Source organism: Prenolepis imparis, unplaced genomic scaffold (assembly GCF_030444845.1).
Source record: "Prenolepis imparis isolate NDT839.2.m4 unplaced genomic scaffold, iyPreImpa1.0 SCAF_17, whole genome shotgun sequence".
NCBI classification, from domain to species: domain Eukaryota; kingdom Metazoa; phylum Arthropoda; class Insecta; order Hymenoptera; family Formicidae; genus Prenolepis; species Prenolepis imparis.
In genome coordinates, this window is record NW_028141175.1 from 1,122,507 (window position 1) to 1,410,864 (window position 288,358).

Consider the following 288,358-nt stretch of genomic DNA (forward strand, 5'->3'; position numbering starts at 1 on the left):
ACACACAAATCACGAATTGAAATATACTCTGTACAATAACAATAACAATAATAACAAAAAATATCTATTGGTTTGGAGAAGAAAATCAAAATCAGCGCTTGTGATGTCTGAATATTATTATAAGAAAAAATTAATTGTTGCGTTATCGAGGATAATTATTATATATGCGATCATGCCATATACACACGCACACGACTTTTCGTGCTTGATAATAAATTATTTTAAAATATTCTCGAATTTTCTCTCAACATTATATAATTATTAGAAAATCAGAAATATAATAATTGATTTCAATATTAAAGTTTCAATCAAACTTATCTTTCGCTTAGTTTTGGTTTTTGATATTCCCGAAACATTGTGAGTCACAGCAATTAACATTAACGTAAAATTTTAACATAATCTTAGGAATATGCAAAAAATAGTGCCGTTATTTGAAGGATCGGAAATAGATTCTCTTTGTTAAACATTGTTTAGTATACAACAGTCAATTCAGATTATTTATTCTTATATGTAGATTGTAATTTATAAAACGTCACGATACACAAAATTTTAAATACTTAGATTGCTTCACGTAAATTTACACATACGAATGACCATAAAAACCTTTTTTTTTTAAGGAACAGAAACATCTTTGGATATCCCTAAAATTTTTATAGAAATTTTACAGGATCAGCATCGAAACAAATTGCACTGATATTAACAAACTTATAAATAATCCATATATATCACAAATTAATTTCAAACTTCGCTATAATACTTTAGGTAACATTTATTTCTTCGCAAGTCCAGAGTTTTTGTCGCTACACATATAACAGTCAGTATTCTAATAAAATACACACATATCCACCCTGTTTTATATACCTTATATATTTCGTGATCACTATTTCGTCTTATATAACTTAGGCGCATATGACAGAGAGTCCTTTTCCCTCTTTTCTTGAGAGCCTCCGAAATATTAGGAATGCCTTAAATCAGAAGCAACATTTGGCATATCTTTTATATACCTATTTCCATCAATCCGTGCACTTTTTTTTTTATTAACGCGAGAATTTTTTCGCATAAAGTGAAATCTTTCGATTTCGCATATGCATATTATCCCCTATAATCAGACATTCTAATTGAAATCCAGTTTCACGGGTTCTCGTGCATTCTTCACGTCGATTCCAACACGCCGCCGGCGAGTTTCGTCGCGTACAGATTTAGTGCCTTCGAAAAAGAAAATTTTACTTCAGATTATAGCGCGACGACGTCATGGAAATTCTGGTCATACATATAGATTGACTCATCTTCCGGCAACTAACGTATATATGATAAAGATAACGAGAATACTTAATTTTGCATAAACTGTGCATTTATGATATTTGAAATTTTTAATCATTTTTGCGCTTATGTCAATTTATGTCTAAGATATAATAAAAAAAAAGATAATTGTATTTTTATTTCTAGATCTCTTTGATCTAATTATAATCCATCTAATTTTTTTTTTAATAGAGAAATACTTTTCTATCTCTTTTTATTTTACATGTATATTTTTCATGCAAAATGGAGTATATTAAATAAATAATCAAACTTCTATACTTATTTTTAAGAGCGAGAAACAACTTTCAGTAAACAATAACTTTATAATTTACTTCGATAAAAACGATCGCTGTGCTGACCAGGGCTCTAATTTGCATTTTCGTGCAAATTAGAGCGATCGTAAATAGAATTGAACGTGAATAATCACCTTGTATATGAAAGCGTATTGCTCCTTGGTCTGAACTGCGCCGGCACGGTCTCGCCTGATGGTGTAAACTACCCTCGGCACATCCACGGTCCTCGTAATCTCGTATTGTCTAATCCCTAGGTCGAGGGCTATTAGGGTGCCGGTGCGTCCTGTGCCGGGACTGCAGTGGACCACGATGGGTCCGGGACCGCCACGTTGAAGTGCTCTCGCTTCGAGCAGCACCGCTATTAGGCCTGTGCCGTCCGATTGGACGCCACTCACCGGCCATAGGTACCAAATGTGGTATACCTCTCGGAACGTATTGTTCTCCAGATTCTGCAATTTAATTAATTTCTCTATGTCGCTGAATATTTGCACAACCGCACAACTATTAAAATTATCGATACTCCTGGACGTTATCATTTATATATAGATCTCTCGCGGTATTGAATATCCTAAACTTTTCTCGATAAACGATATTTGTGATTGATATTTAATTAATCAGCTTGAAGCAAATGAAAATTATTGGAATAATTGAGGGGTATCGTCGATTGGATTTATCAAGATATGCTTCAAAAAATTTATACAGTTCTAGGATGAATCTTTAGGATAAATCTTTACCTTTAGGTGAAGCGAAGAGATAGCGTATTTCTCTTTGGTTTCCCGCTTCTTCAGGGTGACTTGGAAGTCACCGTAAAGCCGGTGACAGTCGGTTATCTCCGACGGTGGAATGTATTCCGTACATTTTTCCACTTCGTTCTCGACGAGATCAGTCAGCATGATGATTACCTTGCACTGCTGTTCCCAGATCATTCGCCAAAAGTCGGTAACGGTCGACTCTATTGGCGCTTGGCACGCGATATAATACTTTGTAGCGTTTTTAGGTCCCTGAAACACCGATATGCGTCTTTAAGTCTACATTGAAATTCTAAATAGCTACTTCGTATACTTTCACTTGAAATAAACGCTGCTATGTTCTCACATTGCTGCTTTGTGTGTTTTTACACTATGTCCGAAAATAAGAAAGTGAATTGCCCAATTTAGGAATTTCAATTGTTTCGTCTAATATTTAATTTTATATTAACATTAATTATATACAATATACTCGTAAAATGATGCTAGAAAATTTATGCGTCAATAAATTTGACAAAAATAAGCAATAGAATGGAGACTTGCATTTTCTCTCTAATATTTTACATCTTTTTCTAATATTATATCTTTAAGAATGATTCTAATGTCGCAGTATCTCGTTTCATTTTCCCTGACACGATCTATCTTAAATACATCTACTTTCCATCTGTTTACAAGGGATTGTTACTCGCAACGCATTTCATTTAGATGCGCAGTCGTGTTTTCGGCAGAGAGGTGTTACGCGATCTTATTAAGCGTCAAGTAAAACTAATTACACGTCAGACAGCGTTCCATTTGGCGCGCATTAATGGCTGTACGCTGCGTAATTGCGTACACAATACGCGTTACGTATACAAAGTGGAAGCATTGCGAATGCCGGATCGATTGTATTGCCGCGATATGAAGCACTCATATAAGGACGACAGTAATACCGATATAAATGCGTTTATCGATCAGAGTCGATTCGTTCCCTAATGGAAGTCTCGTTCGTTTCCGTCGAGTCTCACGCGCAGAAGAGAGTCTTAATACCGATGTAAATAATAATGAGCTTACTGTAGGTTTAGAAATGTCAGGCACGGAAACACAATTTTTTATATAATTTGTTATGTATTTTATATTTTGTATATTTTTCAAATTTTTAGCTTTCGAATTTCTGTGTATTTTTGGGAGTGGAAAAAATTATTTCTAAATTAAATCGAAGTTAAAACAATTGTCGTATGTAACTCTGCGAATGCATGTGACAATTATTATATAAACCGTATTACGAGACGCGACATGCACATGTAATGTATTCGCAATTCGCAACATCTCTCCGCTATTTATGCAACGGATGAAATTCCGACAACAAGTTTTTTCCTGATTACTACTATTATTACGGATTGCCGCTGTCCGAGCATTTTATGCCTTATTATGCAATTTTATGAACTACATAATCGCGATATCTTTTTTCACATACTTCAAAAAATTTTTAAATAATGATAAAGTATTATTGAAAAAAAAAAACAAAGAATCTTGAAAAGAGTAGTCTTTTAATAGGTTTATATTGTTTAAAAACAATTTTTTATTTTGTATTTTTAGACATTAATGTAAAAGTTAAGTTTTAAATTATTTCAAAGTTTAGTTATGTTAATAATTTAAGTCCACACTCTAACGATCCATAATTCTTAATAAAAAATGAATTATAAAATTTCATCTAAAATTCTATCAAAATTTATGCATTATACATATAAACTTGTAGAAACTTCTATGCGTGTATATATTATATTACTATTTTTAATTTTGTTGTATATTACGCAATATATTTTTCTACATATATTTTCAATAATAAGAAGAATCAATAAACATATTTCAAAAAATTCTAATTTTTCAATTCTTGAAAAAATCCACTTTTAAATATGCACGTAATTTTTTTCGCTCTTTAGAGATTTCCTTAAAACGTACGAGTGGCACACATATTCCCGATGCATCCTCCATATGCAATGTAATGTAATGTATGCAAACGATTAACCTTTGCACCTCTTTGACCCCGTTTTGTGGAAACTATTGCGATTAAAAAGGCAAACTAGTTATTTTGCGCGAACAATTCCTGACGCTTCCGCGTCTGGATTCCCAACAGTTTTATACGCGATACAATGCACTCACTTTCCCGGCGCGACGTGTTACGCAACATTCCTTTCCCACGAGCTGCGCAAAAACGCTTTGTTAGTTTTTAACACGTTATAGCATTCACTGTATCGCGACTGACATAATCCGATCTCGCGTATGATTATCCTAATGACATCAGAATAATTAATATCAAGTTCTCGTTTGGTCTCCACGCTTTAAAACGTGTTTTATCTCTCGTTTTTGGCTCTCGTCGCTCTCGCTATCGATTAAAAAATTAACTCACGTTACGTGAAAATATCGCGGATACGTGAAATTTTTAATAACAGCCGCGCATGCAATCTCGACTGTTATTTCAATCTCCATTTTTTATGAATTCTAAAGGATTCCGATAGGTTTTAATTTTTATATAGGAATTAAACTCCGACTTTATATCTCAAATATAGGCAATAAACCCACAGTTTTTATTTAGAGATCTAAAAGAAGAGCTTTTGGTAAAACTGTCGATTAAATAGTTTCAAAGGAGAGTGATTCGAAATTGTTTAAGATGATCAAAGTAGATGTTAGATCGAAAATTGAGATTAAAAGTAGGAGAAAAATGTCAACTGTTCGAAACCAAAAGGGTTGATCAAGGATTTGATGAAAAGATCTTACCCGCACATAACTGGCGTTGATGTACTCGGTCGAGGCATCATTGTTCAGCTTCTGTAACTGCACCCTCGTTTCCGGAAGTGGTATCACGTTCGCGTATCTATTCTTCACTTCAGCGCCCGGGGGCAACTCGTCTATCTTTCCTGAAACTTGAGGTATACCCGCGAACTCCTCGTTGATTGCGTTAACGTCGTTACAGAAAGATGAAAGCCCGGCGAAGTTCAGGGGATGGGAGGGAATGGCGCTCTGAAATAAGAAAATGTCTTTCGTGAAGAGGGAAACGTGGCCTCGTTTTCTTTGATCAAGCGCTACAGGGAAAGATTACTCAATATCGAAAAATTTGATGCGAAAAATAGGGTAAAAATTTAATTGAACGGAAAAATACATAATATGATTTCAACAGAAATTATGAGGCAATTTTAGTGGACTGTGATAAATCTGCGTTTACAAATTGAAAGCCAGAGAATAAATTATATTAGATATTGATAACTATAATGTACATATGTATCAATCATTATATTTTGTATATAATTTTACATTATAATATTAATAAAATATCAATAAAAATCATAAATATTTTAAAGAGAGTTATTTGTGCCAAATAATTTCTTGCATAATTAAAAGTCAAACATGATACATATTGTTGCTAATGCTGATAAATTAATGTTTTCCAAGCTAAAATAATTCATCTATTTATGCATCATGAATGTACAAACAGATCTAGTTACCTCTGTCGAGAACAGAGTTTACAAAGCCTGCTAGCAGATACAATTTATGCAGAATCTCTCTCAAAGAATTCAATAATGTTGGCAGAAATCTAAGTAAAGCAGTGTCAATGTTTTGATAATAGAAAATTATATGATAGCTCAATAATAGAAATCAATAATTTGCTCTGTAATCGAATCTATCGTTAAATTATTAATATATATTTCTATTATATTTAGCTATTTAGATATGAACAATATATATATTATTGTTAACAACTCTTTTACCTGAAAAAACGCGTTTTTTAGATACACTTCTATACTTTTGTAACACGTAGTAGCTATAAAAAAGAAAATCAATGCTGTAATTTTAATGAAAAAAAAAATACAATAACTATACGTTAAAAAACAATCGTCCGTTTAAAAATATATATTTATTCGATTAAAGTCAAAATATCAATATTTTTCCTTGTTATTATATCAGTCCGTATTTTTTAATCGTATTCCACAGAAATATACATATCTTTAAATTGAACTATTACATGTTAACCAAACAGACAATAATATTTGCATATGTGCGCATAGAAGGAGGAATCGAAAACTGTTTCTCACAAATCCTATAGTATTATATTACAATCAATAAACAAAGAATTATATTCCCACGAATAGTACGCGAAGTAAAATTTAAGTATTATCATGATTTATAATCTCTCTTCCCAAACTTACGGAATCTTCGAAGGTCGGGTTGCCGTAGCTCCTCTTGGAGGATCTCACCGCGTTCTTGCGCCTTACGCTGTTATAGGTCGAAACGTTGTCGAGGCTGTAAGCGTCCAAGGATACTGGTCGGCAACGTTCTCCGTAGTTGAACCTCGTTTGCCTCTTTCTCATTATAAACTGAAAATGATCGCAGCTAAGATTAGCGATTGTTATAGCTCAAGCTTAAATGAACGCTCAAAGCCCATCTAGCAGTTTTACTGTGTTCGCAATTTCGTACTCTCTTTCCGTAATAATCCTAGCTCATCTACGAATACTCACAATGTCTCGAAACGCGGTAGCGGTTAACTTAGTGGCCATGCAGTGAACCGAAAACTGCAGTTCGCCCCAGCATGCAAAATATATTTAGACAAACGATAAAGGTGTGTCGCGGATTTTTATTATAATCTTTGATTTAATAATAATAATTTATATTCTTTTTTTAAATTTATCTATATAAGAAGAAATAGTATGAAGTAGACAGATGCAAATCATAATATCGTTGACGTGTCAATTGTAATAATAAATTGCAACTTGTGCTTTTTGACTTCTCGTTACGATTGAGACCAACGACACAGTTGTATTGTCAATTACATCATATGACCGACATATCCGAAAAGAAATGATGGAAATCTGGCGACGGTCAGCGAAATGGAGTTACGAGAGTTCGCGAAACGCGTGACAGGTGGGCTATTTCAACATCGTCATTCGCGTGCACAACAAACACGACCGCAAGAAACGACGCAGTGGGGCTGATGAAGCGTGGAACGTCGATTGCTGGCCAATCTAATCAACCGTTCAAGGCTGGATAACCACACGCGTGAACATTTTATTCCTTCTGGAAAGAAGACGCGTCAGCCGATCCTTTCATCGTTAATTATTGTGCTATATATCACAATGCCATCGATATATTTTGTTTTACGGGATAATCTCGCTTACGTACAATTTTGCGTTTAATGAATTTTCTCCGTAATAAATCGCATCAATTTAATACGGTATTTTTTATCGCGTTATTGACAATCATTTTTTATTTTATTTGTAATATTTTATATAATTTACGACATCGATTCGATCGTTGCAGATATTTTTCTATAAAAAAACATGTTTTACGTTAAATTTACTATCTTAACAAAGTTGACCGGTCAATTGATTCAGGAAAGATTGCTTTTCCAACAACGAGAATATAGTTTCGAAAATGGGATGGATACCGTTAGAAATTTCTTGGCGTAATTTTCTTTCTCTTCCTTATTAATTGATTCGTTAAGTTTCGTCGGTTTACATTCCGCTCGATGTTCTATGACTATGATTATATTACACGTTCATTAAAATTAATTGTGCACGCTACGCGAACACTGTATTAATGTTACTGATGAAAATGCTGCGCGAAGCTCTTGTGGTAACGTTATTACAGAAAAAAAAAAAAATAAAAAAATCGTAACATTAGACTGTAAAAAAAAAAAAACAGAGAGAGAGTCGTAGGAGTAAAGTGTATGTAATGTGACACAAGCGTTATATTTCGCGATTAATTTTTGCAATTTCTCGCGTTTTCGCTAGATATTCAAGGATCCGCAAACTTCTCCCTCTCCCGTCTAATAATGCTTACGTAAATAAAATATCAATTATAGGAATATACAATAATTTACCCAAGTTTCTCGTGAAACGATTAACTCGCAAGTCGTGCATACATATACGCTCGTCAAATAGAAACGAGATGTCAACGTAAGCGTGATTAAAGAAATAGAAAAAAAAAATTGTATAATAAGCCTCGCGATTATCTCGCAAAAGTAAAATGAAGAAAAAAGATACAATCTCTCGTGTAAAACATATTATGCATGCATTGCGTACTATCGCGTCATCCGCACGACGAGGAAGAGACATCGTCTTTCACCTCTCCCAGGTGACAACACACACAGACACACACATATATAGTAGGCATATTATCATGAACTGTTACGTACGCTGCAAGAGAATTATGAGTGTGGACAGACGGAGGGAGACGTGTAAGACCTCGCGAATGCAGATTTATCGCCATGCAAGCGCGACGCAGCAGGCTAAACATCAACGAGCATAGATTTTCGCGGACCTGCGCAGCTGTATCTTAAAACATTAGTATTTCCTGTTTCGATTCTTCGGTAAAACGCGCTACGTGAGGTGTAAAACGCGACATAAGAGAGAAAAAAAGAAGATACGACATGCGTTCGCATTCAGAATTCCAAGATGAGACAGAGAAAGTCACCTATATACGTATATATACGAACGATTCGAGCTTTTGAGATTTCTCTCGCAATTATACGCCTCGCAAAAATGTCAATCAAAACATCAATCAGCCTTGCCTGTATGTTGCACGCCAATCGATTTCGAAAGTGCGTTTCGCGCGAAGTATCTTTTATTTCGCATAAAAGATAAATAATTCGCGATGTCACGTCAACTCGATAGAAATGTCAATCAATACATATTCGAATACAATACCGTAGATATCTCTATTTTTTCGAGGCTGTTAAAAATAAGCGAGTGAATAAATGGCTTACCAGGAGACCAGCCAGAAGCACTAGACAAATGAAGGCCACAGAAGAGACCACGACGACAGCTATCGCATTTCCGGAATCCGCTTCAGGTACCAGAAGAAACTTGTGTATCTGAAAGGAATCAATGACCTGAGGAAATTTAATAAAGAAACTCCATCAATTATATATTGATTAGGTTGACCGAGTATGATCTAAATTACTTTTATTATAAGATGCAACGTCGATCAATCATAATGTAACAGAGAAGGAGCGCTCCGTAGAGAAACATCTTCAACATCTTCAACCGAGAATTACTTCCGAGGTGATGAAAGATTCTCGGCTGATGAACGGAAGTGTTAAATTTTAACGAGAAGTGCCAAAGGAACAAGAGTTGTAATAGACTTTCGCTGATGTTCGACAGAACATAATTACTAACACTATATATACATACATTCTAATCCGCGCCCGATCTCCTCCGCCGTTTTCAACTTACTCTCATTGGGAAGTTGCGAGACACCTTGTATAAACTTGGTAGAATCTTCGTCATGGCGGCGTCGAATTTGTTGTCCTCATCAACGATGTAAACCAGAATCGAAGTTAGGGAACCGTCCATGGGTGTTAGAGATGAATTTGCCGGCTCCGGACAAGGGTTTTGATGAATGATGATTTGCTTCGGCAATACGAGTCTGCAAAACAAATTATCGCGATATGTAACGAGTGCTAAATACGTATGTTGGTTGAATTTTTTATTTTTCTTTTATTTTTAGCTAAATATAATATTTTTTATTCAAAATTTTCAAGCTTTGACGTAAACAAATATTGATGTAAATAACATTCTTTATTATATGTGCTGCAGAGAATGTCATTTTATATTAAAATAAATTTCCATATTCTCTATAAATTTGGAATGTAAATCTATGATTCTGAATGTACAATTTATCATTGCTTTAATTGCCAGATATATATTTACATTTATAAAACAATATTGCTGTTATATATGTACATACATTATCTATCTAAGCAAGAGAGATTTTTATCTGTTACTAACAAACGACGTATTTAAATTTTATCGATCGTACATTTACATTTAATTAATCAAATATTTAAATATGCCGAAAAGTTTTATTAATAAAAAATTTTAATTATATTTCCACACAAAATATAAAATTAAAATATTTTTAATAAGTAAAACATCCTAATTATAATAGATATTTAATTACGCAATATAAATAACATTTAGTATAACAAATTAAAAAAAAATAGCGACGTTAAGGAGAAAAATAAAGAGAAATTTTTCGAAACTTACTTGTCCATGCCGTTTGTGAGGACATCCGCGAGCGCCTTCTTCAAGTCCTGCAGCCGAGGACAGACCTCGTGGAGAGTACCCTCGATAACAATTTTCACCAGTAACGTGATCTCGTCCGCCGATAGAACCTGGATATTTTCCGTTGTCTCCTCGTCAGGCAGATCCGCGAAGCTAGATGTACTCCAGACAATTCTCGTCTCCACGGTACTTGTGGCGAACGGAAGTGAAGGGCTCTTCGTGGCGTTGGTCGTGACGCCTGATTTCGGCGGAAGTTCCATCGCGCCTGGAGCGGATGTCTCGGTGACGTTCGCGTCGAAACTTGAGTCCTTAGACTCTGAAGGAGTCTCGGTAACGCTAGAGGCTCCTGCGGTGACGCTCGTGAGATCGACTGTAACTTCGGAATACTTGGTGAACTCCGTGTGATTGCTCTGATCCTCGGAAACGATCCGAATAACTGGAGGATCTCTGCTTTCGACAGTTTCGTTGTTGCGTTGAATGATCGATACTTGATCCGTCGTTGACGCTTCGTCTTCGGTGGTCATCGGAAGTTCGGTGGACTCTTCGAATTTCGTCGTGGTGATCGCGTCCTCCGTTGAATTACCGGACAAATCTCGTATCGACGTGGTACTCGAAGGCATTGTTTGCGCCTCCGAAGTTCGCCCTTCGATTTCGTTTCTCTCGGTAGTGTTATTCGCCGAAGAAACAGCCTCCGTGAGACTGACGAACTCGAATTCGATGGACGTAGTTGTCGGAATTCGCGACTCGTCGGGGTTTAACGTGGCAGAAGAAGATTCGGTGGTTCGATTAATGTTCCTGGAAGCCTGCGAAGGATGGGAGGTGACGTTCGCCTTCGTGGTCGATTCCGTGAAATTGTCGGAAATCGCTACGGCAGCTGTGCTCATCTCCACTGCTGACGCCGTCCAAGTTGTAGACGTGTTCGCTTCCGTCGCTTTCTCCACAGGAACCATTGTTGATTCGGTAACGACGAGGGTTGAGCGTATCATCATAGCTTCTTCCGGTTCCATCTGAATATCCGTGTTCGGAGGAATCGTCTTTGACGCATTCGGCATTTTCGTGGAACGCAACGTTGACGATTCCGTCGTTTCGCCGGAATACGATTTCACTACCTTGCTGTCCGGAGTCGAGCTGACTTCCGTTATTCCATTTCCGGTCACATCGTAACCCTCGTCTCTAACCGCGGTCGCTTTCTCTGCCTCTTTTGCACCTGACACGTCATTGTCATTTGAGCCTCTCGCGGCCTTATTTACGCTGTTGTTAAATCTCTCCGGAAAAGTTTCGTTTGTTCGTCCAACAACAGTTGAAACAATCGGAATCGCCGTCGCAGACATTAGAGAGGAGGGGGTTTCCGTCGTGAAATTCGCGGATTTGTCAATATTTTTCTTATCTAGTTTCTGCTGTTGAATGCTGTTTTCGATCACAACGGAAGGTTCCGTGACAATAAACTTCTTTTCGGATTCACCTCTTCCGATCGTGTTTTCGTAAGTTTCCTCGGTGACACCTTCGTTCTCCAATTTCGAACTGGTCTCTGTTGTCATCTGTAACGATTCCCTGTTGGATTTTAAATAGGGATAAGGTTTCTGATCTATTCTTTCCGTGCTAGAATTGTTCCGCAAACTCGGAGTGACCGATGATGACGTTTCGACTCTTCCGTCGATTTTTATCGACGGTGTAGATTTCACTTCAATGCTCGGGAACTCGTTAACTCTGGAAAAACCGATAGTTCGGCCTTGCGGAACAGGACTAGGAGTGGCTTCATCAATGAATGAAGCATGTCCTTCGAGTCGCATGCTCTGAGTCGTTGTTTCGGGCAATTTTACCTGACTCTCGGGTTTCCCTATCGATTTCCGCTCTTCCGTACCATCTGTACTCTCGATGGTCGTGTTGATGGCGAAGGAGTTTTGTTCGTGGCGGTTCTCGTTCCCGGTCTCTTCTTTTCTCTCGACGTAAATGGCTGCATCCTGGTTGTCCAATTCATTAAAGTGCGAATCGTTTTTTGCGGTGTCGTTCACGGTGGATACGATCCTCAATGTCGGTTGATGGCTCACATTCTTAACGACTTCTACCTCTTCTTTCGGATCATTTTTCCCGCGCGATTCACGAGCGTCGATGGAGTGGTTATCCGAGCCAGCTCTAGAATCCTTTTCCGATAAAGTTCTGTAAACATGATTGTAGTTCACGTGCGTGTCGTTAATTAGCGAAATGCTCCCTTCGTCTCCCTTTTCATCGATTTTTTCCAGATCAAGTGCTTCGGACGCCGTTGTCCTTAAATCGTTCGCATTTTTTTTCGATCCTGAAGAATCTTCTCGCTGAAGACCGCGCGCTGTAGTCAATTCTCGATCACGACCATTTTCTAGTTCATGATCCTCCACCTTCAAATCAGCCGAAATTACATCTTTGTTTTTTCTCGACTCGCTTTTCGAGACCTCCTTGTCAGACTTTATACCTTTGTCCTTCTTTTCGTCGAATTTCATGTCTTCGATTATCAATTTTGAATACGTCGAGGAGAGATCTCCTCCGATAGATTTAATGGTCGTTGTTTCTGGTTTATTTGCTGCAGTTACATTTTTTTTCTCCTCGTACTTGGCAGAGGATTGCTCCTCTACACGCTTAGATTCCGAGGATTTTACAAGATTCGCCTTTAATTTCTCGTCAACAATTTCTTCTTCCGTACTTGAAGAGATGATTGTATCGGATGTTCCTTCGTGGTTGGAAAATTCCTGAAGTGTGGCGTTCCCAGAGTTCTTCTTGCTGTCCTGCTTCGAGTCGTTGGAAGCCAGCTTCGTGGCTACAATCAATTCGTTCGTGCTAGAGAGTCTGAGAGCGTCTTCAGGGATGACCTTGGCGCTGGTGCTTTTCCCGGAGTTCCCAGCGACGATTTCTTCATACCTCGGCTTTCTGTTTCCATCGACCGACGAATCTTCGGACTCGTCGGTCGATTTTGTCGAATTCGCGCGTGTCGTGTCGCTTCCGTTACGTGACACATTGCTTTTCTCCACGTCCTTACTCGCGTTCTTATCGCTGACGTAGTCATGCGATCCATCTTCCTGGTTGCGAGTTTTTCGATTCGCCGACTCGATATTACCTCCATCTGTTTCCGCGACTGATGGATTCTGATGGATCGAAGAAGTTGTTAAGACCGTCGTAACTTCTTGGGGAGTCGATGCTTCGTGCGAATCAGATTTCTCTGACACAGTGGACGCTTCCGTAACCTCCGCGACCACATTGCCGAAGAGCAGAAAGATTCCTGAATAAGATAGTTCAGTTTTAATTTTAAAACTATATTTCGTTTTCTTTTATTTTCCCAATACGGAGATTATTTGTAATCGTCTTTTGCTCCGAATGTATTATATTAATCATTTATTTATTATAATTCTTTATGTAATTTATATTACAACTTTGAAAACATTTATAGATACACGTGGAAAAATTTCCATTAACAAATTGCCTCCAACTTGTCTCTCTTCCCTGTCTGGATTCTTAAAGATACACATTTGACAATAAAATGATGATATATGATAATAACCCCCCGGAATAAGCGCGTTCGCTGACGCACGAAAACAGAAGTCAACAACGACACGAGTCGACAACTGGTTTTCGACCGAGGCGTGCAAATAAAAATGTGACGAGAGCGTAGATGAGGCGTTTAATGGATCGAAAAACCGGTTGTCCGTGGAATTGCCGGCAAGTTCCTTCGCTATAGCTATAGCTATTCACGCGAGTCTCCGCGATACAGTTCTATACGGGAAATTGAAAGCCCGCGCGACGAAGAGGTATGCGTTTGAATACTTAAGAAGACCTCGGAATTATGCAGGCTTCGAGAGCGTGTCCTCGCGTGTCTCGCTGATCTACGTCTCGATATACATATATACGGGATATATATACACGACTATTCGAAAGAGAGCGTCGGGATAAATATTTATTTTATTGACAGCGCGAGAATTTTCCACCTGACTGCGATACTCTCGATGCTGCTGCGACGTTTGCATCTCTGCGACTCTCGGGCACTCAAGATTTTATGGCGAAATATCGATTTTCTATAGAGGCCGAGTTGTTTCGCACACAAATAAATCTCCATTTTATTCGTAAAATATATCTCCTTTTCTAGAATATATATTTTTATTTCTTGTTTTTAGACTCGCATTCTTTGATATTTTTAAAATGTTTGTTTTTTTAATTCTTTACTTTAATATTAATGTACATCGCGGAAAAATTATATTAAAGAAATGAGAGTAAATAAAGTAACTCGATAAATTTGTGAGTTCTTTCACATAAAAAATGTGTAACGTTGAAACAAAAAATTAATTAATTACATGTTTATTCATTTAGCTTAAGTCTTTTAATAATAGAATGATTCCTAACTCCTCCATTTTACACACACAACACTTTTAACATAATTACTGAGAATTTTCACATAGTTTTCTATATATAATTCCAACGAGTCTTGCTCAATAATATATCTAAATGAAAAGTTAGTTAAAGTAGTTTTACTATCTATAGAAGTGACGTATGTGCATGATTATTGACGTTTTCGTTATTACAGTACAATGTTCAAAAAGGATAAGATATATTATTTAAATTCCTGTACTCACACAGTTGATAAATACTTAATTATTCGCATTTAATTACTTGGACGTCACTAAAATAATTGCTCATTATTATTTATTGCATCAGCGGTTGTTAAAACGCGCTTATCTTACAAACACTTTCTAGCTAATTAACTTTTATAAAACTTTTATCATCATTAGGCTTTAATTAATCTCTAATCTAGAAAACTCACAAAGATACTTTTAAAGACACGTCGATATCTTTTTCTATAAATAAATATGTAAGATATGTGTTTATTTTAGATTTCTATCTAGACTATACATATATACTATATTGCGGTTTATCCGTTTGTCTATCTGTGTTACTTGAAGGATAAAATTTAGATAAAAAAATGTTTATCGGCAGCATTCGCTGTAAATGAAAGGGGGACGAGCCGATGGAAGATTTTGTTGTTAAGCTGCGAGTTACAGTTAACTCGCAGGCGGGCGCGCGTTGCAGTAAAGCTAACAGTACTTGGCGCAGTCACCTCGATTTGGCAGGCTTTACATCACGAGTTCACAATGCAACAGGATGCAGCCGGGAGAAGAAGATGCTCGTCCATTCTCTTTGACGACGGCAACGCCGTCCCGCGCCCGCGCAATACGACATGAAATAAAAATCCCGTGCATATAATCCCCTTTCAGAAACACCGTTCCTCCTTTCCGGAGCAAACGTGCGAACGCAGCCGATATTTCCTCGCGCATATATCGCGAAAAGTAAGAGGGAAGATTTAATATTCTGCCTTTTGTGCCGACTCACCTATACATCCCAATATAAGGATAGACGTTCTTCCACGAGTCATCTCTGTCCGTTAGATCTCCTCGCTCGTTCTGTAACAAATATTATTTTATATTATTTTATAATTGTATATATAAAAAGATATATTATAATAATATTTATAATAAAATTATGAAAAACATTTACAAGTTCTTAGCAATAATGAATAAAATTCTAACAAAAAGACTACGTTTATCTTTTATCTTGTGGAATGTTAGCAGCATCAGTATGCGCATGACATATATGTGGTGCTGATTAAAATTCAAGAGAAAGATGTCGATCGGAAATGAATACGATTCCGCTGTATACTCAGGTTCAATTTTCAACATTGTGAGGATGACCTCGTTTACGAGCCTGCTCACCTTAGGGAGTATAACATAAAACTCCAGACCGCAATGCAGCGCGCAAGCTTTATTAAAACTTTTCATCCTGCAACGAAGATATACAGTATATCTCGGTCAAGGATACGCCGCGCATCTCTCAAAATTCTTTTGAATTTGCGTTTAAATAGTTTTAATATCGAAATTCAATTTCATAAAAAACAGTATAATAGGAGTTGGAAAATATACAATATATTAAATGTGTGTGTGTATGCTGTATATAGTGAATTAATTATATAATAAATTATTAACAATAAATTCTAAATATTATATATTTATATAATAAATTATATTATATTATATAAATTATATTATATTATATATTAATAAATTATATTAAATTATATTATATATTGTATTTATATATAATGTAAGCGTATTTCATACACGACAAGGTTTCACAAAATTTAATGTTTGATCGATAATGTAAAGGAAAAAGAAAATATTGCACTCTAAGGTCAAAAATCGCAATTACTCAATTTTTATAATATGTAGGTTGAGATATATTCCGCTATTCGACGCCTCGTTTCCTGCACGAACGCGCTCGTTGCAACAGCCTATCGTTCATTGAACGAATATCTAACTTTAATTGTAGAAAGTAATCGTAGAAAGTTATACAATATTATATAAAAAAACTTGTGTTCTCTGTAAATGTATTTTTGAAGATTATACGCTGCAATTATAACTAAGAAAAAAATATATTTTGCCAATTTCGATGTATTACATCAAATCAATCACATAAATCTGTACTATGTTATTAGAATCGCAAAAAAGTAGGTCAGCAATTCATGTAATCATTAATAATCGAGAATATCGAAGAAGAAACTTATATATAATTAAAATTTAAAGTCTCGGGGGGGATTACTTTATCAAATATAATAACTTAAATATTCCAGTATCTGACAAAAAAATATTTTATATTATATTTCTATTTTAGATCGTAAACTAAAATTTTATATCGCGTTAATTTGAAATCAACAGCTGCGTGAACTGTATAATTTGTTTTTACTTATTTTTTTTACCGCAAATCGTGTAAAGTGCATCATTATTACGTCCAACGAACCAAATTACTCTAATATAAATTGAGAGCTACATCTTTCTTTGCCTCATGAAATATTCCATTTTATAGTCCTTATTTCAGGGAATGTCGCGGCGAGAGTGCTTTCCTTATTAATTCGGGAGCGAAGTACCCGGGAAAGCGTGTCCAAAGCATATCCATTAAATCTCAGAGGTAACTTTGTGGCGAACGTGGTCCGAGAATGGTCCGCATCATAAGCTAGTACGCGTCATAAAACGGCGCCGACAATCGCAAGTCGTAATATAACGTCATTACACGAGTGCAGATATACCGATATATCTCGTGATAGAATCTGTCTACTGGCGCAATTAACGCCGGCGCGAGATTATCCGGCACTATATCGCAACTTACGAGCAAATACACGTCTTAATTGATTATACCGTATGCACATTGCATGGGAAAATAGCTGCGAGATATGCGTCAGCGCACATTCTTGCTATGGAGCAAACAAGCGTGTGTCTGTAATTAAGCTTCGATCGATTTAATTATCGTGGCGTTAATAGCGTCTACTCGCGCATGATGATCAAAAATTGCGAAATTTGGCTGATATCATGTAAATCGTCTTACGTATCTTAACTAAAACTATGATATTTATTTCAAGAAGCTTCAACTTTAGATTTCTTTCTTCTGTACAGTTCATGAAGAATCCCAGAGAGTTTGACGAAAAAAATGTTTCGTTCCTGATATATAAACATTATATATATATAGCTAAAAATAAATATGTAGCTAAATGTGTATAGAGCAGCATAAATTAATTTAAGGCCAAAATACGTTGTAAAAGAAGGTAGATGAGATTGAAATTTTCTAGAAAATTAACAGAAACCGTCATCGTGTTCCTCTCTCAAAGAAAACTGTATCACGTAGAAAAAATCCAATTTTATATTTTGTAAAATGAACGAAATAATATGAGATATATTATATATTCTATAAAGCACACGTAAATGTTGTGTGGAGGATAAATCTAGCGAAAGACGAGGTTGATGAAGAATTTTGAAATTTCCGCGCAATTAATTATCGCGTGAAAGGATTGCATCATGAAATGCGGAACGACGTCAAAATCAACGACACGTACTTTGCGCTCTTAGCCTATGCGGACGTGTACGAGATTCGTTACATCGTCGTGTCTAGGATGTAGCCCGCGGGGATCATCGGATTCATGCCAGAGTAAAGCGGTAGACCAAAGGAGGTCGACCTCAAGGCTCGTCAATTAGATTAGTACAAGTTAGGATGTCGCCCCGAGGAGTACCAAGTCCAACGTTTAAGTTTCCCGTACAATAATTTCGTACGTTATCATTCGTGCCAATCGAATTCGCGTTTTGTGTACGGCAAACAGAGGTATCGGCTTTGTCGAACGCTCATTCTGGATGTTTGCTTCTAGAACTTCGGAGATCCCACCGTTTATCGTGACCCAAATAGACCAAATATCGAACATCGCGTTTGTACGCGTTATTGTAACCCAACGTTCCACCACGATACGCGTTATATACGCGCGTTCGGATATTATTGGTAAATGAAATTCATCTTCGTATAGGAATCAATGTTACTAGTTTAAAAAATTTAGCGAATATATTTGTTTTCACAGAGAAATTATTTATGATATTATTATATTTAAGAAATATCAATTATAGAGATATTATGTGTTGTGTGGAAAAATGTATTGTCAGATGGATGAACTATTGTTAAGATTATAACATATAATAATTATATATGACATTAATAATTAAAATAAAATTTCTATAAATTTTTTATCATTACTAGAACAACACAAGCGCGCACTACGCGTGCGCCATTCTTCGATTTTATTATTATTCTTCGATATTAAAAAAATGATATTTTTAAAAAAATAATATAAAGTTTGTTTAAACTCGATTAATATTTTTTTTTATAGAAATTAGCCGATTAAAGCGTTAATTTGCTAATTAAATTTTAAAATAATATGTTAAAAAATTAAAATAGTAATATGTTGTAAATAATATGTTATACTATCTTATTCTCGATTAATATTTTTTGACAGAAATCAGCTGATAACTGTCAAAAATATTAATCGTGTTTAAAGTATTATAACATATTATTTAAAACATTATTTTAATTTTTATAACATATTATTTTAAAAATTAATTAGCAAATTAACGCTTTAATTAGCTGATTTCTGTCAAAAAATATTAATAAAGCGAAAATTTGTTATTAAATATTCTAGCTTACATATTTATATTTATATTGTGTATGTATAATGCGAAATAATAAGATTATTCTAATATATGTATGTATTTTATTTGTTACAGGTAACATTGCGATACACAGCGATTTACGCGTCGTGTCGGCGGTGCCGTGTAAAGTGTCGCGCGTCGGGAGTGCCGTGTAAAGTGTCGCGCGTCGGGAGTGCCGTGTAAAGTATCGAGCGATCGTAATTATTCATATTTTCGCGAGTGTCGTGAGCGCTACCATGGACTAAGAGAGGAGGAGGAGGCCCGGGGAGGCATCGGGTGACAGCGGGGCAACTGTGAGGTATGCAATATAAAATCATTTTTTCTAAACTGCATTGTTTATAAGATATTCGACAAACACATAAATTATGTACATACATAATTTGAATATTTTGTTTTCAGATTAATGTGCTGTGTACTACAACTTCGCACTATTGCACGTATCGGTGAGTGAGAAATTGTTTATAACATTTCTATAACGGTAATGGGAGTGTATATATGTTGAAAATATTAACGTAATATGTTTTAAATAATATGTTATAATATCTTATTTGTGATTAATATTTTTTGACAAAAATCAGCTGATAATTGTCAAAAATATTAATCAAATTTAAAATATTATAACATCCCTTTCTAAAAAAAGGCATGTTAAGTCGATTCTCGCAAGTATTGTTGCATCTTTTCCGCGATGCTGATTAACTGTTTCGATTCGCATTGTGCGTTATATTCATTGCATCAAGAGACTGTCATCGCGAAGGTTAGTAGTTTGACAGTTTGTCCAAAATAAAATTAAATAAAATAATAATGTTTTAAATAATATGTTTTAATACTTTAAATTCGATTAATATTTTTGACAGTTATCAGCTGATTTCTGTCACAAATATTAATCGAGTTTAAAGTATTATAACATATTATTTAAAACACATTATTTTATTTTATTTTATTTTGGACAAAGTGTCAAACTGCTAACTCTCGCGATGACAGCTGACAGCCTCTCGATGTTACGAATGTAACGCACAACGCGAATCGAGACAGACAATCAACAGCAGAAAAGAGGTAACAATACTTGCGAGAATCGACTTAACATGCCTTTTGTAGAAAGGATAATTTAAAAGATGGTAACGTGTTTCATGTAATAAGATCAAAATTTTGCTATAAATAATACATGTAATGATATAGCATAAGAAAGAAAAGCATATATATTTAAAACAATAATTCAGTAAATAAATACGACGAGATAATGACTTGTGTAGGTACGAGGTATTGATAGTATTACTAAATTCAAAGAATTTTTTAAACTTTAAATAGCAGCAGCTTCTGTTTTCTATCAATTGCATTACGATGCATACTGTCACTATTTTAGCTTATGTCGCTCCTGAATTAGCCCGTCGTATAGAACGTAAAGTAGTACACGTATACAATGACGGTTCAATGGCCAGCCATTGCATTGGACAAAAAACGGGAATAAAGGATGCATTTTCCAATCTTGCGTCCTTTGTCTCCATTGATTGAAGCACTTTTCCGTTTTCTGTGACGAAAAATCCTTTTTTCGCCGCGAATTGGACCATGCCGTTTACGTTTCTCCGGAACGTGAAACGTATCGAGAGATAGTAGAAAGTTTGCTATAATTCTTTTAAATGCCGAGCCGTGCGAATCACAGCGACGAATATTCTCCGTGTCGCAGAAAATGCAATAATCCATCAAGTTCAATAAATTTGTCAAATATAATGACGAATAATTTGTTTTTAAATTTTTAATTGTAGGATTTTATATTTTTTGTACATCCATAAACTTGAAAAGAAATTTAAAAAAAACACGTTCATGACTCGCTGATAATTTCTTCAATACAATTATTTTTATTTATTATCATATTTATCTATTTATTTATCAATTTTGAAGTTAGAAATTTTATTCTAATTATTTTAAATTTAAATTATTAAGAAACACACACAATGGAATTTAATAAATTTAAATATTAAATCCCATTATTGCGTTTCTTAATAATTAAAATTTAAAATAATTAAAATTAAAATAATTAATAATTAAAATAAAATTTTTTAAATAATTTTTTCTATAATTTATATATATGTATATATATATAAATATAATTATATTATAAACGCGTGCATAAGAAGACTAAGCCCTTTAGCTTGCCGATGTAGAAATTTTCTGCGGTGAAAAGAGCGACAAGAGAGGAAAACGTTGCACTTTCTCTCAGCAGAGAGCGATGCGTCACGAAAAGTAACGAGAACGCGAATAGTCTATATATACCGACGTTGAACTAATCCATCGTCATCACTGAGAAACACATTTCTCGACGATCTAACTTCCCTTCTCGTCTCCTCCTTCTTCCAGATGCGACGCGTCCCAAAAGTGCATATACATATATAAATCGTCTGCGGATTTACGCGTTGCTCAACTTCTTTCATTTACATGCTAATGGAACTACTCGCGGATAGTTAAAGACTCATTGTTGCAAAAGGATTGCTCGTGTGCAAATTCGTCCGTGCAAATTTTTGCATCGTGCACTTTCTCTCGAAAACTTGCATGCGACATGAGTGTCGATCGTAAATTTTGCGTTTTAGTAAAGATTGCGTTTTAATTTCGCGAAACTGAACTAAAATCGATTGCTATAAAAGATTTGACGTGGGTGAAGTTTTCCAATACTTTTCACCACCTTTCTCCATCCCAGAACACATCTTGCGTTTTTTAATAAAGAAAAATGGTTTTTGCAAAGAAGAACAGAAGATGCTCGTATCTCGAGTATGTTTTTTTCACTATCTCGCTGCGGTGTCCTTACGAATACATATTTCTTTTTGCTTAAAAGTTATAGCGAAACTTATATAAACGTCATTTTCCAGATAGTAAAATTCGAAGACTTTCAAGTATAACAAAACCGCCAAGTATAGAACTATATGCAAAGAAAGTCAACGACGAGAAGTTCCGCCTTTAACGACATTCGATGTAACTTTAAGAAAAATTAAATTAAATTTTCCGCCTCTCTATCCGCGACACTTTGCTACATTTTGCAAGTTTAAATAAGAGACGCTTTATAAGGAGAAATTTAGTTTTATAACGAATTGTGCATTCGGAGTTGTATTATATTGCTTCATTAAAATATAATAATTTACATTCAGCAAAGTTGAAATATCTAAAAGATACACAGAGAGAATTTTCTCTTAGAATTTACCCTGAAAATCATGGTAATCGTGGGACAATATGGTATGGAAAAAATTTTATAAGAATTTCTTTAATTAATATTTATCATAATAAAAATAATATCTATTACAATAAAATATAAAATATCTTTGATTAATTTTACTATGCTACTATTATCCCACGATTACCATGATTTTCAGGGTAAATTCTAAGAGAAAATTCTCTCAGTGTACCAGTGCAACAAATGACACTGTATACTAATTATAAGTACTTAAACATTGCGTACTAAGACCGATACACATTCCTCTTCTTCCTTTTACGACGAGACCAATTTGTTCTGCTTCCAATATGCTCGTTTTTCTCATGCTGAAAAAGTCGTATTAGAAGCCATTTCTCTCTCCCTCTTTACGCTGTTTCACCTCGGCAAATTTACATTCCCGCACCGGGGGGTGCTTGACCGGGCGCGTCTCTGAGAAAAAACCATCAGTCTCAAGTACGGCGGGTTAGCGATGCGTGACCACCTGTTCCTCCCCCTTGGTGCTTCATTGTCGGCCGCGGTTGTTCGCTTCGTGATGTTTCGCCGGATACGACGCGCGGCTGTATGCTCCACTAACTTCAACGTCCGTCGTGAAGCTCTTATTGTGTTTTGTGACTGCGAGAGGGCGAAGGAAAACCAGTTTGAAGTCGAACGGAATTAGCGGTTTTTTTTGTTGTTGCAATTAAATTTGCGGGATATGGCGTAAGAGATATGCCCGGATGTGTCACGAGAGAAGAAGGCATAACGATTGTTTCCCCTTCTTATTGTTCATTTTTTTAAACACAAATATCTTCAAGAATAACCCGATGTTCCGCAGAATAAATTGAGTTATTTGAAAAAAAATAGCCTCGTATATTTCCATCTCATTCGATCTATATTTTAACGCGCGAAATGCGAAATAAACCAGAACGAATACCCGACTGAATCGTTCATCAAGTTTTATTAATTTTAATTTCGATCGCGATGCACCGTGTAAATCAATTAGAGAAATCTCGAGGGAGAGAATATTTCTCGGGTGATCCAATTACAGAAAAAAAAAGAAAAACACGCGATTAATAAAAAAACACGCATGGCTCGCAGAATTCGAAGCTCGAGTGCTGAAAAATTCATTGAATATAATTACACTCGATTATTAAACGGGTCGTGTATCGATTGACGTGACACAGAGCAAGATCGACGCAGAAAGATGCGTTACGCAGTGCGTCAGTTAGAATAAAAATCACGCGGCGCTCGCGCGGGAGTGCTTGCGTCAATTGAATTCTCAACAACGGGACGCAACAACGTGAATGTCAACCTAACCGATGACGGAACGACACTCGGATATCGATTCATTCGTTCACGGCCAGCCTCCATTGTTTATCGCCACCGTTCCCGCCAGTCGCGACGAATTTGCATTAATGAGCAATTATGCATTTTACGGATCGCGCGAAAACATCGCGGTGCGAATTCATTTGCGAAACACGTTTTGAAATTGTAAATCATCGTGCAAGCTAAAAAAAAAATTGAACGCAGATATCGCGATTGCAGATTGCCTTATAATAATTAATGATATTTCAAGGATGAGGAAACTTTAACAAGTTTGTATGTTAATTTTTATCTCCGTGTCAGATAGAATTGCTCGACGCACGTATTATTTTCAGAGATCTTTAAATTGAGACAAATTTATGTGACATTATTTAAATAATATAATAATAATTGGCAATATAAAATTCGTAAAGGAAGAAATTATTAGTATTTTTATATATTTCTAAGAGAGAGATTTGTAGAAATTATTTTTATATACTTCTAAATCTTTTTGCTATAATTATTTTTTTATTTTCTAGGCAATCTATTTTTTTTAAATTTTATTAAAAAATAAATTTAAAAAATTCAAGTTTTGTCGTATTTACAAAATTGATTATACTTTTCATCCTATTCATTTTTAAATGCATCAAATTTATAGCGTAAAAAAACTTTCATTAAACATCAAAAGAGAATTTTTTGTGGAGGCAATAGCGAATGTTTTCTATTGATCGTACTCTAGGCGAGGAAATAGCAATCGTGCTATTTTCTGGTTCGTTTAGCAAGACCAGTAGAGGAACACATTGCGTCACTCTCTCAAAACGTTTGTAGTGATTTATTTTTCTCCTTCTCTCTCCCGCTTTATTGGCTGAAATGTCGAAGAAGCGCACCCACTGCCTTCGTATTTGCTCGACCGACGTGAAGCAAATACCGTTTCCGTACGATCGCTAAATCCACGTTAAAGTTAGTCGAACCGCAATGCTCGATTGCAAGCATAAACGACTCCGACAGCCAACTGCTCCGAAAGTTCCCGGTCGAGTGCGTTTAAACAGGTGCTCTAAGTTTATGAAAGTCTATCGTATTGCCTCTTTTGCTTTTCTCAGCGAGTGAACTTATGCACATATTAAAGAAACACGTTTCTATGAAATAAAAAATTTCTAATTTAAGAAACACAGCTATATTAATGTGTCACGTCTTGTTAAGTTTAGTTTAGATAATGCGAATAAAATCACAGGTAAATAGTAGGCGATAAAAAGAATAAATAAATCGTAAAATTTCTCTCTTTCTCTCATTTTCGCGCAATTTTCTTCAATCATATCTTTTTAAGCTTAATGCTATTAAATCTGAATTAATCCTTCACGGGTTATACGAGATAATAATTTCACAGCACGTTCAAAATCATGCAAATAATCATTTAAATTCGATCTTATGTACATCTAGAGTAGAGAAAAAAAATATTTCTTTGGCTAATCACAATCGAAGATATACATATCTTTGTTATCGTTGTAATGGGATGACGTCACGTTACGAGATAATTACTGATATCTCGCAGATACACGCTATCACGTTCGCGCTCAATTTCTGAATGACATTTCTCTCTCGGCCGTTCTATTTTTTAAAATTATTCTCCTGTTTATTCGGTGTTTTTACTGTCAAGTGGATTGGATCGTTCCGTAGAGCCACGATGATCCTTGCATCAGTAGCATCGTGCGCAGATACGGGTATATATGTATACGAATACGAGGGTCCAATTATCCAATGACGAGTCACGGCCTTGTCTTGCGTTGCCGAACAATGACGTCCCATTACGCTCCTTTAGTTTGTTTGCCTTGTCAGATCATGCCAAAGTGTCGCGCGAGAATGTTTGCTACACACCGCTGCGCTGGCTGTGAGAAAGTATATATTTTATATGCAAATTAGACGCATCTAAATTCAACATGCGTATACTATCTTGCTCATACGTCCCTGAGATGACTTGGAAATTGAAATTGACACAGTTTCGATGAGACAAAAACATTTTTCAATTCTGTTCACATACGCGAAATTAATATTTATATTTAGTTACGATAATAGAAATACTCGTATCTCTCTCGCAATCGCCACGTCATTTCCATATCTATACAGTATTATTTCCGTTTCGATACTAAAGATACAGAGAGATAAATAACAGAAAATTTTTTCAAATATCACATATTATACACGTATTTCACGTATCACATATTATACAGGGTGATTCATTGTAATCTTAACAGGCAAATATCTCGAAAAATATGGGAGATACGAAAAAATGTTTCATACAAAAGTTGTAGGATTTCGAGGGGGACATCTGACGGTGACCTTGACTTTGATCTTGGGGTCAAATCCTACAACTTTTGTATGAAACATTTTTTCGTATTTTTCGAGATATTTGCCTGTCAAGATTAAAATGAATCACCCTGTATATAAAACATATAATACACATGTTTATTTAGTATTCTTTATAATAACATTAATTTTTATTCAGATAACATAAACAACTCGAATACTAAAAGCCTTTTAAAACCTAAACCTTTGGAAATTATATAAGAAATAAAATATCTAATCTAAAAATAAATTTTATCAAATATAATTTTGTATTTAATTTAATAAATAATAGATATGAAAAATCTTTCTGTATTCTGTGTTTATATCTTTAGAATATGATTTATATGGATCAGTGCATATTTCATATCTTTGTATAAAGAATTAAATCTCATATTTGCCATTCCTATATAAAAATGTTGTGAGATATGAAAGAAACGAAAAATGAAGTACGCTCCATTATATTATACTGTTCCTAAAATACCAGATTTCAGTTTCGCTAATTTATTAGCACCGAACACATTCTGGTGCATCTCTTTCTCTCTTTCTCTCTCTCTCTCTCTCTCTCTCTCTTGCTCTCTGTCATTGTTCCTTTCGCTTCTCGTGCTGCTGTTAATTAGAAGTGCAACGGTGTAATGCGATCTTCCATAAGGCCGACGTATTCATTGTGTCACAGGCGAGTAACGTCACTCACGTTGCGCGAAAGCAAATTGCAAAATAGCAATGGGGACCGCGAATTACCGGCACAGGGAGAGAGCATTGTTCGTGCGAAGCCCGACACGACGACGTCGCTCCGTGGAAAATGTTCCCAGGATGTTTCCGCGAGAGTTGACTCGCACGATTAATCGCTACCTCGTTATTATATTGTCGCTAGATACCCTTTCCTTGATAATGCCTGACATTCATGTTTATTGCTACACCGGCGCGTATTCGCTTATTGGATATTTAAAGAACAACCGGTAATTAGAATTAGAATGCTGAGTAAGTGTTGAATGTCAGCATCGTAAATCATGCTTATGTCTACTTCTATAGAGAACATTTCAATACTCGGCGAAATGTTCTTATAATTTTAAACTATAATTAATTTTACTGTTAACTCATATACATTTTACATATATATGTACGTACATATAAATCAGACGTGTACATACATTATCCATTAATTTATAATCAAGTGTAATAATTATTTTGTTATAAAAGTCAAGATATATATATTATTTATTAAAAAATTAGAGAATCTTATTATAAAAGAATAGATATAAAATTTATTCCATTAATTTTCTCTTTTAAATTTCAGAAACTATTACAATTTTGTTGTAAATAAAAATTTGATATAGCCATCTTTTTTGGTAAATTTTTAATTTGTTTTCTAGTAGAGCATTAATAATGCTATTATACATAATTAAAACTTATTCAGACGATTGTGTGCCATATCGATACAAAGGAAAGCGAAGCATGGTGCGCACTGTCCGTCCGGAAGTGCGGTTTCGTTTTTGCAAAGCAGTGAAAGTCGAATCGCAACACACAGCGACCACGATGCAATCTAAATCTACAGTACATAATTTCATTAAAATTTAATAAATAGTTTGCAGATGTTACACGCCTGTTCCCATATTAATTTTCCCTCGTCAATTAATTAATATACGCATCGTTCATCCGTAAGCATAATCTATTGTTTTTTCCACAATTATATAAGTCTATTAAAATTAAATTATTTGCATGTTACGTCCATTACATTTGCACGCATAAATATACCAGTACACATAGTAATATAGAAAAATATTAATTAATTAAAAGCGTATAGTAAAACTTATTTAATAAAACTTGATTAATAATAACTTTTTTACCTATATTAATATTTGCATAGCAATAATGAACTATGTGCAGAGCATTTTTTAAAATAAAATATTAATTAAACGCGGACAAAAAGTATCGTTGAATAAAGTTTTTGCGACAATGATTATCTATTTGACGATCCGTTCTTAATTGCCTTCCAAGAGCATTTTAGCCATCGTGTAGATAAATATTATACGATGCAATATTATCGCGCGGTAATGAATACGCTGTCATTGAAATAATATTATGCTCTGAGTTAAGGCAACAGTGAGCAACGCTTGAGTTGATAGCATCCATGATATTTTTCGAAGGGCAAAGCTTGTTTCTCGAATACGATTCGGCATCGAAATTTAATAAAAGTGCGTAAATATATATATATATATATATATATATATATATATATATATATATGTATATGTGTTGGACTGGTCATTATTAATTTAGAAATAGCACGTAAATTGAAATCGTAGCTTTCCTCGTTTGCGAAAGAAATTATTTTCATTTTAATAAAACGATTCTGCGTCAAATTATATATTTAAACGAGAAAATCCAAACATTTTTATTTCGAATCTCTCTCTTTCTCTCTCTTTTTCTCTCTCTCTCACATTTGTAAGCAGGTGAAAATAAAGAGCGGAAAGAGTTAAATTATAAAAAAATAGGTTGGTGCGAGTACAATTATTTCAAGAGTAATTACGAGTAATAACTGCAATAGTAATTATATCTGCAGCGCATATTTTTTTCATATCAACTCGCTGCAATCGTACGTTATGTTTTTGCGGGCTGTTAAATATTATGTTTTATGCTACAGTCCTCTTATTATTATTTATAGCCGCATATAGTAGCTAATGCGAGAATATGAAGCTTTCAAAGGTCTGACGTCAATTTTTCTACGTACGACAAAGAGAAGCACACGATATGGATATTGAAAAATTATTTCCGATTAAATATTTAAACGGTTCATTATTTATCTAATACTTATTTCTGCAAAAAAGCGTCGGTTTAATATTGCGAAAATACCCAACAGACCTCGTACAACGCAAATATACATTTCACTATACGATATTCGAAATAATAAATAATATACAAAATTGTTTACAAAGTTTGAATTTGTGCTGTCGCATTATATCAGGGTGATTTACCGCGTTATACGAACCCATGTTATAAAAGTATCGCTATGGAGTTTAGTATAAAAAATCACGAATTATCGCGGCATTTAATAAAAAATTCGTGAAAAAGATGGAACATAATTTCTTGCTATAAATATGAGGTCTTTTACTTTGACAAATGGAAGAAGCAACCTTGCAATAAATTATTTCAACGACGTTAATGGAGATTTTTTGACAACAGCTATGACGGTGCGACTCTGCAGCAATATATGTATATATTCCGATGACGAATTGCGAGAGACATTTCGTTGTGGCGAGATACGAGGGCAGTTCGATAAGTCAGTGACTTTTACAAGATATGGCACTCAAATCGCAATCTAATTTTATTTCTGATATTTACCATCTTATTTAAGTATACACACCAAGTTTCAAGTAGATCTGTCAAATAGAAATTTTTTGACAGCGTTCTAAAGCGGATAAGTTTGTGTTTTTTGCTAAAATGGAAAAAAGTGAATTTCGTGTGCTAATAAAACATTACTTTTTGCGTGGAAAAACCATTAAGGAAACTGAAGAAAAGCTAAAAAAGTATTATGGGGACTCTGCTCCGTCGCATGGAATGGTTCACAAGTGGTTCACTGAATTTCGTTGTGGTTTTTGGTCGATTGTGAGCAAGCGCGGCACCCATCTGGCCGACAGCTTCTTCATGCCCAAATCTTTATGCAAGATATTAAAAACACGTTCGTTTGAGATGTTTACCATCTTGGCTATCTCGCGTATCTTCACTCGACGGTCGTCCAATACAATATCACGGATTGACTGTTTCTTCAGTTGTGACCTCATTCGGACGTCCCGGGCGCTCAGCATCATTCGTGCTTGTACGACCACAACGAAATTCAGTGAATCACTTGTGAACCATTCCATGCGACGGAGCAGAGTCCCCATAATACTTTTTTAGCTTTTCTTCAGTTTCCTTAATGGTTTTTCCACGCAAAAAGTAATGTTTTATTAGCACACGAAATTCACTTTTTTCCATTTTAGCAAAAAACACAAACTTATCCGCTTTAGAACGCTGTCAAAAAATTTCTATTTCACAGATCTACTTGAAACTTGGTGTGTATACTTAAATAAGATGGTAAATATCAGAAATAAAATTAGATTGCGATTTGAGTGCCATATCTTGTAAAAGTCACTGACTTATCGAACTGCCCTCGTATATTGAGAGCTCAACTGCACGATGCTTGACCACCAAACCGTTCTCGTCGCGCGATTTTATTTCTCTACACGTTACAATTAAACCGAACAATCACCATATGACAAAGACAGTAATAACGGTGAACGGTACCGATGACGCAATTAGTAACGGGATCCCGTCGCTGTCAATTGCGACGTCTTTTTGCAGCGAAACGTGAGACGTTCACTCAATGCTCGTCGACATGATGGAAATTTATCTCTTTAACCTACTCGTTAAAATGAACACACGATATTCCTTTTGATTTAATCTATTTTTTTAATTTAATTAATTTTTTAAATTTAATTTCTTTGATATAATTAAAAATTTGAAAACTGCAATACTATTTCGATTAAAAGTATGTATGTATACATATATGTATAGTCGAGGAACTTTGGACAGCTCAAATTATTCTGTTTTCAAATGATAAAATTTTTTTCTAAATTGAAATAAATAGTATAAACGATGTACTTATTAACAGAAAATATTTAAAATGCTCCAACATTTTTTTCTCACTACAATTATTATCTTAATATTAACATAGAAAATAATGTAAAACATTCAGAATAATTTTAGGCTGTGTTTTAATGCTAATGATTCTCATGACACTATATAATATTAATTCGTAATATAAATTGCTATGTGTAGTACTAATTAATAGCACTTGTATTTGCATAAAAAAATATTTAATAACATTTAAATTTCTCTCTTTCTCTCTTATAAAAAAAATATATAATAATGTTATAGATTACATTATTATATATAGGTACATTGAGTTATCAATATATCATTTATTAGTCATTTATTAGCCACCAATCATTTATCATTTAGTTATATCAATTATCATTATACCGATAGTTGAATGATTGTTTTTGTTTCAATACTTTTCCTACGACGACCATCGCCTCGTGGTGGCGAGTACCAAATTGGTGCACCTACCAGCGACGTTATTGTGTTAATCTGCGAGCGAGATAACCATCCACTTTAATGTGTTTGATTTAATAGGGCGCGCGCGCGCGAGCACATGTATATTCACGTGACAAATCACGATGGAATCTTTCGAATAGTACTACGGTACTAATATAGAGAATTACCGGACGTGGTTGACGTGCGATTGAAAATAGACGCTTCCGGCTTCTCCTTAACACGTACGGCCATAACACGTAATGTGTGCCACGGCGACTTGCCAGTCGCTTTCAAACCGAACAACAACGTAGAAATCGAACACGGATGGACAAACACGAATAATACCAGCCGTTCATTTTGCACGCTCTATCCGTCTACAGATGTAAAAAAAATATATAATTCTTATATTGAATAAAATATAAAATTAATGTGATGTAGGAAAATACTTTTATTATACGATATTTTGTATAGCGATATAAGCGTATGCATAAATCAGATTGCCTGAATTATTTTGTTGATTTTTTTCGAAAAAGAATTGAATATTCGATATTATATCATTTATAACGCTGTTATAGGGATAGAACATTGATTAAAATCGACGCAATCGTTGCAATTCACAAAGTAATCCAATCGTCAGCAACATCAAAGCGGTTTATGACATTGGCTTATCTTATCATAGCAGTTCTGGAACATTTGTGCTCCCGAGTAGCGAAATCTCGTAAAGTACAACCAGGTAAGTCATAAGTGCAATGACTTTCTAGATGACTCACAGGCTTCTCGACATATTAGCAACATTGGAAATAACACTTTTCTAGCGGATAATTCTGTTTGCAATTCATTTTATGTATGTACATACATACTCGACTACTAATACTAATTAAGAGTAACATTCATGCGATTAAAAAAAGTATCGAAAAATAATTTAATTTGACAATGAGATTAAAAATGTGCGTGTATTATTTTTCTGTTTTATGTTTAAAAAATATATATATATGTATATGTATATATAATATTAAAAAAAAATTGTACAAACTAGAACATTTTTTTGAGATAATTCAAAGATTATGTGGCAATAATTATGCAGACTAAAATGTCGTTGCTATTTTCTCTTCAGTCACTTGTAATTTTACACAGGTATACATATCACAACGGAAATTTGGTATTGATCCATGTCGAAGTATCGAAAAGAGTTTAAATGCAATGTCGGTTTGTAAAAATTTCGAGAAAGCCGCCGGAAATAGGCGTACTACCAGGAAAGAAAGATCTTTCGCATGACCTGTATGTACATATCTACAATTAACTCACAAAAGGCACATGTATAGGAGGAAATGCGCTGTTTTCAAGATTTTTTTCGCAACACGAAAAAAAGACAATATTGATATAGTATAATTATATACTTTTATAAATCACAAAATTTTTTTAAGCAAATATCACTTAATTATTTATTATTAAAAAGTAGCATTATTTGAGATAACTATATAATAATTTTTTAAAAATATAATTATATTGAATATTTTTTATATTCGCCCAGGAACGAGGCTCTACGACTTTAGTTTGATTAATTTTCGCGAGAAATGTTTAAACTTTGAATTCAAAAATTAAGGCCTCTATAAGTCGGAGAACATTTTCCTTGGCTCATTTTGTAAGCCTTGAAGAGACCTTTAAAACGCGCCCAGGAACGATGCTCTGCGACATATAGTTTAATTAATTTTCACGAAGAACGTTTAAACTTTGAATTCAAAAATTAAGGTCTTTATAAGTCGTGGAACATTTGCTTTGATGATTTCTGTCAAAAATTATTATAACCGTAGATAAAGTATTATACTTAACATATATATAACATATAACTATTTTCATATTTTTAACATATTATTATTGTAAATTAGCAAATTTTCACTTTATTAATATTTTTTGACAGAAATCAGCTGATTAAACTGTTAATTTGCTAATTAAATTTTAAAATAATATGTTATAAAAATTAAAATAATATATTTTAAATAATATGTATGTTATAATACTTTAAACTCGATTAATATTTTTGACAGTTATCAACTGATTTCTGTCAAAAAATATTAATCGAGTTAAAACAAACTTGATATTATTTTGTTGAAAATATTTTTAACATAAAATTGAAGATCAACGCGCGCGTAGCGTTGTGTTGGTTAAGTAATATATAAAAAAAAGTTGAGAATTATTTTTACAAACTTCTAAAATTTCTTGAATACATTTGCTGTTTTTTCTCGAAAACGGAGCACATATATTTTTGTTTTAAATAAAATATATGTGCTTCGCAATTTTCGAGAAAAATTGGATGTTTCTAACCGTCCTCGATACTCCCCAAAGGCGTTGCAACTCCCAGAGATGCATCAATATTGCAGACGAAAGGAGAGAGAATTTCATTTAAGAAAATTGAGAAAACTCTCGCTTTAATGGCGCAACTTTGTATAATTGTATGTAAAATATTTTTAATTAACCGGCATTAAGACGAGAGGAGAGTATGAAAAACAAAAGAATCTCTAATAGCGAGAAATGATATTCTGAAGACATTTTGAGCTTGTCGCTTTGCTATTATGCAGAGAGAATTTTTCATTAAATTAAAACTGACATCTTCAAACGAAATCCACGAGAAACAACTCGCCTAACTTTTCCTCGAGCTGTTTTGTAAATGATTATGCATATGAGAAAATTTAATTAACGCAAACAAACTAGTTACGTTATAAACGCGCTTAGATAAATATCATAAACGAGAGAGAGAGAGAGAGCTCGTTTTATAAGTGTGTATCGTGTACCTTTATTTTATTAATAAATCCCCGATATATATCGGCAATTTTGCACAAATAATGATAAAGTGTAGGATGAAAGATACACTGTAAATATTTAGGTATTTATAGATGTATATAAGTTATATAAGATTCTCTCATTGTGCAGATATTTGTTTATGATTTCAGTTAATAGTAATAACACACACAAGATAAATTATTTTATTTGTGCATGAAGAGTTAAAACTTACGTGACGTAAAAGGAAGGAATCGCATTTAAGAAACAAGATGTGCAATCATTTCTCATGCAATCTTTCGCGGAAACTGCATTCTACAGAAAATTTCTTTTTCGAACATATATCAAACAAAAATATTATTACGAAAATGCGAGCTTACGGTGATGTAAAATATAAAGAGCTTGCACATTCTCTATATACTATATGTATATGTTGCGTCGCATACAAGACATCCTCGATCCCTTTAACTTTTAACTCTTTGCATCTATCTAAATTCTTTACGAGTCTTTTCTAATAAGAAAAGAAATATATAAACTTTATAAAGAAGATTAAAGATATTACTTATTTATTAATAATCTTACACATTAAAAGTTATATAAAAATATAGTTTTAAACTTTCAAAAGATATTTTTAACAATATTCATACAAAACTAGAAAACGTATGCAGTATTTCCAGTGAATTAAAAATTAAAGATATCTGTTGGTATTTTATCTATATAGAATTATTTTTATACGCGATAAAAATATCTACTGCATATCGAACAATAAACTCTAGAATTAAAGATTGAAAAGATACCATATATCATATATATTATTAATGGAATATATGTGTTGCGCGATATCTCGTATAACTGTTATTAACAATACAATTTACCTCCTATATTTTTTCCGATATCTCAATTAGCTTTTATGTCGAATGTTTTGCGCGCAGTAAAAAAGTACTAACTATATATACACGAGAGTGCTTTAATTATCTTTGTTTTTCTTTAAAGAAAAATTCAATTACGTCTGTTTCTATGTGCATATAAAATGTTCGCATATTAAACAAAGTTAAAATTATTCAACATGCTTCGGAGAAGTTATATACTGCATAAATATTCAAATTGATCTCTCATTTTTCGCGGAACGATAAAACTATTTACACGCTTATGAATAACCGATTATGATATTGAATTAGTATTCTTGGAGGAAGGCAAGTATATATAAATTATATAAAATTTCAATTATTGAACCTTTTGTTAAGTTCTAAAATTCTAAGTTTACTCCGTCTAATCCTGTTAGTAGCCGGAAACGAGAAGCAAATTAATTATAATAATTATATAAACTTCTAATCGTACTTAATAAGGCCATTTTTATATTTAATTTTTATTTCTTTTTTCGATTAGATATGTTCCTTTATATGAATTATTGAATATTTCCCAAAGAGATATTATATATATATAATTCGACTGCATTTGAATTTGCGCTCATCTCGCAATATCTCTGTACGCTTTGTGGTTGAACCGCGCAAAGACTCCCACGGCATATTTCGTAACGAGCGCAGTTATGCAAAATTTCCTTTGACCGCGCGATAAAAGGCTCTCCTCTTTAGATGAACACACAATTCGAACGGCGCCGATCGCAGGTGCTCTCGTGGAGAATGCTGGTGCGAATAGGTGCGCCAGGTATAGTTAAATTGAAATAAAGAGCGGATGGTGGGTGCGCGCATAGACTCAACTGGCTTTCCTCGCCAGTCTCTTGACCTGACATTTAATGCCATTACACAAGTCGCGACTACTCGTTACTCTTTGTCCGCGCGGCGCAGATGCTATTTACTGGGATGACGGTGGTGCGAACGGAGAGAAACACACAAGAGGGATTTGATGTATATCATTACGCGAGAGAGGGCACGACAATGATCCCGCGCCCGCTCATTCCAACGTGAAAGGTTGCGGCCTCCTCCGCTATCTAAGGGCGATATATTTAATCCCGTATGCACGTACATATATATTGATTCATCGCTTCGATTAACATACATTCGCGTACATTAGAGAGAAAGAGAGGACGTATTCATGTATTACACGAATAAATATATATACACGTTGATAACGAATGCATTTGAAACGACTAGACTTTTGCAAATGCACGCGTTGCATTCATTGTGAAACAGCTATTTCTTATAATTCTCCATTTCAATTGATGTAAGATAAAAAAGGGGAATAAATCACGTGTCAATTTTGACATGGAAAATGTAAATTACACGGACAAATTTTTTAAAAACCTGCAAAATTGTTTTAAAAATTTACCGGGGGAAAAATATTTGGAGTAAATTGAATAAATTAAAGAAAAATACAGAAGCAAAAGGCAAGCGAGTTATAATTATAAACTCGTTACAAAGAGCATCCTTAGAAAAAGTCTTTCTACGTAGAAATATACAACATTAAGTAAACAGGGTGCAGTAACTAAAGCTGCAAGTATTTATACACCGATATAGTAACAAATACATTGTTTTGTTATCTCTCTTGCAATCACAGTCGGATTTTTTGCGAATGGAATCTTACGCACCTATCTGTGTCCTCGCAGGGATAGCTTAATGGTCCGACAAGAAAGATCGTACCTCTCGCGACAAAATTACATTTAACTCTAATGTCCCGTTATAAATGCAAATTTCGTTCGCCAGTCCGTTATCATTTTATTACGAAAGACGTTTATTAAGCTTGTCAAATGACGCGTAACCACAGTACGCCATTAAGCGCATGCCGACGATTAGAATTAGCATGATCTTGAGATTCGCGCGACGATGAGATCCATTTAGACCTTTATCTAGATTCATTATGCAATCCGCCGTTGAATTATTTTGATTGCTTTCTCCACCCCTCTCTTCTTTCTACTGCATCATTCATGTTTGCGGATAATCGTTCTCTGTTACACCGAATCATTTTAATTAATCGATTCTGGACCACCAATTTGCCGTCTCCGTCTCTTTCTTCCTTTTGACAATAAAGTTTGATCCACGTTACAGATAGGTAATGAATATTGAGTTAACGCGGAATTAGTATGAATCCAAGTTCTCGCAATCTCGAATCTATAACGTTAGTTCAACAGGCAGAAATTTGTTCTGTCGATATTTCACGATTCGTTATGTATATCTATATCTTCGCTGCTTCGACGAAATTATTTATAAGCTCGCCCGCCCACCCAGTAAAGTGTTTAATGCATTGTAGATTAGCGCTTCGACCAAATTTTCCGACCAACGTGTTTTCATCCATCCATTGCAATAATAATTATATTGATATTAGGTGATTTATAAGAGAAAGCGCATTAGATAGTCGTAATATATAACGATCGTAATGTTAAATATTTTTCCGTGTATAAAGAACGTTATTGCGAAATCGAATCGATTGTCAACGCCGCATGTCAACCGACAATGTTCTTACAATGTCCGATGACACATTAACTCGAGCGTTTCATTGATTATCAGACGGTCGGGGATATTATTGACGTGTATGTGTATGTATATGTAACTCTGTCATGCAAGACTAGATAATCACCAATGTCAAAGAATTATCGTTCGTTATATTTTCCAAAGTTTCAGCATCTAAACTGAGAGCAAAATTATTTACCGAAATATGTCTATACGCCCCTTCGATCCCATTCCCTCATATTTTCCTCGTTAATAATTCATATTCGACCTTGATTCGTAGCCAGAAAGCAGAATTTTTCTTATATAATATATTGCACAGTCGCACGTGACATCTACACTCTGTAGAGTTATAATACGTTTGCGCATATGTGTGCTTTGAAATATATATAAAACGAAATCGATGGAACACGTGCCTTAAATGCGGCCTCTTTCAAATACTAAATTTTTCATCTAATTTAAGATGGACTTTATCATACAAAATGTGTATCCAAAATTGTTTTCACTTTTAAATCACGAGGATAAACTCTAAAACTCAATGTGTACTTTGTAATTGTATTTTATAATTATTTCTGTATTTGCAAATATTATTGCTCGTAGTCGTAAATGCAGCATATAAGATATGTTATAGTGAGCTATTTTTATAACTAATAATTTTGACAACTAATTGATAAAATAACAATTATAATATCGTTACTATATAATTTCCTTGAAAATTGAATGATTCATTGAATAATTTGCCGCCGTTTCGAGCTTGCCCGGATTATCAGCATTGTAATGCGAAACAGGAACGGTGGTCGAAGACGTAGCTGCTCTAGGTAATAGCGAAAGTTGCTCCAATTTGCAAGCCTTCCATTCCCGGATGCGATCAAGTCGGCGCGCAGGGTAACCACAATGGGCTGTATTTCCATGTCCCTTACGTAGCGCAAATACGGCAATACATATTGTCGTCAACGACCTCACCAACTTTGATTGGTTCGAAATTGGTTTCGAGCTCAATCAGACATACGATGCAGCGTACTGTGCCTGTACACGTACGTATCGTCGCAATAAGCATTAATTCCGACGCCCCCTCCCTCTTCTCTCAACGAGAGACAGCCTCCGCCTGCATGATTGTAAAATGAAATGACTCATTGTGCCCGGCATTACAAACAATGACATCGAGAAAGCGCGTGTTAGAATAACAGACGCAAAAATAATACCATTCCAACACTCGAGGTGGATGAAATGGGGTGACAAATGTTTTAGATAGCGATTCTCGATATTCCCTACGCACACATATTCCGATATGTCATAGATTATTTCTCAAAGATAATGCGATTAATAATTTAATATATCCTAGGCCTAAAAAAGGCTAAGTACGCTTAAAAGAACGACGGAGTAATATTTACAAAGTCGAGGATTCATGCATTAATCATTGCTATCAACGATTATCATTATTGTTTTCCTCGAACGTTGTCTTCCTCATAATCCCATTTGCATAAATTGCAAGCAAACTCTCACGGTTCGTGGATTATTACATTTTCGTTACACGTGATGCGCGCCAAGCGCCTCGAGAGATTCGATGTTACAAGAGGGAACGCAACATTAAAAATTAAAAATCATAATAGCGCTTGCGTGTAACTTGCGTAAAGTGTCACGCGTGACGTGGAAGCATGCGTACGCGAAGGCACGCAAGAGAAAATAGGCTGAAAAGATCGCTGAGAAGGTGTAAAAAAGAGATAAAGAAAGAAAGAGAAAGAGAGAAAGCGACAAGGAAACATCTTTAGATGAGTTTCGTGATTTATAAAGCTTCTTTTAGGCGAGACCTTAAAAATAGGTCAATATCGGCGATCGGCCAACTGTTTTACTTCGTCAGGCGATTAAAGTAGAGACCCCAGGCGTAAATTGATTTTGAGGCTACCCACTTCAAGTAGTACAGTTAAAAACGGAGAAAATTTTCAAGAGAGTGTTAAAAGATTATATCTACTTAATAATAAATATGTTACATATGTTTATTGTAAATAGACGAGCATTGAAAGACGTTCATTTTAACACACGTTTTGTTTTCCACTTTTAGTTATTATCTATATTAATTTTAAAACATTTAAAAAATAATTTTCCAATAATAATAAAATTGATAGAAAAAGTTGCACCGACCTCTTAATGGAAAATAAAATAGAGAAAAATGACATTACACATACATGCATTTGTGCAGCCGTCGCGTTATATATTTATATAAATAAATCTGTATAAACGCCGGGTAGCAGTTATTTTTCTAAGGAAAATAGATCATGGCGAACGAGCATTCTACGACGTGAATAAACGTCGCATGCTTGTATTTCGTATTCCAACAACGCAGAAGAAACAGGATTTTGTAAATGCATTCCACCCTTTGCAACCACACTGACGAGTCATCTGCTACGCATAGATACACAACGCGCTTCGTTCTTATTGTTGTAAGATCTTGTTGAAAGAGCGGTACGAGACATCGCTTGTAAAATACTTGTGATTGTAAATAAGTGTGGCCGGTTTTTAATTTCCGTAGAAAGACTCTTCCCGATCTCTTTGTAAAAAGGATATCTAAAAATTTCATGGACAGCTTAAGAATTAAAAAAAAAGATTTTCTTTCAAAATATCTTGAAATGTGAAATTATTTATTCTCTACGGAATATTTTTAAACCTGAAAGATTTAGCTATCCGACATGGACAAGATTAACGAGACACTTGACGAAGTAAGCTTCAAAAAGAAAATTGATTTTTATAATTTTAAACGCATATTCTGCTTCAAAGTGCGATATATAATTTTTACAGAGAGAATTGTTTTATATTCTTTATTATTATGAATAATCAGAGTCGAAAATCTAAAGATTAATTAGCGAATAATAAGAACCTCTAATAAATTTAAGGATCAATTCTACAACTACCAAGAAACTTTGAGCATAAAACATTCTACAATTCCAACGTTCTAGTTTCTGAATGGATTTCTCGCGGTTTCGATTTTCTGCGCGATGTGCTGGACATTTTCAATAAATTCACATCGCGGTAATATCAACACGACGGTCTAGCACGACCATGTACCGTTTCGCAAAAACAGCACCGTCCTCGACTCGATATAAAAACGATGAACAAAAAATGCAGACAGAAATTCAACCGCGTAATATCCTTTCTGAACTAAAATACACAGCGATGTTGCGACGCCAAGAGAGAAAGAGAGAGAGATATTTATCAACGGGAGATTAAAACGGGACATCTCTCGCGTGTGTTCGCACATACAACACACATACACACACACACACACACGCACGTATTCGGATACCGTAAGATTTCGGTCCTTTCGACCATTTCGACCGAAGAGTATCTCTCGACGTGCAGAATTAATTCCGACATAAAAAAAGTAAACCGCGTAAAAAAGGTTGTTTCTCGCATTGACGCAATATGCAAATCGATCGGCAATCAATCATTGTAAATTCAAATTGTATACGCAAACTGCACCATCACTTGATTGATATATTATCGTTGCTGTATGATCAACAATCTTGGAATGTTGATGTTGAAATGCGGATAATTATCTTGATTCGATGATTTCGATAATTTCTTATCACTTTTTCAAAACTGTAATATCGAAGAGATGATTGTGACATATATTATATATTATATATTATCAGCAGTTTAGAGCAATGATAAAGAATATTTTATAAAATTGGATCCGCAGATTAAATATACAAAAGGCTATTCTAGATTAATATATATTATCAAATTAAAGTTCTCAAATTAAAAAGCAAATGAAAAATAAGATCTCGTATCTTTATTTCTGTCTAGCTTATAGATGTGAAATTTATTTGTAAATAAAATAGAGAGAAAATTCCTTAAATATATTCAATCGCTTGAATAAAACTCAAAACTGCCTCTCGGCCTTCATTGATGCTCGGACAAAACTACTTTGTATAATACTTTAAATTAATTCAAATGAAGACAGTGCGCAAAAAAAAGGAAAGAACGGGACAGCCTGTGCACATTGTGCTAATCTGAAAATTCAGTTACAGAGATTATTCGAGAATAAAACGAGAGAAGAGATAAAAATCTGCCGCCGGAAGTGCTTAGCATGCAGCGCGGGTGCATTTCCTCCCGTTAACGCAATTTTACATGCTCGCGTTGCCTCAGATTTGCCAGTTCCATTCCTCCAACGTCGTGACTCAGAATGAAAAGTCAACGTTATCTCGGGTATTTATTTTTTTCGTTGGCTCATTGTTATCGCGAAAAAACGTTGGGTTACAGGTGTCGCCTTTTGTTCGCATCGACCGGGAGCTCGTATCGCGAATGCTATCTCTCTCTCTCGGCGCTTTTAATGGTCTAGCTATATCTGCTCGCTGCTGCTTTAAAATGAATAATCAGCAGCAATAACAGACGAAGCGTTTAAAAAAATAAAAAGCAAAGCGAAACCTGACGGCCACGATCGTGCAATCTTCGAGCAGAAGCGCGAATCATAAATCATGACTCAAGCTTCCTCTGAAACTACCTGAGTCATCTTCTTGCAGGTTCGTTTCGCGCACCGAATATATTTATTTTAAGACTTTAATATTCCTTGTAAAAATTCACAATTGAGAAAAGAATTGCCTAGGAGAAATTTAAATCAAATATAACATACGGCTATATCCTATACTCTTTCAAGTGTTTCGTCTTTTTCATACCGATTAATAAAAATTAATAAAAAATTATTTAATAAAAATTGACAAGTTTTGGATATATTTTTTTATTGTATTATAATTAATCTAGAATTTTTAAAGCACTAGACAGTCGCATTATTTTTTTATATTTAACAAAATTGAAATAACTTGAGAATATGTATCATAGTAAAAAAAATTTTTAGCAAAAAATGTGATATTAATTTGAAATACAAATATGCTGGACTACTTTACCTTTTATAATCATATATTAAAATTTGTTTTGAGTTAATTGCGTGCATTAAATTATACCAACAGAGAACGTGTGTTCAAACTTTTTGAAAAAAAAAAAAAAAAAATAGGCTATGGAATTTGTTCTAGCTTTATTTTGTAATTATAGTCTGTGGATGTCGCCGTACATCAAACTCACTTGACACAGATCTCATTTCAGGAATGTAATTTCCGTAGTACTTTACCATTAAATAACGAAGTGAAATTACATTGTAAATTCCGCAGTTGTGGAATTTATTATTCGATTAATCGCTACAAAGCTTTGACCGTTTCAAGCAATGAGATTGCTCGCGACAGAAATAATTTGTCCGCGAGAGTAAGAATTCCGAATGTCTTTCTCTCTTTTCTCTCTCTCAGCCGGCGTTTAGAGACGTTTCGTCTCTCGAGATAAATAAGAGGAGAACGCGGGCGCAGATGAGTCAGACGTTTCTCCGTAAACTTTCTAATATCGTTTAAGAAACTCGCAGAAAGATCCTGCGCGTCCTTTTATTCAATTCCGAACGATAATAATTAATCGATCGAATGAAACGATTGTATTGGATGTATAATTCGAAAGAACGGCGGATATAATCGGGGAAAAAAGTCGCTTTACATTTTATCGATGCCCGAAGGTTAATCGCACGTTAAGCGTTCTCCCACCGGTTAATCATTTGTGTGAAAAGCGTGGGTGATAAATGAACACGGCGAGGAAAAGTTACAGGCATAATTGCTTGATGGGAACCATGCGGTCACGTGCGCCACTTTATTTATGAGATGCGGAAGAATGAATACACGTAAAGCTCGCGCGTGTAATCATTACTATATGAATTGTTCGAATAATTATAGCGCACAATTAAAGTTGAAAGCAAAACGATTCAACGCGGTATTATGAATAAAATTATATGTATCACAGTTGAAAAATTTTTGTTAAATTTAACAGATATCACCTGTCCCAAACGGTCCCAAACAGAAATTTTTGTGTTAATTTAACATAATACGGATATGTTAAATGATGACACGAATACTGTGTTAATATTTTAACACAAAATAAATGCAAACTCCAACTAATTTGAAATAAATTTTATGTAAAATTAACATAATTTTAATGTAAAAATTAACTTAAAAAAATGGTTAATTTTACCCGTGTGGAAAATAAAAATCATCAGTATCCTACAACTGTCTAGTTATATTAGCTAATAATCAGATAGAATTGTAATGCTTATGATTAATTATTAATATATTGATATTATATTTTTTTACTTTACCTTTGCAATCGCTGAAAAATCTCGGTACCTTCGAAGATTCGATACTGGAATCTTCACATTATGATCTGTGCGCGTTATTCACTGCACCAAATTCGAATTGATACATTCAGTAAATTTGTTACTTATATAAAAAGTTTAAATGGTATACAAAATGATTTTCATTTTTAATTAAAGTTTTTTGCTAGACAAGTATGAGGTGATAATTAGATAAGTTTTAAATAACGCCATCTATAACTCAGAATAACTAGATAATATATAGGTAGAAATTGGATATGTATTATGAGAAACATGATTTTTTTTTTACTTAAAACTGACTAGTATTTAGCTAGTAGCTATCTAATAACTATATAATTTTTGTAGTTGAATACGATATCATGGTTAATTCCAAATAACTATGTAATCACTGACTAAGCATTTAAAGTATGACATACATGGAAAAATCTGGCAAGTGATAATAATATTACTAGCTAGATATTCAATATAGTTTAGAATAGCTAGCCACAAGCATTTGCCTCAGTTTCATGAGACAATTTTCCACACGGGTACATTTTATCATCCCCATTTATATTATAAAGTAAAATTAACATTTTTTTTCTGTAAATTTTAACAAATAAATCTTGTTACTAATAATACGGAACATATTTATTGTGTAATATTAAAAATAGATGCACAGTGTGTTATTTTTACATTTTTTTTCAGTTCTGATAATTTAACAATTTTAGTTTAATTAACAGAACAGCAATATGTTAAATTAACACATGAATGTGTTAAATATTTAACACAAAATTTTAACGAGCATTTTTTTAACAAGGAAACAAATTTTTCAACTGTGTACAGATATTAGCTGTTAACAGATATATTAATATAGATATTATTCTATTTGTGATTGTATTCTCCAGAGTTATATGCTCTCCAATATCTCTCCATATGGGATAATTGTTGCACTATAACTTAATAAATTATATCATCTGGGTCAGCCGCTAATATAGTAATATACGTAATACTATTATAATAAATGAGAATCTCACTTAAACTAATAAACACGTTAAATTATATATTAGTATAGTATTGTATTGCAAGCTTGTGTTGATTTATACAGAGAATAAATAATTTGTATTTAGTTTAATTCAATAACATTAAATTTAAATCGTCAGATTATTTTATGCAAATTTTGAATCAAATTGAATTTATTTAATGATTATTTATTTATATTATCGCGTTATAAAAAAATGTTATCTTCGAAATGATATTATAAAGTTTACAAGGGAAATAGCGATGTGGTATATGCAACAATAGAAATTTCTTTAGCTGATTTAATTGTCACTGGGTCAAGGATTATTACACAATGTAACATACAATTCTAAGTTTTCGACGAGCTTTTTTAAGGATTCTTGAATGTGTGACTTCTTTTAAATAATATATATTATCACGTTATAAAAAAATTATCTTTGAAATGATATTATAAAGTTTACAAGGGAAATAGCGATGTGGTATGCAACAGTAGAAATTTCTTTAGCTGATTTAATTGTCACTGGGTCAAGGATTATTACACAATGTAACATGCAATTCTAAGTTTTCGACGAGCTTTTTTAAGGATTCTTGAATGTGTGACTTCTTTTAAATAAACAAATGCGTTACTATAATTAGATTAATAAAGTTACGTTAAATCTTAAAATCAAACAATAAACTTTTCAATAAAAAGAATACCGGCTATTACTTTAGTTATCTCAAAGATACAATTTTTCATCTTATAATTATATCAAGAAATGACGAAATAAAAAAAATTTATTTGATCAGAAATAAATTAGTGAATCTAAAAAAAATGGAATTATCTCAATTCTCATGAAAACAGTTTCTATCAATAAAATCCATCTTTATTGAAAAGCGCTGCGATTTCAATGGAAAATTCTTACCTGCGAAATACTGCATTCAAATCTCCATTCATTTCTCCGACAAATAAAATTCCGAATTAACGAAGAAAAATCAAATTGATTTTATTTCGCAAGCTTTCAAGAGCAACCAGCGCTCATTAGAGTTTGCAGAATTGATGCGCGCAAATTTGCCATCGTAATATCTCATGCATTTCAATGAGCAACATTTTGAGAGTAGATTTATTCTCGTAGCAAGAAGGAACAGAAATTAGTTGCACTCGAAAACTGTAAACTTAATCAACACTAATAAATACGTCTCTCTCTTTCCCGCACCCTCTTTCTCGCCCTTCTCTCTTTCTCTCTCTTTCTGTATAAATATATCGTATTACTGTGGAGTTTGAAATTGGCCAATTAACGATGGCGTTGTGTTGCAAAAATCAATATCTTGAATGCGTATCAAATGTTGTAAAACTTGTCATGTCTTTTCGCCATTATATACGTTCAACAATAATCAGTCTTTAATCTATACAACTTACATATAATTTTATAATTGCGACATCTTATGTAAGTATTAAAAGGGATATACTTTTATATTAGAATATATATTATAAAATATATAAAACAATATTATACATTGAAAATAAAAATTATGATACTTCATCATACGCATACAAAACATTAATATTGTGAAAATTGCTATCGATGAAAATCAGATTTACAATTTGCATTTAAATTTCACTTTTATATGAATTGAATAAGATTTCCATCTACAAAATTATGAAATTTATAGATTAAAGAAAATTGTATTATTTTGCCTTTTCTTTGATCAATCGCAAAATATATAATAAGTTTGTAAAGATGTGTAATTAGAAGAATCATTAACAGATAACACAGTTGAACCAGTAACATCTTTGTAATATTAATGTGTTAATATTCAATCTGATCCTAATTTACATGCATTATGCAATTTTCAGGCACCCGAGGCATTTTCTTCTATGTCATGATATAGTTATACTTGAACAATGATCATGAATCATGTATCAATGATCTCTGATGCAGATTGCTTTCACATTGCATGCAATTCACAAATTATCGTTTTACTAACGCTATTAACCAACGAACGAAATTTCATCAAGGCACGAATGAGAAACCATTTAAATTATTGACGTAGACAAGCGAATAAAAAACTGATTATTGGAAAATGTGTTAATTGATATCAAATGTCATTTTACTCTCCAACAAATTGCTATCTTTCTCAGCAAATAATTGTGTATGTACACGGAGAGAATTTTCTCTTAGAATTTATCCTGAAAATCATGGTAATCCTGGGACAATATGGTATGGAAAGAATTTTATCAGAATTTCTCTGATTAATATTTATCACAATAAAAATAATAATATCTATCACAATAAAATATAAAACATGTTCGATTAATTTTACTAAACTGCATGGTAAAATTACTCAAACATGTTTTATATTTTAACGTGTAGATATTATTATGTTGTGATAAATATTAATCAGAGAAATTTTCATAAAATTCTTTCCATACTATATTGTCCCACATTACGGGTGTGTGAAGTTAGCACCCCAACATGCAATTTTCATAGTTCTGATCAGAGTTCTGGCTTCTTTTTAAAGAGTATAAGAGTACTTTGTCATTAATATAAAGAGTTCCGTCGATTAACGGTTCCAAATTTAAGTCTGAAAAATGGGGTGCTAACTTCTGATCGAAAATCGAGATCGAGTAGTTCTGAATAGCTCATTTGCTTTGTTTTTAGATCCACTAGAGTTCCTGATTAATAAAAAACATTTTAAATATTGCATTTTTTTAAAAAATTAAAAAAAGATTCCAAAAAAAATTTTTTTTTTTTAATTAGTTCTGATGATTAATTATAACATTTTAACATATAATGAAGAGTTCCTGATAGTTTTCAAAAAATTACATTCAACCAAACTTTCGAAGTATAGCTTTGAAAAAATCGAACTTCGGTAGCACGGACGTGACACTTTGACTCGTTAAATCACAGTTCCAGTAGTTCTAGCATGAGTTCTGACTAGTAAATCAAGAGTTCTGAAGAAAATTATTATGGCCGAAAACGATCCGATCAATAATTAAAGAGTTATTCGACTTTAAAGAACGTCCGTTCGAAATTTTCTGATTTCTGACAAAAATAAATTTTTAAGAGTTTCAGTAGTTCTGGCATGAGTTCTGGCTAGTAAAGCAAGAGTTCTGAAGAAAATTATTATGGCCGAAAACGATCCGATTAATAATTAAAGAGTTATTCGACTTTAAAGAACGTCCGTTCTAAATTTTCTGATTTCTGACAAAAATAAATTTTTAAGAGTTCCAGTAGTTCTGGCATGAGTTTTGGCTAGTAAATCAAGAATATAAAAGAAAATTATTATAACCGAAAACAATCTGATCAATAATTAAAGGCGTTATTCGACTGCAAAGATCCTCTGTGTCGAATTTTTCCAAGTTCCGGCGAAAATTATTTTGACGACTTTCAATAGTTCTCGCATCAGATTTGGTTAGTACTTTAAAAATTATGAAAATTATTCTAACAATCGAAAGCGATCCGATTAATAATTAATGTTATTTAATTATAAAAGGTTTGACACCAAAATTCTTTAGAGTCGAATAAATTTTCAGTGTTGATTAAATCGCTTTTCGTTTGCTGTATAATAATTATTTTTATAACTTTTAAAATACTAATCATATTATAATTGATGCGGGAAATATTGTAATTTTCAAGAAATAAATTTCGTCGAGTTTTATAAGTCTTGAATGATGATTCATCCGAATCGAATAAACTTTTTTCAGTTGTTTGATATGTTTATTTCGAAAGATGTGTAATTAATATAATTAAAAATATAATTCAGAAATGAGGAAAACACATAAGTACGTTTAGATTGTGTATATTAAAATACCTTTAATATATGCATTTAATATATACTTTGTATAATACACTATATACTTATAATATATAGCATATTTAAAAAAAAATTAAAGTAAGATATATAAAAATACGAAAAGTCTGGAGAGTAAGCCTGTTTAAAGCACTCAGTTGTGTATGTCGGTTTGTCAAATGTTACCATCCGCTATACGCTGCAATATGAGAACGTTATCGCACCGCTAGTACCATCCTTTTATATTCACCGAAATCAGGAGCATTCTTTTCATCCTAACAAGTAAAGGTACTCAACTGTCACTCACGGATTTTAATGAAACTTTGCACACTTGTAAAACTATGCAAAATAATAGACACGTATTTTTTTTATGTGCGGAGAAGCGATTTTAAGGGCAGAAACAACCCCTTGTATATATGGGGTGGTTTTCACGTTATAAATACATTCTTGACAATTTTTTTGAAAACTGAGGTATTATGAGGTTTGCGGGGTCGCAGAATTCGAATCTGTCATTATAATTTAAAAATACAAAATGGCTGATTAAATATAACGCCCATACTTTGTGAGTACTTTGTGGCGAAAATCATATTTTTTCTTATTTGTAGTATTATTGGTCGACAATTTTTAAAGGTACATGAAGTGTCTTGTTAAACAAGTTATTTGGAATTAATTTTTATTAAATTTAACAGTGCATACAATAATAGTTTCTTCAATAACAATTAGTATATTGAATTTAATTCATTAATTGTTTCTTTTGTTTTATCCCTACCACTTGTGGTATAGTCTGCCCTTAAAATCGCTTCTCCGCACATAAAAAAAAATACGTGTCTATTATTTTGCATAGTTTTACAAGTGTGCAAAGTTTCATTAAAATCCGTGAGTGACAGTTGGGTACCTTTTGTAAGTACTCATACCCTATGTTTTTTTTTTTTTATTTCTCTTGAAAGATGGAAAAGTAGAAGTACGGCACTAGCAGCGCGGTTATGCTATCATATTGCAGCGTTTAACGGACAGTAACTTTTGACTATATATATATATATATATATATATATACATATATATATATATAACCGACATAAACAATTGACTGCTTTAAACAGACTTGGTATCACGGACAATGTTTATGTCAGCATTCTCTCCGAATCTTTCGTGCTGTAAGGATCAAGCTCTGCTGACTTTCTTTTAAAATATTTATATATCTTACTTTAATATTTTTTTTTAAATATGCTATATATTATAAGTTTAGAGTGTATTATACAAAGTATATTATACATAGTATATATTAAATGCATATATTAAAGGTATTTTAATATACACAATCTAAACGTATTTGTGTTTTCTGAATTATTTCTGGATTATATTTTTAATTATATTAATTACACCTTTCGAAATAAATATATCAAACTACTAAAAAAAGTTATTCGATCCTGATGAATCACTATTCAAGACTTTTATAAAACTCGACGAAATTTATTTTTTGCAGTACTTCCCGCATCAATTATAATATGATTAGTATTTTAAAAGTTATAAAAATAATTTATATTACTGCAAATGAAAAGCAATTTAATCAACACTGAAAATTTATTCGACTCTAAAGAATTTCAGTGTCAAATCTTTTATAATCAAGTAACATTAATTATTAATCGGATCGCTTTTGATCATTAGAATTATTTTTATAATTTTTAAAGTACTAACCAAATCTGATGCGAGAACTATTGAAAATCGTCAAAATAATTTTCGCCGGAACTTGGAAAAATTCGACACAGAGGATTTTTGCAGTCGAATAACGCCTTAATTATTGATCGGATCGTTTTCGGTTATAATAATTTTCTTTTATATTCTTGATTTACTAGCCAAAACTCATGCCAGAACTACTGGAACTCTTAAAAATTTATTTTTGTCGGAACTTGAAAAATTTTGAACGCACATTCTTTAAAGTCGAATAACTCTTTAATTATTAATCGGATCGTTTTCGGCCATAATACTTTTCTTCAGGACTTTCCAAGTACTAGCGAAATGCGTAATCAAAACTACTGGAACTCTTAAAAATAAATTTTCGACGGAACTTGGAAAATTTCGAACGGACGTTCTTTAAAATCGAATAACTCTTTAATTATTGATCGAATCGTTTCCGGCCATAATAATTTTCTTCAGAACTCTTGCTTTACTAGCCAGAACTCATGCCAGAACTACTGGAACTGTGATTTAACGAGTCAAAGTGTCACGTCCGTGCTACCGAAGTTCGATTTTTTCAAAGCTATACTTCGAAAGTTTAGTTGAATGTAATTTTTTGAAAACTATCAGGAACTCTTCATTATATGTTAAAATGTTATAATTAATCATCAGAACTAATTTTTAAAAAATAATTTTTTTTTGGAATCTTTTTTTAATTTTTTTAAAAAATGCAATATTTAAAATGTTTTTTATTAATCAGGAACTCTAGTGGACCTAAAAACAAAGCAAATGAGCTATTCAGAACTACTCGATCTCGATTTTTGATCAGAAGTTAGCACCCCATTTTTCAGACTTAAATTTGGAACCGTTAATCGACGGAACTCTTTATATTAATGACAAAGTACTCTTATACTCTTTAAAAAGAAGCTAGAACTCTGATCAGAACTATAAAAATTGCATGTTGGGGTGCTAACTTCACAAACCCCACGATTACCATGATTTTCAGGGTAAATTCTAAGAGAAAATTCTCTCCGTGTACAATAACAAACTATTTGCCCTGATATATTTCTTTATAAACTAATTCGATATTTAATTCTCTTTGCACAAATAAGAGAATGATTGTTTTCGCATAAAAAATCGACAATATGATGATATAAATTGCTGTTATACAAATCAATATTTAAGAAACATTTCACATCCACATAAAACCTTGCAATTTCGAGAAAATTGTTTTCCATGAATATATATACACTGCTTAGTTTACGGTTGATCGCCTCAAGCGACTCTACGCCTTATTTTTAACCCTTTAAAGCAACGTCAACGGAACCGGCGCGTGTTCGTTCTTACGTGAAAATCGAGGGCAATGAATCTGCACTTAACCACTCGACAATCGCTCCAATTGACACAGACGAACCAGTAACCAGTAACTCGAGTAAAAATGAGAATTACGTCGCGATGTACGGCGAAACTAGATCAATCAAAATTAACTACTACATAAACTAATACTCTGCTACATAAACTACTCTGTACTCTATTATAAGAAGTTATAACCGTCTTTAAGAGAAAATGCAAAATAATTTATGTAGAGTGGAGTTAAGAAAGTCAAGATCCATCTCATCTAACTTTGGATAATGAAATGCTAATTTCAAAGATGTTCGATACAGTTAATTACAGATTTTTTTTCTTTAGACAAAAGTTTCAGTTGATTAAAAGGAGAGGAAAATAAATTTGGCATTTTTTTTTTTGATATTGTAATAAACAATTTTTTTTTAAATTTTTTTCCCTGCAGATATGTAAAAGAAAGAAAGAGAAAGAGAGAGATTAATTTCAAATAATCCTCACATTTTAAAATATTCTATCATGATATTTTAGTAATGTATTTGTGTATGCGCAACATGCTGCAGAATTCATCAATTAAATTCAATAATATCGTTAATATATTTTAATAAAATTCAATGATTCTAACGTTAAGAATTTAAATGATTCAATGATTCTAATTCTTTGATTGTTTTTTTTTTTTTGTTGCATCTTTCTTTGTAACTTTTGTTTGCGAATAAAAAATGCTCCAAAAAATGTTAATCTCGTGGTTTATATTATTATAATAGATATGATTTATTGTTATTATTAAAAATAGGAAATATAAGTTCAGGTGACAGAGTGAGAAATATTTATAAATGATGTCCACGATTCTTATATTTTACAAGCTGTGTATTTTTTATTTAAAAAAATATATCATACATGATTATAATAAGATTAAAAATCTCTTTGTGCTTTTAATTTAATTTTGCATTTGATTCAAGAGAGAAAAATGAAAAGGAAATTTTTCAAAAAAACAAAATTGATTGATTTCAATAATTCGATAGATATAGTCGGCCAGTTATTACAGAATGTCAATATGAAAACGATGTGGTAACTGATCGCGAAAATATGAACGAAATTTGCAATTCAAAGTTTGCGAAGGGCATGCAACCTTTATGATACCGTCGTAAATCGGATACAGCAAATATATTTCTATGAATAATTTCGTAAAAGACCCACACATTTTACTTACTACGAGCAGATCTGAACGTCGTTTTGTTGACGGCAGCAACGGCTCCGCATTATCGTCTTCGCGTACCTCTATTTCTGACCTGCGTTTCTCTATTGCACTCTCCTCTACGACGAGATGCCTGAAATTATCGGCTAGCGCAGTCACTCGCGCGTTCTAACCTTCGTCCTTTTTGCGCGCACCGCGGTACTCTATTCCCTTTCTTTATCCTTCTTGCACGATCGCGCGATTTGCACTACACCCGCGGGGCACAACACACTGTACCCATGACGACGTTCTCTCTCAGCACTTACGATTATATAGTAATTTTTAGCTTATCCGACACCACGACGTTACTCGAGTGAATTTGCTTCTGTTACCGAGAGATCAAATGATATAATTGAAATACATACGTGCGATATTAAAAATGCACGGGCGAGGAAGCACACGGAGTAGTTTCGCTCCGATTTGGCGCCAAGTGCGCGCGAACAACAAAAACCACCCTCACTAAGTGACGGTCGGCGCGCTACTGACGCTCCGCGGAGGTATAGCGACGACGCACACTTTTGAAGCCGCCGAGACAGCCGCGCGCATGCGCTGCGTCCAAGCACCGCGCGCATACTTCACGCCGTCTCGGTGGCGAAAAACGTGCGACGCGCGTTCCTGCGGTTCTACGACGAGTGGAAGATTTGGTCAGAAAATATTGCCGTGCTGTGTTTGTCGAGCCATTCATCTCTCATCGGTAAGTGGCTATTTACTTCGTTCGTCGCGCAAATTGTGTGCGAATAAGAGGAATAATATTAAGATAAACCTGCACGCCCGCGGAGATTGATGAATGATACACGATCGAACATGGCTGTTAAAATGTGACATGTATGTTATTCTTTGAAATATGTCTTCTTATTTATATCGTTGACAACATTTATACGAATATAATGGTCGAATGATTAATACGCATGAAAGTAACATGTATACATCATCCATTGAAAGTTCTTTAAATGTACGTTTTACGCACAAAAATTTATTCGCCACTTGCAATCAATGCTGCCAACTTTCGAAATATAATGCTTTACTATGCGTATAATTAATAATATATTTTATAAAATTTTCAAATAGATGCGATTTTCTTTGAAAACTTTATACTTAGCGCTTACGAGACTTTAAATTTGCAATTGATGATTGATCATAACCTTAAAGAGAATACGCGCTCAGAACATAATTTCTATCTCTATCTCGACTTGCTAGAGAGAGATTTGGAAAGAAGATATTATTGACTGCTCGTGTATTACGTGTATATGCGCATACCGATCTATGACGTGAATGGAATTCTGGTAGTAAAAGGCGGAAATCCACGGCGGGATAATGTCATGAATACACAGCGCAATATCTATTGTTCTTCAGATTTTCCTGAATAACTAACTGCCTTTGATAGAGAGAAAAAGATAGAAAAATATTAATACCAATAAAGTCTCGAGGTAGTTTATTAAAATTTAATAAATCAATCTTATTATTATTAAAATGTGTGTTCAATTAATGAGTCATATTTAAATAATATAAATTAACTAAATAAAAAAATAAGCAAAAAAATAAATTGTTAATATATAGCACAAATGTATATCTCAAGAACAGTAATATAGTATGTAATATGAATTAAAATAATATCATAGAACATGATCGATGTGCTACGCAATATGTTTTATAATTTGGACACATTTTTTCTCTCGAATTACTCGACAACACAAATTGATATTAGACAGAATTGTTATTTGTTACCTTTGAATAAAATTTGTTGAAGAGATATGGTGAAACTTATCTCTCATAGTCAACTTAGTCTCATATATTACAGTATTTTTCCGCAGAGACAGATGGTAATTATCTACGAGTGTATACACACACACATATACATATGTATGTAGATATACCAGGAAAAAATACCAAAATTGTCGGTGTGATGTACACTGTTATGCTTGTCTTTTCGTTACGTGCTTTGTCTTTGAAAATTGTACGTGCAGCACCGGAAACCAAGCAAGCGACAGTAGCGATCGTTCTTATTACTGTTTTTGAGTTAGATAATTGCTGGGCAGAAGTCAATTGTTATATTAGTTTTCATTGTGGAATTAATTAATTTAATAAAGCATGATTTTCAGAAATGTGTCATTAAACATGAATAGATTTTAATCAATTTCAAACTTTTTCGATCAAATTCCTGATATTTAATTAAATGTGTGAATAATATTCTAAACTGACAAATGTAGGTATTATATGAAACTCTAATAATGCAATTAAATTTAAAGATTTTATTAGATTAAATGAGTAATTACCTAAAGAGCTAAAACTTACAGAAAGAATATATGTAAAAGAAGTTTTCTGAATTTTTGCTAGTTGTTGCTCAACTTGTACTTTCAATTTTCCGCACGTCGTCTGCGTTTTACGCGATGGCGATACGCAGGGCCATTGTGATTTTTATTTTTTGCGTAAATCACTTCCCTCTGACGTTCACATGCGATGGCACAGGAGAATGCACTTTTTTTCGCGCGTCTGTTAGGTACATATGCTTTTTATCGCACGCGTACGCGATAAAATGCGAAAATTCGCTGTATATATTCGTTGCAGTGCATGTGACTTCCTGGTTATGAGTTGTGTATTCGAAAATCATATTTTCCTCCTTACTGATAATCCAGTGACTGATGGACGTGTGACTGATTTATTTAAAACTTTATTTAAAAACTTTTTTACTGGTCTCGCGCCAATTCGAATAATTCATTTTATTACATAGTCATTTTTATTACATATGTCGAGAAACTTTTCACATAACCGTATATTACAATTGAGAAGCGTAGCGTGAAAAATTTAGCGACTTTAGTTCTCTAAATATTATCATGATTATACACTATTAAAACTTTCCTTTTAAGGTTATTGCGCAGCGATGAAAAGTTTAATGGCTCTCTTCTGTGCGTAAATCGATTAATTTTACGAAGAAAATTTTCGCTACATTTATTATGCAAGATGTTTCAGAAATTGAATCAACTATTCTGTTAATTACTTTTCGAAAAAGCTAAAAATCGCTAAAAAAAATTTAAGATTTTTACGTAAGTCAAATACTTGCTATTTTATTTCTCATTCTTGTCTATATACATATACATATATACTTAACGAATGTTATACGGAGATCAAGATTGCTGACTTTCTATAAACAAAACCGGCAACTATAACGCAATCGAGTTCTACGGTGTCAGTGAGCATGAAAAATGCAACTTGATCGATTACAGTATCAGTGAGTCATATTTTTATACAGTTTAGGAAATTGCTGTAATCATAGTTGTCGCAAGATAATGATAAAATAAGAGTTTCGCAATATTTTTTTTTAAACAGATTAGGTCCGAAAAAACAAGCTGTTGCTTAAATTTGTACTTACCAATTTATGTGACAAAAGAACAGAAACGTTTAAGCATAACGTCTAACAGAAGAATAATTCGTTCACTTTATGATCCACGGATATATGCGAGCTCGGTTCGAATCCTCGCGTGTATAATTCGACCCATAGATCATGTTAAGTGAATTGTGAAGCGAGTTGTTTGATAAACACGCTCGACGAACATCGACGAGTAAATTGTCAGTTCATTACGCAATCTCGTTACTTGATTTATGTAGGTAAAATCGATAACTCATATGAGTCAGTGCTTACATTCCGCAGGTGTGCATTTAAGGGATTCCACAAATCAATCACAAGAAGAGACATATGTTTGTTCACATTGCATAATATAAAATTATCTTATGCGTGCCACTTTTTTTTAATTACTCATTATTAAAGTGTATTTTAAGCACTGAAGATCAAAATTCAATAGTTTTTAGTTTAAAAATTTTACAAAATAAGATTTTCTTTATAGCAAAAAAAAAAAAAAATTCTTTTGTAATGGGCAAATATAAAATTTAAATGTCAAGATCTTCTTTGAATACTTAAAAAATAAGACATATCTCAAAACAGTAAAACATATATCAAAAAAATTATATCTAAGAAGATTTTTTTTTCAAAATTATGTAACTCTTTTTATTAAATATTAATTTATATTATTATAAAATCAATTTAAATTACCTTTCTAAATATAAATTAACAAAATTTTGGACGCTACTTTTATAGTGGACATATTTATTCTTTTTTATAGATTAACATTATATTCTACAACTCCGTTGTTGCGCATCATACCGGTGAATAATAAATTATTTTTTAGCTTCATCTTCGGTTAATATAATATAATAGACTTGCAAAAATTATGTCAGAGATATATATAAAAGATGTATAAGAGAGAGAGAGAAGAGAGAAAGCTTTACAACCGTGAAAGTTTGCACATACAAAAATTTTCTAGTGATAGTTTTTATATCTTGAACAAAAAACAAGTACTGTGACATTTCTTAAGATTCCCGTACACTAAAATAAAAAATTGTTAACTTGATTAAATCGTTCAACTAAATACTATTTTGTTAATTGAACATATATAAATATTTAAATTAAATACAACATATTAAATCTAACAAAACGTGTATTTGACTTAAATACTTATACATGTTCAATTAACAAAATAGTAATTAAGTTAAACGATTTAGTCAAGTTAACAACTAATTTGTTTCAGTGTACGGAAAAAATAATTTGCTAAAAGTTCTAAAAGATTTTATTTAATCCAGAATATTTGCACACATTTAAAAGTCTGAAAAGTTTGTGACTATTCTCTTTGTCTTTCACACGAAAATATTTGTTAATAAATTTTATTCGTTTATCACGAAAGGCAAGAATTTAATTAATTAAATAATTCTTATATTAGATTCTCTTTTTCTTATTAAACTAGAAAATATACCTAAGTAATGCAATAGTAATTTTTGTATTTGACACGTAACACCGCGATTTTATGTAGAATTTTTAGTTTCTCGTTGTTTCTTTCTTTTTCATTGTTTATTTACCTCGAACTTTTATAAATTAATGTATAACCTATATACATTTAACATGCTGGTGTGACAATTTTTGCAAGTCCTCGCTTATTAATTATTAACGGATTTATTTTCGCCCCAAGCTTCAATAAAGTATGAGAAACTTGCAAATCCAATTTCCCGGATTACAACTCGGGGTTAGGAATTTCCGTTGTTGGAAAGCTGGATTGGTTGAGTTCGATTTAACTCGAGCAAAGCGTATTTCAGACAAAATGTATTTCGTTCTATATTCTCGAGGGATCTTTAAAGTTAATATCAGAATATCGCGTGCACACGCGCAAGGGCCACAGATGCATCGAAGCAGGTTTAAACGTTAAACGATGCGGAATTATTAACTGCCTAAAACAAGATTTCACAACTCAATTAATTAATTATCGTTCGCGTATCAAGAGATTATGGATAAAAAGAATTCATTATACATAATCTAATAATTTTATACTAATTTAAACGCGAGACATGAAACAATTATTTATTAATTACTAGAACAACACAAGTGCGCACTACGTGCACGTCATTCTTCGATTTTATATTAAAAAAAATGATATTTAAAAAAAATAATATAAAGTTTGTTTAAACTCGATTGGTATTTTTTCACAGAAATTAGTTGATTAAAGCGTTAATTTGTTAATTAAATTTTGAAATAATAATATGTTAAAAAATTAAAATAGTAATATGTTGTAAATAATATATGTTATAATATTTTATTAATATTTTTTGACAGAAATCAGCTGATAACTGTCAAAAATATTAATCGAGTTTAAAGAATTACAACATATTGTTTAAAACATATTATTATTTTAACTTTTATAACAAATTTTATATTAAAAATTAATTAGCAAATTAACGCTTTAATCAGCTGATTTCTGTCAAAAAATATTAATAAAGCAAAAATTTGCTAATTAAATTTTTAAATAATAACATGTTATAAAAATTAAAATAGTAATATTTTATTTTATTTGTTACAGGTAGCATTGCTGATAAGCTGCGCGCGAGATTCTCGAGTGTCGAACGGACGTTGATTCGTGCAATTATAGTTTTCACATCGTTAATTCTCATTGCGCAATGTACGCGAAATACGCGTGCGATTCACGCGTCGCATCGGGAGCCGTATAGTTTCGCGTGTCGGGAGTGCCGTGTAAAGTGTCGAGCGATCGTAATTATTCGTGTTTTCGCGAGTATATCGTGAGTGCTACGAAGGACCAAGAGAGGAGGAGGAGGCCCGGGGAGGAATCGGGCAACAGCGGGGCAACTGTGAGGTATGCAAAATATCTAAAAACATTTCTTTCTAAATTGCATTGAGATATTCAACCGTTTCCAGACTTTCAAACACCCTATACACACACATACACCCTCTCCCCTCCATACACACATGTATATACATAATTTGAATATTTTGTTTTCAGATCAATGTGTGTGCTGTCTACTACAACTCCGCTATTGCACGTATCGGTGAGTGAGAAATTGTTTATTTCGATTGAATTGAAAGTATTATAATCCCTTTCTAAAAAAGGCATGTTAAGTTTATTCTCGCAAGTATTGTTGTATCTTTTCCGCGATTTATTGGCTGTCTTGATTCTCTTGATTGTGCGTTACATTCGTATAGCATCGAGAGGCTGTCATCGCGAGAGTTTGACAGTTTGTTCAAAGTAAAATAAAATTATATGTTTTAATATACTTTAATGCCTTTTTTAGAAAGGAATTGCATCGAATTTTTATTCATCGATTTTTGTTGCGTCTTTTTATTAATATTTATTAATATTAATAATTAAGCAAACGTGTTGGAAAGATGTATTAATTAGACGAGTGACGCATGACGAATGACGATTGATGTTATAAATAAAATCAATCATACGCCCCTCGCTAAATTATCGGTGACACCGACAGATGAAATTTTCCTCGATGTCGCAAGTCAACATATATAGCGTGTCCGATGTTACATCGACATACATATAAAATGGTAATTTTGTAGAAAATTCATGGTTGCATTCATGCATCCGAGAGAGGAATAAAAAAATATTTAATCAAACATATTTTTAAAATAACATGTGTACAATATATAAATAAGTTGTACAAAATGTGATATATTTATACGAAAAATACGAAAAATTATTAGCTATATTTTTCTTATTAAAATTGCGATATTACTCATCCACTTTTACACTAGAAAGTAAGCGAAAGTTGCATCAAAACAGGACTTGCTCTAAATCAAAAGTGTTACAACTTTATATGTTAATCGATTGCATTTACATGTATTTATCATGTATGTAATTTATGCATATCGTGCGTATGTGCATCAATCTCTGCTCACAAAAATCACGTTCTATTTAATCGCTAGCGACGAACCAGACCAAGGTTTTCCAACAAATCGCAAGGCTTAGCCAGCGACATTCTGACATTAAAGAGACGGAGATTAAAATGAGAGGATTTCCTTGACATACGAGGCAGTCACCAGCACTGACCGTTATTGTTTGAAATCCTTGTGCTAATTCTACAATTATCTTAATCCGTTCATTGTTTTAAGTAAAATAAATGGGATTGAGCTAAAATAAGCTATAATTTAAATTTAAACAATTATTTCTGTTTATAGTATGATATAAATGAAAATTTAATCAGTATAAGCTACTTTTGATGAAAGATTAATTAGTTAAATATAAATTTTTTTTTTTTTTCTCTCATGTTTTTATAAATTTAATTTAAAATTAATTTTGTCTTTATTATCACACATAATTTATTCTGTATTAATATTGATAATCTTACAAAAATATTGGCTCATTTTAATAATTTTGCATAAGATTTGAATCTTTTAAATTATTTTTTTATCCGTTTTTACCATTTCCGGAAACTTCTTATTAGGAACAAATACACTTCCTACATTCAGGTACATTTTACAAAGACGTGCATCGCACCTTTATTTGCCCGTTTTGACGCTAAATAACATTCAAGATCGAGCCACTAATTTCGCGACGAAGGAGCGCAACTGGCACGAATCAAGTTGCAATATAGGGTTACGGAATTACAAGGCAAGGTTGTCGCCCGGTTCGTCCTTAATAAGGTTAATAGAGGACGCCGAGATGGCTGAGCGATTTCCTTGACACAGACGGTCCGCGTTTTAATCTAATTACAGTTTTTAACGACAGCGCGAAAATCTATTTACTCTTCCGATGTATAGCTTCGAATACTTTGATAGAAAAAAAAGACAAAATGTCGTGTACTTGTCTTTTAAGTGCACTTCGAAGACTCGGTGATTGCTACTCGTAATTACTTCGAGGATTCACTCACAATCAGCTTCCTACTCCCGACTTATCAGTGACATTTAAAATTTAAACGTAACGAGGACACTTAATGGAAATCTTTTGTTTCAAAAATAAAAGTATATAAATTGTTATCAATTATATAACATTTTAGAACATTCTTAAAGCGACATTTCGACTACTTTATTTTTGAGAAATATTTTTAAAAAGTTATATGAGACGCAAGAATAAAAAGAAGAAATTAATTTCAAATGTAGGTATATTGCATCTGGAAAAATATATTTATGAAGCAGATATTCGAAATTTTTGAACGTGACAGAATATACATAAGAATTATTAAAAAAGAGTATATTATACATAGGTATTATAATTAATGCACGCTCACTCGCGGAGAAAGTCTAATATATTCATTTTGGAGGAATATTAAAATATTTATTGCCAGTCAGATTTACGTCATTATCGCATGGTTTCAACTGTTGTTAATATCTGCTGTCCGATAAACGGCATGACGTAGACATGGACTGTGTAGAGAATTCGATACTTCCAATCCAGACATGATGTTTATTTTCGCTAAACTTGTAATTTATCCCGGGGGCGTATCGTCCTGCTCGAAATGTCAAGCATATCCGACATAATAGTTCAAAAAATACGCCAGCTAACATACACGTCACACGAATGTCATATTCATATTGTGGTTAATTGACATTGTTGTTATCTACAAGTAGATATAAATAAATTAGTAATGCGGAAAAAAATGTTAAAAAAATTGACACACACAACGAATAAAAATTTAATTATTACATAGCATATTTGATAATAATTAAATTATTTCTAGAGAAAACAAGAGTTAGATATATAAAACAATTTAACCATGAAGAAACGAAATGATTTTAAAACACTTGTCAATAACAGAGATAGCACAGAGTATTGTCGAATTTTAAAACACGCGAATGATAGAAAAACCGCGCTTCGGTTTTCTCTTTTTTTCACAATCGCATGAGCAATTTTCGTCTATATATGGTACCACTGGACGAATGTACAATGGACAACCGAATGTGCATACACTCGGAAATGAAATACAAACGAATATACTTCACTCGCAGTGCGTACATACACTTGTTACAGAGACTTTCCCGAATTTTTCGAAAGCGCGGCCTTTTATTTTTTTTACACGAACAAATATTTGTTGAACGCAACACGTGCGCGCGTTTCTTCTAATTAATCTTGGAAAGAGAGACGTTGAATTTTTATTGCGTATGAATATGAGATACGGCATTGCAATTTCGTAATTAATTTCTTTCTTCTATATTGTTTTTAGATTGTGCAATTTTCATTAAAATAAATATTAATGAAAGATGAGCAATCATATATATTTTTCTAGAGTTTGTTGAGTACGACATTATAATTAATTATTTTTTAAAAATTATGTTGTCATTCTTATATTAAATTATATAATATAATTAAATTATATAATTTTATTCTATACAATTCTATGAAATATGGGAGAGGATTTTCTAGGCCTGGAAAAATATCGGGGAATAAATGCAGACAGAGAAAGTGAAATGCATTTTAATGCGGGACGGTGATTCATGCGCGATTTCCGCACCGGCTACTTTAGAGACTAGAAGAATTGCGTCATTTAAGCGTTCAGAAACAAGCGGAACAAAAATATCGAAAAGCGCATAAGAATCTTATCGCGAATATATAGAGAGAGGAAAAACTACTTTCTCGTTCTATTCCTTTTATTAAAAACTTTTAATCAGATATATATTTATTGATATTTTTATTAGTATCTCACATAAATACGCGATTAACAATTTAATAAATTACTTCTCCAATTTATGTAAAACTGTAAACAGAAAATGTTAATTAAAATTCCAGAAAATAGAACGTGCTAATTAATTATTATGAATGATCGGCTTTTAATTAATTATAATTACGGCTTCGAAATTGCAAAGTTAAATTGAAAAGGACCGCGTTGTGATATTTAGAAATATGTGTCAAATTTTGTTCTTTAAACTGTCGCAATTCCTGACTCAAAATGGCAGGTAAAACGCTTAAAACATTGAGTAGTGTCTACTATAGCTTCCGCGGCGGAAATCGATTGAGGTTGTTCACCTTTCCTACTTATACTAGCGTGCACGTATCTAGTGTTCATTCGTTGGAAATATACACTGAATATATACGGCTAAATATTTTATTCGTATACCGACATTGTCGTCTACATAAATGTGTCATGCGGATCGATTGAACACTAGACATGTGCACAATTTGTGTTTGTTGAGAGAGAGAAAATATTATATCAAATTTCAAAGAATTTCAATTTCAAACATAATTTATAACTATACAATAATTTAGATTTAAATATATAATATTTCGCTAAAAAGTAAATAATATTGTTCAAATTAATATCATATTTTTTCGGCTTATATCTGATATTACATTTCGATATTTTGTTTCGTGAAATGTAAAATCACTGTTTTTTAATTTCGTATATATTTTTTTATTTGTCTTCTGCTTTATATCAGTTAATATATGTTAGCCAATTGGAAAAGTAAAATAAAAATTAGATTAAATTTTAATTATGCTGTGTATTCAATCTAAAAAAATATATAATATATATTATTACAGAGAAAGAGATTACTTTCTTTTAATGAATTAAAATGTATTAATACTTCATGATGCCTATAGAAGATGTTTATTTATACTATTCTGGGAACTAGTTAGATATATTGTATAGAAAGGTTTTAATAAATTAATCATAATTATATTAAAACTGATATACAATTAAACACATATTTCTTTAAAATATTACCTAAATATCTTAAAGTTAAGTAAATTATATAAAAATTAAATTATTTTATAATAAATTTAATTTATTTTAATTTGTAAAACATATAATAGAATTAATTTTCACTAACAATCGTTATTTATCAAAATAAACGCGATCGAGATATAATATTATATAATATATATTTTATTCTTACAAGTTATTCTTATTCTGAGTATTGAGCTATTAATAATAATTAATAGTAATAAAAAATAATCAAGTATATATATATATGTTTCCCTTAATAAAACTATTCAACATAGTAATTCCTTGAATTTTACAAAATATCGAAACAATAAGAATGCATAATAAATATCCGTATTATAACTTACTGAGAAATAATCAATCTATCGTAAGTACAATCGTGTATGACTAAAAAAGAACACGACTACATAACAAGCAAGATCTAGTCTGTTTGATACACGCACGAGATTACGATTAGATACATATACTTCATATCCTCCACGTCTGTAAATCTTTCGTTTAAATTCCGAATGTTTTCTGTTTACTCGGAACGAATCGCACAGTTTCCTATCGGGGAATTACTTCTCGCGCAGAACGGCAACGCTATACGAATCCTAAATGCACTATTTATTGAGCACTTTAGACGATAAATATTGCAATGGGTTTATTTAACGTCGTTCCTTGACATACACGTGCGCGAATGTGTTACTTCTCGCGGTGTAAATTTCACGTTCTGTAATACGGTCTGTAGGTCGACATCGGGATATTGTTCTTCGACAGATGATGAACGTCACCCTGATCGTACTCCACGTCGTTATAAATTCCACTTTGATTCTGAAATATAAATTAACTCATCAATATATGTATAATTAGTCGTTAATTAGCTTCCACAATTATAATCAAGAATACAGATTGGATTAATATTGGGATTAAATTGTTCAAATTATATTGGGAGCGAAAGATCGAACAAAGAGAAGACTAAAATGTTTCTACGCAAAAAGATGACGAATTAAAAGGAGTTGATGAAAATTCGTTTTGCGAAGTTATTAATTCCTATCCTAATCTTGAAGGGCTCCATAATGATTGAATTTCTTTCTCTTTACTTTTCTCTCTTTACTTCATCTTATTAGATTCTGCTTAATATAAGCGGATCAAAAATAAATTCTTCACTTGACATTTATATGTAGGTATGTAGGGTTTTGAACGATATATGTGATAATTAAATGGAATAGAAAAGAAATATATATATATATATATATATATATTTCTTTCTATTCCATTTAGTTACTACATACATATAAAAAATCCTTGAGCTCCCCAAGATTAAATATTTAATTATACAAAGATAAATTCTCTCTTTTCAAGAGATTTCTCTTTTTTCTATTTTAATTCGTTTATCTTCTATTACAAGATACATAATGTATATCCTATAATACGCTCGACGATTTAATGGATACTTACCGCTAATGAGGACCTCGACTTCGGCCTTGGTACGTGAAAACCGCTGCTCTGAGGAATTAGGTCGGCTCTGTCCCTATCCTGTGGCTCGGAATCCGAGCTATCTAGATCTGGTTGAGGTCTCAATCTTTGCCGCGGTGGGGCTTGAAGTCGCGGTAATGGTACCGGCGGCAATGTTCCGTGAATGTTCATGGGTGGATAACCGAACATTGCTGAACTCGGTCGCGTTGGGCCCATGGGTTCGGTCTTTCAATAATAAGATTTTCGACGACATAATATTTTATTGTTATCGATCAAAACTAGGACGATTTAATGAGAAAAAATTTTATTATGTTGCGAATTTATGTAAGGAAATTTAAAATTCTGCAAAAATCGATGTCATGTCAATAATATCATCAATAATATTCATACAATGAGCATATCTCTAGCATAAAAAAATTTGTTGTTTACTATCGACTTTAAAAATACATTGATTTCTATCTGTATATTTTTTCTTCATTTCACTATATCTCTGATTTATATAAAATATACTTACAATTAGTACATTTAGTACTAATTATTAAATATTATTTATTGATACACACCGCGTAGACATTCGCTGTTGCTATGTGATCCCCAAAATGAGCCCACATGTAAGGCGGTAAATTCGTCGGCGGACCTTGTTTTACGGATGCTAGAGTGCCTACAGAACCGACCCTCGCTAAAGTCCCTGTAGATTATTTGTGTTTTGAGATCTATGCTATAAATTAGCAAAAAATCAAGGTTTATATATTTAACTACTAATTGAGTTTACCAGGAAGAGTGCCAGGTATTCCGCCTTGAATATATCCGTACACCGGAGAACCTGCAGACTTTTGTTCGCGAGACCATTTTCGACTGTAAAATATTCGCATAGTTTTATATATATTTATTATATATATATATATATATATATATATATATATATATATGTATATATATATATATGTAATATTATAAAATATATTTTTTTTTTTCAATTTGAGAAATTTACCTCCACATAACGAGACAGACTAGCGTTAGCACGATAATTATTAATGCAGCCACAGATGCGCCTATAGCAACGCCCAAGACTTCGCCATCAACCTCGCATTGCGCGCCATAATAATTGCCGGTGCACCTAGAGATTGCAAAAATTTGCAATGCATTGACAAAGAAAAATTCACACTATCCCATATTTACTTACGCGCACTGCATCTGATTTCCTTGATAAGAACAAGTGCCACGATTATTGCAATAAGTTGACGGGCACGTCAGGCACGTTCTACCGGATTTTTCGGGATCATCCTTGTGAGGATCTTTTAATCCGTGATTGCAGGAGCACGTGAAACCGCCGAATGTATTGGTACAAGTGGCGGATGAATGACAATCGTTCAATTCCGACGAAGCGCATTCGTCCAAATCTGTAAATTCAGAAACGCCTTCATGTTACAAATTTTTATTTTTAATTATTTTGTGAATATCATTGATTTAATATTTATTTTTAACGCGTTTAAAGTTGAGTGAGTTATTTGAAATTATTGGGTAAATGATATACATTAAATAATAATAATTATATATTAAGCTCTCTCATAATTTATTCCTTGTGATATTATAAGCAAAGCTTTTAGTATTACTGTATAATTATTTCATAATTAAAATATCAACAATTATTATCTCTAATTACACAACTAACAATTAAGAATTACCTTGTAAATTCGATATGGATCCAGGTGGGCTGTCTACATATAAGGCACTGTTACCAATATTGTTATTCCTTCTATGAATAACACCTAGCAGATGTCTTTGGAGCTCCCCAGCTAGACTTGGCCTAATTGTTCTCGCTTCGTAAGTGAGCTTTAGAGTTGCATTCATAAATACTCCGCCTTGTCCTTGGCTCACGTCGCCTTGATAAACATTGTTTATCAGCGATCCCATGTACTCATCCGAAAACGGTGTCATAGACATAGCAGATTCAATCTGTATATAACAAATATTATAAAAATTAAATAATACAATTGAAACTTGCACGTAACAAATAGAAAAAAAAAAATATTATTAAATATGTAGATAAAAAAATAAAGAAAAATTTATAGTATATTAGAAGAAAATGAAAAATTTTTAATTAACTAGAACATAATTCATTAAGAAAGCAGTTTGAATAATTGAGACTTACGGCTCTATTGGCTTCGTAAGCTAAGGTCTGATAAGATTCTGAATCCTTATCAGCTAGTCCTCGATCCCACACAATTTTCTTGTCGTAGATCTTATCCACCCTAATTGATACGACGATGCTAACAATCTCTGAAAAACAAATAAATATTATAAATCATGTCGGTTATACAGGGTGGCCCCGAACGTTCCAGCCAGACTTTGAGATCTTATAGGAAATTTAATTCTGAACAAAAAATTTCCTATAAATATGGGTCGAAAAATTTCTTACGAAGTTATCGCTCAAAAACCTCTGAAATCGTGATTATTTTACACATTTTTCCATTTAGATTTTTACTTGTGGGGAAGAGTGAAAAATGAAGTTTACTCAACGCCAATCGAGTCTCGTGAACATCTGATCCAACAAATAAATACGACTTTCGATCGATTGAGGTTGAATCAGGAGGAAATCCGTAAAGCGACTAGATCGGTCATTACTCGATGCCGAAAGTGTATTGGAGCTAGGGGGGGGACATTTTGAGAACAGTTAGTTTTTTCACGTCTTTATTCATTTTCTACTATTACGTGCTATTTTAGTTTAAAAAAATTTATTTTATTTTCATAAAAGAAAAAGATTTTTATTTTCTATTTTTATCGTTTTTTTCAAGAAATTTATTAAGTTTCATTTTCTTTTCACCTTTTGCTCTTCCTTTATCAGAGGTTTTTGAGCGATAACTTCTTAAGGAAGCATTTTTCGACCCATGTTTATAGGAAATTTTTTGTTCAGAATTAAATTTCCTATAAGATCTCAAAGTCTGGCTGGAACGTTCGGGGCCACCCTGTATAATGTGGTGATGTCATAATCTTCAATTTACTAACTTTTGCACGGTAGCGAATGCTGCAATCTCGCGTATCCTGGCTTGCAGTGACAAGCCGATACCCCTTGAACGGTCGCGCAAGCCTCGTGTTGATTCGCGTCGCACGTACTAGTATCGCCCACAATACAAGTGTCTATTCTGACAGGTGGTTGCGTCGGTCTTCGATATAACGGTGGTTGCCTCCGGTTCGGTCCATTCGGGCGTAAAGTAGCGACAGGGGAGTCCGGTTGTGGAATGGCGAGACTGATGGCGATACAAAAGTTTTAATGTCATACATCATAATTCTTTTCTTTATTTTTTTCTGCTTAACGCGGATTTTTTTTTACTACAACATATAGAAAATTAAATTTTTAATATCAATCAGATTCGTATTTGTTGGAAAGATTAAATTGCTAAAAAAATTGACGTATATTTTTTTAAAATCTCTTTCTACTGTTTTTAAAAAAGCTCTTGATTTTTACTGTTATTAAAATCGAGACTCACCCAGTACCGATAATGGGCGGCGGTTGGGTTCTAGTCGGTTGCGGTTGCACATGGGTGGATCCGGGCGTTCGATCCGTATTATCGAACAAATTTAGATACGTTCTTTTACCGTCGATGCTTACGAAACCTTGTCCGCCCACAGCGGAAGTTAATATAACATCACCGTTACCTGAATGTAGAGATACCCTGACACTTTCTCCTGTAAAATAATCATATGCAAAATCTAGTTGATGAAAACAAAATTATTTTTTTTAAATATTTGTTTTAATAAAAAAAATTGTTTATATATTGAAATAATATATTACATAAATTTCTACATATTGCGACACAAAATTTAAAATACACGTGTAACTAAAGGGAAATAACGTAAGCAATTGAGAAAATTACCGGAACTTCCTCCGGGTCCCTGAATTGCCGAGACAGTTACATCAAAGACGTCACCGGGAGACGGATGTCTCGATGATGCGACGTAAGGTCTCTGAGGCAATCCTTGTGCACCGGTATAGTCCAGAGTGTCGTCCAGAACGATTCCAGGTCGTGGACGATAGCGTTCCGTAGATCCTATATTTTTAGTTGTAATTATCATTGGTAGTTATAATTATTTTACACAGATTATTATTTAGGATTATCTATCAATGTGTGCATATTTTACATGCCTGTATTTTTCGTAACGATCGAGGTCGTGGGACGAACGATGGTCTTCTCCGTCGTGGCCGAGCTCCTGGAATAACTCGTAGGAAGACCGTCAGTCGGCGTCGATACACTGGATACAGATTCTGTGTATTCGACATCTGATACGCTGCTAGGTTCCAAATTCACGCCGGATTTCGTGTCGGCGTTTGATTCCGCAGATGCAGCGGAAGTCGGTCGAAGAATGACTTTTGTCGGTATAGATTCGATCACTTGAACCGACGAACTGGTCTCTATATTTAAGGTGCTCGTCGAGAAAGTCTTCGTGGCGATCAGGGTTTTCTCGATTGGTTTTTCCACCCTGGAAGTAGCAAACGACGCTTTCTCGTCGCTCTTCGAGGATTTCGTAACTTTAACTTGACCGTTCAAAAATGTCGTCGTCTTCGAAGGTTCCGGATGTCGCGTCGGACTGACGTAATCTGTGGCGACGCCGAGGATCAATGTTTCCTCGCCATTAATTTTATTTTCCTTCGAGGGTGTATGATACTTGTGGATTATAATATGATTCTTCTTTGTAGACTCTTCGACTTCAGATTTTCTTGTCGCGTTCTGAATAGTTAAATTATCGTTCGTCGTCGTGAGGTTGACTGTATGATTCTTAGTATCATCGTCTTCGATAAGTGTTTCCTGATGACTGCCGTCTTTCTTTATCGTGGAACTTTCTTGGGCTATTTCGGATTCCGGTTTCAAATCGTGCTGCGAATTTTCCGTCGTCGAGAGATTCTTATCGCGATGGAAACTAGAGTCCAGCGATGGTGGCGAGGGTTTGTAAGACAGTATCGGTCGTCTGTTGCCATCTTGAGAAAAAAAAAGTAATTCCCGGTAATTTTATTAAGATGAAAATTAAATTATTAAATCTCATACATGCTATATATATACACGTATATATTTATGTCCCGTTACGTTAAAGCATCCGTGCAAAATAAATGATTAATTAGATGCGTAATTATTCACGGAATATATACGACATACTATGAGGAGGATCCCAACTCCAAGGCGGCACGACCTGTTCCGGTAATGGCACTCCGCTGATGAAGGGCCTAACGGGTCTCTCTGGTGGTAACTGATTTAGCGATGGTCTGTCGGGCGCAGGGGGCTTTTCAAATGGATAAGGATGGGACGACGATAACGGGGGTGGTGGAGGTGGATTCATACCAGGGGTGTCAAAATCCGGGGGTAACGGCGGCACGTCCGAAATTCTGGGTGGCCCTCTATTGTTGATCCTGTAAGTGCATTAATTGTGTGGTTTATATTTAAATATATTTCCCACCTTATGTATCTTTCTTTTCGAAATTGATAAACTAGTGATTGAAGTAAGAAAAAATACACGCAATTATGTGACATAATTTCTTCGAATAAATTAAGAAAAAAAATTAATCATTAGAGTATACATTGCAATGATGTGTCATTTGAATTTTTTTACTATACCTCGTGGCCTGTAGCGGCCTTAATGGTCTCACGGTGTTGGCGGCCACGTTTACGTTGCCGTTGAGCAGCTTAACGATACCAGTGATAATGTCCTGTATATCGGGATTCGCTTGCCTTTGACCTGGCATGGCGGTTTGCAGAATCGGCGACGCGCGCTCGCTAGAGATCCTCGGGATCTCTTGACGACCTCGTCGTTGAAGATCCATCGCTGGTTGCAAATGCTGTGCTCGTTGCCTCGGCGCGCCAACCAGCTGATGGGGCTCCGACAGGAGATCTACTCTCAGCGGAGCCCCTTGTCCTTCCCCCGACATCGATTCGCTGGTAGTGGGCGTTATCCTATTGGCGATTAATTATTTCGCGAGATGTATCTCTGATCGTATTCGAGATTAATATTGAAAACGATATTAAATTAATATTAATACTAATTTATATGCAAATGTGTTATTATATTGTTAATATATCGTGTGTAGCAAATTATTTTATAATATTTATATAATATCAAACATGATCGAGATAAAAATGGAGTTGACGACAAATTGAAACTTGGACTATTGGCAAGTCTGCCAGTTATCTGCTTGCGAAGCATTCTTTCTAGTTACTACTTCATGTAAAAAGAATCCATTTCAGTTTAGAGTCAGCCTCGTTGCAACTCGTCCTTTTATCGGTATCCATAAAAACAGAATGACTTACCGGTAATATTCTCCGGCCTTCACTTCGATGTTATTACCGTCGATATGGGCCACATGCTTCGACGACGTTAGTTCGTCGATGGGTTCGTCGCGATTCGTATCTCTGAATGCGAACCTGGATTGTTCTCCGTCGTAATCGTTAACGCTCTTCGAGCTTTCCAGCTGAAATGCTGGGACGGTCCTCTGGAAAGTCAAGGACTCGTCCGATTGACTATCACTCGATGTTTTTTCGGGACCAGTGTAAGCGCTGGCACTCAACACGATATCTTCTCGAGACGTACGAGAGGATGTCTTATCGTTTTGTATAGCCAACACTCCTACAAATAAATAAAACTCGATATAAATTTTGTTTCCAGAATCTTCAGACGATAAAAAAAATAGAATTATTTATCGTAAAATATATTTGTAAAGAAAAAAATGTTATGCCAAGTAATATAGCATATAACGATTTAAATTCTTTAATCAAATTTAAGCTAGAATTTTTCACTTCCGAACTCTGTGCTCGACTATATTACAATCCTTGCACGTGAGGGCGATAAACCCAAATAAGCTGTACGGCGGTGCTTAACGCGAATATTAAAACGGTAAACCACTGAAGTGAAGACTATTATAGAACTATGGTCGTATAAGGCATATTCTCCATGCTCGAGGAACTCGCGGCAGTATAATGTCTGCATATAAAAGGTTAACGAACCCTTTTCGTGATATTGCATAAACGCGTCGCGCTTGCAGAAGACTGATCGCGAACTTTGGTGGGGTGGCGTGCGAGAATTAAAAAGGACCGAAAGAGAGCAAAACGCGCAATAACACAGAAGGGCCGCTCGGAAATTGTTGCAGTGAGGAAAAAAGGAAAAAAAAAACGTGTTAATTGCGACGGCCACTTCCTTATTCCGACGCGCAAAAATATATAATTATATCGTCGTTAGGGCGTAATTAGCCCTGCCGTGCTCGCGTGAGAAAGAGATTCCGTGCGGTTGATCGAGAGACGCAGATGAAATAATTTCACGCCCAAACGGTACTCTGAAAAGGTACTTTACGGTATAGCCAATTCGTGACCCTACTAAGGGAGAAGTGCGCGCGTGCAAGCCTTATTATTCCGAAAGAAACCTGTTAAATTCGCACGATGCTGAAGATACGCGAAATAGTCCCTTTGTGTTCGAAATAGCGAAAAATACTGCAACCATTGCATTTATCCTGTCGTATCGTAAATAGTCTTATCTACTACAAGCTAAAGTAGAATTGCACGATATCAAGATTTTCTCTCTTACGTAAAAATTACTCTTTTATTTTTATAAAATTTATGTCACTTTATTTACATAATACAATATATGGTAATTAAATCAATAAAATTTTAAGAAAACTTTAAAGAGTTTTTAAAGAAATGTATCAAACACACAGAAAAGGAAATTAAATATCTAAGATTTTTTTGGCATAAATCTCTCGCAGAATTAATATTGCATAGATATTGAAATATAGAAAGGACAAAAATTCTTTCTTTTTTTATAAAAGAGAATTCATCTATTAATATCTATTAATATTATTTTAAATCAAAAGTAAAAATGAATACTATATGATCATATATCATATGATTATTTTTAAAATAAAAATTAATTTTTTTTATAATAAGACAATTGAGAAACAGATCAAGAAAGCGTTATTTCGAAGAAAATTTCACGCGTCTCTGAATAATATGAGCGAGAAAATCTTGAAGACAATCGAGAACCCGCATCCATGACCCTGTCCTCGACTCAGGTGATCTCAGACGATCTCTTTCTCGCGAAAGGGCGGACAGTCTCGACTTCGCCGAGTGAAAGAAGACTTGGACAACAGTCGATCCGTCGAGACGACGAACGGTACTCGAACAGTTGACATTCTCGAGGCCGGTATCGAGCGGTTTGACCAATCGTGGACGTGACGGGTATGAAATTACGATTGCGCTCTGTTCACCTCCTCGGGCTCTCTTCTCTTCCCGCTTCGACGACACCTTGCGCCTTTCGATCAAAGGTAAACAGGTTCATTGACATCGAAGCTCAAGCGCGTCGAAATCGATCGCCGATCTCAACTCCTTTTCTCAATAGGAAAGTCAATCAAAGAATAAAGCGGAAGTGTTTACAAAAAAACTACTCGCTACCATCATTAATGATAGTTCTCTTTTTTTATTCCTAACAATAAGACGAAAGAAACGAAATTGGTTTCATTCATGAAATGAAGCAGATACTTGTAATCGTCAAGCGATCTTAATGACTATTTAAAATACTTCTTAATACTGCTTTTAGCGTCATGTAAACAATTTAATTTATTTTATTTTTGTAATGTCAATAATGATGTAGTATACGAGATATCAAAGAATATAGAAAGGTAATTTGTAGCCACAATCGGATATTTAAAATAAATTATATAAATTTTAAAAAATGCAATTTTTATATAAAATGTACAACTGTATGTACATCTTACAACCTTCAACTTTACCTAGATGCGGCAAAAAATTATATAACCGTCGGAAAAGATGCTGTGTTCGCATCTGTCGTCGATGTAAAATTTCTTGCTGAAAATGTGAACGTTGAAGGCACAATATTCAGAAGAGACACGGAAAGGATAAAAAAACCATCATATATAACGCCAACAAATAATTTAATTTTGTGGATACAAAATGCTTTTAAAAGTTGAACCCTTCTCTTATTATTTTCTGTCTATTTAATAAATGTATGCAGTATGATTAAAAATTGCATATAATGTAGGTATAAATAAATCAAAATCCGGAAGAAGAGGAATTAAGAAATTTATGAAGGTTGCCTGTGATATATAATCAAAGGGACGAATAAATGACGTTTACATAAATACATAACAGACTTGTTACCTAAAAGGGTAAGCTGCGATGGATTGTTCTCGTGAGATCCTTCTCATATGATTGATGATAACGCATTTCATTATAACATGCTCTTATCTGTTCACATTGTGGATTATACTATACATGAAATATCTGGCTATCTCGTAATTTTCTCGACTTTATTCTCCCCTAATGTCATAATTAAAGATTATATAATATAAGTAAAGAGAAGCAGCAAAAAGAGGATGAAAATGAATATTCTCATTTTTTTACAGAAAATTTACACAGTATTTCTGTTTAATACAAAGAAGTCTTTTTATGCGCATGTGAGAGAGATGCAAACAATATACTATTCTTGATAAAGCAAAAATTAATGAAAATACAAAATAATTAGAAAAGAGAAGCTCTCGGAAAGAACCGTAACCGAAAAGTACCGTAATTTAAACGGTTCCGGTTTTCTTCTTCGGCGAGAGAATAATCGAAACCGAAACCAGAACAGGCTATTAACAGGCTGTGTTATTGGATTCTGAACCGTAAGCGAACTGAGATTTTGTTTCAATCCGAAAGTCTCCGGTTGCAATCAATGCGAAAGTATTATAAATTGCAGCTTATTTATTCGAGCGTGTAATTTTTAATTTTCGCCTCCTCCAAAAACACTACTTGACACTCGGTTTCAGCATAAAGCAAAATCTCTCTGAAAAGATACCGATCGTCGGATTGAATTTTTCGGACAATGGCGGGGATGCAGCGACGCGCGAAGCAATTTAAGTGAAACTAACGTAAGACAAAACGCGTCGCAGCTCTTAGATCATGTCTCGATAATGGCCGACCTGAATATCGTCTATAAATACGGAATACCGGCCAAGACAATTAATCGCGGAATCTATCTCGCGGGATATCATCGTGTAAATATCGTATCCGGATAGGATGCAAATATATCCCCGATCGCGAGGATGACTTCACTTCGTGTAGGTGTAGAAAGTATGCAGATAGAGAACTATTTTTTTCACGAGCTCTTTTCCCTCTTGTGGCGGCTTTCACCGTCGACGACGGACAATAGCACGGATATGAATCGACAGTAGCACGCAAATCAAGATTATTTGTATATTATTATATTTCTTCAGCATATATCATCATTCAATTATTTTAATAAGAGAAATAATTATTTAAGACAGCTCAAGCTATACAAAAACCGCTGTTCGTGTCGTTTACGATGGAATTTTAATTACAATCGTTAAATTACGAATGAAAATAAAAGTTGATGAAAACCAATAAGATAATTAGCAGACATTCATATTACTCGGAAAATTCTGAGAAATTACATAATAACAAATGAATATTTTATGCATTTTATTATATTCCATTAAATCATTACTTTAACGAGATAAATTGTAAATCAGACAGTTTGATTGAAGGAACGCATTAGGAAAATTGTATTTCACGTCATTATTACAATGCCGCGAATAAAATCGTTGCATCATGAAAACGGAAGAATTAATAAAGCATATGTAAGCAATCAGCGATCATTACCCGCGGACGACGGACCTGGAGAGGAATAAAAAGCGAAGTCGCAGAGATCCCGAGATCCTCTCCGGAACAAGAAACTTGAATGTTCTTACGGTCGCAACTGTGATGATCTAGATTACAGTTAAGCCTCTCGCTGATTTCGCATCGCTGACTGCCGCGTCAATTATTAATTATTCATTAGCGAAGGTGCCGATCGTTCAGGTAAAAAGCACATTTGTGTCTTCTTCGCCGCCGGCTAGTATTCCCTCGCACCGGGTCTCGGTTCCGCGAGCGCGGAATTATCCATCCCTAATTGCTCATTAAGCGACGCGGGGCGACACGCCGCGATTTTGAACGCGCTGCCCCTTTATAAGTACGCGTATTAGAATTGCGTTCACAGCGAGCGGCCTCTCGATGTAGGTTTTTCCGCCGCGTTACGCCGTTTCAATGCGCACAATGCTTCGCTATCGTAATTAAATCGCAACAACGGAGGCTAATATAAAAGAATGATGGTAGACGACGAAAAATGGCGGTATACCGTGATATATGGATGCATCTTGATTGAGATGCGCTAAATTAACTCTTATTAGAGCAGTCCGTCTTCCGAAACATAAGTGCGCATCTCGTTACTTCTCTCTTAAAAAGAAAGGATAGGATAGGTTGCGTAAAAAATAATCACGCGTATATAAATAACTTTATTTTCGTGCAATTTGAGATTCTGTGAAATTTTCACTTAAGGATGATAATTTTAATATTTATGAGTCTTAAATCGTTGATAAAATTTCTGAATAAAGATTAATAATACATCGTTCACAGCTCGTAAGAGATGTCGACGTTTCCTTTCCGGAAATTTCCTCTCATAAATTTACATTTGATTTCATATGATATAAGATTAAACAATTTACACGAATATTTTACTCTCATACGTTATTACAATTTTAAATGTCTTCACTTGAGGAAGAAAAAATATCCGACGATTAATTCCTTCCGCGTCGACGTGGAGCAGAAATTCGCGAGCAAAGTTAACGGGGTGCTCTCTCAGCCTTCAGTACAGTGATAAAAGTTATCAGGCTTTACGGGATACTCTCGGGAGATAGCGACACAAGCCATACAATTTGCCTGCATTCTCACGGTGCCCTCTCGATGGCATTCAGCGTAATATATATGCGTTACGAACTACATACACGTTGCGCGCCGTAACTCTGATACGACTAAAACCGCAAGCGCCTAACTAATGCTCGCAATAGTAGGACATTCCGTGTGTAACAGGATAATGCACCGTAATTGCGAGCAAACTGTATTGTACGAGGGCTGACAATTGATGATGCACGCGCGGGGGAGAGTAATTTAAATTTCTGATTAAAATACAATACACCTCGAACGCGTGCGCGTTTGCATGCAGAGATGCTTAACTGCACAGTTATTTCCCCGAAAGTGTATGTTAAACCATAAAAGTGTCGGCCATAAACATCTACAAAGTGAAAACATATTGTTTCGAAGCTTTTAATTACTACAAATAACAATAAATTGTATAAAACAAACTTTTAGTTTTTTTGTTTTTAGATTATTAGTAATCATATGATTATGATAAAAGTCATTTTCTTTTCACGTAAGAAGAGGAGACATTTTCGAGGATTAGATCTCCTTACAATATTTCTTCTATTATAATATTGTTGATTAATTTTGCCATAAATATATTTGTATAAAATATTGAAAAACTAATTAAATTAATTTTGAAGAATATGAAGAAAAAAAATCGAAGAATTAAGCAAGTAAACGAAATTTGCGGATACTATACGACTTCTCTAATGCAAGCGAGGTGGCCAGGATAGCTGTGAGAATGTAGGTGAATCGCATAGCGTCGGCTGCACCGTCGTAACGAACGGAATGCAGTCTTGCCGAGCTCTCGCGAAGAGGCCCCGGAGACCGGAATATTCTGCATCTTTCGAGTCGCGACTTTGCCAGACAGATAAAACGTCGCTCGCGGTCGTGCTCGAAATAATTAGCGTACGGGAGAGTACCTATGCGTTGCACCGTGCAACGAGAGAGAGATGTGTTCAGCGTCGGTACTTTTACTTTGCTAATCAATTTCTTCTAGAATGTTTCTCGTCGAGTTGCTCGATTTGAAAATGTTATGACTGCATAAACTGAAACTGTCGAGAAGACTATTTTTTTTTTAATATAAGATCATGTTCAATCTAGCATTTAATATAAAGGAAGAGATCTATTTTGCATGATATTATGCAAAATTATAATTCATAATTAAACAGAAAGTATAGATTCTCATTTTTAGCATATATTCTATTAGCTGTCATAAAATTTGAAAAATTGTTTTAGATGTAAGAAGGCGACTATTATATTGCCTAAAAATATGTCATAAATTGCTCGCAACTCTCGCAAGTTATAGTTGCATATAATTTTGTGCATTAAATTTCTATTTAGATTCTTAGTTAAAAATAAAATACATGTAATATACTTGAGTGTCAGCAGTTTGTTAACAACAGTTACAAGAAAGCGGATGTTGCTAATAATGTAGAAGGCGACGACGAGATATAAGCAGGACCGTAAAGATAAGGTTCTTACGGTCACTTGCAGAAATCGTAGATTACTAGAGTTAGCGCGACGAATGGCCGTTTGCTAAAGGACTGAATGTTAGAGAACAAGGTGGTCGTTTGCAGTTGGCACATATTTCTTTAAACACGAACGTGAAGTTCTTTCGCAGCAAGGTGGAACACGTTTCGAACCTGCCGTTGGTTATCGTATTCGCGAGAGAGACGAACGTGAAAAAATATTACCGGTCTCTCGAATCGATTATCTCGGTGTGTCGAGACGATGTATATTGACTGCAAACCATTACACGGGTGACCTCGAGAAGCGGTGACCGATTAAGCATGAGAGTTCTCCGTCGTATTCCATTTAATTCAGAAGCTCGATCCAATTCACACAGCCTCGACAAATTTCCCACAAAATGCGCGCACAGTAGAATGACTCTTGCGTTAAATCTCGTAATCGTCTTAATGTTCGCGTTGCACCAAGTTGATGAATTCGAATGTTACATTACTCTCCTTCTGCCCATTTATACTACTAATTTTTAATTTTTGAATACATTAAAATAATCGCAAACGATAAGTCCTGATATAAACGATAATTAGTTAATTTTTATATATCACATATATTGTTTAAAAAATTATTTTTATTAACTAATCGCTCTGCGTGCCTCGTCTACCACAACCTTAAAAGAACAGGAAAGAAACCTGACAGGGGTTATCCATGTACACCGAGCTATGTGCTGTCTCTCGAGGCGGTAACGGCAGACTTAACGGTATCTCATTCCAGCCCAATATTTATATTCTTTTCGCTGGTAGAACGCGACATATTGTATCTACGTAGTACGATTCGGCAATGATGGGTTTGTAAAATCCATGTTGCACGAATGGATTGACATATCGCGAGTGAAAGTGACGTGATGTCACTTCAAAAGAGCATGAATGATTTTATAGCAGCAGAGTGTTATACGATATAATGAAAGCGCACGCGATTTTGCGAAGCCATATATTTATAAAGAATTATTAATTTATTAATGTAGAGACTATATGAAATAATTTATAAATAGTTACTAGTTTATAAATGTTAATTATATGAAATAATTTTTATTTTCACATAGCAAATGCTTCAACATATGTGATACAATCGACAAAGGTTCAAATTGCATTTTGGAGCATTAAAAGCTTTTAGAATTCATTTTATTAATAATTAATTTTTTGAACACTAAAATTAATCGAATTGTCCTTCCACATGTTTCGAATATTATGTGTTAAATGCTAACTTTTGACCAAAATTCTACTTTCGACTTCTGCTTTCGGAAAATTGCCTTATATGTAGATGAATTTCTCGTAGATATGGGAAAATGTAGCGATTTTCTGGAAAGGTGGACTTTAATCTCGTTTCTCTGTTCTACTGTATAGGCAGCAATTTCGTGACACTTTCACGGTTAATGCGGTTGGGCGAAAGTCAGGGAGTGATGAAACTCTATGCCGGATACGCATCGCGGTGTCGTTGCTCCTACGCGTGTGTTAGCGATGACGTTGGTGGTTTCATGCAAATAATCTTTCCTTGCGCAAACGGGAAGCCCCGATATAGCGACGGTAAAAACTTATGAAAGCTGCGCGAGTGACGTGTCAATCGATGATGACTCTTTCGTGACACCAGAAAGAAATGCTCGTATAGCATCTAGCATCCTAAGTATAAATGTGTGTCTCTTGTGCATGTATATCTTTTCTATTAACTCTATATTTCTGTTAACACCTCAAATCAATAACGATAACGATCTGATAACGATATTTTAGCACTTTTAGAATATATTAGCTTTCATATAAATCATTGTTAATTGCATTGACGTGGAATAAATTGTAATCAATCATTAATATATGTATATACGAATATACGCGGAATCTGATAATAATACTACGAAGTATACTATAAATCAAAATGTCTGAAGCGCGATATAACGATCGTATAATTACTGGCTCGCAGATCGTAACGGATCCCGAAACGTGTAAAATTAAATCCATGAAATTTGCACAAACTTTCAACGAGGGCAATGGCTGAATATCTTTTACAGATATAACTATCTGTTTTATATTTTTTGTAAAAAAAACTTTATAACTTTTGCATTCTATTAATAATATAATTATTTATTATAAAAAATATATAGCAGTAAAAAAATAACATGAAGAATATATTATACACAGTCGCGATATAATAAAAAAATAATAATTGCATCTGTAGTAATATTTTTAAAATTTTAAATAATCTCTAGATGTTGAACACTCATTTCAGACATATCATGATTAACAGAATATTTGCTTTGTTTTATTTTAAAAGCAAATGTGACTAATATGTAAAATATAGAGTATTCTCGTTGAATTACTTGTTTCATCTTTATAGTATTATATATACATATGCGGGTCTTTAAAATACTTAACAAATCATCTGTATGTGTCGTGTGTCGTAACCACTGCCGGGTTTTTAATTTAAAACGTGAAAATCTTCGAATGCTTAAATGTAAGTGCGTGTAATGCTCGCAGCTTTCTCTTGACAATAACCGGATGTGGTATTTAGTAATATACTTGCAACACAAATTATATTTAATCATATACATATACTTATATTAATATATTAATATATACATATATATTAATATATTAATACAAATACATTAAAAACATGCATATTAAACAGCATGCTTATCTTTCCAAATAGCATACATTTCTGTGGAACCGAATGTATTTCTATTTACGCTTCCATAGCGAATTCGAATAAACTTTATTAATTAATAATTATAAATATTATAATAATATTATTGCAAATTAAAAATTAAATCCTTATTTTTAATTAATTTTAGTTAATTTTCTGCAAATCTGACACAGAGAAGTAATTAAAATTGTTTCTCAGTTACTCAATATAACCACGATGCAATTTGATGAAGCTTGTGAACCTGCTGAAATTTTCGATAGAGGTCAAGATACCGGTTTCGAGCATACCAACACATCATTTTATGATTTAAAAACTTATCAAACAGCTTCAAAGTACTTGCGTTTTTCCGCAAATTACATTAATTATATCGTGCTCAAATTGCGATGCCGACACACGGGAATATCTTAAGCTTGGCATTAATATCACCGCGACGATATCACGCTGCGATCGTTGACATCTCCATTGAATCTCTTCATGTTCACATATATTTTTCAATATTGCGCAATAAACTTGAATTTTTGCAATATATATTCATAATTTAACAAACATGATTTATTTTAATCAAATATGTTTGTAATTGTATTTTATTATTTTTCCATATTTATATAATTAAAACAATTATTTTAACTATGACTAAAGATACGTTTATATGTATTAAACGTAACACTTTGCTACTCCGTTTATTTCTATCATTAATAGAATCACAATTAAAAAACAAGTATGACAATTTGTATTGAATTAAATACAAAATGATAGATGAAAACATTTAATTTTAAGTTAAATCCTCTTTTTATATAAATTTTAATCTATTTTATTGTTAGATATATCCATCACGCGCATACAACACCTTAGGCCTAATCATTTTATCCCCACTCTTTCATCACGGCTCACTACCCTATCTCAACCTTTCCCATCAGACTTACCGGATAGAGCAAGGATCGTCAAGGTCACAAGGACCCTGGCCATCGAGCCTGCCATGATCATCGACTGCTCTCGCAATCCCCGCAAGCAAGATCAAGGGTACAAATGTCAAGGCGCGATAGCTTGAAGCTTTCCTTCAGGATTCTATGCACCTGGACCGATCGTCGTCGATTTGAAGCGAGCCGTGGTGCCTGCCGATGTCCGCCATTTTGGATCACAAGCCTACAGTGAGCTGCCGGACATCAGGAGAGCTGGACTTCGCGAACACAGCATGCGGTGCGCCATTCTTTCTTTTTTCCCTTCTTTTCTCTTTCTCTCTCTCTTTCTCTCTCTCTTTCTCTCTCTCTCTCTCTCTCTCTCCCTCTCTCTTGTTCTCTCTCTTATCCTTCTACTTGTCCTTTTTTTTCTCTTACTCAGTCTCGCACTCTCGCACACGCCAGTTGACCTACTTGGCGGCGGATCACACCGGTATACACGTCAGGTTTTCGGCCAATATAAGAGCCACACCGAACTTTAACTGAATACCTAAAGAGCTTTAAGCTTGCCTCACGTGGTTGATCATTCTATTTTTTCGTCGCACAAAATTTATTTTATTTTATTTTAAATTATCGTATTTTAAATTGATTTTATTGCTCTTTGTTTATCGACACTTTTTTCCCCAAGTAATTTTTGTCTGATTCAAAATAGATTGTATCATTTAGAAAGTATAATAATTCTTAGTGTCAATACTGATGATTAAAGATACATTGATAAATATTTTATTTTGATTTTTCAAAATGAACATTGAGAAGCACAAATTTCATAATAAGTTTATAAATCAGTGATCGCACTTTTGAAAATAATAATTAATATTGTTTACTTTAGATAATCAATTTTCCACATAAGATAATATGAACTAGTCAAGCAATTAACTACTGTTCAAGCAATAAATGAATTTATTTTATCACATGTCACATCCGATGACAACTTATTCGCACTCGATTCACGCTGTAGAAAAGAAACACATTGTCGAGCAAAGTTCACGAAGAGTCTATCGGCGATTTTCTTCTTGGGAAAGATAAATCCAATGATCTCAATCACCGTCCCTTCTGCCAAAATTCTGCGGGAGAGCGCACTATAGGGAGAAGCTCGTTCGCTTTCCTCAGCAACGTCACCGTCTTGTCCCGAGGACTACGGAGTCCCCCAATGCGCGAAAACGGAGAACCTTAAGCGTGCACCATCCGAGGTTCACTTGACGGTCGTTCACACGGCACTGGTTGAGGCTGAGGACGGTCATACACACACGGTCTCTCCCACTTTAGCTATGCCATAGCTACGCCATGGTGCACTGTACACTGGTGCCGAGCATGTACGTCACGTCTTGGTGGCTGGCTCTTCCACCATGATCGGCTATCTTTCTCTACCATTCGTGTTCTACAGAATAATCTTTCCCCACTCCCTTGAATGAATTTTTCTCTCTTTCTCCTGGTATATTCTGCGGCGAACCGTGTCTGTACCTGCGCGACTGAATACCATACAGGTTTCTTCTATATAGCTCGTGTTCTCATCAGTTTTCTAAATCGAGGCAGGTAAGCTTTCGGCGACAACAAGAAGAAACGGAGAGTCGAGTCGGAACTATGAACTTTTAATTCGTGCTCTTGGCATTTTTTAACTTGAACGATATTTATATAATTTTTCGTTTTAAGTTTCCTAAAAGATAAAAGATATCAGGACCTTATCTCATTAGTACGACTTCAAAGTTTTTCGACGGAAGTCAGGAATATCATATCAACGAAAACCTCCTTCCATTTCTCACAAAATAAATCGTAAGTTGTTTTGAAAATTAAGATAAGTGTCTCTCATGATAGAAAAAAAAGTTTAGACAATTGAATAACCAAAAATAAAGTACATTTGGGTAATTATTTTGAATAAGACTACGAGAAATAAACAGAATATTATATTCGTTAAATTAACGAATGCTAATGCGATTGCCTAGTTTCTCCTTCATTTTTCCAGACTTCTTAGCTTTGCTCATTTAACGTGCAAAATCATTATTAGAGTTACGCTACGCTAAATCGAGTAATGATTACATAATGAATATCTTGTTTAACAAGACATTGAAAATATAACTCGGTAACGTATATAATATATAAACATATTTCATCAACAAAGTAGATAGATTGTTCAGGAGACAATATAATTGATGGCATCGAGCTTCTATTAATCTTTTCGTAATCATTAAATTAAAGTAATAAGAATAATAGTAGAGTGAAATTATATAATATTGCCAATCATTTTTGCACAATTTTAATCTTGCAGCTGTCAACACTGAGTCATTCTTCATTATACAGATTTTTAATTGCTATCATTAAAAATTGCTAGGTGTATTAGCTTTGAGCATAATCGTATCATGCTATGTTGCATGCCTTAAAGTTGGTCATTTCATTGACGTCTATAATTGTCGAGAAAATGGAATAAGCATGATGTCGCATGTGACATTTGATAATTTACTCTGATATACAGTTAATCATACTATCAGCAATAATTCTCGTGCAATTTCACAGTTTCTCCGTTAATTTCATGACATTTAATAATTAGTTTGACATGTAGGCTCAATTATCATAGGATTTTAAATTAATTCTATGTATGCGTAATTAATTTTTTTATATCTAAGAAGTATTTTCAAGCACTGAAAAAAATTACGCTGTTTTTATAAATGTATAAAGTTAACTACGATTTATTGTGATTTAAATATATCCTTCGAAAAAAAAACCTAAAATTCCACTTTACATTTAACTGGGTAATTAAGTAAACTGTTTAATGTACGTAAAGACGCAGACATGTGCAGTTAACGGGACTCCTTGGTGGCATCGTGAGCATGACAGTCCCATGCTTGCACTAAACTGTCACTAGCGTTTGTTCTTTTCCTCGGTGTATTGTAAAAACTGAAATCCTAACTAAATAATCCTTGATTTTTTTTGGTTTCTCTGACTTAAAGATTTTTATTAAAATAATTGTACTATGATATAAACTAAGAAAATAATGCACGATATTATATACGCGTTTCAAAATCCCTTAAATAAATTTTTAATAAGAAACGCATAAAAACAAAGACAAAGTAATATATGTTATCTATTTCAGAAATGATCTTGAAATTATGCAACACTATATTTCTACAAATAATAATAAGAATATGATACATTTAACAATTAGCGTAATATTAATATAACAGCTGATTAATTTAACATATGATTAATATTTTAATGAGTACATTTGCACAGTCCATTTCCTCTTATTTTACTGCATAAGATCTAACAAATGCGTGCGTAATCTCTCTTTCTTTCTCCTTCTTTCTCTTTGTGTTTTGCTGTATTAATGAATATATAACGTAACTGAAAGAATTGGTCAGTGCGGTCTAACGAATGTCGGAACTACATTTTGCACGCACGAACATATTTTTTTTGCATTCAGAAAACGCAAGATGTACCGATACCTTACTATTTTTCCCGTTATTATGATAAATCGCGTGTCCATGTCCATTGCTGCGTTTTTTTACGCTTTAGAACAAATATCCATATTCCATCTTTATACGATTATTGTCACGATAAGCTAACGTTTATTTATATATTGTATATATATAAAATTATGTAAAATATATATATATTCAATATATATAAAATGTAATAAAACTATTATTTTTAATTATATAAATACATAATTATTTAATTAGCATGTTTACAGCATGTTTACGATTAAAATTTTTCAAATTTAAATAATCATTAAATCAAATTATATAATATATACGCATGCTTTTTTCTGCGCGTTTATTATTTAATTCTTTAATTTAATTTGTCTTCAGTTTCAATGTGCTTAAATCTTTCAATCGGTTATTATCAGATAATGCAGTAACTCGAAATAAACAAGACGTGAAATGTAAAAGTAATCTCGAAAACGTAGAAAATCACTGCGAGATCTTTTCTGGGAGATTTTTAAGATGCCATATTAGCAGCTGAAAGGAATCTCGTAAAACAGTTTGACGAGGGAATGCATCGGTGAATTCCTTGTAAGATTATAACTACCTGATGATTCTCAACCTTGTCCTTGATTCCTGCCAGTCATTTCGTAATACAAGTATCATTTTCCTTTTATCTATATTTTTATTATAGTTTTGTTGAAAATATTTGTTGAATTTCGAGCATATCAAATATGATATATTTTAAACAATTTTGAATTTTACAACAGTGAAAATTTTTAATGCATACCGCATTTAATAATTTGCATAATTATATTTTTCTTGGGAAAATGTATATGTGTATATACATATATGTATATGTACAAATATGGAATTACTCGAAAGTATTACTTTCATATGCAGAATTAGTTAGCCTACTTTTCTAACTCGTTGCTAATTTGTGAAAGCTTGACAGCTGCAAGACATGCGCGCTATGTATGTCTTATGCTTTGTGATAATTCTGCAACATTCACTGGCAGACGATATGAATGCATGTGTAGCTATGCAGTTGCATTTCTTCGTCTTTTCTTTTTCCCTCTCTTAATGCAGCAAAAATGTAATGCAATCGTTTTTCTTTCAAAAAAATGTAAACAATAGTTTACATTTATTACATTATTAATTATTACAATAATTATTTAATAGTAGTAAATTTAGTAATAATAATTTTTACATAAAAAAATTATACTGTATTTATATATAGCACAAAATCTGCAGTGCGATTAAACAGATAGGTATACGTGAAGTTTTAAATGATTTAAAAATATTTATTTTTTTCTTATAACAACAGGAAAATATTCTTTCTCTCTCAATAATAATCAAGATCCATTTATCGATTGATCTCACGTATTGGCACACCCTTTTTCTATGAGCCACTATACGACCTTTAGTAGGATTGTCCGCATTTCAATACACGGCGTATAAAAAATTAAAACTGCATCTCTAATCATAACGGGTAGCCTCCTAGTAGTCAAGTATATATGAAATTATACTCGGTCAGTAACTGATTCTCATCCGGAAAGAAAAGATAAAATAAAGATAGAATTATCTTCTTGCGTAAGTAGGAGTAAAATTTGGCTGATGCTTATTAAATATTAACACATGCACTGTTGTCATTTATTATATTTAAATTATGAATATTTATTATTACATTCGTATTATTTCACTGTTGAAAGACATATATTTACATGCTATTCTTTTTAATTTCATAAAATATGACAGCCTTTTTAGAATTACATGACACATAATTTATAATAGTTCTGTCACAATTTAATTATATTTAATTATTTTTAGTTATATAATAATTATATTATCTATTAATATATTATGCACAATCATATAATATGCTTACACTATAATTAAATAATAAATATGCATAATGCGCGTAAATTATTTTTATTACAATATAAGTTAAAATAACTATATATGTATACAGTTATTTTTTTATTTTATACATACAGATTTTATTGTTATTAACTGCTGGTAATAAGATTGTTTAGTCTTGATCATAAGTTGATAGTATTGAAAGAAACGTACATGCCTCATTATTTGTTTCAATTTAAGCAAATGAATACAAATTAACGCAGTTTTTATTTTCTAATTGTAAATTGATATAATCATAATATTTAATATCATATGTCATGTATTATAATGTAATATATGTATATACTATACACATACACACATTAGATCAACTCGTCTCAAATGATAACTTGTACATTCCATCTATTATCAATGGATGTTTATTAAACATATATGAGTTATATCAATTACACGTGATGTTTTTAAATATTTTTATAGACATATTTATTTGTTTTCTTAATAGCTACCATAAGAACATTTTACTAAAAATTAAATAAAATATGATTTCGATATTTAATCATTATATAATAAAATTGAACATATTAATATTTGAACAGTAGCAAAAATTTCTTGAAAATAAGCTTCTCAATATTTTATCAAATTTTAATCAAAAATTATACAATATATAGCTACGCGAATGTAAGATTCTATCTTATTAAATTTTTTTATTGTAAAATAATCATGGACAAACATTCAAAACCTTATTAAGTACGCCAATCGAGGCGAGAGGAGCATAAACGACGTTGTCGCCTGTGTCAGGCGCACAATTATTGTCGTCGTTTTAAGCGTGTCGTCGATGATAGCTAAAACGAGCATTCGGACGTGGTACTGAAAGATGAAAACAAGAAAATAAGACAAATGTAAGAGGAGCAACCAGACGAAGCTGTCGTGTTGAAAAAAAAAAAAGAAACAAGAGGAAGGAGAAGGAGCCATGGAAGAGCGCGATCTTGTTGGACGCTGATAATTGGTGGCTTCTAAGATGAAGCCGAGTTTAAAAGACACAAAGTATATATAATAATTGAATGACACAATTGGAAAAAATTAATCAAGATATGTTTTATTACACTATTTTTATTTTATAAAATATATTGTATATTTTATAAATACACTTGATGCCAAATGTCAATAATTATATCATCTTTTTTTAAAATATATATTAATTTCTCGCATTTTAATAGAATTAAAAATCTCCTTAATTGCAGAATTACGTCACTGAGCTGTCAAATGTATTGCACAAAAATAGAAATTTTATAATCTTTGCTATATTTACAATTTCTTCGACAATATTTGTACGTTTTCTCTTAATAATATCTGTAAAAATTTTTCTCTCAATAGATTCAATTTCAAATTAGTTCATCAATCTTATTCAACATTATGAACGTTTAATATTATTTCATGTATTCGCCAGCTTTCATCTCGAGTAACACATTAATTGTGTGGAAAAACTGCTATTTATCTTTCCTAATACAATAAAATAAAATTGACACGATTAAATAATATCTCGTCTCCAAGATATCCGCGATGTTTCCGACACACATAGCTCGACTAGCACATCCTCCTTCCGAAAAGCCACATTCCAACACGTCCAACCCTAAACGTCGACCAACCCCGATACTCTTCCAGGAACAACTGCATGGACAAGCGACGAGCTACGAGCCGAAAAACGACGCCGTAGACGAGAGAAAAAAATCGCGCTGGTTCAAAAAAATAAAAGAAAAAGATATCAGACACGACATTCGTGTGTGTGTGTCATAACTGTCCGCGAGGGTGCAATGAACTAGCCGAGCATCGGAACGATATGGGTATGGGACATTCCTTCACCGTCCTCGTTAATTGGCACTTTCATCCGCAAAGCCGGTCGTTGGTGGATCCCGGGGACATGAAGAGCAGTCTCCGGCGTCTCCGGATCGATCGCGGATCCCTCTCCTCTTCCCTTTCGTCGCTTTTGTAAGATCCTGCCGTATTGTCGGACTCTGTCGTGTCTCTCCTTCTCTCCTTTTGCCGCCTCTCCTCTCTCGCTACCCTCCTGGCGCTCTGCTTCTCATCCTAGAACTGCGTGCACCAGAATGCCTCCGACCTCACCAAACTAGACGCCGGACTGGTTTTTGTCCAATTTAGATCCCCCATTGTTCGCTTCGCGTTGGAATGAAAATAGACGACCCGCTAACAGCAGCCTATTCGCGAACGTTGCATAGGAAAACACCGGCAGTATCCAGCGAGCACACGCTCGATTCTCGCGTCAAATCTCGATGTACGTAGACGAAAATGAATATTAAAAGTGACGCTAAAAGTGAACAACGGGAGCGTAATAAGACATTTCTCGATTTCAACATTTAAATTTTATATTTTTTTATAATTGACACGAATGATATTGTATTTTAGAATTGCGCTATGCGCGGAAATAGTTTCGGTTTAACGGCATTGCAATGTGCAAAGAGAAGTGCTAGTGCGACATGACAACGCATCGATAAGAAGCTAAAGTGCATATCGTGTTCCCAAGACTACATACAGTCAATTCATTGTGCTCTCTCTCTCTGTCCCTCTCGAAGAGCACCGAAACCCCATGAAAGAAGCTCTGTAAGCAACCAGGTGTAGACGGGTTCCAGGTGTCTCCTTAATGCAACGTCAAGACAGTCCTTTAACATTACCTTCTTGATTATTTCTGTTTATATATTATTTTTTTTTATATATTATATATATTTTTATATATTATTTATATATATATTTTTTTTTAAACATATATTTCGATCAAACATTACTTACACATACACAATTCTTTGTTAATGTAAATGTTTAATAATTAATTTCTTTATTCGATTTTTCATTGAGACTCAACATTCGAGAAATTAAATAAGATCACTCGAGGCGATTTTTTTAATTATAAATTATTTCTTTGCAAAAACGAGAGATGGATATGTAAATTTACGTTTCATATATTACGTGATGTTTCCAGAAACGATTCGCAAATAAAATGTGTGCTCCGCTTTCGAGCAACTTAAATAACTTAATGGGAGAACTTACAATTAGCGTTCGTGATTGAAACAAAAAAATTGCTACTTTGTCGGTGCATCGGATCCTCGTTAAATAGCATATAACGGAACTCGTACTACAATTCCTTTCTATTTTTAAGGTCGTACTTTTTCCGTGGAATGCGTGCCGTGTCGATTTTTAGAAAGAATTCATCGCTGCTTTAATTATCTTACGATATCTTAGTAATGAATAGCAAAGCTTCTATCATATTTTTATTTATATTCGTGCAACTTGAAAGATCACAAAATAGATACAATTCTAAAATTAATTGGTTGATCGTAAATAAAAAAGAAAGTAGCATATCTTATCAAAGATAAATAAGAAAAAAAAGATGACAATAATTTTAACGATAATACAATTTACGAAGATAAATTGGCAAGGAAATGTTTTTTTATACATGTGCTCCTATCTGATTCTACCTTCAATTGAAACGAATTATCACTCGCCTTTCTTTAGATTTATATCTACGGAATCGCATAAAGCTCAGAGACTCTCGTTAAGCGGCAATAGTGGTCATTGCTTCGTATCTCATCTGGCTGCAGTATGCGTCATTGCGTTATTGTGCTTATATAGAAAACGAGCGGCGTTAAATGCATGCATCACTGATTCGTCACGCAGGATAATTCCGTGCAAGTTGATCGAATAACTAGTGACGAGCATAAAAAATCTCCTAATCATCGGTGGATTTAGTGTTAGTCATGCACAGAACGGAAATAATTTTTTTTATCATTTGTGTGTATTGTTTTTTTTAAATTTTATTTTAAGATAAAATATTATTTAAGTCATTCGTGTTCATTAAATAATATTTTATAAAATCGTTTGTATACATATATATTTTTTTTCATTTATATTACTAGTAATATTTTTTTTTAATGTAGAAAAATGTTTGTGTAAGACTATATTTATAGATATTTTTAAAAGAAATTGTAAATATATTGTAGTCATGACACATATTTACATAGAATGAAAGAAAAGTGAAATCATACTCAACAGTTGAATGAGATTACAAGAAGTTAGATGTATATTTAGGTCAATCAATATAATACGACGCATATCAAATTCCTTAATCCTATATACCTTCGACGCGGAACGCCCTTACTATACTACGAATTCCGATCACGTGTTGACAGTGGAACACGACATACTTTTCTACGCCGGAAATTCAAAGTGAGAAGTCTCAATAGAAATACACACAGAGGTCTTTAATTAAATATTGTGTATCTTATGCGCACACTTTACGAAGCAGTTTCCTCATAACTATGTCGTAAAATGTATATTTTAGTACAAAAGAAAGGACCAAAGTGCTCCGAAATTCCAGACCTTGAAGAGAGCCTCTGCCAAAAATTTCAGAAATTAGCGAGAGAATCCAATTCTGCTCACGGTGATTTTATAGCGCATGTTTGTGCAATATTTTATAAAAGAATTGCAAGAACAATTTTATGTTATATTACATATGTATAATGTATATTCTATTATTTTATAGTTATTTTTTAAATGCCGCCTAAAATAAGACAGTTTAATTTTCAGCATATTCTGACCTGTAATAATCGCTAAATCAACATTTGTCTTTGAAGGTACGATTGAAGAGGAAACAGCTACGGTCCTGATGTTACACCATGCCCTGTAAAGGGCCCGGCGTTCGCCGGGCCCACTCCTGGGCCAGCCGCAAGAGCCTCCCGGCCCATTCCATTCCGGACCCGTAGTCGCCTCTCGCGTGCATCGGCCGCCGAAGGAAGCAAGCATTCCATTCATGTTTCGGAACGCGCAACGCGCTCGTCGCCGCGAGTGAAAGAAGAGAGACCGGGCCTCTCTTCCCGAGCTACCTGCCGCCTGGATTTCGCGACGACCACGACGACGGACCGTGGTGATGACGATCGACGAGTCTCCCAGGAACATCATCCTGCTGCGAACGCGTTCAGCATCGTCAAGCACGTGGTCCTGCATTATTATTGGCGAGCCGCCACTCCGAACGCATCCGGGGATGCACTGAGGCTGCGCTGGTACGTTCTTTTGTTTATCTCTCTTGCCTTCTTTTTTCTTTTCTTAACCGCTCTGTTTCTCCGTCTCCGGAAATATTTGCCTCTCTGTCTCGCGACATATCGTCGCGCTTAAATCGCTTAATTTGAGTGAAACTTATCGGACAACTCTTGATCCAGAATTTGGCAGTTTTATTTTCATATCGATTGAGAAATTCCATCGCGCGAGATGTAGAGATAACATACGCTTGGGTGTTCATTATCTCGGGTTTTTAGTTTGAGATAGAATTGGGTGTCTTGTAAATATAACGGGTTGATTAAGAGGTTTATCACGTGTTTGTGCTACTGATAAAGACGAGTGGTTAGAATGTAAAATATTTAGTGCGAGATATCTGCCCTATCACGACGGCGCAAACTGTTTCAAGAATATATATATATTAATTTTTTATTTTATAATAACGTTTTATCTACAGGTCTTTCGTTTTGTAATAAAATCGAGAACGATATAATAATTAAATTTTGTATGTCGCGTGTACATATATATTAGTATCTGGGTGATACTATATAGCAATACACAAAAACATTTATCGATATCTTATTCGTATCGGTGTAATCGGGATATATGATTCAGCAGCTGCAAATTATCTTTAGATTATGACATTAGACTATCTGTATATTATAATTTCTTTAAATATTTTCACTTCTCTCTTTCTCTCTCTTTCTGCGTACCTGATTTAAGATTATGTAGCAGTCTTTCGTACAACAGCTTCACGTGTGTCTGAAGGATCTTTATTACTTTATCAGTAGATTGCGGGGTTCGTAACCGACCGTCATCGCGACTGTCTTCATTTCCAAAGCGCATAACCATCGCGCATCCTCCGCATGCTAACGCGGCTGTTGAACTCGCCGGTCTTACTTTGTATATACATATATAAGATATCGCCTTTAAATTGTCCAATGCAGCAGCCAGCATTAATATTGCCATACACACACGCACATAATATGTATATATATGCAACGAGAAACATTTTGTAAGAAATCCAGAGAATTATCTAGAGTCTAGAGAATAGATTATTCTGGAGGAGCCTCTTTTCGCAGGATTTCTCGCAGAGCGGGGTCTCTCCTTCGGCAGGATTCTCGTTTTCCGAAATCGTGACAGGATTATGTATTCGTGAAGTGCGATTTTTTTACGACAACGCGTAAATGTTGAAATAAAGGAGGGTCCTTGGTTTTGTTTCGCGATCGTGAGACCTTCATGGTTCCTGCACTCGTGGGTGATAGTGTCAAGTCGCGGATGACGAATGTGTATTGTCGCACCGTTAATTTTTTCCGGGAATATTCATACGGCATCTTTGGTATAACAATACTATAACATATATAACGAGACATATATTTCGTAGAAATTATTTAGAGAACAGATATTACTGTGGATAAGCCTCTCTTCGCAGGATTATTCGCAGAGTGAGTAATAATGTCTCTGTGTCGAGGAATTTTTACTCGTTTCCTAAAAACGTGACAGCATTATGCATTCGCGAAACGCGATTTTTACGACAATGTGTAGATGCTGAAATAACAAAGGGTCCTTGGTTGTTTCGCCATCGTAGTGTTTCCTCCACACGTGGGTGATAGTGTCAAACGCGGATGACGAATGTGTAATGTCGCGCCGTTAATTTTTCCCATTTTTTTTATGACAAATAAGTCATTCCAATTGTTCGATACACTATTAACCGCGCGAAGGAACATAGCAATTATCGTAAACGATTTTCTATATTTAATACAATTCGGATTTTCTACAAGAATTATCAAAGAGATATTAATAAAACGATATTTCTCGTTACAAAGTGATTAAGTTTTTAGTTATCTCTTTTTTTAAATATCAAGCAGTAAATAATTGTTAAAAGAATGATTACTATTACATGATGATAATATGATAAATGATTCCCATCAATTAATCGGTGTGCAAATAGCATGATATATTTCTTTTTTTTTTGTGCTTTTTGTGAACCAAATGTTTAAGAGTTTCAATATTAAATATTTAATAATCGTAACATACCATTGTATTTGTGACTTTCTAATGACACTTTTCACATTTATTTTGATTTTCTAAATGACAACTTTCTCTTCTTTTTATAGTTTTAAAATATTTGAAATATTTATGTTCTTGATCACTTTAAAAATTTTATCAAATTTTACTTACTTATCAGTCAATAATCATGCATGTATAATTTATATTGCAATTTCGGTTAATAGAAAGAGATAGAGAAAGAGAGAGTCCATCCTTCAAATTATAAATTATTTGTGACGATGTATCATCATCGTCATGATAACTCATGAGTCGAAACGATGGTTATACATTAGATACAATCACCGGCAAGTCCACGTTAAGCATTTCAAATCACCCAAGTATCTATATAAAAGCTAATGTTTGCGTGTAAATACTTGGTAGGACTTTACCGTCATTCGCGGAACAAGGATATATTTGTAATCCCTGCAATGAATAATAAATATACATAGATTCACGGCAATAACATCGATAAACGTCATGTTAATAGTGGGAAATTACTATTTTCTGGCAGAGGAAAAATAGGTTCCGTATTAAATATGACTAATAATATCAATTGATCTGTTTAATAATGTTGCATAAATGTATAATAATCGTAAAGTCCAAAGTGGTATTTTCTTATGTAAGATTACGCGCTAGAGGAAATATAGATCAATTAAATCTTTTTTATTTTTGTTTGCCTCTTGTCATCTAGATTGATTAAGAAAATTTAAATTATTATTGCAATGTCAATAATATTGACATTTTATCATATATTAGCATATATTATATATATATATATGATTTGCTAACTATAATAGCTAAGTAAACAATTTCTTAAACAAATTATTATTCATCATATATCTATTCATTAATCTTTTATTTCTCATTTATTTCTTAGTAATTGGAGTTTACGCAATTCAACTTTTTTATCTATTATTTATTTCCTGATTTCGCCACATATTCGATAACAGCGTACTTATATCTTCGCGCAAAGCGCAGTATAAAAAAACAATAATTTAATTAACTTAATTCAAGCGTTTAATTAATTTTTATATTCTGATAACGTGCATAATAATTTTCCAGAGACTTTCTTAAAACGTTATACGCATGCTTTCGAAATTATAATTTTAGAATTCTCGCGACAAGAGAGTAATACCGAAAATATTTGCCAAACATTTGGCAAAGACTTGGTTATTCGAGAGGAGTGATATGCAGTTTCTCCATTTAGGATCTAAAATTGCACGCGCGGTTTCTTAGAAGAGAATCGAATAACGCTCAACGTTCCGGACAGAATCGATTATTAAAAGTTTCCCAAGTTTAACCGAGTGACGTGTTACTCTAGAATTTAGCTGACCGAGCGCCATGAATCACATTCCTCTGTCACAGAGACAGGTATTACACGCGAAGCGTCATGCGCTTCCGCGAACGTAGTATATCTGTGAGAAATCGTAATCTCTCGCTCACTCCTCGCGTTCGTTCATATAAACTCCCCGAATGTATCGCGTGCGGCCATTCAGTAACTCGAGCGAGCCACCGTATACATCGGGCTCCGGAACGGAGGAGTCTCTCGTCCCTCCAAACACACGAGATACTCTGGATCTTCTCTGGATATTACGTCGACGCGTCTTCCTCTCTTCCTCTTCAGAGCCAGCCTCTTCCCAAACCCAGGGTTACGCGAGATGACGAAAAATTACACGTTCTCCGCCGCCTGTAAAGCCTATTTAAACGACCTGTCCGCTTTTACTAGAGATTACTACTGCAGACATAAACATGTAAGTACATATACGCATACAATACATGTGTGTGGGCGAATATTGATTTTGTTTGCTCTTCAGTATCGCGAGGTTTGCTTTCTATTAATTTTTATTTATTTGGAATATAATGCGCAAGAGGAAACATTTTTTTTTTTTTTTTAATTAGACTTACTGGAGAAGCGAGGTTGTATTATTAGGAAAAGCATTAATCTTATATATATATATTTGAAAATAACTTTTAATAATTTTTTGAAATATTATTTTTCCTGAAATATAACGAAAGTGAATTGATTAGCTGTTTGTAGCATTTACGAGTGTTTAAATGTCATAGCAGATAAACTACACGAATTCTTTTCATAGCGCTTATCTATTTACACATCCCATTTGTTATCTTATATCTCGTATCTTAATATATCTTTCTTATCTATTAAATATATATATATATATAATATACAACATACGTTATTCAGTTAGACAGATGAAAAGTAGACTATAGAGCACAGACTTTATAATATCAGGCTTTCTATATATACGTCCGTGATATACGTATATATTTGTGGAATTACACGATGTCATTAACTTAACGAGCACTTAACGACAAAGTTAATTAAGTAATTACAAAAAAAATTCCGATTAAACTCGGTATCTTTATTATTTATTCACCGCAGAAGATTGAAAACACATCATCTCTCCACTTATCGATTACATGAATCCATGTTTGCTCGCGAAAGACGCGTGTATCTATAAATAGCATCATGTGTCAACATAATTCCTCCTGTGCGCAATTCAAAAATACAAAGTACTCTATACGATTCATTCAGTTATATTATTCATTCTAATCGCCTAATTAAAAACGAATACCTTTCACTTTCGAACATTCTAACGATGTTAGCAGCTCTAGTAAAAAATATAGTGCGTGTGTGTATATAATATAAATAGTTTAAATTAAAAAAAAAAATTGAGAGACATGTCGCGACCGAAATGAAATTCACTCCAAGTGCAAGGCATCTTGAAAGTTTCTCCCCTCCTTCCGGGGGACGACGGGGGGCTGCGGAACTTACTCTCTCCAATAATCCAACCGTGCTGGGCTGGGAAATGGGACGGCAGCTGCAGAAGCAGAAGCCGCAGCTCCGTCGCGTATATATACATATATACATATAACATACACTCGGCGCGCGAACAATCCCTTCGGGAACCGGCCAGCCCGCTCGAGGGCCCGCCGTCAACTGATCGGATCCGTTGAGGCCTCGGCGGCGTGTCTCGGTTGTTCTACAGCCTGACCCACAGCTCGCTCCGTCTCGGATCCCGTGCCGCCTATCGCCGGATACAGCCTGACGATTCGTCGGTACGCGGCCGCGAGCGACGTGCGAGCCGGTGTGTGCGTGACGTGTCGTCGCCTCCTGTGTGCGGCTCATAATCCCCGTTGTGTCTCGCGCGAGTGCTTACGAGCGAGTGCGTATACACGCCGGAGCATTCGTTAATACCGTTTCCGGCGCACACAGTTTCGGTTGTGTTGTGTGTCTCGCCTCGCGCGTCGTCTCGTCTCTCGCGCTCTTCTTCATCTTCATCATCATCATCATCATCATCATCATCATCATCATCATCACCATCATCATCATCATCATCATCATTTTTCTTCTTCCTCCTTCTCCTCTTCAGCATCGTGGATTCCCGCTGTTCCGCTCCTCTCGCGGGAGGTCAGCACCTTAGCATCGGTAGATAGGTAGGTATAGATAAATACTACGGAATGTAGGATTCGAGGTTGCTCATCTTGGATGGTGCGGAGTCTCTTTGAAAGAGAGAGAGAGAGAGAGAGAGAGAGAGAGAGAGAGAGAGAGAGAGAGAGAGAGAGAGACCGCGGGCCTCCCATTACCTTTCGAAAGCAGAGCTCGCGGTGAAATATGAGCGGCCGGTTTCGGTAGTTTTTCTTTTCTTTGTGCTGGCGGAGCCAACGCGGGGGATCCCACCGTGTGAAACCGCCAGCTCGAAATCTGCACAACGCGATTGAACAGGACATTTCGTGGCGGATGCTGGGCCAATCGTTCTCCGCGGGGATCCGATGTAAAGTCGCGCGTAAAAAAAAGTCGCAATAATATAGGTTGCTGATGAATTGAAGACACTTCGCATCATGTTAGATTGTTTGTAGATTCTTAGCTAATTAGAATGACAAAGTTATATATTTCCTGTTAAATAATGAGGACTTTAATGCATGGATAAAATCTGACAGTCACTTATGAGTGAAAATATGGCTTTCTGCAGATTAAAGTGTTTCCCGAATGTACTCTTTCCCGTAAATTACGATATAGTAACATTATTTATATTTGTTTTTAAAAATTGTATTTCTATATCATTATTTTTTTACTTGTCTAGCTTTAAATGATATAGCTTAAATAATATATTTAAGCTTATTAGATTGATTTTTTATATTTTTTAAAATATAAATTGAAGTATATATCCTCGTCTTATTTGTATCGATTACTCTCGATCTGCATTTTGTCATAAGCGTATCTGTATCATTTTGTATCATATTTATATGATAATTGCAATTTTGGCGAATTTTTATAAGAAAATATCCAAAATTTTTTTAAATTTAACTCGGACTTTACATTAAGATTAACGCAATCGTTTTCATCGCTAAATATATTTCGTAATGTTTATCGTGAGAAATGTGCATTTTGACGGGATAGCGTATCTTTGAAGAAGTGTGTGGAATACTTCAGCGTGCGTGAAGATAAGCAAGAAACGATGACGGGGGGGGGGGGGGGGTAGTTTGCCGTGTTCCAATCAGCATTACTCGTCGCTCTTGTTTACGAACGGTGCGCATAGACAGTATGTAAAAAGCCACGTGACTGTTAGAATATGGGATTTCCCGAAATCAAACAGCATCTTGTCGCGTAGATAAAAATTTCGAAGTAATGCTCAAATAACACATTTTTAATATTGAAATACGCATTTTAAGTGTCTTGAAAATCATTTCATATGTGGCTTGAAAATTAATTCAAAAATTTAAAATTTATAAAAAAAACAATACATTGACAAATTAATAAAAGAATTAATCAACAAATATTATACACATTATAGCTGATCGGATAATTGGATGTACTTTATTTATTTATTTTTTTTTCTTACTTACTATTTTAACAGTGATTTTAACAATACGATAATTCTGTTAGCTTCTTCCGAATGAATAATCTATGCTGCACAAAGTATTCTAAGAATCGTAACATATCGCATTCATTCAAATCAGTTCTACAACTGCAATGATTGCAGTTCCGTATCTTCTAAGAAATACGATGATTTTCCCACGATAAGCTGTCATGAACTTGCACATTTGCAGATAACCTGTATATTTATATGAACTTTACACAGACATCAGAGTTACTGATTATAAAAATATTTATAACAAATTAATTACCTAATAAAATTCATTTATAAATTTCAACAAACAATCTCGTAATAAAAATAGATGTCGCTTACATTGAAAATGTACATTGTAAGCTCAATTCTTAAAAATTGAATGAATTTCAAAAAAACTGATGATATTTAAATTTTGCATCTAAAAATCATAAATGCACAGAGAGAATTTTCTCTTAGAATTTACCCTGAAAATCATGTGGTAATCGTGAAACAATATGGTATGGAAAGAATTTTATGAGAATTTCTCTGATTAATTTATTACAATAAAAAATAACATCTATCACAATAAAATATAAAATGTTTGATTAATTTTACTACATAGTTTAGTAAAATTAATCAAACATATTTTATATTTTATTGTGATAAATATTAATCAGAGAAATTCTCATAAAATTCTTTCCATACCATATTGTCCCACGATTACCACGATTTTCAGGGTAAATTCTAAGAGAAAATTCTCTCTCTGTGTATAATTATTAAATAAAAAAACTGATTTTATAAAATAGAAAAATTATTTCTCTGTAAAAAAATATTAATGTTATGTCTCTACATTTATTCACATAACAAAAATTCTTTCTATAAAAATCTATCTTTTTCGTGGGAGAATATCATATTCAAAACACTCAGGCACCATTGAAACGATATACTACACTGGACATGCGTATACTCTAGTATACTCACGCACGACTTTTCGTTCTAGAAATAGAAGTGAATGAGAGCGTTGAGCAAGTGTTTGTTGTGTGAAAGACTTGAGTACATAGCAGTGTCAATCCCGCGGATAATCTGGAAGCAGTGACGTCCTGTTTACTCTGTTTGGTAGTCTCTAGCGTGGCAAACGAGTGCCCGGAAATAATATCGTCGTCAGATTCGTCGTGTTTATTTTCAGCGTCTTTAATTGGATAGGGCCTCCGCGACCCGGTACTCGTAAATTATTCGAGTTCCTAATTAGACCGTCACCGCGCATTCGGCCACGAAAGTATTCTCTGCCACGAGAAACGGCGCTCTCTTTGACGTTTATTTTATCGCAGATTCCGATTATTCAAATTTTTAATTGAACGAAAAACATTCACAAATATATTGCTTTTCGACAAACAGATACTTCTCTTAAAATCTTAAGTAATTATTGAACTTTTTTTCTGCGATATATGTATATATTTGCTTCGTCAATTTCAGATATCATTTAATTGACAACTACAAGATGAGATAATTTTAAAACAGCTTGGAACATTAATCTGCGAATTCTTCGCTGTCAGAAAATATTTGATTATTTTCAATATAATGAATGAATATTTTCAAAAAGACACAGCATACATAAATGCATAACACTGTGATTCAAACTTTAAACATTTATTTAAATACTCACGATCTCTTGGATGTTTTATTCTTTTAATTACTAGATTTAATTAAATTGTATCATCTTCACACAATTACAATTTTACTTGTCATTTTATTCGTAACATTGTGGTGACACAAGAGAGTGATCTTATATATTTTTTATCAATCTTTTTTTTTATTTTCGTGAAAGTTGATTGCCTGGATGCAATTGAGATAAAATAGATAGAGAATTCGTACTTAAACTTTAAGTAGCAGTTAAATTGGTCTACTTTATGCGTCTCCTAAGCTTAGTAACGTAGCCATTCTATCGAGGATACCGAGATAAAGCGGCACGAGATTCGTAACAAAGCGGATCCATGGCGAGATTTAAGAGAGGATTCGAGCTTATAGTAGTTAAACCTGAAGAGTGGGAAGAGCGGGAGGTCATAACGAATTAAATGGCGCAGTGCGTTTTACGCTTACGCATAGCCGTTCATTCATGCCTTCCCCGCGCGTACTCTTTGCAAACAATGGGCCGTAAATGTGGCTTCAATTACGTTGCAATTAAGGCGATGCGTGATTTACGCCGTGGAAGCGATACGGTGTTACATAGGACGTAAATATCGTAACACGTGTAACTTTACGGAAGCGCAACTCGTGCGACCTAAAATTTCAATGACTCTGTCGGCGAGGAATTTTTGATAAGCTGAATACTCTGATGAATAATTCTTTTTGTGAAGAATTAGAGAAAGAGAGAGAGAGAAAATGAGAAATGATAATAATTTATTGAAGATATAAATCATGCACTTATTTTTTTTCGAGATATGCAAAAATTTAAATAAAATAATTCTTATGTGATAAATGATTTATGCTTATTTTTTGTAAAAATTTAAATTTTGACGTTTCTTGACTATTTCTCTATCTTTAATATTTGATATCCCAAAGTACAGAGAAAAATATACGGATTTGTAAATTTTTTTCTTAAAATAATACTGGTATATGACTGTATATCATCTCGCGAAACACATTGCTTGCTTCGCATTTTTTTTTTTTAATTTCGTATTTATTAATAGACTAAAATTATGCTGACTTTATATATAATATATATATATCGTCGAGCACTACGATAAGAAGATTGAGTAACTCAACTTCGATGTTCGAAGGTTCTTACGTTATCTAATTTCCTGACGGAAGTCGTGTTTTTCCAGACGAACATAGCACATTTCGTGTCTCGAGGTCACAAGTCGATATACGATAAAGCATATATCGCGTATATATAGATATCAATCAAAATTTAATTAAAAAATTTCTTTCTATCTCTGTCAAGTATATTTTTATTCATATATGGCTATTTATCTAACACAAGTTTTCCGAGATCTTTCCATGGAGCGTTTTTCTGTTACGTCAACTTTTTTAAGCTATGTTCTCATCCTTTTTATGAGAGAGTGGCCCTGAATATAACAATGTAGAAAAGAATATCCTTCTGTACCTTCTTTCTTAAGTCTCTCTCTCGCAACGACAACAGAGGAGGAAAAAATCTGCGAATAATAAAACGAAGGTCTCTCGAAAAAAAGATGTCTATTGTCTTCTTTCAGACGCTGAGGATGATGAAAGAAAATTGCAGACTTTCGTTGACTTAGCATTTTGCAGCATAAATTTTACATTTTTAAAAACGAGAATTTAATTGATTTATTATTAAATCACATGTCAAAAATGTATCGCAATGACAGATATAATCGCGTGTTGTAAAATAGAGTCGAAAGTCCGCGATAAAACGTATAAATTGTTAAAGATATATTTTTTTTATAATTTTTAGAATTTCTATAAGAAAAACAACAAACATTTTTTGTTTATGTATAATCTGAATTATTTATTTGCTATGAATTATTTGTTAATAATCTATGTCTCAATGTTTTCCTTATATTTTTTTTAAACATATTTAGAAGTTACTTACGAGTGCATTATATTATTATTGTGTTCGCTAATGGAAGTAAATATGAACGAGTAAGAAGCAATTAAGATGTACGTTCTTTCATTTTTGTCTCGAGAAAAAAAAGTTTTTACGTTGCACTTCGTTGTCTTCGCTTCTCTTTCTCGGGATCCAACGAAACCATAGAAACATCTGCCTCTTCCAAGAAGGTGGTCTTGAAATAATGCCGCATGGAAACGCGTTTTGTACATACAAAGTTGCTGGTTTCTCCTAGAGAGCGAATACATGTTTTTCTTCAGTTCCGTGTGAAAAATGCGACCATATATTTTTCCCTCGTTTCTTTCACTTCAAGCGACAAATCTTGATCAGCTGAGATCAGCTGAGATTTTCACGACGGACTCTCGAAATTTATGTGAAAAATGCTCTTGTTTCTCTAACTCGACACCAAAAGTGCCTGAAAAAAAAATTCATCACAATGTAAAACAAACTCTTTGTCCTCCTTTCTTCATTCCTTTGCTTCTTTTCTTCCTTCTTTCTTTCTTCCTTCCGTCCCAGTTTTCTAGTTAATAACTTCTTATCGCAAGAGGAAATTGATAGAGAAATTTAATCAAAATCACCAGAGTACATCCGTCCGCGAAGCAGCTACTAGTGTTGTTTGACATTATATTTGTTATTAATATGACACGTCAAAAATGCTTTAACGAGATTATTATTTGATTAAACAATGTACGTAAAAATTCATTATTTCTCACAAAATATTAAGGAATATATTGAATCAATGATATTGTATCGAATTATCCTCGAATTTTCTCACAACTAGTATATTTAATAACGACCATATGTTGCTAAGAAAAAGGGAGCGAATGACGAAGTGATAACAGCGAGTGGTTTATTATTTCCTCTGGATGTAAAGAGAGTCGCGGGTATCTTTTTCGGCATCCGGCCGAATTTAAAACCGTTTGAATTATATGTATATATATGACACGAATCTCCCCTATCGCGCATATAACTTCGTATCTCTTCGTACAACGAGAAGATGTATCTCCAACTTCCTCTTTTCTTTCGCATCGCCAGGGTTTTCATCGGATAATACGGATGTCACAAAATTTATTATCTCCTTATCAAACTCAACACATCTCGATTCACAGTTCTAATAATTCGTAATTCGTAATCCAAATGTATTTAATTATCGGTCGCACTTCCGGTGAAATGCGATCGACCAATGATTATTTATCGCTTAATTCGAATGGAAAATAAAGGGGCAAGGACCCCGGGTGGGTTGTAGGGCTTCTCTCTTGCATTAACAAGATGTTCTGGAAAGCCGGCATGAGCGGGCTATTATATGAACGCAGGTGTCGGTGCAGATGTCGCGTAGCAGACGGCTCTGCCACGATCGCGCGTCGCTTTGCGGTACCGTCTCGAAATTTTAATAAAACGTTCGCGGAGAGCAAAGAGAGAAAGACAGAGAGAAGTCGTATTTATTTGCCTTGTACTCGGGTATCGCAAAAGTATCGTGTACAAATACGCACATGCGAAACGCATATACGATTCCGAGACGCCGTGCATCTCCGCACAGATCTCGATATGAATCTATCGGATATATTTCATACATCCAAATCAGACGTATCGTAAGGCTCGGAAGTTCATACGGAAGTTTCTCGGTTATTTTCTTTTATTTGTGATAAATAAATTTTTTTTATCTGTATTGCTGAAAAATAAATTAAGCTCCTCGAGAGACTCGTTAATAAAAGATATGCGTGATTGCAAAACTATCCCTGGTTGAATTGAAATTTATTTAAATTTTTTAGAGAAAAACAATGTTTATATTTATTCGCCATAATGAAAAAATCATTAAATTCCTCGGAATTATGCTAGTTTCTGAATACTTAAAAAATACATCAAAAAAGTATATCATATATTAAGAAAAGAAAGTGATACTTATTTATGTTTATTTTCATTATTTCTTTCAGTCTTATAAATATAATTTTGAAAATATTTACGGACGCGTTGAATGTTATATTTATCTATCTTTGTCATTTTAATATACTAACAATAAATATACTAGTATATTAAAGGAATTAAGTGTATACTAACTACTGTGATAAGTATACTATTCCTGGAAACGTATTAGCAAATTATTTGGAAATTTTGCACTACATGCCATGAATATTTTCAGTAATAAAAATAGGATAAAAAGAAACAATTTATATTTTTTCAGTTTAATTACTTCTGTGTCGATACTAATAAGAAAATTTATTATTGTTTCAGGTAGAAGTCGAGATGTTGTGATGGCTGGTAGATCACGACGTTCGAGCACAGAGCTCGAACCAGATCTATCGACGCCAACGGCTCCGAAAAAATCCAAACAATCCGAAACGTCATCCGAGAAATCGTCCACGGAACCCTTAACGGAGGTACAGAGTACCGAGACACCGTCCACGAGCGAGATATCTTTACAGGCGGAAGTTGTGCTCGTTCAGGAAAGGGAAGAGGAGGAAAAACAAACGGGACCATCCGAGCAATCGGTTTCGATCCATGAAACATCGATCGAGCAAACGGATCCAAAGATCTTCGAACGAGAGAAGGACGTCGCGGCGACGTCGACCGAAGCGATCCCGGGTACTTCGAAGGAGGAACAGCTCGGCACCCTGAAATCCATTGTAATGAAGTACAGCGAGCAGAGCGAGCTCTCTGGTCTTTCCGAAAGTAGACCAAAATGCGAGACGACCGTGCAGAGCTTTACGTTGCGCGAACATGCATCGTACGAAGATCTATCTGTTATCGGGAACGGTGCGTATGGCACGGTGTACAAGGCAAAGGACAAGTCCAGCGGTCAAATTGTAGCGCTTAAGAAAGTTCGAGTACCTTTGACAGACGATGGTTTACCTATGTCCACCCTGAGAGAGATCGCTGCTCTAAAGTCGCTCGAACGATACGAACATCCAAATATTGTGAGTATTAGTTATAATATAAATTTCTGTTAATGTATGCAACATCAAAATGTCAATTATATATATACATATATATATATAAAAATAATATTTTTTCAATATATTTACGGAAATGCACTAATGTTCGCTCTCCTTTATTCAGGTCAGATTACTTGATGTCTGTCAAGGAGATTATCTTCACTTACCATCGGGTGATGGCGAACAATCCGAGAGGCTAGATCGTGGTCTCACCCTCTGGTTGGTGTTCGAACACGTGGAAAGAGATCTCGCTTCCTACATAGCCAATTTTCGAGATAGCTCTCCACGATCGGGCATCCCGCCGTATCTCGTGAGACAAATGTCGAAAGAAATACTGTGTGGAGTGGAGTTCCTACATAGCCATAGAATAATACACAGAGATTTGAAACCGCAAAATCTTTTGGTAACGCGGGAAGGAAGAATCAAAATCGCGGATTTTGGTTTAGCCAAGACCTATGACTTTGAGATGAGATTAACTTCCGTGGTACGTGAGAAAAAAAATTATACAAAAAAAACTATTCATCATAATCTTTTTTTTTATTAAATCTTCAATATTAAATCTGTAAGGATCTATGTATCAGTATTAAAACAATTGATATTTTTTTTAGACTGCAAGTTAGTTGTATCTCTCGCCTGTAGAACATTGATAAAGCTTCGTGTTATTCTATTATAGGTTGTGACTCAATGGTATCGAGCAACAGAAGTACTTTTAGGATGTTCCTACGCTACCCCTGTAGATATATGGTCTGTCGGATGTATATTGGCAGAACTTTGCAAATTGGAACCATTATTCCCAGGTACTAGCGAAGGTGATCAACTCGACAGGATTTTCCAGTGAGTTGAAATACGATTCTCTCTTGTTATTTTTTTAAAAATTATATTTTCTAATTTTCCTCTGTTATTTATTTTTCTTTCCCATACTAGAGTTTTAGGCACACCGTCGCAGCAAGCATGGCCAGAGAATGTATCGCTCAGTTGGACAGCTTTCCCATACAGACAACCTAAACCTCTTGGTGCAATAATACCAGATCTCAATGAACATGGATTAGACTTAATAAGAAGTATGCTCATGTTTGATCCTCATAGTCGTATAACCGCAGCACAAGCAGTAAGACACCAATACTTTTCTGAAGAAGATATGCAATGACTGTTCCGTAAGTTATCTAGATTTACTAGTAAACTCAGACTGATGTAACTGTATTCAGGAATAGAAACATTTCTAACATACGTAAGTACGCTATAATAGTATATAAGATTATTAATAATAGTTGGTTTTTAAACATCTAATATGAGTATTAAGAATCACACTTGTGTGTTACAATATTACAAATTCAATTAACAATTAAAATTAACTGTTTAATAGTTAAATTTCAATCTGTTGTATTAAATAGTCGATAATAGTCATTATGTACCCCTTATATTTTATTTTTATATAGTTAATCCCCCTGTAGTGAAGTTATTTAGAGTAAACATAATAACACGTAATAATTTTGCAAAACAACCCATGATATTTAAGTAATATATATATATATATATATATATATATATATATATATATAATTTAAGGGGTTTCTCTATAGGTGTACCTTAATAATATAGAATGTGAGAATGAGACAATTATTATTTTTGATATGTTATTTATTTACATAATGACATCTTAATATTTCAGTCAATAACATCTTTTTAAAGATGTTAAGAATTATACTTCTTATTAACTTCTTTTATATTTCACATTATTGTGTTTAACAATTTAGTTTAGTTGTATACATATGACATTAATTGGATAGTTAATTGGAAGTTAAGTAAAATGCGTATAACTGTAAGAAAATCTATTAATAGTATGAAAGCGAATGTATGTATACCGCGAATATCTAATTTAACTTTAGTTCAACTATATAAAATTGACATAAAATTAAGGTAACAAATATGTGTATGTATATTTTTCGCAAGTAGAAATATTTTTCTAAGACTGGGACTTTAATATAACCCATTAGAGACATGTGAAAGATTTAGGATCTTCCAGAGAAAACCAGAAAGCGCACTGCCATATCTTGTATGTACCATGAGCCATTATACAATCATAAATATCATATTTTTCATTAATGTATAATATTGACGACATGTATAGAGCAATAAGTGACAATATTTATGTCAGTTCATTTAACGTGCATTATTGCGTATTAGGATGATACAAAACTAGATACATAAATATATTGTTAAGAAGACTGTATCATAAAATAAAAGTTTTATAGTTTTATATGCAGAAATCTGTCAAGTTTCAATAATTACATATATATATATATATATCACCTTCAATATATTCGTTAGAGAACTAATAATTGTTTTAAACACTTTTACAATCATAGAGTTGAATAAGCATTTGAATTTACCGAGAAGAAAGCATTAATTAACTTTTAAATTTCTCAAACAATTTTCGATGTATAACTCAAAATTCGCGCGCTTAAAGCACGTTCCACTTGACGCACTTGTTCGCATCGCACGTGGCATCATTTTATCCTTGTTGTTAATCGAAAATAAAACAAAGACAGATGTTGCGAACTGCAAGTGGAACCCATGCTTAGAATTTCATGTCAGTTGTGACTATACATTGATGTGAATAAAATCTCTATATTTTGCGACTGTAAATAGGAAGATAAAAATATAATAATACAGTGGAACATATAACGTGATATTGATAATACACTTACATATTATTAATTACTGTGACAACGTGTTGTTGATCCTCGACATGAAATTATTATCGAACTTTGCCATAAGTGCGTACAGACATTTAGGTTATCTCCGACCTAACTGCTCTGTCAGTTGGAGAAAAATGGCGACCGAGGTGGAGAAGGCGCAATCAGCTGTGCCGGAAAGCGACACGATATTTGGAAAAATACTGCGCAAAGAAATCCCATGCAACTTTATTTACGAGGATAACCAGGTGAATTGTGACGTGATATAAAAATTTCCAAAGTTACATGTCGTTTCGTTGAGTTTTGCCACACGAATCCAGTGCCGTAACTAGGCAGGGGCACAGGCCCAGGGCCCAGAACAAAGAGGGGGCCTTGAAATGAAACTGAACAAAAAAATTGTTCAAATATAATATTTTCAAATTTTTAATTTTAAATTGGAGAAGAACGATTATCCAATTTTTCCATAATTTCGATTGAATATAATATTGTTAAAGATATTAATTATGATGATATAATCAATTAATTTGCTGCAATGAAAGCCAGAAAAGTGCAATTAAAATAATTATTTTTATTTATAAATATGAAATAAATATGAATGATCTTATATATATCTTATCTTATTTCTTGTGTACACAAAAATTATTTATAAACAATTGTTACATCGTTTTCGTTTTATTGTTATTTTTCCCCCAAAATAATTAAGCGATTGAAAAATAAAACCTTGCCCAGGGCACATAAAGAGCTAGTTACGGCACTGCACGAATCGGTTTACCGGCTTTCTACACGTTGTTTCCAATACATTATTGAATATCTAATATTATTTTTAATATAACTTTTTCTATGTAGATTATTATACTGAAAATATAGTGCACTAAGCAATGTAAATTTTTAAATATTTTTAAATATTTAAATATATATTTCAAACTATATTTTAGAATTCAGAAAGATACATTCTATCCACTCTGAGAGTTATTGCGTTGCATGGTATTTAAATTTGCTATTACCGCGAGTACTTGCAATATCAACCACATTTATATAACCACATTGTTTTTTGCCGAGTTGTCATAGTAAACATGTTGACTTCAATTACTTTAAACCTAAAAGAATTACAGATTAATATTAATATAGAATGTATAAAATATTTCTCATTATTAGAAATAACTCGATATACTTATAATTTTCTTAGAGAAAGATTTGTAAATAAAAATAAATTTTGGATAAATTAAGACATTTTTATATCAAATATAAATGAAATATTAATATATACAAAGATATAATTGAAATATATTTGCATTTTACAGTGCGTTGCATTTGATGATTTAAATCCTCAAGCACCTGTGCACTTTTTGGTGATTCCACGGAAACCAATTCCGCAGCTTTCCAAAGCTCAAGATGAAGACGAACCTTTACTTGGCCACTTGATGAATATTGCTCATAAAGTTGCAAAGCAGAAAGGCTTAACAAATGGATTTCGTTTGGTTATCAATGATGGAAAACATGGTGCACAGTCTGTGTATCATCTGCATTTGCATATTCTTGGTGGTCGACAATTGCAATGGCCACCTGGCTAATGTGCCCATATGCTCAAATATACAAACACCACTTTTGTTATGAAATATAAAGTAGTGTAACCAGTAGTAAGGTTAAGGGTATGTGATTTTGTCAAAATTGTTCTATCTTAAATAATACCTGAAATGTATGCTTGAAAAATACTACATAAAAATATACACTATGATTAATAATGTTATGTTTGTATATTATAATTGTGAATGATTAACAATACAATTATTAATGAGTTTATCACAATGTTTTTATTATATACTATAGATACACATAGAAAATATTTTATAAAAATAGTACCTTTGTTTTATGAATAGCTTTATAATAACTAAAATATTGAAGCTTTATATTCTGTTAATTATCTTTTTGAATATTGCACTAATCATCTTTTTTCTCATATACTTTGTATACAAATTTTATTCCATTTTCTTCTTGGATATCTTGTGGCACAGTTGGATCTCTGAAATTAGATATCATAAAGCAGAGCAGCATTGATATGAAATATCAAACGCAATATAAAGAAATATTAATGCTTACTTTATCAGTACAAAGTCATTTGGAATAGGGGGGAAGAATGTATCGCATTCAAATTCTTTCTTTATACGTGTCAAATACAATCGTCCAAAATATGGAGATTCCATGGCATTCTATATGGACATAAGAATCATTATCTAATTTAAATCTAGACTATCAATATTTATATGTACCTTGTGTTATTAAATCTGTTTTTTTTTTTTTAGCCAAATTTTCTGTACTTTCTTTCACTTCTCTTTCCTCGTTTCTAAGTGAGTGAATATATACTTGTTTTATTTTAAATGTAGAAAGTACGATGTGTAAAGAAAAAAACAGATTTATGTTTTGAAAATGTCACATCTGTGACATTAATTTAGCTATGTTACTACAGAAATTTATACAAAGTACCTTGTACACGCTACTTCCTCCTATTACCCACACTCTTTCTATTTGATTCTGCATTTCCGTAATCACTTTGATAGCATGTGGTATACTTTTACATGTTATTGCCTTATCTCCATAATCCCTAAAATTGACATAATTTTATTCCAAAAAAATTAAATTTGTTATTTCATGAATAATTTCACCCATAATTACAGTGATTGTGACGTTAACACCATATTTATGCGGTCCTGTAAAGGTTTATACTTTTCAGGGATACAATCCCATGTGCGCCGGCCCATAAGTACAACATTCCTTTTATTTTTATCCTTTGTGTCAGTTGTCATACGTTTAAAGTATGCCATTTCAATCCTGTAAATTCAAGTTTATTCATAGATAAATATGTTCTTCATTCTCAATATAATGATTTCATTTGCATAAATAATTTATTAAAGATCTTACTTCAAACGCCAGGGTAAATCGCCATTTATTCCAATGCCCATATTTTCACATACTGCGGCAATTAATTCTAATTTAGGTAGCATATTGACACGTGAATAGTAAAAATGCAATGATCCTGAAAAATTACATGCACAATGATATAGACTGATATCGCGAAGCAAACTAACTAGTCAATAATGAAATATTCGAATATCTTCTCTCTCCACTATTTTATTTAGGGCCACTTCGACCAACTCTGATTAACTTTAATCGACGATTAAACTATATCTTTGTCTCTTTTTAAGAACGTATCTGAAAAAGAGACAAAGATATAGTTTAATCGTCGATTAAAGTTAGAGTTGGTCGAAGTGGCCCAAAGATAAAAAGGTGAGTCAGTTCATAAAAAAAAAAAATAAAAACTTAATTTTTTTAGTTATATTTTTATATATTATATTTTCTCCGAAAAATATAAGGGAAAAAAACTTTGCACGATGCAATTGTGGAAATACTTTTAAACTAATGGTATTATGTTTATCCAAATAATTAAATCAATGCTACCAACATTTGAATTGTTGGACAAAACAAAGAAAATATCGATTTTTATAGAAATCGAGACACGAAGCGTTGATTAACGAAAAATACAACACTTATAACACGAATTTTACTGTCGCGCGTTTAAGAAATAAATATTTAAGTTTAATTTTTAGATTAATCGCGAGACCGAAAGGCGTATTGACGTACGTATCCTATATATGCGAGAACCTAACTTTTACATACGGTTGGACGGAAAATGGCGGACGATTATACCTGCTCTTACAGAGCCTTATAGATACTCACGATACACCATCTTTTGTCCAGTTCTTTCAGATTTTCCTTTACAATTTACATGAACACATCTCGAGCCAAATATACATAAAAAATAAACTTATTCTAAACACACGAGAATTATTTTAATTGAATACAATATTTTATTTATCGAAAATAAATATTGAATAATGTGTACATTTTTCGCTGTAACTGGACAACATTAATTGCGTTGAAATTCCAAATAAAGTCGTTTGTTGTTAAAAACTGCACAAATCCACCCCGTTGTCTCATAACTATACGATCAATCTTGTTACATTTCTTCTTTCTGTAACAATTTTAGCAAATCTATATAGTCTATATACAAGGCGAAGAGAGGGAAAAAAGAGACATATCCAAGCTCAATTCACAACCTGTGGCAGCACAATCTGTACAATCGAATCGAGAAAACTCTTATCTTACCGCATAAACATTTATCAATTTTTACAAAAACGTTCACTTTCTCGTTTATATCTCAATTGTAATTTCGTTTGGAAATTTAATATTGTTGAAAGTAAGTAAAGGATTTAAATATTCATTTGTTTTCAACAAGTTTTAAAAGTAGTATTTATGACAGTATAAAATGTTACTTATATGTTGCATGTATAATTTTCAAGAGAAATATGTCTATATATGTATGTGACTTACACAATTGTTTAATTTAGTGTTAATATTAATTGCATGGTTAATGTTTCATCAAATAATTTGTTATTTAAAATCATTTACTTTCTGATTGTGTTTGCATCGGAGGTTATATTTGATTTAATTTAACAACGTTTGTTGTTATTAATATGCTGTTTTTTTTTTCTAATCAGTAATTAATTAATTGTAATATGTAATTATTTTTGTGCTTTAGAATGTCTGGTCGAGATGGAGGTAAGAAAAAGCCCTTGAAGGCACCAAAGAAGGAATCAAAAGTTTTAGACGACGAAGAGGTAGCATTCAAGCAAAAGCAAAAGGAACAACAAAAAGCATTAGCTGAAGCAGCAAAGAAAGCCAGTCAAAAGGGTCCTCTAGTAACTGGTGGTATAAAGAAATCTGGAAAGAAATGATCATGTGTCAGAATGGATGAAATATGCTATTGACTGTACGCATAAATGTCTCATGTCTTGTAACAATAATTTTAAACCGATCCATTGTTATACCGAATTTCTGCGATACTTTTTTTTACGATCCTTATATTTCGAGAAATGCTTTTAACTTGTAAATAAAAACATGTTACGTATGTATTTTTCACTCTCTTGAATTTTTTATAGAGTACGAGTTATAAATTAGTGTGTTGATGTACACGAAGGACTTGTATATTTTTATTCCTCTTTATTAACAAGCTTTACATATTTTGCATCAAATACTTTTATTCAAAATTTATTTTAATCGAATAAAGAGTATAAATCTTTAATAGCATATCGATTCTTATAATTTGCAACAGTGTACGACTGAATTATTGTTTGACATAAATTCTCGTTACTGCCTCTATTTAACATGTTTAGTACAAATATATGCTAAATTTGTTGTAATTTGTAGGGACAAATACTGTAAAGATTGAAAAAAATTATTTAAAAAAAATTTGTTTTCAGTATATGTGATTATTCGCCAGAGAGGGCTATGGATTTAAAGTTACAGCGTTGGCGACACTGGTTGCTAGTGTGCGTCACGCGGTTAGATTGTGTTTGTGTAAAAAATTGAAATACAAATTCGGCTTCGAATGATGTATAATTGAATTTCGCATTTGCACATCCGTGAAGAATCTCGTGTTATAAAAAATGTGGATGTGGAGGACATCGATTGTCACCGCATCGGATCGTATATTTCCCGGTTTAGCCTATTACGATCGGAAAAAGGAATTTTATGATATAGGTACATAGACATTTCTATCGTCAATGAGAACGGTTGCCATGAGAAACGATAATAGTAAATATTCGCGATCGATCCATTAATTAAAACTGCTACGATTAACATGCTAATCCCATATTTTCATTTGTTTGACAATTATAAAATATAATGAAAAACTTAATGTTAATACATTTTTTTTCATTTATTATACAATCAATTATCGAAAGTTTTAATGATATATATATGAAAAACTTGTAATAATTTTATTAATTTGACAATCTAATTAAAATCATAATTCTTACTGTTGGTTTTTTGCAGGAAATCAGGTACAAGCCAATTTGCCACTTCAAATGGCATTATACTTTAATGTAGGAATATTTCCATTGTGGTTTATCATAATAATTGTAAACTTGGATGCAAAAGTAAATATAATAAAATTTTCTTTAAAGAGTTACTATTTAAAAATATTTAATAATAAAGGGTTGTTATTTTTTATTTTACAGTATTATTACTTGACCGATGTATATAAAGTTATAACTATAGCGGTATTTATCGTTATATCAACATTGGAAAGTTTACGACTATACTTGGGATATCTTGGAAATTTAGCAGAAAAGGTATATTTCAATAAGACAGGTAAAGTAACGGCATAATAAATGTAAAAAATATTACTTTTACACAGATTCCAGAGCTGGCAAGCTTTTGGCTGATATCTACTCTAATACATTTTCCTTTAGAGATGTTCCTTCTTTTTGATAATAAAACTATACCTCATCTTAGCGAAACAATTGCTAATGGTGTCATGAGTTTTCTTCTTGTTACGGAAATTATAACAGCTACAATAGCTTTAAAGCAATTGGCAAATCATCATGCTAAAAGATTTTACGTTGCACAATTATATGGAATTGATAATATAGAGTATATAAATGTATATTGACTTTATTGCTTTTATAAGATTTTATATAATATTATAATATTATTGCATTTTTTTATTATGTCATAATATATAATCCATTGTGATATTTTGATTGCTGTTAAATCTGAATCAAACTAATTTTTGTATTTTATATAACTTAAAAATATATAAGTAATATATTTAGATATTTTGTATAAAATTCATAATTTCATGCATAATATATATTGCACATAAAAAAGTTTCTCCTAGCTTCATTATATTAATTTTTTAAGTGTAGTCTGTTAATTTATCTTTTTGATAATATTCTCTATGATTTAAAGAGATAATATTAAACTCTAAAATATACTTTATTATACTACAGTAGTCACTTCTAGATCATGATCAATATAAAATGTTTTTAAAGCTAGCACATTTTTCTTTAAATTTCTTAAGGACATCTCCATGTTATATAAAGTAATTTCTTCTTTATCCAATTCTCCATCTGCTAATGCTAGTAATAGTTGCGAACGAGTAGGTGTCATACGCGATAGGAGCTGTAGCAACATTTTAAGTATTTAGACGCTATATTATTATATATTTTTATTTATTTTTAATATATTACGACTTTTTTATAATCTAAACTGTTATCTAAGACACAGGAAAATTTATACTTACATTAAACAATTGTTGTGCCATCCAACCATGATATGGCTCTAGAGTCTCTTTATATGCCTCTTTTAGAAATGCAACTAAATCCTCCGTCGCTTTCCCAGCCTTGTGATCCTCCACTATCCTTTCGAAGAATAGTAAAATCATATGTAAGGCCCTAAAGCATTTAGCAACTGAATGAAAAATGTTATATGTATAGTTATAGATATGCATATTTAAAGAATTTGTATAGACATATGCAAATACCTTGTTAACCACATTAAGGCGTCAACTGCGATGAGATCTTTCTCAGTAGATTTTTCAAGCAAGATCATGTCTTGTAGAGTCGAGTTACTTTTTTTATCCATAGAATATCTGGTTGTAAGTTTCTGTAATTGAAAGATACATTTTGAAGGATCCATAGCGTAATTTAGAAGGTTCCTTACATTAATTTTTTTACACCTACATCGATATTGCCTTGCATGTCGTATCGTACAGGGGCGAACAATTTGCCAAATTTATCTGAAATAAAGATTTGTTTTTAGCGTTCGCGTCATGTTTGCAAAATTATTGGGATTTTGTTCAGTAACGATTAATCTTGGTAATTTGAGGTTAAAATAAGAAATGGATACACATACCGATTGTTCGCACAACATCACGAGCGGCTTGTAAAAATTCTTCCGTGTTTATTTTATCATCGATTATTTCGGGAACTTGCACTCGATCATCAGATTCTATCGCATTACAAGCTTCTTTTTGGATGATTGAATCGATGGATGACATGTTCTCTAACCTTAAAATGTATGCATTTGATACATGTATACGTATCTATTGGATAAAATAAAACAAAAAGAAACGCTGATATGTTATCGTAAGTTTAAAAAAAAGTTTTGTAATATATTATATAATATGTTTAGAAAAATATGTTGGATATCATTCTTATCTGACAGAATATTTGCTTATTCTTGAAAGATAATATATTCTGCATATATATATATATATATATATATATATATATATATATATATAATATTAATATAATATATATACATCAATTTTTTTCCATATATGTTATATACCGGGTGTCCCATTTTAAAGGACCCACTCAAATATCTCAGAAACACTGCGTTAAATCGAAAAATGTTTCCTACAAAAGTTGTAGGGTTTCGAGGGGGACATAACATAGTAATATTCATATGACCTTGGGCGGCGCCTCCAAGGTCAAGTGAAGGTGAGAATGAATTTTTTAAATGGAAACCCATATTTTTTATTATAACATCTTTTTCTACTAATTAATTTGAACAACTTTTATCTGAAGCATTTTTTTATTTTCCTAATATTTTTTCTTCTTTTCAAAATTCATTCTCACCTTCATTTGACCTTAGAGACGCCGCCCAAGGTCATATGAATATTACTATGTTATGTCCCCCTCGAAACCCTACAACTTTTGTAGGAAACATTTTTCGATTTAACGCAGTGTTTCTAACAATGAGATATTTGAGTGGGTCCTTTAAAATGGGACACCTGGTATATCTCTCACTTCTAATGCAAATTTTTATGGTTTATATAATTTATTATCAAAAGAATATAATTGATTAATATTTTTATAATAATATATTTTTTTTAATAACTAGAAATTTTCGAATTACTTTTGATTTTTTAATTTTACACAAGTCATTATATGATGTTTTAAATACAGTTATTATGTGAAACATTAAATAATTATATTGATCTTTATTTTCTTTTTTCTAAATTTCTAATTATTGGGTCTTTTTTATATTGTGCATGCTTATGCGTATATGATGAAAATTACAATCATGATATATATATATATATATATATATATATATATATATAACATTTGCTATAAATTATAAAATTATAATAGTGAGGGAAAATTGCGGTCTAATAATTGTTAGTCATATTTTTGGTTAATTTTATAATCCTGGTTTAAAATACATATTATAGATTCTTCTCTCGCTATAGTTTGCAAAGTCAATAGTATAATATATTGTCTTTTTAATTTTTGGTTTACTACCCTAATTTATAGTAATAATTTAGGATGCTGTACATACATGCACCGGCAGAAATGTGTCGCGTTACGTATGTGTGCGTATGACTTTCGGCTGTCATACACGTATTCGCACACATCTAACGCCGGACACCATTTCTGCCGGTGCGTGTCATATGTTTATAATAGAATACAAGTGTTTTTTTTGCCTTAGTGCGATTTTGTTACAAGTTATATAATTATATATCACTCATCTTTTTATATTCTACTCATATACGTATATATAAGTATATATAATTGCATATATATTATTCTATGAAATTTTTTCTGCAATTACACACACACACACACACACACAAGCATTTTTAATATTTTAAATATATTATTTGCCATATTTGTTAATGCATTTGTGCACGCATCGGTGTCGTCAATTAATTATTATTTTTACTAATAAAAGTTGAGATAGCAGCTCATGAAACGTTAGAAATCATCTTTACAAAATTAATTATTATAAAATAATTTCCTTTATGCATATATTCGACAATAAGTGTTGTACATGAGCAGAGAGTGTGTATATCCTATATAGTTATCAAATATTTATCCTTTAGCGACGCAATCGTACACGTTATTATAAAATTCATATCACTATACATATACCAGAGTCACACACATGCATTGCAACGAAATCTCAGTTTTACAATCGTATATATAAATATAAATCATAGAAATAAATAAATTTTATTAAATTACACAATATGAAAAAAACTTTTTCAAATCTCATATAGAAATTGCCTTATATCTTTATTTTAGCTAAAGTCGTATTTGCAATTTCAAAAGCCATAGATATATAATGGCAGTATAATATTTTTTGATTAACGATCTTGAACGAAAAACATATGTAATGTCATAATGAAATATGGACAATTCTGTATGTTTTTACTTAAATATAAAAACTAGAAATTTATTTTAACATATTGTTATATTCATAGAATAAAAAACTCAACTCTTTAAAAGAATTAAATCGTTCTGTATCTCTGTAAATATTAATTTTCAAATTTTTATTCTGATTCACAATATTGTATGTATATTATATAATTATAGACATATATCTAAAAATATTTCAATTTATCTATATCTCGATTTATCTATGTAGATTTTCCAACAAATACATAATTAATATGTAAAGGATATCAATACAGAGAAATTATTTGTGTTTCTCTATATATCTTTAATTAAAATGCCTAATATAAACTTTTATATGAACTGAAGAAGGAACAAAAATATTGTTAGATATAATTTACAGTACCTATGTATATTAAGCCGATATTGCTTATGGACTGTAATGACCTTCGTCGGAGACTAGAAAATAAAATTACGCATCATCGTTTCTGCTGACCTTTAAAAGGCAGTGGGAAGAGGATGTTTGAGCACATTCCCGGTAGAGTCTTCGGCAACTAGGGTAAGGGTGGTGAGGCAGTAGGGTGGAGGTGGTGGAACTAGAGCCTCCAAAGGTGGTCGCAAGCCAGGAAATTGGCGGGAACCCACAACCATTCCTCCCGAACTTTCTCTAAGTTCTATCACTCGTATTCCATATCGTGATCTCACTACGTTTCTGGTGAATAGAAAACAAAAAATAATTATACTTATTTGATTATATATTACTAGGTATATATGTATAAGTAATTTAAATTAATTGAATAATAAATAGTTAACTAATTTTATAAATAATTTTCAAGAAGAGATTAGATATGGAACAAAAATATGAATATCTTAATCGTTTAAATTCATTCTAGAAAAATAATATATTATTTTTAACAAACTCACCTTTTTCCATCGTACTCTATTTCATGATGATGTCTATTAGAAATATTGTCCATTTCGCTGTTGAACCAGCGATGATACGAGAGTAAGGCTGCGCATGACGGACCCCAGAATGTTCGATCAGGCTGCATTGGTGGTTCCGAGGCGATCAAACTTTTAGAGAGAGATCTGTTAAGCTCAGGACTAGCCGGTGCTGAAAGTCTTCCAGACAACTGCCTCGAAGTAGGCGACGGTGCAGGTCTAGATGTCTCCGAGAGCAATCTACCTCTTCGCGGACTTGATAATACAGATGCTTGCACGGTTACGGTAACGCTAAGAGGTCTGCTAAGAGCGATGGTCGTGTGTTGAGGATCCCTTCTGATAGGATTACGATTGAAGTCAATTCCAGCCGCGCCCACGAAAACCCTGTCGACGTAGTCGAATCCTCGACCCATTATCCCCTCTCGAGTATGACCGAGGTCGAAAGTGTGACCAAGCTCGTGTAGAACGGAACCTAACGTCGTCGCCAAGCAGCCTCCGTGCGTGCCACGATAATTACTGTCGTCCATCAGTTGCTCGGTATCGATGAGAGTGGCGTCTAGAAACCTCGGTAATACCTGTATTTTTACAATATATAATTATTTTATTTTTAAGATACCACTCTTTCGACAATGTTTTGTGTAAAATAAAAATAATTATTTTTATTCACAGGCAGCACGTCAACCAACCTGAGACATACGGGTAGGCCAGGTATGAAGACACGCCGAACCGAAGAGCGCTAAACCACCCCCGCCGAGGGCCGCATGACCTTGCGTTCTCGCTAAAGTATCCTCGTGCGTTCGAGGACTAGGCGCGCCGCGGTATCTCGTACACGACAGAAACGCCAGATATTTGCGATCCTTGGATGCCAAAGGGCCGGTCATTAACTCGCGCGCGATTAATTCCCAAAGCTCTCTTTGCTTCATTGCTCGTGCCTGATCCACATGAAGCATACTATGCATCACCAGGCATTCTGGACCGTCTAAATCTCTTTCTAGCTGGAAGGTTTTTCTCCCGTAACCGGCTTCCAGGAGCTTTTCGGCCGTCAGGGTCTGAAGGAGCCTGGCACCAAGTCCTATTCTCGTTGCCGCGCTTTCAGGTGATCGATCCTCATTGCGTGGACCCTGAAAACGCACATTGCATTCCGTGATCTATGATTAGAGGCTCTGTAATTTTTTGTAAGTAGCAAGGTCATAATTATTTTACAAAATTAAATAATAAAGAGAGAAGAGCGCGAAAGAGAATAATCGAGTTAATGCGTTGGTAAAATACGTAGGCAAAGTTAATGCGTAGGCAAAGTTAAGTTTAGTTGCAGTTATTCATGTAACAGGACGACGATCGATAATTGGAAAAAGTGCACGCTACGTTTCAAGCAACTGAATTATGAGTCACAATCGTTTATCTATATTATTTTTCTTAAATGTCAACAACAGTCGAAACAACATGCTTCTTGCATGCGATAAAGAAATTTCAATAATATATTGATTAAACTGATTAGCGAGACAATTGATTATATACAATATACACCATATAATCAAATCTGAAATTTCGTATAATTATGCAAAATAATTTAGAGACAAAATAATATTATATTTTACTTATTTATTTAAAAAAAAAGAGATGACTTATATAATTGATTGTTGTCTTTATAAGTACCTGAAAGTAACCATCGTGACCTGCACAGATGACGTAGACCGGAGTCACCCGTAGCCTTGTGGTTCTCGGCTCGTACACAAGCATCAATCTTCTTTTATGACCGCCTGCCTCGAGCTCTAGTTTGTTCGGACCACGTGCCAAATCCACCAGGACGCGGAATTGTCCCGCGACGATCGGCCACTCCGAAGTCACGTTTTTGTGACCCCGAACAGTAATGTAACTGCATAGCGCGGGTGCTCGACCTCTTATCAGGGCCAAGCTGTAAGTCAAGGTCTCACCGTCGACTAGATTGCATATCGTGATACCGTCCGGATTACCGTTCACCGTGAAGGTACGATGACGGCGATGATTGTCCGCCAATGTCGCGTCCGCAAGTACCTAGATATATGTGTAATGTCTTGTATTTGTATTGACTTCTCTCTTACGTAACATACGAAAGTGTCAAAGAATTGAAAATTATATTTCCCAAGGTAGATATATTTTATATATATAAAAAAATATATATATATATCTCTACTATAAAAAATAATCTTGGATTTAGTTTGCGACTCGTTTTATAAGAAAAATTAAAATTAATTTTAATATGACATTGATTTTGTAAATTTTGTAAGGAAAAGTCGGCTGCGTGCTAATTTATATAGCGTCAGTTTTGCTTTGTCAGTTTAAAATTTTTTCGATGAAAGAAGCAATTTAAGCTCTCAAGGGTAAAAGAAAATAGATCGATACTTCAATCACACTTCTCTAGCGATCGTTCTACAAATACTCAATCGCGAAAGGCATACGGTTCCATTTCCTGGTTTTAATAACTACGGATGCGAGTATTTGCGCGCAAACACGAGGAATCTTGTATATTTCACCAAGTGATCAATATCCGCATAAACCGGTATACGTTAATGATCTGTAGACCGAATATACACTGCACACAAGTGTTCTCAAAATCATAAATGTGTAATTTCACTTAGAGCTTTGCATTATTTTCTGTTATAATTCGAGAATAATTAAATGTCATTAAAAAATCAAGAAAACATGTTATGTATAAAATATGTTAGAATATTTTAATTGAAAGAATTGTGATATAGAATTTTTACACGCAATATGCTTGCTACAGTTTCAATAAAAAAAGAATTTCAAATGCGTTTCTCATCTAGTGCAACATTTTCATATATTTTTACAGATTAAACAAATACAAATATAGTAAATAAGCGATAACAAAATAATATTAATATAGATTGACTTGCTTTAAAGTGTTGCAATACAAACATATATATGTAAGAGATTACACAAATAAGGTTCTCTAGTCACGTTTCGTAAAATTATCCAATGTCTACGCATGAAATACAAATTGTGGTATAAATAATTTTGAAAAGAGATATATATTGTAATATTGTAAAAAAATTTCATAGCTCGTAAAAGATCGTTCCCGTCATGTGCTGCGATCACGCGGTAAATTGTACAACTGAAAAGATACTCCAATTACGCTCCCGTCTTTCCTGTCATTAGTTCGCGTCGCATCAAGTGCGTAGGGTTCGGAAACCGTCATTTTCACTTCGTGTTAATCTCGTTCCTTTACGATACCGCCCTGCTAGCAGGCGGTCCGGCTTTTCCCCATTTCACTAAAACGATATTTCCGTTACACGCGTTTAACCAGTCGCGAGTAAGGCAGATGACAGCAGCAGACGACGCACTGCAGCTGCGGCACGTCTGTCAGTCATAGGCGACCTCCTTCCGCGCACGACACGCGAGATCCCGCGAGCGTGACTTGAACAGGAGAAAAAATTCGAATGCATTTTGCCTTCAAAAATATATATTCCTTCCAGATTGTCAAGAATAAAAATTTCTGAATGAGAAAACGAGCGAACCATATTCGCAACTTCCGTTCCTTCAGCGAATTGTATTACCAGCCCGATACCCGATGTAACGTTATACGAGACGAAAGAGACCTCCCTGCTTACATCCCCGACTTACCATTTTGCAGGAGGCGAGTAGAGGTGGACGAACGCGTTGTCGGACAGGAGGTGCCGCGAGGACGGCTCAGGACGGCTCCAGCCGGCTCCGGACATGCGGATTGAGGGACTGTGGCGGCGGCGAGTGGCGGGTTGCGGTACTACGGCGTCGCCGCAGCGGCGCATGCAGACGCGCATTATTCGCACTCTCGCCCTCGCCGCGTCCTTGTTCGTCGCGTCGCGTCGTTCCTCGTCGTCCTCGGGTGTCCCTCGCCCTCGCCCTCGCCGAGGGTGCCCCATCTCCACCCACGTCGTTGCATATATACTGCGTCACGTCGCTCGCGCGGATACGTGCGCGAAACAGCAAAATAAAAATCCGAGGCTAACCCGCGAACCTAACCCGCGAATTATAGACTGCGAAGTTAGCCGCGAACCGAGGCACTCACCCATTTATGGCAAGAATTTATTTGTCGAATTACTCGCTCTAGCATATTATTCTTCGTTCTCCGAAGTGGAATTTCATTATAATCACATACGCATCTTGAATTACATATATAGGTAATAATATTTATATTTTTTTCCTCCATGAAATTGCTATATCTGTTAATAAAAATATCACGTTGCTATCAATACGTGCTCTGTAACCGAAATGGCTTGTAATCACTTTTTACAGGGATCTAGAAGAGAGCTCATGCGACCACATGAATCCACGCAAGATATATTGCAGTTTACATCCACAGGAGAGTGGTTTTATTTTTCAAACTTGACGGCGACAGTTATCCCTTTTATAAATCGGATGAAGCAAGTATATGCGAGAAGATATATTGTTTTCTTTTTCTATCACGATAAAAACTATCACGTATTTTATCTTATCTTAGCTACAGTTTCTAGCATTTGTAAATGTTCTCGATCGACTAAACACATTTACGATGATAATTTCAGATACATTCTTAAAAAGAGACAAAGATATAGTTAAACCGGAGATTAAAGTTAATCGACGTTGGTAGAAACAGGCCTAACTTAATTTCCGGGGAGTTACGTCGCGTGTCAAAATGTTTTAGGGCTGACAATGAGATAATTAGGACTTTTACATTTTCACGTTTATGCTTGTTATAAAATATGTCCTCTTGTTCGATAAAAAAAAAATCAATGAAATTTATAGGATTTTCTCACAGAGCCTCGTTATTCTCAAATTTTTATCATCGAAATGTTTTTTTCATTATTTACATATAATGTAAAAATATTTCTATATTTCTACATCTATAATTTCTCTTTCCGCTTTTAATTAAAAGAAATAGAAATTATTTGAAAATGTAATAATAAATACTATCGATATAATTGTAAACGTATGCGATTCTAAAATTATTAAAAAATCTATGTTTACAATTAAAAAACTTCAAACTTTAGAATTTTTTTATTTCTATTTATTATTGAGATATAATTTTGGATTATTTTAATATTCTTTAATCTTACTTTAAATTTATTTTAAATCAAGGAAAGCCCGATTAATTAATTTTCTATTTCATTTATAATTTATATTACATGTAGCAAGAAATGCGCCAAAATTTAGACATGCTTTCAAGTTTCCAAAGTACATTGCGCTTAATTTCATTTGTAAGTGGCTTGCGTTGCTTCCAGAGGGGATTAATTAAGTAGTAATGGGTCTTTGGGGAGAAATATACGCGAATATTATATGTGTCTGCACCGAGAGAGCGAAATTAGCTCGAAGGACGAGCGAGAACTAGCTCGTTTGTAAATCGTCGTCACATCTCCTCTCTTTTTCTTGGCGTGACCGAAAGTGTGGTCGATAGACGTACATAAGTTAGGTAGAATATTTGCCAAGCTTCGCTCGAAAGGGTTGAACTCTTCACGGACTTTCGACAGGAATTCGATTTAGAGGGTCGAGAACTTCGGAGAGTAAATTTCTATCGTCAATATTTTGCATTACATGGGAAGACGTATATTAGAGACGCATAGTTTATCGAAACTAGAACGTCAAAAATAAAGTCGAATGTGGGTGAGACTGCATGAACGCGCTTTAAAACCGCTCTCTAAACGAGTCGGAACACTTCCAAAGTAAGAATGCAAGTTATATTATTTGTATAATCCATCCGACAATTTGCGCGAGTATGGCAACGAGTAAATATCACGAGAGATGGTAATCATCGAGAGACTCGTGACAAATGGAACGTTTACACGCGAGAAAATATTTCGCGCGTATATATCACAGAGTATAAAAAAATTTTTTGCTCCAACTCTTCAAGCAAACTTTTTAATCTGTAATTATGTTATTCATATAGAAATCTATAAATATACAGATGTATATGTATACAATTATAACTTAATTTATAATAAATATCAACAATATTATATTTTTTAACGCAGTCACTCACAGATTGACATAAAACAGCTGATCATATTTTCTGTCTTATCTTGAAATTCATATTCATCTTCAGATTCAAAAGGCATAATTTAAATTGCAACAACGACTAATCTTGCAGTCTAAAAAATTCCTAATAAATAAATCTCACATTTCGAGATTTATTTATTTTAATAAATTCTCTCTGATACCCCTAAAGAAACGTAGACGAGGAAAATATCGGGGTGAAAAAATGTTAAAGTTGACAATATTTCAGTGCGTGATATACGATGCTACATTCACGACAATTGTACAATGTTACAGTCGTTCCAGTGTTAATGAGCGATCTTTCGATGTCAAGTTGCGGTCTAGTAGGAATGTATCGGCCGTCTACGGATTGAAGACGTCGCTGATTCAAGCGTGTCAAGGTCGTGTAGGAAAACAACACGATCGTGCTCGATCAGAATATGCGGCAGGTGCCACATGGCACGACCTGCACGCATTTGCATCCGTTTTGCCGACGCGATCGCGAGGAGGAGACGACGTAGAGCAACTTCGAGGTCGCCTCAGAATAAATCTGGTAATTTCCATATTATATTACTGTTCGATCATTGGCACAACATTGCGCAATAAATAAAAATAATTCTAATTGTAAAGAAACTTTATATTTAATTTAAATTTTATAAATATAAACCACACACTTTCATGTCTCGATATATAAATTTGAATTAAAAAATAACAGCTAAAATTATAACAAGAAGGTATAATATTTATTTATAGCATTAAATTTAAAAGTAGGGATAACGTATTATAATTTTTAAGGAAGAAAAATCTGTTTGTTTAATCGTATGTATTGAAAAATTACGAGTAAAAATAATTTTCTTTTTGCTCGCAATCTTTCATCTTGTTATAATTTTATCATCAAGTTTATATATTGAAATATGAAAGTGTTCGAAATATGGAATAGCTCATATTTATAAAATTTCAATTAAATATAAAATTTTTTACAGTTTGTGAAGAGCAGGGAAAAAATGTTAATACGAGCATAAGCTCGTAAAAAATAACTTTTACTAGACAAAAGACACACATACACATAAAGTACGCGTTATTCATCTTATTTTCAACCATGTCTACATGTCTTATTCTATATATCTATATCTTCATTGTCCAGCTTATATGTTTTTTTGAAAGAGATAACGTTAAAAAAAAAGTTTCTCAAGAAAGAAAGAGGTAGAAAAAGAGATTTGTAGTGAAGATAATACAATTATATAAATCAAATTTGTCGTTGGAATTATTTTCATGACGTATATTTAACTGAACGTATAAATATATGCAAACTAAAATTCTACACTATTGATCTAAAAGTTTGATGATAGCTCTTCATACACACACAGGTTATTATATATATGTATATTTACGTACAGCATTGACCGCTCAATAATAGTGCTCTGCTATCCGCATAAAAAAAAAATAGTTGATTATATCGCAAATGTGACAATATTTTTACTTGTGTGAAATATTTCATTTACTTATTTATTTATTCTTTTACAATTCTTAATCTAGCAAGATATATTATTTTATATATCTTATATATATAGATAATATTAAATATATAAAAAAAATTTTACATGCATTATATGTATATTACTAGTTTTTGTATGAAAATTTACAATAGATGAAACATACGTATTTTCTTCCAAAATTTTCATAAAAGAAGATATCGATTTTTCACAAGAGCGACTGTTATTAGCGCGCATCTTCCATTTCTCTAAGATGCAGTGAAATCATTTTTCTGAATGTATGGTTTCCTTAATCCTGAAATATTAAAATTCTTGCGACGCGCATCTCTCGCTTTCCTATTGGCTGATCGAGTGTCGCATAAATGCTAGGGTCGGAGTGTTTTTTCCCGAATCTAGTTTTAAGACAAATTATAAAAATATGATAAAAAAAATATAATTATTTTTGGCTCTTACTCGGCTGTTAGGAGCGAAATATCATATACTACTCTTACCTATTACAAATGTCTCTATCCAAAGATATAATATGAAAGAAACCGTGATGAATTTTAATAGAATTATAATAATAATTATAATAATAATGAATTTTAATAGAATTATAATAATGTGCGTGAATAAAATTGATAATGTTGACATTAGTTTTCAACAAATTTTAGTGTTTCATCAATGTTGAAAGAATAAGACTTAAAATATTAGTTTATTAAATTGATGCAAAACATCTTTTTTCTATCAGAATAATTTGAAACTTTGATTAATTCGATTCTGTATTTTTTTAGTTTTTCTAACTTATACAGATTTTTCATCTCGCATAGATCTTTCTCCGAGTTCAATAATGTTCATAATAGAAATTTTACTGAATATTATAAATGTTTTCGCGTATCATTTGATATATTTTTTCAATTTTACATAATCTTTCGCGCGTTTCTGACTATAATCAAATCATATAATTTTTTCAGAATTCCCGAGGGGTGTCGCAATACATGTACATTTTTTCTAGAATTACGCATTACTTCGCATTACTTTGCATTGATTTACAAGCATAGAACAATAATAATCCAGACAAGATTAAAACGTCTTAAAAAGTAAAAATAATGTTATTATATGACGTTTTTTAAATATATATTTTACTAAATATTATAATTTATGAAATCATTAATATTTGATATTTAATTTGTTCAGATCTAATCTAATTTTATTTGTATTTTGTGTGTGTTTAAGTTTATATAAAAGAAATTTTTATTAAATATGATTTTTTAAATTGATTTTTAAAAATTTCTGATTTTTTTAATCGCGAAGTTTAAAACAAGACATTTTTTTAAACTTATAATTGGGAACACGTAGCTTTTTGTTATATCTTTATTATAATTATAATTTTTAATTTTTTGCATAATACATTGGTATTATATGATTTAAAATAATATCTCACAAATTTATTTTTCTTAACATTTCTTTTTATAATCATTCTAATTACATTTTTCTTACTATAAATGAAACAGTACTAATATTTAAATATTGTATTTTATTTTAAAAAAAGAATTAACATAATCGCATTCCGTCGCATTTTAGAATTATACGGCGCATTACATGAAATTATTTAGAATTCTCGGTAATTCGCAATACATGTACACATTTTTGATGAGTGAGACACCCCTCGAGAATTTCGTATTTCTTACGTATTGAAATATAGATACATTGTAATCATAAAAAAGCAAAAAATAATTTTTTCCTCAAAATATAAAAGGATTCTTCCATTATCAGTTATTTTATCAATAAGTCACTTAAGCATCTCTCGCTTCCTTAATGTATTGAACTAATGTGGTCGAAATGTGTAAAAAACAAAGTTTCCATTAGAAAAGCATTTAAGAACGATGTGGCGTCGTCAAAAGAAAAAAGATACCTTTCGCGTCTGCGGGGGGGCTATTATCGCGATCGGGGAGATAGTAGGCCTACTTTCGAGGTGACAGTTTTATTCTTCGTGCACGATGTGCGGAACTGTACAAAGGATCCTTCCGAAAGGCGCAGCAGAAGGGAAGGGAAAGAAATCCTCGAGCACGTTTTCGCTACTTTCCGAGCACGATATCGTGAGAATTTGCGGTGAAAAGTGGGCCCCGTAGATGGTGATGCGCGTAAAGTTGAGATAAAAGTTACCGAGGGAAATCCTCTCCACCTAGGACGAAAAATCGTTGCTCTCGTTGGGATAAATCGAGACAGATAGATAGAAAGAGGAAAGGAGAGAAACACGAAAACGATCCGCAAACAAGAAGATTATTAGAGAGAGAGGATTCACGATATGACTCGGACAGGCTTTCAAAAGTCGGGCACATAAATGGATCCTATTTTATCTAAAAACTTTACCGAAAAATACACAATACTATTTATTTTGTAGTTTACATATACGTACAAAATGATATCTTCTACATTTTGTTCACTAATTTTCAAATATAAAATAAAAATTTATTGAAGCTTGTTTTTTTTTTTAAATAAAAGTTCTTTATTACTTTGAGATATAAGAGGACTTGTAAACTCTCAATCAATAACACTAGTTTACAGCAAAAAATTATTTTATATCAGACAAGATGTTTCTTATAGATTGTTGGATGCTGAAAACGATCTTGCAAGCCAATTCTCATCAACACGTCAGGTTTCCGAAATAATCAGGCTTAATATGCAAAAAAAAAGTCAACGTTATCTAGAAATTCTGATCAGATGTCATAAATGTATTGTTCATCTTATCAATATCTTATTTTTTAGTCATGTTATGAAAAATTAAACCTGGGAACTACTTCTTAAATTATTATTACCTTTTTTACTGTTGACTTTATATATGTTCATATATAATTATTATTTTATAGATGTATGTATATATAAACTGTTTGATTTTATTAATTTTCTTTATTTCTCTTTTAGATTCAAAGATCGGTCGTGCTCGATCGACTCACTCGACGATGCACATATGGTGGAACATGAGACGGACGTTGACCCTCTTACCCTGTGCGTCGTCGATATATTGACTGGAGCAGGATCACCAGCGGAGTTTACGTCAAACGTGGTAAGAGTGATCTTTTCCGCTTACAATTAGAGAGCTCGTAAAGCCGGGCAATTTTACGGCGTAGATGAGTCAGGTAGTGGGCTCGTGTCGTGTCGTGTCGTGTCGTGTCGAGAGATTCTCTTGCGATCTCCGCAGGGTTAGCGACCGTGAAAGTACTCCCTTGCAAAAGTGGGACGAGCATTTTTCAAAATCGTTGCGACGATTGCGTGCGCCCACAACCGACACACTTCGCGGCGGGTCGTTGCACCGGAGGTCGGTTTCCTTGTTCTTCTCACCTTCCTCGAGCGCGTCCTCGGCGCGCCAATCGTGAAAGAAAGTGCAATTCCCTAATAAGTGCGTCGGTTAACGCGTTGCGCTAGTTAGCTCCTCCTCTTGATCTTCCTTTCGATCCCGCCGCTTTTCTCTTTACCGTCGTAGAAGACTCTCGACACGACGCGAGACGCTTCTGCGAGTCATTCGAGGCATTATTACGATGGCTCTTTCGAGTTTTCGAGTAGCGGTAAATCCGTGAATCAATCGGGTCACAAAAATTTCGATTTGATACCTTGTCGAATTGTGATTCGACACTTTTTATATCTGAAATTGCCTTACATTTACTCAGATGGATACACATTATTCCCCAAGAATCTCCTTCTTCAAAGATTAGATTATTGAGAGTTCAGAATATTTTTTTAGGTCTTCTATATTACTAAATTAAATAAGATATAAATCTAATCTTTGAAGAAGGAGATTCTTGGTGAATAATGTGACGTACCATCTTAAATGTAAGGCAATTTCGGATGTAAAAGTGTCGTATCACAATTCGACAAGATATCAAATCGAGAAAAAAGAGACAATTCTATATATATATATATATATATATATATATATATATATATATATAGTCGCAGAGACTAATACTAATATACATATATAAAATTTGACATCGAAGAGTTTACAATGCACGTTGAGAACGGTACAGAAAATTTTTGGAAAATTTCAAAAGTACTTAGTACTTGATGAGTGAATAACTCAATGCTGATATATTATTAATTGATCATGTGTCGCTAATTTTAAATTATTACAAATGCGACACACATATATACTTCCTACTCTTAACAGTTATTTCGCTTAACACTATACATTAATTACAAGAGCGTTGAATAACACGCGCTCGCGATAAACTTTAATCGGCGCGAGATGAAGAAACCGATTTATCATGGCACGCGTTTCGCGATGCCGCGCACGGAGAGAAACTCAGGCTTCCCATCCTTCCGCTATCGGATTTGGATTCATCATACTTGGCGACAAATCATCATCCAACTTTTATTGGAAAGTCCGTGCCGAACATCTAGGGTGGAGCACTCTCTCCTCTCGCGCTCCCCTCGTACATCGACGGTCCAGCAAAAGGAAAACGAACTCTTCCGGCGATAGAAGAGCGCAACTCTCTCGCCGAGGAGATTTTTCTCGCGCGCCCCTTTCGCACTCTCTCGCTGAGCTTCCATTTTTCTTTCCACTCTCTCATCCGCGCGCCTGGTCCACGGGCGATCATCTATAACCATCCCTTGCCTATTAGCGGGCCATCGATTCGTCTATATGTGTGTGTGTGTATAAGTCGGCCAGTTATAAATAAAAGTATAGCTTTATTGTCCCGCACAGCCGGCGCGCGCTCCACTTGCAGCACTTTCATGACAGAACGAGGGAGAGAGCAAGAGCAGGAGAGGCTGGGGGTTCTGGGGGAGAAGAGAGATGCTTTTCACTGTGTTCGGAATCGGGAAGAGCGTCGGTCCCGCCATTCGATGTAACATCACGGCATACGGTCTCTTCTTCGATCTCGCGCAAGAAGCGAACGACTTTTCTCGCTGGAAACCAGGTCGAGCCGGACGACGATAGTGTAGCGTGCACCAGGCGTCGTCTTTTTCTCTTTCGATTCATTTATATATGTGCCGATCTATTTACTATCACTACTATCACACGTATAACGTGCTAGAAGAGCGAGACGCGCTAATAAGATTAATTTCGACGAACCGGCACAAATATTTGTTTTCGATATATATATTCTTTCTGCAATCTTATTCTTTAACTTTGATGCTTATAAGTTTGTGTTTGATAAAAAGATCAAATAGAAGCTCAGAATAATTTTTGCTGAGAAAGATCGGAGCAGATTCAATCAGCCTGATCCTAATTTAATATTATTTATCATATTTTTGTTTAACATGCTCTTTTTGCAACTGCATCTTTGCTTATCCATCGAATTATTCAAGCCGACTATTTTTATTCTTTCATATATATTGCTGACGAGCAAAAATGTTTTCTTTCAAAAGTTTTATGGTTTCTTTCTCCTCCTCTTTTATGGAACAAATAATATCGGACGAATAAAATTAGTGATCAGTAGGGAAAGCGCGAGTGTATCCGGAAGAGATGAGCGAAGGAGAAAAGCGCGACAGTGGAAAACGGAGTCGTATGTTTTATCCCGGAGCAACGAAACGAAAGAGAGTGAGAACACGAGCGCGAAGCAGGAGAGTGAACGACGCTGTGGAGAGAGAGTAGGCCAATGCCAGTGTCAGCGGCTCGGCTAGTCAGCCAGCCCCTCTCGGTCGCGCAAACTTGATCGTGAAAACAGAAAAACAACGAGAACCGCGCTCGCCGATTACGTTCTCGTCATCTCGCGAGATTTATTTATAGGCCCCTGATCGCGCGGGATTTTCGATCGACGGTGCGGAAGCGAGTCCGACTGGAGACGATCGTTTGAAAACGGTCTTGCGAAATCGAATTTTGGCGAAAATGGTCCATATGACATTTGTCCACAAACAATTTGACAATCAGAGAGGTTGACGAAGTCTGACACAATGACGTTTTCTAACAATCTGAATTTAACGTAGAGTTTTTTCGGCAGAACGCTATGTAATTCAGGGACTATCATCCATCGATTCTCTATCCTAGGTGTGTCCGGCCTCGTCCTTTGTGGACGAAGCCGGTCAGCTGTGCAATTTTAATTCTCTCATCGCTTAATGATGACGATGGAAGGATTATGTGGATCATTGCCACTGTATCGCTGATGATAAATATGCAACATTGGAAATAGGATGACGTTCATCGATGTGCAGCATGTCGCGCTTACTGACCGTCATGCATATCAGGGAAATCATAGATATATTATATACATAGATAGATTCGTGCTATCTCTGCCTAATATATCTCTTCGTGCTATCTCTGCCTAATATATCTCTGCCTAAAATAAGAGCCGCATGTGTCAAGATAAATGAAGATTTTCCTACCTTGTGCATGCGCATTCATCATTTTTTCTCTCAGGAGATGCTTAAACATAGTATTTTTACGTAAAATAAAAGACGCTACTTTCTAGGCCCTAGAGTCCTTAAATATAGAGTCTGGCCACCAGTGCCGTAACTAGGCAGGGGCAACAGGAGCACAGGCCCAGGGCCCAGAACAAAGAGGGGGCCTTGAAATGAAACTGAACAAAAAAATTGTTCAAATATAATAATATTTTCAAATTTTTAATTTTAAATTGGAGAAGAACGATTATCCAATTTTTCCATAATTTCGATTGAATATAATATTGTTAAAGATATTAATTATGATGATATAATCAATTAATTTGCTGCAATGAAAGCCAGAAAAGTGCAATTAAAATAATTATTTTTATTTATAAATATGAAATAAATATGAATGATCTTATATGTATATATCTTATCTTATTTCTTGTGTACAAATTATTTATAAACAATTGTTACATCGTTTTCGTTTTATTATTATTTTTCCCCCAAAATAATTAAGGGATTGAAAAATAAAACCTTGCCCAGGGCACATAAAAAGCTAATTACGGCACTGCTGGCCACGTTCGTGTTCCTTCCTATTGGTCGAAACAAATTTTGTAAAAACATGGCGGAACCAATAGATATTAAGAGTTCAAATTATATCTCCCAATATCCATAATGCTCTTCTACTGGGATCTATATGGGAAGCGAGTAAAGGGAAAAGCCTTTCTGAGAATAATTCTTGCATTGCGAAATACAAGATGGCAGTTTGAAATTTGAAAATTCATATTTCATTGCATTATTTAAAAAGGGTGTTGTTTTTTTTTTTTCAGGTAATGTAAAGAACATTGTGAGGTTAAAATGACAATTTTTATATTAAATAATTCAAATAAAAAATAATATATATATATAATAAATAATTTAAATAATAAATCATTCAATATTTTTTTATAATAAATAATTTTTATATTAAATATTATTTTTTATATATCATATTTTTTCACTGTATTGATTTTTTATTTTAACTTGGAAACAGACTTGGAAACACATACAGAATTTTTACTTACTTTCATTATCAATTTGTCAAACCAGGTTTCTCTCTGGTCAAACGACGTATGTCTAAATTTTGTTCACTTTATACGTGATAACACCAGCTGTGTTAATATTTATATATATATATATACGTATATATATACTACCGCCATGTTTTTCCAAAACTAGCCGAGTGGCCAGACTCTATATTTAGGGACTCTACTAGGCCCTAGGCTGTCAACAGAAATGCACGATTGCACATGAGCGAAGGAGGAAAATATCTTGCTTTCCAGCAACGTCACAGTGTGACACAGGGTTACCATTTTAACTTTGTTGTTCACTGGTATTGAGAAAGAAGATAGAATGATGCTCTGTGTCGCATTATGTCGTTACTGGAAAGCATCTTGGACCCTTAATCATCTTGGGGCATGCAGTGCCAAAATAGCTCTATCTATGGGCCGGTCTCACCATCTCCGATTAACTCAATCAGCCGATTAAACTATACCTTTGTCTCAACTACGTTCTTAAAAAGAGAGCCGCTATATCTTTGTCTCTTTTTAAGAACGTAGTTGAGACAAAGATATAGTTTAATCGGCCGATTGAAGTTAATCGGAGATGGTGAGACCGGCCCATAGTAATATATCTATGATTATAATAAACAATCTCGTAATAAAAATCAAAGCTGATCTCTTTTTGTTCATACCTCGTATATTTTTATTCATGATTTTGTATGTTCAAACATTAGTTTAAAGCAAAAATATTGTTACTGGCAATAGAATTTAAAAAAAATACATGTTTGATATAGTCTAAGCTATTCTCGTAACTTGTGTACTTTTGAGGAATGAGAACGTCATGAAAATCTCATTTCATATATCAGCTGTATTTATAAAGTTGTCACTACTAACCTAGACACACACGTATGTACACATTGCAACTCATCGTTATCTAGTTCATTGTCAAGAGTTCGTGGTTAGCGAGATGCATAATAAGATAGAGACGGCATGATCGCTAGATGCATAATAGCATCGGATATTATTATTATTTTTCTTCTTATTATTATTATCCGCGCACAGGAAAGGCCGGGAAAAAGGTGCAGCGGATTTGCGGAAATTATATTATAATGAGGCACGCTGATGAGTGCTGGAAGTAGAGCAAACGACATGAGTCGAGACACACTTTTGATTTCTCCGGAAAAGCCGCTATCCGCGAGATTGGAAAAGGCGTAAAAAAATATAAAAGAAAAGAGACGAGCGGATGAAAGTTATAAGAAAGGAGGATGGTTATTATACATAATTGCTTTAACTGTGAGATAGCTTTCATTTTGAGAATATATTATTCCACATTAAGTTTATATAGTCGAGAATTTCGAATTATATATATACTTTACAGTTCATGCATAAAGTATATAGGTTTCATCATCGTAGAAATAGAAACTGAAGCTTAATAACATTATTTGCGGAGAATGTGTAACATTTTGCATTCAATCTTGATTCCTGACCTTATCGTTAAAAGTGATTATTCAACAATTATATGCCTCTCTATGATTACGCGATCGATTAATCAATAAAATTCCGTGCAAAAATTTAGCGTCGAGTTTAGAGGCGAGAGGGGAAAAAAAAAGAGCGAAGTTGTACAAGAATATGATTAGTGTTTGAGACTGAAAACCGCCTTACGACACGACGGAACGATTTGGAAATAATTTTGGCATTGGGTGACGGCACGCTCTGACACGATGAAGAAACACATCATACAGAGGATTATTAACGATTGATTCGCAAACAAGAATCCAGAAATTGAAGGATATCTAGATGAGAAGTTGAATGAACCTTATGGGATATGAAGCAAACACCGGCCGGAAAGAAATATGAATGGAACTGTCAGTCTCTTCATTAAATATTTAAAAAAGACGATTTTAACTAGGCAAATATAATATGCACAGAAAAAGAATCACGCACTGATCAATAGCGACATTTGAATATTTATCGATTTTTCTATCTTCAAGAATTATTTAGGACTTTTTCTTTATCGAATAGATTATATATGCATTTCTTTCTCCAGCGTTTAAAAATATCATTTTGACATTAAATTGAATAATGTTGTTTAAGAACATCATGCTGTGATTTCTATAGCAAGTTTTGTAACTATTATCTTGTCACATAATTATTCATGATGTATTGAATTCTGAGGTCTTTTCTACCGAGGCGCATATTCAGAGGCAAGAAAACATGACTTTTCTAGTGGTTATTTTAGAGAGAGTTGGCCAGAGACTTTTGTGTGTGTCCAATATTTAACTTCATCGATTACGTAGAAAAACGCAGTTACGGTTAAATTTCAAGAGAGATTCCGAAAACATTTGTCAAGGTAGTGCGACACGTGTGAAACGTGAAACGTTAGACAAGTATCGGATAATATCGTGTCCATAAATTTTAACTGCTCGTGCGACTGAAATATCTCGATGTAAGTACGTAAGCACCTTAAGAAAGTTTTCAAAAAAAATTTTTTTTTAACATATATTAGCAATATTTAACTTTCATGCAAAGTTGTGGACATGCATATATTCTGTGTAACATATTATTCCTAAAAAATATAAATTAATCCTATTGATTATAATCGAGCTCGAAGTGAAATCTTTGTGCTCAGTGATTGCATATTAATCTACGAGTTTATTTCTCTCAAATATTTTTCGGATATTCCTATTTTATTTTTCATAATTATATTTATATTCCTTACCCTTAGAAAATATTTAATTAATTAATTAATTAATTAATTAATTGAGAAAACGATGCCATCAAACATCTTGTGTGTTAAAGAATCTGTCATTAGTCATCACCATCAAAAGTAAATGTTTTTATAGATTTTGCTTATAGACAAAACCTGTTCTCTTTCTCTCTCTCTCTCTCTCTCTCTCTCTCTCTCTCTCTCTCTCTTTTTCTCTGCAGTATATGATATTACGCAACATGTGCGACTAGTGCGAAAGCGTGCCCATAATTGGCAATTATGCGTGAGCTTGTGTCACAGTATATATATATATGCATAATGTAAATGTGTAAAATCACATGATAAAAAATTCTTTGTATTATAATCGTTTTTGATCGCACATAATCAACATCGTGAAACATCAAAAGAACCGAAAAGGTAGTTTTCAGATAACAAGTATAAATAAAGGGAGAAAGTTTTATTCCGAATTTGGAATTTTAAATTTTGGTATTTTAATTTTTTAGTGACGAAATATAACATTCGTGTTATATTTCGAATCCAATATTCAAATTACTCTTACGCCGAATATTTTAATCGCTGGAAAGAAATGTACAAGCCATTCGATAGAGAGAAAAGTCTTAAATTATTCTGCTACTGCGTTAAAAAAACGAAATATGTAAATTTTACCACATTGATCAGTTCGTAATTATTTTAATCTTCGCACGATAGCAATTCGTTATATACTTGGTGGTCGTTTCGAACTTTATATAACCAACAGAAATATTATTATTTCGTTTCATTTTTCTACAATGTTGTAATTCGAAATGTAATAAAAACAAACTATATTTCGGTGCTTCATTTTTTAAACTCGCATTTTTAAACATTTGTAAAACTATCGAGGTATATTTGTTCTATATATCATATATATATATATATATATATATATATATATATATATAAACAGTTAATTTACATTACATTAGATACAATTTATATTTTATATAAATTTTAGTTAAAAATTAAATTTAAAAAATGCGATTCTTATGTAATTTTTAAGACAAAATTAATTTTTTCTGTCTACATCTTCAAAAAGTCGTTCAAATGAAGACAATAAGCAGCAAAAGAGGGTGACACATGGGAGTGACACGCGTCGAAATAATCGGAGAATTTCGAGTCACGTCTCGGCATCGATAGGCCAAACGTGTGTTTCACTTTCGGCGCTTAAAGAGCTAAATTCTTAAAACGAATCGGGCTCACGCCGCGTGTCAAGGACAACGCGTCTATTCGTGCTTTTCTGAGAGGCACGAAAATCGGGCCCCGTCTTTTCGTCGGCAAACGTTGTGCAAGTTGACGTCACGAATGGTCCTGATGAAAGATATATGACTTCAATTATTGTGCGCACGAGCGAAGGCAAAGTTTTTTCGGTCTTTAGGGAGATTACGTGTATTTACATACAATATATATATACATATATATATAATATTAGTATCTCTTTAGCCTTTTAAAAATGGACGAATTATAAAACTTGACACGACTACTTTACATATTTATTGTTAATAAATTCCTTTAAAAAAATATCTGCTTTTATAATGAGAAAATTATGATTGCTTTATCAGGAACTAAACTGGGATTGTCAGATTCTCTCAAAATTTAATTTAGCTTTAATTTACATTATTTTTTAAAATCTTAATTTATAATAAATAATGATAATAGAAATACATAATAAAAGAAAAATTTCATCATTATAGATCAAATGTGTCGGTAATTGATCAAAGAGCGATTTAATTTCGATAGTAAGCCTTAGTCAAAGGAATCTAACAAACTCGATGAGAATTTTTAAGAACCATAAGTGAGAAAAAATATGATAATAATAAATGTCACGTATTAGCGGAGATTTAATGCGGCCACTCATCGCGAGAAATTGGGCCGAGAGGACCTGTCGACGCCGTGTCCTTGACACGCTGAAAGCGAGCCCGGTCTCGTGCGTACTAACTTTTAAGGACTTACGCAATCGGTAGTCGCGTAGGTGTAGAGGATACGCGCTGCGTTTCGGCGTCGAGGACCACGTGCCGTCAAAACGATATAACGTTACTACTATCGGACTCGCGCGCGACTTTGCGGATTATGCAAATTTCGCGAACCGTATCTCTCGCCCTTCTGCTGTAACTGGAGCTTCGAACTTGGAATCGGCGTGACTAGGTGCACACGGCGTAAAATTTCAAGGTATGCGAAATACGTTGGTGAAAAACTCGAGACGAAATGTCCGAAGATTCGTGTGTCTTAAAATATCTCCGCGGAAATTATACGACGTCTACATCTGCTTCGTGGCGTTACTTCTTATATTCTGTGTGGTGTCTACTTTTTTTCTATTTTTTTTTTTACGTATCTCGTGAATATAACTTTATCAACTTTGGATTTTTTGTTAGATATTAATCGATTATATTTATTATTATTATTCGATTCGAATCATTTTTATTCAAAATGATCTATCTATTAACGTCATCTTTTAACTTACGTACATAATGAAATAAAAATAGCAATATTTCTTTTTTATATTTATCAAAAATATTTATTCCGTTTGTTAAAAAATACATTTTATTTCGTAATTAAAATCTTTACAATTTGCCTAAATAATTTTCATGCAATTTACATAAAAATTTAGTAAATTTAATTCCACACAATATTGTAAACTCAACGCTATAATATTATCAGGATCGCAAGGATGTCGCAGTCCCATTTAATATATATTGCGGGATGTCTGCAAAGGTCTGCGCGTTCTCCACTTTACTTTTCGGTAATGCAAATGTCGCATTTGTCTCGTTGAAACCCTCAATCACGTCCTCCGATAAAAGGTGTCGAGCACGTGCTAAAGGTGCCCGAGCTTTTCACTCGTCGTAGCCTGCCGAAGATCCGAATCGGTCGCACCCGAAGGGAAGAGATATATAAAGTGCTGTCGCGTCACCAGGCACACATGAATGAAAGTGAGATCTGATTTATGAATAAACCTTAGCGGCCTTGAATACATTACATGGCGCCGATGGTGCAAGAAGAACGAAGAAAACGGCACGCACCTGTTCTCCGCTTCTCGCTTCAAAGCTATTAAAGCCGGATCATTACGAGGAACCGAATCTGTTAACACGTCGCCGCTTCCTGCCGTGTTCCCCTCGAAATTACGACAATTTCTCCGTAATCCCTCTCAACGAATCGATCCCCGACCCACTTTACCGCGACTCCTCTGCCCTGGGATATAACCAGTTTCAATTTTACTTTACGATGCATTTCCGCCAGGCACCTAATTAATCAATGGTCGTAACGCTTTGAGCCTTTTTACATACTAGTTAAATCATAAATATAAATTTTATCACTGTGTGATTTTTTTGAATTATTCGTAATATACAAGCAAGTCACTTACAATTAGTTTTATTGTTCCGATTTATATGCACATGTATACAGAATTGTAATTTACATTTTAAGTGCAGAAATATAATCAATAAAAATAAAGAAAAAATATAATAGAAGATATACAAGTATAAAAATTCAATTTTTTTTATTAGATCTCGAAATTGGTCTTTACAAATTAATTATCCAGATACGATTATCGCAATAAAACTAATTGTATTAAGTGACTTGCTTGTATATTGGTACAACTGTATATTTAATAATGTATATTTTGGACTCACATAATTTAGGTCATTAAGTTGTTGATTATTTCTCGATATTTTGCTGTGAAGATGAACCATGATGTATCGTCCACTATATGATAAACCTCTCTTCAATCAATAATAATCTATAAGTCGTGTGCGAGATTTGCGATGTTGCGAGATTTCGATTAACTTTTCTTGTTCGTATAGAATCTATACCAATGGCGTAACTGTTTTGGCCATAAGACCCTCCTTTTATAAGTTATAACTCATTTTTCTCAACTTGAGAAATAAAAAAGAAAAAAATGAAAAAAAAGAACCATTGATAAGAGAAAAAAACACCGTTTATTATTTGTATTGTTCTAGCATGTGTTAAGGTAATAATATGACTTGCGTAGCATGTTATATTATTACTTTATACGTTATGAACATGTAAGTTGGCGATGTAATGAATAATAATTCAGAAATACTGCTCGAAAGAGATACGAAGAGGAAATAAAAAGCCGCGTGCACGAACCACGTACATATTACCTTAATTCACAATGACTTCGATCGTATTTCATGAGTTGTATTCCTCTTACTCGAAGAGACTAGCCTTGACCGAGATGATATCTACCCCCGTTGCACGTGTAAGCGGAAATGAAGAGAGCTTTAGATAAGTTCTCTGGATTGCTCTTTTAATTGGAAAAGTAGTAATTAAAAAGACATATCGTGAACAGGAAAGCGTATGTGCTGTGTATATAGTCTGCGAAGAAAAGGGTGCAAGTAGAAGAAATTGCTAATGAAGAATTAGAATTTTAAATGAAATGAAAATCTAATTAGAATTCAGATTTTTAATTCTAATTCCAAGTTCTAATTCTTTTTAAATATCATCTCGAATTTAGTGAATAACTTAAAATAACTTTAACTTTCTTTTTCCTCTCGTTTTTGTACAATTTTTATTCATGAAATTAGTGAAAGAGAAAGAAAAGGAGAGAGCGCGCATAATTTTCATAGATGTAATGTATAAAAAAGATGTAAGGTATAAAAAAAACGTGATCGGATATATGTCGTTTGCTCTATTATCACAACGAGATACTTGAAGTTTTAGGCGGAATTTGCAAGGTCATTTTAAAAGATTACGTAACTGTGTTTTACGACGAAATCAAGACGCACCTCCCTCGCATCGCATCCATAATGTCAAAGTGCATCGTTAATGTACTCACTTCGAGTTCAGAGATTGGATGTGCAGTCGACGTAATTGTTGATAACGGTGTTCTCTGATATTTTTGCATCGTAAACATGATCGTCTGAGACGAAAGACGAATTACTGTCGATATAATGTGACGATTTTGCATTACGTTAAATTATTTCGTTCTATAGCGGTTACTCAAATATTTTAATAACATTAAATGTGTACTATGTTTCTGAATGAACAATACTTATTTATTTATTCGTTCTTTTTTGTAACTGCTTATTTAAAATATAGTATAAATCTATCATGATAAATTTGAATAGAGTAAATCTATCAAATTAATTAAAATTTGCATATTATAAAATATTTGTGATGCTTCAAATATGTGTATTTAATTCACGATATATAGTTATAGCGTCGCTTTTAGAAAACGATTAGCTGTCTGATGTGTTATCATTTCTCTTCTTCTGAAGATGACGTGAAAATATCTTGACTTCTGCGACAAAATTCTCCCGCTCTTAAACGAACGCGCAGTTTGCTGTCCTGTAAAACGAAATTCGAGAAAATATCATGGTGCAAGATTGTTCGGCTGGTATCTCTGTAAATTGTGCATTATTGGAAAATTTTCTTTGTGCACGGCATATATACGTATATACATATATATATATATATATATATATATATATATATATATATATATATATTGATGACGTGACAAGTGCAAGCGAACGTATATGGCTGTGCGAGATAGAAAAACGAACTTCACGTTGATATCTAAGGGACTAGTCAGGTTGAAATGCTAGACTAGAAAACTGCGCAGCAGGCAAAGGAGGATGGGTAAAATCATCGGATTTTGGCCCAAGCGATGGAACCTTTTTTATGCATGTTTTCTTATATTTTTGGATGTGCTGAATTCAAATCAAACGTTATTTTCAAGGTACACCAATGGGAAAATATTGAAAATCGCATTTAAATTGCAGATCTGCTCTTAGCATGACCCAAGATCAATGACGTAAACGTGGCGGCTATCTCATCTCGTGTGTGTGTGTGTGTGTTAAAAGTCAAGCATTACAAAAAATATTGTATGTGGCATGTGCGGAAGACAACGAATTACGTCGCGCGTAAAGTTGCCGCATTTGCCTCAGCTTATGATACAGATACATTCACACTCGTACTCGTGCCTTCGGCTTGTGCTACATTCATTGTTTTCCACACTTGCCACAAGATACTATTGGGATATTTCAGAAAAAAATTAGTTTTATTCTCACATTTAGACTGACTTACAGTCAAATTCGGCTCTATTTAAAAAAAAAAATTATTTTTATTAGAGCGCTTAGATTTATCTTTTCATATTTTCCGACAATAATTACTGCGGCGCGGTGTTATAATATATTTCTTCATTTTTTTATTGATTGGAATGGATAAGATTGTAACATTTGTGGCGTGAGCTTAGCTAAAAAAGCAAGATCATCATATCGTCATGTAAGTGATAATATGTTTGAATACGTAATATGTTACAGAAAATCTCATCGTGACCAAACTCAAGCTGTTCAAAGCACAATTCCAAATAAGTACGACGAAGGGTCATGCTAAGAGGAGAACTTCAATTTAAATGCGATTTTCAATATTTTCCCATCGGTGCACCTTGAAAATAACGTTTGATTTGAAAATTCAACACATCCAAAAATATAAGAAAACATGCATAAAAAAGGTTCCATCGCTTGGGCCAAAATCCGGTGATTTTACCCATCCTCCTTTGTTTTTGATCCTTTTCTAACTATGCGCGGTCCTATCTGTTGATGAATGAACTTTTAGGAAAGACGAGACTCCTTGTCGCACGTGCGTCCATCAACGTGTAAAATGGAATAGACGTGGGAAAGTCTGCAGCGACGTTAGGATGCCTGGCGCCTAATACATATCGAGCGACTCTTACATATGTATAACAGTCTCGGATTGCTGTCTCTCTCAATTATCTATGACACTAGTAAATTTGAGGGTGTTCGCCTATCGATATAATATAGGAGGAAATCTCTTTTCGTGGAATATTTTATCGACGTCTTTCTTCTGTTTACTTGCCAGAAAATTAATGTATTTGTACGAGAAAGAGGAAGATGCGTGACAAAGTGACGTCCGATGGAATGATAAAATGTGATGGAAAAAAATTATTAAACATTGCATTAGATAATTGCATATAGTCTTGGCATATAGACGAAGTTTAGATATTGAATATTTATACATAAGTGATACAGAAAATAATTTTTCATTTGTTTTACACATTTAAAGATGTCTCGACCTATGTTCCGATTTTCGATATGTTGTTATCTGGGTTGTTAAATATAAGGTTAACGACTCGGAAGGTGTCATCACAATCAGATTAAAAAGTTACAATTTTACGAATGTAACGATCTATAATGTAAAAGGAGAAAGTTCTACATAATATTGATCAAATTCAAAATTTAAAAGGATTTATGGTAATTTTATAGAAATATAATTTTCACTAACAATTAGAGTTTCTTGTTAATATTATTTTATTTTTATCTGCAAATAATTTTTTGTCAAAAAAAAACGTATTGTTTTTAAAACATGTACAAATATTTAGTAATATTGAGTAATATTGTTATCTAAGTCAACATATAGTTAAGGAGAATACATTCGTAAAACATACTTACTACACTTGTTTTTTCCGTTTGCTGTTATCAAACCGTCACGAAATGTCAGAAGTGGACGGGTGGTTGAGCATATATCCGGTATGTCAATATACGTCGATAGCTGTCAATATATATGTGTATGTCAGACGAATAATACGACGAAAGAAACCTAGTTGGTGTGCAGCATAGCATTCTTGCAATCGGCCAAGGTCATGGCCAATATCGATTTGACGGATGTTAATAATAAGATCACTTTCGTGGGCGATTTTTTTTTGCAATACAACCGAAGAACTTTAATAATCTGTTTAAAATACAAGCTGTTTCGTAAACGAAATAATAAGAGAAAAAGAGCTTTTATAATTGCAAAAATTTTTTTTTTCTCAAATATATATCTTATATAAATTATAAAGATATATGTATTTAATACATGTTGCAAAAGTAAACTTTTACTTTAGTTAAAGATTTAATTTATGATTATTTTAGGTAATATACCGGGTGTCCCATTTTAAAGGACCCACTCAAATATCTCAGAAACATTGCGTTAAATCGAAAAATGTTTCCTACAAAAGTTGTAGGGTTTCGAGGGGGACATAACATAGTAATATTCATATGACCTTGGGCGGCGTCTCCAAGGTCAAATGAAGGTGAGAATGAATTTTTTAAATGGAAACCCATATTTTTTATTATAACATCTTTTTCTACTAATTAATTTGAACAACTTTTATCTGAAGCATTTTTTTAGTTTCCTAATATTTTTTCTTCTTTTCAAAATTCATTCTCACCTTCATTTGATCTTGGAGACGCCGCCCAAGGTCATATGAATATTACTATGTTATGTCCCCCTCGAAACCCTACAACTTTTGTAGGAAACATTTTTTCGACTTAACGCAGTGTTTCTGCCAATGAGATATTTGAGTGGGTCCTTTAAAATGGGACACCTGGTATTATAACAGGAAATTAAAAAATATATATATATATATATATAAAGCAATGTAAATCTACACGGAGAGAATTTTCTCTTAGAATTTACCTTGAAAATCATGGTAATCGTGGGACAATATGGTATGGAAAGAATTTTATGAGAATTTCTCTGATTAATATTTATCACAATAAAAATAATAATATCTATCACAATAAAATATAAAATATGTTTGATTAATTTTACTAAACTGCATGGTAAAATTTCTCTAACATGTTTTATATTTTAACGTGTAGATATTATTATGTTTATTGTGATAAATATTAATCAGATAAAATTCTTTCCACACCATATTGCCCCACAATTACCATGAATTTCAGAGTAAATTCTAAGAGAAAATTCTCTCTGTGTAATCAACTTTGAAAAAAATTATTTATTTAGAGAACCCTTTGTAATAGAAATAGATTATCTATTCTCTAATATTTCTCGAATGAGATATTGTCTGTAAGTGTGGTTAAGACTATCGTTTTGTGATACCAACTAAAGAACTCGTGTTTTCAGCATATGTTTTATCGATTCTCACTGAGCGAGTTTCGGCTTCGTATTTTTAGCTTTTACATGCAGGAACGTGGAAGATAGTCAATTTAAACAGATCTGCCAGAGATTCTCAGAATCTCATATAATACACAGAAAAATCACAACATATTTTAGACAATCTCAGAAATGCAAAAAGGTTGCCATTACGATAAACGATTATCTCCTTTGCCTAATTGTTCAAGAGTGGCCGCAGATATATGTTCGACACAATAAGCTAATATGTCGTCGCCAAGAAAGCAAACGTTTTTGTATCGAATCTTTAAAAAAAAATCCTAAACTTTATTCGGGAAATTAATATAAACATTAGAGAAATTATGCTATGCCGAAATTATTGAGCCAGCTAAGAAATAAATTCTTAACAGCAATATACGATTGCGAATAAGGGATGAAGAAATTTCTGTAGTTAGCTAATTCATTACGCTCCTTGCTTAGCATATTTTGTTAGAAAAAAATTAATGGAATGTTTACTATTTATTTCACCGGAATCATATATTCGCTATAAAGCTTTGTATTCGATTACGTTTGGATCGCTCGAAATGTTTGGTGCACATTTTTTGTAGGAGCGTAAGAAAGAATGGCTGAATGTGCATTCGTGCAGGAAGTGTTCCTGACAAACAGCTTGAGAAATTCGTGAACTACAGAACTTTCTCTCGAGGGTTCGTTATTTTTGTTGCCATTCGGCGCACAATAGGGAAGCAGCGCGCGAAATCATTTGGAAAATGGGTCAAGGAAGAGGGCGAAGGCGTCGAGAATGGAATACTAAAACTACTAAAGTGTTGAAATTTTAATCTACTAGAATGAGTCAACTGAAAACCTGAAATATTTTTTATTTCGTAATTTATTAAATATAAAAGGTACACACTTACATCATTTTCCTACGTAGTCTCCATGTCGTGCAATACAAGTGTTCTAGCGTTTCGGAAGTGATTGCCTACGATCTCAGGTAAAAGATTTTTTTTCCAGGTGAGATATTCATGCACTTCCGAAGCGCTAAAACACTTGTTTTGCATGCCATGGAGAATGCTACATAGAACAGGCATTCAAATCAAGCGGCCCGCTAACAATAAGACTTCTTGAAAATATTTTGGCAAAACAAGATATAAAAAAATAGGTCTTTTTAAAAAAATCATATTTTATTTATTTCTTGAATATTGAAAAACATGCGGCCCTTAGCTTAATACAAAATAGTTCATGTGGCCCGTGATGCAAAACGAGTTTGACATGCCTGACGTAGAAAAATGATATAATTGTTTACCTTTTGTATTCAATTAAATTTTGTATTAAATTATGAGATAAAAATTATTTATGGTTTTCAGTTGACTCACCTATGTAAAAAATCCTAACGAGGAACAATCGCGATATCATTATAATTAGAAAGGGAAAATTTTAATTATAAATAGAATATTATAAATAAATAAATATATATATATATATAGAATAATAAAATCATAATTTTGTCTATAGTGGTAATTTAAACAAATTGCTTTATATGGGTTCGGATTTTCTATTTTATCTTCACTAATTTTGCATATATTGCTAATAAAATTATATTATTTAGGCGAAGAAAATTCACATCATATGCGAGAATTTAATTTTCGATAGCCTTATATTATTTTCATTTACGAGGATCTCCTTCAAGTTCTTGATTTATTGAAGAAACAGCTATTTTGATAGTTGAAAAAGTAGCGATCTGTGTAGCAATTTCCTAATGTAGTTTGAAACGAAATCCGATAGAATGATAAATGGCGCACTCTCTGTACATTTCTCTTCTATTTTAAATATTGCATTTGCACATTGATTGATATTTGACTAAAAAATTTAGAGGAAATGTGGTTTGGCAACTACATAACTTACATGGTCTTTTCTTAATAAAAGATTCTTTCCCTTCTGTTTTATTTTCTGAATCATATCTTTATCAATTCTAATATTTCGGAATAAATATTTATTAATTTTTAAGTTTGATTTATTTTATCATATGTAATATCGATAATCAAACAGCACAGCGCGATAAAATAATTTTTTTAAATACGTTTCTTTGAGGTAACTTTAAAATATATTGAAAATATGACGAAGATTGAACATATTAAAAAATTAGATCGAAACGGACATCTGACGGCAAGCATAACTTCATTGTCAAGAAAATTGCTTTTAAAGTTTGAAGATCATCTATTTTTTTTTATTTAATTAAAACATAATTCATCCTATAAGATTACTTGCAATGCTACATAATCGTATGCATATTTCATAGAAACAATAGACTTATCTCGTCTATCGAGATGCACACGAGAGGAGAACACGAAGAAGTATTTCTGTAATTTCTCGGACTGAAGAGTCTTTGAAGTCTTTGAAATTCGCCGTATATTTAGGAACCTCCTACTCTGAGAAATGCATGTAAACCTCACCGGACGTAGGTTAACTGGGGGTGCTTAAGTTCTTGAAAAGGATCCGTTCTTGAAAGGAGTAGTTTTGATTAACGAGGGTGCATCAGGATGCTCGATGCTGACTCAAGGAGTTCGGAAAAGATTCTGTTACATATCATATCTGTACTTAGGGGACACAGGGCATTACTCCTTGACTCTCTGTCTTCTCATCCTGATCTTCTTTTTTATGTTTGCCGATGTTTTGTCGGTCGTTGACTACGGTCATGAACTATTTACTGGTCGAGATAAATTTGGATAAGAACATATGGACAAGATAAAATCCAATAGTTTCCCCGAAAGGGAAGATATACAATCAGAGGACCAAACAAAAATAATATTTACTCTGATTTGAAAAAAAATACGTTTCGTAGGTAAAAATAGATTCTATTTATTTTTACATACAGTTTATTAAATTTTTCATTTTTAAAAAAATATTTTTAATATGAAAAAATATGCAACGTGTTGTTTTAGATATTAGTAAATACATATATATAAATTGTTCCTCACGTATGTATAAAAATTGTATGTATAATAAAAGCGAAACTCTTTTCCCTTCCACTTTCTTAATCTTTAATGATTTATCATTGATTGTCATAGAATTAAAATTATCGTCTATAGCAAATCTAGCACGATTAACGGCATTAGGATTACGACATTCTAGTGGTAACACATTAGCGATTGCGAAAGCACATAATACAAAGTGGGTCGTCGGGAATGGCAGCTATGTAAGATTTGGCAAATGATTACGAAAGAAAGGATTTGCAATGAAAAAAAGAATGATCGGAGAAAGGGAAAGTGGTCTGTCAAGGTTAACAACGTCTCCGACCCTCCATTTTGTACAGGGTTCAGGAACACTTTACAATATTTCCTAGAAACGTCAGTAGTTTGGAATGAAAATTGTCTCATGCAAATTGCGAGTGTAATTGATAAACGCGTAAATTATCCTGCCTCGTCTCGTGAATCATTGAATTTGACCGCCGCGCCGGGGTGGTCGGCTCGTCATTGACAAATGATGATCAAAAAAAGGAATCTTGCCTGCAGATTCTTAGAACAGGATGAGTTGGAAGGGATTTCTTTGAGGCTTCAGTGGTGTTGTATGTTACTTCGTTGAGGGTTTTATTTTTCTCATGTAAAACAATACAAAACGAACAATGCAAAAGAAATTAGAACCGTGGAGATGTGGTCGAAGTTTGCACAGGTCAAGACTTCTTCGCATTATGTTTCTAGGAAAAACTACTAGCTTGAGAAAAGACTACAATTTCATTTATATTTCTTTTTTCTTTTCTTAAGCGATGATTTCTTTTTCAAGATGTGATTAGGTTTCTTTGAAGAGAGCTTTCGTAAAATACGCGTATATGTCTCACATTAAAGATATATTTCTTGTTGAAGTCCCAAACTGCATGCAATTTATAGATTTTTTCAATGTGTATAATTTGCTTATTATATATGTATATTATTCGATATTTATTATCTATTTTAATAAAACACATTTGATATATATAAGAAATATAATATATATATATATATATATATATATATATATACACCCTATATATTGTATATATAAATGGCATATATATACCTATATATAAATGCAATTTTTTATAGAAAGATTTTCTTCTACAAATAAAAGATTAATGTGTCTTTAAAACTGCGTACAATTTTTTTTACAGATATAGCTGCAATAAATTATTTTAATTATTTTAAATATTTGGATAATTATAATGAATATTTTGTCATATATAGAAATATAAAGATTTATTTAACTTTAACAAAACTAATTTAAAACAAAAAAGTAAGAAATAGCAATGAAAACCGAGAGCGCAAAATAATTTATTATGGTGCTCAATTATAAATTAATAAAAATTAAAATTAAAAAGCGAAAAATTCGTTGTAAGACAAAATTTTACTTTGTTATCTATATTTTAATTGACACGAGACATCTTCTTTTTACCCTCACTAACTGCACTTTTTATTTACATATGTTTGGCGATCGCTTTGATTTTATTAATGACGTTTTATTTAAGTTAATGAGATATTCGACAAACACACACGTATATACATAATTTGAATATTTTGTTTTCAGATCAATGTGATGTGTACTACAACTCCGCTATTGCACGTATCGGTGAGTGAGAAATTTATTTTATAACATTTCTATAGCGATAATGGGGGTGTATAAAGCTGGCGTCTCATTTCGTGGAAACTCTTAATTATTTATGAGTTTACACGAAATTATATGCCAGCCTTCACATACATATTATTATTTTAAAATTTAATTAGCAAATTAATGCTTTATTAATATTTCTTGATAGAAATTAGCTGATAATAAAGCGTTAATCAAATTTTAAAATAATAATATGTTGAAAATATTAAAATAGTAATGTTTTAAATAATATGTTATAATACTTTGTCGGCGATTAATATTTTTTGACAGAAATCAGCTGATAATTGTCAAAAATATTAATCGAATTGAAAGTATTATAACATCCCTTTCTAAAGAAAGCACGTTAAGTCGATTCTCACAAGTATTGTTGCATCTTTTCCGCGATGCTTATTGATTGTCTCGATTCGCGTTTGTGTTGTACTCGTAGCATCGAGAAGCTGTCATCAGGAGGCTTAGCAGTTTGACAGTTTGTTCAAAATAAAATAAAATAAAATAATAATATGTTTTAAATAATATACAGCCAATTAGCATCGCGAAAAAGATGCTTCAATACTTGCGAGAATCGACTTAACATGCCTTTTTCAGAAAGGGATTAATTTATAATTGAGCATCACAGTAAATTATTTAGCGCCGTACTTATAGCGCTCGGTTCTCATTGTCATTCTTTTTTTTCTTTAAATCTGATTTAATGTAATGCGAATGGTGCGTTGACGTTCAATCAATTTGAAATATGTTTAATGGATCATATGAGAGAATCCGAGTGATTAATTTTCAACATCTTTCTAAAGCACAATCCTTCCGATCTCTCTCGAAACTCGCTATCATCGCTTCGATCGAGACGATTCGCAATTTCGCCAGATGCTGACGACCTCGCGCAAGGCCGTATACACCGAGCGTCTGCGTGTCGATGCACACACGTGCGTAACCGTGGCCGTACTTACCTGCGTGCGGTCGCGCGCGCGCGCGAGAGGAAAGGACGTTTCGTGTTCCGATTTGAACACGATTCCTTGGAAGACGAATTTTTTTTCAGATAAACCTCCTATCAGTCGTTTCCGTTTCCTCTCGTCGCCGTCTGGCACGCATCGCTTACGCACGTTTCTCGCTTCCTCGCGCGGATGCAGCGTCGACGCGACGTACGCATCGCGAATACCTCTCTCTCTGTCTGGCCAGACGACACGTCTGTCAGGTAAGCGGCGTATTTTGTCAACTATGCGCGAAAGATAAGGAGGGAAAAAAATGAATGAGACCAGCGTCGCGGCGTTTTGCGTTTCAAGAACTGATGGATGGCGGTTTCGGTTTTCGCTACTCTTCGTTGATGGAAAATTTGCGGAGCTGCTTACTTCGATAGACGATACACTTGTTTTGTTAATGACTTTATAGACTTTTGTAAACAAAAACACTGTTATGATACTTCGTGATACTTGATATAAACCTTTAGCTCAAATTAGACAAGATGTAGCAGTAATTGCATTATTTCGTGGATATTTATAAGGAAAATTGTTTTTTATATATATATATAGTTTTTTTTATATATATCATTAATATAATAGGTATTAATAATTAATTCAAAATTTAATCTATGATTCCTTTATTTTACTTTTTTTAATTATATTTACTGATATGTCATTTATTACAATACATATTTAAATCTTTTCGCTTTTCATCTATTAATTCTCGATATTAAAATGCAAGAGTGCAGTCGATAGTTTCATATTTCAATATCTTGGCGAAAAGAACTTTTGTCATTGAAAATTCACAAAGATCAACAATCCTCTGCCGCTGATGACCAACGCGACACGTAGCAATATTTCCAAAAACAATAGGACGTTACGTCCGACAATGCTCCTCATGGCTCATCAGGTTTTCAATATTGAGACATTAAGTCGAAGTAATTAGAGCGGAAAGTTCTTCGTGGATAGGCATGAGCGGTGCAATAAAAGCCGTATTTGCGGATGCAACAAGGCTTCCAGTGTGGTGTTTGAGGAATTGGCGGTACAATGCAGATGCGACGTGGCGAGTTACTGGGGCAGACAAATCTAGGCAGACATGACCCTTCCGGTGGATTAGGTCGTATTTCACATACGGAGCAGGACCGACCAGACTGGTGACATTAAAAATTGATTCGATCGACACTTTTCGCGTAGAATATTTCTTCTTAACAATACTCATGTAGGCTAATTTGATATATATCTTGAAATTATCAAAAACAAAATTGTTTTACTTATTTTGATCGATATCACTATCGGTCAAGATTGGATTGGAAAAAGTCGAGAGCCTTTAAAAATAATTGATTCAACAATAAGATATAGCGATAAATCTTTATCAACTCATAATAATATTACGTACGATTCAAATAATATATAATATTCTGACTGTTATCAGCCATGACTATTATAAATAATATATTTGATTTATGCGCACAGTGTTAATTTACATGTTTACCATGATCCGAGTGGGAGGTGCAGGAAAGTATGTTCGATGTACAGGAATTTTTTGGCAAAAAAAATTTGGAGGGTTAATACGAAAGTTGGAGACAAATCATCGTGTCGTTTCTCGTTTCCAGAGAAATATGACATATCGATAGCCGCGCGATTCTTTTTTTCTTCTTACATATTTCAAAATTATCACTCGCATCGTGACCTTGGATGATTGCAGCGGACCTGTATAAAACCCGACCTGCATTAACGTACAGCGCGTTACGCGGCAATATTTCGGCAGATCCGCAACGAGAGAGACCTTGGCTCCGAAACACCGAAACACAGATTCCGCGACGCGTTCGACTTTCCCTCTCCCTTTCTATTTTCGTTTTTTTTTATTCTTATATTGCAGTCATCTCTCCTATCAATGTTTCCTTACATAGGATGTTCCAACTCGCATGAATTGTGGCTGATTGGAGTTATGTTAATTACGTTCTCGAGGCAGATTGAAGTAAACTGGTTGCGCACTACAATATACATATGAAAAAATATATATTATCGTTCGTATCGCGAAAAAAATTATTATCACACGTTTGCGTTTCCTGTGATAAATTTTATTATTAATTAAATGATAATATTGATACCACTTATTTTTTACGATAAGTAATTAATTTTGTGAGATAAAACAACAAGTTACAATAAATTAGAAATTTTTTTGCGCGTTTTTTTCTTTCTCTCTGAGATATCTATCAAGATTAAGATAATTTCAAGGAGTGTGATCTCTAAAAATTCATGAAACGATAAGTTTATTATATAATCATTTTATATGATTAAAACGTCAACGAACTGGTGGATTTTTTAATTGAGAATCTATTATAACACTTGATTTCAACAAGAAACATTTTTTAGTAATAAGAAAAAAATGAAAGATATACCAATCTAGGGAGTGTACCAATCTAGGGAATGCGTCTTAGGCTGTGTTCCGATTCTCCACCTGACGGATTATAGTGGGATGAATGGGTGATGGGCGGAGTCTACAAAAAGTGTCCAAATGTGTTTTTAAATTGTCTTTATACGTTATCGCCATACCCAAATCACCCGGCTCATGGAGCCGGGTGACTTTTTCACTCTCCCGGGTGGATAAAGTGATAATTTGAACGTTTTAGTTGAGATTACGGTAGGAGTATTTAAGAGGAATCTGAACGCTTTCTAGAGGTGTTCAGGTGCACCCGGGTGAGGAATCGGAACACAGCCTTAAATGTCTATCAAAAAATTCAATTTTATATATAATTTAAACTTTGTTGTTTAGACATCTTGATATTTATAAATTTTATCATGTTATGTATGACTCTTTGTATCAATAATATAAGGATATAATCTCGATAGGAAAAATCACAAATAGATGTCTTTCATTAATTTCGTCGAAAATGATGACTGCGCGTTCAAAATCAATATAAAGATTATGTAAGATCTCCAAAGAGACTTTATAACACACGCATCTCATCGAATAAGGGAAAGAGGGGAGAGGAGACTTGTAAAAGTATAGAAGACAGGGCAAAGATCGCGAGTGATAAATATAAATGGGCCCAAGGTTACCGCATGTACGTTGCCCTAATACCCAGATACATACGATTAAGAGGCCCAAATGGTCATGAGTTATGACTAACGAGTAAACAGCTCTCTTTCTCTCTCTCTCTTCTTCAATAAAATGCTTGCGTAAGACTTGCGAATTTTCACGCGTGTCTGTGAAATGCAATTCAATATACAGACATCATCGATTCCTCTGAAGTGCATTTTGTCATTCATATTTTTTTTTTAATTAAAATCTGCTTTCAAAATTTGTGCAAATTATATTTCTGTTATAGTTTCACAGCCATAATTCAATTTTCACTCATACCGATATTTAAAAAAAATGATCAATTTTTTGTCATACTTGTAGATTCTATTCACATTTTCCCTCTGTATTTTTCAACGTAACGCAATTCTAAATTCGCTTCCAGAGTTTAGCGTTAAACGTGATACCTGTAATTGAAATCCGCGTGACTTCCGCGCGAGATTATCGTGCTGGGGCGGCCGACAACGCGTTGTCTTATCGGAAGAAGCGAGAGACGCAGGTGTCCTCTGCGTCTCAAGAATACTCAGCAGCCCAGCAGAGAGGGTTAACGATCTTCCTCTTTTCTCAATGTACATATATACGCACAAGAGGGAGGGAGATACGACAGAGATCGCGCGCGTCTGTCGTCGTCGGCGTTCCAGGATGACGAGCTTCTTGCTAATCGCTGGTGTCGGTGGCCGCGCTCGAGGTCTCCCGTTGGATTCCTATGTGCGTCACGCGATTCCACGACTCTAATTGTATGCCAAGGTGTTCGAATAATTTTGCGTTAGAGGTCGGACGAGGGAGGGAAGCAGACGTGGCAGACGGCAGGTAGCTGAAAGGGCAACATTAAAAAATTCCTTCGGCATGAATGGATTTCCGATCTCCCCGCATCCCGCGATAGGGCCTTAGGGCCTTCGCACACGAATTGCCGTAACCGTAAACTTAAGACACAGTATACTTACATACAGTAGGGACAGTCCTTTGTTCTCAAATCAGCCGCGCAGATTTGCTTGCGCATTGTAAGCGACCATTTTTATAAGTCATGCCAATCCCGTTCAACATAAAGAACCCAATAACTCTATTACTGTGATTACATTTATAGTAAAATATAATCTGTAAAACTACAATACTATCATTTTGATTTCGCAATATTTTTTATGCAATATTAAATTTTTATTCAGAAAAAATGACTATAAAATAATATATCGAAAATATTTCGCGCAAAATTGTTTTAATAGTAATGGGTACAACAAAAATATTGATACGGTGCTGCAACCTAAAGACATGGCGGACTGCTGAAAGGTCAGCTGAAAAAGATCAAAGGTTCCGACGCTGTGTGTCCCTACTGTATATAAGTATACTGTGCTTAAGACGTAAACTTAAGTTGAAAACTAATCAGATTATTGCTTTATTGTTAGCTTTATCTTTGCATTCCAGAACACAACAGAAATAATGATAAAGTTGGCCATAAGCTAAAGTAACTAGAATTTCAACCGGTTGAAATGTTGTGTTTTGGAATGCATAAAGCTAAAGCAATAATCTGATTGTCTTTCAGCTTAAGTTTATTCGTGTGCAAAGGCCCTAACAGTGCGGAGAGATCAGCCTCTGCCCTATTAGAGTAATGGTGCGGTTCTCGATTCGCACGATAAGTATGCTTAAGCCGATCGGAAAGATTCTGTTGATGATGCACTTGAAATGTGAGGAAACAAAAACAAAGGCTCTCGGTTAGATAAGCGTGAAAAAAATCTCACGTATCTCTTCTCAAAAAAGTTGGTTTGTAAATATCGATTAATTAATCAGCGGGTAGATTGTAGCACTGAGGAAATTCGAACAGATCTGTCAACAAGTGCAGATATGAAAAATATAAACAACGCGAATGCACTAGTGAAGTCAACAATTGCAGGCGCCAGGTTGATTCATTCTTGAATATACTCTCAGATGCGATTACATCGCATAAGAGCTTGGTGTGCATTCGAGATGCGCACACTCCGGATATCGCTTAGGAACGCATAACGATTTCTTCCGCGAAGACTCTCGCGCGCGAAGAAGCGTACAAAGACGATGACTGTTAAAAATAAAAAAATAATTTATCATACTTAATTTAACATAAAGATTGATAAATATATAATAATCAATAGTATCTGTGCATATAGAGAAAGATAATTAACGTTGTTTCACTTTAATTCGCGGAACTCATCATCTTAATTTTTGTTAAGATATTTATCGTAAATAATAATATAATGCTCATTTTAAAAATAACTTATCTTTAACACGTTCACACATTGTTCATTGATATACGTGTAGATCAAAATATATTGGTTTAAAAAATTTTTAAATTTATTAAATCATAAATGTTAAAATGTTTTTAATATAAAATTATCGACACACTGGATTAAATAGATTGTATTTATAGAATTAACAGTTTTTAATTTCTTTAATTATGATATTAAGTATTTTGCAAACTCTTCGATATTTATGCGAGCATATACATATAAATAATTATTTCAATTATCAAATTAAATATATGCTCATACGAGTGTCGAATTCCCATATATTTTTATCTGCGCTCCTCGTGCATTCGCGAGTGTATAAATATGATGAACTTGATCGGTGTAACGTAGATCCCTTGGAGTGTCCTTGGATAACGCGTTGATGCGTCATCGTGTATCCACGCAACTGAATCCTGCATCTCTCGAAACTGCATTTTGGGTAGGTGAATACGATCGGTTGCGTCATCTTAAAAGGATGATGCGACAGTATAATAATATTAATTCTTCGACTTTTTCAATCTCGTGTGTGCGTAGGTAGCGAAATAAAATTGCAAAACGAGCGAAAAATAATTTGCAAGTTAAAAGAATCCCCGACTTATGTCTTTAGCGCAAAAGTGTGAAAACTTTTATCTCACGATGGCGTTAGGTGTTTCTATAAGAAAAATTCTCTTTTATTCCTTTTAACTTACACTCGATTGACGAGGGTAGTAGCGATGAATTATATAAGATACAACTGTGTATGTAAAAGAATCTATACGCACACAGACTCGATTATGGGATTTACATATAACATGATTTTTTTTATATAAGCTGACAAATGCGTCGATATAATAAATGGCATTAATATCATATGCGATTAAATTTTTTTCTATTTGTTTCCTTGAAGATTACATAGCTACTTTCAATATATCTCAAAACATGAGTAGTATTATATTTAAGTTTAAAGAACTTTTTAAAATATAGAGAGAGAGGGTTTCAAGAGTTAAATTTCAAGATTATAAATAAATAAAAAGATTTCTCGTTTAATTTTAAGCGAATTTTGTTTTGACAATATTTATCGATTAGTTACATAAATATATTAAAAAATATGTACAATTGGAAAATTTTTTCGAAAGAGAATCTAATTTTAATCAAAGAATCTGATGGTGAAAGGAGCAACAATAGTTTTGAAACAATAATTTTGAGGATAATAACGAGCCTGCGAAAAAAATGGATCTAGATCGATACTTCGTACGATTCATCTCGCTCATCAAAATTTTTTCCATCGACGATTCTTGACGCACGTTCTGCGTCATCGACCAGCCCTCTCTGGAATTTTGCGATCTTTCCGCTTGTAAACAAGCCGCGGGTGTGTTGCGTCATCTCATCAAGGAGAGGAGAAGCCGGTCTTAGAACTCCTAACTCTCCTCTCTTTATTGGAATTCCGCGACGGTTCAGACACCGTCTGGGACCGACCCATCTCCGCGAGCGAGTATGAAATACGCAGACAGAGTCCCACGTGCCTAAAGTATTGCGTCTTGTTTGCTAAGACGTCCTTTGGATCGCGATCAATTTGTCGGACACGGATATCACCTGACCTTAACCCCTGTTTACGTAGCCGGATCCCGCGTACCTTCTTTCGCTTTCAGCAGCGCGTGTGGCTTGCACGACGGTATATATGGCGTCAAAAATTAAGATATTACGATAATCTCGAATCGTTACATTAATATTTTATAAAATATTTTCCACTGCTTATAATAACTGAAACATGTTTGATTTTAACATTCTTGAACGAAAGACCAGTTTTAAATCAGTTGAAGAAATGATATTATATATTTATATATATAAAGATAAAATAAAGATATTGATTACAATTTATAGAGAAAGAGAAAGAGAATGCTCATGATATAAAAATAATTTTGCACAATTTATTCAATTATTATTAGAGTATGCGTCCTGTCAAAGAAGATGACATAAGACATTTTTTTATTATTATTATTTATATCATTATTTATTTAGCTGTACATCACCACATTAATCGTACACACATACTATCTGTCTTTTAATATTTATGATTTTTTTATTAGTTTGTCAAAGAATGGGGAGATGTGGTTCTAATGACGATTTCGCGAATATCAATGTTGAATTAATGCAAGAAAGTGAAGATAAGGGATTAAAATAATTATGCATTGTGCTAATATAATTTATTCATATTATATTGTAGACATAATTTAGTTTTATGTTGAATTTATATTATTTTCATATATATTTTAAACTCTGTACCATGTTTTAAAGAAAAGAAAGTATATCTCCATATTTTAATAATATATTTTGCCAATTGATGCTATCTCCAAAAAATATACATACATTAAGAATTATGAAGTATTTAAATATTATAGAAGTAAATTGAAAAAAATTCTAAAACGTCAGACTTTGATTTTTTATTTTTTTCACACTTTGATTTTAATTTGCTATCGATCCAAAATCTCGCTGCAAACCGGCCAATTGATAGTGTTGACTCGGAAATCTCGAAATGCACCATGCGTTTTGCATTCTCTCAGTTGGAAGAAAAAATAAATAATATACGCGACATGTCTACATATATATTCCCACCTTTTACCGTGAATTACTCGGAACTAACGATGCGAGAGCTAGAAAAACATTCATTCTACCGCCTCGGGAGCCCTCTCCATGCACGATTGCAACGTGAGTTTTGGCATTTCTAATTCTTGTTTACTTTCTATAGCTATACGGTCGCAATTATGGTAGATATCGGATCGTATTTAATCGTTTCTCACACACAATCTCAGCGCCGAATTGCTTATGCCAGGTCGGCTGTATATTAGCGCTCCCGGCGCGGCCTCGGCCGCGGCGCGCGTAGTACAAGCGTTATTACGTTTTCCGCGTTCACTGCCCTCGCAAGAGAGTCGCACGCGCGCGAATCAACAACCGTCCAGCCAGAAAACGTGAGATTTCTCGCGGCATGAAAATGTATATTTTTTTTATTCGCTCGCGGAATCTCGATCTCGGTCCATTCCAATTGCGCCGCGGTCCCACGTGCGGTGCAAACGTGCGGTCGGCACGAGTAAGTCCTCGTGACCACCTTCCGAAGGTGTGTATAAAACGCTCTCAGTTACGTACATTCAGTTCGATGTGCTTTATTCTCTGCGTAGAAGCTCATAAACATGGCTATCATATCGTCTAATAGTGCAGCGTGAAATGCGATAACTCGACACGTGTCATGACGATTGTGCGGCTCATTCTTCTTGGCATTTTTTTTTCGCGCCAGCCATTTTGAATGGAACCATCGTATATGGGATGGGCGATTATATAAAAGTGTATATATATGTATATTTTAAGAGAAAAGATTTTGTGAACCAATAATTAATATTTATATATAAGGATTATTTTATTAATTGTTGATATATAATTAATAATTAATTAATATATTATTATATTTAATTAATTATTAATTAACATATATTTACTATTTATGTATAAGAATATTTATTCATACACACGCATACATCATATATTTTTTTAAACTTTACTTTTTCACCGACACAATATATTATAAAGGGAAGAATATAGTATAATTATATTACATGGACCGATATATAGAACGTATCTCTATATTGGCATATTGTAATTAATTAACAAATGTCTATAATATAATAAAAATATAATTTTTCTATTGAGAAATATGAATAGAGATGTAAGACACTTTAGATATCGAAAGAAATAACAACTCGTTGCAAATACCATTTTGCAATCTAACCGCATTACTGCTAGTATCTGTCTGTACCCTGTTAGAGACAATTCTAATGTGACATACGCAGCATTATCAATATACGTACAAAAGGAAACGGCGAAGCAAGTAACTACGTTTGTATGTGTGCGTGTTGTCCCTGTCCCTATTATATACACAACGCCATAAACAATTTTCCATTCATTCCATTCCATTTCGTTGGCTTATTCGTTCTGAGGCGTGCACGTAAATATGTACGTATATGCGAAAATCAATCACGCAACGATCGGAAGAAAAATCTCGTACACATAAATATGTAGAGTCCCTCTCCCCTTTCCACGTTCGTTCAACATTTCTACATATGGATAGAAAAAAAAGTCTCTCCGCTCACTTTTACCGCTCTCGTCACATTAACAATCGCTAATCTTCATAACGTGTCGTTACGTGTCATTTATACCTATATGGAATATAATTATTCTAAATACAAAATTCAGATATCAAACGCGTTAATACGAGTCGACAGTAAAAATTAGGCGCGACTTTATTTTTAAATCTTTATATAATTTGAACTTTTTATTTAAAAAATATTCTATAACAAAATAATAATAAATTGAGAGAAAAAGCTCTGATATATAAATACACAAAATCAGGTATGTGCAAAGGGCTAATGAGAGCTCTTAGTTTTTACAAAATAATTAGAGAAGAATTTAAAAACAAGTTTTTTAATAGCTTAATATCTGCATCATTATTATTGATGATGAGCTTTCTGCGTATTTCGATGATCTCTTGCGTCTAATTTTCCGTTCGCGTGCGCGAATTCTTCGCTTGAAAAAGTTCGTATGGTAAAAAATAATCTATATAAAAAAAATTAATATCTAATAATTATTCAAACTTTATCATTGTCATAATAATGATAATTTTCGCGAAATGGAGAAAGATTGTTTTCTCAACGTCGCTTGTAGGATCAAATCGAAGACAATCAATATTATTCTCGTGGAAAACAGAATTGTAACAAATATCTCGATAAATAATCAATCCTCAGGATTTTATTCTGCTTCGATATATATATACAATATAATTTAAATCGATTTCTCATATTAGCTTCTTAAAGTTAATTTCCTGTGCATTCGAATCATTGTTTGCGATTATTATTTGCATGGTACGCATCTTTTCTTTCAAAAGATTTGCAAATTTACACTCTTGTTATTTGCAATACACGACACCGATATTCGAATTCATTCAAGGATCGAGATATTTGCGTTGCGACCTTCTACGTGCAAGTCAGCGGTTCCTGGAAGCTGATAAAGCCGACATAATGGAGTTTGTGTTGTGTGTTCGATTCCCTCCAACGAAAGTGATCCCAGAGACGGAGAGGAAAAAGAAACGTCGTGAGAAACTGAGAGAGACGGAAAAAATAAAGGGGAGAGAGGTGTTAAGAAAGAGAAAGAGAGAGAGAGAGAGAGAGGTGTAGGGGGCTACGACCTGTGTGTGTTTACTACTGTGTACACCACAGAGAGTGACAGTGATTCTATATCTACGGCTGGTGACGTAACTAGGATCATGATTGCTCGTCTCATATTTCGTAGATGGAACTTGATGGCGAATTATGCGCGAAACATCCGATGCTTCATCGAGTTACAACGCAAGTTGGATACACGCAATTATACAATATGCGTCAGAAGATCGATGATTCATTAGGAACATTGTCACCGTTTTCGTACAAATTAAGTACAACGCAAATCGTTTGATTCACGATTGAATTTGACACCGAAGAAAGAAGAGTAGATGCGTCATAATTTATTGTCATAATTAAAATTGTGCGTTCTTAGGTTCTAGTATCTCGCAAAAAAATCTTGAATAATTTTCCATATTTCTTTAAACAAATTATTTTACCTTTATATATATAATAACATAAGAATATAAGAAATATATATGATAAAAATAATTTGCACTTTTCGCACTGCGACTTTCTTACATGGACAATCGATAAATATACCACGAAGAAAAATTGCAACACTCATAAGGTTAAAACTACATTTAATATTTTTAGAACGTTTCATCATCACTCATATAAAACACTCGTAATCGAGCTCATTGTTGGACCTATACACATTGATCGTTCATCGAGTTCACGGTCGTGTTGTTTACAGCCTACCAGTGAGGCAATTTTCACAAGAAGAAGTCAGAAAGAAAGAACGTGGCCGAAAATAAAATCTTTCAAAATAAACGAGAGAAGAAAGAGAGAAACGCGCGGATAAAATAAGTAATGATTGAATTCTCTCGTTGACGAAAATGAATTTTGTTTTCATATACAAACTTGCATTACGCGCGACGTCGAGAAAAATATAGTCTAAGACCTCCTTCATTGAAAAATTGCGGAAATTGGACTCACACAGCGGTGGAGAGAGAGTCTACTGTTTCGTCAGATCGTGTTCTAAGCCATTCTAAGGTTTAAATCAGCTGACGTACACACGCGACGTCTTTTTTTGCACATGGAAATTGCGCGCGAATGCCGAAAGCCATTCAGCGAATCTGAATCGAACGAACGAGGAGAGAGGCTCGTGTTTAAGCTGATTGCGAGGTGCATGTGTGCGGAAAAACGCAGCTATCCAGATGCTCCGTTCTTCTCCTCGCTTCCTATTCGTCTCATGTTTCCGCGATGGCGATTCTTTTTGCGTATAACGCAAACTGTCATACGATCGCCCGGGCGCGATCGAAAGGTGAGAGCGGAGGGATCGATGGACGAGGTGGAACGAGACGCTCATTATGCGTATGAACAGACGGAAGATGATGACGGTGGAGTCAGCCGATGGGGGAGATGACCTGTGTTTTGCGCCAATACGCGAGAACTGCGTAAAATGATCGAGGTCGGAGACCCCGATCGACGTGTTCTATAAGCATCGCCCGATTATTAGTATATCATCTAATCTCGCGATCGCATTTCTTCGGGCCAATCACCGTGACGTGCGACGATTGACGAATTAACAGCGCACTTTGTGCGTCTCGATTCGCGATAAATACGGAAGATACGATAAGCGAGTGAATAAAGAGCGGAAATTTCCGTTCAAAGATGCTAATTTATTTTTCAGTCCTTTAAACATTTTTTTTTCATTGTGCAGTTGTGGTCAATAATGCCTTCCATCTGAAGTCAACTACTAATCTGACTCCTAACCACTATCAACTAATCAGTAGTGATTTCATCAGATAGTAGTTGATTTCAGGTGGAAGGCATTATTGACCACGACTGTACATAAAAAAACGTGTGTATAGTATATATATATTGCATAAGTAAGAAAGAATGAACGGTAGAAGGAAGACTCTTCTCGTCGTTTCCTAATCGAGGTACTTTATGATGTTCGAAGGTATAGGCACTATCAAAGTCACGATTGTAATAAAGTCACTTATTATCGCAGTAGTTTAGTATTTGACTGTTCTATGTCGACATGACTATGTACCTATGCATACATGCAACTTGCTGCGCAGTTGTTTACTACGTAGAGTTTATACATACTTTCGAAGATTTAGATTTTAGATCAAGAAGAAGTATATCAAGCACGGCTAAGTAAGTTGAAGAGATTTGTAGGAAAATTCTTCTCGTCGTTTACTAATCGAACTTTCAGACTGTGTAAAGGTAATGTGATTTTGATAATATCACTTGTTATCTATAAGCTCAGCGTTATTCGATTCTTCTACATTTCAGCGTGACTAGGTGTGCATACAATACTTAGTACACAGTAGTTGCGGGATCAATGTACTTTCGAAGATTTGAATCATGCGATCGTATAAGAGTGCGCGTACTGCTCGCATACCGATCGATCGCGGTGTAACGACTGGTCACAGGAACGGATCGACCCTCTAAGACCACCACGAAATCGATCTCTAATTCGATCGAAGAAATTGCGCGAATTCTCCGCCGCCAGAAATGTCGCGAATTTATCCGATACGAAGATAAACGGCATCATGCGCATCATTAGTTTCTCTCTAGTTAAGTTATATAAAATTAAAGAAAGAGAGGGAAGGGGCTAATTAAGCGAGGTAAATAGCGCGCAAATGATTCTTCTTGTCAAATTTTATTTATTATGTATACGTTTCGATCCCAATTTTAAACCATCATCGATAAAAATAGATTAAAATTAAAAATTATAAATAAAAATAAATTATATATATAAGAATTCTTAAGAAATATGGTTTTAGAATTGCATGCGAGTTACTGCAAAATACACGAAAAACATCTCCTATATCGAACCGATCCGTTTCCTCTTACGTCATTTCTCGAACTTGATACAGGGTTGATTTTTTATAAGGGTCAATACGCCCCTGATATGAAAGAGAGACACAAGCGTTTCCTCGGCAGATACGTACGCGAGATTTCCTGTTCGCGGACCTCTCGTTGACATTTCGATCGCGCCAATCCCTGCCAATCACCCCGCGCTTTTGCAATTCTTCGCTTCTCGCTACATGTCTATATGCTCTTTAACCGCTGCATCCCGCGGCTTTTACGACAATTTTCCTCGTTAGATTTTCCTGCTCCAATTGTGCAATGTGTTTCTACCGGCTGAATATTTATTCTCTCGAGAGACCGGCGGAGATCGCGGCTCGATACAATCGCGATCATTTTTCAGTCCCCTGTCTCGCGCAATAATACGGAATAATAACGCAGCTAATGACAGAATGCAATATATACAGAAGCGCGAAATTTTATTTAATGTCAAATTATTTTTAATATTATATGCATCATTTTTAATATTATATACATCAATGAGATGTGAATGTAGAATGATCATGAGACTATTTCGTTGAGGCTCTGCATTATTATTTTTATCCACTATTTATTTTTATCTAGATAAAATCAAATTGAAAGATAACTCCTGGTATCTCTAGGAGATATAGGTACCTTATAATTAGTTGTAGCATTTTTTCTCGATCGATTTTTTTATTGTCATTCGCAGTTATATAAATATATAATTAACAATAGAGTTTTTCATTAATTATAAATTATTTTCATTAAATTATTAATTATTAAGGCGAGGTGATTTTGCGCGCCAAGGCGCCAACAATAAGAGACGAAGTGAATGAGAAATCGTAAGACGGTGCACGGTGCATGATAGCATGATGCATCGCGTTGCTGTTCGATACGCGGTATATAGTTGGGGATAAACGGAGGGGAGGAATCGAGTTCCCGCGGCTAGCTTCGACGAGCGGACCCAAGCGTTTGTCACTTTTACTGTTGTTGGGGTCAGTCGAGCATTGACCGCTCGCGCCGATTCAACTCGCCTTACGGCAGAACGCGCGAATGATTTTTTTTTCTCTCTCTCTCTCTCTCTCTCTCTCTCTCTCACTCGCCACACCCGCGCACGTCGAGGAAGTTTACATTGCGCAGTTAAGAAAATGTCTCTTTTGGAAAAAAAAAATAGAATTTATGTGTTTTCTCAATCGCTTATTATTTTCAACTTTTATCGATCTATATATAATTTTAATTTTAATTTTTCAAACCACAAAATGCGATTATTTATAAAGTTTCCCAGTCATTTTATAATGCAGGTTGAATAATTTTATTAATTTTATTAATATATTTATTAATATATAAAAAATATTAATTAATATATAAATTATAATTAATATATGAAAAAATATAAATATTATAGAGTGCATAAATAAAAATGCTTATATTACACAGGCGTGTGCTTCTGTTAATAAAAATTTTCTATTAATACAATTTTTTTTATTGGCCGTTTTAATTTTGCACATTAGGCTAGAAACAGGCTACTACTTTAAATTGCAGTTGCTTATATTATAGTTGATGTTTACAAAACGTTGCTCGCCATGATGATTGACTCCAAATTGTGGCCAAGGATTACGGGGAATGTCAAGAGTCAGTGCATTGCCGCATATAACGGATATTACGGTACTCTCTTGATGATCATTACATGTTGCAACGAGTATTCGCGCTGTCTATATAGGCAGAAATAATGCGAGCGCGCGAAGCTAACTTCAATGTTCGCTAATAAATCATAAATCGGTGCCTCATACCAATTCATTTGCACCCGTTAACCCACTTTATATCGTCAAGAGATGAAGCAATAAGAATCGAAAGATTACACAATAGAGCAATTAATCAATTTTATCACAAAAAATAGTTTTGAAGCGCGATCAAGAGTCGACATCGGCATATCGAAGTATACGTGAGTAGAAAGAAAAAAAGAGATCTTCATATTTTTATTAACAGAATCTATCGTTCGTTACATTAAATAATAACACGTTCACACGAGTTATGTGATATAACACGAAATATGCCTCCCCCTCCCATTGAAATAAAAAATGTTATCGCATTACATCCCGCATTTCTGTAATATTTAGAATAGATTACGGCACGATAAATGTGACACATCAGATCATACTTTGTAAGTATGACTCATCAGAGTTTGAATGTACCCTTCTTGTAAATGCAAACATTCCGAATTTCATTAGGAATCCTAGAATGATGCAAATGAGCTATCGCGGGAATTCCAAGAGGCTTTATATAGAGGAGAGAAAGGAGAAGGGGCCTGTAGATCGCGATCTGAATAGCATGAGCGATCGCGTAAGCGATCTCCCCCTCGCCATCTCAGCGTTGTTGTTGTTATTGTTGTTATTGTAGGTTCATTGCCCCCTGCCTACTACTAGTTTAACCGTACCGAGAGACGCCGGTCTTTCCTGCCTTTCGCCACGCACGCTCGAGCGACATTTCGCGCGCCCCTAAGTAAGGTAGATTTTTTTGCGCGCGCACGTGACTCGGGCCTCTATGCATTTCCGGGTCTTTTTCGGTGCAGCGATTTATCCGCAAATTTCCAACACGACACAGTTCTCAGTTTGCGACATTCTTATTGCACGTACTTTCGCAGATGAAAATAATGAAAATAATTTAAATATCGTGTAGGAAAAAAAATGATTGCATAAATTCTCTTATGTATAAGCCATAATTATTTTGCTGAAATAGAAATTAAACATTTATAGATATCTCTATTGCGTTGTAACATTTATTAATTCATTAAGATCCTTGTATAATTTAATTTTAATGTGTACTGTTTAAAATTACACATTATGTAATTCGCATTAATAAATAATTAGATGGTTGTCTGTGTAAAAAACATTTTCAAAAAGTATATGTAACAGAGAGAAGAAATATACAAAGTCCGTAGAGTTAGTTTAATAAGATGTTAACACCCTCGACACGCATTCTCTCAAAGAGACGTAATACACTACTATGTATATAGACTGCGTCATGTCGATTTTTTTTCATGTGTATTGATCCGCATAACATAGCGGGTAAACACGTTGATCAATCTCACTCGATTGAGTGCTATCGATTCTCTCAAACGAGTACAAACTACAAACTGCGTATAACTATGCTGGACATCTACAGATCACAAACACCGCCATTTTAGAGGTTCGGAGAAATGAAGGGCGGAAACGAAAAGAACGAATCGTGACACATGATTTGAAAAAGCGGGTGTGCCCTTTTAGCTGGTATCTTTAGACGCAATATAGAACCGTGCCTCTTGTACATTCTTCAACTTCCACAGGACTGTCGGAACCCAATATTTTATCTAGTCTAGAATAAACAGGCGACAGAAAGATGAGAGAAAGAGATCCCGAAGATATACTACAGATAGAGGAGTCTTCTGGTGTCGGCTAGTACAAAGAGAGAATTTTCTCATAGAATTTACCCTGAAAATCATGGTAATCGTGGGACAATATGGTATGGAAAGAATTTTATGAAAATTTCTCTGGTTAATATTTATCACAATAAACATAATAATATCTACACGTTAAAATATAAAATATGTTTAAGTAATTTTACCATGCAATTTAGTAAAATTAATCAGACATGTTTTATATCTTATTGTGATAGATATTATTATATTTATTGTGATAAATATTAATCAGAGAAATTCTCATAAAATTCTTTCCGTACCATATTGTTCCATGATTACCATGATTTTCAGGGTAAATTCTAAGAGAAAATTCTCTCCGTGTATAGTTAATCTCGTCAAACTTGTCATCGTGGGTGTCTAGAAAGCAAAAAGCAAAAAGAAATTATTAAAATATCGAATAAAAGCACAAAAAATTACTTATGTACATTAGTTTATAAATGATATCAAATCGATATTAAACGGATAAGAAATATTGCTTCAATTTATTGATGGAATTTTTTTAAGAGACTTACGTAACAATTTTTTTATATTTTTGCATTTGCTTAGTTTTCAAGTTTGATTTATTCTTAGACGAATTCGTGCAAAATTTAAAAAAACTAGAAAGAAGAAAGAAAATATTACTCTTAAAAGAAGGCGGTACACTCAACACTAGTTGATTCAATCAATCATCGATTGATTTTGGACTTTATTAAGTCGCAGTTCGTTGATCCCATTTATTATATATTTGGACAATTATCTGACAACATATCTGACAATTATCATTTCGCAAGCTTCTCTTAAAGTCTTTGAACTCGATTTGGAGAATTGATTGATTAGTCGATATAGTTATCTTCATTTCGCAACCTCTTCTTCATCTCTCCCTCTCCCTCTTTCTCTCTAATTCATTTCGTTCAGGTCGTTTATCTCGTCTATAAACCTGTCGTCATAGTGCAGGGTAAAACTAGTATTAGAGGAGGCTAGACTTATGTCAATTGTTTTTGTAATATCTACTATCTCTACTACGAATAAATCGATAAGTAGATAATAATCGATTCTGTATAAGTCTTAGTATCACGTGACATCCTCTCATTCCACACGTCAGATCTTCAAAGATCTTTGATCTCGATTGACGAATTCGATCGATTATCGATAATTCATCTCGTTTTCATTCCTTTTAACATAATTCAATAACACGTGGTTATCTTCTCCATTAATTTTACGAACAAATAGTCAGCAAGTTTTATATTAACGAAATTTTATATTAACGGAAACTTTAAATTCAAGTAGCAATATCTTGTGATGTGTACATGTTTCGAATTTTTTCGTAAAAATTTAATTTCTTTCACTATTAGACGACTATACACACGCAGTTAAAATTGAACGATCTAATTGTACAGTTGAAACTGCACAGTTTTATCGGTATATTTGTATGATAAGTCTGTGCAACTTTTTTAACTATACAGTCGAACTGAATGAATACAAAAATTCAATTGGTGAACTGTGCAGATGCGTAACTGTACAGTTAAATCGGAACGTGTGTACAGACCAGCTAGTAATAAACTGACCATCGCTAAAGCGTCGTCTGTCATTGCCATGATCTAACAATAAGTTAAACTGACATTAAAATGTGATAGATTTAACTGAAGGTATGGGTATGCGCTATATGTGAATCCGATCTAAAGTTTCATAACTATTCAGTTAGCTCAATTAGCTTTATTTGCGTCTGTATAGCCGGCTTCATCTTAATCGCTCTTAATACTTAAACATTTATTTGTTTGAAGCATGAGCAAATAGATGATAGATAGATTGAGTAACAGGTAGGACCTAGTCCGTCCTATAAGTAGAAGAGGCGATAAGATTCTTATTTTCCAAAATATCTCTCAGCGTATACAATACCGAAATGTTGCATAACGTTTACACGTGATCTCCGAAACAGATACCGGAGTATCTTCGCGAGAAGACGGGTTCATCGACCCCGGCGAATTAAAGACGAGGAGTCTCTCGTCCGTCGTGTCGTGTCGGGCCGTCGAATTCGGAGCTTTCGGTCAGTCGGCTACGAGAGTTGTCGCTCATAAATGAAGGACGAAGCTCCCTCCTCCGTCGATTGACTCCTAGCCGATTCGTGTGGCGGCATTTACGCCACTTTACCGGTCATTCACCCTACGGCCGTGAGCGCCGGCGTTATTCGCCACGTATTTCGCGACGCGAACTCGTTCGAACAGTCTCTTATCCGAAATTAAACTTGATGAAGCTTGCGGTGACGTTTGCTCAGAGAGGATGAGATACTCGCCCTGCGGCGAGAGAATTAGCCAAGGGAAAGGTTTGCATAGCGAAACGCTACGATGAGCTATGAATCGCGACGCGCTCCCTCATTAACATATGCATATATATATACATGTGAGTCATTAGCGAAGTCATTAAATTCAGAAATTCTTTCGCAAATATAATGGATTTTCGGATACAATAGAACAATATTTTGTATTCTTTTTTGCGTCATTCAATATTTACACTAATATTGTGTACGCGGTAATAAGTGATTACGAAAGTAACGATAAAGGCTATAAAAGCAGAATATACAGCTGATATACAATTGACAAACTTGTTGCGAGCGAGATCGTCGCGGTGCCGTTAGTTTACCTGAATATCGCGTACAATGTTCGCCGGTTTTCGGTGTTACCTGTCTCCTCAGGTCGGTTAACAAAATTTTTTATTTTATCTCGAGAGATATCTCACTTGGGCAATCCTATTATCTCGGCAGAAAAATAAAATGAAGAAATTACTTTATATTTTTGTTAATATTTTCGTTTATCTTGATGACTGAACAGTTAATCCTATTCAGGGAAAAAAAAATAAAAAAAAATAATATTCACAAACTGTCAAAATTTAAATTATCGAAAAAATTGTCACGAAATTGCAACAATTTCATCATATTTGTTGTACATATGTAGTATTTACTGAATTTTGATCGTTACGAGAGAGAATTTTTACACTTTATTGGGAAAAGATCGTAGGAATGCAGGTAATGCGATTTGGATACTGCCGACCGATGCGATTTCAATGTGCAATGTCAGCAGTCGCGAGTAAGTTTGACAATTTGCAATAGCCATCGATAATGCGAATCGAAACACGTTTACTTATGTCTTACATAACTTGACCCATTATTGACAGATAATGAATGCGCCACGTGCGAGGAACGAGGAAATGATTGTCGATGCAAGCATATTTTCTTGCATAAATATAATGACGTACGCAACACACAGCTGTTTAACAATTTTATAAAAAAAAAAAAAACAATGTTTATGTGCCTTGGGTCTCTAAATTTTCAAAGGTCTAAAAGTAATGATTGCGGGAAGCGAGTTAATGCATCTCGTGGTATGATAGATTATAATCAACAATATCAGAATTTTATTTAATTATATTTTAATATATTATTCGAGAAAAGAATATAAAATTAATAGAAAAAGTGAATCAGAGAATTTCATAATCTAAGAATATTTATCTTCTAATTCTCATTGCTCTTTATATTTTGTATTGACAAAATTTTTTCTTTTTTTTTTTTGAGCTAGGGTTTATTCGATGAATCATCTGTCGAAAAATTTCTCGATCGCAAATTCTTATTTACGCCATTCAATATTCATAAACATGTATACTTTTAATACAATACAAAACGTCGACAAGTTCTCATATATCATCATAATTTATTAAAAGATATTGATAAGTGATGGAAAATCCAACATATATAATGTTTTACCTTAAATGTTACTTGAAGTATTTTATACAATGAAAAGAAATAGTTAATTAAAGAAATTGTTAACATTTTTTTTGTGATATATTAAATAAGTATAAAAGATATTTATATCTTATAACATAGCCTGGTTTATAGAATCTCGTCTGAAATTATTCTAGTTAGTTCTTGTCGTGAGTTGTTGATATTTATGTATGTCTCTAGGTATAAATATACATACCTTTTTATTATATATATTTTTATATTTCTTTGATATTGATAACATTTATGTCAGAGACTTCTTAAAAAAACATTTTCTTTACGTGAGAAAATATTAGTTTACTAGTTTATCATATCTGCATCGTATCGACAAATATTTTCTTATTATTCCACTACATTTCGAAAGTCTCCAGATATTCTACAATCACGTGATTGGACTCCCGCGGCGAGTCGAGAGCCATGGTGCCATGGTGTCGTCGGGAGAAAATTTAAAGAGTCACGTAGATACAGGAGATGCAGGAGCGGAAGGGACGATAAAGCGGTCGAACTTTTGGGTATAAGTCCGCTCGGGTCATTGACCCGTTGGCGGTGGTCAGTGATGGTATAACGGGCGAGCGACCGACGCATCGTCTCGGTCTTTCACCCGCTATATTATCTCGACGGTGACATACGTACGCGCACGTAGTACACGTGCTCGCAATATATCCGTCTTCTCCCGGTCTCTCCTTCCTCGCGAGGATCGCCACGAGGAGGCGAGAGTCACGAGGAAAATATGCTTCCTTTACGGAGGAAAACTGTACGTACGTGAACTTTCTACGGGATGTGCACACGACCGTCCGGCGATCGAAATTCCGCGCGATCGCGTCGCGATTCGTATGCGCGACGTCAATCCGGTGAATAGCAAAGGGGGGAGGAGATTTCCTCGTTTTCTTCTTTCGTTTTGGCGCGTGGTTTTCTGCCCTTGTTGCGTAGAGTTTGTTTTTTTTCCAAAGCGTCGATTATAGAACAGAAATTTCTGAAGAGAAACTTTTCACATCCCCACAACCGAATGGAGTTTATACAACTCTAAAAAAATTTTGCACATTTATCTTTCAACAATAATGCACTCTCAACTATATTCGATATTGAGTTTGCGTGATCTGCGGTTATATTGTGTTATATAAATAATATATATTATTATATGAAGAAATTTTAAAAAGAGGTTTGTCCTGAACTCGACATTTTTTAAATTCGAAAACGTGACATATCGACAGACATTCGGCACACCAATGGGATCCCCTCTTTCCCCGATCATTGCGGACATAACGTTACAGGATTTGGAGAGGAGGGCGGTCGAAAGTTTACCTATAGATCTGCCTTTTTATTACAGATACGTAGATGACATTATTTTGTCCGCGCCCTCTTCCATGTTTAATAACATTCTCTCAATTTTTAACTCACTTCACACGAGACTCCAGTTCACTATGGAGGAGGCAGTGAACAATAGAATAAACTTTCTAGACACAACTATCATTGTGATGAATAATAATATTACTTTCGATTGGTATCACAAACCAACATTTTCAGGCAGATACTTGAATTTTGAGTCACGGCACCCCCTTTGCCAAAAGAAGGGCACGGCTATCAGCCTCATAGACAGAGCATTCCGTCTTTCCCATCCGAGTTTCCACCGGAAAATCTCGAGTTCGTGGTTAATACCCTACTAAAAAATGGATATCCGTTGTCCTTTATTTTTGTAATAATAAATGAACGCATCAAAACACTTATATTTTCGCATAATAATGAAACAAATACGACAAATAACAGGAATGATACACGGCAAAAAAGTTCCTTTTATTTCAATATACCGTACGTTCCAGGATATTCGGAACAATTTTTGTCTGCGGTTCGCGATTTAGAAGCAAAGTTATCATATACAGGTATAAATAAAATGACAAATTTTATACAAGTAATAAAGGACAAATTACAAGACGAAACAATGTAGGATATAAAATCTCATGCAGGGATTGCAACGCATCATATGTGGGGCAAACGAGCAGATTACTGAAAACGCGAATCGCTGAACACCGGAATCATATCAATAGAAACACGAACCAAAATTCCGTAATCACGAACCATAGATTGGAAAACCATGAATTCGAGTGGAGTGGGGTGGAAATTTTGGATGAGGAGCATGTTTATGGGAAACGTCTGATGTCCGAAATGATCTTCATAAAAAGACAAAGAAACAGCCTGAATCTACAGAGCGATACGGAGGGTCTGCACTATGCATACCTAAATATAGTAGAGAATCTATCGAAAATATAATGTTTACGATGATTTCAAGGCCTTGCTATGTAATAAAAGAACATCATTGAGATCACATTCATCCATAGCATATCCTATCTAGTTTTGTAATTTTTATATGTAATTTAATCTTACTGACTTTATTTTCAAATTTATGTACAATTTGCGTGTTTATCTACAATTTTATATATAAGTTGCGTATTGTTTAACGGGTCTGACGTGTCATATACAACTTGTCTTGATAACAAACACAGGAGCTATCGATAATTACTGGTCTTAAAACGACTTTGACACACAAATACATAAACAATTAAATTTGATTTCCGACCATTATTGATTGTTCCTGCCTCGAGACACACGGGCCTAGTTCGACGAAAAAAGTCTAGTTTCTTTCTCGACGACTACCGAAAAAGAGATATGGACAGCGTTCCTTCTGGGAATCCGGTATCAGTTATTATTTGCTAATGGTATCAAACACGTATGTAGTATTATAGATTCTTCGACATAAGACGAATGAGTGGGGGTCACCGATTGTTTAACTGTAAAACACAAATTTGTAATTCTTAGATGCTGAAGATGGTCTAAACCCGAAGACCGAAACGTACGATTGGAATAAAAAATAAAAAAATACAAAAAAACTTTTCGTTTAGAATTGAATATAATATATTAGCGTAAGAACTACAACGCATGACTCTTACTTAGCCCTTTGGTAACCTTGTATTTAAAAAGAGTGCTTGGTAAAATTCCATAGTAGAATATGAACTAATTATATGTATATACTAATTGTACGTAAACAAGGAAAATTCTTTCAAGTTCTTATCATGCGTTAGACGATAGTCTAACCTTTTATAGTCTAATCTGTGATAACAGGTAGGCAGACAGACAGATAAACTGTAAGATAAACAAAATCTAGCCGACACGTGTATCAAAACACCACTAAAGCAAAACGCTGGTTGTGATGGACGACGAGTCGATGATCGAAGCTCGCTAATTCATTTCGCGAGAAGATCATTGATCGCAATGGCCTTCATCACAACAGCCTTGCGCGTCTGATTTATTTGAATTTTTTTCCCACGAGCCGATCGATTAAGTTCTATAACTTGCCTGTTTAACGCCTATATTATTTTGCATTTATGTCTATATATTTCGTAGAAAATACAAGTTTTTGTTTCCACCGTCTTTCTGAACTTTTAAAGTAGCTTTAACACAATGGTCAAAATAATATATTATCTCATTAGCATTGATATAAAATATTTTCTATTATTATAATTTATAAACGCTTCAATTATTAAAGATTTGTTACCAATGAAATGTATTTGGCATGTAAATATATAAATTATGATTTGTATTGAAAAACAATGATTAAGATAATTTGTTCAACAGTTCTAGAAAGCACAGGATTAGAAAATTTAAAATTTCATCGCGCATTAAAAATATTAATAGAAATTTGATAATATATTCAATTATCAATAATAGATCATTATTAGACTTTTCTGAAATTGATGAAAAGATCGTATCATGAACATCGAATTGTTTGACTGATTAAAAAGTGTCATTCAACTTCTTCAAATTCGTAATTAATTATTGCTCATTCTTAATGCGATATGTATTAGATAAGACGTAATAAAGAGAACATTGTACCCGTCATAATAATTATTATTTTAATCAGAAATATTTGATAAACGCGTATGCTTTACACCTAGGTGTCTATTATCAGTATCTGCAATATACAATAAGATATAAATTATTCTTTGTATTTGTAAACGATTTTCGATCCTACGCAACATCTAATTTACCTCTCTCTTGATATATAATAATCGCATCGTTTCTTAAACGCGATGACCTTTTCGTAATAAGTTTTCAGCGGTTTTAACTCCGTTTCGATTAAATCTGTTTCAATTTTGTTTATTAACAAATCACATATTTGACTTTTTGCTTATCGAGCAAAAATTATATTCCTCACATCGCATGTTTCTCTTTGAAATTTCACCACTCACGTCACTAATCTCAATTGACGATTATCAGGATACAGCATCTGCATTCGCGACAAAGTGCAATGTACGATACTTTGGCATCCTATAAACAGGGATATAATTTTAATAATAAATTTTGCAATGTGTCTTGTACAAAACGTATATAAAAACATGATTTAATGACTTTACGTATGACGATTGTTTAACATCTTTAACGCATTAAATTATATCTTACAATATGTAAATAAATTTCGGATAAAATTTTTCGCAATAGAGATCAGTGCAACTCAATACAAGATCATTACGTTGTGTTACTACTGTTTATATATATTTATAATTTTTAATATTAAATATCTTAATCAGATTAAAAAATTATTAAATTAAAAAAATCTATAAAGTTCTGCATGCATACATACACTGTAAAAAAAAATTTGTTAACTTGACTAAACCGTTCAACTAAATTACTGTTTTGTTAATTGAACATATATTAGTATTTAAGTCAAATACGTTTTGTCAAAAGTTTTGTTAGATTTAATATGTTATATTTAATTTAAATATTTTTATATGTTCAGTTAACAAAATATTATTTAGTTGAACGGTTTAGTCAAGTTAACACATTTTTTTTTACAGTGTATATATTTAAAGCGTGAAATTAATATTTAGTATATAATATAGTAAATAGTAACAGTAATCTCTAATAAATATTAAATATATCTAATTTAAATATATATCTTCTAGTTTTTCTCTATCTATATAAATCTATTTATACATCTAATAAATAATAAATCTAATTTATAATAATAATAATAATAGTAATATCTAATAAAATGTGTTAGCACGGTTCGAAGGATCATATTATACTTTAATTGAAAATTATGAAAATTGTAAGAAATATCTTTTTTTATAGTGTAAATTTTAAAATCATCTTTCTTTATCGGTAAGCGTTCAGCTCAATATTGTGTAACATGGTCCAATTCATATCATCGAACCATACATCCTTAAACAGCAGATAAATCATTATTGCATTATACTTCGTTATAAAACTCGAAAAAATGATCCCGGTCATCGGATTATCATACATTGCGCTCTCACTTAAACAGTGATTATTACATGTCGATCGAGAAGGTAAGTGCGTGATAACCTCACCAAATTTGTTCGATAAACAAAACCTGTTCGAGTGCGTTAATGCTTGCAACACTCGAAAATGCTTAAAAACATTTCAAATGAATGATTCAGAGATAAATATGTATATAAATATTACACAATGACTTGCGTAAATCTACTATCAAGATGTAATTTCGTAGAGATTTGGCTGATAAATGCGATGACTGATAAGACTTTTAATAACTTGAGTTCCAATCAGACAATCACGTCGAAATGTCGTTCAACTTTCCACCATCGAATTTAATTTCATCATCGAATAGCTGATTTATATTATCGTACGTTGATTGCGCGAGGGACCAAAAAGACATCGTACACGCAAATAAATAGGTACTGGGAGGCAAATAAATGTATTGATCCCTAATGCGAGATAATTTATCTAGCTTTATACGTAAAAAGCTTCGAAATGATAAGCATTTAATCATTGAAAATTTTACATTTGATGAATAATTTCACACTTTTACGAATAAAGTTTAATTCCAATTCAGTTTTTAATAATTTACGAGTGGAGCGAGCGCGCTTTAGGGAAACGAGACGAGAGATCGAGGACTCAGTTGTGTTTATTATCACTAGCTCTGAATGCAAGTCTAGAATCTGCTAAATGCGGGTCATTGTCAATGCGCGACGGCTTTAGGTACAATAAATGGCGTGCAACGAGGTTATCAGCGAGGCCCAACCCGATTTCTAACGGACGAAGTGTCCGAGCAGCAGTTGTAAGAGGAATAACGGACTCCCCAAAACCACCTTGGCCCATTATTAGCCGTTAGAAATGAAACCTGTTGGATCCTCGCGAGACACCCATTGCGCTCCGCTACTCTTATTCCTTCCTTTACTATGTTCGACAGATCGTATCACTTGCTCGCAGATTACCACTTATTATGCGACAGACCTCATCATTTACTCGCAGATAAAAAATAATTTTGTAAATTTTTTTAATGGTGACTAGTCAAAACTTTTATATTTATATATCTTTATACTTTTTTAAGTTTAGCTTTTAACTATTTTTATAAATTTATTAGTTTATTCAAATTTGTTAGTTTTGTCTTAATGTTATGCAATTTAACAAATAGTAACTTGATTCAATATCTGCGTGCGTAGTCGGGTAATCGGATTACGAAAGGAAAGTTGAATGCAAGTTAATAAAGAAAATATATATATTCTTTTTTTTAGATAAATAAGACGCATTTAAAAAACCCCGTCTATTTATTTTTCTCGCGTCTTTCCTTCCCACGAAAGTCTTTTCCAACGGAAGTCCTGTCCAAACACAGCTGGCACAGATCGGTTCCGATAAATATGCATCTTAAAAACCACACACATATATATACACGCTCACACACACACATGTATAACAAACAAACAAACAAACACACACACATATATGTATGTACCTATATGGGATAACAATGGTAAATCTCGCGGACGCGCATAAAAGGGCGTGTCGCGCGTGGGCAGATTTAAGTCGACAATGTCAACTGTTTAAGAATACGGTACGAGATTATTGTGTGAACTAAACCGGTACATTTACCGGGTCCCACTCTGACCCACATACGCGGTTCGGTGCCGGAAGAGATGCAGCCTGCAACTTCGTGCGCGATGGAGCACAAAGGTGAATTAAGACTGACCCAGAGATTGACCCAGTCTCTGGTTGTTTTCTTCATTCGGCAAAATTGAAGACATCGTTTTATGAAATAGAAAATAATTAGGAAAATGATTATGATAAAAATTCATTACATATAAATGTATGTACATACATAACAATTTATACTAAAACAACTGAAAACTTGTAGACTTGACTCTCTTTTTCCCTCAAATTTAGAGGTGCGAATTCATGGGACGCTCGTTTCAACATTACATGTGGTTAGGTGACTTTGATTTGACGCTAGCGTCAGGAAAAAAAGCTGGATTTTCTCAACTTCAAGCCCACGACATATAAGATACGGTGGTTACATACGATACTGCCAAATATCGATAAATTCGATGCTAAATCCTTTTCAAGCGTTTTTACAATGTAGCATCAACTTTGATCAGATCATCTATTTTGACGCGAAAAATGAGCATCGAGCGTCAGCTGAAAAAGCTGAAAAAGCTCTTAATAAAAAAAGGATGACTCGAGAATAATAACAAATATCTCTCTAGATCTCTATACCGACTCTGTATCAATTAACATCTTGTATGATAAGCAATTGATAAATTTAATATAATGTGCAGCTTTATTTAGACCAGAGGAGAACAATAGAAGGACAAATGATACAATAATCTTATCCAGTTGAATTTAGATTAGATCTCTGATTGGATACGTAATTCGTATTCAGTTGTGGAATATTTCGATTGTGTAACGAGACGCGTAATACGCTTTTCCATTTATCGTCAATCGAACGTTTGAGTGCAATGACCGAAGGTCCTTAGTACGTGAGACTCCGAGAACTAGAGCTCCCGAGTGAGAGGTAGTAAATCTTTCGGCTCTAGGTTAAATGCCCGTCTAAGCATAACTGCGCTTAGCATGCATGCATCTCTCTTTCTCTCTCACAGTCATTACAAATTTAAATATTATTTTGAAAGCAATAGAAGAAATATGCATACATATGTTTATACCAGATATTTATTCTCCGTGCTCCATAAACGAAATCAGTTGCTACAATCAATTAACATTGAGTTTCGTGCTGTAATTGTATTATCAACGATTAATCATTCTTAGAATACACAATTCTGTTAATAATATACGAATAATTCTCGCATCATTAATTTTAAACGGATATCTCGTGCCGTCGTAATTGAAAAGCTCAAACGAGCGCAAACAGACTTTATTCGCAAATATAGCAAGATGTGCCGCATTGTGTGCCGCTTTGCTTGACAAATGATGTTTGCATAACAGTTTTTCACTCTCAAGAGGCGAATATAAACGGAGAACGTAAGGGGCCATTGGACGACTTTTTTTTATCATTAGAGGTATTGAACTAAGCGTTTCTCGAAAATATACCGTGTATATAATTATATATCTTTTTGTCAATTGAAAATTGAATTAAGGGAACAAAATAAAAAATTGTGTCGATGGAATTTCTTTGTAGCAAAAATTCTCGGCCATTTTTCAATGAAACGCGAAGAAGTTAAATCTTAATCTTGCTCCAAATTTCTCCAAAGAGTATGACTATAGTGCTAAACTATTGCGGAAATGGGTGTAGCGGTTTTTCCCCAGGAATAGCCAGGAATAGCGTTTAAGAGAAAAAGACACGCACCCACCTTTCGGTAATTGTTCGGCGCAGCGCGGCGATACCCTTCAATTATAAGCTCGCGTGATCGAGCAAGAGTATTATACGGCCGGAGCGAAGTGCAGCGGATAACGAGCGCGGCGCGATAAATGAGCGGTCTGGTATGCGAGTCATACACGTATATACACATGTACTCGTATATACATATATATATAGCAGTCGCCGATCGATCGATCGTAAAACGCGTAAACGTAAACGCGAACACACGTGCGGGAGCGACATGCCGCTTACTCGCCGCGCGAGAAACCGGGGCTGCAATTTCTGATTGTTTACATGTGAGGGCATTGCCCGGGATGCCGCTTACCTTACCTTACATTCCAGATGTGTGTCCCACCTCCTACTTGGGCCGCGCCACCTTCTATCGCACTCACGCAATGCGTAAATGCCGTAGCGCACGTATAGTGCACGTTCTAGTGTCTCCTCTCTCCCCCTTTTGCTTCAAGTGTTGTTGGGAAATTGCTTCATCGATATCGCGCACGAGGAAATCAGGAAATGCCAGTAGGATTTCTATCAGATCTACATATATATATATATGTTGGATCAAATTTAAATAATAAGAAAACGAAATTTTAATTATATATACAGGGTGATTCACGTAACGGTCGCCACGATTTTTGGGGTACTTACAATAATCTGACAAAAAATGTCATTAATCAGAAATTTACCAATTTGTAAACAAACCGTCAACAAATTTAACAATAATTTAATGATTGCATACAATTTTACTTTATGTAACATTTTAATTCAAAATTAACGATTTTAAAGCTTCTACAGCGTAATTCTTTGCTATCGAGGAAGTTCACTAAAAACGTAAATAGTAAACAGACTTTGACCTTATGTTACATCTATTAATCTGATCAGGAAATTTTTATTATCAGTTTATCTAGTATCAATTTAGTGTGTTATTATTTTTATTTACTATTTACTATTTATTTTTATTTTATTTACTATTTATTTTTTATTTACTATTTATAGTGAACTTCCTCGATAGCGAAGAATTACGCTATAGTAGCTTCAAAATTGTTAATTTTGAATTAAAATGTAACATAAAGTAACATTGTATGCAATCATTAAATTATTGTTAAATTTGTTGACGGTTACAAATTGGTAAATTCCTGATTAATGACATTTTTTGTCAGATTATTGTAAGTACCCCAAAAATCGTGGCGATCGTTACGAGAACCACCTTTATAAGATTAAAATATAAAATATCTCGTAAACTATTCACTTTTTGACCATCCTACCCTTATAATTTTTTATCCAGAATATTGTGAGGAATCAATTTATATAAAAAAAATATGATAGTTCCATTTAAAAAATTCAAGGTGACATTAATTTGTTTATAAAAAAAAAATTTTTGTTAAAAATTTTTTATTGCATGTTAAAGTTTTCGTAAAGCAGATTGATTTTCACTGTATAAACTTTTTTTTAAACTGGTGGAAATGTCCCAAAAATCGTGGCGACTGTTACGTGAATCACCCTGTATATACAGGATGCAACTGAAAAAAAAACATGTATGGAGCACACCATCAAACTCTCTGACTAATTTGGAGACGATTTTTCTTCAGCAAAATGTCAAGGGAGTCATCCATTTTTTGCATGTTTCCAATTTTTGCTCATCATCATGTACCTTTGTAATTAATAAGTTATTAAATTAAAATTTTCTATTAAAATAAACTCTACCTGAAATTAACTGAAGAACGTTTTATTAATATTTTAATTTCATAAAGTTTAGTTTGCCAGAAGCTCTTCTTTTTCAATCATTTATAACTTTTGAAAATTACTGGTGCTTCAACATTTTCATTAAGGAAAAATCATCTCCAAATTGGCCTCCGTATTTGTTTTTTCAGTTACATCCAGTATATATATATATATATATATATATATATATATATATTATATCATAAATAAAATATATCTTTGAGTCAAAAGTTGATTCCAGGTTATTTTTGTTGTATCTATGATATTAAATTATCTGGTAGCGATGATAGCCGGCATCCCTTTGATGTACAAGATTACGAAATTGATTAATTTTATATATATATATATCAACTTTTGACTCAAAGATATATTTTATTTATGACACCTGTGTATTGTTTCTATAATTAGTCTATAATTGTTATCTTATTTACTTATACTTATACTTATAATATCTTATACTTAATTGTTATCTTATTTACTTATACTTATACTTATAATATCTTATACTTAATTGTTATCTTATTTACTTATACTTATAATATCTTATACTTTACTTATACTTTACTTATACTTAAAACTATCCGATAGCGACACGCTACACTTATTTTATCATACTTATGATATGAAATTATCCGGTAGCAATATGCCAGTCCATTTAATGTGTATAAGATTACGAAATTAATTAATTTATCTATAATCAACAGGTCAACGTCCGGCGCGCGTTGCAAGGCGACATACGTGATCAGAAAGCGCACCGCGTGTTTCTCTACGTGCATCTCTCGCAAATTCTATTGGTACATAGAGAGCGCCGGTTAAGCCGATCGCCGCGAATTCATTAAGGAAGAAGAATGTTGGATGCACTTATTGGTACGTGCGAGGAATTGTGGACCCCGACTATTTGCAATAGCGAGGGCGACGTTTGCGATAGAATGCGCCATTGTTGCGAGGAACACGCGACTTATGTAAATCTTTCGTTGGCGAAAACGGCGGTTTATTATATAGCAATACCGCGCCTCAGGTATGCATCCGAGGGGATGTTTAACCTACTCGTACGTCCTCCTTTTCTTTTCTTTTTTTCTCCGTACGCGTAATAAGCCAATTGTCGGTCGACGACAATTGCGATCTTGCCGTTTGATGCATCTCCCCACTTCGAATTTTTACAGGCTCAGTAATTAGTTACACGTGGCCCGGACTCTCGTGATCTTCCCTCCCTCCTCCCTTCCTCGGACAATTGTAATTTCCATCATCAATTGTTACAGTTTGAATACCGTCTGATTCGCGAGGAGGGCAATGACCGAGTATGGAGCTTCGGGCGGAGAAGAAGATACTGGGCAGCTTCGAATTTTTTGGGCAGCTCGAAACCTAAGCGACATGTACAAAAAGACATTATGTTTCGAAATCTTGTATCCATATTTTTTCGAATAAAATTGAGATTTGAAGAGCAGTGTTCTCTCCTCCACATTGCAGTTGCTAGAGACTGACTTCTGGACAGAATCGCGACAAAGAGCGACCTGTTTCGCACGAAAAATCCGAGGAAAATCCTCGGCGAACAGTTTTCGCGTCGCCAAACTCTCCCCGATTTCCATCGCGCGAAATCCTCGTTTCGCATACCGCCACATCAGTCATCGGCGATTTAGCATACCGCGAATCGCGCCTGCCGACGTGCGATTGTGATCGGCTCCTCATACGCTCTTTGAACGGGAAGGGAGCAACAGCCAGCAGCACACGTCCTCCACATGGACGGTCGTTCACCCTTGGCGCCGATCACAGACAGAGCGTAGACCGCGTTTCTTCGCTCTGTCCCTTTCCTCGTCCTCTCATCGTCGAATGCCGTTGCGTCCTCTCTTCTCCCCAGCTTCTCTTCGCTTCCTCTTCTTTGCCGGTAGAAAAACCGAGTCCTTTCGTCGGGTACCTTCCTAATATCATATTTCTTTAGGTATTCGTAATACTGCATTCTTGGAAATTGTCTCAATTGTCTTCTCCTTTGTACAGTACAACATTAATCTAGTTGTGGAAGAACAAAGTAGTTGGTTTGTCGGTAAGTTATTTCAATTTTGATTATCTAATACAAATTTTTACATAAAAATGTTTACGTACATATATTTAAACAGATGTTTTGAATGCAGGTATTTTTCCTTAACATATATGCAGTCTGTAGGCTGCAGTCATTTAATTTCATTAATAAAAAAAAGTAATAGACTTTTATAGTTATAGACACTATGTACATACGATATTTACAAATATGTAACTTTAGTTTAAAATGTATTATTATGATTTTAAATTTTGTATTGTTTTGTTATATTATCGAAAAAATTTTATTTATTTATTACAGTTAGAAATTCGTAAGCCACGTGATTTAATTTTTATTTCCTAAAAAAAATCTTGTCCAAATATGAGACTTAAAAATGAGTCCGATATTAGAAACACTTCCCTTATTGAGACGAGAGTCATTTACCGAGTCATTTCCGTCTCTCCTTTTTCTTGGCGGCGTAATGTGACACCACGATGCATTTCTAATTTTTCAGGATGTCGTTCCAGCGTCCACAAGCGCATTCGCGTTCGGCATCGAGGCAAAATAGAAGGAAGGGGGAGGAGACCCGAGAGGGTGGAGAAGGGGGGCCATGACGATTTTCTCCAGAGAAGTCTGTTTCGCGGTCGTTCACCTCTTATGAACGGTCACATAAAGGGTATGTGGACGTGATGCGTTATACTTCTGCATTGTTTTTTTTTTTTCTTTCATCGTCGGTGAAGTGGATTGATTTTCGTCTACATCTCGTTGCGCTCTACTTACACACTGTAATTGCCATCGTAACGAGATTAAAAAATTATTTCGTTGTTTGAATCGCACTTCGGTGACATTTAATTTCTTTCTCATCGATTTTCGCTCTTAATTGATGCAATAAGATGACGCAGCATTAAAAATCTTGAAACTTTCTCAACGCACAGTATTGAATAATCATTTGGATATTACATATTGAAAGAAAAATGCTTCAATTTCTACACGAAAGAATTTTTTCAAGAATTATTTTACAGAAAGTATCATAAATTTGTAGATCAATGGTGTCTTAATATTAATACGCCTCGCTTATTAGATTCGTCAAGGAGAGATTTTTGAATTTTAACTTTCCTCAACTTCCTTCGAAAACGGGTTTTTCCAGAGAGATGAGTCAAATGAGCGGTATCGGACGATAATAAATTAGCATGTGTCATCTCGCGATTGATCGAAGGAATACTCGCACTGATTGATTTAATCTTCGTACTCTTCACCCCGTCGAGCGATCGTGCGAAAAATGACGCGATGAGCTTGTGTTCGTGTGATCGACGGTATATTCCGAAGATCGCGAAGGTCGTGCGCGGTTATCTGGAGGAGCACGCGTGGAATCCTTCATCGTCGCGACAAAGTCACGAGGATAATCGAGGCGTGGTTCATCGCGGTATCGATATCCCCTTACATTGACCTGCGCTGAATCGAGCAAATAATGAAGAGAGAGAGAGAGAGAGAGAGAGGGAGAGAGAATCGTTACGTTCTCCATGTTCTGGATCAATGACCGAAGAAGTGCAATCTCCGACTCGTACGCATTTCGAGTGCTTTCGCGTGAACATGATATTGCACTGTGAAGCTTTGATAGAAACTTATCAAAAAATTTTGATAGTCACGAGTACGTTGCGATTATTACCGCGTCGGATAAATTCAACGAACGTGCGTTAACGCGCACTTAATTACATCGGCAAAACGGAAAATTTTAAGAGTCATAATAAGTCGCCGTGTTTTAATTTTTGATGAAATGCTCTCGCACGAAATGCAATATAGTTAAGAAAAATGTTGTTAGTTTTAGAGTAGAGATAAAAATAAATTAAATTTCAATTGAGATCTCATGGATAAAGTTGAATATATTGAAAAAAACGAGATAAAGACATTAAATGAAAATTTCCTTGTTTTTGGGAGAAGAAAAGAGATAATCATTTTGCGCATTGAAAGACGAGTTAAACTTTACGGTTTTTTTTTTTTTATGAGACTCTTGCGCTGACGTCGCTTCAATGTAAAGTGCTAATACCGTGAAAATTCCATTTGTAGACAACGACTCGAGTTTTTGGCGAGCCTAAGCGACTTGCCGCTCGCTGGAGACGGACAACGTCGTAAACTGAAACGAACGCGTTTCATTCGTTCAAATGCGTAACGAAAACGATTCCGTCTGCTGTGGGCATCAAGTGATCTGCCTGGGGAGATATCATATAAATCAATTTCTGTTGGCTAATCCAATTCCTGAAACTGTTTTCGTGAACCTGCGTTCTCTTGTGCAAGTACATGGTAAACACATGACTATGCATGATTATGACTGATACGATGTTCCCTGATAATTCTGGATTTTATCAAATCCAAAAATAGAAAGAGACGGGACAAACTCATGTTTCTCGCGTGATGATGTATGATTATCAAAAAACAAGTAATTTCCTATCTCGTATCTTTCGTGTCTTATTTCTGTTGAACACTTATTCCACTAATGAACCTTAAATACTAGTTTATATTACGATTTATGTGATTGCGATTTTCCTCTTTATCCTAGTAAACTAACTTCGTAAGAAATAGAAAAAAAGAGAGAACGTCGTTTCCGCGAGGTACGATGAGGAAATATACTCTCCACAGGCTCAAAATATACATTCAGATATTGTTTGTTTAAATAAAATTTTATTAAACACGTACACACATGTTACATGATAATTGAAATAATACCAATAACAATAAGGCCCTGCGCACAGTAAAGAAAATATTAGGAATAGGCAGAGTTGGGCAGATACTTCAAAACAAAATATTTAAATACAAGATACAAGATACTTTTTGATATATATTTAAATACTATTTAAATACTTTGGTTTTGACATATATTTAAATACTAATTGTATTTAAATACATTTATAAATACTTTTAAATACAATAATTCTTTAAATTTTCTGATTATATATTGAAAGTAGAATTGTATAAAAATAGAATCAAAAATCAGCACTTTGAAAGATAAGTTTATTTATTTTAACTTTAAACTTCATAAAATAATAATAATAAAAATAATATTATATAGACATATAATAGCATATATTATATAATTTATATATTATATATAATAGCATATATTATAGTAATTTAATATTTATTTATCATCACTACAAACTATAACTTTGGTAATTCTTATTGCCTTTTAAAAATACCAATGTTTCAAACATTTTGTCAGATATAGAAGATCACGAGTAGACGACTGTATAAATCCCGTAAAAGAAAACAGTCTCTCTACGCAGAAGCGTAGAAGAACATAGACTAGTATTAAATTTTATAAACGCCTTTTGCACACGTGGGATAATAATGTAATTACATAAATACATTTAAATACAAGATACATTTAGATTAAATAATTAATTACAAAATTCAAGATACTTGATTATTCGGTATTTAAATACTGTATTTAAATAAGATACATATCTAAATACGTATCTCAGATACTTTAAGATACATATCTGCCCAACCCTGGGAATAGGAATAAATATTAAGCATTAGGCTTACTGGATAATACAAAAGTACAAGCAATAGGAACAGAAAATAGAAAATATTCATCAATAGAAGCAAGAAATATCTATTGTTATCCCCCTAATATCTATCTGCTTTTGTTGATGCATGGATATTTTTATTCTCTGGTCTTATTGTCTATACTTTTGTATTGTGCAGTAGGCCTAATGCTTAATATTTATTCCTATTTCTAATATTTTAATTTTTTCTATTGCGCGTGGGCTTTATGACAATATCTGGTTATTGATATTTAATATGTGCGATACTAGCTACTGGTAAGCAACTACTTAAAGGTCTCTTAAAAAAACAATAAGTCTTTATATGGATTAATCTTATCGTCTTATCAGACCTTAAAAAATATATATTATTACATAGATATCGGATTTGATTACAACTTCTTATGTCGAATAATACGAGGAATCAATTTATGTAAAAAAATAGGGTGACTCCGTTTAAGAAAACTATGTTGACCTCTAGATGACTTAAAAAAACATCACTCAGAAGCAATTCTAGATCATGATATTATGTCTCCCTTACAACTTTCATATGGAACATTTTTCCCAAAAACGTTTTATTTTTAAGATAATCGACTGTATCACTTAAAATGAAACACCTTATATAAAATTAAGAAATGTACAATAGTTGACCTTTAAATCGTTAAAAGAACACTTTTGCAAAAATGTTGACTATATTGCAATAAATGTTTATTAAATGTATTGACTGTATATTTATATGGATTATGCTATATATATATATATATTCATTAAATATATTCTGATTTTATTCATTGCTATATATTCATTAAATATATTACGATAAATAAATATTATCATTTATTATATATCTTTTAATTATTATTAATATATAATTTGCAACATAAAAAGACACAAATATGTTTTGGTTTTTAAAGTTTAATTCCTATAAGTTTCGTTTCTTTTTTTTTAAATAGATAAGATAAATTTAACTTGAGACAAAATATTTCAAGAATTGTCGATATGTTAATTGTTACGTAAAAATTAATATAATATGTTGCATGTGTGAAATTAATATTTAGATCAAATTTATTCAATTATATATCGATACTTGTAACGTGTATGTCTACGCAGCATTGTAAATTATTATAGATAGTAATATCGTGATGATACCTAATAGTTAGCGTTAGTAGAAGCCTTTTCTACTCTACGATCTACCATACGGTATGTTTAATCGAGTTGTTTTCGAAGTCTCGTGACTGATAACTTTAAGCACGTGAACGTGGATTAACTTCGGTTATGAGCGACAGGTATGAAACAGGTCGATGAACCCGAGATGCAAGTCATATATCATGGCGCGGTGATTGGTCTCAGGGATCTAAGTGTGATGTTCAGACAAATTTATTGTTAGAAATATATCGATGGGAATCTCTTATCAAAAAAGAATTTTATCTATTAACCTATGACTTGCATTTCTTTCTCAAAAAGTGTCTCGCCTTGTACTTACGTCTTACAGGAATAATAAAATTTTCAAAAAGAATCTTGATAATCTAATTTTTTGTCTTCCTTATCGTACTTCTTGCGCATCAATATGTGACCTCGATCGTTAATTAGTAGCCAATTGTCGCACATATCAAATATCAATTACATCGGCACGATTGTCATGTAACATGTACGTGTGTTCTTAATAATTTTATAATACTTCGTTAGCCAGAGAGCGCGTGAATCATTAGTCATTTAAGAGTTCGTGATTTACTGCCTCGCAAACTGCTATTTGCGTAATTACGGGCTTCATTAAGTTTACGAATATCGGCGTCCGTACGATGAATGCATTCGCGATTGAGATTAATTAGGTTTACACGTGACGGCCGTCGCGCAAATTATGACTCGTCCGAAATCTTCGAGCAAGTCGCGCGTCTTGACCAAATGACCCCAAAGATTTGATAAGAGAGGCAACGTCGGTGCGCGCAAAGTCATCGATCGGCACAATTCGTAAATTATGATGCAAGCGGCCGATTATAAGGCAGGCCGTTATTTCTTCGCGCCAGCACGTAGGTATATAGGTATTTATTGCGACGTTATAATCTGCGCAAGCCGGCCGACAAAATGTATTCGCGTCAGCGTATATCCGTGCGCGGAGTAATATTTTCAATCGCTGTGTAAATTACTCTCAACTCATACTTGTTGCTTATTAATATATTGCATTTTGTGTGTTAATCGATCCTCATCTTTCCGCGCAACATACAAATAGCACAGACATGAGTATAGAAGAATCTATAAATTTATATTATATTCAATTTAATATATATTTTTACTACTCCAGTTTATATTCATATAATTGATTGATTATAATAATTTTTGTCTTTAAAGAAAATTATTAATTATATTAACAATGTGTAGTGGGATAAAATAATTAATAATATTTGTTGGATAAATTTCTAATAAATATTATTTAAAATGTTTAAAAACATTACGTGTGTTACTAAAAGTTTTATTAATAAAGCATGAAATATACAAAATAAAAATACAAAGTATTATATATATATATATATGCAATTGCATATGATGCTCCTTTTCTGTTAAACTCATGATTATTGTTGCTTCTCATTTTATTTTTATAAACAAAAATGTGACATTGCAATATTGCGTTACGACATAACTAATATAAGTAAATAAGGAGATTTTATACAAATAGTCATAATCTCTCACTCTGTGAGACAGACATTTCAGGGAGAGGTTTAGTTCTTAAAATTTTTTGATTTATCAGTTCTACAATTAGATAATTATATAGATTATATATAGATTATCGGACAATTTAGTTTGAACTTTGACTCATTGTTTGATGATCAAGTATTTGAGCAGCGATACATTACATAAAATTCAACTCGATACATGCAACAGCAATAATCTGATCAGTTAAATAATCGAGCATTCTCTTAGACGGAATATTATATTTCTAATTAACAAAACATGGTTTGCGCGCTTCCAATTATATTTCTAAATCAAGCAAGAGATTTTTGATGCGGGGGCACTGAGACAAACGGAAAAATCATAGAAAAATGAAAGATAAAACAAATACATGTAGATCCGTCTACGCAATCGAGAAATAACACTTGCAACTGAGAAATCGACAAACGTCAAAACGATTTTCACAGAATCACATACCTAGTTCTCGAGTACACGATTCTCGAAACAGCATCACGACGCATGACGCACGACGCAGCGCGAAACGGCGCTTCGCGGCGTCTGCGGGACGAGCGAGACGAGTGAGACAAGCGACCTCGCTAGCTCATGCCTCAACCCCCACCGGGGTGGCCGATGCTGGACCCCTGCGGGGGGCCCATGGTCCCCACCAACAATCCTAGAGCGAGGGGCCACGTGGTTTTCAACCAACGGGGCCCATGCAGGAAGAGTCCGCCCTCATCCCCCAAAGAGGAAGTGACCATCACCCCTAGAGCACAACATCTACGTTCTATCCCCACCTGTTGCAGTCCGAATCGCCCCCACCCTCCGACATCCTCGGTGTGTTCCTCTCTCTCTCTGTCTGTTCGGCCACCCCTCCATTGTGCAAGGGACCGCTGGGGGACCACAGCTGATGAGTCACTATATAAGACAGGCAAGGACAAGAAAGTATATGTTAGTACATACTCAATCCTTTCGTAGCTCGCACGGTTTACGACGTGGCGAGCGGCGGCGAATTCGGCTGCGGCGGTGACCGACATTTTTTTCTCTCTCTCTTCTTTTTTTTTCTCCTACTTTTCTTCTTCCTCTTCGTTCCTTCCTATTGTCTTCGCTCCCTTCTCTTTGCCCTAAAATTATTCGTTGTCATTCTGCGTCTTTCCCTGAGAAACCTCCCTCTTCTAGTACACACCCTCGAGTCATAGTTTATCTTCGCTACCGCGACGTATCGTTCATCATTACTCTCGCGACAGCTATCAAATAGAGACCATAGATGTTCGAAGGAACATAGTCTGCGGGAAGCGGAAGAGTATATTCCAAAGAGGACGAACGTGTATTTTATCTTTCTTTTTTTTTACCGAAAGACTTTATAAGAGAGATATATACACACAGAGAGATATAAAGAAAGAGAGACTTTTCGCGGTATATATACAGTCAGTGGTAACCCCGCGACACAGACACTCGTTACGACTCACGTTACGAGTTCTTCGAATTTCGATCGATCGCTCGATAGTACTCGATCGAATTCAAGATGGTAGTGGAACAATATTTGCCATGGATCTGGGACGCGATGAGCGGCAACAAAATCGAGATCATTTACACTTTTCTGGTGTTCCTCTGTGTTTTCCTGGTGATGCGGTGTATTGAATATCTGAGATTCATCCGCACCTTACCGCCCGGTCCGTGGGGGCTGCCATTCTTCGGCTATCTGTTCTTCATCAGAAATGCAGCCTTACATCTGCGATACGGTGAACTGGCCAAAAAGTACGGCTCCATATTCAGCATTAAACTTGGCAATCAGCTGGTCGTCGTTCTCAGTGATTATCAAGACATACGCGATACGTTTCGACGCGAAGAATTCACCGGCAGACCGCACACCGAGTTCATGAACATCCTCGACGGATATGGTAAGTGTCGAGCGCAGCAGATTCCGATAATACGCTTTATCTCGCGACTTTAGCTCGCTCTCGTATCATTTGAGGGAAGGGAGGGAGGTTAAAGCACTTCACGCGCGATTTGCTCGTCTTTCGCGCGAATTCACATTCTATTGAATTTATAAAAAAAAATTAATAATTCATTCATTGCCGTCATTTCCGAGTATATTTGCCGAAATATTTTTTCCCTAGTCTTCCACAGTACGTTTATGCTCAGCGAACATGATTTGCGGTATTCGGGGAATCTCTCGAGAGATTTTCTTCTGATGATCGTTTTCCTATTTTTCAATTTGCTCTTTTGATCGATCACGGTTTCTTCTCAATCAATTTAGGCGTGGTCAAACTGTGCTTCGAAAAGCTGTAATCATTACATTATATTGACCGATAACGAAACAAAGTAATCATAGATAATCGAGAATTACCGTGATTTGTTCACATCATTGTTACAGGCATCATCAACACGGAGGGTGCTATGTGGAAAGATCAGAGGAAATTTCTTCACGAAAAGCTTAGAAAGTTTGGCATGATGCACGGTGGTGACAAGAAACAATTGGAGTCGAAGATTGTAGTGAGTGTCAAAAATTCAGAATAATCAACACGTAATCTATCATTCGTATTCCGTTCATTTTCTGTAAATTTTCCCTATAATATCTTAAAACGTGATATATGAAAGCTTAAAATGTATTATTTTTTTTATAATTTAACAATATTATATGAGAGATAAAATATTCATTCCATTTTTACGCGTCTCTAACTACAAAAAAAAATAAGCATTTTTTATTTATAGCGAAAGAGAATGATCTTTACGTTTAAAATTTATTTTTTATTAGTTTACGCGCGATAATGGTATACTTTTTCTTACCGTACACAAGATAAATTTCGGCAAAATTTAAGGCTCGATAAATATATGACTGTAATATTTTTATTTAGTCCGAAGTCAATGTGTTTCTGCGGGGGTGTGCGAGGAAAAACGGAGAGCCCATAAGCATCTCGTTCTCCCTCGGTATGTCGATTAGTAACGTGATCTGCACGCTCATAATGGGAGTGAATTTTCATCGCGACGAGCGGCGATTCAAAAGATTCATGAGCCTCATTGATGAGGGATTCAAGCTCTTCTCCAACGTGGTGTTGGTCAACTATGTACCGAAGATGTCTCACCTACCTTTCGTGAAAAACATCCGAGACAAGATCTCGCAGAATCGGGATGAAATGGCACAGTTCTTTCAAGAGACCGTCGATGAACAGAGAAGGACCTTCGACGAGAACAACGTGCGTCATCTTGTGGACAGTTATTTGATCGAGATTGAGCGAGCCAAGGAGCAAGGCCGGGAGACTGAGCTTTTCCAAGGAAAAAATCATGGTGAGTAGAAATCGATACTTCGAAATCTCGTTTTTTTTATTGCTGTTTCTACGTTTAATGTATTTATTGCGCATAATAATAATTGTTCAGTCTTCGTTTATAATGCGAGCGCTTCTTTAAAACACTGTTCTCTTCTCTCATATAGATCGTCAGATGCAGCAGATTCTGGGCGATCTCTTCTCCGCCGGTATGGAAACGGTGAAAACTACCCTGGAATGGGCGGTGCTTCTAATGCTCCATTATCCGAAAGAGGCAAAGGCGGTGCAAAAGGAATTAGACCAGGTCGTAGGAAGATCCAGAATGCCTTCATGGGAGGATTTTCCCAATCTTCCGATCACCGACGCGACTATTCAAGAGATTCATCGCAGATCCAGTGTCGTACCGCTTGGAACCACACACGCCACCACACGGTAAATTAATCTCTCTCGAGTAATTGATTTTTATTTCCCACGTAATAACATATCTTTCGATCTTCTCCTCACCGTCTATCTTCTTATCCGACTTAGCCTATGCACGGGCGCACGGGCGCCCTTTCCCTTTCTCTCTGCCTTTACGCGAGCTAAGAGCGGGTTTCACAACGCCTTCCTCTTCAGACGGCTTTCCGTGTCTGGTATATCAGAATCTCGCGATCATTTTGGATGATTATATTCGGCGAGCAAAAGTGAAAGCAAAGGTGCGTGGCCCCTCTGTCTGCTTTTCGGCCAGGCCGCCCCGCCTTTGGTTCGAAGCGGCTTCGAGAGGTCGACGACACCGTTACACCAGTACGGACAAAGAGCCTATTCTGCGTCAAGCAGGTGTATTCGACTCGCGATATATCGAGAATAACTCGTTAGGAATGATCGCGCATGAAAGCAACGGCCCGTCGTTAGAAACTGCGCGGGCGGCACAATTTCACTTCTTCGCGGAGAACGCGGCCAGAAAGAGCGTGACGAGCGCACGTGCGTGCGCGTAAAAAGTCAAGTCTAGTGTGCCCGACTTCACCGACATATTAGTATCCCGTACAGTTGACACTGAAATGTGTGACTAATCAAACTCATTGCGAAACTTGACATGTACTACTATATGTATTGCCTCTTTAGAAAATTATTAGTAACGAAACGCACATGCCAATTTTTATCGGTATATATTTAATTATCGAGAAATATTTTTCAAAACTCTTTCGCTTTTTTTTCTCTCGATCAACCGTCGATTCGATCGATCGATTATTGATGGAACAATCCTTCTCTTCGTGTTGCAGAAATGTGACTTTGAAGGGCTATACAATACCAGCTGGTTCTCAAGTGGTGCCTCTGTTGCACGCGGTACACATGGATCCGGAACTCTGGGAAGAACCGGAAGCCTTTCTTCCCGAACGCTTCCTCCAGGGGGGTAAGGTCGAGAAGCCGGAGTTCTTCATGCCGTTCGGGGTCGGTAGACGAATGTGTCTGGGCATCGTGTTGGCGCGCATAGAGCTCTTCCTGTACTTCAGCTCGCTGATGCATACTTTCGATCTGACACTGCCCGAAGGTGACTCGTTGCCGAGCCTGCGGGGCAACGCAGGCGTCACGGTATCACCGGATCCCTTCAAGGTTTGCCTGGTGCCGAGAGATCTCGATCTGATCGGCAATCTGGACAACAATAACGAGGTTATTGATGGACCCTTGCGTAACGCCGGCAGCCATTGAGCGTCTTCAACGGACTCCAGAATTCACGGGCACGGTAGTTGTTCCTATTGCCACAGAAAGATCGAACAAAACAAGAGACTTTGCGCCACGGGATCATCCATGCACGCGCGCATCAGCCGAGGTGGAATCCCGTAAGATTGTCTGATTGCATGTCACTTATCGGAGAACGATCGAGGGTTGATTTTAGGATAGAAAATTTTATTTTAATACTACATATTTTAGATGGAGAGAAAAATTTTATGCATTTATTCCTTTTACAAAAGTATACTAAAAAATTAGCATTTTTAATTTAATCAAAACTTATATACATATATATTAAGTCTTAGAAATTAGAAATTTTTTTTCCTAGAAAAATGTGTGTGTGTGTGTGTGTGTGTGTGTATGTGAGTGTATGTGTGTGTGTTGCATGATCGATCGTCTTCCGATATCTAAAATAGTCTTCCTAGTATATAATTTGAACCGAGTTGAGATGATCCTCCGAAAAAAATTGATAAATTGTGAAAAGTTACTAAATAATTTTATTAGTACATAATAGAAAGAGAAAGAGAGAGAGAGAGAGAGAGAGAGAGAGAGAGAGTCAGTAAGTTAGATGTAAAGATAAAGTTAAGTTTTTGAGCATCTTTCATTGCTCGGTGTGTCCCCGCCGTTTAATTTGGTACGGCGAAATCTTATATGACATCATTCCTAATTATTAAATTCATCTATCACTACTAACAAATATATTTTTTATCATTTTTATAAAATGCAGATCTCACAAAAGATCTATATCTAAAATTTCTTTAATTGTTTTTTTTTTTTTTTAATTTCGTGAACATGACTCGTGAACTCGCTATATCAGAAGCGTGGCTTCTTTTCACAAAATTTAAAAAAATTTGGTCCAAAGAAAGTTTCTAAAGAGAAAAAAAATAGCCACCTCACTGCGGGCATCATCGAGATATTATAAATTGATTATGCTCAATTATTATAATCGTGTAAACATTTTTAATAATTACCTTATTAGCGCCGGAGACCATAAGAATAATGAATTGGCGAATATATAATTTTTTTGGCTGCAAAATTAATTTCTTTGGAAAATAGCATGAACAGAAATCGATCGGATGATCGAAGAGAAATTCTTCCTCGGCTAAGGTTTAGAGTACAAAAGGAGCCTACGGTTCGAATCATCTCTCCCTACCTCCTCTCCTACGTCCACCCTTCATAGCTCCGATTTCTTCATGAGTATTTATTGCTTCGCGACGTTACTCTGCCCCGTTTCCCTTTAATCCCCGGGCCTCGTATTTATTAGTTTTTAGTTTAAATAGTCGGTGAGATAGACGAATTTTCGATGTGTCGAACTATTTTTATGCCTCGAATTGAGTAAACGAGATATCTTAATTCTGTCACAATACAGTTATTTCAAATCAAAGACATCTCAGAGATATTTTCCCCTCGCGCGCTTTATATTTACATCAAATATGTTACTTATCTAAAGATTCTGTCATCACAATCGCAAACACCGTCTATCTTCACCGTAGATCTCCGCGGATGAACGAGGATGGCGGTTAAATGCCCCATTTTCGTCTACGATAATGATAACAATCCCCGTTATTAAGTAAAGAAAACAGTGAAGAGAGAAAGACAACGCAAGAGAGCGAGAGAGTGTGAGAGAGCATATCCGCATATGTAAATAGATTATCCATTTGATCGTGCATGATCGCGTTGGCATGCGTTCAGTTTGTGTGCAGTATACATATATTTAATGATATATAGCCGGTCGACGTGCCGTTTGACGAGAATGCGAGACTGCCCTTGTACCCGAGATCACTCGCGTCGATATCGCGGTTTCGTTGATTTTTCTAGCGATATACTTGGAGCGGACTTAGTCGACGCCGATGTGAATCGGCCGGGAACGATTTTCGTGAAAGTCATCGTGAGATTCCGCCGTTGCGACATCCGCCGCGACGTGGTCGATCGTTCGGAAATAGACTGAAAGAACATCGATCGAACGAACGGACGAACGATCTACTGTTCGGCGCGAGTGCGGGCTGAGGCTGTGAATCCAAGAGATCCGGGATGTACGGTCGACGATTCTCATTGCGACGTCTCAATCCGATTTCCCAAAGGTATCCCAGGCTGTGCATCCTAGAAACGGCAATGAGCGCGCGCGGTGGATCCCGTCGTTTCTCTATGGAGACGTAGAGGAACTCTCTCGAGTCCGAAAAGAAACCCCAAAGTACGCTATGTACCCTTTCGCATTCGACGACTGATTTGCTTCCAACATATCAGAGATCCGATGCCGCGCGCGCGCAGAGTTTAATTTTCTCTTCGCCCGAGTTATCCGATAGGGTGTTAATTAATCTTAGCACGTAGCACGCATGAATTGCAGAATGCCGCATTGTGTTCACCCGTCGACCTGTGTTATTTAATGTTTCTTTTTTTTTTCTATGAAATAAAGATGTTTTGCAGTTGAAATGATTGATCTAATGGCTGATTTATCCCCAACAATCCAACCGCTTATTACGTAAGGAAACTCATTTCACAGATTCTGAAGAGAGAGAGAGAGAAAGCGTATATTTATTCCAGCGCTCTGGGATAAAAAATCCCCTCAAGCGCACCATACAGAGAATGGTTCATTAGAACCTATTACATATTATATAGGATCAATTACTTTTGTTTAGATATTAGGGAGAGAGAGAGAGAGAGAGAGAGAGAGAGAGAGAGAAGGGGGAGGGGAAAGAGATATCTCGAAGTTGGTGTATTTTTCGAGAAGTTGAATTCTTCATCGATCGCTCCCGCGAAAAATTTCGTCTGAAAACTGCAGCCTCGAAGAACCGGATTCTTAAAGATGAGTAAAAAAAACTTTTGGTTCCTCAGCTGCACCATCGGCCTTCGACTCTGATCTCTGTGATCGCGCGCTCATCCCTTCCTGCCGCTCAATATTTCGAGAACTTTTGCTCGGGGCCTACGAAAGAGGACTGAGCTGGGCCTAGCTTTCTCTTCCACTGGCCCGTTCAGTATTCTCGCATTTGGTAGTACACTTTTTTCAATTTATACAACCAGGCAATCCACGATGATGTAGCTAAAAATAGGCACGAATAGATATAGGAATCCCGCTGGTTGGCGAGTTTGATTGGATGATTAAAAAGTAGGCTATAATAGTGCCAAATTAGAAAAAGAAATGTGAAGACGAAGACATCGTGTTAAAGATTTCAAAAGTTTATAGATCTTTCGTGTCATAGTAACGTATTTACGAACGAGATAATAAAATTCGCGGGGCATCTCGCGGCTTGCACAAAAGCGAGAGACGAGCGCTTCGCGCGCTTACATAAGAGAAACTCGCGCGCTCTGAGTTTCTAACGAAATATCGTCGCCGGGTACACATTACGCTCGTAAGGTAAGGTTAATGACACGAAAGTCAAGTGGCCCCAAACCGCATACAAGTTACGTAAGGTCAGCTCAGCCGGCTGTCAGCACGTCCCGGGGACGTACATTGTGATAATGGCGCATTTCCTGCCATCAGTGTACGTGCGCACGAGAACGCAGATATAGGTATCACGCAGATGCGCTTATGTGCACCATGTGCAGCCACATATAGCTGCGTGTTGCCGCATTGTATTGCGCTGACCCAGTAATAGGGCCTTTATGCTTTACGCTTTAGTATATATATGTCACTTTTCGTGGCCTTTTCGTCGCCCAAGAGTCGGTCGAGTAGCCAACCGGCTGCCGTATACAGCGAAGACAGAAAGTTTGAAGAACCGTTGCTTCAAGGCTTGGCTCAATGAAGCAGGAAGAGGCGTTTTGTGGCTTTTTTTTTTACTACCCAGTACAAAGTTGAAAGTGTGTTGATAGAGCAACTTCTTTTTATAGCTCGGTTCGTTTGAGTTTCCTCATCTTTCTCTTCATTAACTGGGCATTGGGCATTGGGCCATCGCGATGTAATCTGTTATATAGAAGCATTTCAAGTTAACTGGTTATTGTTCTCGGAATAAGAATCCAGAGATTGACGTTTATCACATTTTTTTATATTAAACTCATCTATTCAATAATTTATTATATCGCAGATTATTGTTATTGCAAACAGCTGACTCTACCCATTGAAAACGATTAATTTATTTCGAATACTTTGCCAAAACTAAAACAAACGAAAAATTTCATCCTTTCTTTATATACAGCACACATATATTGATAAGAATAGATGAGGATATAATCTATCTTTAAACTAGAAAAATAATGTCAAGCAAGCTGTAAAATTAACTATTTATAATTAAATTTTTTTACAAATTTTACATTGATTGCATAATTTCACGCGTTGTCCGAGCGTTTTATTGACATTTAAAATGCATAAATATGTTAACGTGGGCAAGAAGCAGGATGAGGCTTTCGAATGCACTCGTCATTCAGAGCCTCGACCTTTTCTCTGCTCTTCGAAAAAAAGGCGAAATTCTTAGTTTCTTTTTTTTTATATTATAGTGTTTTTCTGTGTGCCCCGACAATTAATAGAAGGAAACGCAATCAACATTTCGGTAGCTTCTGGTGAACGGTGCGCTCTTATAATTTATCCAAGGCCACTACATTGAGAAGAAAAAAATGCGTGTTGCATAACGATGACGGAATTTCACGAATCTGATGCGAGATGTGCGAGAAAAAGGAGAGAGAGAAAGAGAGAGGGGGGAGCGAAGCGAAGGGACGCGCGCGCGATTTATGTAAAATCATCTCCCAATAATCCGTGATCGCGGTTGACATTTTAACGGCGTAAGACTCCATATTAAGAGCGTACACTGGTAATAAACATGCGCCTGATATAAAATAAAAATCGCGAGATGCGTACGAATAAATTCCGCTCCATTTTCACAGGGTGGATATTTTCTCTGCCTCGTGACTCGCTTTTAATAAAAACAATCTTCTTTTGCTTATATATCTACATGTTAAAATATTTGGCGATGGCGAAATATTTAACTGCCGACGTTATCGCAATCAGGTTATAAACCGGCACGCGAATATCTGACATCTTGCACGACGTTAGCTACCGATCTCATTAATATCTGCCTTGTGAAAAATGTATACATACAAAAGTTTGACGTATGCACAACTTGTTGCAAGTAAACAGGCAAAACAGCAAATAATCGTAATCAGTGACAGATGCCTGAAATTAATTAAAATCGTGTATTTCAGCAACCTTTGTGCCGTAACTCGTTATTATTTGATAAAAGTCTTCAGTTTTTCAGGGAAAAGGGGGAAGATAAATTTCGATAGAGAATAAAACCCTGATTTGTAATAAATTTTACTGACACAATATGAATCGTCGTGTGCATATTAACATAATATTAATTATGCATATAAATGCTCATTGGTCCAATCAAATATTTTTATTGAAAACTTATATTGACAGAAGCATATAAATTTATGCATAAATTTATTCAAAAAAATATGAAATCTAATAATAAAGAAACGCATAATTTATATTAGTAGCAGGATTTAATAACAAAAATAAATTTTTGTTATTATTTATTTTTATCATATTTTTATACAAATGATACATTATATGTATATACAGAAAAAATTAAATGTGTGTATATATTTTCATGAAATTTGTAAATATATACTTAGTTCTGTATATGTATAATTTATAGTATTAATGAGTATAAGAATAATATTACTGTATGTAAATTTATTCCCGCAACGTGAAAACCAACCGATGCGGTTTTGGGACCAGAGTGATTCCGCATTCACCCTCCAGATCGATACACGTACCGGATGGTACAGAGATAACGAATGAGCGAAGAATCCTTGCGGCAAAGAGAAATAATATCATCCTGGCGAATTCATCACCGACGCACATACGTTTACCTTAATATGAAATATACGAAATATACACATATTATTTAATATTTAAACGAAACTGATTGTTTTCAATCTTGTATTTCGTATTTCAAGCTTACCTGTTTGAAAAGGCAAAAAAGCTTTCGGTTTGGCAAGAGCTCCATCCTCAGCAATAAATCTTTCGGCTTTGAAAGAGAGCGGATCGTGCCAGAATGAAGGATCCGTATGAATAGCCCATTGCAGCGGAATAACCATGCTGCCTTTCGGTACATCGTAGTCGCCTATTTGTGTGTCCTGGATGCATATATTGTCTCGCATCGTTTATTTCAATTTTCATTTGTCGTGTGCAAAAATCGCAGAGTTAATTGTTCGTCGTTAACGTTGCTTAGTTTTGACGACAAAGATATATTCTCAATTTACAAGTATTATAATTATCATAATTACATAATTATAATTATCATAATTACATAATTATAATTATTATAATTACAAATAAATTATCAGATGTATTGGATCTTATGAAATAAATATACACATAAAAAATTGCGTTAATTTTCTCACTCTGCTTAATATTGCTATACCTCGAGTGTTCCATGAGGAACTCCAAGCGGTGTGACGCTTCGCAATCTTTGTGTCTCCGCGATGGCAGCTTCCAATCGAATTAAAACAAGTCTGTCTTCCAAACTGGGCGGCTTTTGTCCCAACAGTTCGTTCATTTCATCGTAAATTTTTTTCTATACAAACAAAGACATATAAAATTTGGCAGAAACTGTACGGTGGATCGAGATTCTCCATAAGAAATAACATTTATTCAAAAATATCTAATACTTGTTCGTCTGGATGTGCCGCCATAAAGAGCAAAAACCAACGAAGGGTTGTGAGAGTGGTATCGGTGCCTGCGCCGAAAAGATCGGCCAAGAAATGATAATATTGTGGTTGAGTAAAGTATCCAGGATTATCCGCATTGGTTCTCATTACATCGTCGAACGCCGCAAGAAAATTATCTGTTTTTTCAAGTCGAGCACGATGCTCATCGATAAGCGTTTGATATATCTGATGTGTTTTCAGTTTGCCATCGATAAGTGACGCCATTACTTTGCCGTATCGTGGTAAAAATCTGAACAGTTGAGAAAACCCAACATTTCTTATTTATTCTCAAGGCTCTCATATAAATTTAAATTAATCTTCACATTTTTAAATATACTTAAGACTTTTCTTCATCATTGACTTTAATATAAAAGTGAGCTGAATATCTTTAAACATATTTTACTCACGTATCCATAAAAATATAAATTATTTAAGTATTAATATATAAAATATAGTATATAATTATATTTCTTTTTATTTAACTAAAATAAATAATATTTATGTATGAGAAAGTTTTTACATTCCACACATTTCAACTTTTGTTAAAATAAGCTAATTTGATTTTATAATTATAAATTATATTAATTATAATCTTTTGTCGAGGATGCACTTTATCAATAATCTTTTTGATTTAGCTTATGCATTAAACCAGCAAATTGTCCTTTGCGCCATTTTTTTCTACAGAGTTGTACTTACTTTTCCAAAGGATTATTTAGTTCAATTTATCATGTCGCTTGCATATATGCAAAAAAAAAAAAAAAAAAAAGAATTGTGTATCCTTCCATGTCCTTTTATCGTTCGAAAGCCACCGCCTTCAATAAAAAAACACGGCATTTGCATGGTAGACGTTGACAATGAATCATTACCTCATCATCGACGTGTTAATTGGTCGTGCGGATCCAATTCGCTTTTTTTTTCCGCGAGATAATGCGGTTTACCTTCCGTTAGCGAGATGCAAAACATATCGCGCGTTATTATACAAATACGCAGTCGCGTCGATCGAGAAGGATCTTCGAAGGATCTTTGCCAGGGATAGCGCCGTACCTGAGGAGCGGCAAAAAGTTGAGCGGCCCTGCGACTCCGATATGCTTGACTCCTTCCTCCTGCAAGTGTCTCAGCCATTTCCACACCTCGTCGTTCTCCTCGTAAACCTTGCCGAATACGAGATCGTTCATCAGATTGCCCACGCAATGATGAAGCGTCTCCAGCGGATCGATACCGTCTTCCGTAGCGCGATCTTTTAGTTTCTGAAGAATCAATCAGAAGAATTTCTGCCTGTTTCGTTCTCCGTTAATCAGGAATTAATATGAAACATTTTTCTCATATTTTGTAAAGCATTACATCTGTGTTTAGAGTGCAATGAATTATCGAGCAGTTTTTTTTTTTTCTTCAATATAGCAACGATTTTTACATTTAAATTTTTAAACGCCATCGTTGATAGCATGTCGAAATGTCAGAGAAATTAATAGCTTCATTAAATGCAATGACATTTCCAGATAAATAAATGATAACTCGCGCAAGAATTTGTGTTAATTCGCGTCGATTATTCCTTTTGGAATAAAATGTTTGGATCATCGATATACCGTTTAGAGGCAGATTTACGCGATAAAATGATCTGAAATATCCATTTAACTAGCTTCTTATTAACGCTAAACGTTAATTTACCGATATGCATTCGTTCACGGCCATGAGAATTCTTTCCTCCATCCTGTCCCTCCTAGCACCGGGTAACTTCAACATGCCAAAATTCTTCAAGCATCCAGCTACGAATCTTCGTTGATCCCTCCAGAGATCACCCTGGGCACAAATGAGGCCTGCGAAACGCATAAAGGAACGAAGAAATAAGAATCTTTTTTTCTAATTTTCTGTGTCTACTTTTTGTTTCTTTTTTTTTGTTCTTTTCTTTTTGTTATTTTTTTCACAAAGGCAATCTTCGTCCGTTTTACGATCGTCAATAATGCCGCTACCGGAACATATGTCCATCGCGTTCCTCCTTTATGCGTAGAAGCGAGCCGTGTTCTTGGTGGGAGGGTGTAAAAAATAGCGAGAGAGGATTACCGTCATTCCGTAAGTAGGCGCAGCCACTGAACTCACCGAAGGATAATCCTCGAATGAATAAACAATAATCTCTCACCGCACCCACTCTCAACGTCCCTCCCTTCGGTATATTCGCGATATAAAACCAGGTACGGTGATCGTCGATTAATAGCGATCGCGATTGCTGATTAAACGTAACGGCGATAGCGACAAAGTGTTCATTAACGTTATTTATTGTACGATTTCTTTTGCATTTTCCAAACATTTATTCCATCCATTTTTCCTCTACCTCTTTCTACAAATTTTTTCTCTACATTATTTTATACATTATTTTATACATTAATAGATCAAATTTATTTAGTTTATATATTAATAGAGAAAATTTATTTATTTAATATATTGATATTATTAATAATTATATTTAAATTTTCCTCCTTTCTCCAACACATAAGTACCTACGTGTTCACTTACATCGTATCATTTTTATCATACATACATTTTGTCGACTATCGATTATACTTAATTAGCCTGATCGGAGAACAGATATTATAAATTTTTTTTCTTATTGCAATGCTATGGGCAGATTGAAACGAGTTTTTTTTATTATGCTCTTTAAAGAGGTAATAGAAAAATTTGCGCTGCGAAATTGATGCATCTGCGCTACGACAGCGAAAGGTGTGTCGCGCATATGTACATCCGATTTCGCAGCCAGATCACACGCGCGAGAATGATCTCGGAATCCTGATCATCGCTCAATGAGACCGAATAATCGAGGTTTACGGTCGATGCGCCACAGGAATATAGATTGAGACGCGCAATTTATTAAATTAAACGATACATTGGATTGTAATTTTTTTACTTGCAAATTGATATTTTTATCAATTATGTAAGGAAGCGAGAGGAATGAATATAGACACGCAGCGAGGTCTTCAATCGCGATTGTCGCCGATCAATGATGATGACTTTCGGTTGCTTACACGAAGAGGAACGAAAGCGAAATCTCGAGGGAGAGACGATCGTTTCTGCGAATTTACAATTCGTCATGATATATACGTTCGAGACGCGAGCGTCAAGAGAAGAGGTAACGAAAGTATATATACGTCGGGGTACAAATAGGTTATCGCATGATGTGTGTTTGCGATTATCATTCGCAACTTGTTCTAAGAGGCAGCGCTGTCGATAGGTCAGTGTCGTATTTAAATGACGCCAAGAAAACTTTCCGGGATCTCGCGAGTACGCGTTAATCTCTCTCTTTATTCTGCTCGATGGATTTTAAATCATGTTCGCAATAAAATAGAGAGAATTAAAAAATCATTACAATATAATGACCCTTTGAACGAATAAATCTTATATTTCTTTACAACTGTATCTCTGTGGAAAGACAAATATTATAAAAAAATTTTATTTTTATATTTAAAGTTATTTTTTTAAATATTTCAATCTTTTGAGACTTCATCAACTTTAAAAAATCAGGGTAATTTAGAGATTTAAGTATATTTATTGATTGCATATTTTTTATATAAGACAGCTATAGTGAAGAAATAAATTCTACATCCGAATGTTATATTGCATTTTCATCTTTTTTATAAAATGTTTTAATTTATAATTTTCACAAAAAGGAAGACAGCATCGGGATGACAGTCTTTAAGGAAGGACTCGTAAAAGAAGAAGCGCAGAGAATAGTTAGTTGCAACTTTGTAGCTCGCACATTACCTCTCATCTTTGCGATGCATCATCATCTGTGCGGCTACAAACGGACGCGAAGCTACAAACAATGAGGCTCTTCTTGCCGGTCGAGATTCTTACGCAACTAAACACCCCGCCGCGGTGATTTCAAGGGATGACATCACTCGGACTCTCGGGCACGGCACGGAGAGGAACGCGCTCACCACGAATTCGCGAACCGCCAGAAATAAACCGGACGAGAGGACGGATAATGCATATATGCGTCCAAACGTTTCAGGGCCGGTCATTCCACTTCGGCCGGCAAAAAGTCCGATGAATGCAGCGCAAGAAGGCGACTCGTGCGATAGTCGTCCTGTCCAAATACAGCCGACCGATCGATCGCGCGTTTTATAAAGGCGAGATCATTAAAATACCGGAATAGCGCTGTCGATCACATACTTCAAGTGTTTCGACTAGTATTCGATAATAGTCCTAGCGAATCTCCGAATTATGCGTAAGATTCCTGGGGGCGATTCTGCGAGAGAAGAGAAATAGAGAGGGAGATTAAAAAGATCTCTTTTACCAAATATAAATATATGTCTTATTAAAGTATGCATTTCACAATAGATGGGCAGAATTTTCGTCTTTACTCTGTTCGCAAAGGTTTAACGTCTTTATCGTGCAGTTAATTACAAATAATTTTTCGATTGCAAGAGATTCGACAGATGAATCAATACGATAATCGTGGAAGATTCTAATGACTCGTCGATGAATATTAAATAGCAATGGTTTGAAAATTGCTCTTTGAAAATTAGAACAACTATTGGGATAATTTTTCTCATTATTGAGATAAAGCGACGGCGAAATATTACTCAAAATTAAATAGATGAGCAAATATAAATATGTCTTTTAAACACACATTGCCAAAAATTATTTTGTTTCAAAGTTTACGAGTGTGTATATTAGAGGGGGGGACTTTGTATTTTGCTTATTAATTCATCTTCCTTGTCAGTATACATATAAAATTTGAAGAAAAAAAATTAATTTTAAGTTTGTTTCAATTTTTAATAAGCAACCGTAAATTATCAAATATCGCTCTCCTGATATCGGAGAATCGTTGCCGTGAATTTCTTTTGCGAAATTATATTTCAATGAATATTGCATTAATTATAAAAAGTCCTCTTTCAGGAGCGCGGGTCGTGACAAGTCGATGATAATGTGAACGGTCCGTTCATACAACGTTCCGTCGTTCTTAACGGGAGAGGCCGTCGGCTCGTCCTTGCGAAGCTAACTGTAATTCCCCGCGGATGTCTGCAGAGCAAAACTGTCGACGACCGGCAGAACTTCCTTCAAGGAGACCGATAAAAGTGAGAGTCCTTCGCATCTCTACGACACACGGCAGGCCCCGGGTCTGCTCGGACGTGCCTAATCGACTCAATCGCGGGGATAAACCACTCGTTAAAAAAAACAGGATGCATCCCGAGCAGGCCCTTTTTCAATGTGTGTAATTATTGTAAATTAAAAATGCACAGATTATAAGCGCATTGTTTAATAAGAAATTGTATTTTTTTCGATAGTATTTTTCGGAAAAATATATTTTGTGACACAAATAAATTTCCAATCTTTTGAAAGCTATTTGGAAGTATTACCAAATACAACATATACTGGAGGGGGGATGTGACAGTTTTGCAACGATAAAAGCTATACAAACGGTAGATGCGTGAATAATTATATAAAATAGAAAAAAGCGAGATACAAGGATACTGCGTGAGCAGGAGCAGAATTGCGTGAAGAAAAAATGAAATTCCACCCACACCCACTCTCCCGCGCGCGCGAAGGAGGAAAACAAGTCGTCGGGAAAATTGCGAACATCTTACGTCAGTGTTACGCGTTTGTAATAAGCTAAGCGGGAATAGTCGGCTACAGTGTGTACATATGGAAGCTCGATTGGTCGTAACGCTTATTTTACACGCGCGCTTCTGACCGCATCGTTGAGTCAGTGCTGAGGTATGCCAAGTCCGAATGGAACTGCGACTTTTCTATAATCGATTGTAGATCATCGTGTCATTACGTCAATGTTCGCGTCTGCCTGCTAGTTTTTTTTCTTTTTCGAACTTGTATAAAAATGATCTACGCGTGTGGAGTGCAATTGAATTGAAAAATCTACAAACCTTTTCTTAATTGAGAAATTTAATGTAAGAGAGAAGAGAAATCTTTGATAATTAATGTTTTTTTTTTTTTTATATAAATAACGAGCAGAGAAATGATATTTGAAGAAAATATTTAGAGACTCATATTTCAATCAATCTATCGTCATTTTTAAATTTACCATATACCATATAATATAATATATTTGCACAATAATAATTAACAAATTGGGAAAGATAAATCAAATAAATTAAATATATATCTTGCTGCGTTTCAAGAATGGCCTTGCGTTCATCAAAGAGATGAAGAAGCAACAAAGCTACTCGAACGATTTCAGATGGCACAGATGGCGAAAACTTATAACCGTCCTCGTCGAATCCTATCGAGTGATTCGAAGTAAATTGCGATGTCATAAAAGTGAATCGTGACAGAACGGTCTCTTTTTTTTTATCAGCTGAAATTAGCGTCAATATACTGCCGTTCGCGTGTGCCGCAGCGGCAGCATCAAGGACGTCGAGAATTTCAGGTTTCGTCGACCCGCTTAAAGGCCAACGCCGTCGCATCGTCCAGACACTTTTGACGATCACCGCGATGCAGGTCGATGCACCGGTGGTAACGAGAGTGTCGGCGCGATAGTCTATCGTTTTCCAAGATCAAGTCTCCCTCCCGTCGTTTATCGGCACACCTTGCCCTGACTGTACAAGGTGCAACGCGACACCTCTAGGTTTCTACACTCGGTCGCTCTCTAGACTTAGACTGTAATTGCAATTGCAATGATGTCGACTCCTAATCGGCTTCAAGCTGACAATACCTCTGAGTTTTACATTTTTATTATTCATATTAATAATTTTTTCGAATCGTCATATCGCGAAATCCTCCACATTTGTACCGAGAATATTTATTTCAATTAATAATATTTAATATTCATTAATAATTTTATATAATTCATATATAATATATAAATATTTTTATAATATATCGTTAGTATTATTTTGTAATAAGATGATATATACGTGTATATATTATGCCAAAAATGCACATAATTTAAGAAAATATTTTAATGTTGTATTTAACGATATGTTATATTAGAAAATTTATAAACTATATAAAATTATAATTTTTTTTTTTTACAAAATATTTTGCATGTGTAGTTTTATATATTTTTATAGCATTTTTCTGAAACTTAATTTATACGCAAGACACAGTTATTTCCCGGGTATCCCTAGTAGACGTGTCTTATAAGGATTAACGTTACTTTTACTTTCGGTTCGTTTCTCAGAAGTCTATTAATACTTTGTTTCGCATCGCCGGCCGATCATTCTCCGTTACCTTTACCTGATCACCGATGGTATCTGCGGCATTTCCGATCCATCCTATCCTTTTCACGATCTCTAATGCAATTACTTGCTATAATAGGTTTTGCTAAGACGACTTCCTAGAACAATCAAAGACTCTATTCTAAGAAATGCCGCCTGTATGAAATATTTCATAAGCCTGCAAGTTATTATACGCCAATTAGATTTCGGTTTCAGAATAGAAAATTGTTTTTAATTATACGTATCATTGATGTAACTCAATGATTAAATTAGTGTTGTATATATGTCTATATTTATATGCAATATGCAAATTAAATTAAATTTATAAAACCAGATTGTAGCTCTTTATCGAAGGAAAAATGATAAAAATCTAAAAAATCGCTAAATATGTCTTTCATACAGTTGCTTTGATTTTCTTTCGTCTGTCTTTTTTTATTTCAAATTGCGCGATGTGTAAAACAATCGAACTCTATATAAAACGGAATTGATCGATCCGACAGCGCGACACATGACATACAGTGCAGAAAATTTGCGTAATATGTTTACAGACGGCGCGTTATCTCGCCATCGGCGCGCTCTATAATAAATTAACGCTATTACGTGCGACATTATCCATGTCGTGGCGGGGCAACCAGTTTGCCAATCTGCATAAGAAATGTGAGCGCGCCCATAAAGGCGCGTGTAAACGCGCTGTCGGATAATCACGGGTTGCACTGTCGGAAGACACGCGCCTCCCGAGTTGGTATTCTTCCCCATATTCATCTCTCATATAGGCAACGGCGGCATCGTCATCGTCGATTTATGTGTATAGCTTCTCTCACGTAAGATTTCACGGATCGAATAACAGAGAAGTGTTCTAGATTGTCCTACGTAATATATAAGTGGGAGATAGTGTGCTCTGATATAATCGACGAAATATAGATAACCCAGCAAATATTTTAATCACAAACTATATAATTTATTAATATAATTTTAAAGAATATTTAGCTATAAAAATTAAAAGAATTCAGCAAATTAAAATTTTAGAATGCAAATAATAAATTAATCGTATTTTTTAATTCATTTTAAGTGAATATTGTTTCAATAATTTTTCGATTTTTAACGCAATATATCAAATATTAGATATTTATAAATCAAACGGATAGATAATGTTTTATATTTTGTTGTTGTTATTTATATTATATATAAATATTCTAATTATCGTATGAATATGATAAATGTATTTTTCTTCTTCTGCAATTTACAGATAACTCGATTATCAATCCTAAATTTCATGTATCGAAAGTGTAATAAATAATTTAAAGTGCATTCGTCGCACTTGATCGGAATACGCGTCCTTCGACGCTCCGATTTAGAGACTTCAATGCGCCGCGAAGCGTATACTTTCGTGCGGCCAGTAGTAAAGGTCTATAGCGGCGGTCGCGCAACGTCTGACTAATCCCGATCCTCACTACTTGGAACGAACGTTAGACTTCAGAGAGCTTCCCTTTCCTTCCGAACCGAACGCTTGCGGTTGATCTAACAAGTTTAGCGAAACTTCACGTGTATCATACGAGGTATGTACCTGTGCGGATCTGTACCTGTTGATGGGGGCGTGGCTAGGAGTTCCCCACCAAACGCTATTTCGATGGAGAGAAAGAAAGGAGACTTATGCGGCGGGAGGATCTTTCCTGGATGCTCTGGAGGGGCATCTACAAGGAGTGGAGGAAGGCACTCTGGAGTCTCAAGAGCCTCTCGTGAAAGGTGTCAGAAGCGCCTCAATGTCGCGAGGGCAAAGGATGTGGCTGCACTAAATTTAACGTGCGTCATAAAATGGTTGATCGTCAATTTATCGCATTTTCAATTAAAATTATTTTGCATCGATTTCTTTTCTGTATTTGTCTTTGCATTCTCCTATTCCTCTGCGATTTCTCCGCACAGCTTCTTTGAAACTTTGATGGATCGAAAAAGTGACACAAAGGAAATGCAATTTCTTTATAAGTTTGCGTCGAGAATTATAAACGAGATTTTTATGAAATTATACACTGAGAGAATTTTCTCTTAGAATTTATCCTGAAAATCATGGTAATCGTGGGACCATATGGTATGGAAAGAATTTTATGAGAATTTCTCTGATTAATATTTATCACAATAAAAATAATAATATCTATCACAATAAAATATAAAACATGTTTCATTAATTTTACTAAACTGCATAGTAAAATTAATGAAACATTTTATATTTTATTGTGATAGATATTATTATTTTTATTGTGATAAATATTAATCAGAGATTCTGTCTAAGCCATAATCTTGTCCCACGATTGCCATGATTTTCAGGGTAAATTCTAAGAAAAAATTCTCTCTGTGTACGGTTTGTAAAAGTTGTGTCAGAAAATTTTCATTTATAAGAGATATATTATAATGCATGTTCATAGTTTTTAATCGAATTTATATTGTCTTTTATTCTGAGCAATCATCATATTATTCAATATTTACCTCATAATTGTGACTATAAAGTAAATTTTTTTACATAGTCCTTAAATTGTACGTATCAAATCTAAATATATTGACTTATTTAATTGCATAAGTCCAAAATATTAAGTACCACATCTAAAATTCAAAGTAGATAAGCAAATTCTACTAAATTGCATTGCTTAACTGTATATGAAGTAACGATTCAAATTTTCAATAGACGATTTACATAATCAATATAAAATCAGTCCGAAAGTTCATATCATGGTCGATTCGTAATACATACACGCGTATTTATCGGCTCGCTAGATCGGCGCGCTTGTAAAAGAGATCGGCGATGATAGCGCGCGGAGGAAATGAATGGAGAAATCACGGGGCCGTTGACTTTGGAGACATGGCGCCTCGTAAACATCGCCGAAGGCACACGCACACGCGCGTGCATGCACTGGGAATCGAAAAAAAAGAAGAAAAAAAAAAGAAATAAAGAGAAGAAAGAAGACGCGCGCGGCGGGGGGAGGAAGACAGGATAGAGGGGGAGGGAGAGAGAGAGGGAAACGCACCGAAGACGGCGATGGATCGCGAACGAGAGGATGGGAGCTTTCGAAACGAGGTGTAAGGTGTACCACCAGGTGCCGTGGTACACTTTGCCGTGAAATTATCGTCCCGCACGGATCGGCTCGGCTCGGATCGGATCTCGGCACCGCCGTCGCCGACGACGGAATTTGTGGCCTTGCCGGCGAATTTTCAGTCGACGGGCGAAACTTACGACCGTTCGAGTAACCCTGTTTTCATCTGGAAACAAAAGCCGCGGTCGCATTAAATCAGGGACTATATAGCGATAGCTGTACCTACAAACGTCATCAATCGCGACGTTTGTTCCATATACGTAGACTTCGATTTAAAAACCTAGCTTAATTGCAAATGTTTCTATGGAATATGGAACACCGAGGAAGTCTGGATACGCGATACTTATCTATCGTGTATATTTATGTTCGGCAACACACTCTATATACTTCAAATAACGGAGCGCGAACGAAACTCTCTTGTATGCAGAGGACCGGTTATCAAATGTCGGCGCCGTAATCGGTAACTTTGATCGTAAATCGAAAATCGTAACGGCATCACTTGAATCTAGAGTCTAGTCTAGAGAGTCCTCGTTATCGCGAGAACGGGACATCAGGCTGACTAGCTCTATTCTATTCTCCTTGACAGTCCATACCTTGGCGAAACCTCGGTTTTATCTCGACACGTCGTTGCAACAATCGATCAAGTGTATTCGTGAGCCTTGTTCTTATCACTCTTACACATTGAACGATAGCAGTACATTTTGTAAATTCTTTTCATAATTTTTCAACATTCAAATTTTAAGGTCGCTGTCCAAAATTAAAATTTTTTAAATATTACAATCTGTGATTTAAATTGTTAGATTTTTGTAATCCCTTTCGAATATTCTATGTGATAAATATATTATGCGTAACTTAAGAAAAAAACTATCGTACAAAAGAAGCAGAGTTTTACTGTAGAAAATTGAGTACGCAATTCCACGACAGACTCGCGCAAGACTTTCGAGCGTTTTCTAAAAACTCTCAAGCGTATTCTAAAGACTTTTCGGAAACATCCCAAGAGCTGTTAGAATGACATTGCGAGCAAATATACGACGTGTCGCCGAAAGAAATCCATATTTCTCATTTACGCTCTCGAGGGCGAGGTCTCCTCAAAGAGACTTTCACTGCGCGTACACGTCAAATTTAACGCGGAAGAATTCTTCTGGGTCGGCGGTTTTACGCCACCCGGAAACTCTCCACTAAATCCACCGTTGACCTACGTCGGGACCGACCTAGTTTCCTATCCACGAGATAACCGAGACATCAGTTTTTTTTGTGGATCCTGAGGCACCACCGGGTGGTAGGTAGATCTTTTTTAGTCATTTAGTAGGTTAGTCGGCCCACGGCAGAACTTCGTTCGTTAGAGGAACCGTTACGTCCTACAATGACCGGTGATGCCCTTTCATTGTGCGACCGGTCGCTCCATTGTTACCACTTCTCCTGGCGAGTCGTGATCGCGCACGAGTTTCGCGACTGGCATACGCCATGTGTCATACAGTATGGTATTGTATATATGAGTTTTGTATGCACTTTTACGACTATTTAAATTATCAGTTAAATTGCGGATCAAATCCAGTCAATAACTGTCTATAAAAATATTTTAAAAAGCGCCTAAGCATGTCTAAAAATTTATTTATTATACTACTAAATTATACTTAAATTTCGTTCATTCTCGAAGAATAACGAGAGAGTTGATATTGTACCGCCATATAAATATTTAATTAATAAGTTGTATGTTTTCATTCTCTATATACCCCTTCCTAATTGCATTATTTCTTTCATTTTTAAGTGAGAGTTACACTATATCACTTCGTTAAATTACATGTTACAGATATATTTTTAATTAATTTAAACATATAGAAAATGTATATTAGTGTGGATTTAATTTAATTTATATAATAATAGGATAAAGAAGATACTCACCGTACCCCTGCATTATTCCGTGCGTTAAATAAAGTGGGGCCCTTCCGGCAAACACATCCTTCGCAAAGGCCTGTCTTACCAGCTGAGGATCCGACAGCAAGATCGTATAGACCGAGCCCATTCGCAGCCCACAAATCGGTCCATACTTCCTCGCCAGATTTGTCAGCGACACGTAAGGACGTTCAGAGTCTAGCCATGGTAAATAACCGAGTAGCGGGATGCCGTATGGTCCCGGGGCAAGTCGAAGCGTTTTACGACGAAAAATATAGACAAAAATTATGAGAGATATACCGAGGATGATATGTATGAGGGATATCATAGTTTATAAGGAAAGGGAAGCGGCACCTGCAAATTAAAGAGGATACTGTTGAATAACAGTAATTTGGTGAAAGCAAGATATTATAATTATCGTGTTGCAAGATTTTTATGTAAATGTGTAGCTGTGTTATATATGAGACACGGACGACATAGAGATGTTAAAGAGTACTTTAGCATTAAATTAATTAAATATATATATGTATATATGTGCTGTGTGTGTTAGACGGACGTAATAAATCACATAAATGTTTCGCGCGTAACGCGATCCTCCTCGGTGATCGTAACCGCTTCTAATTGAGGGAACGCGATTGCAGCTTCCAGGAATGGCAACGGCAGAAATGAATGATAAACACCTTTCTCTGCGCCTACGGCGTAGCGTGCATATGTAAACTTATCTCATTATCAAGACTCGCGCGCGCGCGCGCGCGCGCGCACGTGCAATCGCGCGCGAAGAGGACAAGGAATGATTCCGTGCTGCGACTACGCGATATAGGCCGACACGTGGTTAAACACGTGCCAGCGAGTCGTTGATGAATCGAGGAAGCTTACTTTCGATGGCGCGCCGCGCCGGGAGGATTTCTTTTACAGCCATCACTACACTTTGGCTCGCAAATGTTTAGCGGTGTTGTGGCATTTCGTATTTTTTTATTCAATTTCTTGCGATATTATAAGTTATAACTTTTCTGCGTTTAATGCGAAAATAAATTTTTCCCGCATAAATGTCAGAGATCTTTAGTCGTGAACAACAATTTTGTTTGCAATTTTGATATAAAAATAATCGATTATTATAAAATATTTATTAAGATATAGCAAAAATGTGCAATTAATTTAATATAAAAACAAAAAATATTTCTTCTATTTTAATCAGCTTTATAAAATAACTTTAGGTATTTGTTAAATTGCGTGGACGAAGCTTACTTTAAAAAAAACTAGAAGTTCTAATTGAAATGTATCGCAGAAATTGTGCTCTTCGCGAATAAAATATAATTTAAAGAACAAATATACTCTTTCAGCAGTTATATAAGACGTTAATTGTGTAGACTCAGAAAAGTATTGAACAACTCACCAAATCTGCACACGCAGGACTTTTATTGCAGTTGCCACACATGCACGCTTTTCTTGAATAATATTATAACTTGTTGCACGAGAATTATTTGACCTGAGTCAGTAAAAAGAAATAAAAGATATGTGAGTTTATATAGATAAATATATAAACGGACAATTATATATTGATTTACATACGAAAAAGAAAAGAAAATTTACACGTATAATTATCGCTGAAAGAAAAATATTACAAGAAAGAATATACGATGTAACTTCGACCGCAGTATCGAGCTAAGTGTCGTCGCGAGACTTGACGAAAGTGATCCCAAGTAGTCGTTTGACTACCAAATGATAACTGCCTCGTGCTGCGACAGCAAAGATTTGTTTTGTGTGATATTGGATGACATTAGAATAGACGTTTCACGTTCTGAGACAGGTATTAAAAACTTACTTAAAAGAGAATATAAGCATATTGTATATACAACGCGTTTTATTTTTAATTTAATAAAGTTATAAAATATTTTGTAACATTAAGATATAGAGAAGCAGTAAAATATTTTTATACATGTGTGTGAGCTAATTTATAATTGATTAAAATATTATAATTAAAACAGAAAAATTGTTTTATCATAAAAAAAAATTATTTTTAATAAAGAGTCTTGATGAACTATTAAATGTACGATGTAGTGAGGATAAAGATTAATTTTTTTGACACACGAAATATATCGTCTAAATTTCTGCACTCGGCGCCTATGCGAAAAGGAATTCCTTCGCACAGGACCCTTTTCGACAGACTAGCTGAATAAAAAGTTACGTATAGTCTACCTGACTTAACAGGTCTTCTGGTTTGGGTTTTACGAACTAAGCCGTTCGCCTTTATAATTTATCGAGATATTCGCGCACGCACACACACACACAATTTACGACTAATTAAAGAACATCTTGGAAATAATTCGCGTTAAAAGACTAAATGAATCTAGATTCAATTAAAGATCGTATTTTTTATACATTCGTGTTTGTCGTGAATAAATAAAAATTCCATATATATGACTAACCAGTTCCTTGTGAGTCGCGAGTTTATGTGAGATCACGAAAGTATATATTATGAATATGTATATTCCTAATATCTCTGTGCATAAACACATGCACACCCCAGAATATCAACGACCCGTTGCCCTTACGCACACGACTGACCTTCTTGGCTCACCTTACGAGTATCCTGTGTGCACTCACCTCCGCTCACGTGCGAGCTATCGCTCGCCTTCGCCAATCACGTGCGAGTTTATACGTCGATCGCGTCTCTGGGTCCCGAATTCAATTTATATGGTACGTGCCCGAGTGCTCGAGTTAAACCGAAAAAAATGAAAACGAAGAGGAAGAGCTCAAGACTTTCTTTTTTCCTATCGTGACCCACTGCCCGCTTGACGAAGTTTGGGTTAGAGAAGATTCAATCGCCAAAATGCCCTTTTAACCTCTTGGAAAGCTTTCTAGAAACACTCGTTGGCGAGAGAAACGTTTCTACTTTTTGTACAAATACTTGAAGATCGTACAAGAGAGAAAGAATTTAAAAAATTTTATATATATTATGTTAAATTAGTAATCGAAATATGTAGTTACTGATTTATTTCTTTGCCAAAAATTGCAAAAAATAGCATAAAAAAATAAAAGCAATATGCAATATAAATCTTTATTCTCTAATAATTTTTCTTTAATAATCTCTGTTCTTTAACCTTGTAATAATATAAATCTTTTTTTAAATAATATGGATATTTTCTAGTTGAGAAAGAAATACGCAATCCTGAAAATATTATAATTAAATTTAAATATAATGCAACGTGTCTTGAAGGACATTTCTCGCCTGTGAATTTAATTTACATTTTGCATCAGTCAGCTCTCCCTAACTATATTACAATTAATTCATATATTTATATTTATTTGTGCGTGTAATGTATATTTTTGCATACTTATTTTATACATATAATATTTTATTTGTATATTTTATATTTATCTTTGTCTCAGCTTTTCTCATCTCATCTTTGTATTTAACATTCGCGATTGCGGTAATGCCGATTCTTTTTTTTTTGCGTTTTATCTTTTTTACGTTTATTGATTGAGAAATGAGTGAGTAAAGGTAGACAATTGACTTTCGCGAGAACAAGATTTATAAGTAAATTAAAAAAAGAATACAATTTCAATATATTAGTAATGAATCCTTTTGTAAAAAAATGATAAAAATATATAAATATAGTTTACTTCCTAACAAAATTCATGAATTGTTATCTATATGTTATGTACAAAATTAAATATAATTCCTTCTTTTAATTTTGCAATTTGGGGAAAATTGGAAACTTACAATTAATATAATTGTCTCTTCCATTTGATATGCGATGTTATAGCTCATCCTCAAATCAAACCTTGAGAAAAGCGCGAACTCGCGTGATGGTTACGCGTGGCGCGTGCAGAATATGTGCGCTGGTAAATCACGCATTTGCGAGCACGTCTCGCCGCATCTCGTTTCGCGAGGATATTGCGAGAGGGATGGATGCGAGAGGGACCGCAATGATGGGCGCGCCACTTTCCCTCCGCCATAAAATGGACTGGATTGCGAAGGAGGAATTGGAGTCGAAGGAGACGCGGGAGAAGGTGACGAAGAAGAAGAGGAGAGGACACATGCACCCGAAGAGGCCAAAACGTGATCAGCCGTGCACGTTGCCGATGATCGAACGCACTCTTGAGCTACGATTCGCACGCATTGGAAAACGTGAGGCATGTTGATGTCTTCAACAAGCCGCGCGATTATCCTCCTCGATTCCTTCTTCGGCTTGCTTCTTCCGCCGATATACTCGAATCGCTGTCGACGATTTTCAAAATTTGACAGATACTTATGCATCTCTCAAGTCCTCTTATGCTCATTTTTAATTTTGTCCATACAAGAGTAATAATCATTTTATTTCTCTTTTTTAGCGACGATAAATTTGATGCAGCAAAAGAGAAAAGAGCAAAAATATATCATTGGTATACGAATAAAAAAAATTTGACAATTTATTTTTGATGAAAAGAAGATCGTCTTCTACCTTAAAAATTAATTCGCAAGATGCTCCGTGAGAGAGCTCTTCAACAGTCATTTTCTACGACAATAAGATTTCAAAATTCGCGATCGATAATTAATTTTGTAAAGATAGCGTCGAAGAGGGAGAGAGGAAGCGAATGAAGGGCGGGCGTCGACTCTTTAATCGGCGCTCTTGCTCGGACCTCGGCGGATAAAGCAAACGGCCGCGCTGATGAGAGATCGGCCCCCGCGAATGGACCCCGCGCGACTTCCTCGCCCGCCTTCCGAAGCCCCCTTGCGCTGCGTCGGTTCTGGTATGCATCGCCGACCGCGGAACAGAGTACAAATGCACCCGAGCTATCTGACGGGACGTGCAACGACCGACAAAGGTCATTCGCAACGTTAAATCTGCATATCGTTTCTCGCGTCGCCGCTCTCCGCCTCTTGTTCATTCTCCTTTGGCGCGTTGAATCGGCCAGGAACGCCGCTAGGATCATTCGATCGTGATCGGACACCGGACAAGAGGAGGATTCCACGATCGATCAAGCATCGAAATTCGGAAGATTCTTGCACAAAAGTGGGGGAAACCGATATCGCGCGACTAATGATTTTCGTTCGATCGCGTCGAACGAAAGTAACACAATTATTTTCGATTAATTCGTGTGAAAAATGTTAAATTAATCTAAATTTAATTAATTTGACAATATAAGAAAAATTTGTAAAAATCTGCCTTGCAAAATGTTGAACGATATTTCTTTTAACTCTTCTTCAATGTTTGCAATTTATTTTCTTTTGTCATATGAATGATCAAAAGAGAAATAAAATTTCTAACAATGCTTTGTCATTTTTGCATCTCATCTTATCAAAATAATCTTGCAAAATATAGTTTAAAATATTATTAAAGGATGGTGATTGTTCAGTGCTGGCGTTAGGGTAGGGCGAGGTTGGGCGATCGCCCAGAGCGCCAGATCTGTATAGGGGCGCCGCTGCCCGGTGATTCTAAAATTTAAGAACAAAAATCTTTCCTTTCTCAAGAATTTCGAGCTCTTGAATGGATTAAATGGGCACCACGATAATCTTGTCAGGATATCAATGTTGCTAAAACCTATGTTGTGTGATTATTGAATAAGTAACTTGACGCGGCAGAAAAGAGAAAGAACAGAGAGTGAGTTCATCGTCTCGGCTCTAATGCGGCTGATAACCTAAACCCTGTTGTCTTATCGGGTAGAGACGAGGGAAGAGATGATGAGTAAAAGAAAAGATGAAGCGGTGAAGAGCGAAATAGAGAGAAGGGAGGTGAGGAAGATTGTTCGAAATTCCTTTTCGCAGACCACCACCGATCACCACAGGTAGATTGTAGTGCTCAATAGAATTTAATCGCGGTGATCGATGTGCTCCAGATAATGGCTACTCGCGTTAAAAGATCGTTAAGCCGCGCGGCGCCGAGTCGTTGAACCACTTTGAGTAATCGAGCGTTTCGTCCTCGGACGCATCCAATCTGGTTTTCGCGAATCCGAGAAGTAAAGCATTGCCTTATTACACAAACTTACTTTTACTTGTCTCCCTCTCCCTGCCTCCCTCTCACTCTCCTTCTCTCTCTCTCTCTCTCTCTCTCTCTCTCTCTCTCTCTCTCTCTCTCTCTCTCTCTCTCTTTCTTTCTATTTATTTGTATTAGAAAAGAGTAATCGCTATATTTTTAGAGCTACTTGAGATTAATTATAATTATTTCAACAAATTTCTTATTTATTCATAACAAGACTGTATATAAATGAGAATTCTATCATGTATTTTAAACTATTGCAAGATTATTTTGATAAGGTGAGATGCAAATTATAAAGCACCTTTAGAAATTTTATTTCTCTTTTTGTCATTCGTGTGATAAAAGAATCTTTTGTATCATGTACAAATCCAAGAAAATAATTTTTCTATATCACAATTTCACCAATCTAGTTATTCACAAATATGCTATTACTTAATCGCTCTTCTATCATTTTTTTCTCTCTATCTGGACATATCTGGATTGCCGTATCTTATCTTAAGTGCCTGACGCTCTTCCTAAGAATTCTCAAAAGAATCGCATTTAGCGCTCTTGCAAAAGGGCTAGCGCCAAAGATAGCTTTATAACGAGAAGAGCCGACCCTCCCCTTCGAGAACTATAGACCGTTATTTACGGCCTCCACCTCCTCTCAGTCAGTCTCCCCTGGCCCCCGAAGCGGCACATAACTACCACCACCTACCGTATAAGCGTAAGCCGGATTCTTCTCTCTCAGGCGGCGGCGGCAGACATCGGGCAGCCATCTAGATATCGTCTGCAGCGTGCATTGAACGCAGGGGGAATGCACTGAATGCAGAATGCAGGAGCGAGGGTACCAACCCCGGTGTTCTCTCGGGGGCTTCAGGGCTGCAATCGCTACGGTGATCGATCGTACGTGACCAAAGGCCCGGACGAGGACCTCTCTCTCTCTCTCTGCGAAGGTGTCCTTCGTCGCGATCCACGAATCAAAGTGTCCCCTCCACGTCAGAGATCTAAAGGCGATTCGGCGAAGCGGGCGATCGTTCCGTTCCGCGTGGAATACGAGTGTCACGGAGAGCGGAGAGGAGAGACATTCGCTAAATCCGTGCCTGTGAGACCGTACACTCGCTCCTGGGATAATGAAATTATTTTTCTTTCGACTTAAGGACGACTACTCTGGGTTCGATGAAACGGATTTTTCCACGAGGATCCCTGCCGCCCGCGGGAGAGACGCGGGAGGACGGCGGGCGGCAAGCGAAGGAGGTGGTGCCGGGTTGCTAGTGATGAGTTTTTGTCGAGCCTTGCCTGCTCGAGAGAATAATGAACTCTGGGGTGCGTCGATCTCTCGGAGCCGCGCTTCCCCGACGCGCTATCCTTCGCGCGTCGCGTCGTTCTCTCTTTTCTCCTTTCCATCCCCCTCTTCTGTCTTCAATGACCTCAAAATCGAATGCATCCCATTTTTGCACTCTCCTCTCTGTGTTCCCAATGCTAGATGTACGCGCGATAATTCTATGGCCACGTCGCAAAATTCGTCGCAAAATTCTTCCGTCGACGTTGACGCGTTCAACGTCGTTCAGTGCGACGAAAATAGACGATGTCTCGTTATTTCTCGAGGTCATGGCGTGTGTCGTTTGGCTGTCAAAGCAGTCCGTGTCGATAAAAAGTCAAATGCTCCATTAATCATAACGTAAAACTGCGGGTTATCGTGATTCTGCGCGCGGAATGGGCCATAAACTGATTTTTCAATAGTAAAATTATTTTGAGGGCTGCGTTACATTCAGTCAAAACAATTAACTTTGCATCTCTCGTAGTAAAATTACACACAATTATACATATTACATAATACATTAAAATAAAAAAATTAGATCACAAAAATTTAAATAAATAAAATGTAATTTCCTAATATTTCTAAATATTTTATATTTTATTTTTTAAATATTTTATATTAAATTTGACATTAATGCAAAACATATGTTAAATTATCCCCGAAATATGTGCACAAGTGTCAATTGTTAGTTTGCCAATAGCGAGGAAAGTACCGGATGCAGGCTCACTCGCAAGAAGAATTCAATTACCTTGCCATTGTTTCTCCTTTCGCTCGGTGTGCACGAGGGTATCTATTTATATCTTGGGGAGATCTTGCATCTTTTTTACGAGACCTCCGAGGTAGGTGCTCGAGGCTCCTCCTAAGGATCCCGGCAGCGGGTACAAGGATCGTACATATCTCCACCAATCTACCTACCTGTTCCCTCTAAACCCCTGCACCGGGTAGGTAGGTAGGTATTGACCTACGGGGCAACGAACGACCGGGGTCATTGGCTGGATCCAGTTATCAAGGTTGGGGTCCTTTTCCTTCGGTAGCAAGGAGATCGCCGTTTCTCCTCGATACGGATCGACAAACTTTCCAAGCTCACCTGTGCCACCACCACATCTACATTATCATGTACAACCCTTCTCTTAAAATCGCGCGATTGCTAAGTTGTTGCAAAATTGCAAGCTTAAATAATCATTACGATTGTCTTACGATAATGCTATTAATTTGATGATTGATTTCGTAATTTTATTACCCTCTCCTGTCCTCTTATCAAAAATGCGATTTACGATTTTATCACATTTAAATAATTTTCGAAATTTTCTGACAATAGCACGTACTCACAATACACGTGTTGTGCGTGATTCGGACGTCCTTTAAAAAAATGCATTCCTCGGCGCATCATTGAATGGCCGACTGCCCTACAGCTCAAGGGTCGTATAAGTTCGAGACTGCATTATGGTCCTTCTTGGAAAGGCAAGCCATTATTCTGGCGGCTCTCTCCATAAAATGGGCGCCCTTTTTGCCAAATATATTCAAGCCGGCAACACTACACTTACATTTCGAATATAGAGGAAGAATTCATCGACATTATCGGATTTCATGGACTTGTTCTTTCTCTCCCCGAAACTCTCCGCGATTTGAAACAAGGATCCATCGTGTCCTTGCAAGGAGATGAAGACAGTGTAGCCAGATGGCAAGTTAAATGCAGTTAAATGCATACGTATTTCGAGATCGACGATTATTTAAATATATTACACAGAGCATATGCAAATACAATTTCAGCACGAAACCGAAATAAATAAATTAGTTATCTACCAAAAGTTTATACAAAATTTAATGCGAGCAATTATATTATATGTAAATAATAAATATTAATAATTAAATCAAATAATTAGTTCTTAAATAAAAATGTTATCGCACATAATATACATTCATTAGCCGATACTCAATAATCTAATTGATAAGTAGATCCATATTATATGAATAATATATTTATAATCAATAAGGAACATATTATCATTACTTAATGTAACAATTGTTGCATCATGCAAACTGTCGTACTTTACAACAATTTTCTAAAAATCTCTAAAACTGCATGTCTGATATCTTTTACTGTCAAAATCAAAATCAGAACAATACTACACGGAACACTTCTAATCAGACGAAAATGCGAAATGCCAATCTTTGTAGAGACGAACAGTCAGCGTAGAAGGTAACAAAGGTGGAAGAAGAAAAGGTGAAAAAGAAGAAGAAAGAGCGAGCGTAACCGGTCCAAGGGAAGCTGCGTTCTGATAACCCAGTTTTATGTGCTATCGGTCAGATCGACCTCCCCCGTCTTTATCGAAGCGGAACGATCCTAGGTCTACTACCTCCGTGACGCAACAGACTCTCGGTCATTCAGCAAATAGCTAATCAGTGACTAGCTTGTGCGACTAACAGATTCTAGCTCGGACGCTTGGGCTGCGTCCTTATCATTCATCTCGCACAGCCATTCAAGAGAATATTCGCGACTCATTCCACGTCAGCAGTTTAGATGGATTTATGTTTTTTATCTCATAGCCTTTCTCTGTCTCTCTCTCTCTGGCATGTAGATTACGCTTTAATCTTTGTACATCGACCACAATTCGTGCATAGAAGTATATCATGTACAGTATTTTTTTTAATTTTCACAAAATAAAATCTCTCATTGATTAGAGATGTTATTCACACTTGTGAGTGGATTGTATAATCCTTTCCTTATTTAAAAATAGAAGCTGCATTGTATCACAAAAAATCTCATAAAATATACTTTTTATCTATAATATAATATTTAATTTTAATTAAAAAAAAAAAAGTTTTTCAATCTTTTTAACTCTAATTGAGAATTTATCCCATTTTCATATTATATATATATATATATATATATATATATATATATATATACTACATATTTCTCAAATAACTTTCACGGCAACAATTATTACATGTTAACATTAAAAGAGCTTTAATGCAATTATCTATAATATATGATATATGTAAACGAGATAAAATTAAACGCAACAATATGAATGTCATATATAAAAGTAAATGTAATTTCTGCAACTTCGAAATTATTGATCCCCATACAACATTGCTAATTTGGTCAAATTGCAATTTTCGAATGGAAATAATAATTTTAATTTTGTTTCGTTTTGGCATAACGAGACCGAGATATACTTATATGTAATATTCGCTCAGCGCGCAATTGGCATCGATGTATCTCCGTGACGAAACGCGCGGTGCACGGGGAAGCATAAAGTAAATTAGCGAGTCGTCGTCCATGTAGATGACTGTAACGCGAGTGCGTGATTTGAAAGTGCGATAGGTATTCACCCCTGCCCCCTCCCTCTCCCCCGCGTGACAGTCAGTCAGGAAATTGGGTCGTCGAAAACCATCGATCTTCGCGATGTGTGCACACGTAGCCGGTGACCAGCTGATCGACGTTCCCCCCTTTCCCCCGGGGTTCAACGACCTTTTTGTTCGCCAGCTAGATATTTGTGCCTACTTAAAGTGTTTGCACGACAGTGGACACCTCGCTGCAAAATAAACGCCGCCGCGCCGTTGCACTTATGCAAGTGCGTCTTTGCACATCACTTCATCGCGACGTTACGTTTTAACGTCTCTCGCTCATCGACGAGCCCCTTGTGGACAAACTTCGCCTTAATTTGAGTGCGCAAATATTTTGCCGCGACGGCGTTTTCACGTCGGCTCCGACTCCTTTCGCTTGGATACGCGAGATTTTCGATTGGCAAATTATTGTCTTTTTAAAGAAATCCCATGCTGCCTGTTGACCTAATATTATCAGTTGTTTATGAATTTTCTCAATATATCATAACGCATCAATGATTACTTGGAGGTAAAAATAATTACATAATAATTTTTTTACAATCACATACAGCTCTTAAGTTTGAAGTTTCAAGAGTCTAAAACACACGGCTAACATAGGCGGAAACATAATAATTAAATAATATATAGACGGACTAGAAATTCGCATATTAATCTCATGAGAACGAAAGCAATAATGCTTTTAATAGAAATCATCACTGTGTCTTTTAAAGGTTTTCTAGTCCAAAGTTTAGAATCTCAAATTTCTTACTCGGATTAAAACGAATGTGAAATGGTCCAGATTGATTTCTTCGGATGTGTGTATGTCGAAGGGACTATATATGATAATTACGAAAATCCGCTGGTCAATTCGGTATCTCGCGCGAGTTTTATACGCGCCGGTTTTTTATCTCTTTCCCTCGAAAGTCATTCGCATGGGAATTCGCAGATTCGGCACTCGCGCGAACGGTCGTGCGGCCGACGACCGCGACTTTCTCCTCTTATGCTAATTTCGTTAATATGCCATTTTCACGACTCCGGCCCACGCCATTGTACTGTCCGGTATTTGGCTTAAGAGCGAGAGAAAGAAAAATAGCGTGTGTGAGAGAGAGGGAAAGAGAAAGAAGGAGAACATTCCCCAAAGCTACGATAATTAGAGACAACCAGCTGGCGACTTATTACGTAAAATTATATCGACTGTCAGGACTGGGGCAAATTTAAAAACCTGAAAATTTATTTCCGGCTAATACTTTAATTATGCGTGAAAGATGAAACTGGTCCAAACTTATTATTTGTTATTATGTGTATATTATCTATGTATCTGTGTCGAATCGCGATTTAAAATTAGCAGATTAAGAAAATAATTTTATAATTATACATTAAGATAATGTATAATTATAAAAATAAATTATAATACTTTATCGATGCAGAAGAATGTCATGTCGAAATGCCATATGTTGCTAATTAATAAAACAGTTGCTTATAAATTGCTTTTAATTATCAATAAATATAACATTGCTTCTGTAAGTGAAAAGAAATTTTTCTTAGTACATATAAAAAGAAATTATTTTGCTCAATCTGACATTTTTTTATGGTTTTATTGGATATCTTTTAATATATCCCTCTTAATTTATTTATACTCTATTTCGCATTCGCGAAACAATGGATGCAGAGTATCTTAGAAATATCTATTGCATTTTCGAACAAGAGAGTCGGCTATAATTAAATGTTACATTTAAAAATATATATTATAATTATGAGATTTTGACTTTATCGGTTTTAAATATACGCGTAATACATTTATATTCGTCCTATCTTTGGACTTCTTGAATGAAAGATCACAACGTGCAAAGATTCGGACTGCAGAATCGTGTCTTATCAGCGATATTAAAGCCGTCTATCTATCTAAACCTCTTTCCTATCATCCAGATAGGATGAGCATGATATCCCTCCTTGCAGCGTGGAATGTGCAAGCTGGGTTGTTTATCTCATATAAAGCCCTCGTACAAAACAATCGTAATCGAGTTACATGTTGCTTTCGGAACGTTGACATCAAAACAGAATGTAACCAGTGTTATGTGAAAATATTTTTCACAATATAATTCCAAATTTATATATTTATTGTAAGTACATATTTCTCTCTAAAAAGAACATTGATGCCAAATTGCTACGATCAATTCTATACTGTATTGAGAGATACGTATTCTATCATATATACATATGTATATATGAGAGATACGTATTCTATCATATATACATATGTATATCTGTATTTATTATATAGATTCACAGTATCTATGTAAAATGATAGATTTTTATTCGCTGGCAATTATCTAAAATCAATTGTATAGTCTAATTAAAAGTCTATATGAAGCCAATGGACTAAATCATACGATTTTTCTTAGAATAGGATAGATCGCGACGAAACCGGCGCCGATCGGGGGTCTCGCAGAAAGAAACGTTCGTCCTCCTGACTCGTGCAAAGAGAAAAAAAATGGATCGTATTCTCGATCGGTTTCTCCGAGTGGTTCGGCCAGTGCCGTAGTAAATGACATATCCGCGATGCCGCGAGAGCGGAGTTCGTTGCCCTATGAAAGAAGACAGCCGCAGTGGTCCCGTCGCGCGTTTCTGGGTTTACTGTTTCTGCCCGCTCGCGAGTGCCAGCATCGCACCGGTCGATGTATATGCGTTTCGTAAGCTGCACGCGAGGACCCGTCTGGGTTCTACCATATCGCATCGAAAGCACGAAACCTCGTAAAAGTGCGATACACATACGTAAAAACGCATGTACGTGAGCGCGGAGAGAAAACCGGTAAAAATTAGTTTTGGCGAGACAGTTCGACAAGGGATTACAAAACACCTGTCGGATAATTGATTCCTTTCTAAAAAAAAAGCATGTTAAGTCGATTCTCGCAAGTATTATTGTCTCTTTTCCGCAATGCTCATTGGCCGTCAAGATTCGCGTTGTGCGTTATATTCGTAATATTAAGAGACTGTCATCGCGAGGGTTAGCAGTTTGATGGTTTGTTCAAAATAAAATTAAATAAAATAATAATATATTTTAAATAATATGTTATAATACTTTAAACTCAATTAATATTTTTGACAGTTATCAGCTGATTTCTGTCAAAAAATATTAATCGTGGATAAGATATTATAACATATTATTTTATTTTATTTTATTTCGAACAAACTATTCAACTACTAACCCTCGCGATGACAGCCTCTCGATGCTACAAATATAACGCACAATGCGAATCGAAACAGTCAATCAGCATCGCGGAAAAGATGCAACAATACTTGCTAGAATCGACTTAACATGCCTTTTTTAGAAAGGGAATGTTATAATATTCTAAACTCGAATAATATTTTTGACAATTATCAGGGTGTGTGAAAATGTGAAGTTGGCACCCCTATGTTATGCTATCATAGTTCTGTTAAGAGTTCTGAGTTATTTAGAACCATAGGAAGTGTTCTTGATAATTTTTAGAAATAGTTCCGGTCATTACGATAACGAAAATCAGTTTCAAAAAATAGGGATGCCAACTTCACATTTTTTTTACACATCGAGTTCCAATAGTTTTGAGCAGAGTTTTAAGGTTCTTTTAAATAGTTATATAGTTCCTGATTATTTTTTGAAAGAGTTCTGCAATTTTTAGATAAAAAAATGTACCTTTTAGAAATATCTTCGATATTGAAAGTATGTTTTTTTATCTCTATAAAAATTGCAAAACTCTTTCAAAAAATAATCAGGAACTATGTAACTATTAAACAATTTAAATTTACTCACCTCACGGTTGCTCCTTTGTTGCCCGATGCCTCCCCGGGCCTCCTCGTAAAAGTTTCGAAACACTTGCACTCGCGTTATTTTTTTTCGTTCGCGACGCGCGGCGACGCCCGGGTTTTAGCTATCACAATCTTCGACGCGTTTCGGTAAAACGCGAGACTCGCGAGAGCTTATTCGCGCGCGAATAAAACCAAAGCTCCATTTTTGCGTCGCCGCTTTTCCCAAGATCCACTTTTCGCAGGGGCTTATCGAACGAAGATGATCAGGAGAGCGACTTTGCCGCGACGCACTCAAGTCGCCGAAGGATGCAGCGAGACGAACATTGAGCGCGATTCATCACGATTGACGAGATCAATTTCACGTGTGCGATCGCGATTACGATGTCGGTACGTGCGACGCGATCGGATTTATACGATAATTAACCGCCAAAGACGCTAATTAATACACTCGTCCTTTCGCGGACCGGCAAGAAGCGCGCGACCGAAGAAGAGCACTGGAGGTGGAGCTAGACTGGCACTGCCAGGTTCGGAACGCGCAACGATACGTCGCGCCGAGTCGTAGTGGTGGGGCATTGTAGGGGTCGTGACGTGGGAGCTCGGCGAATCACGTCGCGACTACATACCTCCACCAGGTCGTAGTGATGGGGGTATGTAGTCGCGACGTGAGTCGCTGAACTTCGGACGTATGTTGCGTCGCGAGCCCTACAATGCCCCACCACTACGACTTGTCGCGACGTGTCGTTGGTCGTTGCGCGTTCCGAACCTGGCAGTGTCAGTCTAGCTCCACCTCCAGTCTCCAGTGCTCTTCTTCGATTGTTCGTGATCAACGGGCGCTTCTTGCCGCGAAAGGACGAGTGTATTAATTAGCGTCTTTGGCGGTTAATTATCGTATAAATCCGATCGCGTCGCACGTACCGACATCGTAATCGCGATCGCACACGTGAAATTGATCTCGTCGATCGTGAATCGCGCTCAATGTTTGTCTCGCTGCATCCTTCGGCGACTTCAGTGCGACTTGATCATCTTCGTTCGATAACCCCCTGCGAAAAGTGGGTGTTGGAAAAAGCGGCGACGCGAAAATGGAGCTTCGGTTTTATTCGCGCGCGAATAAGCTCTCGCGAGTCTCGCGTTTTACCGAAACGCGTCGAAGATTGTGATAGCTAAAACCCGGGCGTCGCCGCGCGTCGCAAACGAAAAAAAATAACGCGAGTGCAAGTGTTTCGAAACTTTTACGAGAAGGAGGCCCGGGGAGGCATCGGGCAACAAAGGAGCAACCGTGAGGTGAATAAATTTAAATTGTTTAATAGTTACATATAGTTCTTGATTATTTTTTGAAAGAGTTTTGCAATTTTTATAGAGATAAAAAAACATACTTTTAATATCGAAGATATTTCTAAAAGGTATACGTTTTTTAATCTAAAAATTGCAGAACTCTTTCAAAAAATAATCAGGAAATAACTATTTAAAAGAACCTTAAAACTCTGCTCAAAACTATTGGAACTCGATGAGTAAAAAAATGTGAAGTTGGCACCCCTATTTTTTGAAACTGATTTTCGTTATCGTAATGACCGGAACTATTTCTAAAAATTATCAAGAACTCTTCCTATGGTTTTAAATAACTCAGAACTCTTAAGAGAACTATGATAGCATAACATAGGGATGTCAACTTCACACACCCCGATTATCAGCTAATTTTTGTCAAAAAATTAATCGCTAATCGCTGATAAGATATTGTATCATATTATTTAAAATATATTACTATTTTAATATTTTCAAAATATTATAACATCCCCATTACCGTTATAAAAATGTTATAAAATAAACAATTTCTCACTTACCAATACCTGCAAATAGCGGAGTTGTAGTACACAGCACATTGATCTAAAAACAAAATATTCAAATTATATATATACATGTGTGTCTTATAAATAATGCAGTTTTAAACAAATGTTTTTATTTTGCATACCTCACAGTTGCCCCGCTGTCGCCCGATGCCTCCCCGGGCCTCCTCCTCCTCTCTTGGTCCTTCGTAACACTCACAATACTCGCGAAAACACGAATAATTACGATTGTCCGACTTTACGCGGCACTCCCGACACGCGAAACTTTACACGGCACTTCCGACGCGCGACACTTTACACGGCACTCCCGACACGACGCGTAAATCGCACTGTGTATCGCAATGCTACCTGTAACAAATAAAATACATACATATATTAGAATAATCTATTATTTCGCATTATAACATACACAATATAATATAAATATGTAAACTAGAATATTTAATTAGCAAATTTTCGCTTTATTAATATTTTTTGAGAAAAATCAGTTGATTAAACCGTTAATTTATTAATTAATTTTTAAAATGTTATAAAAATTAAAATAATAATATCTTTTAAATAATATGTTATAATACTTTAAACTCGATTAATATTTTTGACAGTTATCAGCTGATTTCTGTCAAAAAATAATAGTATGTAATAAAATAATATATTAAAATAATATATTAAAATAATAGTATGTAATAAAAATTATAAAATAAAATAATATGTTTTAAGTAAAATGTTATATAGTATTTTAAACTCGATTAATATTTTTTGACAGTAATCAGCTGATTTTGTAAAAAAATATTATTCAAGTTAAACAAACTCTTTATATAAAAATATTATTCTTTTTTATATAAAATCTAAGAATGGCCCGTGCTTGTGTTGTTCTAGTGAAGGTAAAAATAAAAAAGTATGTCCATGTGAGCTATTTTTATGCCGGCACGCTAAATTGGCCGAATCGCTAAATGTATTTTGTAAAGTAAAATAAAAATATAGTGTGTGGCTAATTGATATGTATATATGCAATATGGTAATAAACAATTTAATATTTTCAAAGACTATTTTTATTAAATATATATGAAACTATATATATATTAATAATTTTGCTAATTTTTTATATTAGTGATAATATTGGATAGTAATCATATGTAAGAAATGAGTTATGTATGCAGGATGAAGAAAGAGATAAGAAATAAATCTTTTAAGCAGCATTCTGGACCTCTATAGAAAATATCTGCAAGACCAATAATGGAATACATTGTTAGCTCTTCTAGCAGCTATTTTGCACATTATTCGCGCTTGGTTTGTACGCAAAATGCGTACTAACTAACTAAGTTATAAATAGTGTCACGCGTGAAGCCGATTGCGCCTGTAACGAGTCAATATGTCGTGGACTGAAAATACATGTCGTTGCATGGAAAATACATGTGCAAGGTGCGAGAACCGCAATACGCGACGTCGTAAGTAAGATCGCAAATAAGAGTTGTTCGCGTGATAGCAAACCTAAAGAAATAGGTAAAAAGAAAAAAAAACACACGTTACACGGACAAATAGACACTGGTGCCAAGTAATCAAGACGGACTGTCGGCGGATCAGAAGAAACGATCACGCGTATAGTGTATAGTCACGCCCGGGCGCGCGTGCACTTTTCTTGCGACAAATAAATGAAAACGGTCGAGTTTTTTTTTCTTTCCATGTCAACGTCTTCCCTCGAGGTCGGCGCGAACAATTTCGTTTCGTCTGTCATTAAAGGGACGTAATTACGACATTACAAATTCAGACTAGACCGCATTATAAGTTCCGTCGCCGTGAGAAACTAAAATGAGCCCGCGACTCGACGTCGTAATTACGGCGATGGATAATTAAAGTTTAACGAGGCGGTTTGAAGCGAGTTTAAGCCACGGCGTATACGAGATCGACGAGCCTGTGACTCATTCTTTATCAACGTCTTTGCAACACGATTGAGGGCGAGATTGAGATCGGTGAGATTATTTAATCAGAATGTCATCAGGATTGCGTAAGGTCCTGAAACTTTTATTCCGAAAACAAGCAATATTGATTCAGCTATATTAAACTACATTAAATAAATGTACATTATTATTTTAACATGCATTATATTAATTATTTATTATTATGACTAATTTAACAAGTTGATTTTTCTTGGAGATAAATAAATATGTCTATAATTTTCATATTTTAGTTCATTATAATTTTTTTTCAGTATGAGTTAGAGTGACAAATGCCAATTTAAAATTCTCGATAAAAATAACACATGAAAAGAAAAAAAATGTTCGTAAAAGCAACTATATTGTTAATTGCAATGCTCTTCGTAATCGTGATTCCGATATATTTCATGGAGTCTAAAAGAGAATCGATCTAATGATCAATTGGTCGAATCTCGGATGAGCACAATTACAGTGGAGCATATATATAAGAGTAAAGATGTGCCGCGGTCCTTCACAAAGGAATCGCGGAAAAAGATGAAGTGAATAGAGTTAGGGCTTCTCGCGAAAGAAGAGATAAGTCGTCGAGCTCGTTTTTTTTTTCAACCGATCAGTTTTAGAGAGAAAGAGAGAGAGAGAGCAGACCAGGGCCTACCCCACCAAATCACCGATTTGTCCATTTCACTACTCAAGGGAGTCTTATGCCTATGAATCTTATATAGCTCCAGGGCGTATTCGTTATCGCGTTCACGCTCTCTCATCTCACGATCGAGAGAGTCGGCCGAGTAGAAAGACACGATCGGTCGATTGTATATATGTATGTACGTATGACCGCGTTTGTACCTCGTTTGGAACACACGGCAGGTCGGTCGACGACCTGGCCCCGCGGTAGGCAAAGCAGCGCGGCGGAATTATAAAATTGTGTTACGACACCCAAAACGCACGACTCTCCCGCTCTGCCTCCGTCGTGACGCGATGCGACTCCAAGCATCGCGATTGCAACCGTTTAAACATCCCATTTGCACATTGCTGCTTTAAGCTCCTGTCAAAGTATCGCATTAGTTTGAGCTTTCAACTCGAATATTTTTTGGAAATGTTAATTCTTAAAATTCTAGTTAGTTTTGCATTTTTCATTAATCGCGTGAGAACTTATTAATTGTATTGATCAATTTGAAAACAATATATAAAACAATCTGCAAAAAATCAAGATAATTTATAAAATATATTCACAGATTTGGACATCTCTGTGAAAATAAAACAAGCTTTCATTAAAGAAGATCTCATTCTACATTGCGATTATATATCAGATAAAAGCATTTTAATGATATAATAATCAAATTCAAATATTCAATATTTTGTACTGATTTACAGAAAATAAAAGGGAATTGCAAAGTATGAAGAAATGTAATCAGCCATTATATATATAATGTATTAAAGAACATATAAGGTGATCATGGAAATGCATTGTGTAAGAGATGCAATTCAATAATTTCAGAAATATTTTTACGCATTGCACTGCGAGTGCTGACCACGGAAAGAAAGTTCCTCCATTGTGGCATCTGGAATCTTGAATCTCGAATCGAGAGGTGCGACGAGCACGTGAAATCGACCGTGAAAGAATACCGGATCATCGAAAGCAGCGATGCTCAAAGTTGCAAATTTGACGCTGTCTTGTAGCGAGAAAAATAAATGACGAAAATCAAAATAATGAAATAAAGAAAAAAATAAATTTTGCATAATCAGAATGTGTACAAAGAAAAGAACATATAGAAAGTTTAATTTGTATTTGGTGTATATATATGAGTCGTCTAAATAGTTTCAAATATATTTTTAAATTTGTTTAATAACATCACTTACGTAGTCTGTGTAATATTTTTATTTCATTATTGTTTATTAGAAATAACGCTTAATTTAAAATTTGAAATGTAAACTATATATAGTCAATATTTGCGTACGATAGTTCAGTTTAACGTTTGAGAATGTCTAAAAGATAGGGGTTTGCACGATTTTGTAAAATCATGATTCGGATCTTACAATCGGTAGAAAGGATGAGCGAGACGTTTGGCCGATTGCTCCGGGTCATCAGGGGTCGACGTACTCGAAAGTCGAAGCTTTCCCGGCTCATCAGCATGCGGGTCTCGCGATATTGTCTATTAACGAAATTTCTAATGCGAATTTATGATAATGAACGGCCGGTTAAGAAGATTATCCATTGCCCCGTGGCCATTCAATCTATCGAAGGACAGAGGCTCTCAATGTTTAAAATATTTTTCGGCTGCAATCGTACATCTTTGTTTATGTCTTCGTAAAAAATTATATATAGATTTATATCAATATTGTTAAATACAAAATATAGTAATTAAAAACATTTTTTGGACGTATCCAAGCGATGTGTGACATTTCTTCAATGTTCTGAATTTCTTACATGTATAGAATGTATTTGTATTCGTTGAAGATAAACGCTCAAAAAAATATATGTAATTTATTCCTCAATTTGGTCCATAATAATTTGTTCCTGATGAGTTTTTTCAGCTTTTAATATCTTACTCTAACAAACATAATTCGGGAGGAACGCGGGATTTATGATATAATCACCCTTTCAACCCCGTTAGCGAATGACACGGCTATCACCAAATAAAAAAAAAAAAAATTAAAAAAAAAAATAATTCTTATACCGAGACAAGCTTTGACAGTTAGTGAAGGAGGCAGGATTTCTTTTCTCCCAGAATTTCTCTTTTTAAACATTTTTATTATACGCTCACGAAATCGTCTTTTAAACAATTGGGTCTGGAGAAAAAAATCGCGCCGTGAAAAAGTAACCCAAGTCGCCCTTGTGAGAGGAAATTCTCCTTATGATTCTCTGTAGGCAAAGAACCAGTCAGCCCTACAACGATGACTTATATAGCTTTCTAATTAACGCATTGCTAATGACTCGAAATTTATAACTAAAATTCACTACATGCTTGAGTCTTTTTTGAAAATCTAATAATACTGGTTAAAACCTAGTTGATTTTTAGATCAATATTAATTTATTAAACTAATCCATTATTTCGGTTTATTACATATCAAATCTCAAATAAATAAAAAAAATTAATTTAGCCGTACATGTAATTTGTTAGTTTTACTGATCAAAACCAAATACATTGTAATATTTTTTTTTATAGATATATTAATGTTCTTTATGTAAAATTCTCTAAAAATTTTACAGAATAATATAGGAAAATTTAATATAGGATAAAAGTTCTCTAGTTTTATATATATATATATATATATATATAAGCATTTATGTCAAATGAGATATATATCTTAATTAAAGACATTGTCAACATTTTTTCAAGACTTATTAAATGTTAAACTCTCTGACACAATATATGTCCCGAGTGATAATGAAAATTAACCGATCATAATCGGAAAAGTTTGCCGCGGGCGAGGCCCGTTTAGCGTCTCGCAAAAAGAAGAAATCCACAGAAAGAAATCATCTCGTTGGAGAACTGACGGGACGAGTCGAGGAACTTGGCAATCGTGGAGGACGGGCAGCGTGTGTCGTTGGAGGTGTCGCGGAAGGTGGTAGTCGTCGAAGGTGGCGGTTTGATAAACGGCGGGAAGGGGGGAGGAATGCGGGGCAGGGAACGGAGGACACTTTCACTCTCACAGGTGTATGACCGACTGGAGAACGCAAAGCTCGCTGTTCGAACGAGCAAGAGAGGACAAAGCGGTGAAGAGGGTGGGTATAAGAGAGAGACAGAGAGGGGGGCAAGAGATAGAGAGAGATAGGATCAGAGCGAAAAGGACCAGAAAGATGGAGAGAAAAAAAGTGAAGAGCAAAGGAGGAAGGAAAGAAAGAAAGAAGGTTTAACGCCGCAATATATGATCTCGGACTCCCCGTTTCACAAAGTGGAGGGCCTCACGCGGCCCGCTAGATAACGGCCCATCGGTCACGTGCTCGCACGTACTAACGTTCACCTCTTTCATTGCGATAATATGAGATATCTCATATCTCAACGTTAGCCTGCCCTTTTGTTGCACATCGGTTAAGTTACTAATTAAATTAAAAATCTAATAATAAGGAGCAATTTCTGGCCAGAACATACTAGATTGACAAAACTTTACTAATATCTGTTATACATGCAAAAACTCTACTTGATCTAAATTTTATCTATTAAATTTTTTATTATTCAATTGTTAGCGAAAACAGAAATAAAACTACGTAGCATAGCTGTAACATTGGCATGTGATCTGATCATATGATTTTATGATAATTATGACAAAGACTCTCGAATAGTCGTCTTTCAATTTCATTCGTTCTACCCTTCTTCGTACGTTCATTATTTTTAAGTAAATAAACATAAATCTTTATTTATATCTTTTAGGGCCAGTTTCACAAACGTCGGTTAACTTTAATCTCTGGTTAAACTATATCTTTGTCTCTTTTCAGATACGTTCTTAAAAAGAGACAAAGATATAATTTAACCGGAGGTTAAAAGTTAACCGACGTTGAAACTGGCCCTTAATTGGTTCAGAATGTGAGGCATAAATTATAGTATTTAGTGTACAATATTTATGATAAAATATCGATTTACACGAATCAATTCTATCGAGTTGCTTGGCATTCTTTTATGATAGCGAAGTAGGTAAAAAAAAACGACGAACACAGTGGTCCATCTCGCGATAGCGGATATGATCGCATTAAAAGCCGCGGGCACCATTGGCGACGATGAAAGGAGGGATAGAAAGAACTCGGCAGGGGGGCGAGAGAAAAAAAAGAGGGAAAGAGAAAGAGGGAGGCAAAAAGTAGAGTTGAACGAGGGCGAAATGGAGAAAGAGAGAAAGAGAGAAAAGGATGGTGATGAGGGTCGATGAACCGAGGACGTCCGCGCTGTTCGCCGAGTTTACTCACTACCAAAATACATTGTTGGTCCCGATGGTCCGGAGTCCCACAGTGGGTCAGTGGTTCACGGGAGACCGAGCCTGCCCGGAGAGAGATACACGGCGCGGAAACATCCTTTACGATTATTTTGGCTTTCATCCGCGTCTGCGATCTCCGAGAATATCAGTACACGAGACCACGGTGCCACTTGCCAAAATCGGCAAACAATGATTACAGGAAACGCGAAATTAGACGCTGGCATCATTCGCGCTCGCGCGAAACACCGTAAATGTAGACGGTTCAATTATTAATGTCGACACATAATATCAGAATTCGTACCAGCTAGGTTAATAAATTGTGTATATGAGACACATACTATAGTTAGAGTAGTTAGAGTAGTTAGACAATCTCTGTGGTTATTAGAGCCGTGAAGTATGTATTAAATAGACACAAATAAATAAATCGGTATTAACTTATAATAATTCAATTGTTGCAATAATCAATGATGTCTACTCCTTGAGAAAACCGCACATAAAAATTGCCTTAATTTATTTTAAAATTTTATTAAATATTTTTATTTCATGCTAACAAAAAACTTTTATCGTTAAACCCTCAATATGTATTTTATAATTGTTCTACAAAGTTTATCTAGGCTGTGTGGCTAGTTCTTTGCGAGCAAAATAAAAATTAAAAAATTAAAATTAAATCTTAAATCTACCTCTTGGATCTTATTCTTTTTATTTCGTTACATCTTTCCGTTCTATATAGACATATCTGTGCGTTGCATCGATCGATGGACCACTATTTACTCGTTTAATGAAAAAAATTGTATTCGCCTGATTCTGGAAGGCTTGAATTCTGCAAATTTATTTCGCCGCAAGTAACGTCGTTTGGTGGAAGCGTGTCGAGTATGACGACAAGACGCGAGTGATCGACAAGGCAGCTCATTCTGAGCCATCGGTCGATTTTATTTGGCGATCAGGCCCGAAGGGAAGAAAGGAAATCGCGCTGGAGAAATGACGCGAGGCTCGTAAAGCAGGATAAAGAGGTTAACTGTTGTGCCGCTAAAAATACCTCCATCCCGCCTTCGCATCTCGTCTTCCGTCCACTGCATATATCAGATTCATCTCTCTTGTATTCAACATTCTGCAAGCTCGCGAGATTTCGGATGTAATATAGCGGGAATAGAGATGGTTAGAGTAATTCTAGAAGATGTGTTGCTCTTGTATAAAATTTTACATGTCGAATTCTAAGCAGTAAGTTCTGCATCTTATAAAAATTATAATTTTTTTGTTAATTAAAATATATTTTTTCATATTGATAAATTATATGTTTACTTATATTTCAGCATCATATTTTTATATATTTGTTATTTTATTGCAATATATTAAAAGGAAAGATGGATAAAAAGAAAGCCAAGAAATTTTTCCAGTTTGTCCAGACAAACATAGTTAAAATGCAGAATGCGTTTTAATTACCATATATGCCGTCAACGTTACGTACTTTTTCCGCCATTTCTATCTTTCATTTACGACACTTAGAGCATTGTTTAAATCTGCTTGAAAAAGTTATTTTTACATTTTTGGCAAAGATAAAACATATATATTTATGTGGCAAAAACTGGCATAATTTGAGCGGGTCGAGACTTTCGCAAAAAAAAGGAAAAGAAAAGAAAAAAAAAGGAATTACACGAATGTTGTACAAGTGAAACTTCACGGAAAGACTTCCCCTTGATGAAGACCGGTTACGTACATGATATTGAGCGACTTCAATAAGTGACAACACTCTGCAGAAAAAGTCAAATATGGTCTTCAAAATATTACCACGAAATAACTCGCATGTTTGGCTCATTGCGCAATGTTAATGATTACGCGCGATCTTCTATCTCGGGAAAATATATTATAAAGACTTTCATGTCTTTTTATAAAACAATAATTCTGCTTTAACTTAAACTTACAAATTAATTGAAACTTGTATGTATCTATTTAATTATAATTTATCAACTAATGTAAAAAAGAGTAGTTCAATATAAATATTATCATATTTGCTATGACGAATTAATACAGAAATGCATATATAAAATAATGACCGTTAATAAAATTAATATTAACGTGAAAATACAATTTCAACTTCTCGTGTGAGCAATCGGCGCCGATCTTGAGAGACTCTACTCGTATCAAAATCTTACAGCATTACATTGCACTCATTTCACAAGCACTGTATTTCGTATCGTACAGTATTTGCATTTCGAATATCAGAAACAGCAGGGTAAAAAAAACTGCAAGTGTTTCCACGGCGGGAAAGAGACCGCGGTTCGTTGTCCCACGTGGTTACACGTGGAATAGCATGTGCATTCGCGGCGCGCAAAAGATTTCGCGCTATAGAAGAGAACGATCGTTAGCGACTATCGCCTCGACTCTGTTCGCGCGCCGGGAGCAAGGAACTGCTAATGCGACCACGGCAATCGTTAGAAATCTCTCACGTTTCTTGCGCCACGGCCGGCATTCGCCTGGTCTAATCGCTCGTTAGACAAGTCACGTGCCACGGTATCACGCTGAATTCGCGCCCTGCACACAATGACTCTCCGACGAACCGAGAGAGTCCAATAAGACAATGACGTTCCTCCCGAGAGGCGACACGTTCGATTCGTTTGCACCTGTGCGAACGTCTCGATCTTTGCTCTTTCGGCTTTCGTATTATAGGATTATGTTCCTTATTCTAGCAGATTGCTCCATAATGCTGATACAATTGTGATAAAATCTTTTATACCTTTTATAATCATCAAATTTAGATATGAAATATATTCATTAACAGAAATTAAATTGTGATTTATTAATATGCCTAGACGGGTTAAGATCTGAAACAGCACGCGTAAGACGAGTTTCGAGAATTTTTAATGAGAACACGGCGAGAAGGCGAAATTTTAATATCTTCCTTTTTATCTTTGATTGTCGATTTAATGACAGCACGAGCAATTTTTTTTAGCAGAGTCCATTTTAATTCTAACGGGGAGTTTTATTTATTTAATTGATCATATTCATAATGTATATTAATTAATATACGAGTATTATATAATCGTGATGTATATTAAATGTGTCCCATTCGTTTGCATTCATAGACATCTCATGACACGCGATTCTTATTGAGTCTCTTCGTTTCAGATTTTTGCAAGCATTTTGCAGTCCAATTTTGCAATCAACTATGCAAAGGTAATAAAATAATTTTCTTAAGGAGAAATTTAATTGCCGAATGCAAACGTGTCAGATATTATTAATGTACGCACACAGTAAATTAATATAGGGATATCTATTTGTTATCCTCAACACAATATAACAGATAAAGTAGAAAGTATAATATAAAAAATGATAAGCATTGCAGTCTTGTATAAAGCTAAAAAAAAATTCAAAAGAATCATCTGCATTTTAACAACCGTTAGATCGGCCACTGTCTATAAATTTTTATCACCGACAAGAATTAACGACTCGATCTGCGCCAAAGATCGTAATCTGATTTTTGTGTATTTTGCAAAAGAAATTTCTTAATAAAATAAGTTTAGAAGAGCTAAGGAGAGAGAAAATGAGCGAGATAAAATCGATGAACCGGCATCCGATAGGAGATCCGCGACGAGGGATGATACAATTTGTTGAAATGAAGTGAACAAGAAAACCAAGAAGAAAAGCCATAAACCATCATTAGACGGTCATAAAACGCGAGTTGCCCGTAACGAACGTGGAAGAATCATTCTTGTTCGCTTGCGGTTCCAAGAAGTCCGGTTAGAATTTAGGCTACCCGAATCTGGAACGCCTCGGTCGTTGGCCTTGCCTTCGATTCCCTGCCTTCGAGATTTTCGGGCGCGACTCCGCGTATATACCGGCGTGCTTGTACATCCGTATGTTAAAACGAAGCTTTTATCTAACGAACGTCTAGACTGGTTCGAGCCGAATGTGCTGAGGATCTCGAATCACGCGACGTCGCCGACAATTTTGTCCCGAACCCGTGGAACGTATACGGAAGGGAAAAGACGTGATCTAAACGGCGTCCGCTTAAGAGGTGATGAGTAGGAAATTTTAATTATTTCGATAATTCACAAAATGCTTATTAATCTCATTTTCGCTTGCTTACACTGAAAAAAAATTGTTAATTTGACTAAACCTTTCAACTAAATATTATCTTGTTAATTAAACATATAGAAATATTTAAATTAAATATAACATATTAAATCTACCAAAATGTATATTTGACTTAAATACTAATGCATGTTCAATTAACAAAATAGTAATTTAGTTGAAAGGTTTAGTCAAGTTAACAAATTTTTTTTTCAATGTACTACATAAATATCAATAAAATCGGCATAAAGTGACAAGTCCGTCAATGTGCATACAGATTATACTAAACAATAGGCTTATATGTAAGAGGATTTTTAGATGGCAAAATAATGTGAAAAGTATATAGAAAAGATGTAGCATATAAATATAATAAGATATCTTCATTTTTACTTTTGTATTCAGTAGATTTCGTATATCATTCTGGGTCTTATCTGTCTAATTTAAAGATTACTTCAGCATTTCCAGAAACAAATGTTAAAAAGGCATTTTTAAATTAAATATATAATATCGTAATCGCATTGCAAAAATCATTCAACTTGAAAATTTACGATTAATAGAAAAATTGATATATTTTCGACGGATTCTTCAAACGTCAAATAATTTTTTAAATTAGAAATCAACTATTTATAAGAGAGAAAAATTGATTTATCCAGATCGTTTTTTTTTTATTCAAAAATTCAATTTCTTATTAATCATTGCATCACACAAATTAATGGCTATCGCTGTATCTCGAATGTCGTCAATCTTCCTCTCGCATTACGATGTGTCATTCTAATTCTCGTTATTCGCACGTGTGATGAATGATTATTGAAATGCATATATCGCAATCGTTATCAACGCTGTTTGTGCATGGCGTGTTTGATGCGGTGAGCGAAGTGCGGTTGCTACCGTTAATTTCGCGCGATTATAATTGTACGCCTTTTTTTCTTGCCTCGTACATGCGCCCGGGCCCGAGTGAAGACGGAGGCTGAGGACGAACCTCGCGGGCGCGGCGGAGGACGGAGGAGGTCCGGAGTCCGGAGGGAAAGGCACGAAACGCGCGATTCAAAGATAATGTACCGATGTACTGAATTACGCGGCCGGCTACTGAATAATTTTGACCCACATCCATGAATCGCCTCGAGGCGACGGGATGCCGGAGATCCGATCAGGCGCCTCCTTCTCGGCGCTCCTTTATCGAATCTACCGTGTTGCTCATTTTCAGAACAGCGATAAATAATGCGCCGTGAAAGATGAAAAAAAGAGCTACGTCAGATTTTTTAATTGATCGGGCACGGAGGATATTCTATTACAGATGTATAGTAAAGAGTAAAAGTCTTGCATGTAGAAGACACATATGCAAAACGCAATCACACTTGAAATGTCAAAAATATTTGTTAATTTCAAAAATTTCTATATATATTCTAATATGTTTGAAATTTTTAGCGATAAATTAGAAAAAAATATGTGTCCTAAAAAGAGATTTAATTATCAATTTAAAAAATTAAAAAATTTAGTAAATTAAGCAAATTTATGGACTATATTTTCCAGCACAATTTTTTATATTGCAAATAAATTTTAATTTAAGATATTCTTCTTATCAAAATATCTAATTAAAAAATTACTGTCTAATTAAATAATTATCGTAAGAAGAAATATTTTACATTTTATCATATACACTGACAATGAGATAAAGCATGGCAAGACTTAATTTGTATTTGTTTCGTGTACACGTAACTTCCTTTATGCAAATGTATCGTCTTGACGTACATACATTACAATAACGTGCGGTGATAATTCTACTGGAAACTTGTCACCGGAACTCATTTTCTGGACGCTATTAGGTTGCAACGGAAAGATAAGCTGTGCGATTTATATTCAGGCTATGTCCGTGATTATAATTTTCGACTTAAATAGGTTTCAAAACGAGAGAACTTGAGTGAAACATTGCAATAATTGATGTTACTAATTAGCCCTAGAAGGCAACATTAATTTGATGCAAAGCAAATTGAATTAATAAAGAAGTATCGATGAAAAGATGTCGTATTTTAGAGGACACTTACTAAATATCTTTTACTTCGCACAATCTTTTACTTCCAGCAGATAAAGAAAGTATGTATTTGCATATCTAGTATCTACAAAGTTCTGTTAGTGAGTGTATGCTAAGGTGGATAAGGGTTTCATATATAAAGGAAGGAACGATACTTTTTGTAATTAGACTAAGTGGTGCTCTTCTTCAGGAGAAAGTACAATAATGGTTCTAATACGAATAATTTTATCACTCGTAGCGATCGGTATCGGTTTAGGATTGCCAGCTAAGAGTCATCGCGAATCTCATGGTCGCTCTGTACCACCTGAACCACGGTTCAATGGAGTTTTCGACAATGACTACAATCACGAGAAAATTGGTAATTAAATCTCTAATTATACTTCCAATTTCACAACGAATTTTGTATAAATATATGAAATTTGAAATAAAAATAAATTTTATTTGAATCATTTTGATTGTGTAATTGTTGTGTATATAGCATTTTGTTAAAACTTGTTATATTCATGTTTTCTCGCGTAGCCAATAATATAAAATATTGGAGCCCGAATGATCTACAAAATGTTTGGGAGCTGAGTGGTTTATATGAGGGTGATATAATGATTCATCCCGATAGTCCATCAGGGAAAAATGGTCTCTTAGACGCTACAGCACGATGGCCCGGCGGTGTTGTGCCTTTCTTTATACAAGAAGATGATTTTGGTAATTTTTTATATATTTTTTTTACAAAACTTTAATAGCAAGTAAAATATATCAAGTAAGTGTTTTTAACTAATTATAGATATGCTATATCTTTTATATATTATATTTGTGTTTATGATCAATTTCGCTGAAAATCGCTTAAGCTCGGATTGAAAATTAAAAGTAAATATCGTCTCTTTAATAGCCAGGGGAATTTAAATCGTCATTTTATATGTACTTAAAAATGCAATTTTACATGTAAAAATCATAAACTCATAGATCGAGACCAAATCGAATTGATCAAAGGAGCTATGCAAGAATATTATGAGAAAACTTGCTTACGTTTTCGACCTTACAAGGATGCTGACGAGGATTATGTGACAATACAAGCGAAAAAATCGGGATGCTGGTCCCTGGTAGGTCGTCACGGTCGCGGACAGGTGTTGAATCTACAAAATCCGGGATGCGTTCATCACGGCGTTGTCGTGCACGAGCTCATGCACGCCTTAGGCTTCTATCATCAGCAGAGCGCCGCGGACCGAGATGAGTGGGTCACTATACATTGGGAGAATATTAAATTAGGTATCTGCCAATAACATTAATATTATTAAAATATTTCATCTTTAGTCATATATAAAAAATGTACATTTTTCTATAAATTTTTTATATTGAAAGATTTTTTGAATGCGTAATATATTATTTATTCAGTTCATTCATATATCAAAATGAAAATGATAATATATTCTATAATATTCTTAAGGTGAGTAGTCTCGCATAATGTGTGAACCGAATTTTAATGAACTCTTGCAGGTAAAGAGCATAATTTCAACAAGTATGACAATCGCACTGTTACCGATTATGGCATAAGCTATGATTACAAGAGTGTCATGCACTATAGTTCTCATGCTTTCTCTAGGAATGGAGAACCTACTATTACGCCCAAGGTAATAATCGTGTGGGCACACTCGCAATATTCCTATTGATTTTAATTTCATCTCAATGTTTTGCAGAAACAAAAGGTAAAACTTGGTCAGCGAGATGGGCTCAGTGAAAAGGATGTAGCTAAGGTGCAAGCAATGTATAAAGAGCAATGTGGCGATCGTAAGCCGGGAGAAAATGACGATTCTTCTGAAGAAATTCCTCTAGGATGGATATTCGATTAAGTTCATGTTCCAAAAATCAAATTCTCTAGAATTTATAATATTAAATATCGATAAAGCAAAATATATATGTAAATATATTTCCATTTTAGATTACACACATGTTTATTATGTAGTGAGATTTCTGAAAATATCAAATATATCTTATCTCTAAAGTATAACTAAAGTATAACTGAAATATATAAAGTTTATTCATAAATAAAATATATATTTGATGTTGAAATATTATAAGGCTTATATATCAGACAATATAGCATTAAAATTGATTCCTAAAAATAGTTTTTTTTATTTAATCTTAAGGCACTTAATTGGCAGGACTCTTTTGATTGTAATATGTTAGTTGTTTCAATTCATTTACAGCATCCTCTGCCGCCTAGAATCATATTTATGATATATTATATAAGTCTAAATTATATAATATATATTATATAATATTATATGTATATTTTATATATATATATATATATATATATATATAATAAATTATATAATTATATATTATATAAATCTAAATTTGAAAGAATACATGCATTAGTAATTTACTTACATGTCGTACTTGTTCATCCTCATCCTCGGTTAAACTCTCAATTAGATTTTTTAACGATTTATCCCAGACTTGTTGTAGTGCTCGACAGCAAAATCTACCTAACAATCTGATCATAATACATGTTCTCGCTCGCAAAACAGCTTGTCGATGATTGAGAAGTTTGTTGAGCTGCTCCACCAAAACACCTTCATTAAAAATATAATTTGATATGTATAATTTATAAAATTATAATATATTAATATTGCAGAAACAAATAATCTACACGTAGCTCACCAGAAGGTTTCGTACGTAGTACGACTCGTTCTACAAGTTCAGCATTTTCAGGTTGAGAACGTAGAACATTATTTAAAATCGCAACGAGATCTGCAACAACTCTTGCCTTTCTTTTCTCCAAAGTTAACAATTGTTGTAGAAGTGGCATTCCGTTCACAATGTAAATAGCATCGCAAAACTGCATGAGAAATTGATCCTCGATGTAGACCAACCTACAAAGGACCAGCATCGCACATTCAAGAGCTTCAAGTTCATCTGCGGATAAAGAAGATGCCGATCTCGTTCCCGTATTGGTTAAATCTGCCGTGTTCGATTCGCTGTTGGAACGTTCCGACATTAACAGCTTTATAGCATAAACGAAATTCGGTACCACTCTTACATCTAAATAAACCCGTTCGATCTTCTTCAAATTCTCCTTGCTGATTGACACGGTAAATGGCAAAGATAATAAGCAAGCTACATATTCGATGACTCGACAACCGGCTGCCGGATTTCTCAAAGGAGAAACGAACACCGAAACGCAGTTTTGTTGTAACAACGAGTCGATCTCGCCCTCCATAACTTCTTCCATTGATCTTTGTAAAAATGCAACCCACTCCTCGTTTTCGATAGGTCTTTCTACTGCTCTCAGATCCCAATCTGGCAATCTTGTATGCTTTTCAGTCAATTTTTTCTCACCAAATTCCTGCTCGTAATCAATGCTCAAGCAGCTCTGTTTGCAATCACCATCACCGTGTACAATTTGATTCACATGTGAAGATTTTTCAATTTGTTGGCCTACATTGACTCCATCACCCTGAGCATTAGTGTGATGCAATTCCCTATTCAACTGTCGTATGGAATGATTGTCATCCGTTTGCGTTTGAACAGGTTTTGAGTGATCCTCTATTGGGAAATTATGATGTACATTTGCACTATGCGGACAATCATTCTGACATATAGCGTGATCTGCAGCTAACAAATCACTTCTCAGAGATGCTCTAAGACTAAGATTTCCCAAGAGTACGTCAATGCTGGCACTGGAGTCAGTGCCGCTTGGTTCGCTACGACGTAATGCTTGACAGTGTGTTATCCCATGCTGACAGTAAGTAAAAGATATCGGATAGCCTGGTTGTGAAAAACATGTTCGTTGATAATATTTCCGTTCATCCTCTCTTTTCTGGATTGCTTTCTCCGCAACTCTAAAAGTATTATCTTAAATAAAATATACATATTATAAATATAATTCCTTTTAAACAAATATCAAAAATTAATAATATAATACTTGGTTTGTTTTACAGCATGTATTGCCAAATTATGCAATTGCTGTTGTTTTGCTATCGCTTGACTTGTAGATAGCGGAGTTGTAAATGGAGTAGATGCAGAGCCTCCTACTATTATAATTCGATCTTTGACGAATGGGTGTTCAAGAAGAGCAGGCCAGGTCAATCGTTTAGAAGGATCCTTTTGAAGTAAACCCTAAAATTATGAAATTATGATGAAAGTTACATTACATATAAATATATACCTAATATCACCTAAAATAAATATTCGTACTTGTAAGAAGCTTTTGCAATTTGGGGAAATAAAATCTGGCCACTTTACTGTTTCAAATCTGATCAACTTCACCAAGTGCAGTATCGAAGTGGTTTGAAAAGGAGGAGAACCCACTACTAATTCATAAATTATACAACCTAAAGACCTAGAAATTTATACAATTGTTATATAAATTGTATCCAATCGTTGTATAGTTATATATTTACCATAAATCAGCATTGTGATCATAAGGACATTCGTCTATAAGTTCTGGTGCCATGTATAATGGTGTCCCTTTGATAGAAGTAAGTACATGTGTACCGGTGCTCATACTACGAGCAAATCCAAAATCACACAACTTAGCCACACCATTTGCTTCCAAGAGAACATTTTGAGGCTTGAGATCTCTAATAATATTAACACAATTGTTATATCATTGCATATATTACATGCTGTTCCTGTCTCCAATTAGACACAAACCTATGCATCACTCGATTTGAATGCAGATAATAAAGCGCAGATACCAAATCACAAGCTATTACTTGCGTTCTTTCCTCGGACAATCTGCCTTCCTTATCCAATATGTCATAGAGTTCCTTATCCGCGTATTCTGTTACAACCACGATCTAGATCAGATATTCCACAAAATATCTAGAAATATGTTTCATTTATAGCTTAGTTTCGATCAGACATACCTCATTCTCTGTTTCAAATGAGTCTATCATTTGTACAATATTGGGATGATGCAAATTACGTTGAATCTCACACTCTTGACGTAAACCCTTAAGTTCTTTAAACGTTCTGCCACACTGTGGGCAAGTATAATGGTGTATTAGTCATGAAACACACAGGAGTTATTTATATCTCTCTTGGTTCTAACGCAGACTCAACATACCTTTTTTATCATTTTAAAAGCCACGATTTCACCATCCGAACGCTTTTTAGCTTTATACACCTGTCCAAAGGATCCTTCTCCGATCTGTTTCAAAATCTCATATTTTCCTATTTTGAAATTTTCGTATTTCTTCATCTTGACAGCTTTTTTCAAATCAAATGTAACAAGAATACACTCTTTATATCAGCACAATGTGCGCATGCGACAAAATAAATGCCGCTTGACACGCGTTGAGATGTATTAAATGTAAACAATTAAATGCGAAAACATCAGATTAAATGTAGCGATGAATTTTTTTATAATTTGAATTTCTTCAAATTTAAGAAACTTCTTACAGGACCGAGTAATAAGTTTCTTTTTTTTTTTTTCTTAAAAAGTTCTTCCAATTTGGAAATGTTTTTATTAAGCACATATAAATTTAGATTTTTCACTTTCAGTACTTGTTCACATTATTTGCCACGTCTTTACAATAAATAAAATAATAATCCTAAGCACGTGTCTTGATTAGCAAGCTCGAAAACAAAGATTATATTATTGTTATAATCGCGCACTAACCTATAATGCTGCAGTTGGAGCAAGAACAAAAGTGAGCCAAACCAAGTATGGTTAGTAAATCAAGTAAGGTTGGAAGAAACCTCTGATGATAACAGAGAAAATTATATAGCGCGGAAAGAAAAAATATATATCTTTTATCGCGCATATATGCGTACATATAAGCATAAAATATATATGAATAATATAAATTATAAACTAAATAATTATAAATAATAAATTAACTCTTTTTACCATCTACGCTTAGAAATATAAACAAAATAAATGCGTTATTGTTAAACACGAATACTATATATATAATAATTATTACATATTTATATAAATATGCTTTCAATTATATATTTTTTTCCTAGAGCCTAGATCTCTCTTCACTTACAATTAGTAAACGTATAAAACTTTTTTATGAAAGTGAGAGATATTGCTATAATAATATATTATGGACATACTATCATAAATCTTATGTAAATTGAGTGTCAGAAAAATAATCCCTCTGATAAGATATTTAATTGCTTTTGAATAACAATTTCTATCACTGTAACAAATATTAATTATACGGTGTTAAAATGTTTGTTGAAAGTAACAAGCAGAATTTGATAGAATTATAAACAGAGAGTATCGATAGAGAATAACGCTTTTATCGTTATTATAACTTTTCCGTACGATAGAAACACATGCTTATGTTTGTAAAAAAATAAAATTGCTATGACAGAAATATATATATATAATGTCTAAACTGTTTCGCTGCGGTGGATTATTAATACAAAACGCGCGTAGCAGACGATAGACGTTCAACCGCGACCGACACTGGACTGCCAAAAGTTTTTCGGATCGTCAGCGCGCATATTCTGCAGAAAAGGTATACATAATCTAAATAACATTACATTAACAATAGAGTATTCTATACGGTCTCTCGTTGCTGATAAAAAAATTGAATGCCTATATATTAGGCGCCTATACGGAGTCCTTTTCGAGCAATATATATGTTAATCGAGCGCCTAAATAAGGCGCCAAAACAGAGTATATATCCTACAAGCAAATTTTTAAAGCGCCAACAGCAATGAAAGAATTTTTTAATAATTTTTAAATAATTAATGAACATACACACAGAAAATATTACTTTGTAAGATTTGAAAAATTATATCTTTTATAAATACAAATGTCACAATCTCACCGGCAATTTCAAACTATGTGTGTGCAGGTCCGAGAAAGATGCAGGAAGCTCGATGTGCCTCGTTTTTTTTGACATTGGTAGTTTTATTAGGCAACTGGCTAATCACGGATGTTAATGCACGTGTAGATGATAAGATGATGCAGATTATTCCTGATGATACTGGGTCTTGTACAGGGCCATTACCGCCATTACAAACAAGGAAGACTTCAACCGGAAGAATCATCAGTTATAGACGTAAGTAAAGAAGCCCATTTATATTAATTAGATCCAAATATGATATACATATAATCTAAAATATTCTAAAAGATACGACGAAAACAAAGTCTAAAAAACACTACAATATCTCATGACAATAATTTATATTTTTTAAACAGTTGATTCGTGGTCTCAGTACGAGAATCCCGAAGAAATTGCAAATAAACGAGAAGGAGATATAAGTAATTTGCCATCGAGAAAAACTCTTACGACGAATAGAAATTTATTATGGCCTAACGGTGTCGTAAAGTACTATGTTAATGCCATCATAGGTGAAACATTTCTCTGACAATTTTAAATTGTATAGAAATATTTCAAAATAAATAATATATAAGCGTTTTTATACATTATCTGTTTCAGTTAATCAACCGAGTAAACTCGATTTACTGCAGAAAGCATTGGGTATTATAATGGCAAACACTTGTGTTAGATTTCAGCGCATTCTAGACTATCGAAGAATTCCGATGAATAATTGGGTCAACATTTCGGGTCATTATCAGGGTTGTTACTGCGATATAGGACGTAGGGACCATGGACCTACGAACATGAACTTAAACGTGGAACAGTGTTTCTGGGAAGTTGGACACTCGATACACGAGATGATGCACGCCCTAGGTGTATATCACGAACACATGAGACCAGATCGAAACAATTACGTCACTATAGTATGGGAAAATATAGTAAAGAGTAAGTAGTATAAAATTTAATAGCCACTCCCTCTTAACATGCAATTAATATTGAATCGAAAATAGGATTAACAACTAAGTCTCTGTTTCCAGAACATGCATACAATTTCAATCTTGCGAATACCAGTGAAGTAACTACTTATGGGTTACCGTACGATTATGATAGTGTAATGCATTACTCGATGACTTCATTCTCTATAAATAGAGATACTCCAACAATAATACCTAAGGTAATTATGCGACAAAGTGTTATAAATATTTTTAAGATATTTTAAAGATAAAATTGTTAATATTTATAATGTCTAATTTGTTGCATCAAATAATATAATATTGTTGATTCAGGATTTTTAATTGAATTAATAATAAAATTCTATTTTTTATAGAATCCTCGTGTGGCGATCGGCCAAAGAGATCACATGTCATTTTACGATATACAGAAATTGTTAATTACTTATAATTGCAAAGCCGGCCCTAGAAGTTTGTTTAATAACCAGCAACTTACAAGAAATTCTTTGTTTCAAAGAGAAAATTTCGTTCGTCTAAAATCACAACAACAAAATAACAAACTTGTGTTTAAAACAGGAGTAGAAATGCAAGTGCCAATATCTAGCATACATAATGCAAAATCACACGAATTAGAAGAAAATATGTTTCAAGATCAATCGGTAGATTTAAATAATTTCGAGTAATTTTTCCTAGATCTGTACACTGTATTCAACCTGATAATTATACAATATTCCGAGAAGAAAAACAAATAGAAGCGATGGAATTTACTATAATGCGGTAGACCTACAGCGTCGTATACATTGTTGATATTTTGTGGGAAATTTTACTCTTTTTATACACACATAAAGTTTTAAACATTCTTACATATAGTGATAATAAATGTCTCTTATGTTTCTTAATGTTATATTACACATGCATAATATGTGTGTGCGATATGTGATATTTGATGTATGTATATATAATTTTATTGATTACACACAAAAAATCAGTAATGACATCTTTAATAAATATTGATTCTAATTTCTGAAGTACCCATCGAAAATATCCTCCAACATCACCAACAGATGTCATTATCTGTACAATTTCAGTAAAGTCACTAGAATTTCAGAACATTTATTGTAAATGACTGAACCATAACCTATCATAACCTAATTTACTTTGACTATTTCTGAATATAAAATTTAACATAAAGTTAATCCAAGTGCAACAAAATCAACAAACACTTCGTATTTGATGAAAGAATTTTAAGTGCTTAATCATAATTTAATTTACTGTGCAAAATACTCGATCAAGAGATTAATATGTCAATAAATATAAGTGATTCCCGTAAACAACAATTGGAGGAGCTAAAGAATTTCACTGATGCAGTTAACAAAGAAATTGCCAATATCGTTGAAACCTTAGGCTGGACAATGGAGAACACAATGGCAAATATTGTAAGCATGATTTTAAATTACTATTATAAAGATATTATTATACTATTTCTTAACTATGATTTATTTACATAGGACACAGAATATTTTACATGTCCATATGATCCATCCCATCAATTAACTGAAGGATCTCTCAATAATCATCTCGTCTCTTGTCAATGGAAAGCTGAAGGTTACGGAAAATTGAATGTCCCATTATCGGAGCCAATTTTATCAACAGATTCCTCGTTTAGTATAAAATTTGGTAAGCAAATTTCAGAGAGTAAATGCTTTATCTTTTAGAAACAGTATGTTATACTACATTCATGAAATGTTTGTTGTAGATGAACACGTGCAAGATGAAATTCTAAGGAAAGCTAAAGAACAAAATCCAGCGATGCAAACTGGTTAGTAAAAACATAGAAAGTATATGCATTTTTATAAATTTCAAATGATGATGGAATTTTTTGCAGCGAGTTATGAGTATTATACTTGGTGTGGAATCAATATATCCTTTTACATATCCTTTACTCAATATTTAGTTATACAAAAGCAATTAAAATGGATATATTGTAATACTTACAATTTAAAATATTTGTGTCATTTTTCTATATAGTAATATAATTGATAAAAACTGAAGCTATTTTTTTTAATTTTTTTAATTGCAAGAAAGCAGTTATGTTTTAATTGTTCTATAATTGTTATAATTTCGAAAAATATGAATTCTTGACACTTGATAATAGGTATAGGTGGGCGGTTAATACCACGTACATCTGATAGACTTCTCACAGATTTCACCAGCGATGAGAGAAAAGCACTATATGATTATGCCATCTCTAATACTGCCAAACCAGACATTGGACAGGACATTGCAGTCATTGATAATTTGTAAGTTTAATATATAATTTATATATATATATATATATATATATATATTTATGTTTAATTTGTATTTATATTTATAAATAACTATCAAAATTATTTCAGAAAACACCAAGAGAAAAAAGACAAGGAATTATCTTTCTTGGAATTGTTAGTACAAGAACGCAATTTGAAAAGACGTAGAGCAAAACATAAAGGTGTTCATACAAATAAGAAATCTCATGTTGAAATACTCAGAGAAGTGATTAATCAACAAATGGAGATGTATACAGATTACATGTGTGAGCAAAATAATTCAGACCATGTTCAAACTACTGAACCAGACGATTCAAATCACGAAACGATGCAAGATAGAACAGAACGTTTATATAAGGCATTTCATACTTCCTCACGAAATTTTGATGATTTGCACTCCAGAGAAAGAAATGACCATTACAATAACAAAAGAGATGATTTAAAAAGAGAGCATTCGGAAGAAAAAAATTATCATCGATCAAGAGACCGAGACCGGCATGAAAAATATTCAGATGAAACATATAGAAAACATAGACATACTGAACATATAAAATCATTCCATTCGAGGGATCGAAAATCACATAAAAAACCTAAACATCGAAGCAGAGACAGACATAAAGATAGACATCGTGAAAAAAAACATAAATCTCAGGATCGTGACAAATCATTGGAAAGACATTCAACACATAGTGATCATAAACGAAAAAAGAAAAATAAAGATTATTAATAAGTAAATTTTAAGAATGAAAAGATAGGTATATTTTAAAAGTTTCATGTATGTCAAGTGAGTCGTAATAGTTATATAATAATCTTGAAATAAATCTAGCATGAATATTATTTATTTAATAAAATATCATTCTCTGTCATTGTCGATCAAATATATTTTTTTAATTATAATTATACTTAAAAATTCCGTTTAGTTTATTGCATCAAATATTTTTTATTTCATATGAAAATAAAAATTTATATACGATTCATATATATTTGATTCATATATATATATTGGATGAGAACTATAATATAATATAATTTAGGTCATTTAGGAAAATATGGGGGTATATCAAGAGAAGAATATCTGCAGGAGTTTTGTCACAAAGAGACAAAATTTGTGTTTCGTAATAGATGGATTTTGAGATGGTACATATTGAGCTATTTCTAGAGTTGCTTAATTTTATATGCTTTTTCTGTCCGCATATAATTAAAAAAATTAATGCGCAAGTATAACAACGCGAACTAGTTCTATAATGCGAAATATAGTTCAGTTTTGTATGCAAGTTAAATTTCAATTAATAATATCATGTTTCAATTTTATTTTTATTTATCATGTTTCTAACATCAACTTTTTGTTAACTTACTGTGTGCGATTAAGCTATATCAATATAACAGTTTCATATTGACATAGAAATTGATCGAATAGATATTATAAATTTTAAAATTATTCGTAATATAAATTTATCGTTAAAGTATGAGTTAAAATAATGAATTGTGTGTTCAATAGTTTTAATAGTTTAGTGACAAAAAATCGATATTACTCTATTTTCGTTACTCCGAGATTGAGCAATTATCTTTATAAATTTGATATTATAAAAAAGAGCAGCATTTTGGACGATATAGTAAAAAATTTGGCTTATCAACCATAGAGAAATACTCATATATATATTCGAGATAAAATCGGTAACAAAATAAAAAAAGTAAAAATAGCAATTAAGTGTTACTCAGAACAAGATGCATATACATCATTTTATCATATAATTTCTTAAATCTTTTTTTATATAAAGTTAACGTATAATTTCTTAACTCTTTTTTCGGAATTGCGCTCTGGTTAATTTCTGGTTTTGAATTAATCTACATATAATGTACATACATACAGATAATGTTATAAGTATATATATATACATGCAATACACTCACCGATACGATGCGTAGCAGCTCTATACAAAGCGTTGATCTATAACATACAAAAACCACAAATTATATATAAAAGTTTTCAAAATAATTAATATTTAAAAAAGTCAATAATGCGCAATGAAACTTTTATTCCTACCGTAAAATATATTTAATAAAATTACGTATAAAAATTATTAAATTTTTTAATAATTTTTTACATCTAAATTTATATAAAATATAATAAAATTTAATTTTTTAAAAGTAAGTTAAATAATTATAAATTGTATAAACAATATTTAAATTATATTTCGTCGAATAAATTAGATATATATATTTAAATATGTATAAAATATGATAAAATATAGTTTTCATATAAAAAATTGTGTGTATTATTATCAGAATTTTATTGTAATTTATTTATTAAAAATTATTAAAAGTTATTAAAAGTTTTGAAAAGTAAAATATGCAAAATCCATCCTTTGCATTATATTATACATACATTAATGTAAAATGAATCGTTATCGCGGAGATGAACGAGTAATTATTATAATTTTGCAAGTAATAAATAATAAACGAAATAAGTTATAATTCTACTTACGACAAGGTTGCTCCGTCGTTGCCCGATGCCACCCCGGGCCTCCTCCTCCTCTCTGCAGAAGACACTTCGAAACACTTGCACTCGCGTTACTTTATTTCATTCGCGACGAGCGGCGACGCCCGGGTTTTAACTATCACAATCTTCGACGCGTAAAACGCGAGAAACGCGAGAGCTTCTTCGCGCACGACCGATGCTCCATTTTCGCGTCGCCGCTTTTTTCAAGGCCAACTTCTCGGAGAGCCTTATCGAACGACGTTGGCGACTTCCCCGCGACGCACTCAGGAGTCGCCGATATTCCCGAATTGACGCTATATTTTATATATACTTTCGAACACGATCTAGAATGCTGCCTTCTAGTGCACTTTTGAATTGTTCATCAACGGTCGCGCGCTCATCGCCGAGCCACGAAAGTACGAGTATTAATTAAATTAGTGTCTTTACGCCGTTAATTATCGTATAACTCCGATCCCGTCGCGTGTATCGACATCGCGATCTCGATCGCACGCGCGAAATTGATCTCGTCGGCCGGGAATCTAAGTGTAACGGTTCGTTTATTACTGGTGCAGGTCAGAGCCAGTTACGGAACGTGCAACACGTCGCGACAAGATGGCCGAGTGGAATGGAGGGGGTCGGCAGCAACCCCCACCACTCCAATTTGGCCATCTTGTCGCGGCGTGTTGCACGTTCCGTAGTCCGTAACTGGCACAGACCACAGACTGGCAATCGCGATATCAGTACACGGGACGCGATCGGATAATTAACTACGTGAAAATACTAATTAATAATCGTACCTTCGTGGATCGACGATGAGCGCGCGACCGTTGTGCATTAGAGGGCAGCATTCTAGATTGTGTTCTGAAATATATTCACCAAAATGCAGCATTTGACCGATCAATCAGAGACCGAGGATCTCTCAGTCCTGATTGGTCAATCGAGCTCTTCGTGCGAGGTAAATATATTTCCGAACACAATCTATAATGCTGCCTTCTACTCTACTGCACTTTTCAATTGTTCGTGATCAACGGTCCGCATGCTCATCGCCGGTCTACGAAAGTACGAGTATTAATTAGTGTCTTTGCACCGTTAATTATCATATAAATCCGATCGCGTCGCGTGTACCGACATCGTGATCGCGATCGCACGTGCAAAATTGATCTCGTCGGCCGGAAATCTCGCGTAACGTGTTCGTTTTCTAGTGGCAATTTCGAGACGCAATACGCCAAGATCGAAGTCGTTTGGTGGCGGCGGGAGGGGGGGAGGGGTAGCGGCGTACGTGCGAGCTCGGCTCGGCGACCCTCTCCCCCCTCCCCCTACATTCCAACTTGGCCATCTTGTCGCGACGTGTTGCGCGTCCCAGAACTGGCACTGACCAGCACCAGTAATAAACGAACCGTCACACGAGATTCACGGCCGACGAGATCAATTTCGCGCGTGCGATCGGGATCGCGATGTCGATACACGCGACGGGATCGGAGTTATACGATAATTAACGGCGTAAAGACACTAATTGATACTCGTACTTTCGTGGCCCGGCGATGAGCGCGCGACCGTTGACCATCAACAATTCAAAAGTGCACTAGAAGGCAGCATTCTAGATCGTGTTCGGAAGTATATATAAAATATAGCGTCAATTCGGGAATATCGGCGACTCCTGAGTGCGTCGCGGGGAAGTCGCCAACGTCGTTCGATAAGGCTCTCCGAGAAGTTGGCCTTGAAAAAAGCGGCGACGCGAAAATAGAGCATCGGTCGTGCGCGAAAAAGCTCTCGCGTTTCTCGCGTTTTACCGAAACGCGTCGAAGATTGTGATAGTTGAAACCCGGACGTCGCCGCTCGTCGCGGCAGCATTCTACATTGTGTTCGGAAATATTGTATATATAAAATATAGTGTGAACGTAGCGCCAATTCGGGAATCGTGGCGACTCCTGAGTTCGTCGCGGGGGAGTTGCCGCATCATCGTCGTTCGATGAGGCCCTCCGATGAGTGGGCCTCCAAAAAAGCAGCGACGTGAAAATGAGCATCTGTTCTATTCACGCGTGAATAAGTTCTCGCGATTCTCGCGTTTTACCGAAACGCGTCGAAAATGTGATATCTAAAATCCGGGCGTCGCCGCGCGTCGCGCGAACGAAAAAAAGTAACGCGAATACAAGTGTTTCGAAGCTTCTACGAGGAGGAGGCCCGGGGTGGCATCGGGCAACGACGGAGCAACCTTGTCGTAAGTAGATTTATAACTTATTTCGTTTATTATTACTTGCAAAATTATAATAATTACTCGTTCATCGGATGTATGAAGTTGGCACCCCTATGCTATGCTATCATAGTTCTGTTAAGAGTTCTGAGTTATTTAGAACCATAGGAAGAGTTCTTGACAATTTTTAAAAATAGTTCCGTTCATTACGATAACGAAAATCAGTTTCAAAAAATAGGGGTGCCAACTTAACATTTTTTTTACACATCGAGTTCCAATAGTTCTGAGCAGAGTTTTAAGGTTCGTTTAAATAGTTATATAGTTTCTGATTATTTTTTGAAAGAGCTCTGCAATTTTTAGATAAACGTACCTTCAATATCGAAGATATTTCTAAAATATCAAGTTCTAATAAAAAACGTTAGTGTTCTGAATCGTACTCGATAAGAAAACAAAAAACGTGAAAACCGCATGGTTGTATCTATTATAGTTTCCGAGATATCGATTTTTATCACTTTTACCACTTTTACGTCGGGCCAGAAATTTAAAGTCGACCTGTCATACGAAAATTTGCGATAACTTTTTATTAATTAATCCTAGCGTTTCGAGCATTAATAGTTATTGATAAAACTCGTGTGGTGCTACCCAAAATTATCAACAAAACTATCGAAACTTAAAAAAAATTTTTATTCATCGGAACATAGAAAAATTTCTGGCCCGACGTAAAAGTGGTAAAAGTGATAAAAATCGATATTTCGGAAACTATAATAAATAGAGACACGCGGTTTCCACGTTTTTTTGTGTTCTATCAATAACTATTAATGCTCCGAGCCTGATTATCAGAACCTTTAAAAAAATTTTTATTTAGCGGGACTTGGAAATTTTTCGACCTTGCAAAAAAATTGTTTAACTGTTCTGATAATGAGGCTTGGAGCATTAATAGTTATTGATAGAACTAGAAAAAACGTGGAAACCGCATGGCTCTATCTATTATAGTTTCCGAAATATCGATTTTTTTCACTTTTACCACTTTTACGTCGGGCCAGAAATTTAAAGTCGACCTGTCATACGAAAATTTGCGATAACTTTTTATTAATCAATCCTAGCGTTTCGAGCATTAATAGTTATTGGTAAAACTCGTATGGTGCTACCCAAAATTATCAACAAAACTATCGAAACTTAAAAAAAATTTTTATTCATCGGAACAGAAAAATTTCTGGCCCGACGTAAAAGTGGTAAAAGTGATAAAAATCGATATTTCGGAAACTATAATAGATAGAGCCACGCGGTTTCCACGTTTTTTCTAGTTCTATCAATAACTATTAATGCTCCGAGCCTGATTATCAGAACCTTTAAAAAAATTTTTATTTAGCGGGACTTGGAAATTTTTCGACCTTGCAAAAAAATTGTTTAACTGTTCTGATAATGAGGCTTGGAGCATTAATAGTTATTGATAGAACTAGAAAAAACGTGGAAACCGCATGGCTCTATCTATTATAGTTTCCGAAATATCGATTTTTTTCACTTTTACCACTTTTACGTCGGGCCAGAAATTTAAAGTCGACCTGTCATACGAAAATTTGCGGTAACTTTTTATTAATCAATCCTAGCGTTTCGAGCATTAATAGTTATTGGTAAAACTCGTGTGGTGCTACCCAAAATTATCAACAAAACTATCGAAACTTAAAAAAAATTTTTATTCATCGGAACAGAAAAATTTCTGGCCCGACGTAAAAGTGATAAAAGTGATAAAAATCGATATTTCGGAAACTATAATAAATAGAGACACGCGGTTTCCACATTTTTTTGTGTTCTATCAATAACTATTAATGCTCCGAGCCTGATTATCAGAACTTTTAAAAATTATTTATTCAGCGGGACATAGAAATTTTTCGACTTGACATTCGAAAATTTGCGATAACTTTTTGAATAATTTTTAATAAATAAATTACAATAAAATTCTGATAATAATACACAATTTTTTTATATGAAAACTATATTTTATACATATTTAAATATATATCTAATTTATTCGACGAAATATAATTTTAATATTGTTTATACAATTTATAATTATTTAACTTACTTATTAAAAATTAAATTTGATTATATTTTATATGAATTTAAATCTAAAAAATTATTAAAAAATTTAATAATTTTTATACGTAATTTTATTAAATATATTTTACGGTAGGAATAAAGGTTTCATTGCGCATTATTCACTTTTTTCAATATCAATTATTTTGAAAACTATTTTATATATAATTCGTGTTTTTTGTATGTTATAGATCAACGCTTTGTACTATAGAGCTCCGCTGCTACGCATCGTATCGGTGAGTGTATTGCATGTATACATATACATATATCATTATCTGTATGTATATACATTACATGTAGATTAATCCAAAACCAGAAATTAACTAGAGCGCAATTCCGAAAAAAGAGTTAAGAAATTATACGTTAACTTTATATAAAAAAAAATTTAAGGAATTATATGATAAAATGATGTATATGCATCCTTGTTCTGAGTAACACTTAATTGCTATTTTAACTTTTTTTATTTTGTTACCGATTTTATCTCGAATATATGAGTATTTCTTTACGGTTGATAAGCCAAAATTTTTACTAAATCGTCCAAAGTTCTGCTCTTTTTTATAATATCAAATTTATAAAGATAATTGCTCAATCTCGGAGTAATGAAAAAAGAGTAATGTCGATTTTTTCTCACTAAACTATTAAAACTATTGAACACACAATTCATTATTTTAATTCATACTTTAACGATAAATTTATATTACGAATATTTTATAATTTATAATATTTATTCGATCAATTTCTATGTCAATATGAAACTTATTGATAGCTTGATCGCACACAGTTAGTTAACAAAAAGTTGATGTTAGAAACAAGATAAATAAAAATAAAATTGAAACATGATATTATTAATTGAAAATTTAACTTGCATACAAAACTGAACTATTTCGCATTATAAAACTAGTTCGCATTAAACTTGCGCATTAATTTTTTTAATTATATGCGGACAGAAAAAAAATATAAAATTAAGCAACTCTAGAAATAGCTCAATATGTACAATCTCAAAATCCATCTATTACGAAACACAAACATTTTGCCTCTTTGTGACAAGACTCCTGCAGATATTCTTCTTGATATATATGTATATATTCCGAAAAGAGAAACAAATAGATGCGAAAGAATTTACTATAATGCGGTAGACTTACAGCGTCGTTAACATTGATGTTTTGTGAGAAATTTTACTTTATTTTTACACACATTTTAAACACAAAATTTTAAACATTCTTACATAGCGATAATTAAACACTTAATTCTGCAGATATTGATATACTGTGGAACAAATGAATAAATTACTTAGCAGTTTTTTATGTTGCAAATTACGAAAAACAAACGAAATATGGAAGTATTTGAGACCTCAATATTGTTCTTAATATTCTTACCTTACTGCATTCCGTGTATATGTATATATTCCGTGTAGCATGCATCCTAAAAATGTCGCTTTTATCAAGCTCATCTTCAAAGTTTTGCATCTCGAACGAAATATTACTCTAAGAAGCAATGTTTTCAAGCCGGGCAAACCATATGTTGTCTTTGGGAAAAATCGTCAAGTGGCGTTTTTTCCTAAAGACAACATATTATTTGCCCGGTTTAAAAACATCTTATATCTTTGTAGATCAAAAAGAAGCTTCATGTAAATTTTGAAGCAAATCGCAAATGATGACGTTAATATAGAAAATGAATTCTTATATACAAGTATTCAGTTACACACGCGTGTCGAAGCCCGACAGAGCGCAACGTGTTGTGTTGTAAATCGACGCGATCTGTCTTTATCTCTATAAACGTTTATTACGTTAACATTGACTCATTTAATTGTCGTATCATGTATTTCAATACTAATCTTTTCAATTTAAGTTTTGTTTTAGTTCCTGTATGCGTTTTATTAATTATAAACTGATATGCATATACATGCAGGGTATCAGTAAAGTTTTTAATACATCGCAATTTTTTATATAATTATATAAAATTTAGTCGATAAGTGGAGTTGTATAAATATTAAAATCGTTATTTAAAAAAGAGAATAGAAAGGACAAGGGTTTTCTTAGCATATGTATTAATGTGTACATATGACAAAAAAAAATTTGTTAACTTGACTAAACCTTTCAACTAAATTACTCTTTTGTTAATTGAACATGTATTAGTATTTAAGTGAAATATACGTTTTGTTAGATTTAATATGTTATATTTAATTTAAATATTTCTGTATGTTCAATTAACAAAATAATACTTAGTTGAAAGGTTTAGTCAAGTTAACAAATTTCCTTTCAGTGTAATTAATCCGCGAGAATTATCGCTTGCCAATAATCATAATCATTTTATTCTCATAGTTTAATTGAAAAATCGTGGTTTAGGAGATGCATGTGATCTGCATGGCACGTGCATTTAACGATTTATCGACGAATTTTATGACCTAAATAATACACGCGGAAAAAAAAATCGATCGAAAAATCTGCGCGGAGTCATCGAGCGATGACCATAATAATCCAAAATCGTTCAATCCAATAGAAAAATCTAAATTTATTTCACTCGTAAAACATCTCATTTTATTGGTGAAACATCGCGTCTTGTTGGCGTTTCGAATTTTCTTCTTTCTATCCTTTTCATTCTTCGTCGCGTCTCATTTTTTTTATTCGCGTCCACGCGGACTCGAGCTCGAGCGACTTTTTTTCTTGCATCTTTCTCTATTCCCTTTCTTCCGTCTTTCTTGCGCTTATCTTGGCTGCTTTCGCGAGAAAATCAAAATGATCCTGTGCTGTGATTGGTCAAATCTGAAATTTCACTGAATATCATTCAGTTCAATTTAAATGAAATTCAGTGAAATTTCAGATTTGACCAATCACAGCACATGATCATTTTGATTTTCTCGCGAAAGCAGCCCTTATCTCTTAAGGCTCATTCAGATAGGACGCGTCAAGCGTCAAGCAGCGAGCAGCAATCATTCAACAACCAATAAGCGAGGTAATATTAGCAATGGCGTAAAAAATATTGCCTCGCTTATTGGTTGCTGCTCGCTGCTTGACGCTTGACGCGTCCTATCTGAATGAGCCTTTAGTCCTTATATGGCACGCTCGGCGAGCGAGCACCGGCTCGGCTTCGGTTCTTCGATAGGTAAACAAAAATTGAAACTCGATATGCCGACATTTTTTTTCACAATTTTCAATGGTTTTAGGTATCGTACATCGCATCTCGAGGTTTGAAATTACATGTCGAGCTGTCATCGATTTTCTTATCGCGGAGATTTTTGGCTTTTAGTTACTCGTACAAATTCGTACATGTACTTAAACACGCGAATATATATCGTGTAGTTTCGAGCATTTTCTACGAGTGTAGGAAATAAATGTATACACATCTTTTAATGTATCAAATCTTTTACTAAATCATCATATAAGTATTGCTCATTTTTATATCAAATTTATTAAAATAATTGCTCAATCTCGGAGTATAATGAAAAAAGAATAATGTCGATTTTTTGTCACTAAACTATTAAAACCATTGAACACACAGTTCATTATTTTAATTCATACTTTAACGATAAATTTATATTACGAATATTTTATAATTTATAATATTTATTCGATCAATTTCTATGTCAATATGAAACTGTTATTGATAGCTTAATCGCACACAGTTAGTTAAGAAAAAGTTGATGTTAGAAACAAGATAAATAAAAATAAAATTGAAACATGATATTATTAATTGAAATTTAACTTGCATACAAAACTGAACTATATTTCGCATTATAGAACTAGTTCGCGTTGTATTATACTTGCGCATTAATTTTTTTAATTATATGCATACAGAAAAAGCATATAAAATTAAGCAACTCTAGAAATAGTTCAATATGTACAATCTGAAAATCCATCTATTACGAAACCCAAACATTTTGTCTCTTTGTGACAAAACTCCTGCAGATATTCTTCTTGATATATATATTCCGAAAAGAAAAACAAATAGAAGCGAAGGAATTTACTATAATGCAGTAGATTTACAGCGTCGTATACATTGATGTTTTGTGGGAAATTTTACTCTTTTTTTACACACATAAAATTTTAAACATTCTTACATAGCGATAATTAAACACTTAATTCTGCAGATATTGATATACTGTGGAACAAATGAATAAATTACTTAGCAGTTTTTTTATGTTGCAAATTACGAAAAACAAACGAAATATGGAAGTATTTGAGACCTCAATATTGTTCTTAATATTCTTACCTTACTGCATTCCGTGTAGTATGCATCCTAAAAATGTCGCTTTTATCAAGCTCATCTTCAAAGTTTTGCATCATGGTCTCGAACGAAATATTACCCTAAGAAGCAATTAGCGGAGGCAGGATTTTTATTCCATAGGTTTAGATCAGATATGTTTTTATTGCGACTTATGTTTGATAGATTTGGATGACAACGATAATCCCTGGGAAAAGTAATATTTTTGGAATCGTAAATGCTTTTATATACTCGAAAGGTCTATATTAACGTCATCACCTCCGATTTGCTGCAAAATTGACAGGAAGCTTATTTTTGATCTACAAAGATATATGATGTTTTTAAGCCGGGCAAACAATATGTTGTCTTTAGGGAAAAACGCCACTTGATGATTTTTCTCAAAGACAACATATTGTTTGCCCGGCTTGAAAACATCATATATCTTAATTGTAGACTAAAAAGAAGCTTCATGTAAATTTTGAAGCAAATCGGAAGTGATGGCGTTAATATAGAAATTTACCTAAAGTAGTAATAAACTGTAAGGATTTTAGGTAATACCGAAGGAGAGCTTTCGTCCTTTCCGATTTTCCGAAACTTTACAATATTGTGTATTTTTGTGCGTAAAACACGAATCTGTAAATTAAAATTCGCCCCCCCCCCCCCCCCTACCGTAACTTTTTTCCTACTTATGGGCAACAATTTTAATTTACATATTCGTGTTTTACGCATAATAATAGAGAATATAAAATTTCTGCAAAATCAGAAAGGACGGAGCTCTTCTTTAGTTTTAGTATTACCGGATTTGTTTGCTAGAATTTTGGTACGTATAGTTATAGAAAAAAGAAAGAAAGTTGCGTATGCATTTACTTTTATATGACTACATACTTAGTTAATTCCGCGTTCTTAAACGTCATGTAAGATCAGGAATTTAAAAGGATCCTTGGTAAGTTTAAAAAGTTTCCAGTGGGTGTACGTAAGAAACTAGGTTACTGCAACAGGTGGGTACTAAAGTAAATATACGCACATTACGTCCACTCTTTAGGAATCCTGACGCGATTTGATTATCTTGATGATTAATGTATAATTTATAATGACTAGCGCTACGACATGTGTATAATATAAGGAATAACTTTCCAATTGATAGATGCAAATGACGTTTCAAAATTCAAAAAATTTAGATGCAGACACAAATATTTTTTAATTTATATTTTCATACTCTTATAATTTATATTTTTTCTCTCTTTGTTCATATTAAATTTTTCTTTACTTTGATGCCTCTTTAGAACCTCAATAATTTGTTGAAGAATTTGTTTTGTATCTACACGCTTTCTTCATAATAAATTCATTGATTAATCTGGAGTCAATTTTATTTTAATAAAAAATCGAGTCAATATAACTTAAAAACAATAATTTGTAAACAATTAAAAATCAAGTTTCTGTTTTACAAACTGAATTTCAAATATAATTTTAAATGCAAATAAATAAGCAATATTTAATCTTTATTTTCATGTAAATTTTATTTTGATAATTTTAATTGAAAATTAAAAAACTATTTAAAAAGATATTTATACATCCACTTGCGTGCGAAAACCTTCGATGAGAAACAATTGCTACGTTATCGGTAAATGGAAGGAAATGTAATAAATCTGCGACACATTTTGCGATTTGTATCATACCGCATAAATTATATAAATGTGCAATATATCACTGATTACTATCCAAACCATCACGCGTAAAGAGTCAGGAGGCGTCTCCCGCGCGAAAAGTTGTTTAATAGAAAGACATTATCGCGATGGAATAACGACGATTATGCAAAACTTTGGGATCGGTTCAGCGAGTGTAATTCGAAGGATAAATTAACCGAGCGCGAAGCATTATCAACCTGTATTGCTATAATTTATGACTACTAATTAAAGGGTTTAAGGGAGAGAATCACCGTTCCGATTTGCACGCTTCTGCCACCCTATGAAGCTTTGGAAACTTTAAGCGACAAACAGGTCTCATTAAGATAGAGAAGCACCGACTTCTAATACGCGCAAATCATCTCGTACTTATATATATATATATATATATCATGCACATAAACAAAAAAAAGAATAATCGTATAATCGTAGAAAATAGGAAGGGGAAATCAACTATTCGAATCGTTTCGAATCGGTTGTTATAGGACTCAACTGATTGCGATCACGTCATCGCGCGGAATATCGGTCGTAAATTACCGAAAGAATGATTGGCACAAACGACGAGATTAATTCGCTCGCGGGGATTAAACGCCGAGGGCGTCGGGGACGAGTGATTTTGAATTAGTCGGCCGGCTTATATACGTACACTCGTATACACACAAGCGAATGACTGATCGATGAAATATACGCGGGACGCGAGAGATGTCGGGGATATAAATACAAGACGGCGATAAAGTACAGTCTTCGACACAGAGGTTGCGACACTTTTTTTAAAAATGATTTTATATAAATATGCAGTAAAATTCAGGATCCGAATCATTGTCATGTGCTTATGCGCGATAAATGATCATGATGTCAAATTTGCGGATAGTGTGTAATATAAATTTAAATGTCATGGATAATTTATAATAAATAAACATTAAATTCAATAAATATAAATAAGTGTCGCAACCTCACTGACCACGACTGTACACATCGGAGAACAATTGATTGTTATTCTTGTGTGCATACGTGGAATACGTCAGGCGGGACTCTAATCAAAGAGCCGCGCGTGTCGAATCCATCGGAACGCGAAGGCGTCAAGCGAAGCGACGAGGCAGCTTCGCCGATTGTTCATCACGCTTTCGTTGCGTGTTATATGTTATATCGCACGACAATCGTGCGTATAATTCACTCGGAGTGGCTTCGGGGCGCGGAATTACGTCGCGACAACGCGTTTGTTCGGCCGATAGCTTATCCAAGGCATTGACGGCTACGAGACGTTGATACACTTGATTTAGGCCGGCCCCGGACGGATACGGCCATTCGTCAAATATTCCATCGACGCGAATGATCGGCGTTTAATCTCTCGTAGCACCGATGGTCGCACAGTGTGTGAGAGATTGTCTTTTCTGTGTTTTTAGATTACACATGTCACGTTTGTGATATGAAAGTTTTTTGTGTCAAGATATAAAATAATTTTCAGACTTATAGTTGGTAGAGAGTGTAGACTCTGCTTCACATTGTGCTACAATAGATATTACCATGATTAACGTGGACATTACACTGCATATGATGATAAAATATTTCACATTAATAAAATTTTAGTAAAATTGTTAAGTTATGTGCCACGAAAGGTTTAGCTATTTCCATACAATTGCAAACGTATTTATTTATTAAAAATATAGAGAACGAACACACAAATGCTTCATATTTATTTAATAAATTTTGTTTTTGTCATATTCAATAATGGAATTATCACGTTGATATGAATTATTACATTGTCATACGCGTCACATGATCTATACAATGCATTACCTATCTCGGCTTGACAAGTACTGGGCGAGTGGTTGCATTTAGATATGCACTGTAAGCTGCTAATGCACCAGATAAACATTCAACAAATGTTTAGAGACGGTTTGCCGAATATTGCAATACGAATCAAATAATTTGCATGCGATAAATGCGGATGTTCCGATGCTAATGTATCGTTACATACAGTTATCAATATTGATCAATACTTGGCACAATTGAACACATTGTTTGGATGTAATATAAATATGTTATGAAGATTTGATGCGCAATTTATAAATGAAGATACAAGTGAACATTATATGACAAATCAACGCCTTGACGCGATTAATATTTTAATTTTTAATTGAAACGTATAGATCTTAGATATTGTGCTAATTTTAATTAGTCGGGCTTATTTTTTATTAAACGTTTAACAGAAATTGATAAGATTTTCTAAAAACGGCCCCTGTCTCTCAACTTTATACGAGTAATATTATTTGAATGCTTAATAATTAATCTTAAAATTTGACTATGCTCTCACTATCATTTTAAGACTTAAGAAGAATATTCCGTGCCACGTATTAAATAATAAAAGTAGATAAGTATAGTATAAGTAAAGTAGATTAAATATAAGAGGGTTGAGAGAGAGAGAGAGAAAAAGAGAGACAGAGTGAAAACCGCCATTTCCGCAACGACACGATTCTCGCCAAAATCATAAAATCATAATTTAAGAAGGATCATAATGCTACAACAACCGAATCGCGAGGGTAAACTTCTGCATCAATGTAGCGAGTCAGCTAGAAAGAACATCCGAAGGAGAGGGAACTTGGCCATTTCGTTGTAAGCCGTCATTAACAGATACTTAGAATGCACGCGAAGGGCGGAAAGTATAGATGACACGATGTACTCGCACCTGCGTGCACCATTAAAACGCACTATTAAATATTAACGGAGACCTTTATGAGGCCGTAATACGCTCAACGGCTCGTAGCTCGCTGCTAACAACGTCGGTACCTTCTTCTCGAGCAACGCTGAGGAACTCGAAATAGCTCCTGTTCATCGACATGAACTTCCGATGCCTTCCGTGAAACCGTCATAAGATCCGGTCTGCCGCTGCAAATATGCAAGATAAGTTTGACCCGCGAAAATTTATCTTTCAATCACGATCGTGTATTATTCAGAGCAACATATATATATATTATACTATAATATAATACAATAACTTTCCGAAAACCGAGAAGTGGGATTTCTTGTGTAGGAAATATTAAAAAATTAGAATTTTATATATTTTTTATCTTTTTGTGAGAGTAGTGATGGAATAATAATTCAAACTGAACAATCTCTGAAGCGCGTGTATGTGTGATATATGTGTACATATAATTTTTTAATATTTTAACAAATTAATAATCGTTCTAAAAGTTTACAAATAATCAATCATTTAACTTCTCTCTCATCAGAGAGAAAAGATGCGTGTATAAAGTCTATACATTTTTCAAAGTTATTTTTGCGTCGAGTTAAATCATATGCAGATTTCTTAGTTAAACGTTGCTTGTGGTTTTTTGTCTCATTAATTCGCTAAATGAAGCGCAACGAACTTCTTTACGCACAATCAATCTCACGCTTGGAAGAATTCGCCGCGAGCAAATCTTGAAAGTGCATCACGCGATAGGTAACTACGAGGCACACCTTAACGAAGAGAGTGTAAAAGTTTTAACACGTTCTGCGGCGGACATCGTGGTAAATAAAATTGAACAATCCTTCCAATCTGCCTTAGATTTTTATTACTCGCAGAAACTTGGCAACCTCCTTCTCGCCGCGCACAAAGTTTGGAATCCCTCTGTCGAGGAGAGGCGAGGAGAGGACCTTGTGTGCCGAGCGAGAATTCGTCGGGAAAAGTCATTCTGTTCGTTTCTCCGCGGGGTAAAGGACGACGACGCGGTGAATCGCACTGTCGACGATGCTGAGGGGGGTGCGAAAGGGAAAAGTCCACCCTCTCTATGCGGTATAAGCCGCCGGCGGCTCTCCGTATCGTTCGATAAGCCCTGAGCCCTCGGCGCGGTGTGGGTCCACACGGCACAAAGGCCTAATTACCCATAAATTCGCTGATTTACGGCGGTCTAGAAATGTAAATATGAAATATGAAAATGAGGACGGCGGTAATAAAAGTGATGTACGGGGCTCCGTAGGGTCGTTCATGAAGGCGTCCATCATCGTGCTTGACGGGCTTCTTTGTCTGGTAGCGGCAGTCGAGAGCCATTTCGCTCTCTCGTCTCTCTCTCCCTCTCCCTCTCCCTCTCCCTCTCTCTCTCATATCCTCGCGACTCTCTTCCGCGACTCGCTCTATCTCGCTCTTTCATTCATTCTGTACTCCTTCTGCCCGCGCTCACCCTTGTCCCTTGCCTCTCTGCCCTCTCATCGGAGACGCCGACGGAAACATCCGCGCGATTCGCACGCGAATTTGGTTCTCTCACGGCGAAAAGGCACTTTGTCTTGCCTTTTGTAGCTGTCGTTTTGATTCACGGCAGCTAGTGATTCTTCTTTTCTTCTATTCGAAGAGAAGTCGGGAATACTCGCGGCCGCGCTCGATTTATCGTCGCGAAAATTGTTGTGACTTTAACGATCGCTCCTAATTAATGTGTCAATAACTGACTGTTGGTTTTCCCCTGTCGATTTTCTAAAAAGATACAAGTCGTTTCGTTACAGATACAAGACGAATAATAACTCTAGACTATAATTTTGCTAATGAGTTAATTAATTCACCGCGATAAATATGCATTAAATAATGTTTATACGACTCATCAAATTATATTCGTCAAAAAAATAAATCCAAAGAGGGCTATGCTCTCATGATGACGGTTTTAATGAACGCTCTTTCCAGGAGAGGCCACGTTAAAACTGAAATCCGGTTCTTTCGATAATGTGCGTTCGAACTGACAGTATTCGTTTGCAGATACGTTTCTTTGCATAATTTCACTTTAATTAAAGCCGCCGCTATTGACTCGAAGCAGCGTGAATTCGTGGGAATTGCAATGTTTGCACGCTATTCGCTCAACGTTTTTGCGTTATTTTTTTGCTACGCCATTTGTTGGGATGCAAACAACCTTCTTTTGGACATTCCGAAAAGATCGTTACACAGGTGAAGGAAATAGCAGATATAGTTACGTTGAAGCTGCTGTAATTTCATTTATTTGTATCCGTTATAGCGATCCTTATTACTTGATATGCGAAAGAATATTAAAACATTTATGAAGAAATTAACATTTAAAATTGTAGTCATTTAATGTGTTGTATGTATATAAAAGATGAATAAGAAATAATAATATTATTAAAAAATATAAAATAATAAGCATATCTCAAAATAAGACGAATATTTGCAAATGTATATCTTGAGAGAAAGACACAAAATAAAAAATATTTTGCTACGATTGCATCGAATATGTAAAATGATGATAATCTTTACACAAGTCAAAAAAGATGAGAGGTAGATTTTCAACACATATATCGATAAACGTACATATATTTGTTTCCAAACATCTTGAAAAAGAAAAAAAAAGGTTTTTTCTCATCTTTCATAAATCATGTGCAACTGTTTCTCTTTTATAGAATAAAGAATAGAAAAATCTTCAAAAATATCTTGCCTTCTCTCTCTCTCTCTCTCTCTCTCTCTCTCTCTCTCTCTCTCTCTCTCTCTCTCTCTCTCTCTCTCTCTCTCTCTCTGTATGATATCTAATTAAATAATATACTGTAGAATTGGAGAAAAAAGTATATGTGATTAAATATTGATTTTATCTTTGGTAAATTTCTATATTAACGTCATCATCTCCGATTTGCTTCAAAATTTACAGGAAGCTTCTTTTTGGTCTACAAAGATATATGATGTTTTTAAGTCGGGCAAATAATATGTTGTCTTTAGGGAAAAACGCCACTTGACGGATTTTTCCCGAAGACAACATATTGTTTGTCTGGCTTGAAAATATCATATATCTAATTGTAAATTTTGAAGCAAATCGGAAGTGATGAACGTTAATATAGAAATTTAATATAGAAACCCTACTTTATATTCGACGAGTTTGAATTAGATCGAGTCGCGAGTAGAAAAATCAATAATCTTTTCTAATCATGCATACTATTGTCGTATTTCAATAATTAAATTCAATGTTTCGAATCCAGTTACCCCTCGAACGATTGCACCCTTCCTGTGTGAAGTGGTTTTCGGGATATGTTTCAAGATGTCGTGACGATGCAGATGACGTGGTGGAAATTGCGCGCCAAAAAGTGTGCCATATCGTAAATATCTTTCGACAGGTCGAGATCGTAAAATTCCGAGTTATTTGTGTTTATGAACGTAGAACTAGTCATTGATTTAATTGGTTGATTTCGGTTTACACATAGTGATATTGTGATCATTTGTATATGGTGTGTTTGTCTATCCGGCATCCGGATTCAGAGATAATCGAGACAAGCGATTCTGTGGAATGACGACGAGGTCTTAAGTATGTACGATTAGAAATAAAAACAATAATCGCTCTTTAATATATATAATATCCGAAAGACTGGAAGCAAATGGTTTTCTAGTATATATATGTATCTCAAACTATATAATCATAACCAATTGTGTGAAATTAAGTAATGAATTAATGTGCGAAAAGAAAATTCCACAACAAAAAATTATAAATATAATCGTAAAATTTAAAAATATTTATTAATCAAAACTTGCGCAGTTTGAAAAAAAAATATTTTGTCGCGTTTATCAGCTGTATCCGGTTTGATAATTTTGTTCGCTCAGAATAACGATACTCTACCATTGATTCCGCGAGAGAAGCGAGACGAAAATATCGAAGATGCTAAAGGAGAACGCGGTTTTTCCGTTCTTGCGCGGGGTCCGCCAATTAACTGCGTTACACATAATCTATTACCCGGTCGCGCACACGAACTAGTCCCTTCTCGCGTTTGCACGACATGGTTGGAATAACCCGGCGAGCTCGCGCGCATAAACAAGGCGCGAGGCGGGAGGTACGGGTGGTGCATACGTACCCCTTCTCGAAGTGGAAACGTCGGGCCCCGATCGAACTCACGGCCCGCATTTGCATACAATCGCCGTTGCATTCGATCTCTCGCGCGCGCTCCGGCCACGTCCATATACATCCTCCTTTCTCTCCTTCTCCTCTTTCCATCTTAATGGCAGGCAACGCGCACACGGCTAATTCATTGTATATTTAATATCCAGGCATCTGCGCGCCGGTGCGGCCGTTTTTGCTCGACGAAAAGGAGAAAATGCGTCGAACCAGACGCGAACGCAAGGGTTGTGTGTATGAGAGAGAGAGAGAGAGTGAGAGGGAGGGAGGGAGGGAGGGTTGAATAGGGAGGGACGAGAGGGACAATAAAAAGAGAGAGAGAGAGAGAGAGAGAGAGAGAGAGAGAGAGAGAGAGAGAGAGAGAGAGAGAGAGAGAGAGAGAGAGAGAGAGAGAGAGAGAGAGAAAGAAAGAGAGATAGTCGCAGACATGGCGCGACGCGTCATTGCACGTGCACGTGCATTGATACCGATATTTATGCCCGCCAGTTAATCATGTCAAAGTCGTTTGATTTGTCGTTGGCTTTTATGGAGGGGAATTAAAACGTTCATTTCGCCACAGACATTCGCCAACAGTGACCGTCCTGCTGGTGCCGCTGCTACCGGCCCTATGAGTTATTCTGTCGGCAGCCTTCGGCCGAACGGCGAGGATGAGCTTTTTGTAAAATTAGCGTGTCTCGTTATATGCCGGAGAATATGCATTTTTAACGCACCGATCGAATCTTTTTTTTTCTCCGTTCCGCGATAATATTGGACATGGCTATTTATGAATACGTATATTTGATGTGAACGTATCCTCGTAGATTTCAATCGGCTCTTCGATTTACGCAAATCTCTGCATTAAGGCTCCTGGCTCCTTTCCGACCATGTCGAAATCGTAACGTCAGAGGCGAGAAAACACACGCTAAAATTTCTTAGATGCCATTTCAAAATAAAAAAATATTTCGATGAAACAGCACTTCAGATGGCTTTAGCACACTCTTAAAAAACCCCGAAAACTATCCTTTCTCCTTTATAATCAATCAACAGCTGTAAAATGTAATATTATGAAGCCCAGTCCGTCTGGTCTTTGCACATGCGCAGTCATTCCGCATGTCAGTCTCATATCTCGATCATTTTACAGATGTTGATTGATTATAAAGGGAAAAGGATAGTTTTCGGGGGTTTTTAAGAGTGTGCTAAGGCCATCTGAAGTGCTGTTTAATCGAAATATCTTTTCATTAAAAAATGGCATCTAAGAATTTTCAGCGTGTGCTTTCACGCCTCTGACGTCACAATCCAATATGGCCGCGATGAGCACCCAGGAGCCTTAAATATTTACAATAAAGTCTCGATATTTCAGATCGTACGTTTTCAAAATAAAATACCAATTCTATATAAAAAGAAAAGAACAAGAATCTAAATTAAAAATTTGGTTGTCATCTTATCAATACGGCAAACAGTTTATCGATTCGTAAGTCAACACGCGAGAGAATGTATTAGAGAGGTTTTTTTAAGCGTCCACACGAGAGAAACACACGTCGTACCTTTATTCAATCCATTTTGCTCGGCAAAGTTCTTTCTCCTTGTCTGAAAAAAGATCGAGCGATGAGAAACGCTTTGATGAAAGGCTCACGTACGAGCAGTATCGTTGCATGGACCTTGTAATATACATAAAGCTTTATTGCCTGCCATCCGTGGAAACTTCGCTGATTGTATTGCAGGACGATAACCGTATCTGTCGCTCCCGCAATTCTCGAAGCGTACTTGATCCATCCCCGTCTTTGACTCTTCTACTTTTATCCTCCTTTCACCCGCTTCTCTATTCTACCGGCATACCATGAGACTGCGATTTGTAATTTGATGTTACGATAAAAATAGTATGCTCGCTCTCTCTGAAATTTATACGCATTCATCTCGTATAGCGTATTTTTATCTTATTTCTACAAAATGTGCACGGCTATTAAATAACAATTTCAATATTGTTAGTTTGTAAGCTTGTAAGATTCTTTTTTTTCTTTTTTTTTTTTTTTTTTTACGTTTGCCTTTACAAAGCTGTAGAAATAGAACAGATGCGATAAGAAAATGAATAAGATCAGCAAAGATATTTTGATCACGGAGATCTCGTTAATAAGTCGAAGATGTAGAGAATTTGCGAGGCCTGGAGCTTCTCATTCCCTCCAGTTTGCGCAACAGGAGTTGAAGCTACCCAACTAATTAATTGACGTTCCTAGTCTTTGTAGACAAGATGTCAGGTATTAAAGACGGATGCCGCGAGGCTCGCGTTTGCGTCTGCTTTCACATCTGCTGCCTTTGTCATATAGTATATAGATTATATTCTCACTATAAGAGCATGCGAAATTTAGCTAGAGCAGGAACTGAAGACTAACATTGTCGATTCTTCTTTTTCAATATCCTTGATCTTACAATCTCACGATAGTTTAATTATCACACATAATAATACGGATCGATTTAATTAGAGATTCGGTAAATTACATTTTCAATGTTATATAAATGCAGAAAAATATTTTACGTTTATTGTTACGGCTATATTATTAATAAATAAAAAATTATTTTTGTTTGTGTATAACACTCAATTTAATTAAAATGAGGCAGATTTCTGTCCCTTATGAATTTGTATTTAATTGTGTAATCAAAATAATTTTATAAAGTTCGTATACATATATATTATATACGTATATGCTAGAGAAAATTTTGAGAAATTATATAAAGCCACACATATGCATATACGATAAAGTGACATAACTCAATTATACGGGCAATTTGGTGATACATAATTGCATTTATCTCTATGAACGCATGGTCTGTAATCTATTTATTATTGTCGTTTCAAAACTCATCCCTCAACGTGCACCGGAACATCGACATTTTGATGTTCACAGCGCGTCCACTTTATTCGTTAGCAAAGTTAAAATTCCATCTTTTTCTTTTGCATCATTTTATCTACATTTGCAGTTTTACGAAATATCGTTTTTCGTAGCAAAAAAGATAGGAAAATAATATTTTGTACCCGTTCATCATACTTTTATTCATTTTTTTTGCCTTTGTCGGTTTTGATTCTCGAGTCTTGTCAATTCCTCTCTCGATCGATTTATGAAACGTTAAAAATTCTCTTGGCAAATGAGTTTCCCTTGAGGCATGATCACACGGGCCGGTGCAGTCGTTGAGTGATTGATTTGGCGAACGCTGCAGCTTGAAGAAAATCACACAGCGTGCGAAAACAGCTCTGGTCGCAAACAAAAAAAAACAAAAAACAAAAATTGAGGGAAACTGTCGATCCTTTCGGCGGCGAAATGGTGCACCTGCCAGGCAAGTATCCGGCAAAGGAAGAAGATCGACGCCTTGCGAATTCTCACGACGTGGACAAAGTCGGTCGGTGGGCAGCGGCGAGGTGGGTCCCTGGTGGGTCGACAGGCGTCCATCAAGGTGGTCGGCGGTACGTAACGCCGAAAGAAGGGGGCGGAGGCGAAATAACGACGGAAGAGAGAAGGAGAGGAAGCCTGACGAGCGCTGCCTCGGTCTCTTTTCTTACTCCTGGGGGACCGGTCCACGGCGAGCGAAGGTGGAGAGAGCGAGTGAGAGGATCAATCGGACGTATATATCCCCTGAACGTAGGAGAAAGTGAGCGAGACGGACGGAAGGAAGCAAAGCGAGACACGGAGACGGAGAAGGAACGGCATAGCAGCTTCTATCACGTCGGGCGAACGGGCGGACAGCTCGGAGGCGATTTGTCTTTCATTTCGGGCTAATTTATTGCGCCCAGGCAGTTCTCTCTTTCTCTCTTCTCCTCTTCGCCCTCTTTCTTCCACGGTCGAAAGTCCCCCTTCCCTCTCCGCCGCTCTTCTGTCCCCCTCTGCGCCTCTTCGTCTCTCTAGCGCTATTCTCGACTCCGCACCATTCAGCCACGCCCCACCCAACTAATGTCCCACATAAAACTTGGTATCAGCGATCCTCAAACGGGGATTTACAATCCCTTCAAGCGCCGCTGTCACGATAAATCCTCCGGGGCGACGTCGATATATCTCGCGCGCGAATACTTCTGTCCCTAATGGATACCCCCTTGGTACATACAACTCGGAGTCGAAACCAGTCCGGAACCTCTCCGTATATCCGAGCGACTGCAACCACCCCCGGGCCGCTCCGGTCATTCCCCGTTGCCGCTGCCGTTCTCCGTCCTATCCGTCGAGATTCGACGGATGGATAGCGGTCTAACGATCCCACCTTTACTTTCGCGTTTTCTTCCCCGACATGACGCAATATTCGCGAACGTATCACACACATAACGACCTACTGTTAGTTATACTTATGATGTTGGGGCATACGAATCTACTTTCAAGCGCTTAAATTTGCGCTGTCGCTATTAAATAGAAGATCGAGATAAATGTTGTCTCACAAAAAATTATTGCTCATCTTCCTTTAATATAAAACAAAGTAAATATTTCCGACAGAATGATGAAACATTTTGTTTTTTTCCTAATTCGTCAATCATTTTATTAGTAAGAGAAAAAAAATAAAAAATTGATATTACTGAAATAATTTTTATATCAATGTACATACATAACAATCAATGCAGCTTGTATAATCCTTTTCGGGTTTTTATGTAATAAATACAGTATCACTTTTACAGATATGTTTCATCTGTTATATAATCATATTAAAATCGAAACTACTTACGCGTTTGACAAATAAGAGGTCGTTTGCTTCAATTAAAGACCGGGCAATTAAATCCACCTTGCATCCACCGAGTTGAATACGTGGGTGGTACACAGGCATGCAAACGCACACGATGCACTCGAGGAGGTCTCATCCTGAAAGTGGTAACTAGCGCGAGTAAGGAAGATATCGTACGTTATCGCCATTTGCGCGATAGGATATCGCGCGTAAGGGTAAAAAAAAAAAGAAGCACGTGCGCGCGCGCGCGAGCGGAAAGACCTACGTGGAAAACGCATTATCTCCAGTTATAATGCCGCCCTATTAGGATGCCCGTCGCCGACAGTTAATAAGGGTAAAAGCGCGCGTTCGCGCAATTAAGAGCGGTAATAAGCGCCTTAAGGCCAATAAGATGTTTCCTAATGGAACTAGCTAACAGCGCGTTGGACCAATTATCCGCGCGCGCATTAAAATGCGTGTTAAAAGGAGCCGACGCGACGCGACGAGTCTTAACATCGCTTCTCGCATATGACCGGCGATCGTAGCCCGATCTTGATTATGAGGTCGCAGGTCCTAGGACCCGCGATCCCGCGTCCCTTCCGTACCGTTCGCGCGACCCTCAAAGTATCTCCAAAGCGTAGTATGTAAGCACCTCTAATCCCCGCGATAACGTTCGTTTATGGATTCCCGATTCGCTTAACGAGCGCAACATCTTTGTCGACCGGACCGGAAGGTACCGTGGAATCTACGCGAGTTTGCCTGCCCCGGGGGTTTCATTTTCTCCTCTCTCTTTCTCTCTCTCCAGAGGGAGAGCCCTCTCTTCTTTTCCCATTCCAACAAAACGACTCGCCTTCTTTTCTTCTTACTTTGTCGTCGTCGAACGACGGTGGTATGAATATGGAGTAGCGTCGCTTCGTAATGCCACCCCGTTGTTTCGCAGCCGCGTTCTTAACCGATGCAGGTAGTAGCGACGAGACGACGAGGGTAGACGACGTCGGGGTACGCGGAGCGAAAGGTGGTCTAGCAGCGAAGGGTGCACGTCGGTTGGCACGGTGGCAAATGTAGAGAGAGAGAAAGAGGGGGGAGGAGGGGAGAAAGAGAGAAAGCGAGATGAGAGAGAACCCGCGGCTTCTTGTCGGAGGCTTTCGGCATAAGTCCTCGTTATGATTCAACACGCCTTAAGCCGGTCTTCACGGGCCGCGGCTACCCTCTGCCCGCCGCTTCCTCTTTCTCCGTCTCTCTCACGCTGCTCCGCTAATTCCCCCGCAAGTTCCGCATCCTCCTCGCGTCTATTCCCAAAGCACGACGTCAAGGAATATTACGCGCTTTACCGTTTATACTAGCGGCAATGCGCCTCGTGTACATTCCAGCCGCGACGTTGCGAGGATCACGGAGTTAGGGGAGGAACATTTTGCGAATGCCGCCGGCATTAACTTATCGCGCGGATTGTGGTATCGCGCTAGACTGGCCCCGTGATTTTTCGTGCCTGCTATCGAGAATATTAGGTTATTGAAATGCTCGTTATAAAGATCACGATAAATCTCTCTCTCTCTCAGTTTACATCTTTACTAATTGCCTGAAGAATCTGCAAAATGTGTGCCCATAACCATTTGAAACTTGAAAGACATCAAAAGTTAAATATTTTTAGTTACATACATGTATCGTTTTTGTTTTCATTTTCTTAAACTAGAACAACACAAGTGCGCGTAGCGCGCCATTCTTTGGTTTTATGTTTGAAAAAATTATATTTAAAAAAAAATAATATAAAGTTTGTTTAAACTCGATTAATATTTTTTCTCAGAAATTAGCTGATGAATTAAAGCGTTAATTTGCTAATTAAATTTTAAAATAATATTATGGTAAAAAATTAAAATAGTAATAAGTTGTAAATAATATGTTATAATACTTTAAACTTGATAAATATTTTTTAACAGAAATTAGCTGATAACTGTCAAAAAGATTAATCGAGTTTAAAGTATTATAACATATTATTTAAAACATATTATTATTTTAAAAATTAATTAGCAAATTAACGATTTAATCAGCTGATTTCTGTCAGAAAATATTAATAAAACGATAATTTACTAATTAAATATTCTAGCTTACATATTTATATTTATATTGTGTATGTTATAATTTGCTAATTAAATTTTAAAATAATAATATGGTAAAAGTTATAAAATAATAATATGTTGTAAATAATATGTTATAATACCTTATTCTCGATTAATATTTGTTCTTTCTAAAGCTATATCTTTTCGAACGAATCTCCTTCGAGTTTTAATTAATTATTAATATTATATAAGTCATGTATCGCGCGCGCGTTATTAGAGTGAAGTTGCCGATGTTTGTAGCCTCGGCCATTACCGAAACGCCGCGAGTATCAGGCAGTTGGAGCTGCGTCCCGCTGTGATTAATTAGTAAGCATAATCGTTAGAAATGATTTCTAACCTTTGTATTGTAATATTTATCAATCGCATATCATAATTTCAACGTTATTGTCGTTGAAATCATGTTATGTTATGTCATGTTAGTCGTAATTGTTCGAAACGTATATTTCGCGAAAAATTCGATGCAAAATCTCTTGCCAACATAACCCAACTTAATCTCGCGCGCGCGAATGTGTTGCGATCCGTGGATATATCTATCGTTAATTCTAGCTTACATATTTATATTGTGTATGTTATAATGCGAAATAATAAGATTATTCTAATATATGTATGTATTTTATTTGTTACAGGTAGCATTGCGATACACAGTGCGATTTACGCGTCGTGTCGGGAGTGTCGTGTAAAGTTTCGTGTGTCGGGAGTGCCGTGTAAAGTGTCGGGCGATCGTAATTATTCGTGTTTTCGCGAATGTCGTGAGTGCTACGAAGGACCAAGAGAGGAGGAGGAGGCCCGGGGAGGCATCGGGCGACATCGGGGCAACTATAAGGTATGCAAAATAAAACATTTTTTCTAAATTGCATTGTTTATGAGATATTCGACACACACATGCATAATTTGAATATTTTGTTTTTAGATCAACGTGTATGCTGTGTACTACAACTCCGCTACGTATCGGTGAGTGAAAAATTGTTTATTATATATGACTTTTCTATAGCAGTTAATGGGGTGTATATATGTTGAAAATATTAAAATAGTAACATGTTTTAAAGAATATGTGTTATAATATCTTATACGCGATTATTATTTTTTGAAAAAAATCAGCTCTGATAATTGTCAAAAATATTAATCGAATTTAAAATATTGTAACATCCTTTTTTTAAAAAGGCACGTTAAGTCGATTCTTGCAAGTATTGTTGCATCTTTTCCGATGCTGATTAACTGTTTCGATTCGCATTGTGCGTTATATCGTAACATCGAGAGGCTGTCATCGCGAGGGTTAGTAGTTGAACAGTTTGTTCAAAATAAAATAAAATAAAATAATATGTTTTAAATAATGTTATATAAAACTTTAAACTCGATTAATATTTTTGACAGAAATCAGCTGATAACTGTCAAAAATATTAATCGAGTTTAAAGTATTATAACATATTATTTAAAACTAATATTATTATTTTATTTAATTTTATTTTGAACAAACTGTCAAACTACTAACCCTCGCGATGACAGCCTCTCGATGTTACGAATATAACGCACAACGCGAATCTTGACGGCCAATGAGCATCGCGGAAAAGTGACAACAATAAAGTTCGATATATGCGAGTACCGACTTTACATATCTTTTTCAGAAAAGGAAAGGATATAAAAAAATTAATTAATAAAAATATTTTTACTATTTAAATAAATAAATAATTACACAGAAAGATATATTTAATATAAATAAATAGATGCATATAATGATGAATGCAACGTGCGCTCTCACATGTGAGGTTTCAAGAATAAAATGTTAATATTTTTGATATTAAATAATATTGTACAGTAAATGAGAATCGTAATTTTCATGTAATATGTTTGAAAATATCTTACTTTATAAATCTCTCTATGTTACGATACTGATAGTATTTTAATGAAGGAAAGAAAGATTAGAAAGAGAAGAAAAGCATGAGATTTATACATTGAAGATTACAATTGCAATGCGGTTTAATCGTATATACACATTTACATTTAGAGAACTTTATAGAAATCACACGTGTGAACGGACTGTTGTAAAAGTTTAGACAGCCAGAACGGTTCTGTGGAATGCACAAGTTTTGGAATATGTAATATTTTTTATGTGCTTGTTTAAATAATAATTTTATTACTTTCTATGCCATTACATTTTCTCAGAGATTAAGACATTTCGCATTTTCACACAAATATAATGATAGCAGACATCTTGTGTAATTTTCTTATCTTTATTACTATTTTCTGCCTAAACTGATCGTTTTAAACTTATTTTTATATCAAGAGCAGCTACTGTTTTTAATCGTATCGTAGCAAAAATGTATCAATAAAACCGAATTGGATCTCTTAACGGCTTCTCAGCAAATTTCCGAGAAGAACGATTTTCACGCTTTAGTGCACGATTCTAGTGAAATCACTTATCTGATTGAGTCTCGCTTTTGTGAGAGTCTTTACCCCGTTAGGTGCCATTGGTCGGAGCGCTTATATAGAAATTTTGATACGTACAGCATCATACGCAGTTGGAGCAATTTTTTATGCCGTATGAAAAATATAAATTCGCGTATAATATCTTTCATTTTTACATTTTATTACTGATGATTAAAAGCGCTATAATACCGTCATTATTTCCCCGCATCATTATTTTACTCTGTGATATTTTTTAACGAGGGCTTTTTATTATATAAAAACATCAAGAATTTATTTTATTTTATATATCACTAAAACATTATATAAACGCGAAAAAAAAACATAATTCCGAACGGAACGATTTTTCAATCGTTTGAGCGCGCGTGCACGCATACACACGCACGGTTAAGTTTTATTGTGGTATAAAAGCTCGAATATTAATTTAATCGATCGTGGAATCATGCGCGGCATAATCGTTGTGACCAAAAATATCGATATCCCGAGTTGCAAACGTATGGTCAGGCAATGTCCGCCCTTCTTCCGTCCTTTGGCAGAGCGTAATAGGTGCAGGGCACCTAACGAAGCGTGCGGCGTTGGTCACCGGTTCCCCGACCACCCCTTCGCACACAGGGTGGTCGTAACAATTATTAACCTGATTGTAATTGCACCTGATCATATACGCGGAATAACGCACGGGGGAGGTGTGTGTCGCGGGGAGGGAAAGCGAACGCGCCGATAGAGAATGTACCGATGAGTTCGGGACTCGTGTGGGCAAAGAGAGATAGAGATTATGCGAAATACAGAGAAAGAGATAGCGAGACAAAGAGAGAGAGAGAGAGAGAGAGAGAGAGAGAGAGAGAGAGAGAGAGAGAGAGAGAGAGAGAGAGAGAGAGAGAGAGAGAGAGAGAGAGAGAGAGAGAGAGAGAGAGAGAGAGAGAGAGAGAGAGAGAGAGAGAGAGAGAGAGAGAGAGAGAGAGAGAGAGAGAGAGAGAGAGAGAGAGAGTTGAACTGTTGGATCGAAGAATAGGGCAAGGGGGATAGAAAGAGAGAGAGGGAGAGAAACGATCGTTGTATTGAAGGGTTGGCATTTGTGAGGCGGGTTGCGTTTAATCCTGTCGCGGATTCGGGTCTCGGGATTTGGACACTATATAGGATGTGTACTAAAGAGAGATAGAAAGGGGGAGGAAGAGGGAGAGAGAGAGAGAGAGAAAACGCGCAATGGAAAGGGAGGACGCGTGAGGCAGTAGAACGGTTCATAGGTAGAGGAAATGAAACAGATAGTAGGGACGAATAGGAGTTCTCGTGCAACAAATCAATTCACTCTCTCGCTCGCGTGCGAGTAGGCCCGTGCAGCGCGTGTTGGGACGCAGTATGCGTTGCACACCACACAGTTTCGCTCGCAGTTGCACTCGCGGCCCGAACAGTGTGGCGCGAGCAGGTTAGCGTTGTTTTACCGTAAGGGGTTAATTGCATTGCCAATAACAGATAATGCAACAATCAATGATTTAAGGGAGAGAAGGGGCGGAGAGTAGGGAGGGGACCGCCGGGGGTAAGAGGGGGAGGGTATCCTGTCGCCCTCCCACTTCATCGGTTTACAAGCAGTCCAGTATACGGCCTATATACGCGCAATGATGTTTGCAACGGCGCCTCCACCCTCTCTAATTTAAACAGTCCCAGCAGGCTCGCGGCAGATTATCCTAACAATAATTGGTCGCGCTTCCTAAACCGGTCCGGGTGTCGAGCACGCAGCTGGAGAACGCGCGATTAGGCGGTGAGAAAATTGGCCACGGAATAGTTATATGACGATCCAAAATGCGAGCGCCGAAGAAGCGACTGATTTAGTACGACAGAAACGTTTCTACCGAATAATTTGCATAATATAATTATACGATTTCTATATCTGTTAATAATACTCCTCTACATGTGTATATTTTTAACCGTCAGTAATATAATAATTATTAAATCATAGATTATGAAAGCCACTTTAATATGTTATATAATATTATTCTTACGCATGTGTGACATTGTATGTAATTGTAGCATTTATATAATAATTATAAATTAGAAATATTTTCAAATTATCAAACAACTTTTATAAATTTATATAATTATAGAAACATTTATAATAATTGGATCTACATTGTAGTATACTAAGACTATCATCTGTTTGAGATGTAGGGAGAAATATATTATAGAGAGGATAAAATGATGTCGTGGACATGTACGACCCTAAGCTTATATATGTCCATAATAATAAAAGAGATGGCAGATAAGAGAAAGCAATTTCAATCAAACGTAATATCTAAGTGACAAGAGCGAAGGGAGGAATATTACTCATCTTAAAAAAAATATTTAGAGTTATGTATATTTATTTATAGTTTATAAACACAAAAAATACGATGCCATTTAAATATATTTCTCCATAAAAAATTTTAAACTTTGTTACTCTCAGTTGTTGAAGAAATGGACGTGTTTTGACACGTCAGCAGTGAATGAGGCAAAGATGATTTTTCAAGAATATTTATATAAAATAACAGTATGCAAAATAGGTGTTTCGTGAAAACTTGTTAAATAATATACACTTAAAATATATATATAATATTAAATGATATGGCCTTCGACGCAAACATTGGAAAATTAATGTCTACTGGCGGGCGTCGCGGCGACATTTTCCCCAGTATAGTGAGAGGGTGCGGGGGGTGACTGGTTGTTCTAAGTGCGTGCGTAATACGAGACCCCGTATTTCGTCGGGGCGACGTTTTCATCGCGCAATTTTTCCCGAGTTACCGTCCATATACCGAGAGTTATGTCCGTCAGGGAATTAATATAGGCAAGATTTGTTGTTATTACTGGGTGGTGTGCCGGGGGTGGCGTGAAGGGGCGATGGTACGGCGGCGGAGGCTTTCTCAGAGCACAGAGTGAAGCCATTACTTACTATAACTGCTGCTAGGGTAGGACGTTGGCGTTCCTGTCAGGCATCCATCATTGCGACTAATGGCTCCACTCTCCTGCCAATAACATCCGGGTGTGCGTCCGGAAACCTCAGCCTTTACTCTCTTTTGCGATCTTACTTGCGTATTTCTAAGAAGTTTACCAATGATGCCAAATTTACTATTCATCTTAATTCCGCGATCAATCTCTCGATGACTGTTCATATAATTGATTAAACAGATTATTCGCCGGGTATAATTTTGCAATAAGATTGCAGTTCTTGTCAAAATTATATTAAGTATTTACATTTGTCCACCTGAAATTTAATTGCATTTTATAAACAAACTGTACAATTTTTTTTAAACTAGTCTTCGTTACAATATGTGAGTGCAAATCTCATTATCAACGCAAATGGCGACAAAGTATATTTTATGATTTCCTCGAGTTTCAGCTAACATTGCAAAAAAAAAAGTAGTAGCTCGTCGCTGCAAGCGACTTTTTTCAGGAGACCGGGAAACGTTCATCGAGACATTTTTACGGTTGTTTCAGTTCGTTTTCAAGTGCGGCTGCACAGTTACCGCGCTACTGGTATTAATTTTCCGCGCCTCTACTGGTTCGTGGCAACGTACCGGCCGCACACAGTCGTTAATTTATGTACTTACGAAATATATAAAACGGCGTGGAATTTACTGAACCTCGAATAGTCGAATGAAAAAAGGACTGTTTCGGCATAATCTTATTTTGAAATTATTTTTTTACTCGCAAGATTAACGGGTTATATATCGCGCATGAAAGAAACGCTCGAGTTTGCTGATGGAGCAATCGAGAAGAGCGCGTAGAGTTATTAAACGTTGGCTGGTAAAACGAACGAAGCCAAACGGACAATCGCACATTATTAATCCGACAGAAATTAATCAGGCATTAGTATCGTGCCACATTTTCGTTCGAGCGGATCAGTGGATATGGAATTTCGGTGATGATCAGCCTTGAACAGTGGTTGCCAACGCAGTCATCCAGTAGCGGTTCAGACGCTTTGATTGCTGGTAAGCCAGACTCAGAGCGATGGCGAGGGGGAGAGGGAGCGGGGGGTGGCAGACGGGGAAACAGGATCGTCGGTGCAGAGAGACCGGGATGCTGTGTAACAGCAATGGTCAGATAGTTATTACTGAGCGATTTGATAGGTGGATAATGACGAGTAATGACACACCGCGGTGGGAATCGAAGCCACCCCCTCCCACTTTCGTTGCGTGCCCGATGCAACCACCCCTTCGCTTGTTCCCCTTCCCCTTTCTACCCCCCTTTCTATCTCTCGCGCTCGTCTCTTCACCATGTGCTGCCTCTCTACCATACGGGGGTGCGGATGTGGATATGAGATTGCGTCATGCATATGCAGCTGCATTTGGCATCGAGCTACGCGCGGCCAATCACCGCCGTGAAACTTGATTGTCGCCGATTATCCCCGGCCGATCGACCTAATAAAACGCGGATATTTTCCGGCATTACTGCAGTAACACCACCTTCCCGTACGCGGCATGATTTCGATCTTGTATTTTATGGGATATGATAGTAACGCCGGTCGATATCTATGCCCGTATTCTGTTCGCGGACAAGGGGACGTTCGTATCCCCCTTTTTGGTCGCGAAAATATGTGACGTAGGACAGAATTAACCCTCTGTGCCTGTGTTAACAAATTCAAAGCTAGATTAGTCTTGTGTTTGGCTTTATTGTTTCCATACACAGTGCCTCAAAATCACTGTGTGTCTGTTTAATCATAAACTTTTGATCAACTTGTTTCTTAGCAAATAAGTAGAGAAAGATAATTTTTTTCGATCTCATCTAACTTTTCATCTTTTTCTTTAAATTTTGTTATGTCTCAATACAAGCTTCTTTCGCAGCGATAAAATGATCAGTCAAGGAATTATTTGTAACAAGAGTAAGCAGTAAAGATTAGTTATTTAGATTTTTAAATATAATTATCATTCTTTTAATGCCCGAAGAAAATTGAAAAATTTAACGACAACAGTTTAAAATTGAAATCTCTTTTAGCCAGTAATTCTAATTGTGGAAAAAATTCCATTTTTATTAAGCCATTAATCGATTTTATTTGTTGCATATGTGCATAAAATATCATTAAATTAAATTGATATCACACACGTTTTAATTAGTATGTCTTTATATTTTTCATTATATGTACATGTTTTATTGCATGAATTTATAAATAAAAATTAATTTTTTATTAGATTAGATTAGATGAAACGCAATGAGAAAGATATTACATATATGTATATTACAAAATTAATTGACTTTATTATTTTAACAAATGATATCCACGTAGGAGTATTAATATCGCTAATCACGCACTTAAGATTCATACGTTCGTAAAGACATATTGCTATGTTATTCGAGACAACAGTACTTGGCATTACGTATCACATAGAGTTCAGAAAAGCGAAACTTTCCGAGTGTGCATTTACTTTCGTGAGTGATTAGCGGAACTGTGGTATCTGTTGACATAAGGCTACACCACGTCGAGCTGAATCAGGGCAAACTCGTCTGTCCTGAGAAGAGTCGGTTAGTTTGTTTTATATACGCTGAGTCGTACTGTCTGCCAGCCACGTAGCAACATTTACATGCTACGAACGACGGTAAGTACGCGAAGGAGCATGCAGCGTACACTCTCGCAACGTATATGCTAATCGTTGAAATTTACTATCGTCGTTTATGAGATAGGAGCTCTTTAGTTTAGGTACAAAAGCATGAAACTAATTAAAAAAATGTGCGATATCAGTTTAATTTAATATATTTTAGAATATATACATATTCTACATACGAGTACATAGTGAATGAAAATGTCAGTCGATATGCTTGATGCGAAAGAAATTTCTTTTCCAATTAAAACTATTAATTAAAAAGATATTAATTTTAGATTTTTATCGTTAAATTTTTCAATTTTTTTTATATTAAAGATAATTATTATATTTGAAATTGTATAACTGATTTGCAATATATTTTTTGTTTTTGTTGTAAATTCTGATTTCTTGAATATGAGGTTCATAATTTTATCCGCTGCGAAGGAAGCTCGCACTGAGACGCCACGAAATTTGAAAAGGAGGGCGAAAGGTAGGGTAAAACTGGCGAGATCGCAAATCTTTCGCGATGATGGCACTCAACTTGCCGTGAAGAGTCAGCAGTCGTTATCGGGGCGCAAAAGAGGAAGCAATACCTGTTGCATACGTCAGTGATTCCTCTTCTGGCACGAAAACTTTGAATATTGAAGAACGCCTCGTTACTTGGCGAAGCTATTTTTTCCTTCTCTCGAAGAAACCCATTTTACTAGAAAGATTTATTCTCCTCGA

At 34.8% G+C, this 288,358-nt stretch overlaps 17 protein-coding genes across 40 annotated transcripts in view; 10 read left to right on the forward strand and 7 right to left on the reverse strand.

The window, feature by feature from the left end:
- Positions 1-350: 350 nt before the first annotated feature.
- Positions 351-53,168, reverse strand: LOC145946592 (uncharacterized). 2 transcript variants are annotated; one of them, XM_083056299.1, is made up of 10 exons: positions 52,655-53,168; positions 15,721-15,791; positions 10,357-13,621; positions 9,568-9,736; positions 9,075-9,182; positions 6,520-6,687; positions 5,093-5,335; positions 2,327-2,593; positions 1,727-2,041; positions 351-1,206 (listed from the first exon to the last, which is right to left on the reverse strand). In XM_083056299.1, exons 2-10 carry the CDS (start codon positions 15,761-15,763, stop codon positions 1,153-1,155), a joined length of 4,632 nt encoding a protein of 1,543 aa, XP_082912425.1. In that variant the 5' UTR covers positions 15,764-15,791; positions 52,655-53,168; the 3' UTR covers positions 351-1,152. The 2 variants fall into 2 exon arrangements, with proteins under 2 accessions (XP_082912425.1, XP_082912424.1); XM_083056298.1 differs by having other exon boundaries at positions 9,544-9,736.
- Positions 53,169-58,625: 5,457 nt separating this feature from the next.
- Positions 58,626-107,980, forward strand: LOC145946593 (cyclin-dependent kinase 4). 4 transcript variants are annotated; one of them, XM_083056301.1, is made up of 7 exons: positions 58,626-58,866; positions 59,014-59,059; positions 91,894-92,319; positions 105,023-105,705; positions 105,848-106,207; positions 106,397-106,557; positions 106,648-107,980. In XM_083056301.1, exons 4-7 carry the CDS (start codon positions 105,043-105,045, stop codon positions 106,868-106,870), a joined length of 1,407 nt encoding a protein of 468 aa, XP_082912427.1. In that variant the 5' UTR covers positions 58,626-58,866; positions 59,014-59,059; positions 91,894-92,319; positions 105,023-105,042; the 3' UTR covers positions 106,871-107,980. The 4 variants fall into 4 exon arrangements, with proteins under 4 accessions (XP_082912427.1, XP_082912429.1, XP_082912426.1 ...); XM_083056303.1 differs by lacking the exons at positions 58,626-58,866; positions 59,014-59,059 and adding an exon at positions 91,403-91,700; XM_083056300.1 differs by lacking the exons at positions 58,626-58,866; positions 59,014-59,059; positions 91,894-92,319 and adding an exon at positions 95,973-96,111.
- Pwn (calcium-binding EGF-like domain-containing protein pawn) lies at positions 63,805-83,281 on the reverse strand. The gene is made up of 16 exons (XM_083056215.1): positions 81,942-83,281; positions 71,431-71,746; positions 70,741-71,076; positions 70,285-70,535; positions 69,279-70,109; positions 69,010-69,183; positions 68,623-68,821; positions 68,141-68,382; positions 67,287-67,414; positions 66,820-67,090; positions 66,318-66,534; positions 66,126-66,251; positions 65,907-65,989; positions 65,698-65,822; positions 65,117-65,359; positions 63,805-64,489 (listed from the first exon to the last, which is right to left on the reverse strand). The coding sequence occupies exons 1-16, from the start codon at positions 82,000-82,002 to the stop codon at positions 64,382-64,384; spliced, it is 3,711 nt and encodes a 1,236-aa protein (XP_082912341.1). The 5' UTR covers positions 82,003-83,281; the 3' UTR covers positions 63,805-64,381.
- Positions 107,981-108,323: 343 nt separating the features above from the next.
- Positions 108,324-110,219, forward strand: Hint1 (histidine triad nucleotide binding protein 1). Its single transcript, XM_083056315.1, has 2 exons — positions 108,324-108,667; positions 109,721-110,219. Exons 1-2 carry the CDS (start codon positions 108,473-108,475, stop codon positions 109,988-109,990), a joined length of 465 nt encoding a protein of 154 aa, XP_082912441.1. The 5' UTR covers positions 108,324-108,472; the 3' UTR covers positions 109,991-110,219.
- A 17-nt stretch (positions 110,220-110,236) lies between these two features.
- On the reverse strand, positions 110,237-112,454 carry Dhfr (dihydrofolate reductase). Of its 7 annotated transcripts, none has more exons than XM_083056307.1 (6): positions 112,152-112,247; positions 111,336-111,450; positions 111,090-111,245; positions 110,901-111,018; positions 110,517-110,626; positions 110,237-110,439 (listed from the first exon to the last, which is right to left on the reverse strand). In XM_083056307.1, exons 1-6 carry the CDS (start codon positions 112,159-112,161, stop codon positions 110,358-110,360), a joined length of 591 nt encoding a protein of 196 aa, XP_082912433.1. In that variant the 5' UTR covers positions 112,162-112,247; the 3' UTR covers positions 110,237-110,357. The 7 variants fall into 7 exon arrangements, with proteins under 7 accessions (XP_082912433.1, XP_082912438.1, XP_082912434.1 ...); XM_083056312.1 differs by having other exon boundaries at positions 111,336-111,402; positions 112,152-112,176; XM_083056308.1 differs by lacking the exon at positions 112,152-112,247 and adding an exon at positions 112,318-112,454 and having other exon boundaries at positions 110,238-110,439.
- Positions 112,455-112,486: 32 nt separating this feature from the next.
- Positions 112,487-113,386, forward strand: LOC145946599 (translation machinery-associated protein 7 homolog). The gene is made up of 2 exons (XM_083056317.1): positions 112,487-112,671; positions 113,014-113,386. The coding sequence occupies exon 2, from the start codon at positions 113,015-113,017 to the stop codon at positions 113,207-113,209; it is 195 nt and encodes a 64-aa protein (XP_082912443.1). The 5' UTR covers positions 112,487-112,671; position 113,014; the 3' UTR covers positions 113,210-113,386.
- Positions 113,387-113,530: 144 nt separating this feature from the next.
- On the forward strand, positions 113,531-115,024 carry LOC145946597 (transmembrane protein 17B). Its single transcript, XM_083056314.1, has 4 exons — positions 113,531-114,014; positions 114,309-114,412; positions 114,494-114,607; positions 114,673-115,024. The coding sequence occupies exons 1-4, from the start codon at positions 113,921-113,923 to the stop codon at positions 114,925-114,927; spliced, it is 567 nt and encodes a 188-aa protein (XP_082912440.1). The 5' UTR covers positions 113,531-113,920; the 3' UTR covers positions 114,928-115,024.
- LOC145946594 (glycolipid transfer protein) lies at positions 114,971-116,639 on the reverse strand. 2 transcript variants are annotated; one of them, XM_083056306.1, is made up of 6 exons: positions 116,584-116,639; positions 116,172-116,326; positions 116,000-116,055; positions 115,801-115,922; positions 115,561-115,678; positions 114,971-115,439 (listed from the first exon to the last, which is right to left on the reverse strand). In XM_083056306.1, the coding sequence occupies exons 1-6, from the start codon at positions 116,622-116,624 to the stop codon at positions 115,257-115,259; spliced, it is 675 nt and encodes a 224-aa protein (XP_082912432.1). In that variant the 5' UTR covers positions 116,625-116,639; the 3' UTR covers positions 114,971-115,256. The 2 variants fall into 2 exon arrangements, with proteins under 2 accessions (XP_082912432.1, XP_082912431.1); XM_083056305.1 differs by having other exon boundaries at positions 114,986-115,439; positions 115,561-115,711.
- An 818-nt stretch (positions 116,640-117,457) lies between these two features.
- On the reverse strand, positions 117,458-123,128 carry LOC145946577 (uncharacterized). The gene is made up of 5 exons (XM_083056271.1): positions 123,005-123,128; positions 121,040-121,417; positions 120,073-120,507; positions 119,369-119,961; positions 117,458-119,156 (listed from the first exon to the last, which is right to left on the reverse strand). The coding sequence occupies exons 1-5, from the start codon at positions 123,005-123,007 to the stop codon at positions 118,943-118,945; spliced, it is 1,623 nt and encodes a 540-aa protein (XP_082912397.1). The 5' UTR covers positions 123,008-123,128; the 3' UTR covers positions 117,458-118,942.
- On the forward strand, positions 123,112-187,772 carry LOC145946585 (uncharacterized). 4 transcript variants are annotated; one of them, XM_083056292.1, is made up of 7 exons: positions 123,112-123,540; positions 123,656-123,783; positions 125,666-125,921; positions 129,766-129,907; positions 150,376-150,417; positions 184,777-184,938; positions 186,327-187,772. In XM_083056292.1, exons 4-6 carry the CDS (start codon positions 129,812-129,814, stop codon positions 184,828-184,830), a joined length of 192 nt encoding a protein of 63 aa, XP_082912418.1. In that variant the 5' UTR covers positions 123,112-123,540; positions 123,656-123,783; positions 125,666-125,921; positions 129,766-129,811; the 3' UTR covers positions 184,831-184,938; positions 186,327-187,772. The 4 variants fall into 4 exon arrangements, with proteins under 4 accessions (XP_082912418.1, XP_082912416.1, XP_082912415.1 ...); XM_083056290.1 differs by lacking the exons at positions 184,777-184,938; positions 186,327-187,772 and adding exons at positions 182,956-183,118; positions 183,511-183,885; XM_083056289.1 differs by lacking the exons at positions 184,777-184,938; positions 186,327-187,772 and adding an exon at positions 183,511-183,885.
- Positions 187,773-191,087: 3,315 nt separating this feature from the next.
- Positions 191,088-197,859, forward strand: Cyp18a1 (Cytochrome P450 18a1). Its single transcript, XM_083056272.1, has 5 exons — positions 191,088-192,363; positions 192,840-192,958; positions 193,321-193,750; positions 193,896-194,160; positions 194,988-197,859. The coding sequence occupies exons 1-5, from the start codon at positions 191,988-191,990 to the stop codon at positions 195,412-195,414; spliced, it is 1,617 nt and encodes a 538-aa protein (XP_082912398.1). The 5' UTR covers positions 191,088-191,987; the 3' UTR covers positions 195,415-197,859.
- A 3,033-nt stretch (positions 197,860-200,892) lies between these two features.
- Positions 200,893-230,601, reverse strand: Phtm (cytochrome P450 enzyme phantom). Of its 5 annotated transcripts, none has more exons than XM_083056276.1 (9): positions 230,562-230,601; positions 230,434-230,476; positions 214,229-214,573; positions 203,746-203,894; positions 203,125-203,327; positions 202,042-202,330; positions 201,795-201,947; positions 201,333-201,507; positions 200,893-201,240 (listed from the first exon to the last, which is right to left on the reverse strand). In XM_083056276.1, the coding sequence occupies exons 3-9, from the start codon at positions 214,545-214,547 to the stop codon at positions 201,062-201,064; spliced, it is 1,467 nt and encodes a 488-aa protein (XP_082912402.1). In that variant the 5' UTR covers positions 214,548-214,573; positions 230,434-230,476; positions 230,562-230,601; the 3' UTR covers positions 200,893-201,061. The 5 variants fall into 5 exon arrangements, with proteins under 5 accessions (XP_082912402.1, XP_082912401.1, XP_082912399.1 ...); XM_083056275.1 differs by lacking the exons at positions 230,434-230,476; positions 230,562-230,601 and adding exons at positions 215,613-215,705; positions 215,810-215,938; XM_083056273.1 differs by lacking the exons at positions 230,434-230,476; positions 230,562-230,601 and adding exons at positions 215,613-215,705; positions 215,789-215,938.
- A 12,947-nt stretch (positions 230,602-243,548) lies between these two features.
- On the forward strand, positions 243,549-245,325 carry LOC145946582 (seminal metalloprotease 1-like). The gene is made up of 5 exons (XM_083056281.1): positions 243,549-243,724; positions 243,886-244,065; positions 244,324-244,626; positions 244,855-244,988; positions 245,055-245,325. Exons 1-5 carry the CDS (start codon positions 243,571-243,573, stop codon positions 245,205-245,207), a joined length of 924 nt encoding a protein of 307 aa, XP_082912407.1. The 5' UTR covers positions 243,549-243,570; the 3' UTR covers positions 245,208-245,325.
- A 21-nt stretch (positions 245,326-245,346) lies between these two features.
- Fu (STKc_STK36 domain-containing protein fused) lies at positions 245,347-249,056 on the reverse strand. Of its 2 annotated transcripts, XM_083056269.1 has the most exons (10): positions 248,990-249,056; positions 248,435-248,577; positions 248,235-248,348; positions 248,020-248,165; positions 247,767-247,946; positions 247,561-247,705; positions 247,289-247,482; positions 246,025-247,205; positions 245,752-245,936; positions 245,347-245,577 (listed from the first exon to the last, which is right to left on the reverse strand). In XM_083056269.1, the coding sequence occupies exons 2-10, from the start codon at positions 248,567-248,569 to the stop codon at positions 245,509-245,511; spliced, it is 2,349 nt and encodes a 782-aa protein (XP_082912395.1). In that variant the 5' UTR covers positions 248,570-248,577; positions 248,990-249,056; the 3' UTR covers positions 245,347-245,508. The 2 variants fall into 2 exon arrangements, with proteins under 2 accessions (XP_082912395.1, XP_082912396.1); XM_083056270.1 differs by lacking the exons at positions 248,435-248,577; positions 248,990-249,056 and having other exon boundaries at positions 245,350-245,577; positions 248,020-248,149.
- Positions 249,057-249,751: 695 nt separating this feature from the next.
- LOC145946581 (hatching enzyme 1.2-like) lies at positions 249,752-252,165 on the forward strand. Its single transcript, XM_083056280.1, has 6 exons — positions 249,752-249,842; positions 250,185-250,391; positions 250,532-250,684; positions 250,773-251,099; positions 251,192-251,328; positions 251,482-252,165. The coding sequence occupies exons 2-6, from the start codon at positions 250,196-250,198 to the stop codon at positions 251,785-251,787; spliced, it is 1,119 nt and encodes a 372-aa protein (XP_082912406.1). The 5' UTR covers positions 249,752-249,842; positions 250,185-250,195; the 3' UTR covers positions 251,788-252,165.
- A 53-nt stretch (positions 252,166-252,218) lies between these two features.
- LOC145946580 (U11/U12 small nuclear ribonucleoprotein 48 kDa protein) lies at positions 252,219-254,250 on the forward strand. Its single transcript, XM_083056279.1, has 5 exons — positions 252,219-252,540; positions 252,613-252,781; positions 252,861-252,923; positions 253,260-253,404; positions 253,504-254,250. Exons 1-5 carry the CDS (start codon positions 252,406-252,408, stop codon positions 254,138-254,140), a joined length of 1,149 nt encoding a protein of 382 aa, XP_082912405.1. The 5' UTR covers positions 252,219-252,405; the 3' UTR covers positions 254,141-254,250.
- A 3,160-nt stretch (positions 254,251-257,410) lies between these two features.
- Positions 257,411-288,358, forward strand: part of LOC145946583 (uncharacterized) — a 216,595-nt gene continuing 185,647 nt past the window's right edge. For 4 of the 5 annotated variants that reach the window (XM_083056282.1, XM_083056285.1, XM_083056286.1 and 1 more), the window contains exons 1-4: positions 257,411-258,110; positions 260,369-260,413; positions 280,295-280,491; positions 280,579-280,619. In XM_083056282.1, the coding sequence (XP_082912408.1) occupies positions 280,589-280,619 (31 nt within the window). In that variant the 5' untranslated portion in view covers positions 257,411-258,110; positions 260,369-260,413; positions 280,295-280,491; positions 280,579-280,588. Of the gene's footprint in view, positions 258,111-260,280; positions 260,414-280,294; positions 280,492-280,578; positions 280,620-288,358 lie in introns of those variants that run through there. The other variant, XM_083056283.1, reaches the window with a different exon arrangement.

Excerpts from the sequence above, each read along its gene's own strand:
- LOC145946592 (XM_083056298.1), bottom strand. The coding sequence starts at position 15,763 with ATGACTCGTGGAAGAACGTCTATCCTTATATTGGGATGTATAG. Across the intron at positions 6,688-9,074 it reads TGCTTCTGGCTGGTCTCCTG|TTTATAATGAGAAAGAGGCA; the intron begins GTAAGCCATTTA and ends GATCATTTTCAG. Across the intron at positions 2,594-5,092 it reads TCAACGCCAGTTATGTGCGG|GGACCTAAAAACGCTACAAA; the intron begins GTAAGATCTTTT and ends TCGGTGTTTCAG.
- Pwn (XM_083056215.1), bottom strand. The coding sequence starts at position 82,002 with ATGATCATGGCAGGCTCGATGGCCAGGGTCCTTGTGACCTTGACGATC. Across the intron at positions 68,383-68,622 it reads CCGCCCATTATCGGTACTGG|TCTCGCCATTCCACAACCGG; the intron begins GTGAGTCTCGAT and ends TATCGCCATCAG. Across the intron at positions 67,091-67,286 it reads CTTACGAAGCCAATAGAGCC|ATTGAATCTGCTATGTCTAT; the intron begins GTAAGTCTCAAT and ends TGTTATATACAG.
- LOC145946593 (XM_083056301.1), top strand. The coding sequence starts at position 105,043 with ATGGCTGGTAGATCACGACGTTCGAGCACAGAGCTCGAACCAGATCTA. Across the intron at positions 105,706-105,847 it reads GATACGAACATCCAAATATT|GTCAGATTACTTGATGTCTG; the intron begins GTGAGTATTAGT and ends TCCTTTATTCAG. Across the intron at positions 106,208-106,396 it reads AGATGAGATTAACTTCCGTG|GTTGTGACTCAATGGTATCG; the intron begins GTACGTGAGAAA and ends ATTCTATTATAG.
- Hint1 (XM_083056315.1), top strand. The coding sequence starts at position 108,473 with ATGAAATTATTATCGAACTTTGCCATAAGTGCGTACAGACATTTAGGT. Across the intron at positions 108,668-109,720 it reads TTATTTACGAGGATAACCAG|TGCGTTGCATTTGATGATTT; the intron begins GTGAATTGTGAC and ends TGCATTTTACAG.
- Dhfr (XM_083056307.1), bottom strand. Across the intron at positions 111,246-111,335 it reads GATTTACCCTGGCGTTTGAA|GATTGAAATGGCATACTTTA; the intron begins GTAAGATCTTTA and ends TTGAATTTACAG. Across the intron at positions 110,627-110,900 it reads GAGGAAGTAGCGTGTACAAG|AATGCCATGGAATCTCCATA; the intron begins GTACTTTGTATA and ends ATGTCCATATAG.
- LOC145946599 (XM_083056317.1), top strand. The coding sequence starts at position 113,015 with ATGTCTGGTCGAGATGGAGGTAAGAAAAAGCCCTTGAAGGCACCAAAG.
- LOC145946597 (XM_083056314.1), top strand. The coding sequence starts at position 113,921 with ATGTGGATGTGGAGGACATCGATTGTCACCGCATCGGATCGTATATTT. Across the intron at positions 114,015-114,308 it reads AAAGGAATTTTATGATATAG|GAAATCAGGTACAAGCCAAT; the intron begins GTACATAGACAT and ends GGTTTTTTGCAG. Across the intron at positions 114,608-114,672 it reads TTGGAAATTTAGCAGAAAAG|ATTCCAGAGCTGGCAAGCTT; the intron begins GTATATTTCAAT and ends ACTTTTACACAG.
- LOC145946594 (XM_083056305.1), bottom strand. The coding sequence starts at position 116,624 with ATGGGACACCCGGTATATAACATATATGGAAAAAAATTGAT. Across the intron at positions 116,327-116,583 it reads ATATATGGAAAAAAATTGAT|GTTAGAGAACATGTCATCCA; the intron begins GTATATATATTA and ends ATACATTTTAAG. Across the intron at positions 115,712-115,800 it reads GCCTTAATGTGGTTAACAAG|GGCCTTACATATGATTTTAC; the intron begins GTATTTGCATAT and ends TAAATGCTTTAG.
- LOC145946577 (XM_083056271.1), bottom strand. Across the intron at positions 119,962-120,072 it reads GGCCTACCCGTATGTCTCAG|GTATTACCGAGGTTTCTAGA; the intron begins GTTGGTTGACGT and ends GTAAAAATACAG. Across the intron at positions 119,157-119,368 it reads ATAGAGTACGATGGAAAAAG|AAACGTAGTGAGATCACGAT; the intron begins GTGAGTTTGTTA and ends TCTATTCACCAG.
- LOC145946585 (XM_083056288.1), top strand. The coding sequence starts at position 124,994 with ATGTGGGTGAGACTGCATGAACGCGCTTTAAAACCGCTCTCTAAACGA. Across the intron at positions 125,059-125,665 it reads CGAGTCGGAACACTTCCAAA|TCGTTCCAGTGTTAATGAGC; the intron begins GTAAGAATGCAA and ends ACAATGTTACAG. Across the intron at positions 125,922-129,765 it reads GTCGCCTCAGAATAAATCTG|ATTCAAAGATCGGTCGTGCT; the intron begins GTAATTTCCATA and ends TTTCTCTTTTAG.
- Cyp18a1 (XM_083056272.1), top strand. The coding sequence starts at position 191,988 with ATGGTAGTGGAACAATATTTGCCATGGATCTGGGACGCGATGAGCGGC. Across the intron at positions 192,364-192,839 it reads GAACATCCTCGACGGATATG|GCATCATCAACACGGAGGGT; the intron begins GTAAGTGTCGAG and ends TCATTGTTACAG. Across the intron at positions 194,161-194,987 it reads ACCACACACGCCACCACACG|AAATGTGACTTTGAAGGGCT; the intron begins GTAAATTAATCT and ends TTCGTGTTGCAG.
- Phtm (XM_083056276.1), bottom strand. The coding sequence starts at position 214,547 with ATGATATCCCTCATACATATCATCCTCGGTATATCTCTCATAATTTTT. Across the intron at positions 202,331-203,124 it reads AACTTTTTGCCGCTCCTCAG|ATTTTTACCACGATACGGCA; the intron begins GTACGGCGCTAT and ends TCAACTGTTCAG. Across the intron at positions 201,241-201,332 it reads TTTTTTGCCTTTTCAAACAG|GTAAACGTATGTGCGTCGGT; the intron begins GTAAGCTTGAAA and ends TTTCATATTAAG.
- LOC145946582 (XM_083056281.1), top strand. The coding sequence starts at position 243,571 with ATGGTTCTAATACGAATAATTTTATCACTCGTAGCGATCGGTATCGGT. Across the intron at positions 244,066-244,323 it reads TATACAAGAAGATGATTTTG|ATCGAGACCAAATCGAATTG; the intron begins GTAATTTTTTAT and ends ATAAACTCATAG. Across the intron at positions 244,627-244,854 it reads TTGGGAGAATATTAAATTAG|GTAAAGAGCATAATTTCAAC; the intron begins GTATCTGCCAAT and ends GAACTCTTGCAG.
- Fu (XM_083056269.1), bottom strand. The coding sequence starts at position 248,569 with ATGAAGAAATACGAAAATTTCAAAATAGGAAAATATGAGATTTTGAAA. Across the intron at positions 248,166-248,234 it reads CATTTGAAACAGAGAATGAG|ATCGTGGTTGTAACAGAATA; the intron begins GTATGTCTGATC and ends TATCTGATCTAG. Across the intron at positions 247,206-247,288 it reads CATGCTGTAAAACAAACCAA|AGTTGCGGAGAAAGCAATCC; the intron begins GTATTATATTAT and ends TAATACTTTTAG.
- LOC145946581 (XM_083056280.1), top strand. The coding sequence starts at position 250,196 with ATGCAGGAAGCTCGATGTGCCTCGTTTTTTTTGACATTGGTAGTTTTA. Across the intron at positions 250,392-250,531 it reads AAGAATCATCAGTTATAGAC|TTGATTCGTGGTCTCAGTAC; the intron begins GTAAGTAAAGAA and ends TTTTTTAAACAG. Across the intron at positions 251,100-251,191 it reads ATGGGAAAATATAGTAAAGA|AACATGCATACAATTTCAAT; the intron begins GTAAGTAGTATA and ends CTCTGTTTCCAG.
- LOC145946580 (XM_083056279.1), top strand. The coding sequence starts at position 252,406 with ATGTCAATAAATATAAGTGATTCCCGTAAACAACAATTGGAGGAGCTA. Across the intron at positions 252,924-253,259 it reads AAATCCAGCGATGCAAACTG|GTATAGGTGGGCGGTTAATA; the intron begins GTTAGTAAAAAC and ends ACTTGATAATAG. Across the intron at positions 253,405-253,503 it reads ATTGCAGTCATTGATAATTT|AAAACACCAAGAGAAAAAAG; the intron begins GTAAGTTTAATA and ends AAATTATTTCAG.